Genomic DNA, 288,358 nt, shown 5'->3' on the forward strand with positions numbered 1-288,358 from the left:
GAGAAAATATGCACCCAGACTGAATTAAATGAGCCATACCAGCAATTCAGTAAGACCAAATGTTTCTTGCTTCTATGCAGTTAAAGACAGAGGCTCTATTCTTTCCCTTTTCTGTAACAACTTTTTATGTGCAGAAATTTAACTTGTTCTGATGACTGGAGCAGTGTAAGAACTGCTAAGCTTGTAATAAAATTCAAGGCAAGGGTGTGTTCAATTTAATTTAGAAATCCTGTTTGGGAGCATTAGTTTACACCTTTGAGATTCTATTTTTAAACTAGTCAAATTTATAAAATTGACACCCAATCCATAACTAACCTCCACCCCTAAACATTCAAGGACTGCCCATACATAAAATCACGTCTTCAATAGCTTGTGTAAGGTGAGGAAAGTTTTTTCTATTTACCAGTGTATTTATCCAGTGATTCTTGGAGATTTGCTTCAGCATGTGTCAGATAAACACTACTCAATCATGCTAACCCCCTGCCCTGGCTTTTACTACGCTATTCAATTTTAAGGGTTTGTGTACACACAGAGTTGTTCCTGATCAACTCCGTGTGTGGGCAGTTATTCTGAAACAAGAGGTCTGGAATAAAAGTGTCTACACTTGGATATGATTAGGAGCAGTTTATGTGCTTTAAATTCACACCCTACCATAGTCCATGTTAACCATCGAGTTCAGACAAGGTTACTTTCCTAAAATATGGTAAATAGTTAGACTAGATTTCGGTTGTTGTCACCAGATAATTAAATGGACAAATTGCTGTTAATAAGGGCCTGTCTACGCTGTGCCTTAGTCTGCACCAGCTGGGGTGTAAATTCTAATTGGCCCATGCTAGTGCATGCTAAAAGTTTGCTTATGCGCATTAATGTAGTCCTGTTCCAAAAACATGGGCCAGTTAGTGTGCAACGCATTGGTGCTCGTTAGAAGTTGCATCCTAGCTGGTGCAGAGTAAGGCACTATGTAGACAAGCCCTAACATAGATCTGAGCTGTAAACTTCATATAGCCTACACCTGCAAATCAAGTAGATATCTATATGGTGACTTTTTAGAAGCTCAGTGAAAGAGACAAGAATTGTTTAAAGATTTCTGTTGCAGCCCCTAGGGCCTAGGCACAATATATACTTAAACTTTCATTCTAATTTTCATATAAGGGCTAATACTAGGCCACTTTGCTATCCAGTCAAGTCATTTATAACCAAATTCTGTTTTCTGTAATTTCTGGGATACAGCGTTTTAAGCACAACATTGGCCTCTTATCCTGAACTTCAAAGGAGTGAAGGCAGGCCATGTGGCCTGAGAAGATTCTGATAAGCTCTTTTAAGGACATGCCACTGCATTTATAGGAAAAAGAAAAGGAGTACTTGTGGCACCTTAGAGACTAACAAATTTATTAGAGCATAAGCTTTCGTGAGCTACAGCTCACTTCATCGGATGCATTTGGTGGAAAATTTGGTTTTCCACCAAATGCATCCGATGAAGTGAGCTGTAACTCACGAAAGCTTATGCTCTAATAAATTTGTTAGTCTCTAAGGTGCCACAAGTACTCCTTTTCTTTTTGCGAATACAGACTAACACGGCTGCTACTCTGAAACCTGCATTTATAGGGTAACTCTACCTTGCAGCTGGGAAGGTGCTTCCCAGCTCAGGTAGGCAGACATGCTATCTCTCCTCAATCAAGTGCACTAAAAGCGGTGTAGCCAGGTATAGGACAGGCAGCAGCACCAGCTAGTTGCTGGAATACAAACTTGCCTAGAACACCAGATACGTACTTGCTCAGCTAGCTTGAGCCACTGCCCAGCTACTCTGCTCTCTTAAGCATGCTAGTTCGAGTAAAGCTAGTGCATGTCTGTCTGCCCAAGCAGGGAAACATGCTGTCAGCTGCAGTGGAGATGTACCCAGAGATAATCAAATAGTATTTTGAGATTGTGGCTTTGAGGTTATGGCTTGTAGATCTAAGATAAGTATGATCTAATGGTTAGCATAGCAAACTGTGGGTCAGAACTCCTGCATTCTGTTCCTCGCTGTGTACTTACTGGACCTTAAACTCTGTGCCTGTTACCTCATTTGCAAAATGGAAGGAGGCAAACATCTCAGCATTTGAGGTTTTGTTTGTAAAGTGCTTTGAGATCCTTGGGTGAAATGTGCTGTGTTGACCCAATATTCTATACTGCACAGGTGTCTATACAGTATTCCACATGCTTTATTTTCATATGCCAATTTTATTTAAGGACACAGTGCAGCTAATAAATTACTTTAATGTCATTTGAAATTATGTAGAAACCTTCCCTTTTGATATTTCATTAGTGTGAAGTCTTGTCTGTTTCTGAAATTAAACCTTCTCCTTGACAGTATTACTGCAAATCCAGTTGTTTTGGCTGCATTTGTTTATCTAGTCAATGTGCAAAACTGGAAGGGAGCCAGGATGACTTCCTGCAGCTGTTGCGGGTGTACAGAGCTTTATTTTAATACAAAGTTAAGGTATGAACTGACTCGCAGAGCCTTCTGGCATAAAACAGTGGGTGGAAAGGACAAATATTAATGGCATTCTGCAATGAATGAGAACTACTTGGAAAATTTAAAATTGCCACCTTTGCCTCAATATCTGACTTCTACCATCTTTACTAAAATGCCACCAGAGTAAAAGTGGGTGTTAATCTTAACACTGAGGTGCTTGAGTACTGACAATGAAGTCTCTGCTTTAGTTTTTCATGTAATTTCAGCTGCATGTAATTCATAGGTATGCTTATAGCATAAGTACAAATGATCCTGTGTACATCTGCCAAAGCCTTAGAGCCTTTTTATGGCTATTGCTACTTCCTCTGTTAAAGGGTTTGTGTTGTAGCCAGGGAATGAAATCTAGCATATCTTTTCAATTCTGTAGGAATTTACACTGACTGATTGCTGCAGAACTAACTGGTAACTATATGTATGCTTGATTAAATTTAAAGGTGTTATCCACACACCTCTGTGCTTTTCCACACAGGTTTGAAACAATCTTCCTTAAACTTACTGCTGCTAGCATAGTTTCGCTGATTAGTGTGGACAAGGGTTTTGGTTTGAGAATCATGTTATCGATTACACCCTAAAATCTAGAGCATGAAAATACCCTTAAATTCCTATTTATGCTTGCCAGAGAAAACTATTTTTGACCATAAAGAATCACTGGCTTCAGTCCAGGATTTAACTTCTGCTATAAGACTGATGAAAAGTTGACATGCAGAATTGTAATTCCTGTTTGAGTTAAGACTGGCACACTAACATGGAAGTATTGCATTCCATGGGGGTTTCTTATAGGAGAGAATTTAAAGGGAGCTATTTTTAGATGACACTGGATTCGGAGCCTGCATCCTTTATTCCTATCCCCTGCCTGAACTTCTCAACTCCTGCACTTGAACATTAAATGTCCCTCTGCTTCCCTATGTCTGATGCTACAAATGAAATAGCAGATGTGCAAACACACTTTGTGTTGAAAGGAATAAATTACGCAAGTCAGAATGAATGTGAGTGGACGGATGCACGTGTAGCTGGCGCACAGCTTTTTAGATGTGTGCCTGCAATGTCACATGCTGTCACCTCTACACCACTACCAACTAAGGGAAAAGAGCAGCTGTCAAGTGCCCATAAAATAAACTAGTTAGGCTTGACAAAAAATACGGTGTGAGAGGCATTGAGCATCCCAGAAAGCAAGAGGTGTCACCAAATCTCTTTATAAAAAGACTTAATTTAGAGACATTGAAACATTTAACTTGATGCCTCCTTGCTCATCTCTGTAGAATCTAAATACTTATGACTGTTCCAGTCAGTGATATCCTCCTCCTTCCCACCCCAAGTCCATGGTTCTTGCCAGGAAAATCTTACTTTCCTCAATATGTACTTAAAGAGAAAAAAAATAACCTCCTATTCTTAGATTGTTACTAGGGCACACTTTTCTCCTTACTGCATGTTGGTTTTTTTTGTTGGCAAAGAATGGCATGCATGGTGTTTTAATTTATTTCTGGTTTAATTTATATCCATTAGGAAAAATTTGGATGTGGAGAGGTAGAGGTATTAGGGATGCAGACAGGTTCCATGCAGGTTGCTCCAAGTACCAACATACATTGAGGGTAAAACGGACCTGATGGTGAGGAAAGAAATTACAACCCTGAACATCTCAAAATAACTATATACAGTAGAACCTCTGAGTTAAACACTAGAGTTACCAACTGACCCGTCAATCACACACCTCATTTGGAACCGGAAGTACGCAATCAGGCAGCAGCAGAGACCCCAAAAGAAACAAAAAAAAACAAAACAAAACTGCAAATACAGTACAGTATTGTATTAAACATAAACTGCTAAAAATATAAAGGGAAAGTTGTTTTTTTTTTTTTTTTTAAATTTTTTGATAAGGGTAAGGAAACTTTCTGTGCTTGTTTCATTTAAATTAGAAGGGTTAAAAGCAGCATTTTTCTTCTGCATAGTGAAGTTTCAAAACTGTATTAAATCAATGTTCTGTTTTAAACTTTTGAAAACACAACCATAACATTTTGTTTAGAGTTACGAACACTTCAGAATTACAAACAACCTCCATTCCTGAGGTGTTCATAACTCTGAGGTTCTACTGTATTCTACTATTCCTACAAAGGAGATCTGAAAACAGCTAATTAAGAATTAAAGCAAATTTTGAAGTACCACAAATACATTGAGATTAAAAACTTTACTAGTGTAGTTCTCATAAAATTGCAAGGCATTGAACTCTCTTTCATATACTGTTGCTTACTGAAAGCACTGTTTTACCACTGAGGCTCTTGTTAACTCATGGAGGGACAGAGCTGGCATGCAAAGATTGGCCTCAGGTAGTACCTGTATGATCAGAGGTAGCATTGATAGCTGGGATCATGGTTGGTACTGTGCTCACTTGTTCATTTTAAAATTGTTCTATATCACATTTGCATTTCACCATAGGAAACCAGCAGACCTACAGAACTTGGCTCCAGGGACTCATCCACCCTTTATTACCTACAATGGTGAAGTGAAAACAGATGTGAACAAGATTGAAGAGTTCCTTGAAGATGTCTTGTGTCCACCCAAGTAAGTATTGTGTGCAAAATGTATTTGGAAACAGGTTATTTGGTAACAGTAGCATGGGTGTCTGGCCTCAGGTTTGTTGGTGTTGCTTTGTTTAAATTTCTGTTTATGGAGAAGCTACCTGCAATAAATAGTGAAAGTATTATTGCTAACCAAGTTTAAGATGCTTTCCATATCAACAAACTAAAATCTGAATCTTTGTAATGTGGATTGAGGCCTTAAATATTTCATCCAGACACCACATATTTTATAAATACCCATTTGTTTAGGAAGAAATCAACGTGGAAATAGATTAGAGGTTATCTGTAATCAAGGGTTACCATTTTATACATGCATGTTGGAGCCTGAATATTTTTCATTTTTGGTGGTTGAGGGTGGGGCTGTGAGCTAGAAGGGAGGCAGGATATGTAGGCCTTGCTAATAAGATTGTATTTGTATAACTGAAAATGGGGCCCCACTTCACAGAACTATATATCCGTGCATTAATATTAAATCATTAGGGAAACCTATTTTCTGGTGATCTCCTTATGGTCTTTTGCAAGATTTGTATTTGCAGACATTCTTCTAGAAGTAAAAGACATGGCATTCAGCCTTTAGATTAAAATGAAAAGTTCATTTCAAGTAAGGATGGTAAATGTCAGTGACTTGCATGTTTTCCATTAGAAAGCTTTTACTCATTCCTTCCTACTTTTATTGAATAAGAAAAAGGATAATCCATTGTATACTTTGCAGAATCAATCATATCTATGTACAAGTTGGCAGTAGCTGATTTTTGCAAGACTTTCTATGGCTTGGGCCCATCTTGCCCACGATAATATGCTCCCCGCTTCTAAATGTGTTCTAAGGTTGAGCCTTAAATCTGTCAAAATTGTTATGGAAAAATGTGAATACATGTTTTGTTCATTAGATTATATAGTGTGAGAGCAGGAACCTGTATCAAGTACCCTTTAAATGCCAACTGGCAGGCTGTGGTGTTGATCAGACATGGGTAGTCTCTGGCTAGCTGAGCTCTCTCTCCTCTGATCCCTCAGGAAGAGGAAGGATTTCTGGAACATCACATTTTTCTTCTTCTCTTGTTCGGAATCTTGAGGTCAATGACCACGTATCTTCTGGGACAGATGGTTTTTAGGTGACATGTTTTTAAAAAGTCTTCTTTCCCTTCGGCTGGCAGGACTAATGGAGCAAAGCAGACTGTGTATGGCTGTGTATAGTTGTTCTACTGTGTATAGAGCCCAATTTTCCATTCCCTGAACACTGGATTGCAGTGATAAGGGGGGCAGCTTTCCACTGTAATCCCCCTCTATTATGTTAAAAGTGCCATGTGCTTGATTGTATATGCTTGCTCTAGAAAGCAGAAGTGTGTAATTATAGTCTCTACCCCAAGGTGATTTAAGAGAATCTGGAGCAGGACTTGTCCAGTTCTCTACAAGTAGAAAATTCATTGGGACAGATAATGTACTTGACTGTCCATAAAACAAGTTGTCTCTCTTTTCCAAACACACACTTCTTGCTTTTAAGAGTGTTTTGAATTAAATTAACATCTGCGAGCATTTTCATATCTTTTTGGGGCGACAGGCACTATGTAGATGTAAGAGTAAATGAACTGAGGTATTTTTATCCCACATAGGAAAGGGTCAGAAAGTTAAGGTTACAAAAAGTCTGTTTCTTTAAGCTGAGAACTATTAACATCAAACATACCAGTTCATCTTAAGCTGTTCTTGGAATAGAAAAGAACCATTGTGTCTATTCAGTCATCTGAAAAAAGGAAGGTCAAAAGGGATTGATCAATTACCAGTGAGATGGTTTTATTAGTGTACAGTAAAATAATCTCTTGTTGATCAGAAAGCAACTTTATTTTTTAATCTAATTTTTTTTCTGATTGGATTTTATGTTGTAAACCACTCTCTTGAGTTTTGACTACCTTTTTGGGCAACATACTGTAAGTGCTGTCCTTACCTAATGTGTGAACCCTATGTATAATATGCAGGGGTTTGCACCAATTTTAGATGAGTCTAGGGACAGTGAGTGGTCTCCAGTTAAAGGTGGGCTTGAGTAAAACCCTGGATCTCAACCGTCAACTCTGAGGGTGTTCAAAGTCTAGGATAAACTTCTGTGAATGGCCTCTCTGTGTATAATTGGTTAAATCAAGAACTCTGATCCAAACTTTGAGGTAGTTGACATCATTGAGCTCGCCCTTAGGCTATGTCTGCATTGCAATGAGAGCTGTGACTTCAGCACATGTAGAGGTTATTTGAGATTGCTTTGAACTAGCTAGCTCAAACAACAAGAGCAACACCACCACGGCAGCCTGGGCTCTGCAACCCCACCCAGGATGTGAGTATATACTGAAGTGGCTTACTTGTGCTGCTGTCCATGCTGCCTTGACTTCATCGCTATTGGTTTTTGAACTAGTTAAATCAAAACTAGTTTGTGTATGTCTGCATTCGCTGCATCCACACCTCTTATTGCAATGTCGACATACCCTTGGGCTTTGTCTACACTAGCGCTTTTGTCAGCAAAACTTTTGTTGGTCAAAAGGTGTGGAAAAAACTGCCTCCCCTCCCCCAACCAACCTAAGTTTCACTGACAAAAGTGGCATAGAGAGGCTACACGAGATCTTTCAGCAGCGCAGCTGCAATGGTCCAGCTGTCCTGCTGTAAGGTCCATAGTGTAAAGGTAACCTAAGTCTCAATGGCTAGTCCACGAGAGGGAGGGATCTGGGAATTAAGAATTGCTATTAAAATCCCTTATTTTGATATTAAGTGACTAGTAGGGGAATCCTCTGGGGGAAAGGAACAAGTGAGTGGGTGGTGGTATTGTGGTTGGTGCATTGTGGACAACACTACTGACTTTGGCCCTGTGGGAAGGTTCCAAAACTCACTTCAAACATAGTTCTCATAGTTGATTAACATTAGACAGTGACACATTCTCTTCAAAACACTTCCCACACATTAGTATTACTGCTTACTTTGCACAGAGATATTTGATAGGCATATTTTTAATTGCTTAACATGTTTTTTATAAACTATTTTCAAATTAGTTTTGATGCTCCTGATCAAATTACATTACAACAGAACTTAGTAAGGTTATTTTTTTTTAATACAAGACTGTAGTCATTTGCTCTGTCTCATGGCTATTGGTTTTGGGAGATGAAAGTTGAAAAAACTACATATATGGCAATTTTTTAAACCAACTGAATCTCAGTTGAGTAACCAGTATCATTTGGGAAGAGAAACATGGAAAACATTTTTTGTTATAAATTTGTCTAGTCTCACAAAAGGCAGCAGACAAGTAATACATAATATGAACACATTTGGTTCATATTTTAGGGAAAAAATAAAAGGACACTAATACCGAAAATCTCTAAAATGAGAAATTAAATATAACTTCAGCAGAAATCTAGAAAGCTAGTCAAAATGTACATCAAGTCACACATTGACTGAATAGTCCAATTTTCATGTTTAGGAAAAGTATCAGTGCAGTCTTGACTTAAATAAGTATAAGTTTGCCTGTCATTAACTAGACAAGAATGAGCACTATTCTTTGTTCAATGTAACTGACATAGCAATATTCAGGGCCAACCTAAGGAGTGGGCAATCAGGTGGCTGCCACATTGTTCCACCACTCAACCCTTTCCCTGGCTCAGGGCACTCTAAACATCCTCAGGCAGGCCCTGACAATATTGCTTGTATCGATCAAGAGATTCCAGTTACACAGTGACAGGGAACCTTTTAAAAATATCCCTCCTTCACAGAAAAGAGCAATAGGACAGAGATATCAGTATTCAAAAGAGCAGAGTGTTTCCTTTTGCACAGGGTTGTGCATTAACATTTTTGTTTGTAAAGCTTAGCTAAGCATTTTATAGTCTCCTGATCTTTACAAATATGTAAATAACATAAAATGTTAAAGGTCTGCTGGTGAACACGTAACTAAAACCCACAGCCAGCTCAGAAATGCTAACTTTGTGACTCTCGATGTAACTGGATACCCATTTTACATGCTGTATATAGGTTTTTTTCATATTCTCCAGTGGAATTGGCAGGTCTTCTGGTAATCCTTATCGCAGAAATAAGCACTAAAGTTCTTCAGAATTCCAGGTTCTGACTCGTATTATAGATAGTTTAGTCACATTGAGATAAGTCTAAAGAACATTTTAAAGGGGAAGGCACTTGGGTTAAACATAATTTGTTTTTTTTTAAATTCCTTGCATGTTGATACCAATTTAAGTTAAACAGTGAAAGGTAAACTCAATTTTATTATGCTGTTCGGTATTTGCAGATCATTGAGTTTTACAATGAAAGTAGAACAGCCAGTTTCACATTTGGCAGTCAGTTTTATTTTCTGATTCTGATGGCATTGTTTCAGTGCAACATTGCAGCTGTTTAAATCAACAGTTTATTGATATTTGTTTTAAAAAAACACTACCAACATTTCCATTTGGATCTTGTAAACCTAAATTTTGATCCTGAAAATGACTAAATTGTGGGTGTGTTTTTTTTTTAAAGGTGCACATAATATAGAACAAAAAGAAAAGGAGTACTTGTGGCACCTTAGAGACTAACAAATTTATTAGAGCATAAGCTTTCGTGAGCTACAGCTCACTTCATCGGATGCATTTGGTGGAAAAAACAGAGGGGAGATTTATATACACACACACAGAGAACATGAAACAATGGGTTTATCATACACACTGTAAGGAGAGTGATCACTTAAGATAAGCCATCACCAGCAGCATGGGGGGGAAAGGAGGAAAACCTTTCATGGTGACAAGCAAGGTAGGCTAATTCCAGCAGTTAACAAGAATATCAGAGGAACAGTGGGGGGTGGGGTGGGAGGGAGAAATACCATGGGGAAATAGTTTTACTTTGTGTAATGACTCATCCATTCCCAGTCTTTATTCAAGCCTAAGTTAATTGTATCCAGTTTGCAAATTAATTCCAATTCAGCAGTCTCTCGTTGGAGTCTGTTTTTGAAGCTTTTTTGTTGAAGGATAGCCACTCTTAGGTCTGTGATCGAGTGACCAGAGAGATTGAAGTGTTCTCCGACTGGTTTTTGAATGTTATAATTCTTGACGTCTGATTTGTGTCCATTCATTCTTTTGCATAGAGACTGTCCAGTTTGGCCAATGTACATGGCAGAGGGGCATTGCTGGCACATGATGGCATATATCACATTGGTAGATGCGCAGGTGAACGAGCCTCTGATTGTGTGGCTGATGTGATTAGGCCCTATGATGGTATCCCCTGAATAGATATGTGGACAGAGTTGGCAACGGGCTTTGTTGCAAGGATAGGTTCCTGGGTTAGTGGTTCTGTTGTGTGGTGTGTGGTTGCTGGTGAGTATTTGCTTCAGATTGGGGGGCTGTCTGTAAGCAAGGACTGGCCTGTCTCCCAAGATCTGTGAGAGTGATGGGTCGTCCTTCAGGATAGGTTGTAGATCCTTGATGCGTTGGAGAGGTTTTAGTTGGGGGCTGAAGGTGATGGCTAGTGGCGTTCTGTTGTTTTCTTTGTTGGGCCTGTCCTGTAGTAGGTGACTTCTGGGTACTCTTCTGGCTCTGTCAATCTGTTTCTTCACTTCAGCAGGTGGGTATTGTAGTTGTAGGAATGCATGATAGAGATCTTGTAGGTGTTTGTCTCTGTCTGAGGGGTTGGAGCAAATGCGGTTATATCGTAGCGCTTGGCTGTAGACAATGGATCGAGTGGTATGATCTGGATGAAAGCTAGAGGCATGTAGGTAGGAATAGCGGTCAGTAGGTTTCCGATATAGGGTGGTGTTTATGTGACCATCGCTTATTAGCACCGTAGTGTCCAGGAAGTGGATCTCTTGTGTGGACTGGTCCAGGCTGAGGTTGATGGTGGGATGGAAATTGTTGAAGTCATGGTGGAATTCCTCAAGGGCTTCTTTTCCATGGGTCCAGATGATGAAGATGTCATCAATGTAGCGCAAGTAGAGTAGGGGCATTAGGGGACGAGAGCTGAGGAAGCGTTGTTCTAAGTCAGCCATAAAAATGTTGGCATACTGTGGGGCCATGCGGGTACCCATCGCAGTGCCGCTGATTTGAAGGTATTTCTCCCTCCCCCCCCCCCCCCCACTGTTCCTCTGATATTCTTGTTAACTGCTGGAATTAGCCTACCTTGCTTGTCACCATGAAAGGTTTTCTTCCTTTTTCCCCCCCCTGCTGCTGGTGATGGCTTATCTTAAGTGATCACTCTCCTTACAGTGTGTATGATAAACCCATTGTTTCATGTTCTCTGTATGTGTGTATATAAATCTCTCCTCTGTTTTTTCCACCAAATGCATCCGATGAAGTGAGCTGTAGCTCACGAAAGCTTATGCTCTAATAAATTTGTTAGTCTCTAAGGTGCCACAAGTACTCCTTTTCTTTTTGCGAATACAGATTAACACGGCTGCTACTCTGAAACCTGTCATAATATAGAACAATGGTTTTCAACCTTTTTTCATTTGCGGACTCTTATGAAATTTCAAATGGAGGTAAAGACTTCTTTGGAAATCTTAGACATAATCTGCATACCCCATGGGTCCACTGATCATCAGTCAAAAACCACTGATAGTGTGTGTTAATAACCTAAGTAGAGAGTACACATTTCTTTGCCTGTTTAATGCTAATAAATACATGGCTGACTGGTCATATTGTTTCTGCTGAATATTACAGAAGAACTGCTGTTGGAATATTTTCCCACAAATGATTGCATCTTTCTGCTTAGGTACTTAAAGCTTTCACCAAAGCACCCAGAATCAAACACTGCTGGAATGGACATCTTTGCAAAATTTTCTGCATTTATCAAGAATTCCAGACCAGAGGCCAATGAAGGTAGGAGACTTCAGTCCTGTAATCTCTAGTGCCTGGGTATTTCATTGGGTTGTGGGAACGGCAATTGCAGCTTTTTTTTTTTTAAGTGCTAATAGTTTTGTACTATTCTCTGTTTACGTCTTTTATTCCTCCTTTCTCCAAGGTAGAACAGGGAATGGTAGAGGTTTTGTGTCCAGGCAGCACTGCTGATGTCCACAAATAATTTTCCTGAACTAGATGTCCCTTAAATCTGATTTTTGTTTTATGAAAGTCCAGGGCTACCCAGATCACCTCTTTGATGGGTGTGTTTAAACTATGTAAAGACACTATTTCAGGGCAAACAAAGGTATTGTATACCATTCTGAGGGCTACACATGCAACGTGGGATAGCACTACTTTCACTTAACCTCACTTCCTTTTTCCTCCTGGGAGAAGCCAATTTCAGTTACTTATTCTGGACTAATTTGATGGTGCTATTAAGTGAGGGATTTATGACTTGCAATTTCTTTGTTACTATTGATACCATTAATGGACCTACCCCTTAATTGCTGGTGCATTTTAGAGGTGTAAAACACACACACAAAGCTATTTTAGTTTGTAATGGCTGACTGTAAATCTGAAATCCTATTAATCAAAATCTCCATGATTGAGCAGGTGGCTTAGTTTTTTGGGTTAATGATCTCAGAACCAATGACTCAGTATCTACCTTGAGAGAACCAGACCAGTTAGGCTGTTTAGTCAAACTGACTGTCTAGACTGTTGTAAATATTCATTCTGGGAATTTAACCGTGACATGCAGCTTCTTTGAAATGTGCAGTGATGCTCAGCTTGTCCCCATGCAGCCTCCCTGTGACATGCTGTAAACTGACTCTGTAGATAGTGCATTTCAATATCTGACTTTTTTAGTCAGATGTACACTAAACTTATGGATGTCTTGATCAGCTGGTCACGCTTTTAAACTGACAGTGTTCCTTTATAGTTAATCACATTTACTTTGAAATATTCTGTGTATTTAGAGATGTATTCTACCCTGGAAGCTTACTTTGGGTTCCCCATTGGCAACTATTGGCCTAATATTCAGAGATGCTAAGTATCCCCAATTCCTGTTGATTTCATTTGAGGCTGTTGGTGCTCAGCACTTCGGAAAATCCAACCCCAGATGGGTAGAGGCAGACTTTGGCTCTTAAACTGTGGACAAAAATTCATTAGAAACAGACCTAGAATTACTAATGCTGTCCTAGTAACTTATCGAAAAGCAGAGATGTGAAATGTATTGATTTGCTGTCCAGGATAAAGTTAAGGACTTGTGTAAAAGCTGAGTTTTAATTTAACCTTTAACTCTGAGAATGAGTGTACTTTCCCATAAACTAGTGCTGAAAATGTTCAATGCCTTCCTGCAGTCGCCTGAAGGCCTCACTCCCTCTCATCTTTGGAACCCACTTTCACTCCCTTCCTCCACTGCTATAAATTTCCAGTTTGACAGTCGTGCCACTGGAAACTGGGTAGCACTTTAAGAGTTAAAATGATCATAGGCTCATTAATGTTCCCTGCAACTTTTCTCAGTCATGAAATTAAAGTATCAGTTTAATGTTAAACAGCTGTAAATTCACATTTCTCTTCCTTTCTGTCTTGTACCTCACTGCTGCTTGTGCCAACCTTTAGTTTCTCTGAGCAGCTCTTCCCTAGTGCTAACTCTGGTCTAGATCCTTTGTCTAGCAAATACAAGCTGCTGTCATCCCAGTTGGTATCCTGCTGTTCAAAGGTCAGTTGCATCCTTTACGTCATCCAGGTAGCTTCTGCCAGCTGGAGGCTTGTAAATCTAACTTGCGCACTTTGCCACTGTGGCAGAGTTTTCATGGGTTATATTTTTAGGTGAAGACAGCAAACATACCAAAAGCCACATAGGGTAAATAAAATTCAAATGCCAATTACAAAAGAGCAAGAAATTAGGCTGGTTAAGTAAACACTCTCGCTCACACTTACTACCAATCCATATGCTAGCACATTAATGAGCAGATGTCTGATAGCCCCTTTCAGTTATTGATACTCTTGTGCACTTACTGTGCTGTATCTGGACTATTAGTGTGATCTGTAATCAGTTGCATACACTTGTTTTTGAAATATTTTTTTACCCTTATAAAATAGACATTAATTTTTAGGGTACGTTTTCAAACTTGTTGGATAATGGCATAATACTAGCTCATGACTTCTGTAACTACACACACGCTGGCTCCTGTTTATTGGGGTTGACATCCGAAGAGGGGTGTGTGTGTGTGTGTGTGTGGGTTTTTTTTTATACAAGAGACACCAAATCTTGGTTAAAATGAAACTGCTAAGGAACTGACTTGATAACAAAGATGGTTACTCATTCCAGAAGACTGACCAGATTTGAAAGTGTGTATTATAGAGTAATTTATTTATTATTAGACTAGAAGCTATCTGGTCCTCTGACTGCTTTAACTTCGAGTGCTTAGTGCTGCTGTTCAAGCATAATTTTAAGTAAAACTATGTCTAATACTTCTTGCATTGTTGCTGCCAGGAATAACTATCTACCGTCACTAACCTCAAAATGACATAACCAAGCCGGACTAAAGGCACAATGGGTTGTTCAGTTTGCAACATGTAGACCTTAGATTAAATTACTTATTGGTAAATAAGAACTCCCAGTTGCCAAGCAACCTTCTGTCCCAGGGACCTATTACAGCAGCTGTGTTCAAGAAAACAATATTCAGAACAACTCTGTTCTGTAGTGTCTCCCTGGTGGATTTTGTTGCTGTAGGTCTATGGACTCTTAACTGTTACTTTGAAATATCATTTAATTCAAGATACAGGCTTCGACAAAATGATTTCAGCATGTCTTAAGAGAATCCTAGTTAGGCAATGCTGTGTTCAAGCAGCATTCAATTGAAATACACCCATGATTTCTTAAAACTCTACTAAAATTTGGGTTTTGGGTTTTATTACTTTAAACTGTCCCCGCGACATAGCGCATGTAACCAGAGCATCCCTGTGTTAATGTGAGCGTTGTGTATAGTTGACACTGACCAGTCTGTGTACTGTTTGTACTGCACTCTGTGAAACAAGCAAGGAGATGGCTTTTAAATTATTTTTACTTTGAAACCATGAAGGGGCAGGTCACAGGGCTAGTTGCACTTCTGTTTCTTGGACGCTCTCCATGCACCGCCTTGGGTGTCAGTACCAATGCCTTTACCTATCCTGGGTAGCATTCCACAATTATCCCACTCATAGACAGGGCTCTGGGCTCCCGTACCCTGTGTATTGAGAGTGCTTACTCAGCAGGTGGGACTGAATTCTGGCATCTGTGGTTCTTCCTGATCAAACAGCCTTCTGAAAACCAAAGTGGTGTTTGTTTTTAACAGCAGGAACAAAGCATTTAGAGAAAAGAGGAGTTTAAAAGTCTTAAACGTGTCTCTATCTTATTGTCTCCTGATGGTAAGCTAAGTAGCCCTACTTTCTTCAGACATCCCAGCATGTGTCTGCATGTCAATCTGATTGTCCCATCTCCCCCCTTCTCCTGAGAGGGAGACTTTTTCAAACTATCATCCTTTTAATCATCTGGTTCCCAGACTTTTCCTGTATTAGCATTCTCTTAACCCTCAAGGGCTTGTGGAGAAGTAGCTTATCTTGAGTCATTGTTTCCTTCTTACTTGTTTTCCTACAACTCTCCATTAAACTAAACCAATATATTCATATAGTAAACATTCCAATAACTAGGTCAACATATAGTAGTAATAAACTAGAACAGAGCAATTTTATTTCTTCTATAAAAAGCTTATTATAAATACTGTCTGTGGTGGAGAGGAGGCTGGTTGTAAACTTGCACAGACTTGAAACTTGCCTATAAAATGTATAGAAGTTTTAGCCGGGTGAAAGGGGGAGATCTTGTTAAATATCTTTTTATACTGATCACCTGAACATGCAGTACCAAATTTCACATAGAGCTTAGTGTTCTTTAAAGATTTTCAGCTGTTTTGGACTAATGGTGGGAGTGATCTGCAAACTTCATATCTGAACTTTCCCAGCATTCGGGATGTTCAGATCCTAGGTTTTGATTTACAATCACTACTTTGGCTTACATCATTTTAAAAAAGGTGTAAAGCTTTAACCTTGCCATGTGAAAAGTAAATAGTAATATTTGGGAAGTGCTATTGCTTTCTGATAACACCCCAAATTTTGAGATTGACAAGCCATGAGCCATGCAGGATTGGACCCTTGAATCATCAGAGGAGTCGTATTTTGTTCCTAAATGGTTGTTGCATGAGAACGCAAGTAAAACACACAATCCTACTATTTTTCTGCAGTGTTTACATTTAGAAAAGAGATAAAATTCCTCCAATATAACCAGTGTTGTAGAACTAGGTTTGCATTGGTTTTATGGGCTATACTGCCCTCTGCTGTTGTCTTTGATTGATTTGCTTTTTCAAGAGTTCAGACTTATCTGCATGCGGAGTTGCAACAAATTTAACATGTGCTTTCAAAACTGAGAGTACCATGGCTTAACCAGGAGATCTTCAGCGACCTGAAACTCAAAAAAGGTGTCATAAAAAGTGGAAACAAGGTCAAATTATGAAGGATGACTACAAAAAAAACATAGGTGTGTGGGGACAAAATTAGAAAGACCAAGGCAAAAAAGAGATTAAACTAGCTAGTGTCAGAAAGGGTAACAAGAAAACATTTTACAAATACATTTAAAAGCAAGAGGAAGACCAAGCACATGATGGGCCCATTACTCAATGAAGAGGGAAAGACAATAATAGAAAATGCAGCAATGGGCAAAATGTTAAATGCCTTTTTGGTGTCACTTTTTTTTTTGGTGAAAACTAAGTGATTGGACAATTAATATAGTGAACGGCAGTGTAAATGGAGTATGATCTGAGGCTAAAATGGGAAAATAAGTTAAGAACTATTTAGACAAGGTAGATATCTTCAGGTTGGCGGGACCTTATGAAATGCATCCTAGAATACTTAAGGAACTGGCTGAAGAGATGTCTGAGCCATTTGCAGTTATCTTTGAGAACTTGTGAAGTCTAGGAAAAGGGCAAATATAGCACCTGTCTATAAAAAGAGGAATAAAGATAACCCAGGGAATTATCGACCAGTCAACTTAACTTCAGTATCTGGAAAGATAATGGAGCAAATAATCAAGCAGTCACTTTGTAAGCACCTAAAAGATAATAGGGTGATAAATAAGTCAACATGGATTTGTCAGGAACAAATTATGTCAAACCAACTTAATGTCCTTCTTTGACAAGGTAACAAATCTTGTGGCTAGGGGGGAAGTAGTAGAAGTGATGTATCTTGACTTTAGTAAGGCTTTTGATACTGTTTCATATGACCGTCTCATAAACAAACTAAGGAAATATAGCCTAGATGCACCTACTATAAGGTGAGTGTACAACTGGTTGGAAAAACATAGTCAGAGTAGTTATCCATGGTTCACAGTCAAGCTGGAAGGGCATATTGAATGAGTCCAGCAGGCATCTGTCCTGGGTCTGGTTCTGTTCAATATCTTCATAAATGGTTTGGATAATGGCATAGAGAGTACATGTATAAATTTTGCAGACAATACCAAGCTTGGCGTGGTTGCAAGCACTTCAGAGGACAGGATTAGAATTCAAAATGATCTTGACAAACTGAAGAAATGGACTGAGGTAAATAGGATGAAATTCAATAAAGACAAATGCAAAGTACTACACTTAGGAAGGAACAATCAGTTGCACAAACACAATGGGAAATGACTGTCTGGGACAGAGTACTACAGGAAAGAATCTAGGGGCGAGAGTGGATCACAAACCAAATGTCACCAATGTAATACTGTTGCAAAGAAAGCGAACATCATTCTGGGCTGTGTAAGTAGGAGTGTTGTAAGCAAGACCTGAGAAGAAATTCTACTCTTCTTAGTGCTGATAGGACCTCAACTGGAATATTGTCCAGTTCTGCGAACCACACTTCAGAAAAGATGTGGACAAATTGGAGGAAGTCAAGAGGAGAGCACCAAAAATGATTAAATGTCTAGAAAACATGACCTATGAAGAAAGTGAAAAAATTGGATTTCTTTAGTCTGGAGAAGAGAAGACTGGGTGATGGTGGGGGACATGAAAATAATCTTCAAATATACAAAAGGTTGTTATAAAAAGGAGGCTGATAAATGCTCTCCTTAACTACTGTGAGGACAGGACAAGAAGTAATGGCCTTAAATTGCAGCCAGGGAGATTTAGGTTGGACATTAGGAAAAACTTCCTAATGCTAAGTAAGCTTAGTTAAGCACAGAAACAAGCAACTTAAAGAAGTTGTGGAAACTCCCTCAGTGGAGGTTTTAAAGAACAGATTAGTCAAATATCTGCCAGGGATGGTCTAGGTTATTCTTAGTCCTGCCTCAGTTCAGGGTACTGGACTAGATGACCTATTGAGGTCCCTTCCAGTCCTATGTGTGTATGATTCTGAATTAGTTAAATCAGAGCAAATCTTTTGTGACTATTTCGGTTAGGAAGAGATTTATGATAAAATAACATAAGCCATTCTTAAATGGAAAAGAAGTGTCCACTCAGGGTTTTGCAGTGATTTAACTAAACTGGTGCAAGCTTGTATTTAGGCCACACTTTAGATAGCAATAAACACTTACAGGTTATATTTTAATGATTTTAAGTTATGTCAAGCTGACAAAAACAAGGAAGAGCTAAGAGTTTGTCTACATGAAATGGGCACTGAAATAACTAAATCAGCTATTAATGTACACCTTTAGTTACTTGAGTGTGTGTATGTGTGGATGCACTTGTTCTGGAATAGAGAACCCTATCCTGACACAGGGATCTCTTATTCCAGAATAAGTGCATTCATACACACGTGTGCTGAAGGTGTGAATTACAGCTGATTTAGTTATTTCTGTGTCAGTTTACATGTAGACAAGACCTAAGATTAAACTTCCGCTTAAACTTCAGTTTGTCCTGTTTTGGTAGATAGCACAAATTTCAATTCAGTGTATAATGCTACCAGCTACCACGAAAGCTGATTTAAGACTGACTTTGCCATAATAGCTGTGGCAAAGGAGACTGAATGTCTCTTTCAGTGTTTTGGCACTGCCATGGGTATCACAGCAATGCACATTTATGTAAGCAGCCTTAGTGGTATGTAGGGCTACATATGTGCCAAGTAACCATTATAAAGTGCATCTGATGTACTACAGTATGTACAAGGAGATGAGTAAAAGGAAAATCTGGACATTGGAATTTTTATAGACACGCACTTCTTTCCACTTAATATACAAGTCCTGAATTCATACTTTTCTTAAAACATGAATTGTAAAAAAACAGATTGTGTCTATAAACTAATCCCTGTTCCATGCATTACCTAGGTGCTTTAAGTTTAGCCAATTCTCTTGCATTACATTACATCAGGAAGAGGATGCAAGAACCAGACGTGCTTCCTGTATAGATATCAATAGCGAATAGATTGATAACTCTTCTTTGAAAACTGCTTTGTGGCTTTCTTTCCTTCCTTCCTCTTTATTGTTCTCACATAAAACTGTATTCCTTTCCTGCAGCTTTGGAACGTAGCCTCTTGAAAATTCTGCAGAAACTGGATGAGTACCTGAATGCTCCTCTCCCTGATGAGATAGACGAGAACAGCATGGAGGATATCACAGTTTCTACCCGCAAGTTTCTGGATGGCAATGAGATGACATTAGCAGACTGCAACCTGCTACCTAAACTACATATTGTCAAGGTAAATGATTTTATTGGGAAGGACTACAGTCATTTCAGTTACATTTCTTATAGTGGATATAATGGCCTACAAAATAATAAAAGTAAAAGATAGCAAAAAAACTTACACTATCCTGGATCCCATCCCATTGCAATGAACTTGGTAAATAAGACTGAATATGTAAGTTTTCATTAAGTGTAACCCCAATATTAACACATTGCATAATAATTTAATGAAAGATTTTTGAAATGTGTGTGAAGCTTCTGTGCCTACCCTAGTTACTGTGAGACCTAACAGATAACTAAGATAAAAAGATTTGTGGCCCAAGTCAAGCCAGGCTTTAATGCGCTGTAGAAACAAGGAAGTCATGAGACTTTAAGAACCATCATATGACTACAGGTTTCAGAATAGCAGCCATGTTGGTCTGTATTCGCAAAAAGAAAAGGAGTACTTGTGGCACCTTAGAGACTAACAAATTTATTTGAGCATGAGCTGTAGCTCACAAAAGCTTATGCTCAAATAAATTTGTTGGTCTCTAAGGTGCCACAAGTACTCCTTTTCTTCATATGAGTACAGTTTTTCCATGTTTCAGTAAGCACATGTTTTTTCTGTCTGTATAGAAAATGGCCTTAGTAATACAAATAAATTGCACAATGCCAAATATAGGACCAGAGGACAAGTTAGACACACCTGGAAAGAGCTGGGAGAGGATAACTCTGCCAAAATGAAGATTTTTCTTTATTACCATAGTCTGACTTTTGTTCCCCTTCTCTTTCACTGTTCTAGGCAGTCTCACACTGCAGATGGAGCCCCAGGTTAAATTTATATGTCAGGTTGTAGCAATAGTTAATCTGTAGTACTAGTTTGCTCATTGTCCTTGGATAAACTGGGCCATCTTGATTATCACTACAAAAGTTTTTTTTCTTCTGCTGATAATAACTCATCTTAATTAATTAGCCTCTTACAGTTTGTATGGCAACTTCCACCGTGTGTGTGTGTGTGTGTGTGTGTGTGTGTGTGTGTGTGTGTAATATATCCTTACTATACGTTCCGTTCTATGCATCCGATGAAGTGGGCTGTAGCCCACAAAAGCCTATGCTTTAATAAATTTGTTAGTCTCTAAGGTGCCACAAGTACTCCTGAAGCATATAGTGTACTACCAGGTCTACATACATACCAGAAGGGCAAGATGTACTGATTTTGATCTTTAATGGAAGTTGCATTGTAGGGGGGTTTGTACTCTGTGAGGATAGTGTGACAAAGAATGCAAGAATTGATGTAACGTAAAGGACATGAAATAGTCATTGTATATATTTTTTTTTGTTCTAGGTGGTTGCCAAAAAATATCGCAATTTTGATATTCCCAAGGAAATGACAGGGATTTGGAGATACCTGACCAATGCCTATAGCAGGGATGAATTCACCAATACTTGTCCCGGAGACAAAGAGATTGAAATAGCTTACAGCGATGTAGCCAAGAGACTCACTAATTAATTAGCACTTGTAAAAGAGATGACTTCTCACATATTCCATAACAGAATGCTTCTCGTAACAGACTGCTCTTTTGCATATAAAATAACAATTTATTTTGCATGAATTTGCAGTTATTCAATGTTACATTGGATAGAGCAGGTACAGTAATTACCTAAAATTCGCAAAACAGGAGTAACGAGGCTTGTTTTTCTTTACCTTCTTTAGCAGCAAATACGAAGATTATCATTAATACAATTTGTGTTTAATGTTGCATTGGGGTACCCTAGACACCCCAGCATAAAGGGTTATTTTTCTCCACTCCTTTTTTTATCTATTAACTATAGCTAAACTTGCAAACATTTGGTCCGTTTCTGTGTAGAACTCTCTTGAAATTCACTAATTGGTCCACAATATTCTCTTGGTATATGGTACAAGAAATATTTATGTATTTTGAAATTTACTACTCTTCTGCATGTAGGATAAAATAGTTATCTACAACATATTGATCTGTACCTGCTTGTCTATCCCAGCCGTATACCAAAGGATCTTATTTCCAAAAAAGCCTTTTGCAGAATACTTGGCAATTTTTTTAACAAGAAAACAAAATACTGTTGAATTACAAACAAAAAACCCCAGAATATGGCCACCACAGACCCAGATATGAATGCCCCAAACTGCAGGAGTTGGGATCTAGGTCTGAATTTTGTTTAGGGGCCTGTCAGAGAAAATGTTTAGGTATGGGCCTTCTGGAGCCTGATGCGCACTAGTTTAAAAAACAAACGGTGCTGTCTGAATGGAGTTTTGGGTCACAGCAGATACAGTTAGCAGAAGGTCATTTTGATGGCGCATCATGAAGAAACCAAAAGAGCTAGACATCCACCATTGGTTCATTTTAAGAACTGCAAGTGGCTGCTTTTTTGGTAGTAAAGAGCCTTTGTTCTGTGTAGGTCGTCTGAGTAACATTTATTTAGGAAAACTGTGCTGTCGTAAACAATGTACATGTAAAGCTTAGGGTTCTAGTTGACAAATAGCTACTGTATATGATAGCTAGGAGTGCAATGATTAGCAATGCAAGACTGAACACACAGCAACTAGAGTAGAAATCTTGAGAATTTTTTTAAAGATATTTTTTCTGAAGCATGTTTAAGTGACCTTTAAAAGCGAATATTTGCCTTAACGTACAGTATGCATTTTTCTAAAAGAAAAGCCCTCTTGTTTTCTCTCTCAAAAATAATGTTCTGTGAAGTGTCAGCCTTTCTATGTATGTATTTATCCCTTGACTGTTACTTGTCTACATACCTGGATGACAGTTTTGCATAACCGTAATCATTGCACTACTATACGTTTAGGTTTGCTGCAGCAACACTGAGGAATAGCACTGCAATTTTTTAAAAAGCAATTTTCAAATATTTCTAAACCAGGGAATAGTTTTCTTGTTTAAAACACAAAGGCAAGGTTTTGATGCATGAAATAAATTACTAGGTTATTTTAGAGGCCATCAAACCCTACTCCAAAGAGCATTAACATATTTTTTGTAATGATACTTTTTTATATTTAACTGATTTTAGAAGTCTGGAAAGTGCTATTCCTTGTAGGTTGTTTTTCTGATATTAAACCTACTGCAATAACATGAAAATGCTCACAGAAACACACTTTTATACACTAACATTTTGGTAAGCACTAGTTTTATGAAAAACAGTATGACTTTCTAAGCATCCTGCTTTTGCTATTTCATATATCCATAAAGTTAGCTTGAAATAAGTGATAGAGTACTCCATATTTGTATACGTGGCTTGTGGTGCCTTTGTCTTGCCTTCTTAGGTCTAGAATTCCATTACTGTAACAACTCTCAATTGCTACCTGTCTTTACAAAGATCGCGATCGATACGCTTAAAATTAAGCCCTATTATGATTTATTGCAGAGGTGTTCAGGAACTGAAAGGAAAATCTACAGAGCAGCCTAGTTAGAAAATGATTTGTAGCCGCCTTGTATTCACTGTATCCTAAAGGCCCATTCGCACCATGAATAAAGTTTGTCTAGCAGTAAAAATTTTCTTTAGGGGTTTAATACTTGCCAGTGCTACATCCAGAGAGGGGAATTATTTCATTTTTTGTCAGATTAAAACCTGGTTTGGTTTTGTTGTTAATAACACATGGAGGATAACAATAGAAGTTTATTGGTTTGGTGCTTTTTGCCTTTGTATAGCTTAAGATGCTCGACTAAAAATGGAATATAGGAATCAGTTTAATTTTGGGTATGATTTAGTCAATTGAAATTAATCTATATTTTAGATCAGGATGGCCCTTTGGAGTTGTTTAATTAGTGATCAGGCCCAATTTTTTTTTGTAAACAAATTAGGCACTCGGTATGCACACAGCTTGTGTGTGTTGGGTAACTGTGGATGCACATGATCATAATTAACCATTTGTATTTACAGTGACCCAGTTTGCACACTGAATTGGGGTAATTGGCCACAAAAAAGCATGCATATACATACTTACCTTGTTAAAATATCAGGCCTATAATCTAGTATAAACCATAGATGCTTTGTAATTTCCCTTGAATAATCTCTTAATTATCATCCTCAAAACACGGATGTTGAATATAATATGCTACAACCAAGTAATTTTAATGGCTGACATGGTTAAAAGCTTGGGAACCAAGTTAAAGCTCCTGTTGTCTCTGGCACCCATTGATGTATTTCTTGTCTTAATACAATGAGCTATTGAGTGTCAGAGATTGGATGGCAACTAAAAGAACGAGCTTTTTCCCTTATAGTTGCAGTTCAAATGAGGCTCTGGTTGGTTAGTAACTGAAAGGGATATGCCATGTGGTGGCCGCTTGCTGACCTCTGTGAAATGAGTTGCTGTCTTTCTGATTTCCCAGGGGATGGGTGATTGCATTGCATTGCATTGCATCACTATAGCTGTCCTATTTGTTGGCATCCTCCGCATAGAGCTTAGTGGAGACTGAATATCTTTCACCTCTACAGGTAGTCCCTCCAGGTCAGAACCGCAGGGCGTTGGCAGGGTGGTGTGTGGCAGGATTAGCCATCTGTGCTATATGTATTTTTTCAGTCTGACCCCAATCACCAGCACTTACAGTAACCCTTATTAATGGGAAACTCCCGGTCCTCATTTCCTCCCACTTTGACTGGAGAACAAGGTATACACATGAATTTGGTTTTTAAACAAAGTTTTCCTTTCTGGAAAGACTTCCTACATGTGCAAAACTGTTTGAGCGGGACACATGTGAACCCTTGAAATGATTTCATGCACTACAAACATTTCCTATGTGTCTCTTTTTCTCTGGCATTCGAAGTCCCACATGGACTACTGTAGCCGTGTAGTTGCATAATTATATTTTTCCCATAAAATTGGTAATTTTCTGGAACGAGTCTGTTTAAACTGATTGAAAAGAATTGTGTGCAGTTCCATGATAGGATAAAGATGCAATCAACTTTCTGTGCTAAAGAATCAAATTGGCTTTTCATATCAAAGGAACAGACACATTAAAAAAAACTGAATGTGTTGAGCCAAACCCACGGATATCTATCTCCATGTAGGACACAGTGGCTAAGAACAGCAAAATGTACACTCTGCCATTCAGATAATGATTTGAATGTGTTAAATGAGAATCTTCAGAACAAAACTTTATCTATCCCAAGTAAACCCACTTAGCTTGTGACACTAATTCTTGCTTTTTGTATGTGGGTGGGATGAAGTGGGGAGAGATGCAAACTCCGAGAACTGGACATCTGGAATTGGAGCATGGTATGCAGAAATACTTGACAAGTCCATACAATTTATTGTAGTATGCTTATGGATCATCTTTTACAGATATACCAGTATATTGCTGGCAGCTAAAAATAAAATTATATTTTCACTACCAAACAGATCTTGATGTTTTTGTGTGTGCACATATCCCACAATTCAAGAGGATGTGTTGTGATGTACTATTGTATACACAATTTTTGTCTGACAGTTAAAGCCAGTGATAGGGCATACCATTCCCAGTTTTGCCATTGGTCTTGTGACCTTTAGGGCAAGTTGCATTTAACCTTGGTCTATCTTTCTGTAACTAGGTATAATATGTAGGGGTTTGGTTTGTTTTTTTAAAAAGCTTTGGTTTTCAAAAACTGAAGACCAAAACATTTTACCAAAAAAGAAACTTTCACTTTGCAGGTTTTTTTTTTTTAAAAAGTCAAACATGAACATGTTGTTGTTGTTGTTGAAAAGCCATTTTTCATCGTGTTCCAACAAAAAATTTCAACCTCAACTGTGGAGGTTTAACTGATACTTTGTTACAGAAGAGAGTTAGGGTCCCAAGCTGGGATACTTTGGTTCTGAGTTTCAACCACACACGTCTCAGGTCTTCTGCTTGGCAACGTTTCAGCCTGAAAACTTCCTGCTTTACTCTGTAACCTGTCAATACCTAGTCAATAAGTCTGGTCGTAAGTCGTCAATTTCCATAGGAAGGTTCTAAGAAAATCCAGGGCATTGCTAAGCTAGCTATTCATCATCTAGCTCACCATGGTGGTGTGAAGTATGTCTCGCATCTGATTTACAAGGAGATTTGTGTTCTGGAGAATGTGCTCCAGGATGCAGTCGCCTACACTCAACATGCCAAACGAAAGACCGTTATAGCCTTGCATGATGTAGTTTGCATTCTCTAATACCAAGGCTGCCCTCTGAAAGAATTTGGAGGCTAAATCCATGCTAAGACTACATCATCTACACCCTTCTACACTCATCTACTTCACTGTGACTAGGTCAACGATGGCATTAAAATGTGGTAATCCAGACAAGAGTTCACTACCTGTGTTGTTTTGAGTCATCCAGCAAAGGATGCAGTCTCACCCCACAGAATGTGTAACTAACTCCAGATCCGTCAGGGTTTGTGGGAGATCAGAGAGAGCTTGTTTTTTGCCATAAAAAGATCCACAGTCATCTTGTACATTACCAGATTCCAGCACTTTCTTGAAATCTAAGTGGGACATATGCTACCTTGCAAATCTGGAGGGCAGAATGAAGGGAAACAAGCAATCTGTGGGGTAGAACAGAAGACTTCTGCCCATGCACCACACACTATTTAAAGGATAGGTGATGAGCTTGTTGGCTTAGTGCTATTTGCTGCACTCAGTCTAACTGTTCTTTATTTAACAATTTCCTCTGTTTCTCTTTTACGATGCTTTAAAAATGGGTGCCTAGATCGTTAGTGTGTAAAAGCCTGGCTGGGTGTCCCAGCCTGAAGAAACTGGCTGGTTGGCCTCGGATGCTGTGGAGATCACTCCGCAAAGAGTGCCATGAAGATGGTCAGTGTGGGCAGGGAAAGCTTAAAACCTTGAAGGGAGCTAGGGGTAGTTACAAAGACACATCATGAATGTGTCACTTATGACCCTTGATCATAGCATTCACCCTATGTTGGCTTCAGTGAGGGTCCTGATCCCAACTTCCTTGAACTTTGGACAAGTTTGGGTCCAAACTTTGCAGCTGAGGCTAGTCTCTAAGGATGTGGCCCTGCTCCCAGTGAAGTCAATTGGAGTTTTGCCAATGACTTGATTGCCAGCGTCGCTGCATTTGCTAGTGGGAAGGGCCAGGACTGAAGTATGCTTGAATTGTTGTCCTCTCCTTTCTCTTTTCTACTTCAGTCTGTTCTGACCAAGCCTAATGACCCATGCTGAGCCGGCCACTAGCCTTTGGTATTTTGCCAAGGAGAGATCTGGTACTGTTGGAATATTGGTTCACCTTGAAGCTACACACAATGGCTGGGCTTGCATTGGCGCTGGGCTTGTATTGGCACTCGCCTTGAAAGAGCCTGTTGTGTGAAAATATTCTTTTGGGGGCTAATCAACTTATTTATGTGATGGTTTTTGCTGAACAGTGTTAATTTCTATGAACTGTTAAAATGGTTTCATTTTTACCTAGGGCTACTACATTTTTTATATATATATATATATATAAATAAAAAAATCCAGAGTTGTCTTGGTTCGTTCCTTTAGCAATTAGTACATTTAATAAGGCTCCAGGTTTTTATTGCAGAGAGGTTAAAATATACTAATAGCTGAAAGCTGCTATAATAATTGGGCTATAGAAATTCCAGAAACAATTTCCTAATTACTTCCTCCTTCACTGAACTCCCTTATAAGCAGCAGTAAAATACAGTAGCGAACCGGGCCAGGACACCCTGCCAATGCCTGCTAGCTGCGCCCTGGTGGAGGACTAAGGAACCCACTCTTTGAGCTAGTTTGCCTCATTTGCTCAGAAGGTGGCTAAGAATTGGTCAGGAAGAGTTTTGTGTTTTATTTCAATATTCAGGCCAGTCATAAAATCGATGGACGTATGCAGGTAGGTCCAAAGGCTCTAGGACAGTGATGCGCAATCAGTGCTGCAAGAGGCTATCTTCTCCAGCTCCTGAAAGGCATCGCATATCCTCCTGAGCACTGAGGCTGCCCTAAAGGTACGTAAAAATCCATGCCTAGCAAAGGGGATGGCTTAGATATCTGAAGTGTCTGGCTTGAAATGCTCTCTGGAACCAGAGGATGGGAGCCCGACCTGGCTAACACAGCCCCGCTTTCCAAGTGAAATAAAACTAGTTCTCTGCAGGTTAGATGGTGGGGAAAACTTTCAACTGAGATCTTGAAGTGCAAAGTTGTCCAGACTGCCCTAGGAATACCAGAGGGCATGGGGCCACTTTTCAGAAGAGCATAGGGCTTTAGTTTGGTATTCTGGCCAGAAACTCCTTCCTCATACCTCCCGCTTTGTTCTGTAATTTGCTATGCCCTGACTAGGGGAGTAGCACTGTATGTAAGGGAGCAGTATGACTGCTCAGAGCTCCGGTACGAAACTGTGGAAAAACCTGAGTGTCTCTGGATTAAGTTTAGAAGTGTGTGCAACAAGAGTGATGTCATGGTGGGAGTCTGCTATAGACCACCGGACCAGGGGGATGAGGTGGATGAGGCTTTCTTCCGGCAACTCACGGAAGCTACTAGATCGCATGCCCTGATTCTCATGGGTGACTTTAATTTTCCTGATATCTGCTGGGAGAGCAATACAGCGGTGCATAGACAATCCAGGAAGTTTTTGGAAAGCGTAGGGGACAATTTCCTGGTGCAAGTGCTAGGGGAGCCAACTAGGGGGAGCGCTTTTCTTGACCTGCTGCTCACAAACCGGGTAGAATTAGTGGGGGAAGCAAAAGTGGATGGGAATCTGGGAGGCAGTGACCATGAGTTGGTTGAGTTCAGGATCCTGACGCAGGGAAGAAAGGTAAGCAGCAGGATACGGACCCTGGACTTCAGGAAAGCAGACTTTGACTCCCTCAGGGAACAGATGGCCAGGATCCCCTGGGGGACTAACATGAAAGGGAAGGGAGTCCAGGAGAGCTGGCTGTATTTCAAGGAATCCCTGTTGAGGTTACAGGGACAAACCATCCCGATGAGTCGAAAGAATAGTAAATATGGCAGGCGACCAGCTTGGCTTAATGGTGAAATCCTAGCGGATCTTAAACATAAAAAAGAAGCTTACAAGAAGTGGAAGGTTGGACATATGACCAGGGAAGAGTATAAAAATATTGCTCGGGCATGTAGGAAAGATATCAGGAGGGCCAAATCGCACCTGGAGCTGCAGCTAGCAAGAGATGTCAAGAGTAACAAGAAGGGTTTCTTCAGGTATGTTGGCAACAAGAAGAAAGCCAAGGAAGGTGTGGGCCCCTTACTGAATGAGGGAGGCAAGCTAGTGACAGAGGATGTGGAAAAAGCTAATGTACTCAATGCTTTTTTTGCCTCTGTTTTCACTAACAAGGTCAGCTCCCAGACTGCTGTGCTGGGCAACACAAAATGGGGAAGAGATGGCCAGCCCTCTGTAGAGATAGAGGTGGTTAGGGACTATTTAGAAAAGCTGGACGTGCACAAGTCCATGGGGCCGGACGAATTGCATCCGAGAGTGCTGAAGGAATTGGCGGCTGTGATTGCAGAGCCCTTGGCCATTATCTTTGAAAACTCGTGGCGAACGGGGGAAGTCCCGGATGACTGGAAAAAGGCTAATGTAGTGCCCATCTTTAAAAAAGGGAAGAAGGAGGATCCTGGGAACTACAGGCCGGTCAGCCTCACCTCAGTCCCTGGAAAAATCATGGAGCAGGTCCTCAAAGAATCAATCCTGAAGCACTTAGAGGAGAGGAAAGTGATCAGGAACAGTCAGCATGGATTCACCAAGGGAAGGTCATGCCTGACTAATCTAATCGCCTTTTATGATGAGATTACTGGTTCTGTGGATGAAGGGAAAGCAGTGGATGTATTGTTTCTTGACTTTAGCAAAGCTTTTGACACGGTCTCCCACAGCATTCTTGTCAGCAAGTTAAGGAAGTATGGGCTGGATGAATGCACTATAAGGTGGGTAGAAAGCTGGCTAGATTGTCGGGCTCAACGGGTAGTGATCAATGGCTCCATGTCTAGTTGGCAGCCGGTGTCAAGTGGAGTGCCCCAGGGGTCGGTCCTGGGGCCCGTTTTGTTCAATATCTTCATAAATGATCTGGAGGATGGTGTGGATTGCACTCTCAGCAAATTTGCGGATGATACTAAACTGGGAGGAGTGGTAGATACGCTGGAGGGGAGGGATAGGATACAGAAGGACCTAGACAAATTGGAGGATTGGGCCAAAAGAAATCTAATGAGGTTCAATAAGGATAAATGCAGGGTCCTGCACTTAGGATGGAAGAATCCAATGCACCGCTACAGACTAGGGACCGAATGGCTCGGCAGCAGTTCTGCGGAAAAGGACCTAGGGGTGACAGTGGACGAGAAGCTGGATATGAGTCAGCAGTGTGCCCTTGTTGCCAAGAAGGCCAATGGCATTTTGGGTTGTATAAGTAGGGGCATAGCGAGCAGATCGAGGGACGTGATCGTTCCCCTCTATTCGACACTGGTGAGGCCTCATCTGGAGTACTGTGTCCAGTTTTGGGCCCCACACTACAGGAAGGATGTGGATAAATTGGAAAGAGTACAACGAAGGGCAACAAAAATGATTAGGGGTCTAGAGCACATGACTTATGAGGAGAGGCTGAGGGAGCTGGGATTGTTTAGTCTGCAGAAGAGAAGAATGAGGGGGGATTTGATAGCTGCTTTCAACTACCTGAAAGGGGGTTTCAAAGAGGATGGCTCTAGACTGTTCTCAATGGTAGCAGATGACAGAACGAGGAGTAATGGTCTCAAGTTGCAATGGGGGAGGTTTAGATTGGATATTAGGAAAAACTTTTTCACTAAGAGGGTGGTGAAACACTGGAATGCGTTACCTAGGGAGGTGGTAGAATCTCCTTCCTTAGAGGTTTTTAAGGTCAGGCTTGACAAAGCCCTGGCTGGGATGATTTAACTGGGACTTGGTCCTGCTTTGAGCAGGGGGTTGGACTAGATGACCTTCTGGGGTCCCTTCCAACCCTGATATTCTATGATTCTATGATTCTATGACTGTTCACTTGCATTTCGGTAGGTGTGTATATGTGTCTATATAGAAAGAGCGTTGAAATGATTTGGGATGCTTTAGGGTGAATGTGCAGGGTAGAATTACCTATGCTGTCAATCTGGTATGGTAGCCAAGTTTACCAAAAAGAAACTGACTTTTGAGGGCCCAGTTTAAGGTACCTTAAAGGGGCCTGATTTTTGGAGGCAATGTGTTTGCCACTTTCTGAAATTAAGAGGCCTCATGTCCTAGCCTGTCCCCACAATGTACAAACAAGTAATGTGGGATATGCAGCTAAATGGAACTTTCTTGCTGTAGATTTACAGCACTTGGTCTGGCTACATTTTTGATGAGCTCTGTCGACTGATGCTGGATGCATTCCTGGGCCGGATTAAAGAGCTCATGATTCTTTGAATCTGGAGAAGAGCTCCTGTGTTCTTCCCACTGGACAGAGAGATGAAAAAAGTTGTTAAAAGACAAAGATCAAACATGAGAACTTCAAAAACAACTGAATGAATAAAGTGAATGCCAGGGGACATTTCAACTCTTTTGATCGCTAAGAGAGAGGGCTTGGTAGGACCAGGGAGAAGGATTTTTGTCAGTGTTTTTAAAATTCCATGTACGGAAGCTCTGGTTAAAGTAATATTGTTCAGTAAGTGAGCTTGAAGGTAAAACTGGTTGAAATGTCCCTTTCCTTCCATGCAACCAGAGTGCTCAAGAATGTTGATCCATCTAGGGCAGAGTGGGAAGAAAGACTAATGGTGTCGTGTCCCTAACTGAATCCACGGGGCAAAGTTGAATTGTGAATGAATGTGAAACTTTATTGTCACATGGAGTTTATTCGACTGTGGTGACGTTATCAAGGGAGCTGTGAGAAGCTTCTTCAAGACTCTGCCAAACACTCCAAGCATATTCTGTAGGGAATAACTAATGCTTCAGTAGAGCAATGGGTTATGTGAGACAGGATCCCTTCCGCATCGGATGTCAAGGGAGCAGGCTTGGTCCTTTTGTTTGAGCATCTCAGAACCTTAACCTTTGAACCGCTCCAGGAGATGGGTAAGGCAATGTTAGCCCCATTTTACAGAGGGGAAAGTGAGCCACAGGGATTGACTGACTTGCCCAGGATCAGACAACAGTGGCCATGATGGAAAATGAGCCCAGGGGTAGACACAGCTCTAGTTCAAAGCCCCACCAAGAGTTAAGAGGTGAGACTAACTAGGAGCTGGATCTCGACCATCACTAATTTTACCCTTAATGTATGTGCCGAGGAGTCTTGACTCCTCCTCCTTCTCTACAGTAACCGTGTGACCACGCTCCAGCCTGCATAGCTGTGTAGCTTTATCTCCACACCTTCAATGGAGCAATTCCAGGTTGTCTCCTTGCCTGCCTCACTCTCTGCACGGCCCTTGTAGTCCCTGCTGCATGATGCTTTGTGCATCATGTGGAGTGGAACACAGCTGCAGTTGACTTCTGGATTTGATCCCTGGAAGTCCAATCCATTGTCCTTGCAATGTGGCTTGGCTGCGTCCAGGCCCTGTTGCTCCCCCAGGCGTTAAAACCCCTTAACATGTTCCTCCTTCAGAGCCTCTTCTGAATTTTGCCTGTTGTTCTGCATGTAAGGAGCTCACAATGGATTTTCCATCTTTCAGCTGCTCTGTGATGCCGCCAGGCAAAAGCACCTGGGCCTCTCTTTGAACAGTATTGAGCTGGAAGCTATAGGATCCAATGGACTTGGGCAGAGGGTTTGGAACCAGGAGTTCTACCACGGGGCTGCTGTTAACTGCTGTGCTGTCTGTGGCCTTGGGCAAATTGTCAGTCTCTGTGCCCCTGTTCCCCAGCTGTAAAATGGGGATAGTTCTCTAAATCCCAGGGATGCCAGTAGAAAGTAGTTTAATAGAGAGAGGGCTAATCCAAAGGGCCAGGGCCAACCTCCCTCTGCACCCACCCTTCTGCAAGTTGGATCTGAATTTAAGAGGTGGCCAATAACAATCCAGTCTTAACCCCTGTGCTTTGGAGCATGAAATCCACAACTGAATTTTGCAACTTGCGCTCCTCTCTCGTTAGGTGCCTTGAAAACACACAGAGCAAGCTCCATGCTAAGTGGCACAACCTGGGCCTGAACAAGCAGTACAAACCAGCTTCCTGGTGACCCTTTCCAAGGTCCTAAGAGCACAATACAGGAAAAAGCTGCAAGCCATTGTGACTCCTGGTTTTGTTTGTGTGGGGAATGGATATAGACAAGCATGTCAGCTCCTCCTTCATTTTAATTTCCAGGCACAATGTTTCTTATAGTGATTGAGGGTTTTTCTTTGAGTCCTCTGTGTTTATTAAGGCTGCGCTTGGCTTTTTCTCTGCTGTCTTGCTGCAGCCGTGCTGTTAAGGATCACACACATAACAGTGATTTGTGATTTTTTTTTTTTAGTTTTTTTTTTGGGGTGCCTTGTGAGACTTCTCCAAGGAGCCTGACTGCTGAGCTCCCTCCCACTGTAGTCAGGCCTTGTAAGGTATGGCAAGTGGGTGGACCCAAAATCAAGAGTCACTTTTGAAAACCTTGACTGCAACATGTGTGCAAATTTACCTTGGCTGGCTGCACTCCTGTGTTGGTGTCCTATCCTGTTACGCACTCATGGGTAGCTGTTAATGATGGCGCCATGCTGACAGATGGAGTTAATGTTGCCAACCCCAAGCATTCAAAAATCATGAGTCACAGCCTTGAAAAAACCTGACATGTTTTAAAAAAATAACCAGGGCTCTTTATATTCATTTTCTAGTGTTTGGAGCCTTTAAGGGCTCATGTTTTCCAGCTTTACTCTGTCGCCACTAGGGCTAGAAACTTAAAAAAAAAAATGGAGATTTCACATGACTCCAGGAAGCAGAGCTTTAAGGAGAACAGCAAATATTGTGAGATTTGTGATGAAATCTCAAGAGCTGGCAACACTGAAAACACAAAGTAGCTGACGTTGTAATGGGAACTGAGTGGAGTTTGCTGAAGCTCTCTGGTTTTGTATGTTCCGATCCAAAGGGCCTAGTCATACGACACCCACTGTAATTCCGTTGGGGTAGGTCTTTACTGCAGAGTTCACTCCCAGCAGCCAGACTGCCTTTGCCTGGCTGTGAGTAGCTGTGCTGGAAAGCCATCCCTGACTGTGTCCTCATGAGAGCTGCACTTGCCCCTTGAGTCACTAGGACTTCTTAGGGCACACCTCATGCTGCTTTGGGCTGCTGAGAACTGAGCCACTTGGATTCTTTTCCAGTGAATTGTGGGAGAACTTCTGTCCTGGGCAGCCAGAGGGAATTGTGGGAAGGCACTGGTGGACTGTCAGCACTGGTGTGGCTTAGCTTCTGTCCTTGCTGCAAAGTATATGGGTTACCAGCTCATGTGTAAGGTGGCCAGTCTGGCCCGGCTTGCCTGGGTTGAAAGTGCCACCAAACTTGAGTGAGAGGGTTTTGTGTGTGGACAGCCAGGGGGTTAGGGCTAGCATCTGGAGCAGAGCCCGAATTAACTCTGCAGTGAAGACAGAGAATGAATGGGGGTGTAATGCCACTCAGACTTCTCCACCCAGAGCTCTCATCCTGTCATAAAGCCATTATTTAACCTTAACTGAAGAAGAGGAATGGGGGAAAAGATCTCTCCCTCTTAGTGCAGATGGGGGAGATGGATGGGGTGCTGTTGGTAACACATGCTGCCCCTGTCCCTCTCTCCTGTGCCACTGAGAAGCAGGTGTTCAGTTGGCTGGGTCTCTAAATGGTTAAGCTTGTTTCTCTGCTGGGAGAGGCGCCTGCTGGCACTTTACACTGCTGCAGGGGGGCAGTTCTGAGCATCAGAATGTCGCCGACATATTAGAATTCTTTGAAGTCTTAACCTGACATGCAACTCGCCCGGCGCAGCTTTCATCCCTGTCCAGCGCTTCCCCAGCCAAGGCTGTTAATGGGAAACTCAAAGCCATAAATTTTTACTGTTAACATCTCCTGCGGTAAGGATTTCATAATGAGCTGAAGTCGCAGTGGAAGATGAGTGAAAGGCCTTTAAGCCAGCACAAGTCCTGACCGGTTAGAGCCCACCAGGGCTTGGAAGAGCTGAACTTTAGAGCTATGCTGGGGGTCGCTCTAGGTATCACTCTGTGTGTCACTGGGGGCCTCACCTTGCTCTGTGGACTTCAACGAAGCAGTGTGGTTCATTCTCCTCAACTGTGAACGGGGGTGATGCACACCCCGTGGCTAAAGACTGAGACAGGAGCGGGGAGTCTCATGGCATCTGCTAAGGACCAGATGGGGAGTTACAGGGGAGCAGCAGGGGAAGCTTTTAGCGGAGGAGGGAGAGCTGGGCCCCGCTTATTTTAAATTCCTATACATGTCTATTGCTCAGCCTCTCCACAGGTTAATGGAGCAGGAGACAAGGCCACCTGTTGAGTATCCATTTTGCATATGAGGAAACTGAGGCATGGCGGTGCTGTGACTTGCTCAAGGTCACACAGTCAGCCTCAGTGCTGGGAATAGGACCCAGAAGTCCTGACTCTTAAGGTGCCTTGGGTCACACAGCCAGACTAGAACAAATAACAAAAAGGGAGGCCTACTCATCCCTTCATTTCAAGGTGGAGAGCAGAGGAAACCAGGTGGAGTGGGAAAAAGGCCCACCCCAAACCAATGCTGGAAGATGGAGCAGCAGGGATAAAGCCTGGGACTATTTCCTCTAGTGGAGGGACACATTGTCAGTCGAGTAGGAATTGAGGTTATGCTTCCATTTTTATTAAATCACTGGTGTGAGCCCAATCCTACCCAGCCTAGCACACACAGGTCTCCACAGCATCAGTGTCATCCCAAGAATTTTGTATTGCACAATGGGAGTCTACGCTGGATTGGCTGCCAGGGAATTTCCTGAATAACACTCTTCGTGGGAGCTCTGTTTTCTCACATTTTCTGCTCAGCGGAAGTCTCGCAACTTCATGCCAAGCCACAGGCTGTGGGGAGACTGCGTACCCCAAGAATGAGGATCAGGGTGGGAAACTGTTCTGCTTAGAAATGCGAAGATAGCACTCCCACTTGGTAATAGTCTCTGACCTCTTCAGTGAGGGTCCCAAGTGTTCCTCCAAGAGCTTTTTCCATGTGGTTTATCCAGAACATCTTGTCCAGTTTGGGAGAACACTTCATTTTAGTCTCTGGGATCCAAAAACTCAGTTCATAGATACTAAGGTCAGAAGGGACCATTCTGATCATCTAGTCCGACCTCCTGCACAAGGCAGGCCACAGAATCTCACCCACCCACTCCTATGAAAAACCTATGTCTGAGCTATTGAAGTCCTCAAATCGTGGTTTAAAGACTTCAAGGAGCAGAGAATCCTCCCTCAAGTGACCCGTGCCCCATGCTACAGTTCAACTCCAGATCATCACACAGGCTACTTTTCTAGGATGGAGCAAATCTAGGCCCACCCTGGCCCTGGCCCAGGCCCAGGCTCGGGTGAAACCACAATTCCAAGTCCTAGCACACACTATGCAGGTGTTTATACCTTTTCCCTAGCTACTAACATCTATTCTTCTTGAACGTAATTGGTTTGGACATCCTACAAATGTAGCAACTCATCACTTTGCAGATGGTGTAAGGACCAACTACTTTCGTCCTCACCCGATCTACATTTCAAGCTTATCAATTCGGGGCGTTTCCATTTATCTCAACTAGCCCGACATCACAGGCTCTAGCACACGGCTTATTGCACCCTTGTTTACAGTGTAACCTGGCCCTCAAATCAAGCTATCTGTGACTTTATTCATGGCTGGAATGATCTATGCCTACACCAAGTTAGTGGTTATTTATACAATAGCATTTATAGATACCAACTCAGATTGAGCCTGGATTGTGCTAGGCACTGTCCATACATCTCTCTAGGTACTTGTGACCTCATCACTGCATATCAGAGTAGCTCACAATCAGTGAGGGATTTCACCCTCACAGAAGCCCAATGGGGTATGGAATCTTATTCCTGTTTTGTAAATAGAGAACTGTGACTTGGGGAGTATTAGTGACCTTGCCCAAGGTCACATGGGAAGTCTGTTACCTAGCCTGGAACTGAACTCCAGTTTCTTGAGTCCCCATCCAGTGCCCCTTTGACTTGACCATCCTTCCCATTTTCCCTGCTTCGCAGAGCTTGCAATCTAAACAGACAGGACAGCGATGAAGCCGAAACAGAGACACGGAGAGGGGATGTGCCTTGCTCACGCTGTCGCGTCCAGCCAGAGCTGGGAATAGAACCCAGGTCTCATAACGGCCCAGTCCAGAGTCCTCCTTCCCTGGCATCCAACAGCCTCGCAAGTGTATTTGCTGCTTCCCTCCACTTCCGCTTGTCCTTTTAGGCAGCAAAAACCATCCCCGTAAAGCAGACTTGTTGAATAATCCTCCTTGGCGCAACTCGGGGTTAGTAAAAGATGGAGGTGCTTTATTAGATGGTTAATCAATTGTTAGAGAGGCCAACAGGTCAGTGAGTTGCTCCTAACGCTCTACAACACTTTTGACAGATGTCATCCTGATCATCTATTACACATATTCATCATGCCTGTGACATGCTTGGAGCATTTATTAAACAAGCTTCTTTAAGGATAAATATTTGAATCTGACTTAGCCAAAACCCAGAGGCTCTGGCATTGGAGGTCCTTTCCTGTCTGAGGTACTTCTATGGCTTTCCATAGCGTCTGAGCATACGCAAGTGCTTCTCTGTAACATAGTTCATCCTCACTTACCCCCGTGAGGCAGGAAAGTGCTGCTATCCCCACAGGAAGTCTGCGGAGGAGCAGGGTTACCTTAACCACTGAGCTTCCCCGTACTCTGGGCTGGTGGCTTCATGGAACTCATGATTCTGCTGCTACTCACATCAGTGATTTAAAGCTTTATTTGATTTCAATGGGAACAGGCTCTGCCCCTCTGTAAATCAAATTTCCATGCATTTATCTTACAAACTTCTTTTCGTATCACTTTTGAAGGGCTGGGTGACTGGGAGATGTCCAGAACATGTTGGCCTCTAGAGGTCACCCTAAGCTAGTAGAATACCTCCAAAGGCTGTAGCTGTGACCGGGAAGCTTCCTTACAGAGCCATGTGGGGTGATGCTGCTCCACAGATGGAATCTGAAACATTTTTATAGTCCCATGTCATTCCATTACTGCGGGAGATGATCTCTTACTCTAGGGATTTGATGGCTTCCCCCCTCGCTCACCCCAAATGCCAGAAGCTGCTTTTTTTCATTCATCTGGAGAGAAGAATATTAATAAGGTGTCACAAAAATGTTTCACTTCCGGTGTTAATATACCTCCTGCTGCCCCATTAAAAAGTGTCTGGAGGTGGGGGTGTTGGAAGGAAAGGCCATTGCTATGTGTCTGATCCATTACATTCAGGGCCAGATCAGCCAGTGCCACTGGACAGAAAGACTTAAGCATTGGGGAGAGGAGAAATGCTTCTGGTGACAGGTTGACCCCTGTGTGGTCAGGAAGGATGGGCTAGGAGAATGGGCCCTGGCCTGGTACTCGGGAGTTCCATACCCAGCTCAGCCACAGACTACTTTCATGACCTGGGGCAAGTCTCAAGCTCCTGTGCCCCATTTGTGAAGAAGGGATGGTACTTCCGTGCCTTACAGGGATGTTTGTGAGGATTACATCCATTAGCAATGATGAGATGCTTGGATACTATGGTGATGACCAAATAAGCCCTGAAAGTGACAATATTTCTTTTCAGGCTGGATGGTTATCTCCAGAGCAGTCTAGATACGTACTTCACAAACCTTCCACTGTAAACTCTTTAGGGAAGAAACCATTATTTGTGTGGTAAGTGTGTGTGAACAGCACCTACCACAATAGAGTATCTGCATCCCTTCCAGCAATGCCATGGCAATAATACTCAGAGCCATAGATCTCAAAGAGCTTAACAAGGGAGGGCTGTATAAAAACCTGAATAGAATACGGTTTTCAATGCGTCTTCTGCTGATCATAAAACATCACTGTCAGAGAGGGAAACCTGCCCAAGGTCACCCATAATAAACACCAATCTTGCCCACTAAGTTCACTGTGTTCCTTATAATAAGGGATGAACTCCTGATTAGCTTTGGTCTGGGGCCACCCACTTAGCACAAACTCTCTCCCTTTTCTGAGTACTGGATCTTTACCAGTCCATGATTTTACCTGTGATGCTGTCACGGGAGGTGTATCAAGATAGTCCATTGGTAACACTCTCTCTTCACTTTTGTCTTTTTCATGTCTCCGGTAAGGCAAATGGCTTAACCCATCTGCATTTCTCAACTTCTTACCAGGTTTGTACACAATGCTGTATTCGTAGCCTCTAATCACAGCTCATCTCTGGATTCTGGGGGATGCCTTTTGTGGCACAGCCTTCATCTCACTAAACAATGCGATCAGAGGTTTGTGATAGGAGCAAATTGTAAACCTACGCCCATCTATATATTTGTGAAACTCCTGAACCCCAAAGACAGCAGCTAATCCTTCTTGATCTAACTGTGAATAATTATATTCAGCAGAAGACAGAGTCTGGGATGCAAATCCAGTTGGGTTCTCTGACCCAGCCTCCTTCCAGTGAACCAAAACAGCTACAATTCTATAAGAAGATGCATCTGAAGTCAAGATCAGTTCTTTGTCAGCTTGTTAATGGACAAGGACTTCTGAGCTCTTTGGCAATAGTTTAGAATCCTGAAATGCTTGTTCCTGAGCTGATTTCCAGTACCATTTATTTCCTTTTAAGTTACATACACTGAGGCATTAGAAGTGTTGATCAGCTTGGCAAAAACTTACTGTAGTAATTCAGCAAGTCTAAGGGCTTGGCTACACATGCGAGTTAGAGTGCATTAAAGTAGCCCCGGGTGCCCTAGCTCACTCCCTGTCCACACTGGCAAGGCACGCAGAGCACTCAGACTCCGCGGCTAGAGTGCTCCTGGTGCTCCACCTTGGCAAGAGGATTAACACTTGTTGTGTCTTGGCTGAAACGCCCTGGCGTCGGTGTGAACGAGGTGTTGCATTACTGTGCTCTGATCAGCCTCCAGAAGTGTCCCATAATCCCCTTATGTGGCTACTCTTCTCATTGATTTGGAATCGCTGTAGGAATGCGGATATGCCCTTTGAAAGCTCTGTTTCTGACAGCTGGCTGCTTATCTGCTCCAAGACACAGCAACCATTCGTGTGGAAGGCTGTGTGTGTGTGTGAGAGGTGGGGAGGAGAAGGGGGGTCTGCTGCTGTCTGAACTTACAAGACAGCATGCTGACATGCTCTCAGCCCCCCCAAAAACCCACTCTCTGTCACACTCTACCTCTTGCCCCCATTTGAAAACTACGTTGCAGTCAGTTGCATGCTGGGATAGCTGCCCACAATGCACCGCTCCCAATGCCGCTGCAAATTCCGCAAATGTGTCCATGCCAGTGCGCTTGTAGCTGTTGGGGTGGACAGACTGCAGTGCTTTCCCTACTGCACTCTCCGAAAGGTGGTTTAACTCAAAGCACTCTACATTTGCAAGTGTAGCCATGTCCTAAATAACCTTCAGCTCTGAACATGTGTTCTTTTTCAGGCACAAACCTGCTTCCTTTTGCCTGTTTAGTTCTTCTGCTAAATTTTGTCAGTGTGGTACATCTGTGGTACTGGTGACTAGTATCATCCATGTGTGGAATGCCCTGAATCAGTCCTTCCATGGTTCTTTGGAAAATAGCAGCAGCTGGGGGCACACCAAAAGGTAACTGATGATATTGAAGCAGTCCTGTGTGAGTATTTACAGTGATACTGTTTGAAACCTTCTTCCAGGATGATCTGTTGGCAGATGTGAACAAATGCCCTCCTTCTAAAACTGCAAATTCTTCAGTTTTTGGAAGCGGGTATTCTAATTGGGAGATCCTATTTACAGTCAACTTATAGTCACCACATATGCTTACAGAGCCAGCTGGCGTCCACACTGGCACTGTCAGTGTAGCTGATTCAGACAACTTTACAGGTTCAGTAATACCAGTTGCCTGTAGTCTTTTTAACTCACTTTCAACTTTCTGTTTCATGGCAAATGGTAGAGAACTGGCTTTGAAATAACAAGGCATAACATTTGGCTTTATGTAGATTTTTAGCAGGAGCATTTTTTAAAGTGCCCAGTTCATATTTAAATACTTCCTTAGATGTATTTAAAACAGTTTTCAGAACTAGATCATCTTCTGATTTCAAGTGATGCACTTTTCCTTTCCAATCCAGTGAAAGGTCAGCCACCCACCCTCTATCAAGCAAGTTAGGGCCTGCAACCACTAGCAGTGGTAGATACCGTAGTGAGGTCTGGTGGCAACCCTTCACATTGGTGTCTCCCTGGATTTTTACTGCTTCTCTGGTGGCTGTTTTTAATTTTATCCTGCATTTCTGCAATGGAGGTGGTTCATTATCTATCCATAAGGTCTCATGCTCTTCTTGGCTCATAATAATCATGCTCCATCCTGTGACAAGCTGAAATCCTACTCTTCCCCCTCCTCCCCCCCATTTACACTCAATCCAAAATTAATGAGACCTTTCCTTTGGGAATATTTGTTTCCAGTCTACTATAGATAGTATAAGCTACTTGACTTTCCTCCTCCAGGTCATGAAAGGTACCATGGCTGCTTTTTATCGTGGTTTTGTGTGTCTGCTTTCTTAGTTTTGTTCTGACATATTCTTTGAATGTGCCAAGTCCATTTGCAAATGTGACATTGTTCATTTTGAAACCTGCAGACCACTGGGGTGAATTTGCCTCCACAAGGATAGCACACTCTGCTAGCTGACTGGATCTGTTTCCTGGGTTGCCTTGCGATTTTGTGCACAGTACTTTGTGTCTCCTATGTGCTATTTCCATCTCCCCAGGCTCCTGTGGCTTGTGTTTGTGAAGTTTGTATGTTTTTATTTGCAGATTCCATAGTCTGGGCCAATTTCAGAGCTGTTTCAAATATTAACTGTGGTTCAGACAGTAAAATCTCCTTTGCATTTTGTCATCATTAATGCCACAAAGTAATCTGTCTCTTGGCATTTGTCAGAGTCGTACCATAATTACAATCTTGAGAGAGTTTCCTCAGTTGTGCCACAAATTCTCCTACGGTCTTCCTGGATTTCCCTGACCGAGAGTTAAACTTAAATCATTCTCCTGTTTTACTGGTTTGAAATGGTTTTTTAAACAGATTTACTAGCTTGTCAAAAGTTTTATCTCCAGCCTTTTGAGGGGTTAACAGGTTTCTCATTAAATGGTAAGTCTTGGCCCCTACCTTCATCTGTAACATCATTTATTTAACCTCGCCTAATCATGGAAAAAATAAGGTATTTCAGTCTCCTTCCCAAGTTTCGTGTTGCAGATTAAATGGTGAAATAGTCCCAAATGATGCAGCTACTTCCCTTGTATTTGTAAGGGCACGTAGGGCCCTACTTACAGGTGACTTCTCAGACCTATTTCTTTCCCTTTTCATTCTTGTGAGTTCAGCTCCACCTCTTCACCGCAGACTGTTGCATAAACCAGACATACTCCGACTTCTTTGAGTATGAACAGGCAATGCGTGTATATCTCAACAATAGCTCCACAGAGCCATGCTGTCCACACCTGCCAACCACGCACAACACTAGAGCGGTCACACGCTTCCTATCTGCCGATTCCCTCTGCAGGCTGATTTTATTACACATGCACAGTATGACAGTGGCCAGAACACTCCAGACGCTCACAAGAGCCAAAGGAAGAGTGAGGTTTGGATTTAAGATATCCTGGGGTTGGTGTCTTACCCCAAAAGACAATTCTCTTTGTTGTAACACCTGGACTCAGTGCTTGCCAATGGGGAAGAATTGCCCATGGGGTTGACCAAGAAGTTCCCAGGTTTTTGTGTGGGGGCTCAAGCCAATATTAGCTAAGTCTTTAAGGAAAGTGAAGCCGCGAAGCATTTTGTGAGGGAACAGACTTGGCTGTTGGCTTTTGCCAGCTGACATGTTGATCCTTTGCTTCCTGCCGCCTGTTCTCCTACCAGAAGAATAGCCCTCTCCTTTCCTGCAGTTCCTGCCACCTGCCCCATTCACTAGCTGACTTCTGCATTCTTTGTTCTGTATCCTATAAAGATTGATTGCTCCTGTTGGAATTGTGTGTGACTGGGCAAGGCGAGACATTCCTGTATTTATTGACATGGCTGCTTTTGACTTGGGAGGTGAGCAGTTCTCAGCTCGTGTGCTGCCTTCACTTGTGAATATGTGGGCAACCTAACCTTGTTAGTAGACAGCTCCGTGTGGAAATTCGATCCCTCCACATTGTGGATATTCTTTTGGAGGAGAACCTCCTGGCCACTTATGGTTATCAAAGACCCCATGGCCTTGTCGTAAAGGCTCTAGGCGTTAGCCAGATTCCAATCGGGTAACAGCGTTCTGCCAGGGGTTTTAATAATCTACATGATTCTCCTTCACTTCCTGTCCGTGAATGGCTGTGCATTGTGAAACAGCTGCTGTGCTCCAATACAGATGGCTGCATTTCAGTGACGGGCAAAGCAATTACTGCATAACTGATCTGCAGGTGCCTTCACTTGTCTAGTTCAAAGTTTGCAAGCGTGTGAATGGATTAAAAATGCCAGAAGAGACCTGCTGTGGGGAAATCGCTTTTCTGAGTGTTGTACCTTTGTGCTGCTCTAGCCCCGGACCATGCTGCTCCTCTCTCCTGCTCTATTCCAGCGACAGCAAGAGCCCAATGGTGTACCAGGGGGTGAGTCTGGGGGAGCTTTGCCCACTGAAGCGGGAGAAGACAGAAGCTCTAGAGTCATTTTTTTTATTTTTCAGGAGTTGGATAAGTGAAATAAGAAAGTAAGATGACTTTATATACAAGGTGTGTTTGATATTATTCATACGTGTGCGCGTTGAGTATACACACAGAAAGAGCATCACACCCAGGGTGAAATCCTGGCTGCACTGAAGTCAATGGCAAAGCTAACATTGATTTTGATGGAGCAGAATTTCATCCATTTTCCGTGTATTTTACTTTTACACACACACACACACACACACACACACACACACACACACAGACTATAAAGTACATAATATATGTTAGATGAATTATATACACACGTGTGTGTGCATGCTATATACTACATAATAAATTCATAGATACATATATGTATTGTCTATACACATCTATATAGTATGTTTCACCCATTGACATACTTTACGTGTGCGTGTCTGTATGTATGTACACAAATACACATGTATATACACATATGTAGATGTGTACTGGAGGCAATAGACCCGAGAGTTCTGTGGAAGATGGCAGGTGTAACATGGAATTCATTAAAGACAAATGAAGATGTCGGGTGAGCAGGATGTAAGTCAGAGTATGGGATTGGCTGCAATCAAAAAGATGACGATGGTGGAAACGCAGCAGAAGACAACAGGTAACCATCAAGTGATCCATCCCCTGTTACCTATTCCCAGCTTCTGACCGCCGACTAGACGGCAGGATATCTTGTGCAGGGACATGACCGTGCTGGGATTAATGGAGTAACAAGCCTTGCACAGGAATGAATGGCCATGCTGTACTGCCTGCCATATCTGCAAAGATGTTTTGGGATAAGAAGTGTGTGTGTGTACACAAACACATACGCAATGTGGCCTAAAATAGAACAGATTCAATATATATCTATATACATTGATATATATAGACACACACACATTGTGTGTGTATATATATAAAATACATAAACATTCATATATAGAGAATGTCTTTATTGTAATCTATTTTTGGCCACACCAGATTGTAATACTGGCCCAGTGAGATGACTTCTAGCTATGAAAGGTGCTGTACAAATAAAGCTGCACTTAGGATTGTATTTTCAGAGTATTTTCTTACCATAGATTTTTTTTAAAGCTCCTTTTGTTCATTTTGGACCAAGTTTGTCATATTTCTTAGTCTCCAGTGACTCCTTTTTACTACAGACTTTCTGGAGTCCTCCTTGTTAGACTGAGAATTGCATGATTCATTGTGTGCCGGAGATTTAATACTGCACATAAAATGCTCCTGTTTCAAATTTGTTTTCTTCCCCCCCCCCCCCCCCCCCCGCTTTCTTTCTTGGCCTCTCACTTACATCCTGGAATTTTTTCACAAGATATAAAATAAATTTATTCACAAATATATCCAGTAGGAAATGACCTGCCTGGGTTTTTCAGCCGCTGTTTTAAGGTTCACAAGGTTTGACTCTATTTAACTTTTTCTGTGTGACAGTTTGGTGTGGGCGCATGTTTGAGAAGTGGAATGAGAAACGACTCAATATTATCAAAACAAAATGTTTCTTCATCTTCCTGATTTTTCCAATCGAATTCAGGTCGAGGGTGGTGGGAGGGAGGGAGTTCTCTGGCCTGTGTCATGCAGCAGGTCACACTAGATCACAAGGATCCCTACAGGGCCCTTGGAATCTCTGGACCTTTTTGGAATTTCTGTTTCAAGAGAAATGTTGACTTTTTTTCATTCCACTTTGGAATGAAAACTAATTTCAGAATGTCTGCATTCCCTGTGGGATGGTCATTCCCTTTTTGGGCAAGTTCTCCTACTAATCTTGATCCTATTACAGCCAGTGACCTAGGGCCATTTCCCAGAGCTCTGTCCCCACAATGGCAGCCAGATTTTTGGAAGGAGTTTAGCTCCTATTTAGGCACTTGAAGAAGGGCCAGATTTCCAAAAGCTCTCAGCACCCAAAGCTGCCATCAGCCACCTTCTCAGGAGAGCTCTGACCCAGATCCATAAAGAAGCTTAAGCTCCTAAATCCCAGAGGTTCCTGGCTGTGGATGGCAAGCAGAGGTAGGCACCTCCCTGGAGTCTGGATTTAGGCACCAAACTCTGTAAGGAGGAGGGGATTAGGGCACAACCTTCTCACTGGCATTTACATTAGCTAGCTTAGGCAGCTGCCTGCCTACCGTGCTGGCTTTTGTGGATCCCGTTCCTAGATGCCGATCTCTCTCTCTCTCTCTCTCTCTCTCTATGCCTTGCATAAGTGCCCAGGCTTCTGAACTGCAGCTTTGTGGATTCTGTTGTGGTTCCAGTGATTTTTCTAGGTGCCCAAAAGTTAGGTGGTGTGACACTCCATGGCACGAAGCTGATGACCCTTTGTGGATCTGGGCCTCTGCTCCCAACGTGCACCCAGCTCAGTTTGTTCTGAGCATGTGGCGACCTTTTTGGGTGCTTAAATGGGAGCTGAGCAACTTTGGAAGTTTGCCCCTAGAGTCACCCCATCCCCTGGAGCCAGCCAGCTCGACTTATGGTTTTGGGTCATTGTGGATATATTACCCTTTCTTTGCCTGCCATTACTCCTTACCAGGCCATGTGGGTAAATTTATAACATTCTTGGCCTGTGTGAGTCTAATGTCCTTGCACGACATGCTGGTCACATTTTCCAAGGCCACAGGCAGTTGCAATTCCCATTGAAGCCAGTGGAGGGAGCTGAATTTGCCTACACCAGGGCTGCATCTGGCCTCTTCTTTTCAGCCTGGTCGACGTCACAATCCGCATGCACAAATCTTCCAGTTAATGCAGCTATGCTGTGATTCCCGCTTCTCTGGACAAGCGTACAGCTTCTCCGTGCCTGGAATTCCTGGCTGGCATCGCCTCCCTGCTGGGCTTTGGGAACTACATGACAATGATGGGTTTCACTTGACTTATTTGTACAGCGAGAGGGAAAGATTCGATCCCCTGATCCAATCCCTCGTGCGCTTTATATCTTCCTCCCTCTGGAGAGATTCACAATTTGATTTTAACTTTAAAGGCTCAAAAATTTCAGACCTCTCCCCTGTCCCTAAGGAAATTCAGATGGTTTCTGTGCTCCACTGATGCTGCTGGCTCAGGTGACCACAAATCTAAATGGCTCTGGTTTTGTTTTGTTGTGGAATTCCTGTCTGTGCATTCGCCCCCAATTTTCCTCACGTTCCCTGTTTCAGTCAGCGATCGCTTCAGTTCATGTGTCATCTTTTGTGCTTCCTGACAGACATCCTCAACGGCACAGGCAGCCAATCAGAGATGAAATCTGGTTGTACAGCAATGAGGAAGGATCTCTGTACTCCTCCCCCCAAAGCCACTTAGAAGAGTTCCTACAACCCAAGAACCCCTCAATGCCAACTGGCAAGGGGGTTACAAAGTGTCCTGATTCTGGTACCTCTGTTCTGTTCACCAAAGAACATCATGTGAGGTCTTAAATGAAAGCTGGGGTCATTAATGTCATTGTGCAATGTACAGATCTGATGTGAGGAGTTATGTATATACACTGACAACGTGTTCTTAGAGTCAGTATCAAGGTATGAATCCACCAGCAGAGGTGAAACAGGTTTTCTGTCAGACAAGAAATCTTATTCATTTGTTTCTCTGCCAGGATGTAAATTAAGCATTGTAAGCTAATACAGCCGGATACCCATTTACATACAAAGTCAATGAAGAGAAGTGAAGTCAACAGGGAAGCAGGACACAGGAAAAATAAGCCATATCCTGTCTCTGAGTCCAGGCAAAGATGACACCCCCTCATCCTGCACCTAGGAACTAAATGGGCAGTGTGTTTACATTCATGAAAATGGGTTTTCAGCCAACGTTGGTTGAAAAGTTGCAGAAGACGGTGGGTGAGATAAACTTCTTTAGACAGGTCAATCAGTTAGGTTTAGTCTCTAGAAAGTGTGTTATGATTTTGTTTTATAAGCGACCTTTTGTTTCCAGCATCCTTACTCGCTCTCACTTGAATCTCAAGTCTTTGATGATAAACTTATGCTTGGCTTTACTATAAATATATCTCAGTGCTGTGACGTTAAGCAAAGTGGCGGTCCAGAGGTGAACCTCACAAGCTGGTTTGTACTGTTTCTTTGGGGTCAACGGACCTGGTATTTCTGAGAATGTTAGTTGGATAAGGGGCTGGACACAACAGGGGAACACTTCAAAGGGACTCGGGGACTGGGGTGTACCTACTGTTAACCTGCAAGGTAAAGTAAAGGTTGCGATAGCTCAGAAGAGAATGCCTGAGTGGCTAACAGGCTGGTGGTGTCAGGGGGCACAGGCAAAACTCCCTCCCACTGGAGGTGGGGGGGGCCACAAGGTGACTGGCAGCCCTGGGTACCTAAGAACCATCACAGTTCCAAATCTGGAATTCTTTTGACAGTGGCAATGAGGTAAAAACCATACACATACTTCTAGGAAAGCTTGGCTGGTCAAAATGACATAGCATCTCCCAGGCACACATGTTAGTGGTTTTGAGGGCTACATTGGACTTACAGAATTAGCAGCCTTTGTAAGAACATAACAACATGTTCTAATGAATGCAAGATGTCCCTAGGAAATTAATGCTCCTTCACTCTACTAGTATCTTGTGATCAGGAGAGGATCAGTAATGAGGAAGGAAATGTTTTAAGCAGAGATTGGCTTGAGATACAAAATCAACATCCACATTTCAAACACCCCAACCTTTGGATCTAGGAGTGTTTGTCTGCGTCATTTTGAGTTGTGAAATATGGACCTGGTTCTGTGATTAGATTCCAGACTTTGGGATGGGTTGGGCTTTGGACCAGCTGCTTAGGGCCAGCTAGCAAACCCATAGGTGAGTAGTTACTTACCTGAATGGACTCACTGGTTTAAAGGGGATTACACATGTGAGTAAATTCTTGCCAGTATGAGTAAGGGGTTCATAATCTGGCCCTTAGTTTGTGGGGAATTTGGATATTCTGTTCTCAAGTAGATAGTTCTCCATTCATGTGAATCCAGGATGCTGTAATAGGGGTGCATAAGGGACATGAGAAGGGGTATATGTCTCTGTCAAAACTTGGCCCTCCCAATAGTAATCCCAATATAGCTAACAGCTTGGGGAATGAACATTCAGTGATACCTCTGCTGAGGGTAGAGAGCAGGGCTGAATTCAAAACCACCTCCAGTATCCCCAGTTCCTTTCTGCCTGATGCAAATAAAGAGATCAGCAGATACTATATTGCACGCATCAGTGCCAAACTGAAATGAAGAATCATGGAGTCTGCCAAGGATGTACTAATAAAGAAAGGATCCCAGTGGTATTTTGAGAAGGAAAATAAAAAAAAACCCACCCTATTGAATGCCAAAGAAGTGGAAAGTTCAGATAATCTTTCTGAATTCAAACACAAATGAAGGGACAGGTGAACAGAGCATTTTTCCCAAGGTGCTTGTAAGAGACACTTACTCTGGGTGCTTTCATTTTGCAGAGCTCCAGAATTTGGATCCAGAGGCCCTGGTATGTATAAGGCATGAGTGGGTAGGTGAGTAGGTTAACAATCCCCTTTGAGGCTACGAAATAACAGATGCATGGGATTTGTTTATTTCTAGGGCTGAATCCTGGGGTCCTCAGGGTTTGCACTGACTCAGATGCAAGCAGATTGACTACGGTATTTTAGGTATAAACTCTTCCTATACTGCCCCAACCAACCATAATCTGTTGATGGCCTACGGTTGAGCAAATGCTAGCCCCAAAAGACTCATCTAGCATTGAGCTCCAAAGGTTGATGAAGTTCAGATCTTGTAGACTTTGATTGTAAAGGCCATAGTCTGACTTGCCCTGGCACCACAACACATGTATGTGAGCAGCAATCGGAAACACTTTGCTGGTTTAAGAACAGAGATTAGCTGACTCGGTTTCACAAACCCACCAGACAAGCTGCCTAAATTTCAATCTGAGTTTGCCCCTGCAAGGGATTCTCTTTCTCAGGCCTGGCCGTTGCAGTCTCTAATCAACACTGTTATTGAAAGCAGATGCCAGGCAGTCGTGTCTGTAGCTACTAATGAGCACAAAGCAAAATCATATGCATTTTTCTGCCTAGTATTTCTCAGGTTACCAGCCACGCACCCTGTGTTGGGGAAGAGGCTGAGATTCATAGATACTAAGGTCAGAAGGGACCATTCTGATCATCTAGTCCGACCTCCTGCACAGCGCAGGCCACAGAATCTCACCCACTCTCTCCTATGAAAAACCTCACCTATGTCTGAGCTATTGAAGTTCTTAAATCATGGTTTAAAGACTTCAAGGAGCAGAGAAGCCTCCCTCAAGTCAACCATGCCCCATGCTACAGAGGAAGGCAAAAAACCTCCAGGGCCTCTCCAATCTGCCCTGGAGGAAAATTCCTTCCCGACCCCAAATATCAGCTAAACCCTGAGCATATGGGCAAGATTCACCAGTCAGATACTACAGAAAATTCTTTCCTGGGTAACTCAGATCCCATCCATCTAATATCCCATCTCAGGGGATTAGTCCTATTTACCCTGAATATTTAAAGATCAATTACTTACCAAAATCCCATTATCCCATCTCCTCCATAAACTTATCAAGTAGAATCTTAAAACCAGATAGATCTTTTGCCCCCACTGCTTCCCTTGGAAGGCTATTCCAAAACTTCACTCCTCTGATGGTTAGAAACCTTCATCTAATTTCAAGTCTAAACTTCCTGGTGGCCAGTTTATACCCGTTTGTTCTTGTGTCCACTTTGGTGCTGAGCTGAAATAATTCCTCTCCCTCTCCTGTATTTATCCCTCTGATATATTTATAGAGAGCAATCATATCTCCCCTCAACCTTCTTTTAGTTAGGCTAAACAAGCCAAGCTCCTTAAGTCTCCTTTCATAAGACAAGTTTTCCATTCCTCGGATCATCCTAGTAGCCCTTCTCCGTACCTGCTCCAGTTTGAATTCATCCTTTTTAAACATGGGAGACCAGAACTGCACACAGTATTCTAGGTGAGGTCTCACCAGTGCCTTGTATAATGGTACTAAAACCTCCTTATCCCTACTGGAAATGCCTCTCCTGATGCATCCCAAAACCGCATTAGCTTTTTTCACAGCCATATCACATTGGCAGCTCATAGTCATCCTATGATCAACCAATACTCCAAGGTCCTTCTCCTCTTCCGTTACTTCTAATTGATGCGTCCCCAACTTATAACTAAAATTCTTGTTATTAATCCCTAAATGCATAACCTTACACTTCTCACTATTAAATTTCATCCTATTACTATTACTCCAGTTTACAAGGTCATCCAGATCTTCCTGTATAATATCCCGATCCTTCTCCGAATTGGCAATACCTCCCAGCTTTGTATCATCTGCAAACTTTATTAGCACACTCCCACTTTTTGTGCCAAGGTCAGTAATAAAAAGATTAAATAAGATTGGTCCCAAAACCGATCCCTGAGGAACTCCACTGGTAACCTCCCTCCAGCCTGACAGTTCGCCTTTCAGTAGGACCCGTTGCAGTCTCCCCTTTAACCAATTCCTTATCCACCTTTTGATGTTCATATTGATCCCCATCTTCTCCAATTTAACTAATAATTCCCCATGTGGCACGGTATCAAACGCCTTACTGAAATCTAGGTAAATTAGATCCACTGCATTTCCTTTATCTAAAAAATCTGTTACCTTTTCAAAAAAGGAGATTAGGTTGGTTTGGCACGATCTACCTTTTGTAAAACCATGTTGTATTTTGTCCCATTTACCATTGACTTCAATGTCCTTAACTAATTTCTCCTTCAAAATTTTTTCCAGGACCTTGTGTACTACAGATGTCAAACTAACTGGCCTGTAGTTACCCGGATCACTTTTTTTCCCTTTCTTAAAAATAGGAACTAGATTAGCAATTCTCCAATCATTCGGTACTACTCCTGAGTTTACAGATTCATTAAAAATTCTTGCTAATGGGCTTGCAATTTCAGGTGCCAATTCCTTTAATATTCTTGGATGAAGATTATCTGGGCCCCCTGATTTAGTCCCATTAAGCTGTTTCAGTTTTGCTTCTACCTCAGATATGGTAATATCTACCTCCATATCCTCTTTCCCATTTGTCAAGCTACCATTATCCCTAAGATCCTCTTTAGCCTTATTAAAGACTGAGGCAAAGTATTTGTTTAGATATTGGGCCATGCCTAGATTATCTTTAACCTCCACTCCATCCTCAGTGTTTAGCGGCCCCACTTCTTCTTTCTTAGTTTTCTTCTTATTTATATGGCTATAGAACCTTTTACTATTGGTTTTAATTCCCTTTGCAAGGTCCAACTCCACTCGACTTTTAGCCTGTCTCACTTTATCCCTACATGTTCTGACCTCAATTAGGTAGCTTTCCTTGCTGATCCCTCCCATCTTCCACTCCCTGTATGCTTTCTGCTTCTTCTTAATCACCTCTCTAAGATGCTTGCTCATCCAGCTTGGTCTACAACACCTTCCTGTGAATTTTTCCCCCTTTCTTGGGATACAGGCTTCCGATAGCTTCTGCAGCTTTGATTTAAAGTAATCCCAGGCCTCCTCTACCTTTAGATCCATAAGTTCTTCAGTCCTATCCACTTCCCTAACTAATTTCCTTAATTTTTGAAAGTCAGCCCTTTTGAAATCAAAAACTCTAGTTGCAGATTTATTTTTGTTAATCCTTCCGTTCAGTTTGAACTGAATTAGCTCATGATCACTTGAGCCAAGATTGTTCCCTACAACCATTTCTTCTATGAGATCCTCGCTACTCACCAAAATTAAATCTAAAATGGCATCCCCTCTAGTGGGTTCAGCAACTACTTGATGAAGGAATCCATCAGCTATCGCATCTAGGAAAATCTGAGCCCTATTATTATTACTAGCACTAGTCCTCCAGTCTATATCTGGGAAGTTAAAGTCTCCCATGATGCAGGTTCACCTTTCAGCATCTGGTCAAAGTCACTGGAAAAATTCATTAAGGCAACCCAAAACAGTATTATCTGGAAATGCAAGGCCCAGACTGTAAGATGCTGCATGTTATCATGCTGGCTCTGGTTATGGATATGTATGTTAGTAGATAAGGTGCCAATAGATGGCCCTGAGTCAGGAGTATGTAGCATAGTTCCCCGGTTTTGTAGGACCAATACTAGTTGCTGTTGTGTGCATTGTAACTAGCTTTCTTGGTGCAGCTTTTTGGATCAGCTCTTGACACTGAGCACTTTCAATGCCTACTGAAGTGAGAGGGATTGGAAGGCACTCTCCCCCGGCAGGTGCAGTCCGGACATGCTGAGAAGGCAGTGATGACACCTTCCTGTGGTTCCGGTGCACCATCCGGTTTGTGGAGCAAACTTTTTCGGGTGGCTGGAATGACTGGGCCTGCAAAAATGCAAATGCATTTGCAGCACCTGCATGCTTGTGCCAGTCCAGTAACTGGACACTTTCAACCTGATGTGAAAAAACCCAAACAAACCCCACACGTTTCATGCACAGACGGGATCAATGCACAGGCTAACAGCACTTGGGTGAACGTTTAGCCAATCTGTGTGCATGTAAATGACTGCTTTGGGGGCGAAAATGTGTAGAGTTACACATGCAGTGGGGGTCTGTGTGCATGCGTGGGGGGGTGTTTTGCGCAGGTGCAATCTTTGGATGCATTGCCAATCTGCCTCAGTCAATCTAATTAGTGGTAAATATTATTTATGTGCAAGGTTTCTGTTGGTTTGAATCTTGTTGATTAGCAGGGGGGGAAGAGTGGGCTAATTACATAGTGCATTTTGTTTTACTTGAGACCGCCGTGCAAACGCAACAGCCTAACAATACTTTATCCTTCTATAGAACCTCGAGGTCTCAGACTCTTTTACAAACAAGTGAATTAAGCCTCATAACACTTCCCTTTCTTATAGGAAGCTTGTTATCCTCACTTTACAGAGGGGGAAATTGTTACTTTATTCATAAAGCTAGTCAGTGGGAGACCTGGGAATAGAACCTGGGTCTCTCAACACCCAGTGACTGGCTCTGACTATAACTCTGGCTCTGTGGGTGCTACAAATAGTGATGAGTGGACTTGCAAATTATTATTTGTATTGCCCTAGTGCCTAAGTGACTTGATCAGGGACCAGCACCCCCTAGGGTAACAAAAAGTTTCTACCCTAAAGAGCTTACATGGGCAGATGGCTACAGACACTGGGTCGGGGGGGAGTGCATGGGAACAATGAGACCATATGGTTAGCATGGTCTGTATTTTTGTAGGCCTTGCTACAAAGGGCTGGGTGTGGATATGGAACCAGAAGTTCTGCTACTTCTCTGCGTTATCCTAACTTCTCCAGTCTAGAAAACTGGGCTTGAAGTCTTAAGGATCTGGCTGTCTTGTGACTCATAAGATGCCACAAAATGTTCAGAAGTGAAACAGCCATGAAGGCAGAGTCCAAAATTCCTGAGTTCTATTCCTACCTCTACACTGCAATAAAAGACCCACACCAATGACTTCGAGAGCCCAGGTCAACTGACTGAGGCTTACGAGGCTTGTGCTATGGGGCTAAAAATCGCCGTGTAGATGTTCGGGCTCAGCTGCTGAAACCCGGGGAGGGTCTCAGAGGAACGTTGACCCTGCTATTTTTAGCCCTGCAGTGCAAGTCCAAGCCAATTGACCCAGACTCTGAGACTCCCTGCCATGGGTTTTTTTTTTATTACAGTGGAGACTATCCACTGACTCCCACTGTGGCCTCAAGCGAATCACGTGGCCTCAGTTTCCCCACCTCTAAAATAGGGATAATAAGATGGGCTTCCCAGGCCTGTTGTGAGGATGAGTCGGCGCAGTGCTTTGATTATGCAAAGTCCTGTGTAAGGCTAAGTCTCATTACATACCATCGAAAGCTGCTGGTGTTCTGGTCATAAATGGAAAAAAGCTGGGTCTCTGGGTAGCTGTGAGGCCCTTTACTCTTCCCAGCTAGTTTCCTTGTGTCCAGGTCTGTGTGATTCACTGAAGTCAATAACGCTCAGACTGGCGAATAAACACTGACGAGGAACAGGCCGGCACTGGCCACGCGCCTCACTCGTGAGCTAATAGAACTCCTCCAGCTCTGACATCCACTGTGCTCTGCCATTTGCTGGCATTTTAATGGCTCTACTGTGGCTTGCATGGGAGAGTCGTCTGAACATGTGTTTATTTCCTGTGGCCGCTCCTGTAAACAAACAGATTTTTTTTTTCTTCCTCTGTGAAATGCTTAAGTGAATAAATCGGGTCTCCCACCAGACGGCCGTGCAGAGTGAACTAGGCAGACAGGTCAGGCTTTAGACCCTTCTCTGTGCAGCTGGCTGTCTCGGTGAATACACAAGCCCCATCGAGTCTGGCCAGCCATTGAGTCAGGTTGGCTGGTAGAAGATCTGCTCCTATCAGGATCTGGGGATCAGGAAGTGATGCAGCCTGAGCTGGAGAGGCAGTTATATGAAAAACCCAGCTTGTTGCAAAGAGAAATGCCAGGGGCACAGAAGTAAAATCAGGAATCCCTTAATAAGCTCTCCACCCCAGGGTGATCTGGGCCCAAAGGGATGGCAGCCTTGAAAATGGCTCCTTCACACTTCTATGTTCCGACATCGCTGCAGCTGTGTTCTCACTTACCTTTTTCCAGCTGTAGCCAACATGCAGAAATTCAGGAGTTGGGTGGGTAATTTAGGAAGGATAAAGGAAACAGGCCAAATTCTGACCTCATGGGACCTTCCCATTGCACATCCAAAGGCAAAATCCAGCCCTGTAGCTTCACCCTTGTTTAGGGAATGTAGTGGGTTTGTCAAGATTAGGATTTCTCAAATCAGGAGACTGGCAAATATAATGAAAATTTAGTGACTCAGAGTCTCATTGTACTTCAAGTGGTTGTTTTTTCAAATAGCGTCTTTCAAAGCTCAGGCCCCGCTGGTGCTAGGAGCTGTACGTACGCACAATAAGAGACAGCTTCTGCCCCAAACAGATTACAATCTGAGAAATTAGGAGAGTGGGAGGGTATTCTCAGCCTAGTTACAGAGGAGAAATAAAGGCTCAAAGAGGTGAAATGACATACCATGAATAAGTGGCAGAGCTTGGAATAGAACTCAGATCTCCTGAGTCCCAGCTCAGTGCCTTAACAAAAAGGCCACCCTGGGGCAGAACTTGTCACTGCTCATGTTCTTTCCTTTCTGCATTGTCTGTCATTCTGTAACTCTCACATGATCTTTCACCCATTTGCACAATTAGTCATCGTTCCTTGGTGCACTCTCCTTTGATTTAGGCTTTCCTCCTGGCGCCAAGATCTTGTCAGCTCTCCCAAGCTAAGCAGTAGTGAGCCAGGACTGTGTTTGGATGGGAGATGTCCCAGGAGCACTTACAGTGCTACCACTGGTTCAGGACACATCAGTACTGAAAGAATGAGCCAATGTGTGGCTCAGGTTGGGTGCTGCTTGCTTCTGGATGGGTTGGAGAAGCAAGATCCCTGCCCTGCAAAATGAAAGATCATGTCATCTTCTGCTGGCATCAGGGGGCTGAGCAGGGCAGGGGTTGTGAGTTGTCCTTCTGTCATGCCAGCTGGGTGGACTTTCCACTGCTGGGGTCCCCTGTGCTTGAGGTTCCCATGAGAAAGGATGGTGCCCTGGTTCAGGTGATAGCCTAGAGATCTGGGCTCAATTCTCTAGGACCTTGAGCAAATCACTTTAGTCTCTCTGTGCCTTAGTTCCCATCTATAAAATGGGGATAATACCTACCACACAGGTGCTGTGAGAATAAACACTGTGAGGTGCTCAGAGACCATGGTAACGGGGATCACATAAGTAGCTTAGATAGTGACAGCCAGCAGAACCCTGGGATGAAGAGATGCTGATGTGTGCTAGTTTTGATCTTCACAGGTGGAGTTCTGTTTGATCAGAGGAATCACTCAGAGGAGCTCCATGTTTCATTTCTGGTGATCTGAGGAGGACTCGGAGATCTGCCTATGGTTCAGAACAAGCCTCTGGGTTTTTTATTTTTTGCTGTTCATTTTTTTTTAAAGCAGATGCATAGCTAGTAAATCCACCTCTAATTGTTGCCTTCAGGGTCTCCTGTAATGTGCTGTGAGAGTTAGTGGAACACTTGTTAAATTTTTATGAACCATTTAACACGCTATGTTAGAACCAAGGGCCTACGTTTTCAAAGGTGGCTAGTGATTTTTAGAGGGTCTGACATTTGGAGCACCCAGCCTAAAACATCTTAATGGGTCTTGATGTTCAGAGGGCAAGTCAGGCTCCTTTAAAAGTGTCTTAAGCCAAGTGCCCAAAAAATTGAGACACCCAAACCCACTGGTCAGTTTTGACCCTGGAGGCCTTTTGAGAGTGAGAGGTGTGCTGCATGGTGTCCCCAACTTAAGGGTTTGATGGGGTCTGGGTCAACACCTGAGCTCACTGTCATGTGGGCTTGAGCAGATGGCATCAGGAGCTCAGCTGCGGGGTCTGAACTTGCATTGACCATGTGTGGTGAAACAAAACCAGTCATCTCCAGAGATACATTTTGGAGCCTGTTTCTTTTCTTTGCCTCACACCTTGTCGTCATTGGTATCCATGCAAAATGCGACCAAGGCAGGAGTGCTTAAACAGAGGAGATGCCCCTGGTAGCAACTGCAGTTGTACCATGGTGAGAGAATTAAGGCATCTTTTGGGGGAACTAGGCCTCAAACCAGTTAGAGCTTTGAGTCTGTGGGAAAGGAACACAACACAGAGTGGGTGATGATTTATGGGTGTAATTAAGAGGATAATTATAATGAATTTAGCAGAGGGAGGGAAAGGCATACAGTTCTAGAGTTGTTTACACACACGCATGGGACAGCTTTACTTCGTCCAGTGTAGTTAAAGCAGTACAAACCACCACCCTCCCAGTTATTCCAATATAACTGTTTTCACGCTAGTGGTTGTTTTGATATAACCATATCAATAAAATTAAAAAAAAAAACCAAACACCTCCACCCTGGCTGACGCGGTTATGCTGGTTCAAAATCTGCCTATAAACATAGCCTAAGAGTTGGAATCTACACTACCATTGTGTGTCTTTGTCCCCCTCTAATGGCGGGTTCATGTAAGTGTCTGCTACAGCTACTCTCTTGGGGCCATAATCCTTTAACTGAAGCATGATTTTAGTAAAAGACATCCTAGGTTCAGTCCACACCGATGACCCTTGGTGAGGGGCGGTCACAAAACATTCGGACTGGAGAACATTCATGTAGTGCTGACCTGGGAGGCACTGCAAAGGGACCCAGCTGGTGTTTTTAGATCTAGGTATTAATTCTTCTATTTCCTTCCTTTTTTCTCTTTCCCTCTTGTGCTTTTTGGCTTTAATCTTGTCTAGACTCTGCTGAATTTTGAACCCTTTTTTCCTCCTCGTTCAGTGAAACTCACGTTTATTCCTGGGGTCGGATGAACCCAAGTGAAACCCTGGTACCTTTCCCCTGCTGGATGTGCCAGTGTGAGCTCCTGCTTGCTATAAACACAGCTCGGTGAGCATTCTGATCGCCTTCGACATCTCAGCTAAAGCTCGATTCAATAGCAATTCTGTTTTGGCTTCCTTGCCACCAAAGCCATGAAAACTGGCTCCCCAGCCAGCTGGCTGACTCAGCAAGATCTCATCCGGCCTTTTGCAAAAACTCATGGGAGGGGAGGAGGAGGAGATGAAGAGCTCAGTTTAAAAAAAAAAAAAAATTTTCCTTCAGGAGCCCGTTAATCCTGTGAAGATTATTAGTTCCCCTTCTGAGCCAGCCGTACGCCAGACCATCCATTCACCAAGGAGTTGTTCCTCTGTTAAGCAATCGTGGTGGCCTAGGTTGTGGGGTTTTTAATTTATTTTTGAAACCAACACAGCCTCATTAAGCTTTCCTCCCACCCCTAAACGCACGTGACTGAACTCCTGCCCACTGCCCGATTTGCGCCCCTTTTTCTGGGAGGCCTGTGTGCTCTGGATCCCTTGGAAGATTATTTTGGCCTGTTCAGGACGTGTATATCTTTCATCAACTCCCCCAGCTAACAAATGTGGCTGTCCAGGCCCTGTCAGTGTTTCTGTCAATATTTTTAAGTAAGGCACACATTGCGTTCTGTTCTTGGAGGAAAAAAGCTGTCTGCTTCCCAAATAGCTCCGCTTGGAAGCTTTCTAACTAATAGGCTTGGAGTCTCTGAAGCACATTTCTCAACGATATATTTTGGGCACCTTCAGCATCTTTATACACTGGTAAATAGGAAGCAAGAGAATGGAATTTCCTTCTTTTGCTTGGTTAAAACCTAGTGTTTAGTTTCAGTTAAAGGGGCAGCGTCAGCGTGAGTGTGGCCCAGAATTGAAAGTTTGTGAAATCTCAGACCAAAGGAATAGTGCTGATTTTTTTTTTTTTAAGCAGCTGTTTCTTTCCCCTGTAGAGTCTGCAATCCAAACACTGACGCAATGAGAACCTGAAAGCAAAACAGACTCTAAACAAAAGGGAAATGGACTCTTCTGCTGCTCATTGCTCAGGTGGAAGGGAATGCAAAATGTGAACAAACGGCGATTGTAAGCTCCTTGGGGCCAAGACCGCTTTCTGGTCTGTGTTTGTACAGCACTTAGCACAATGGGGGTCTTGCTCCAAAAGTGGAGCCCCTATGTGCTATGGCAATAGACGTAAATATTAATTTGGGACTGTGACTGAGCTGTTTACTAATTCTTTTGGTTTTAATACCCTGAGCAGCCTTTGCAAAATGGTCATGAAAAATTAACAGCTCAGACCTTGTTTCTGTAACCCTTACTCACTGGAGGAGTATTTCCTCATGCAAGAAATCCAATTGAAGTCAATGGGAATACTCAGATGAGTAAGGGTTGAATTGGGTTCCGGCAAACAATCTCCAGACTATGATGGTGAAAAATATAGATCTCGATTGTCCTCCATTTATACACTGGTGTAAGTAACCCCACTCAGTTCTGTAGGTTCACTCCTGATTCAGACTGGTGTGAGGGAGAGGAGAATCAGACAGGTCCATGCTATTTTACTGTTCTGGGTTTTTTTTTTTTTTAAAAGAAAAATTACTCAGCCCACATGAATAACCAAGAAGAATTTTGCAAGCTGAATTGAAGGGTTATTAGTAACTTTAGGTAAGGAAATGTATGGGCCTGAATCTCTATGGCCTTTGTACCACATATAGCCATTTACATCCATCCAAACTGACTGTGAAAATGTTATTTGCGGTGGTGTTGTAGTCGTATTGGTCTCACAATATGAGACAAGGTAATAGCTTGTATTAGATCAACTTCTGTTGGTGAGAGAGGCAAACGTTCGAGCACCCCAGAGCTCTGAGTAGCTCAAAAGCGTGTCTCTTTCACCAATAAAAGATGGGCCAATACAAGCTACAACCTCACCCACCTTGCCCTTCTCAGTTAAAATGATGATGATGACTTGTATTATGATAGGGATGCAGGATGGACACACAGCCAAAGATGGTCCCTGCCCTGAAGAGTTCTAGACAGACAAGACAGATGGTGGTGGGTGGGAGAAAGGGAGGTTTTTATATGCCCATTTTACAGATGGGTACAGGCCCAGAGCGTGAGCTGACTTACCCAAGGTCATGCAGGCAGTTGGTGACAGAGCAGGGCATTGAACCTAGTGCCCAAGGCCTAGGGTTGCCAACTTTCTAATTTGCTTAACACCGAACACTTTTGTGCTGCTCCGCCTCTTCCCCTGAAGCTCCACTCCTGCTCACTTCTCTCCCCCTCCCTCTGTCACTCACTGACCACCCCCCGTTGCTTATTCCCCCATCTTCTAGGACTCACCTGCTCCCTGCACAGCAGGGGTTGATCCCCACAGAGAAGAACCAGAGCTGAGGCACAGTGGGGGTTGGTCTCCGGAGTGAGGGGGTGGGGAAGGTTTGGTCCCCGGAGCGAGAGGCCAGGGCAATTGGGGCACAAGCGGGGGGGGGGGATGGACAGACAGGATCCCCCAGCCTTGAGCAGTGGCACCTTTCTCTTGGAGCCAGGTCCAGAAGCCAGCCACTGCTCTCTGTCAGGTCCTCCATGTGGCTCCAACTCTTCTGGTTACTGCAGCCAACTGGACTTGGCAGGTTCCCTTTTCGACGACACCTGGTAACCCTAAAGGCCCCCTTCCCCTACCAAGTCAGCATGGCAACATTTTACACTTCCTTTGAATAGCTGCAAACAATAGTTCGTGGCAGCTGAGTCTTTGCTCCCTCCTGCCAGTGAATGCCAGGAATGGCTCCGGTGGATCACAGGAGTGAAACCATGTAGGTGAGAGGAGAACAAGCCCCACGGCTAGGCAGTCCACAGCCTCCCCTTTAAGTTGAGGGCTTGGCTGATTTTTAGTTGGTCTATTGTTTGTTTTACTTTCCAGACAAGCGTCAGGGGCTGAGTGGGAATAGTTCACTGACGTGTGGTAAATGTCTGCAGCTGCCAGGAACGCTGGCGTTCGTATATTGCTCCAGTGGAAACTAATCTGGACTCTTCGTTCCCGACCTTGCCGGAGCGTTAGCCTGGGGCAGCGCACTGATCCACCACAATTCTTCACCTGGGGATTTGGGCCCATTTTCCTTCCAGATGCATATTTTTCATCTCCAAAGCTGAACCTATTAATACTTTTGTTGGCAAGTGAGCAAAAAGAAATAACCCCAAAACCCAACCCTCTTTTGTAAAAACAGCTGATTCAGATTCTTAATATCTTGATGTGGCAGAAAGAAATTAGCTTGTGCATGTGGGCTGAGAAACTCTGCCTATGCAGGAGAGGGGCCAGGGGTAAGTTTTTTGTTTTTTGTTTTTTTTTTAAACCATCAAAGTCTCCGTGCTTGCTTTATTTGAATGGCTTTGTGCTGATGAAACCTGCCAGATTAACAGCACAGGAAGCTGGACTCTTCTCCTTGCCCAGGGAACAGGTCTTGCCTGTATAAGTGACAGCTTCCCAACATACCCTGCCAACGTGCATCAGCGCGGAGGGACCACCTCTCAGGGTGAGACGGTAGTTCGGTCTCCGTGGCCCATTTGGTGCTTTGATCCTGCCAAGAAAGGAGGCCAACCAATGCCAACTGCCAGGGTGGTTTTGGAAGAGTCCCGTTATATTTTAAGCAGTGGAAGAAGAGGAAATAATAGGATTGGAGCCAAGCTGCGATCTCCCACGACGATGCAGACGTTAGAGTGGATGAAGGCTATTCCTTGTTAGTTCAGCCTTTCCCCTCCATCTTGTGAGTCTGAGTGTGAGTCAGGAAGTTCCCTGCGAATGGGGGAGGGTGGAGGGATAAGAGAGGAAGCAAGGGGGGGATACTGAGACTTGAGGGGTGGGGGATGTTTGCTCCATGCTTGGAAGAAGGATCTCAGGAGTTCCTACCTGTTTTTGGACCTGTTCCAGCTCCTCTGGGTCCCATTCTTGCTTCAGCCCACCTCCAGGCATGGGCAATTTATGTGGAGGCAGAGCCCGCCCCCAGTATTTCCATTCCTGCCCCCCGGTTCCTCTGCCCTGATCCAGCAGCCAATGTCGTGCAGGACAAAGGACATGGTTCAACACCAATGCGACTCTCGACAGCCACGTTTTAGAAGTGGTAACGTTCCCTAGAACAGACCAGGCCACAGTGAAATCCAGCTGAAACCGCTGTGTGTTTGTACCAACGCTTTGTGAATGACAGGATGAGTCTTGCCCTGGATCTGCACTACATCCTTTGGCTCCTTGGCTGTTCTCTGAAACATGGCCCAGGTTAATGAATCTGGACAAACCTTTGGCCAAAGGGGCTCTTCACGTGAATTACACTCTCTTCTGGTGGTAATTGTTAGATATGGGCAGAAAGCCCATGAACTAGATAAGTTCATGGAGGATAGGTCCATCAATGGCTATTAGCCAGGATGAGCAGGGATGGTGTCCCTAGCCTCTGTTTGCCAGAAGCTGGGAGTGGGTGACAGGGGATGGATCATTTGATGATTCCCTGTTCTGTTCATTCCCACTTGGGCACCTGGCTTTGGCCACTGTCGGAAGACAGGATACTGGGCTAAATGGACCTTTGGTCTGTCCCAGTATGGCTGTTCTTATGTTCTAAGCCAAGCACACACCTATTGTTAGTCACTGGCATGGATGGGTATGGAAGAGGTGCTCGTTTTCTCTCCAACTCTAGATTCACTGCTCACCAAGAAAATTTTCCAGCTTGGGAAGAGTGGTTTACATATTAAAGTCAGAGCTATGGCAGGTGTTGGCTGAAAGTTGTCCCCATGTCACGGCTGTTTGGTGGCCAACGTGATCTGAGTCTTGATCTTGACTACTTGTCGGTAGGTGTAGCTATGTGTATGTCACACAGACCACCACCCCAGCTGGCACTCATTGGCCCCATTGCTATCAGGCTCAGCAGAGACGATGAGGACTGTATGGATCAGATAGAGATGAACTCCCCTCTCAGCTTAGAGGGGATCTCTTCCAGGGAAGGCAATGTTTGAGGGAGTGGGGTTGCTACTGGCAGCGCTTTGCTATCTGCACTCACTAGAGAAGACTCTGTTCTGCCAGGGTTGCCAGGTGGGAATTTTTCCAAGCCATAAATTAGCTTGAAATCCAAGGGTTTTAAAACCTTAATTAAGCCTCACAATAGCTAGATAGAAGTATATCCATTTTACAGAAGGGTGAACTAAGGCACAGAAAGGTGAATGCCTAGACCTGCAAAGGTATTTAGGAACCTAACACCCATTGAGGTGTTTTGAGGATCCCTTGAGGATCTCTGCTTCAAGTCATTTGGAAAGCGCTTATGTATAGAAAACCCCGAGACAGGCTGGCCAAAGATCACCCAGTGAGTCAGTGGCACAGTCAGTAAATACAACATGATTCCCAATTCCCAGTCCCCAGGCTTTAAGTACCAGACCACAGTTTCTCTCTCATTATAGGCCGCTGAAGTCAGTGGGGGTCTTTCCATGGACTTCAGTGGGCTTTGGCTCAGATCTGGTAGTGGCAATCTGTGTATCTGGTCCAGGAAACCAATCAGACAGTGTCTCAACATCCTCTAATCAGAGACAGAACTGGAGGGAGCAAGGGAGAGACAAAACAGCTCCCCTTTAAAATCTGATCTGCCCTACTGCAAATGGTAAAAGAGATGGAAGTTTGAGTCGGAAAGGGTTAAAGTTTATTCAGTCCACCTGTATATTTTCACAACCCTCCAGATAGCAATCGAGAAGGCAGGAAAGTGTACATGTAAAAGGGCTAAATTGACCCAAACTGTGCCACAAGTCAAACTTTTAAAGCAAAGTTTATTTGTAAAATTGCAGCACATCGGAGAATCTCCCATTAATGGGTAAGTCTCTTCAAAGTCCTCTTTTTTTTCCCACCATTTAAAAGGTCTGAGCTTTAAAAGGAAGAGGGAAAAGAAGTAATTAAGGGCTTTTTCCAGCTTACTAAATATTTTCCCTTGTAGGCAAATGCTACAGCTTAGATTGCTCTCTGCACTGGTTTATAGGGGAATCTTTATTGACTTTCTTTCTTTTCCAACTTCAGGTTGTTTCGAAGCCCATCCGAAAGCCTTTGACATGGGTGGGCAGTTTAAAAGTGACTTGCAAAGGGAAAGGGTGGACTGGTAACTACAACAGCCGGTCAGGAGCTGGGAATAGAACCCAGGCATCCTGAATGCCTTGCTCTGCCATTAGCAATCAGCCAGGATTAGATCTCCAGCCCAGATCCCATTGATTGCCTCACCATGCCACCCATGTACTGTGGGCAAGTCTGCATCTGTTCAACCATTTGTAAAACGGGGGTAATGCTTCGCTATGTTAGTGGGAGACACAGGCTTTAATGTACCAGTGTTTTTCTGGCGCTTTGAGATCCTCAGAAGAAAAACTCCGTATGATCTCTGTGCAAACAATTTGTAACTTAAGCAGGATGCCCTGAGGCTGGGATTGTCAAAGGCATGTGAGGCAGATAGGAGCCCAAATCCCACTGGGGTTGGGAGATGGACACTTAACTCCATGAGGATTTGTTTGTAATGTAGGGCCTGTAATGCCTCCAAGGCCCAGGTGCCCCAGTATGGCCTAACATCTGTCTGTGACTATGTAGACACTACAGCTTAGGTTGAGATAACGTATGTCACTCAAGGGTGTGAATAAGCCACCCCCTCCCTGAACAATGTAAGTTACACCAACCTAAGCGCTGCTAAGGCGACAGGAGAGCTTCACCTGCCAACGTAGCTACTGCCGCTCGCAGGGGCTGGAGTACTCAAGGAGAGGTCTCGGGGCAGCTGTGCTGCTGGAAGCTCTGTATGGTAGTTGTAGCCTAGCTAAGGTATTTCCACCATCTTGGTATGGAGCCCTGCTGGATTGCGGAGTTTCCACTGACTCACTGAGGTAGATCTTTAAATAAAAAATAACCTGCAAGTTTTTCAAAGATGACTGTGTATTATTTCATATCTAGGCATGGAAGCATTAGATTTTGATTGGTAAATGTCGGTTGAGATCACCATAAACACACAAACCCACAAAAAAGATTTCCATTGATGGTAGAAATTTACAGATAAGCAAAGTAAGAAAAATGCTGTTTGAGAACTTATTTGTGTTTGATTTAAGGATATTTACTTTGTATATTTGGCCAGGGTTGGGGGGGGGGGGTTGACAGCTTTAGCTGTTAGAAAGCTTTAACTCTTTGAATCTCAGGATCTACTGTCCTTAAAAAATTGTCTGACCATGCACCATAACTTACCACAGTTGTGAAAACTTAAATAGACCCAAATAGAAAAAAATGCATAAAACACACAGCTGTGCAAGTGTGAACATTTAAATAAAAAGTTTTTTTTTAAAATAAACATCAATATAAACCATCAACATGGAAAAAAAATCAAATTCTGCTACACCTATTTATACCCTAAGGATACGGGGTATTTGGGTTATCCTGGTATTATAATAGTGCTAGGATAAAAGAGAATGTGTAGGTGGAACTGGGTTAATACCTTTCGAAATATATTCTTCAAATATCTATCCACATTGAAAGTTGAATTTGTTTTGCCCTTTTATTTTAGAAGAGGAAGAATGGGTGTGCCGCTAGGGCATGGATAAGAACTCAGGAAATGTGGTTTCAGTTCTTCAGTGTACCACAGGCGGCTTGTGTGACCGTGAGCAATTTATTTAATCTCTCTCTGTCTTAGTTTCCCCAGGTGTGGGGGATAGTTATAACAATACCCCATGGGGGTGGCTGGGGCTGTGAGGGTAAAATCATAAAAAAACAGGTGCTCAGATACTGCTGTGATAGGTGACCAGACAGGAAGTGTGAAAAATCAGGACAGGGGTGGTGGGTAATAGGCGCCTATATAAGACACAGTCCCAAATAGCGGGACTGTCCCTATAAAATCAGGACATCTGGTCACCCTGTGCTGTGATGAGGCTGTAGAAGGAACTACATAGATGTCCACTTTCAGCAGATGGCTTGATGGGCAGGAACATTCATGAAACTAGCGGCAGCTGTACACACGTTATGCATGGTGTGTACCAATGGCGGGTCAGTTTCTCCTTGGGCGGCAGTTTGCCCTAGGCCCTTCATTTGAGAAGGCCCCAAAACCAAGTGGCATTGTGACCTGGGGTGCGGGGTCGCAGCACCACTCAGGTTTGGCCTGTTGGCCCTTTGACAGATGGGGTGGTGACGCTGGTCCCTGAAATACAGCCCCGTGGCCCCTCCGTTGTGAAGGGGGTTCAATTGTGCGCATCATGGGAAAAGTATCTGGCGGGGGTCTCCTGCGTGAGACCAGAACATTTTAAGCGACCATTAGCCAATATTTGCAGAAAGTGAATTTTAAACTCATCAGCACAGACGTTGGTGCCTGTTTCTGCAAACTACATTCATCCAGTCACAGAACAGAAATAACATCATGTGACCTCTGTTGGTGAAATTTGCCCAAGGGCAGAAGGCCACCAGACGACTGTTAACTGCTTGTGCCCCATTCATGCCCCGGCACTTAAGCGGTGAATTTGCTCTCCATTTCACTCTGTGGCTACATCCTCTCTGACAAAACCAACGTGACTTTACCACTTGCGGAAACAGAGCCACAACCAGCTGCTAGCTTTTCTGCTGGATAAGTAGGTGAGGTCAACGATAGGTGGGAAGGTTTAACACTGGCCTAGTTATCTTGCAGTAAACACCACAAGTGCCACGTCTCTGTTAAAGATTTTACACTGAGATAAGTATCCTGCCTTTATTATCTCGCTGTTTAAAAAACAAACAAACAAACAAACAAAAAAACCAACCCAACAAAAACCCGCTCTTTGTTTCAGTGCAGGTAAAGCCTGTCTGACCTTGGGCAAGTCTCTTCATGTCCCAGTGCTTCAGTGTTACCATCTGGGATAAGAACATGCTCACCCACCTCCTGGGAGAGTTGTTGATCTTAATTAATTTTAATGGCTCCAAAGCGCCTTGGGGTCCTCATATGCAAAGCGCTGGAGGAGAAAACTATTTAAAAGTACAGTATTTAAGTGCCTGCTTAATTACATCTTTGGGTGCTATGGTGAGCTCATTTCTGCAGATACAGGAAACTGTTTTCCTAGTACAAAAGTAATATTGAATACGAATTAATTATAAGAGAAAATATAATTGATAATGTTTTTATTTCTCATGCTAGGCAGTGGGTAATTATTGTATAGCCACTTGTTGCTTATAGATACCTGGCATAGGAAAGGGTAAATAATAAGTCAAAATCTTACATCTAATTAGACACAGTGGAGCAGATTCTTTCCTGCTGTAACTTCACAGTGGCCGATGGGTGAATTGGATCCACCTTGCTAGAAATATTTATCCCCACATAGTCCGGATCTTCTGAAGTTCTTATTCGGTTTTTACTCAATGTTTAACCCTACTAGTACAAATAAGCAACAAGAGGGGCTAAGTATCACCGCAGCACATAGAAGCCCCAAACAGGGATTGTGCTGGGCACTGTATGGGCACAAAAGACGGTGGCTGCTCCAAAGATCATAAACAGTCAAAGCATAGAGAGTGCTTTGCAAATTGGCTATCACAATCCTTATTTTACAGCAGGGAAAAGAGAGGCGCACAGAGGTTAAGTGAACCTGCTCAAGAGCAGGCCTGGATTAAAGAATTTGGGGACCCTGTACACTGTGGAAATTGCAGGACTGGGAGCTGCTCTGGGTGCTGTCTCTCTTGGAGTCCCAGCTTTCTCCTGTCTGGTCCCCTTCAAGTCATCTACACTTAGACCTGTCTACAAGTTCTGAATTTAAATTAATGACAGATTTCAGAGTAGCAGCCGTGTTAGTCTGTATTCGCAAAAAGAAAAGGAGTACTTGTGGCACCTTAGAGACTAACAAATTTATTTAAGCATAAGCTTTCGTGAGCTACAGCTCACTTCATCGGATGCATTCAGTGGAAAATCTCCCCACTGTATTTTCCACTGAATGCATCCGATGAAGTGAGCTGTAGCTCACGAAAGTTTATACTGAAATAAATTTGTTAGTCTCTAAGGTGACACAAGTACTCCTTTTCTTTTTGTGAATTTAAATTGAGTCTCTTAGCCCTTAAACTGCAGGGCTGGCCATCTCCCGGTCAGGTTCTCAGAGCAGCCTGGCATGTGGGTAGTGCCCCTCTGTTAACCCAGACCTTTCTGTCTCCTTTTCCTTCCCTTTTCTCCCCCCTCTTTTTTATTGGTGGCAGCTGTGGGTGCACGCCTCCAGGACCTGTGTAGTGTCTGCGAGCAGGGAAGACTCTCCTCTCCCTTCTGCCTGTGCTCAGTATTGGGTTTGTAAAGACTGTTCCAGGGACCATCAGTTTCTGTAAACTCAACAGCAAAGAGCCGCCACCCCATACACACACCCTGCCCCACACAGACCCTGAATGCCCCTCTCGCCCCACTCCACGCACAGATCCCTGAATGCACTCCTCCCATCCCATACATACTCCACCCTACACCCAAATGCCCCTCCCATCCCACATATACCCCACCAGCCCCCACTTATCCTGACAGCCCCCACATCCCAGCACCCCTGACATTCACCACAGCCCTTAGCAATTCAGCTCCACCAGCCACAGACTCAACATTCCCCCTTTGCCCCACCACTCACCCCCACCCTCCCCCAACTCACCCCCCCAACATCACCCACTTGTCCCCAACCCCTCACCCCACCAACGGCTCATTTCCCAGCTCCTCACTCATCACTCCTGGGACTGTCCTGGCCACTTACCAGCGCCCCCCTGCCTCAGTGCCCCTCCGCCCCAATCCTAGCTGCTCAGCTCCGCTTGCTCTGCATGCCTGAGGCCCCATGCTGCTCGGGGGGTGGTGCGGCTGCATGGCGGTCAAGATGGAGGGCGGTTGGGTCAGATTGGAGTGAGTAGCCATGGAAACGCTCAGGAGATGGAGGTCTGTGCAAGTGCCAAGGGCGCACACTGGTGAATCCCAGCCTGCCCCAGTTGTCACTGTTGGCCAATGGCTGAGGAGCAATAAAACCCAACGTCCTGACTCCCAGGCTGGGCCCTTGTCCATCGGATCAGGCTGCCTTCCAGGAAAGTCAATGCCAGTGCCTGAGGAAGGTCTAAATGAAAACAGAGTTGAGGCCATAATGATTTTGCCTCAAGGGTCTGGTGGGTGTTTTTCTGCTGGTTTCCATGGGGTTTGGATCAGATTGTAGGTGCTTCACCAAATGCACAGTCTGGTATTTGCATGAAAATACCTCTGGAAGGGTTGAAGCAGGAACAGGAATGAATGCCACTTGTTTGGGTCCGTTCAAATATTTAAACCCCCTGAAATGCACATTTGATAACTCTGTGCCATTTGACCTCTGTTTGATTTGGCTGAGGAGAGAAAAGCGTGGTTAGCTATCGGGCCAGTGGCCTAGGACAGGTACTGTTTTCTGCATGCAGACTAGCCCAGTACCCGCTAGCAAAGGAATGTGTGCTGGAAATGCTAGCTCAAGCCCCCATCCATGGCATGGAGTCGCACAGGGTTGCAGGCACCAGTTGTGATGTTTTATGCAGCGTGATGCAACCCAGACACAGTGAGGCCTTTTGTTATGATTGGGCTGCCCTCCACCCCTGCCCCATTATGTGACACTAATGTGGCACAAAGAACACCCGTTTGGTGATAGGGAAGGGGGAATGTGGCTTTTCTTGCCCTCTACGTACTGTCCAAAGCCACATGAAATTCATGGATCTCACATGCAGTCATGCTCCAGGATGTCTCAGAGGGGGGTTGTACAGTCTGTGAAAGCAAGCAACTCCCTTTTGTTTGTGATGAGGCTGGTACTGAGCAGAGAGATTCCAACTGCATGTAGGGTGCAGTGGGGAGGTACTTTCCCCTGGGCCTTTTTGGTAATGGATTCTTCACCCAAGGGTTGGCATAGTTCTGCAGTTACCATTCTGGCTGGGGAATATTGCTCTGGGGTCCACCTACCAGATGTCTCCCAATACCCCTGTTCACACAATTGTAAGCAGGGGCTGAATGAATGCTTCCCTGACAGCTAGCTGGGAGGGGAAGAGACTTTGGATGTGTAGGTAAATACAGTTTGGTCCTGCTCTGCTAACATATTCAGCAGATAGAGCGGTGTCAAAGTGACAACTTTGGCTAATATTGGGTTATGAATCACCTTAGTACTGAATGTAGGGTAGTGAAATATGGTTACCAATGTTATAATTATTGTAGATATACAGGACTGTGCTTAACCTGTCGCAAATAAGGGGGTCGCTCTCAGTTGAAAGAACCTCATTAAGCCAGGGGCTCAAATGCCAGAGCCTTTTGAAAGTAAGAGGGGTGGGGCTAGATGTCCTAGCCAGGAGGCTGCAAATGCTCATTAAGGGTTCTTCCTAGACTGGTTTAACCTGTTCCTCCCCAGTGTTCAAAGAATAGAGATAAATATGCTTCATTGGGAGCCACTTTGTCATTTTAATTGCTCAATCAGAGCTACAACCACTTGTGGTAGGACTGTGTTTCTGCCCTGCCTGCGAAAAGCTAAAAATCACTGAGAGCTGAAATCACTTGAGATGGGGCTGTGTTACTGCCCCACCTGCAAAGAGCTGAAAATTACTAAGAGACTGATGTGCAGAGGTCACAGCAGAGAGGCAGGTGGCAGCAGAAGGTGACTGACTGATAGCTGGCTGGTGAGCAAGTGGCTGGTTAGGTGGAGAGGTGCAGCATGCAGCCTAGCTGGGCGGCTGGTGGAGATGCACGCCAGCAGGGTGGCTGGCAGAGAGGTGTGACAAGCGGCCAGCAGGATGGCTGGTGGAGATAGCCAGAGCAGAGCCCCACGGAGAGGGGTGGCGAGCAAGTGCTCGAGCAGCGGAGCGAGTAAGGAGCCTCTTTACTCTCCCCTCCACCCAGGGTGGGCAATGAACTCTGCAGTTGCACCTCTGAACTCTGGGTCTGCACTGAACAAGGACAGCAACTGCGAGTGGGGTGTAGAGAAGGGTCAGGCACATGAAAGGGACTTTTGGGTTGCTGGACTTAAGAACCTGAGGGGAAAAGGACACTGCCCAACTTACTTGGGGGTGGGTCTTTTGCTCATAGTTTATGTTTATGAACCCTGTTTGCGGTGTTTTCTGAAATTAACCCTGAGTTACTTCCCTCCTTTTATTAAAATGTTTCTTTTCTATACTCAGACTCTGTGCTTGCGAGTGGGGAAGTATTGCCTCTAGAGGTGCTCAGGGTGGTGTGTAAATTTCCCAGGTTACTGGGTGGGGGCTTGAGCCGGTTCTGTGTTTTATTGATGGAGAGGAGCCCCTAGATATTGAACCCCGGCCCTGGTTGCTGCTGGCTGCACCTGGCAGAAGGGTTACACAATAAGCCATTGGTTGGAACATGGTGAGTTGGCGGTGGATAATAGGCAGGGCTTCATGGACTCCATGGCACAATGGGACCAAATTCTGTAGCAGCTGCTTCTAAATCCTGCAGCAACGCCTACATTCTGTTGCAAGTTTGATTCATTCTGTCTCCATGGAAAAAACTTTGTTCCAATTGTCCTGCTCCTCCCCTACTCCCAACTACTGCTTATAACTGACACGAATCACAGGCATGCTCTTAGGTTATGTCTACACTGCCCAGCTGTAGCGCTTCAGTATACCCACTCACTACAGCAACAGGAGGGGTTTTCTCATCACTAGTTAATACACTTCCCTGAGAGGCAGTAACTAGGTCAATGGAAGAAGTCTTCTGTGAACCTAACCACGTCTACACCAGGGGTTAGGTTACCTTAAATATGTTGCTCAGGGGTGTGGATTTTTCACACCCCTAAGCTGGATCGACTTAACCTTTTAGTATAGATCTGGTCTCAGTCAGTTGTTTTCATTATGTTCTCCAGATGGCTCCAATCCATGGGCCTTGGTTGTCACCTGCTCAGACAACTTGGCTCAGAACCTCCTTCACCCATGTGTACAAGGGGAAGGAGGAAACTGTAGCCAGCTGCAGTTACTTCTCCTCCTTGGTTTCCTAGGCTCTGGCTGTACAGCTGAGTGAAATTGTTCAACCAAAACTGTTTTTCAGCGAAAAATGCAAATTAGGCGACACTGAAGCGTGATGTGAATTTGTCAGTTTTGTCAGATTGCTTCAAATTGGGGAGAAAAGAAAGAACCTTTAAAATGACAAATGACTTTTTGTTTAAAAATTTCCTTTAATTTTGTTTTTAATTAAAAAAAAAATTAAAATGGCTCAAAATCTAAATTAAACATTTTGTTTGATCCAATATGGGTTTTTTTTGTTTGACTTTTTGATTTGCTGAATTTTTTTAAAAAAATTTGCTTTTGGTTCAATCCAAACTGAATTTCCCCCCCAATTTTTCTGAATTGCTAGCAAACTGAAAATCCACAGTTCGCCCACCCAACTCTCCTTGGGTGCGGTGCTTGTTCCACCAGCAGATCAGCCTACACTTCAAGCTGCATACTGGACACCACCCGTGGCTTCCAAGCCCCTGCCTTGCTCTGTAGGAGAATGCAGGGAACAGGAGCGGTAATTCAATGAATTCCCTTTGTGTGGAATGCTGGACAGCAAAATACAGCTGTAGGTAGGTCCCAGCAAGTCAGGGAAACAACAAGAAGATATCAAGCACTGCAGCACGTGGTCCATTGCACGGAAAAAATGCTGAATTCCATGACATCCTAGAAAAATGCAACATCCTGCAGCCACAGATTCATGGAGTCCATTGGCCTCCATTTGTGATGAAGGGGGCAAATGGGGAACTTTTGTGAGGACAACGAAGGGATTCTGCGAGCTATGTATCTCTATCAAGCTGCAGACTCAATATGGAGTATGGGGTCTAGTTGTCTTCTCTGTGGTCTCTTTGCCTCCATGCTGGACTGAAATTCCAAGGGATAGTGGTGCAGCGCTGACAATGGAGGGCCCTCTACTGAAATACAACCACCCTAGACAGTGCAGTAGTTCACAACTAGGTGAACGGGCTTGTCAGGAGAAAAAGCACCTACCATGCAGGTCACCTGACAGAGGCTCTGGAAGGTTATAAAAGGCCCGCAGCTGATCTTTTCAGCCATATTGACCAGCATGAGATGAGAGTAGCTGCTGCAGGATGACTGAGGAGAACCCTGCCTACCTCAACTCGAATGATCCCCCAAAGACACCCAAGGGAAGGGTGAGCTAGAGTGAGGGGAAGCATGTGGAGGATTTATTGTGTGATTAAGTGAAGAGCAATAATGTGCAAAGAATCCCTCTGTTATATGCTACTTCTACCACGTGCCCACTGGGAGAGCTGACTTGTAACCCAGACGGCCCACACTTTTAGTGGGGCTCTGGGAATGTGTGTTTAAGCTCCAGGGAGAGTCTGAGGGGCCAGCACTGAGCCCAGGAGCTGGGCAGATGGGTCACCTGGTTGCAGCTCTCAGCAGGGGGTCTGCATCCCCAAAGTGCATCTAGGGGTCCAAAGACTGGGACAGAACCTGAACTCTGTTCAGACTCAGGAGGTTTAAATCACATGGGGTATTCAGTGTCTAGATTCCCGCCCAGTAGTCTGGTGAGCCACTAGCAGTGGGAGCCTGACCAGATCTGGGACCGCAAGTCACACCTCTTAGACCTAAAGTTTCAGGCTATGGGCAAATTCAGGCAGACATTACTGTGTCACATTTTAAAGGTTTTCTTCACAACCATATGGGCTAGAAACATACTTTAGGGGCAATAAATGAAACCTGAGATTTAAAACCATAATTCTGTAGCCAGGAGTAAATTCTGCTCCATAGGAACTGAGCATTATTATTTAGCCAGTATGGCTAAGGTGCTATTTTATAGCAACACCATAATAAAACAATCTCTTCAGACCAAGGCAAAGACCATTTGTGTGCCGTAGACCGTGATCTGTGTTAAACTTCCTTTGTAACTAGAACCTGGAAGTGGACTAAAGGGAGGTCAGCGCACTGGAAATGACAAGTTATATCTGAGGCTGGGTGCATTGCTGTACTTGGCACCTTTTGACGCACTCAGTGAAACATTCACCTTTTAAAAAAAATTCTACCCACATTTTCCACATTTTTTTCCCCTCAGAGCCCCAATTTGGATCATCTACCATATTTCCAAAGCCACAAGAAAATATCATATTTTAAATAAAACCTCAGGGTAAATAAAGGCAACGATGCCGTGTTTATATTTAACACACTCTGCTTCTATTGACTTTACTACGTGGGCTTTTTTTTTTTTTCCTTAAACCCAATGTAGTTTTCTGCAGATATAAGATAGAAAGGTGGAGAACATTTTTTAAATGTTCTGAAAACATTCCATCATCCATTGGAATCAAAGACCCATTGAAAACTACAGAACCCCTTACAGGCAAGGTTTTAATGAAAACCAAATTTTTCATTCCCTGTGTTTTTCTTTGCAAGGATTTCCAAGGGAATACAACCGAACTGGGGGGCTGATTTAAGGAACTTGCCTAAAGTTTCCCCTTCCCCAAGTTTCCCATTTACTTTAAAAAATATATATTTTTAGGATAATATGGCCCACATATTTTTATACTTGTCAGAGTTCTTCCCCCACCCCCAAATCAAAGTAGAGTTGTTTTTCACTGGAAAATAAATTAAATCTATTAAATGGGTAGGGAAGGGGGAGAGATTGCAATATCCGCAGTTATTCCCAGTGTTGGTTGGTTGGGTTTTTTTCTTGGATGCTGTATAGCCCTTTGTAGCTGTATGCCCATTCACAAAGAGGTATTGTCTCCTGCCTTGGGCTGATGAGCCTGGAAGAAAGGTTTCTCCTAGGACTTGGGCCAGAATACAGGAATTGATAACTCATCACTTTACAACAACTGCTGTCACTTACATCCAGCAAAAAGATCTCTGATCTTAGACTCCTGGAGGCCCCTAAGGATTGACTGTTTGAGCTGGGCTAGAGTGGGAGTTGTTCACCTGGAGTCTTTCCCACTGGGGATCTTGTGACTGGTGAGAGAAGCCGGTTATGGCACTGGACTGGAACTCAGAAGCCCCTCAGCCCTGCTTTAGACTTCCCATCCCATGTGACCTCGAGCAGGTTACTTAGGCCCAGAGCCTCGAAGATGTTTAGGTGCCTAATTCCCGTAGGAATTCCTGATTCCGGTAGAGTTAGGTGCCTAAATACCTTGTGAAGATCTGGGTCTTAACCTCCCCATGCCTCAGTTCTCTATCGGTAAAATGGACATAGTGAGAGTTCCCTCTTTGGGAAGTGTGGAATGATGCCTTACATGATTACTTGTCTCTCTTGAATTGCACTATAAGATCTTTGCGCCAGGGACTGTCTCTTGCAATGTGTATGTACAGCACCTAGCACAAAGGGGCCCAAATCTCAGCTGGGGTCTCCGTGCACTGCTGTCCTATTATTACTCTACCATAAATATTATTTATTCTGCTAAAGAGATGGACTTGAGCAGCTACAGCATTTGCATCCTGGCTTTGAAGCCCAGCAAAGTTTGGGGCCTTTCAGACTCCAGGGCTTGTTTGGAGCCTATCAGTGATCAGCACCATCAGCTAGTGACATTTCTTAGGCACACTGAGATCCATTTCGATGAAAGGTAAGAGCACAGAGCAAGCCTAGATACCAAGGGGACAGACACAGGCTAAAGAGGACATAATACTAGCAGGTGGCAGTACCAAGTGTGTAGGTCCTAGCCTGATCTTTCTGTGCCATCTTCCCAAGGTCAGGGGGAGAGGTGGGAGAATTTTTGGTTTTTACTTTTTCAAGGAAACATGCATTTTTCTGAGCCTGAAACTATTATTCAAATGTGGGTTGAATTCAACTAATGGTTTCCATTGAAAAAATATATTTCAAAAGAGTTTGTTTCGATTTCAAATTCGGCCAGTTTAACCCCATCCCTCCTCACACACAAACACAAAAAGGGTGAAAATCACCCAACACGGCTGAATTTAAATGGAAAACTCAAAAAAAATAATTTTATTTGGAGTTGACTCAAAGTGCTTTGGTGGATTTGAAATGATTTTTGCTGGTTTGTTTTGAGTTTTTTGATTGGACGAAAAAAATTGATTATTTTTTTTTTCCGGTTCAAGCCTCCAAACCACCAAATCTGTTGTTTTATCAGCTCTACTCCTATGTTCCCATGAAGGCAGAGTCCTGGCCTTTAGATCTGTCTCTCCTATTCTGGGACAGCATCTTTTGCTTGGCACAGGCAATTAACAGGACATGATACGTAATCAAGTGAGGAGGCTCACCCAGCTCCTTCTGGAAGGGAAACTTTAGGCGTGGAGCCAGGGCACGTTCAACAACAACAGAAGGTGACATCTTGAAAACTAAAGAAAGGAAATAATTTTTCACACCATGGGAGTTGAAACTGTGGAACTCACTGACACAGGAAGTTGTTGAGGCCTGAATTTAGCAATATTCGAAAAGGGACTGGCTATTGATATGGATAATCCTAGATAGTCTTGTTCTCATCATTAATTATGATGAAAATTTCAGAAAGGATACCAAACATCATGCGTCAGGCCTTAAACTGATATCTACAAGGGATCAGGATGAGACTTAATATGTGGGGCACCTTACCTCACGTCTACTTACTGTGGTACACTTGTACCTTCCTCTGAAGCACCTGGTACTGGCCACTGTCAGAGACAGGATGCTGGTCTAGATTGGCCCTCCGGTCTGATTGCCTATGGCAGTTCGTGTTAAGCCCCATGTATGGCCAGGCTCTGGCGGTCTAAGGACGAGGGTCTGAACCCTTCACCCCCACCAGTGATTCCAGCAGCATGCTATTTTGTGCTGCACCCTTGCTGGGTTCTGGTCTGGGTTTCACACATCCACAGCACCTTTTATCCAAGGAGCTCAAAGCAATTTTTACAAATGCTGCTGAATTAAATCTCACCTAGGCTGGGATGAAGTAGTTTTGCAATCCCTGTTTTACAAATGGGAAAACTGAGGCACAGACTGATTGAAGCAACTTGCTCAAGGCCACACAGGGAGTTAATGGCGGTGCCAGAAACAGAACCCAGGAATGTTGGCTTCTGTTGCCACATGCTAACCACTAGACCACACAGCTGTAGACTAAAGCAGGGACTGGTTGCACTGAACATTAAAAATACAGAACAGTGAGGAAGGAAAAGACCAAGGACCCCTTAGGTATTAATCTCAGACACATTTAGTCCTCTTGTTAACATTGCCCACTGGAACAATTAATTCTTTCAGTCTGGCTTAAACACCCAACTTTACTTTACAGACCATTTCATTTATGACCAAGAAATGAAATTACTGTGTCGGTTTCACTGCCTACATCCAACCCTGGGTGTTCCAAATTCATAAGAAACCCAACGGCTGCAAAGATCAACAACAATACCTGCCAAGCTGGTGAAGTGCGAGCGGCGGGCTGCAGCCCCTGAAATGCGGCTTGCTGGATTTTGCACAGCACCACTTCCTGAGGGAGTTGAGGATTAAGCCACTGACACTTTGCACAGTATTAGCACCACGCTGCGGGTGCAAGTGGCATGGGTGACTGCTTTGCGTGGTTTCTCCCATCAAAATGATCGCTATTTTAAAAAGATTTTTAGGGACCAAGAGGCCTTACAACTTACCCATGTCTTGGCCCAGGCTCTGACCTCAGTTACACTGGTGTAAAGCAGGGGGAATGATGTTGGCTTTCCTGCGGCTAGACACCTCTTGCTAGACACTGGTGTAACTGAGGTCAGAATCTAGCCCTTTCTCTCTGGTCCTTTGTTTTGGGTGTAATGATAATTAGGGAGCATTGTGCAGTGGAAGGTTTCAAAGTGCTTTGCAGACACCTGTAAAGCAGGCCTCGCAACACAGGCGTGGGACACGGAGCTAGAGCGATCCTCACTTTACAGCTGGGGAAACAAGCACAGGGGCATTCATCAACTTGCCAAAGCTCATGCAGCAAGTGAGTGGCAGAACTGGAAATGGAAATGGGCCTTGTCTCCCCAGCTCTGTTCTTACTAGAGGGGAAGCGTAGCCTTGTGGTGCACGCACTGGTGTGGGACACGGGCCATCTGGCTCCAGTTCCGGACTTGGCTAATACTCTGTCCCCAATGCCCTGCCTATCCAAGGGGAATCAGAGAGCTTTGTCTGTCTTGTCTAGTTACGTTGTCAGCTGTTTGGGGCTGGTGTGTGTTCATGGTGTTTGTATAGGGCCTGGTGCAGTGGGACCTTAATTTCTGTTAGGGCCTCTAGTAAGCACCCTGTAATATAAACAGTTACTGCTGCTTAATGCTACCTCATCAAGGTAAGCTTTTGTGAGAGGCTAGAAGCTGACAGGGGCTATGGGCTTAGCTGGTACATGGGTAGAGTGATTACTTGACTAGGTAGAAGAGGGCATGTATCCTAACTCAAGGGGCAGAGACTGGAGAGAAAGGAGAGTTAGATTGTGCTTGGCTAGTAAAGGGAGGGCTGTGACTTGACCAGCAGCAGTGGTGCCCAGCTTACCAAGGGGGAGTGCCAAGGTGTGCAGTCATATGATCATACAGCTCTGAACTCCTTGGCCGCATCCCCTTCCTTAGCTGCTCCAGCAGCAGGGCTGTTAATTCTTTCCAGAGAACTTTGGATGCTGTCTCTCAGTCTGTCTCAGATAGACTCATAATATTTTTCAAACAAGCTACAGTGACCCGCACCCAAGAGACCAACAGATTTTCAGAAGGGTCTTTTCAAAATGGAACATTTAACTGGAGCCTATCAAAACGGTTACTGAAGGCAGGCGGCTTCCTGCCATGGGCTGAGCAGGAGAGGTCCGGCTTTGCTTTCCTTATGTGTCCTTCACTTTGAGTTTGTTTAAAGGAGTCACTAAAATGCTCAAGTTCAAGTTAGGATATGAGTCTGTTACAGCCCCAAGTAACTTTAGCTCAACTGGTAGTACATGCTTTTAGCCCTGAAGGTCCCTGATTCAATTCCTGGGGTGTTGGCCAAGAGGGTGATTGTGGTTACATTTGTGTGTAGGTCTGTGCCCACCTGGTGCAAGGAAGTGTGAGGATCAAACCTGCGCCCATGTCTGTGTGTGCCCATGTGCAGCTAGGCAGGCACAAGAACTCCTGTGTGGGTGTGGTGTTTTCTCTCCCTGGCTTGCCTCTGTTTTCCTAATTAAAACCATCTATCTCTCCCATTGTCTCACGTGAGTGAAAGGTACGGTTAATGAGAATAATTGTTTTCCATCTTCCCCTGACCTGCCCCTTTGATGTTTCACTTGCTTTCATTCTCCATCATTTGAAGCAGACAAGTATGTACTCTAGTACACTGGGCCACGGTGCCAAAGATGTGTCACTTCCATCAATTTTATGTCGGTAGATTAAGCCAAGAACAAAGATTCATGGATCAGCAGGACAGTTTAATTTATACTGTCTTTTGTGTTTTCTGATCTGGCAACCCAGCCAAATCTCCGTAGGTTTCTCCGGCATGAGAAAACACCTTAGCTGGATTTGCCCTGCTACTGTCAGGGAATTCACAGTTACACAGTCGACTTTGTTTGCAAAATTATTAAATGACAGCCTGGTTCAGAAAGGCCTAAAATGTTGCACGGGGGAATTCGGAGATGTGATTTCTAGTCTTCGGGTAGCTACTTTGTAAATACACGTGTGAGACTTATTCCTGCACTCTGTCACAACAGCCAGCTTCAGTGTGAGAGTTTGGGCTCCAATCAAAGGATGCATTTCCCAGTGATTGACTGACTGCATTACAACATGAGACTCATGTTTCGGTGAGAGGCTACATAGCACGTTCCTCAAGGTATCACAAAGCGAGGCAGGACTTAAATTAGCGAGGCAGGTCTTCGGAAGGGTCAAGGTGGGACTCAGGTGATCTGGGTTCAAGTCAGGTTCTGCCACTGAATCGTGTGTGCCTTGTCCTAGGTACTCTTGAAAATTTTATGCTCAAGTGACTTGGGGAACCTAAGGCCCACTTTCTAAAGTGACTTACGGCCTGATATTAAAGGTGATTTAGGTGCCTACCAATGCAGATAGGCACCTAGTGGGATTTACAAAAGCACTTGGGTGCCTAACTCCCATTGGAATCAACCTAAATACTTTTCAAAAGCTTGCCCAAAGTCACTTAGGAGGCCAATGAGAGTTAGGCATCTAAGTGCCTTTGAGGATCGGGGCCTAATTCACTATTGAAAATGGACCGTAAACTCCTAAATCCTTTAGGGGGCCTTTGAAAATATAACCCTTCTTTTCTCTGTGCCTCCATTCCTGTAAAATGGGGATAATGCTGCTTTTCTCCTACTCAGCGCCTGTCCTCGTCGATACCCATCCAGTAGGTCTCACAAGAGCCTTTAATGCTTTTTCACTAAGAGAATGATTGTTGGTCAGGAATCTGGACACCGGTGTTGTCTTCTATTCACTGGGAAAAGTTCACTGAGCTTGAAAGCGTCCATTGGGATGGCTAGCGGAGGGGTTGTCAGGACATAGGTTATAGAGCTCTCCTGAAAGGGGATCCATCTAACAGGGCCCTGGACACCCCTAATGTTAGCACTGGGGGTTTGTCCCACAGAGGTCTATAAATCTCTTGTCCAGGCTCTTCAAGGCTTCTGCTTTTGCAGGGTGGTCGCTGTCTTAATAGCACATCGTTATTTTTTCATGCTCGTTACAACGGTTTTGGCTGAACATGCCATAGGGAGTCTATTCATCTAGGGCTTGAGCCTGGAGCCATGCTAAGCTTTTGCAGCTGCTCCACAAGTCCCAGACTCAGGCCGCTTGCTGGGGCTGGACAGACAAGTCCAGTGTGAACTGAATTTCTACATGAGAACCCTGCCTGACAAGATGGTTTCTGTTCAAGGGGTGAGGTGTCCATGCTCAGTTTTTCCAGGCTGTGAGATTTATACCTAGGGTGACCAGACAGCAAGTGTGAAAAATCGGGATGGGGATGGGGGTAATAGGAGCCTATATAAGATAAAGCCCCAAATATTGGGACTGTCCTTAAAAAATCGGGACATCTGGTCACCGTATTTATACCATCCAGTTCCATACCCCAAGGTCCCTTTGAGTTTTGGGGTTTACCCCTGCCCCAAAACACTGCTGAAACACAACTGCATTTCACTTCATTTCCACCAGAAACCGGCTACCACCCCAGGTTTATGTGACACCGGGCCCCAGGACACGCTTCAAAAGTTTGCCAGTTTCTTGAAATGCAGCCACCTCTAAGGCAGAACCCATCAGCTAACACCGCTCAACAACTGTACTCAACAGTTTGGGACAGGAAATGAAGAATTACAGTCGCCAGGTGAAACAGTAGAAGGACAGCAGAATGTAATTACGAGCTCCGGGTCACCCGTACAATGGCCATGGGACCACTTGGCTCGTACAGGGGCTACCGTAATACTAGTAATAAGTACTTCCCTAAGAAGTGTTCTTTTATCTTTATTAGCTACAAGCTGCCAGATTCTTGCTTTCATGTCTCCAGCAGCAGATGCCACCTCCAGCAGCAAAGTCTGCCCCCTCACTCCAGTGCAATGCTGACTCGGATACAACTGCACTGCCTCGCAAGTTGGCAAGCGGGCTCCTTACGGTAGCTGTTCTTTCTCCCAGCCGACTCAGCCTGACCCTGAGGAGCGGCTGAGCGCTGATAAGAACGCAGCCCTAGCTGTCTAGTTCAAAGCGTCTGGCGTTCCTTTCGGAGTGGCAAATGCCAGGCTGCGTCTGGCACAGGCTGCCTCTTGTTTGGAAAGCCTGTGAGAACCTAAGCCTCTCTCTAGCCCTATCTGTGAATCAGATCGAAAAACCAATCTCCCCCAAGGCGTGAGGTCCGGCTGAGTAAGTGGATGGGAATGCCGTGGAAGAGAACGTGTTCCCAGATGCTTAATGAATTTTCCATGTTTGCCACCAGTTAGCTCCTAAATAGGCAGTATTCAAAACCGTCTTTTACAACAGGACACCCCCGCGGCGGAATTAGCAGCCTCTAATGCACGTGCAAATCGGGTTGACTAGCAGCCTAATTTCCCCCCCCCCCCGCCCCAGCAGACAGTGAAAATGTTGGGGACTGTGTCTCTCACTGTGGCTCCCGGGGAACCTGAAGCAGGGTCTATTTGGGTGCCTCTTGGGCTGTGTCTACACTGCAATAAAAGACCCGTAGCAGGGCCGCGGCTGGTCCGGATCAGCTGACTCCTGCTCACAGGGCTTGGGTTGCAGGGCTATAAAACTGCAGTGCAGACATTTCGGCTTGGGCTGGAGGGTGGAGAATTTCTGGGCCCAGACTCTAGCCCAATCTTGAACGTCTACACTGCTGGTTTTAGCCCCGCAAGCCCAATCAGCTGACCAGCGCTCTGAGACTTGGTTCCATGGGTTTTTTATTGCAGTGTAGACATACCATCTGTTACACTTGCTCAGGGTGGGCAGGGCTGTGAGTCACCTTGTTATCCTCCAGCAAGAGGCAGATTTGCTTGTGAGGTTTGGTAGCCCGCTGGGCTCTACCAGCCCTTATTTTGCCTCGCAGGTTAACAGCAGGTGCCCCATAGCCCCTCTGAAATTGTCCCCCTGTAGTATCCGGACCTTGTCACTGGGCACGCTCAGAAATTACTACCTGATTACCTCCTGTGCGTAAGGGAACAGCATCCATCCAGCTTGACTGGTACAACTCAGGATCAGGTTCTTTAGAACATCCCAGTACTGAAATATAGTTATAGTGAAAACAATCCCAAGTTTATTATCAAAGGCTAAGAATTAAGAGACAGTGAATACGGGTACTGGAAACAGAAATGGTCACATATAAAACAAAAACATGAAACGCAAATCTGGGGCTACATTTATCAATAGTTACCTCTCCTATATTATAAAGTAGATTTGCCCCCTCTCCCACCCGCAAGGATTCAGTCTTTTGCCGAGATAGCTGGTTTTCAGTCCATCAGGAACCAAGCTTTCATAAACACACCCTGCTCTTCAAAGGCTTTCCTCAGTGAATGGAGAACACAGATTTTAAAACAATATTTTCAGTACCTACACACAGATGGCCTTAAATATCATGTGTCCAGTCGGACATAAGCTTTTATCAGTCACCGCACGTGACAACAGTTAGGGCTAAGTACCATGAAAGCAGTGTGTTGGGTGTAGCGAGTTTGTCAGGCCTGTTGGGAACTGCTTACATAGGGGGACCAAGAGAGAGAAAGGAGCGAGCTGGAAAGGAAGGAAGGAATGTAGAAAGTGAGTGATAGAGCAAGTGCACATGCTGCTTTGTGAAGGAAATGTTATTTCCCTAGCAGGCAGGAATTTTCCTTGCCCTCAAACGCATGAAAATCCATCCCAGGCCCGTGAGGTTCAGCCCTGAGGGTACGTTGACACTGCAGTTCTATACCCTTTGCACACTGGTTTCATTCTGCTATGGCAGGTAAAATCAAATAAAACAAAGAGCAGCTACCTACTGACCCTCCCCTCCCCCAAAACATGGAGACACACACTGACCCCACAAAGCAGTGACCCTAAAATGCCATGCATGGACTCCACAAAGCACTGAGCTTTGCACTGACCTCCCACAAAGCCCCGAGACATGCGCTCACCCCACAAACTAAAATTTGGTGGCTTAAACTACACGCAACAAGCTGGCAGAAGCCCTGCTGCTGCCTGAAGGAAATTGTCCTTCCGCATTAAGCTAGCAGCCTCTACTGCTGGAGCCTCAGAAATCAGAGGAGAGCAGTAAGCACTTCCTTCCGTTAGGGGGAGTACTCAGTCTGTGCACCAGTGGATCAGTGAGTAGGAGTTTGAGCTAGAGAGGTCCTGAGTACAATAGCCCTTAGCGAAGAGATGCTGGAAATAAAGGGACTCAAAGCAGAATAGGGTGACCAGATAGCAAGTCTTAAAAAACAGAACAGGGGGCGGTGGGTAATAGGTGCCTATATAAGAAAAAGCCCCTAAAATCGGGACTGTCCCTATAAATTCGGGACATCTGGTCACCCTCGAGCAGAAAGAAACAGTCTGTATAGTAAAATGAGGACTTCTGATTGCTCACAGTGATAAAATACAGGCAGGATCTGATGAGAAACAGTCAAATGAAATAGTCCCATTCAATTACATTATGTAATGGCAGACAGCTAAAAAGTGACAAGTTTTTGAAGTGCGTATATACCAATGCTAGAAGTCTAAGTAATAAGATAGGTGAACTAGAGTGCCTCGTATTAAATGAGGATATTGATATAATAGGCATCACAGAAACTTGATGGAATGAGGATAATCAATGGGAAACAGTAATATCAGGATACAAAATAAAGGGAGGACAGAACAGGTAGTGCTGGTGGGGGAGTGGCACTATATGTGAAAGAAAGTATAGAATCAAATGAAGTAAAAAATCTTAAATGAGTCAAACTGTACCATAGAAACTTGATGGATAGTAATTCCATGCTCGAATAATAACAATATAGCAGTAGGGCTATATTACCGACCACCTGACCAGGATGGTGAGAGTGACTGTGAAATGCTCAGGGAGATTAGAAAGGCTATAAAAATAAAATACTCAATAATAATGGGGGATTTCAGCTATGCCCATATTGACTGGGTACATGCCACCTAAGGACAGGATGCAGAGATAAAGTTTCTTGACCCCTTAACTGGCTGCTTCTTGGAGCAGCTAGTCCTGGAACGCACAAGAGGAGGGACTAGCTAAATTCTTGATTTAGTCCTAAGTGGAGCACAGGATTTGGTCCAAGAGGTGAATACAGCTGGACCGCTTGGTAATAGTGACCATAATATAATTAAATCTAACATCCCTGTGGTGGGAAAAACAGCAAAGCAGCCCAACATTGTAGCATTTAGTTTCAGAAAGGGGGACTACACAAAAATGAGGCGGTTAGTTAAACAGAAATTAAAAGGTACAGTGCTCAAATGAAATCCCTGCAAGTTGCATGGAAACTTTTTGAAGATACCATAATAAAGGCTCAGCTTAAATGTATACCCCCAAATTAAAAATCATAGTAAGAGAACCAAAAAAGTGCCACTGTGGCTAAACAACAAAGTAAAAGAAGCAGTGAGAGGCAAAAAGGCATCCTTTAAAAAGTGGAAGGTAAATCCTAGTGAGGAAAATAGAAAAGAGTATAAACTCTGGCAAATGAAGTATAAAGGTATAATTAAGAAGACCAAAAAAGAATATGAAGAAAAGCTAGCCAAAGACTCAAAAAGTAATAGCAATCTTTTTTTTAAAGCAAAGCAGAAGCAGGAAGCCTGCTAAGCAACCAGTGAGACCATTGGATGATCGAGATGCTAAAGGAGCACTCAAGGACGATAAGGCCATTATGGAGAAACTAAATGAATTCTTTGCATCAGTTTTCATGACTGAGGCTATGAGGGAGAATCCCAAACCTGAGCCATTCTTTTTAGGTGACAAATCTGAGGAACTGTCCCAGTTGAGGTGATTTTGGAAAAAAACTGATAAACTAAACAGGACCAGATGATATTCACCCAAGAATTCTGAAGGAACTTAGATGTGAAATTGCAGAACTACTAACTGTGGTTTGTAACCTGTCATTTAAATCAATTAAATAAATTCTGTAACAGGTGACTGGAGGACAGATAATGTGACACCAATTCTTAAAAAGGGCTCCAGAGGTGATCCTGGCAATTACAGGCTGGTAAGCCTGACTTCAGTACCGGGCAAACTGGTTGAAACTATAGTAAAGAACAAAATTGTGAGGCACATAGATGAACGGTTTCAGAGTAGCAGCCGTGTTAGTCTGTATTCGCAAAAAGAAAAGGAGTACCCGTGGCACCTTAGAGACTAACAAATTTATTAGAGCATAAGCTTTCGTGAGCTACAGCTCACTTCAGTGAGCTGTAGCTCACGAAAGCTTATGCTCTAATAAATTTGTTAGTCTCTAAGGTGCCACGGGTACTCCTTTTCTTTTTACATAGATGAACGTAATTTGTAGGGGAAGGGAAGAGTCAACATGGTTTTTGTAAAGAGAAATCATGCCTCACCAATCTACTAGAATTCATTGAAGGGGGTCAACAAGCATGTGGCCAAGGGGGATCCAGTGGATATAGTGTACCTAGATTTTCAGAAAGCCTTTGACAAGGTCCCTCACCATAGGCTCTTACCCATGACAGCTTACTTTGCTTAAGAGGGAAGGTCCTCTCATGGATTGGTAACTGGTTAAAAGATAGGAAACAAAGGGTAGGAATAAATGATCAATTTTCAGAATGGAGAGAGGTAAATAGTGATGTCCCCCAGGTGTCTGTACTGGGACCAGTCCTATTTAACATATTCATAAATGATCTGGAAAAGGAGGTAAACAGTTGAAAAATTGATCCTGTCAAACTAACTTCATGTTGATAAATTGGAGAGGGTTCAGAGACGAGCCACGGGAATGATGAAAGGATTAGAAAACCTGCCTCATAGTGAGTGATAGACTCAAATAGTTGAATCTATTTAGGTTAACAAAGAGAAGGTTAAGGGTGACTAGATTACAGTCTATAGTGGGTTAAACAAATATTTAATAATGGGCTGTTCAGACTAGCAGAGAAAGGTATAACAGGAGCCAGTGGCTGGAAGATGAAGCTAGACAAAGTCAGACTGGAAATAAGACGTAAACTTTTAACACTGGATCATTGGACTAATTTACCCAGGGTTGTGGGGGATTCTTCATCCCTGACCATTTTAAAATCAAGATTGGCTGTTTTTCTAGAAGACGGACTCTAGGAATTATTTGGGGAACGTTCTATGGCCTGTGTTCTACAGAAGCTCGGCCTAGATGATCACAATGGTCCATTCTGACCTTGGAATCTATGAAATGCTGCCCCTGTGAGACGTGCATATCTGAGGTTCAGTGGGGCAGTCTTCCGGCTGACTCAACAATGCCCCATTACAGCAACATGATGCTAGGGGGTGCTGCATGGCGAAAGGTGTGGTCTATTGGCTGACATGTAAAACTGATGGCCTGGGACTTTAACTGTTTGATGGCACTTTTCACAATAGCCTAGTAGCTCCTGGGAAAATTTAATTTCAGGTGAGTTACGTGCTGCCTTGTGCCGCCTTGTCCCCATCTCTCGCTCATGTTTGCACCTGGGCAGAGTTCCCCAAGGCAGTGTGCACTGGGACTCCTTCTTGGATCAGTGGCATTTTCCGGGGTTCTCTGCTGTGTCCTCACTGGATCCCTTATTTCATCCCTTATTTGCAACCCCCATCCCCATTTATTATCCCCCTGTAATCTCTGAAATTCTGAGGTCTGTGGTCCCTCCCTCAGCTGAGGGGGCTGGCCTTCTGTTTTTCTGGTAGATCACCTACCATCCCAGGACTTAATAGGCTGCTCTAGTTTCAATTGGGTAGAGTGTTCTTCCTCCATTCCAAGCCTCTGCTGTTGTGTGATGCTTTTACCCTCCGGGATGGGGAAAGTGATTCTATAGGGTAGATTTATACAGTTAGCATACAGAGTTTGTACGAAAGCACTTTGAGATGGGGGGTGGGGTGTCGTTAAAGCCCGGCACTGGGAACTCAGGAAACCTGCATTCAGTTCCTTCATCTGCTGCAGACGATTGAATGGGAATAATTATACTTCCTTTTCTCCCACGCCTTGTCTATTCAGAGTGTAAATTCTTCCACGCAAGGTCTGTCTCTTAGGGCTTGTCTACTCATCTGTCTCAGCGAGTTAACTAAATTGATAGAAAAAACAATATAGTCAAATCAGTACAACCCCTTTTTACACTATCACCTAGAGGGATAACTACACCCACACTAGGGGATTGCATTGACCAAAGTACACCTTTTTTCCCCCTACTGGTTTAGCTAAATTGGTACAAAACTTGTGTAGCCTCATCCTAGCTCTGTGTCTGTATACTGCCGATCACAATAGGGTCCTGATCTCCGGTGGGGGGCCTACATAAATAATAATAAGCAGTGACAGGATCTAGTAAGATCAAACCAGAATTATTTCAAGGAAGTCCTGTGGCCTGTGTTAAGCAGGAGGTCAGAGTAGATGATGACAGTGGTCCCTTTAATTAATCTATTAATGTGTTTGGCTGACATGTGCTGTATACATCTCCAATCTATTCTGTTATCTACTTGATTAGTTACCTCCCTCATTTCCCCATACTGATTGGGATGGCTTGGCACAGAGGCTTCCAAAAATGATCACCTGATATAGGTTTAACCAGCATGCCTTAGAATTGCTGTTTCACATTAGGACCCTGACAAACCCTGCATGACTGCGAAGATCACCCGCAGCAACTGCATGAAGCCCATTGAAGGGGGGGGGCAGGTTAGAGACAACATCAGCTTTGCAAAAGCCTTTCAGATTGCTTGGGAGCTGTCTCTCTCGCTTGGCCATTGGTTGGTGATTTGGTGCCAGCATGACAAAGAGCCCCTCGCTCTTTTTGTCGCTACGGCTTTCCACGGGGCTGCGTGTAGCTTGGATCAGTTTGGAATGGAAAGTTCCTGTAAAGAAGAGTTTCATCTCTGGGTGCTTCCTCTTCCAGTAGCTGTGGAAAAAAAAGCAGTTCCGCCTCTGGCTTCACTTGAAACACATTTCCGTTGGCCGAGGCTCTGAAGCTGAGTTCTCACCCATATCAGCTTTTATTGTGGTTTCGTTGGGGTTTTTTCCCCCCTAAATGCAATCATGGGCTAAAGTCATGCAACTGTGTGCAAAGGCACATCTGAAGAATTGCTCAGCATCAGAACTCTCTCACATGCTGCGCGCCTAATTCTGTGCAAGCAGCTTAGCGCTCCAGGCAGGGACTGGCTTTTTGAGATGTATTTGTACAGTGCACAGCTGGCATCTCAGCATGGCGGGAATGCAAAATAATAAATAAAAAGCGTTGCAGGCGTTGGCTCTTGTCCTCAGCCTCTCAAGCCCCAGGAAGCTAGGCAAAAGTTTTCACTGCAATCTGTGTCGTTGCTTTTCAGCTGTAATTGTGACACAGTGTTTGTGGATGCTGAGGGACTTTAGTTCTTGTTTAACAGACTTGGGATTAGTGGGTCCAGCAGTCTGCTAGGCATCGGCATCCCTGACATCTGTTCGTTTTTTTCTGCAATTGACATGCTACCATGTGTAGCCTTGGCCAATTCATTTAGAGTTTGCTACACATTTTGCTGAAGTCTGTAGGAGGCTTTCCATTCATTTCTTTAAGCTTTAGATTGGGCCCCCAATTGCACTGTGCCTCAGTTTACCCATCTATCAAGCAGTGATCATGTGGCTTGACTTCACAGCAGATGTGTGAGGTACCGTTAATAAAGGGCCTGAGTTCTGGTCTCAGAATTGCTGGTGTCAATCTGGAGTCATGCCATGGATTTCAGTGGAATAGCTCCGGATTTACACCACCTTATTTTAGATTGGGAGCTTGGCCCAATTTTTGTCTGCGGTTCAAGAGCAGTAGAATTTCCTGAGCCGGTGGGTTATGAAAACACTCCAATCTTAAACGTCCGGTACCTCAGAATTCTGCAAAGGGGGAGGTCAAAAATCAGGCCTATAACGAGAAGTCAGTTTCCACCTGAGGTAAGGAGCTGTCTCAGCAACTCCGTCTTTACATAGCCTGGGGCATTTCAGCTCTTTTGCGATGCACACAAGTTTGCGTGGAGCTGAGCTACGGGCTAGAGTCACTTAAAAACCAGATTGATTTGGTCTCTCTGGCAATGCGTAAGGTCTGCTATTTGGCATGGGGGGGATATCCCCAGCCCATGTGTTCTCTTGGGAGGATGGTGATAGAGAAAAAGGGGGGTTTTCAGCACTATGCCCCGCCAGGCACGTTTCCTTGGGCGTGATTCTCTTTTCTCACTGGCGTAAATCAGGGCTGATGCCATTGGAGTCAGTGTTACATGAGTATAAAGCATGAGTGAGGTCAGGTGCAGGCCCTTTCGTGCCAGTCAGTCCACTGCATACATTATCTGTGCATACTCCATCCAAAGGGACTTTTAAAATAAAGCGTCTGTTTGTGTGTGTTGGCAATCTGGAGTACAGCTTGATCACATTGGGTGCTGAGCACCCTCTGCTTTCCAATGCAAATTCAGTACAAGTAGATGCTCTGAGCCTTGGTTTCCCCATCTGTAAAATGGAGCCAATTATCCTTACACATCCCCGAGGGTGAGTTAAATGCCATAGTGGACCAAACCTCTAGCTTGTGTAAATGAGCAGAGCTCCGCCGACAAGCTGAGGACCTGACCTCATGTTTCTGAGATGCCTGTCGCTCCTCAGGGGTCAGGCACTGGGGCCGGGGAAAGCTTTGGGATTGAGTCTGTGTATTTGCACAAACACTAGTGAGCAGCACGAGGAAATCGAACAGGCGGGAGGCACCGCAGAGACTTGTAACCATACATTTATTATTCCACATTGACAGGCCTTAAAATGATTACACAGATGCCTGACAAGATGATCACGTACATTTGATAAGAACATCGACGTTTATAATAGAAAAGCAGAACTGGCCATTTCGCTATGGCTTCTTACAAACTTGAGTCCATCTATTCACAAGATAGGCTAAGAAGAGGGGGTCTGATCCTGCGCTTACTGAAGCTAAAAGCAGCAGAATCCTCCTCAGTGAGAGCTTTGCTAATGACTTCAGTGGGAGCAGACCCCCGCCTCTCCCCAGTGACAAGTGCTACAGGTAAAAAGATGGGCTACGTATTAAATATAGGGTGTTACCTTCAAGTAGGGCTGGTATATTACACAAATAACCACATTATTTGGAGTTACTAGCATTTTTGCAATGTCCATCATAAAATTCCATTTAAACAAAACAAATCTCTGCCATCTTTAGCTACAGAAAGAGCGTTCTTCTATTCTCATTTTTTGGGTTGTTTCTGGTTTTGACCCTGCACACGCAAGTATAGGAAGCATTAATAAGAACTGGATCCTTCAACATATTTAAGAATTATATTATTCTAACAAATAAGACCAAAAAAATTAGATTTTACAGTTAAATATTTCATAAGCCAGACAAAGGTTTTACTGTACAAGCGACTGTGCATTTAAAAAGAAAAAAAAAAGTAAATGATAGTGCAAAGCAAATTCTTTTGGCCAGTCTTGCGACCATTTGCATAAAATAGAGGTGTCTGTATTTACATCTTCATATGACAATATGTCATAAAGGAACATAGTTGCAGATATATATATTTTTTTTAGTTTTAAATACTCCATGAACACCATTAAATTGGTATGAAGAATTCCTTTTATTTTCTTTGTGCTTTCTATCAGTGGAACTATTGTACTGATAAACTTGAACGCATCAAAAGACAGGCTGCCGTAGTCCAATTTGACAGACAGGTATCAATCAAAAGGCATGGACTTGCTATTTGCTAAGGCAAGTGGAGTTTGCAGTTTTTAAATCCATGAGTGGTCATTGCAGCTTTACAACTAAATCCAGGTATATATGATTTGATGTCTCAATCCCATATTTAAATGGTAATGCAATTTCTATGCATTATATGTCACTTGATTGCCGGAAAAGTACCCACTGAGATTTGAAAACCAACCATCTTTGCTTTAGCTGTGGTGCATAGGATGGGATTTTCAAAGGCGCTCAAGGTCTCATTGAAATTCAACCTTAACTCACTCAAACATAAGCAACAGATGCCAAATAATTCTCATGATAATTTAAAAAAAAACACTGATTAGTAGTAGTTTCATAATCGGTTAAGAGAAAAAAAGGAGCAACTCTTGGCTTGTTCTACATCACCCTGTCGGAGGGATGCTTACCACCAGCCACGTGCTTTGTTAAATACTCATAGGGTTATTATTAATTTAGAACTATGCTTCAGCATTATTATTAATGCATCTCCTCTGAAGTGGCTACACAACTACAGGAGACCTCTAGTTCACATCTTGAAAGATACTGAAGCACCTAACTCCCACGGGGTTTTCCTATTTAATAGGACTGGGAATCTAATTCTAAGCCCGGACTCTCAATCGCCCTTCGCCGTGTGCAGTCATTTACACCTCGTGCAAAGTGGAGGGAAAATGCTTCCACTTTAGTAGCATTTTGTATCCATTTTGCATGGGTAGACACGGTTCACTGCAACACAGAAGTAGGACCCCCCTCTGCTTAAAGTAGCTATTGCGACACACAAGTCCTGGGTTCTGTTCCCATCCCTGCCACTGGTGTGCTACATTCAGTGACCTAGAGTGGTAGCTCTTACAACCCAGCTGCAAGCTGAAGTGGCAAACTGTTATACAGGCAAACGTACTTTATTCATAAGAGTCGTCTCATCGTCTTCAATGGAACAACTTGTGTGAGTAAGGTTATGTTAGGACCAGGCCCTAATTCCTGTTTGAAGCACAGGGAACTAATTTATGTCAGCTAGCAATGTGGAGGGGCAGTGTGGTCTAGGGAGATCTCAAGGACCCAGGAATGCTGGCTTCTAGCCCAGACTCTGCCACAGAGCTACTGTGTGATGCCCGTTTACTTCCCTACGCGTTGTCTATTTCAGTTGTAAGATCACTGTGGAGGATGGTCACTATGTGTCTGTGCAGCACTCAGCATGATGGGCCGTAATCTCAGCTGAGGCCTCTAGCTGCTGCTCTATTACCAGTGGTAAGCATGGGTCAGGAGTGCCACTGTATGTGGCCTTTGACAAATCCCTCTACCTCAATTTACCTGTCTGTAAAATGGGGATAATAATAGTGCCCTAAATCACCACAGGGGTTGTGATATGAGGCATAATTAGGCTAAACACTTTGAGATGAGAAGTGCTATATATTATGATTTCATTTGTCTAAAATAAAGCCAGGGGGTTACATTTTATTTAAAATTGAGGGGTCATTCAAATCTCAGTCAGTACTTTAAGAAACAGCTGACAATCTCCTTTCTTTAAGCACAAATGCATGGTGTGTAGAGCCACTCTAGGTGTAAAAATGGAAGGGAATCATAAAATAAATACTAAGTATTGCCACAGCTGCCTGTGTGCCACTTGGAAATGAGAGAGGAGAAGCTGCTACGCTGGATTTCATATTATTCCAAAGGCTTCCAAGTCCTCTTTGCAGCAAACATGTTTGTAAGTGCACCTCACACACTGGATTGTCCCAAACGCATTCTTCGTCTTGGACGCAACCATCGAGACTAACTAGAAGTAGCAAGAAATTAACGTCCAAGTCAGGACAAAAGGAAAACACATTGTGTTAAAAAATTACATCTCATGTAAACATATGGGAAGGGGATTGGGGAGGTCGTCAAGCGTGGGATCAGCCATGTTACTGTTAAAAACAAACAAACAAACAAACAAAAATCACAACACAACCACTTTCAAAATCATATCACAGCACTTGTTCACATGGCTGATACCTGCTCACTCGCTAGCAATATTCTTCAGAGCCTTAACTGCGTCAGTGAGAGCCAGTCACACCTGTTTTGCTGTAAACAAGACTCGCGTCTCAGCTGATGCGGGCAGCTCTGGTTTGTTTGGTGGTTAAAGGCCCTTTTCGGAGGGGGCGAGTGGCTAAGGCTTCTTAGTTCATTCTTCCTGCATTTGCAGAGAGATGGATTGGCTGATTTCTGGGGCCTTTTTAAAATTTTCTCTAATACTTATGATTCTGCAGGAGGATAGGGGTTTTTTTTGGTTAAGAGCGAGATGATGGAAAGGCATTCTGGACATAGCCACAGCTGGGCAATTAACAAACATCTGATTCCACACACTCCTATATACAATCCACCCATTTCAAAGTGACCAAAGGAACCTTACTGAGTGACCAATTCAAGCCTTGTGGACGTGTGTTTTGAACTGTATATAGCTCTGGTCGGTCTTTGTTTGCCAATTACCTATATTGGTGAGGGAAGGATCCTGATTTGCCTTCAGATTGGGAGATGTCCTGTGCTAGGCCTCATTTTGATCTATTTGCGATTGACAGGAGTAACACATTGATGGGCGTTTTATTCGGTTCAAGTTACACGTGCCTCCTTGAGTCCTTCCTAGTAGGGTCTCCAGACAGATTCATCCATCCTCCCGGTAGTCGTCATGGCTGTAGGCGAGTTACTGTGGCTACCATCCGCATCAACGCCATCATTCTGATTGGCAAGGTTGGGATTCATTAAGTTGTTGCCCGCTGAGGCACTCGTGCAGGAGGACAGCATCCTTGTGGGTGAGCGCTCACCCCCCGCCACCATGGAGAATTGGTATGATCCGGACGACGTACCGTAGTACAAATGGTAAGGGGAAGGGTTGGTTTGGAAGGGTCCACTTTGGTTCTGGGTGGAGCCAGGGTAGGGTGGCGGAAGGTAGGTGTGGTGGAAGCGGGTCGTGGTGGGCATGCTGGTCATGCTGATGCCACTGATCCCTGAGGCTGAGGGCGTCGGGGGGTAAGGGAAGGCCGCTGACATTGCGCCGGGGTAATGCATCCGGGGATCGGAAAACCTGGTCTCGGTCAGGGTCGGCAGTGTGGGAAAGGAGCGATCAAACTGACGTGGGTCGGAGAAGGGGCTCAGATCCGACGTGCCTATTTGCAAGAAAAAAGAACATTGGCTGGTTAGGCTTTTCCTGCTGGAAAACAAAGACCAGAGCTGACGGGCGCAGCTTTAGGGTGTACTTGGGGCTGATGCTTAATGGGAGAGTGAGTGATTTGTCCAAACAGGGTCCTGTGAGCAACAAGTCCACAGGTCTATTCCTGCCTCTGCAACAGGAAAAAAGCCACACTGATCTGAACACCTTTATACAGATAGAACTACATCCACACCATGGGACTGCATTGACTCCATAAAGGGATTGCATCCACACTTAAGGGACTGCACTGACTTAACTGTATTGGTTTCTAAACTGGGTACAAAAGTGATATGAAAATTGGGTGCAGACCAGCCCTTGTAACCAGCATTAGGTCTGTCGTTATCCTTTCTCGATGGCGAGAGGATTGCAGCCTTTACTCAAATCAGTCCGTGAAACAGAAGAAATTCTAACCTATGCCTCATAAATAAACAATTTAGGAGTGTGAACAACAAAACACAAAGTAGGGATCTAACACAAATCAGCAATTGCGTAACAAAGTCGTTTTGCCTAGTAGCTAGAGCACTGGACAGGGGCTTAGGAAACCTGGGTTCTATGCCTGCCTCTGCCACTGGTCTGCTGAGTGATCATGTGCAAGTTACTTCAGCTCCCTGTGCCTCAGTTTCCCTATCTATAAAATGGGGACAATGTGCTTGGTAAAAGCTCTTTGAATTCTACTGATGGGGAGGGTGAGGTATCTTTGCTTGTATACTCTGCACAGCACTGTATGGTACTCTACAGCATGGTACACAGCCTGGTGTTGGTGCAGTTGTCCTTGTGTCTCCAGCATAAGAAATAAAATTCACAGTAAGAGGCACGTCCTAAATCTGCAGTTAAGGGGATGTTGTGGAAGCTACAAAAAGTCATTTGTTTAGGCCAGTCCGGTTTCCTTCCCTGAAAGCTGTTGTTTCTTATCCATGAAAGAACGGGGATAAGCTTATTTCTCTAGCGGTTTATCCGTTTTCAGCAGAAAAAAAAAAGCTGTAAACACAAAAAAATTGTTTAGCCATTGCGTGGGCTGTGTAGCAAATAAACCGGGACAGGGCCCCAGACAGCCAGTCCCTGAGCCAGTTGGTCAGGCCCCCTTGGTGTACACACACGCACAAACAGAGCCAGGGAGGGAAAGCCGGAGTCTAGGCCAGGTCGTTAAGCCTTTGTGTGGGTGGCCTGTTCATGCTGATAGCATCAGGGGATGGAGCTGATAAACACACAGCTGAAAGCTCCCAGGCTGAGCCACCATATCCCTGCTGCTTTTTGCCTCTGAGGGGATCTAAAAAGAGTGGAAAACTTGGTCCTTCTGGCCAAAAATCCGATGGCGGGGCAGATATAAAGTGGTGTCCCCCTCTAATTCCCTCAGACATTGGGGCAGCCCCGTCTGTTTGGGGGGAGGTCAAAGAGATCGTCCACCACTGCAAACCCAAAGGATTTCCCAGGCAGACCAAGCTAGGAAAGGGAGTCCAAGACGGCATGGTTCCCAGGGGAGCACTGGTCCTTCTCATAAATGTGCCAGACTTCGGCGGCTGCCTTAAGATCTGTGGCCTCTCCCCCTGGATTCCAGCACATCTGTGGGCTTGGGGGACCTGCTACAAAGCAAAGATGAGCCGAGGTGGTTTGAGTCACTGCAAAGCCCACACGCTCAAGGGCCGAGTGTTGCCCACCCTGGGTTGACCCGCTTGCAGTTCATTGCGTGGGGAGGGCAAGAGTTAGCCTCATGGTTCTTGCCACAACAGTGAAAGCTGCTGCTGGGCCAGTTACAACTTCACAGCCCCTGCGGGCGCGTCAGAGAGTGGGCAAGACGTCTTCCCAGCATCTCCACTTCTGGGACCTTGAACTATTCCTGTTCTAACCGAGCAGCAGCAACAGGAGAATGGAGCTGGCCAAAGGAGGTACAAGAAAGGGACTTCCCTCAGCCCCATTCCAAACTCCACCTTCGCGGGAGCCTACCGTGGAAAGTGGCTCTCCTCAGACCCACGGTCTCCATGCAACATGTCCTTAGAGTCCCAGCCCCAGCCACAGGCTGGCAAACATCATTGCTTTCAATGGAGTGGCACCCCCTTACACCAGCTCTGAATCTGGCCCATAGGGTCAACCCTGGCTGCTCTTTATCAATCTCTAGACCAGAATACTGTCGTTTTTTTACTGTAGTTTTTTTCTGTAATGACAAAATACAAGCGATGGGATCCTTCTCCATACATGTCTATACAGAGGGCACTTTGTAGGTTGCACAGTATCCCTAATATATGAGCTTCCTGAGTGCCAAAGAATGACATGTCAATGGATTAGGAGGAGGGAAATAATACAGTTAGAAGCTACGTTTCTGATCTTCTTTACACAAGTGTGATTCAATTGACTTTTATGGCTTAACTCCTGATTTACACTGGTCTAAGTAGCTGGTCTAAAGCTACAGACCACAATCAGAGCTGGCCTGTAGCTTTAGATCAGAAGCAGAATTATAACAATGAGATCCTTGCAAGCAGGTAGAGTGGAGACTTATTTTAAAGGGGAGCAGATAGATTAGGCTACCCAGGGGTGGATGTGAGGTGCAGTGTAGGTACACTGCCTTTTTCTTAAATGTGAGGCCAATAAATAAAGCCCAACCTAGAGAGTGCTTTTTCAACCCAAAATGCTTTACAAATTATATGTATATATTGTAAAGCAGAACAAAATCCATCCAGACCATCCACCACCAAAATACAGCCCAGCAATGTTACTCAGCAGTTTGGGACAGGAAGTGAAGAAGAGGGCCCTGTCCAACCGTGAATGCGGGGGGCGGGGGGAATCTTAGGGCAGGGAGAATGGAATTACTCATGCTGGAATTTGTCCAGTATCTCCCGGCTAACACCCTTATGCTACTGGGAAAGGCACTGTGCGATTGTTAACCATTGCAAATGACCGAAGGACCTTCACTTTACATCTCATCCTAAAGGCAGGACCTCTGGCAGCACAATATCCTCCCAGGAAGCCATGAATCCACAAAAGAGAAGTGACGCACTCACAGCCCTTCCTGACTGCCTAGGTGTTGCTTGGAGATCTCCCATTTGAGCATTGGACTGTCTAGACCTGCTTAGCTTTTGACACCTGATAAGTTCCCAACACAAGGTAAAGGTACAGCTGCATAAAGGGAACAGAGCTGTTCCGTGATAAGGGGAAGAGCATCACCTATTGCATCACAGCCCATGGGCCCTCCCCCCCCATCACTTCCTGCATATGCAATTTCATTTGTAATCTCTGGACTCTTCTCAGGGAAGCAGCCTCCAAATTTGCTACATTTCCCCCAGGGTTAGGCCATCCCTGGGAATTCAGCTTCACCAGATCGTCCAATATAGATGATGACTATCTCACTTTAAATGGTGAGCAGACGTACCAGCTGAGCCAAGAGGGAATTACTTTCCTTCATTATATTTCATATACCTATACATAACATTCCATAAAAAACAAATTGAAATAAAAGATAAGTTCTCAGGGCACATTTCCCTTTGCCTCTATAATATACTCAAAAGGGGGTTATTTTTATTATTTTACAGACCAACTATTTATTGGTCTGTACTTGCACCACTTGGGAATCCACACTTGCTACTATTTAGATGCAACAGTACCAAAGTGTTAATTAAAGGCCCTGTGCAGAGAGCTCTATGGAAAAGGACATGGGTAAAATATGAGGGTTGGAAGGGACCTCAGGTGGTTATCTAGTCCAACCCCCTACTCAATCAGGACCAATCCACAATTTTGGGCCAGAACCCTAAGTGGCCTCCTCAAGGATTGAACTCACAACCCTGGGTTTAAGCAGGCCATTGCTCAAACCACTGAGCTATCCCTCCCCCATAGAGAGGTCTATGGAAACTCCTTCTATGGCATGCAAATACTGCTAGCTTTCCAGGTGTCAGCTCTTACACCTCAGAACAAGCCAGTGACACAGAGATAATGAACCAGATGCAATGGAATTAAACCAGGGCTGAATCTGAATCAGTATGCTGCCCCCTGTACATAATGCATGCTCATTAGCATTGAGTCCTTGCATGTTAAGTAGTGGTATGAGTCTCATCTTGACTCAACTTAAACTACAGTGTACACTTTGCAGGCTCGCTGCAACACACCTACGCCTCTTAGACAATAGTCTATATCTATACACCTCTGACCACCGAAATACAGCCACCTCAGTGCTGGCGTGCCACAATGCAGAGTGGTTTAAGGCAGGAAGTGAAGACGAATATCTTAGCCATCTGAAACTATGGAAGGAACAGGAGGGCTGGACCTAACTCCCCAAGCTGGAATTTTGCCAGGAGACCTGTGCTAACACCATGCTTGCAAACTGTGGTCAGAACCTGGGTTTAACATCTTATCCGGAAGAAGGTTTCAGCTTTTACAGAGCAGCAGTAAAACTAGCCTTGATTGTTTGCTTTTTAATTCTCATCCTTCATCTCTGGGGGCGTTGTCCTGCCAGGAAAATCCAAACAGTGGCCACGGAACAACACACCACCTCCCTGTATAATGGCATTCTTTGTGTTCCGATTCCCCACTCCCCCCCATCCCCCCCACCTTTCTAACACAAAGGGGGAGAAATGGCGCCATCCTGGAGCTGTAGACACTTTACACCACCAGCCAACTGGAAAGTGGGAAATAGCCTTAGGGCAGATCCTGCCCAAACAGGGCAGATGGGGGAGGTTGACAGGCCGTAGGGATGGGAAAATGTTTCTTAGTGTGCTGAATACTAGTGTTAGCTCTGTTTATAGCCACTGTTGGGTTGTATAACAACCTCCCAGGGATCAGAATGGGTGTGCCGCGGATTAGCACTCCCAAGGAATATCCCTGACTGCTTGGGCACCTGCTGCCTGCACTCCTGGACCGGGCAAGGCACTGCTTTGCACAGCCATGTGTACAACTAGGTATCATCAGGCCTTTACGGCTGTGATAGCAATCATTCCAACAAGGAGTTAATACAAACCCTGGGCTTTAAGCGCAGGTTTTCTGAGGGAAAAGGCATTACCCGCCAGGCCTTACCGATTGAAGCTTTTTGTCCCTCACCAAGAGACACACTAAGGGGTAATTGAGTAAGGGACATGTGTCTATATTGCCTGCAACCCACTGCCCCACCGTGATAGCCAAACCCTGCCCCAGGCTGTCAAAACTGCAGCTGCTGAATGAGTGACAGCCCCTAGCAACATAATGAGACATGGGCTGGACAGAAGTGGGGCTGGTCTAGTGAAGCTAAAGCAATGCAGGTGTAACACACCAGTGACTGCATGCTACAGGTTGCCCCACTGTGCCACTCCCACAGATAATATGAGCTGCTATGTTCCGGCCCCTGCTTAGGGAACCTTGTCTCTGGTGCGCTAGATGCAGCAGCTCTTGCCTTTCGTTCTGGCAGGCTCCTGTTCAAGCTGTGGTGTGTTAGCCAAGGTAAGAGTCATCCCGTAAGCCTGGCATGCGTCATGTGGCTAGACAGCCCCGTGGCTAGCACCCAGAGCCCACTCTGAGACTGAATCAGGCCTGTGCCTAGATGCTCTTCCCACGTTGCAGCGTTTGGCACCAGACCTGCTTTGCACAGGCCACTCTGTGGACTGTGCCAAGCGGCACTCAGCCACCAACTAATGCGATGTTGGGGTGCATGTCAGGGCCACTGTGGGGAGAGTGTTCCTATTTTCACATTGGACACTAGAATCTGGCCCCACTTGGACTTGATCAAAGGACCCTCGGCTACAAAACCTGCAGCTCTCCCATGCTGGGTGAACGTCTCTTTGTGAAGCAATAGTCGCTTTTATGTCAGGCCTCTTTTCCAAGCGGCGCCCATCAGATGGCAATACCACTGCAAAGTGATCAACACCCGGACGAGAGCTGACATTCTGTCCACTAGAGGGCAGTGGTGCACACAGACCCCATTCCGGACACTTTTAGACAACGACACACAGGTTGCAAGTGGAGACAAAAGATGGTCTTGTGGCAAAGACACCTTCCAGGAGCTCTGGATTCACTTCCCAACTCTGCTACAGCCTCTCTGTGCCACTGTGAACACGTTATTTAGTCTCCCTCTGCCTCAGTGTCCCGCATAAAATGGAGATACTAATAATATTTTATTTCCCCCATCCAGGGTCAGGCTCATCTGTTTAGACTGTGAGCTCTGTGTGGTGGGAACTATCTCTAAGTATGTGTACATACAGCGCCTAGCACAATGGGACCCTGCTTTCAGTTGCGGGCTCTAGGCCCCGCTGTCATACGTATAATGGTGAACCTGTGTTTCTGCAGCATTCAGCCAACTCTATCCCACAAAAACAAACCAAACAACAGAGCCTGAAGTTTTACACAAGTAATAAGCACAATTAATTCGCAAATGATTAACTGGAATGCATCACTAAGCTAAAATTTTCCCTACATATTTGCTGGGCATCATTGTCCTCTAATGAAATTTGGAAGGATGTTCATCTTGCCCGAGTTCCTAGTCTCCTACTGCTGCTCTCAGAAGAGTCAACCCTGATGTTCTGAATCATAACAGACTTGACAAGTTCCAAATAAAACAGCTGTATTAATGTGTTCCACAACCACTTCTTGTAACAGCAAAGGAACCTTCTGTCACATTAAACAAGTGATCAAGGGGCAATCTAGAGTGAATATACATTTGCACAACCGACTCAGCGCATGCTAGGAAAGTCGGAGTTAGTACCTTGTATCTACACTCTCCTCACCAGCCCTTCACTCCGTTTGAAATCAGAGCTGCTTTTTATACTCTCTCTCTCTCTCTCTCTCTCTCACACAAACACACACTCCACTGCATCCAACACACGCATCTGCAACGCTTTGCATCTGCAAATTTACGATGGCTTGACTTAGTTTATAGCTGTCCAGCCCCTTCGCTTTTTAGACCCTGGCAATTTGAGCTTGAGTATTTCAGCTGTCCAGTTGCCAATCAAAATATTTGAAGGAAATGTTTATTTTCTTCTCGAAATCACACCAGCTGCTGCACTAACTGAATAAGCCCATTTAGATGTAAGAATTTAACCATTGTAAGATTGACTCGAGTGCCCAACTACTCCAAAATCTGACCCAATCGCCCAGCGGAAATGTCAGTGTTTTGGATGGGAGATTGGGGAAGCGTGGAATGTGTATTAAATAAAAGCCATGGAGAGGTCAAAGCCCTGATTGCTAATGTCACTGTCTTGTAGTTGGGCTCGTTCTGGCATCGGGATGGTGTGAAGGAGCAGGCCAGCAATACACCCTATTTTGTGCCAGTGCAAAATGCACATCTTAAAACCCCCTTTCCCCCCTGCTTTTGCCACGCTTCAGACAAACCAGCTTTCAAAGCCATGTTGCTCTTTTCCAGCTAAAGCAGCTGAGCCCAAGTGACAGAGTGGCTTCAGTGTCCCACCAGCTTGGGAGCCCATATAGGCCTTTTCTGGCATTGAGGAGATAAAGGACAAGCGCTGTACAAATGCCTGCTTATTACTGGCAGCAAAGCCCGAGTGGGTCAGCAGCGGGAGCTGCTGGCTCACGAGGCGCCAACATGGGGACGCTTTGTGTCATGCAGCAGGAGGGAGGCGCGTCTCTGGCGCGGGGAATAAAGTTCTGCCTCCTCGCCGAAGACTGCTAGCTGTCCCAGGAGGGCTGGGCAACGCAAAGCTGAGCCTCGTTGCCTTTCGGGCCCTGCACCATTTCACTGGACCTGATCCCCTGCCGAGCAGGAACATTCTGGGGAATGGGGGTCCAGCCTCCACTGGGGCCTACAGCACGCATCGCGATACCTGCGCTGGCTTGGAAGTAGCAAGAGCCGATAACAACAGTGAATTGCGGTGCGGTGAAGCCACAGGAGCTTGGGTCGCAGCAGCACTGGCTAGCCACTCAAGTACATACCCACGCGGTTTCCCTGTCATTGTTCTTGGCGTTAGCGAGCTCGGGGACATCTGCACATGCTCCAGTCACACCTCGGACTGAAGTGTAGCCATAGTTCAAGGCACATGGGCCGGGGGGGGGGGAGGAGAGGGTGGGAACAGGGGATCCACTGATGAATAGGTGACTGGTTTAGGTTACAAGGAGGATGGATTTATTTGGGGGCCATGGGAAGTCCCTGGAGTATAAATAATATCAGCGTACAGAGGAGGAAAGGGGGCAGAGGATAATGTAGGCTGAAAACTAGGAAACACGTCTTACCGTGAAGGCTAATAGCCAGTGGGAAAGCAGCGATGCTTTGCACTGCCCATCATCAAAAGTGCTTCACACAGTTACTGGGTAAAACTGTCAACTTCGCAAGGAAGTGATTTAGATGCCCAAGTTCCATTTTCAAGCGTGAATTAGGCATGGAGAGTGGCAGTCACAAGGGTCTTTAAGTGTCTAACTCCCACTGAAACAGTGGGCGTTAAGTACTGCAATACTTTTGTGAATCCCACCCTTTGGTGCTTTTGAAAATTTTGCCCGCCGTAAAGTGTCATAAGCCTCATTTTATAGATGGAGAAACTGAGGCACAGACAGATAACATGTCTTCCCCAAGTAAGTCAGCAGCAAAGCACTGTATATGTGTGTGTGTGTTTATAGGCACACACATACACGTTCTGTTTTCACACATACACAACACAGCTGATACATATATAGAGCGAGAGAGTAAATGGAACACTTGATAATGTTTTAAAAAGATTTTTTCAGTTTGTCTATAGCTGTGTGATGTGTGTATGTACATGCCTTGCAAAATTGACATGAAAAATCCAGCCCAGGGGGAAAAAAAAATCTACTTTCCTGCCATATGGCATGATGATTGATGACAATGTAAACACAAATGATATTTTACACTTCTGTATATAATGTGTGTGTGTCAAAGACAGAGAGCGGTGGGGGAGAAAACTGTGTCTCTATATCTCTCTGTGCCTCTGATTCTTTTCCCCCCGTCCCTTCTAGTTTTTGTTCTCCTTGTATCTAAATTGTCTTCCAACATTCTTCTCTCCCTGCTCTTTTGTACTTCTAATGGCTGGTCCACCTGGGAGTAGGGGCAGTAGGTGGTCCACAGAGCGAGACAGTTGCTCTCTAGAATATCAAATCCTCCTGCTTTCTAGAGAGGAGTCCAAACCCTTCCTTAAATGCCCATTCTCATGGTTACTTGTCATCTCTCACATCTATGAGTGAGTGCATTTACTTTCAAGTCAGAGTCAACAAAGAAGGTGAGAAAAAAAATGGTGAATGTTTCTGGAAAGAAAACAGAACAGAGTTTATTTCGGGGCACTGAAAAGCCAAGGTGTGAACAGCGTCCGTTGCAACAACCAGCAAAGCGGTTGTTCTGTATCTGATATAACTAACTCATGAACTACATGTGATTACTTCCTCTGCTGTGTCTGAAATACCATACAGCTTATCTGAGCATCTCAGGGGCACTTGCTCGAGCGTGTAAAGAACATTTATGACTTGAAACCTTCTGTTTTTGTAAATGTCTTGAAATTTAGAGCTATATGAACACATACAGAGCCCTCCGATCTACTCACCAAAATCCACCCAAACCGGCTTCTTTGTTCCCAGGTCCTTAAATTGACACACCTCAGCTTTGCTGGGCACTGGAGCTCACATTCCCAAAGCTATTTAGGTGCCTCACTCCCATGGATCTCCCATGGGAGTGAGGTACCCAGGTATCTTTGTGAATCTGGGCCTAGGCTAGCAGCATTCTAGTCCACATTTCACTATGCACCTGTATTGCAAAGAGCAGCAAAAGCCCTGACTGGCTGGTATTCGGTGAGATTGACAGCCTGCAGCCTCATGACAGGTTTCAGAGTAGCAGCTGTGTTAGTCTGTATTCGCAAAAAGAAAAGGATGCATCCGATGAAGTGAGCTGTAGTTCACGAAAGCTTATGCTCAAATAAATTTGTTAGTCTCTAAGGTGCCACAAGTACTCCTTTTCTTTTTACCTCATGACAGTGTGTCAGGTCAAAACTTGGAGAGGGGAGACTCCTTAAGGAACGCCATGGTAATTCAGTAGGCAGAACTCAGTTTGCTCTATGGCCCCAAACCTGCATCAGAACACAGTAGCACAGACCTGTGCAATGAGGCAGAGACCTACCGACTGTACAATCTTCTTCCGGGGGGGTATGTTCTAGACGATGTCAGTGAAGCATCAAGAGCTAAGTCAGTGTGGACTGAAGGAAAACCAAGATCCTGACCACTAAAGATCCCACAACCCACCTGCAAGAGAAGAGCTGTTAACCCGATGCCAAATTGCAGGTAGGCTAGTTACATTCTATCTTATGCAGCTGCAAACGAAGAGGGTGTTTTGTTTCACTTCATAAATTGTTGCTGGTAAACAGCTGCCATGCTCTAATCCAGTGGTGGCTGCACATCAGTGGTAGGTGAGTGATTCCTCTGCATACTCTTTATGAAATAAAGTGCTTTAAGTGCTATTATTGTGTCTCATCATGATGCTGCATTTCTTTACTAGGTTATAATCCATCTTTAAACATTCTAAACTCAATTCATTTCAAGGAGTATTGTCCAACGTGCAAATCTAATTCACTGGCTCAGAAGAGCAATTTAAAGACAGAGGAATACTCAGAGATAGAAAGAAGGCAGGAAACCCATCTTGGTATGTTCCTTCCTTTGAGGCAAAAGTTATAGCCCACATTTTATTTTCTTCCCACTAATGTTTGCCTAACTTCCTTTGGAAACAATTTAGTAGCTGCCCAGGGTACAAGGTTTTTAATCATTAAGAAACAGCTATTTTAAAGCGACTATAAGTCAATCTGGATGGGCTCCTGGAGGATGAGGGAGCAGAAATGAAAAGTATTGGCTAGGTCTATAATTTAGAATTTAACCTTAGAACAGCCACGTTGCGTTTCTGAGGCCGGGTCTACACTACAGTCATTACAATGGCCCAGCTATGGCCCGGCAGCTGTGATGATGCAGGGCCGTAATGTAGACACTTGTTACCTTGCCAGAAGGAGGTTTTCCATCACTGTAGTTAATCCAGCTTTCTGAGAAGCAGGAGCTAGGTCAATGGAAGAATTTGCCAATTGACCTAGCCCCTCTACACTTGGGGCAGTGAGAGGGTTAGGTTGACCACATCACACCATTCAGGATGCAACATTTTTCATAGCCCTGAGCAATGTAGCTAGGTCAACCTAATTTTGAAATGTAGACCAAGCCTGAAACACTGGGATACTAGCAGGCTATTCCACGAGACCTATTAAAAGTAATACAGTACTTTACAAACATAAAAAGAGGGGGAAGGAAGATTTTCTTTAAGTGAATATGGTAAAGCATTCTTCTGTGGCCTAATCTGTACTTGACAAATTGTGCTGGGTTTAACTAAATCGATCTAAAATCAACCCGGTGTGAACCCCTAATGTAGCTGCACCAAGAGCGGGACTCTCAGCATGGGCTTCACCCTCTTTCCATTGAAGTCAATGGATGATAGCCAGCAAAGTTAGGTTTGCAAATTACCCAAATGAGCCAAACCAATTTAAACTGGGGCTAAACTAGTTGAAGTGCATTTACACAAGGTGCTGCACTGCTTCTAACTAGATCAATTTAATTAAACCAGTGCAATTTTTCTAATGTAGCAGAGACCCGCGTCTCCCTGGTCCTTTCCAGGGGATTTGCAAGAAAGGTGACTTACATTTCATATTTATTTTGGATGCTTAAAAAGCATCCTATTTGTGCACACAGGTAGTCTCTATTACCACATGTCCCTCTGACTGGTATCATCACACGCCCTGCTGCAGGCGTGATATTCGCACTCCCTGACGAACCTTGTCTTTACACTATACTGTGAACGCTTCCAGCTGAGGGCTGTCTCCTTTTATGTGTTTGAACAGCACCTCACACAACTGGGTCCCCGCTCTCAACTAGAGCCTTTCTAGTTACTGCTGTCTGCCTGAATCTGCGGGCAGTTTGAAACAATAACTCTGTGAGCTACCCCCAGGATCCTCCGAGGGGTCTTGACTCTGAACCCTAATTTGGCTTGTTTAAAAGTCACCCTTGTTAATTATTTCACTGCTGGCTGTTTTAGGAGAACTGGCAAGCTACTGAACTATAGTTGGATGCACTGGCCTGTGTTGGGGGAGCAGCTCCTGAGAGTTTTTGGGCTGGGGCATGAGGAATGCAAACTCCCCTGCACGATATTTAAACTCGCCTCCATTCCCAACCCAAACCAGGGAAGGAAGAAGAGATGCAGCCACGTCCGCCATGTCCCAAAAGCCTCCCTTGTCCCATGGTCCCCAGGACACCAAAATGGACTCCCCTGGGGACTGAAAACCCGAAGCCCCCCTGCAGTAGTGGGCAAAACATCCTCCTTCTTCCTAGAAGCTTCTACGAGGCCATCATGCCAAACTCTGCAGGGCCCTGAAAATGTGGGTGGGGTGGGGAGGGCACATTGAATGAATTGAACTGAATAGCAACACAGAAAAATAACAGGAGACCCTGCTGGGATTGTACTGGATGAATGGGGTTGCAGGGGGTTGTGATGCTTAATCCAGGGGTCCCTGCTACGTAACTTGGGCTGCAATTGGACACAGGGCCTTGCCCAGGATTCATTTCTAACCAGGCTACCTTCTTGGCTTACAAGTCATCACCAAGCGAATCCCACTGTGTTACCTGCAGTAGCCTGGTCTTGGGGAAGAATTGCCTTATAGATTACACACAGCCCTGGGACTCAGGAGTCCTGGGTTCAAGTCCTGGCTCCAGCACTGACTTACTGGGTGACCTTGGGCAAATAGCTACATTGCTCTATGCCTCAAGTTTACCCAGCTATAAAATAAGGCTATTAATAGATTCCAAGCTTCGAAGGGACCACTCTAATTATCTACCCTGAATTCCCACCCAGCACAAGCCATTAATAGTAATGAGCTCACAGGGCTGCTTATAAGGATTGATGGGTTTACTGGCCTTCTTAAACGTCAAGTGCTAGGTGACATGGACCCGATTCTCACAGGTGCTGAGTGGCTTCCATTGACAACAGCTGGAGCTGGGGGGGGCTGCTCAGTGCTTGTAAAAATCATGCCCCATCATTCTATGGAATACCACTGGCATACGGCGGGAGCCCACACCCACCATAGTCAACGGAAAGATTCCCATTAGCAACAATGGGATGAGAGCCGGATCAGGTTCTTCCGCATTTGGGTTCACTCCAGCAACTGGCCAGCCAACCCAGGGAAACAATTTTGAAACACCCAACAGGAAGGTGACAACATTTCTTGTTTTCAAAGGAGTCTCCCTCCCTTTCCCCCACCCCACCCCCGCAACAACTGATACTAGCAAGACCCATGTCAGTTATGCGGCAGTGAGTCATTCATGAAGCCCCTACAGCCCAGGGGCCCCGACGGCAGCCAGAGGAAACATGTTGCAAGTATGTGTATAAATCATATCACACTTTGCTTTGTCACTGTCTTTGGCGCGAGGAGAAGGGCGCTTGAGGTTTGGTACGTGTTTGGGTCAGATTGGCAGTTTGCAGTAAGGACGCATCTTGTCTCAATTCTAAAAAGGTAGGAAAATTCCACATGAGAAAACCAAATTCTGCCAGTGTAAAGGCACACCGCCCCATCCACTTGTGTTACGCCATTGCTGGAAGGGGCGTCAGTTTGGGTTTTTGAAATCCATTAATCACACACACATCGTTATTTTTAAAAGCCACCATTTTGGGGTGGTTTGCTCTAAAAACAAGATGCCCTGTTCTCAGCTGCCCCCAAGGCATGGGTAGGTGGAGGTGGGGGGATGTTTATGCCCTAGTCCCCGGGCTGATTCTGCACTGATCTGGTTCCCCAAGATGCCGATGGCCCCCAAGACCTGTTCCTGCAGCCAGGGATTGCACGAGTGCTGAGATGTCCTTTTTCCTGACTATGGTGACACATCCACAGCCGGTGGGCTGGCATAGCATACTGATATCACAGGAAGAATCCCCCATGCCAGCGTAACCAGGCCCATATTTTGGACAGAGAGAAAGAAAGAATCCTGGGGAAAGCTAGTCAGCTATTAGGACAATTACATTTTTTCCTAGTACCACATTTATTTGCTACCATTCAGACTGCCTTCACTGAAAAACATGACCTCGGAACAGCCTCAGGGAGTCTGACATATGTTCCTTTAACATAGCGTTTAATTTTTGGAGGCTGATCAACTATTCTAGTTAAGAGACAAAACCCGCAAGGTAAGGACCTAAGACAAATAGAAAAGAAAAAAGAAACAAAGATGGGAAATTTAGCAGCACGGAGCTGTGTCTGTGCATGCCCCATAATAAGGGAAAATTTTCAAACTGTTCTAATGATAGCTTGGCATTTCACAGTGCATGGGAGAGCCAGGTTTTTAAAACCTCAGATTTCACAGGGCTTGCTCGAGAAACATTGGGCCAGATCTTCTATAGAGTTCAGTAGAATGAACTCAGCTCTGCTGAAGTCAATGGACCTATGCTGATTTATGTACCAGAGCTGATGATCTTGCCTCGCTTATTTAACACACTGCAGAGCCAGATGCTGATCTTAGTTACTCTGGTGTAAATCGAGAGCAACCCCTTTGTCTCCAGTAGCATTTACACTGGTGCCAAGTGAAAGCAGACTGTGGCCTGATAAGGGATGGTAACAGGAGTAAACTGCAGTTGCATGCAGATATATGAAGGGCCTGATTCTCTTCTCACTAATGCTGGTGTACACAGGACTGACCCCATTGAAATGAATGGCATTTAACGGTGTGAAACCGGCATAAGTGAGAAGACAATCAGGTGCTCTGAACTTGGGTGTGGGCAAACTTTCCTTATGTGCTTCCTCACCGGCCCACCAGAAATGATCATGTTTTTCTCTTCCTGGGAAGTTTTTCATTTTTAGATTTAACCTCAGGATGATTGGGTTTTTGGGGGGGGGTGGAGGAAGAGGGAGGCTATTTGTAAACGCCAGGGGCTGCCTCAGTGAAAGGCTTGTGCAGAGGGTCAGCTTCTGCTCTAAATTACCCCAGCGTTAACTCCAGAGTCACTCCATCAACCTCAGCTGGAGAGTAGGGTCTGGACCAGTATGTTCGTTTTCTATGCAATTTACAGACCGGAGCAGATGCCTAGGTGGTGGCAGGCAACATGGAGGCGGGTGGGAGGGTTTTCCCACATGGCCAAAGCTGGAGCTGGTTCTGTCTCGGTTTGAGCAAGGCCTGGAGAATGAGGAAAAGGATTGGCACGGACACAGGCAGGCCCAGAACACTGATCCTCCAGTGACTAGAGCAAGCGACAGTCACAGCTCAAAAGTCCCTTATGCAACTCCAAGCAGGCATTGCTCACCCGAGGGGATTGTGTGTAGGCCCACTCAGATTACAGTTGAATGCTGCTCTTCTAGTCCATACTGGTTCCCATTTTCTTTTGTTGGTGACAGTCACAGAACTTGCCCCACATTGCCCAGAATAGGGCCATAGCACATAGGCGCCCATTAACTATTTATGTTCCAAAAAAGAAGATTCACTCAATCCCTCTTGACAATCTGCAGCGACACACATGGGTAGCCAAACTGTATCCCAGAGAAGAAGGATTTCCCAGTGGTCAGGGTGCTTGCCTAGGACTGGGAAGACCTGGGGGAGGGGGGTGGTCAAGTGCTGGCTCTGCCACTGATTCTCTGTATGACCTTGGGCAACTCATTTAGTCTCTCTGTGCCCCTGTTTCCCATCTAGCCGATAGGAATAATGGCACTTCCCTACCACACAGCAGTGTTGTGAGGCTAGTTTGAAGATTCTGAGCTGCTACGACAATGGGAACTGTCTAAATGCCATAGATAGCTTCCAGCATCTCCCCCTTGGCCCTCCCAACCTGTGTCATCTCTTTACACTTCAGAGCGAATCGTCTTCTTATATGTGTTACCTAAGAACGTGCCAAGACATGAGAAAAATTACAGGCCTGTTAACTCTTATATTATTCTTGGCAGGGTTGAGTTCTAATGGCCTGGGCAAAAATTACGATCATTGTGAATCACATGTGTCTGTGAGGGGTTTTATAATTATTATTGGTTGTAGTTTGCGTTAAGTCGAAAGGACACTCTCAAGATAAAACATTATAAAACAGATTTAGCTCCTGCTTACACTGGGGTAAATCCAGAGTAGCTCTGTTAACTTTACTGCAGTAACTCCAAATTGACACCCGTGTAACTGGGCACAAAATTTGCCCCCCTGTATTTTTTTTAAAATTCCTGATATCTTAGATTATCAAAAAGGAAAGAATGTTACACACCTAATTTGCTTTTCACCATTTCTGTTGTTGCTTGGCCTTTTGCATTTCAGTGAAATTATCCTGGCCAGTTTCACTTTGATTTCGAGTCAGTATCACTACCTGATTCTCAGGCACTTGCCCAAAACCATTATGTAGGTTTTCAGCAGGGGAACCATGTCAGTTTTTTAAATACATATTTATGCATAAAGTGAATCTTTTTTAATCATGAAAGAGTACGATGTCTATGAGGTCTCTAAAATTTCCCTCCTCTAAACAAAACTTAAACAATGGTTGTAAAACGAGTTGGCATCATCCCTTTAATAGGTGATACTAATCTTAATTAAATTTCCAAGGAGAGCTTGTCAAAAAAAATTAGAATTTCAATTAAAAGAATCTAAATAAAATTTTCACTGAATTTTAGTTTTAGTTATTTACCTGCTTTGGAGATGGGGTATAATTTTCAAAGGTGCTTAAGTGACTTAGCCGCCTAAGTCTCACTGACTGTCAATGACGTAAGTTCCTAAAGCCCTGATCCTGAAAGATATGTAGGCTCCTAACTCCCATTGGTTTCTAAGGGAGTTTGGCACCTAACTAATTTTTAGAGTCTGGGCCTAAAAACTTAAGTCACTTTTGAAAATGGGATTTAGGTACTTTTTAATAATTTACCCCACTAAAAGAAAATTTGAAATTTCAATTTTTTCACCAAAAATTTGAATTTTGAAAAAAAGTAACAAAATTATAGCTAAAAATTTAATTTTGTTTCTCATTCAACCTTTTATTACTTTATATTTAATTTCCACTGGGAGAAAATGATGTGATTATAAATCACAGAAGTAAGAGGTGTGATAAAAAAAACCTAGAACATTAAGCAAGCAAGTCTCAGGGGATGGGTTGCTGCAATGCAGGACAGTCTATTTTCAAATGCTTAGCCCAATCTAGCAATGAAATCCGAACCCTGTGCATGCTTGGATGAACACACTGACATCTCCAGGTTAATTATCTATAGGCATAAGTAGTGATTTGTGCATTTTCACTTGCAAACACCTTGGATTCAAATTCATGTCCAACACCATGAGGTCTGCCTGTGTTCTCATTAATGATGGTTGCAGAAAACTCTGTGTGTGTGTGTGTGTGTGTATTGGGTGGGGAGTTGTTTTTGCTGGGTTAGTCCGTCTGAAGACTTGGGATAAGCACAATGCAAGCAGACAAGACACCGTTCTGATTATCATGTGGTGTATAATATACCCTTTCTGGTCCATGCTTAACAGCCTAAACATACAGGCGCATTCATGTTAAAAAAGTTACTCAGTTTAAAGTACATGCCTAGATCTCCTGCACAGATATACTGCCTAAGCAGGCAAATGCATTCTTCCCGCAACTGTTAATTAACACACTCAATTAAACCCATGGAGTGCTAGGATTTAGCACCCAGCACGGGGGCCTTCTCTCATTTAATGTGACCTCCCATCATGAGAGAATTCAAAGGGGAGCTAGAGGGAGTGCAGACCCCACCCCATCTGAACGCCCCCCCTCTGACTTGGCTGGTGCAGTGAGAGAGAGATCTCCTCCTGTTTCAACCTCCTTTGACCCCGGCTGGCTCCTTTTTGAACTCTCAGTCCTGCCAGCTCCCCAACAGCAGTTTAGCCCCTCCCACATGGGGACCTTAGGCCCCTCCCACACGGGGGGCAGGGTTAATACATCATCTGGGACGCTCAAGGTTGGGAAGAGCGAGAGAATTCCACCTCTCATGAACTGCGCAAGGAAGATTCCTGGCAGAATCTGGGACACATTATCCAAATCAGCCTAAGGGACTCAAGTGTCAAGGCAGGTGAGTGCTAATGAACCCAACCCGGTTACCTTGTATTGGAGTTTGAGTCTGTGACCCAAAGTGGCCTGGCGTGGTCAGGGATCCTCGGGGGTTGGGAGTTGTTGGGGTAACTCTCATTGACTGGCGCAGACGTTCCAGTTCGCTATAGCGGTCTGTGTAGGACTTGGCTTGGTCTTCTAGCTTTTGTCTGTGCCCTGAAACATTGTGAGAAAATCCGAGATTTAATCAATTACCTTTTGGCTAGAGAGCCCTTGTCAATAAAAAGTGAGACTGGTACAACAATTTACAGTTTGGTCGTATTACTTGTATTGCGGTAGCATGTAGAGGCCCCCAACTGAGATCAGGTCCTGTTGTGCTAGGCACTGTACAGACACATAGTAAGAGACAGTCCCTGTCCCAAAGAGTTTACAATCTAAATAGCAAGAGTGAGAGGGGAAACTGAGGCATGGGCGGGGGAGAGGAAGTGACTTGCCCAAGATCACCCAGCAGTCAGTGGTGGAGCTAATAGGGGACTGAGGAAGGGGTGACTGCCCCCTTTAGTGGTATGTGTGGTGCCTTTTCCAGCATATTATACACAGAGGCCGCTCTAGGAACAGACAAGTTAGGCAGTTGCCTAGGGCAGCAGATCCGTGGCAAGTTGGAGTATAAGCTATCTCGTACTAGCCTGTCGCGGTGCAGAATAACTATCCGTGGGCACTGAGACACTCATTCATGGTTCCTTAGTGTGCTTTGACCTAGTCCTTTTTGAAATGGGACCAGATCAAAGCACGTTAACAAACTGCTAACAGGTGTCAGCAGAATGTAGACAGTGTGCACCCTGCATGCATTAACACACGCACATGGACCATGCTGCAGGAGGGCCCGGCCCACAGCCTAGCCCAGCCCCAGGTAGCCCCTCCCTCTCAACATCTAGGGAAAGACTGTGTCCTCCTGGCCCACTGCCCTCTTATAAAGGCCAGCTGGGCCCTGATTGGGGAGTGTCCTCAGCTGTGGCTGTTTCCCCAATCAGCCGAGGCTTGCTGCTTTCCCTAGCAGCAGCCCTCTTGCAGCCTCAGCCCTCTCCCAGAAGCGGGTGACCACCCTGCTACAGCCCCCAAGCCCTACCTTCACCCGCTCTGCTCCTAACCCTCCAGGATCCTGCTACCCATTTCCCCTTGTGTCTTAACCAGCCCCCACCCCAGCCTTCCTGGTTGCAAAACCTAGCTCCCCGACTGCCAGAGTGAGAACAGGAAGCCAGCTCTCCTGAGTCCTGATGCCCTCCATGTTGCCCTAGTCACCAGGCCCTACGACGGCTCTTAATTCATTTGGGAAAAGAAATGGGAACAGATGCAAATGATTGTAAATGCCATTTCTTCGCACAGTCACTACATGCCTGGGAAATAAGTAAAGGACAAGCTGACTTAAAAATATCTTCATTGTGCTTGCTCATTGCACAAATGACAGAGTATTTCACTGCAGTCCCCAGGAGTCAAACTGTTCACAGAGAACTAGGAAGGAAAGATGAGATGGCTAAGCCACAGCAGTGGGAGTCAGGAGAACTGGCTTTGACACAGTCACTGTGTGCACGATCTTGGACATCCACTGTGCCGCTCTCGGCCTCAGTTTTCTCATCTGTAAAATGGGAAGAATGTTTACCTGCTTCATTGAGGTACTGCACCAAGCAAGGAATGCTTGTAAAGTACTCTGAGATCCTCAGACAAAAGCTGCTCGTGCAGAGGGACAATCATTTAATTGATGCCAGTCAGCCTGAAGCAAACGGAGCATGGAATTCACTTGCCACACCGTTTTCACATTGGACTGTGTCAGTCAACATGAAACATCTTCTCTCTCTCTGGGCCAGATTCCAATCTCAGTTACACCAGTGCACACCTGGAGTGACTCCAGGGAAACCAGCAGAGTTGTTTCAGATTTACATAGGAGTCACTGAGCGCAGACGCTGGCCCCTGCTCCGCATGCTCTCGGGTTGATACAAGTCTGCCTGATGGACCAACACTTTGCACATCTGCAGCACCTGTCATCCAAGGATCTCAAAGCAAAGATGGGTAACACGTTAACCCAGTTTCAAAGGAGGGGCAACAAAGGGGAAGGCAACACGAGGAGTTAGTAGAGGAGGATTTTTGACTCCCTGCAGATTACAGCTTCACGTTATCTGATGCAACCAAATAACATAATGTACAGGGACTGAAATGCAACTTCAGTTGGCTTTTAAAAAGGGACACACTCAGCTATTAAAGGCCCCACATTAACTGCTCCATATTTGCTCCTTCCTCCCCCCACACATACCATTATAGTATCTCAAGTTACAATTTACAGCCAAGTAGAATGAAAGTAGTTCCCACACTTCCCCTTTACAGATCTTTTGACCACTGTCTCACTATCTTGCATTGGTTTCAGAGTAGCAGCCGTGTTAGTCTGTATTCGCAAAAAGAAAAAGAGTACTTGTGGCACCTTAGAGACTAACAAATTTATTTGAGCATAAGCTTTTGTGAGCTACAGCTCACTTCATCGGATGCATGAAGTGAGCTGTAGCTCACGAAAGCTTATGCTCAAATAAATTTGTTAGTCTCTATCTTGCATTGGTTCGTCTCATCTCACTCACGTCTGCATTCTGCAGTCGCTCTGTGCATGGATCTCCACAAGCATGTAGGTGAGGGAAGGATCCTGTTGGGATCTGAGTGTGAGATCTGAGCCTCACTTTGTAAAGCTCATTGTAAATTTATAGTCCTACATCTCTTATTGCTCAAACCTTGTGTTTCAAGGGACACTGTCGACTAGTTTAAAGCTCCAAATTCAGCCAATGAATAAATTGCTGCTACTTCCTCTGAAATCAGGGGAATGGCACCAATCTATCAAAAGGCAGAAGTCGCTCCTTAGATTTGTCATAAAAGGGGTGTTTTATCTATATCAGGGATAGGAACAAAATAACAACAAGAGGAATACAAATATTTCCAATTTTTAAATCAATGTCTCTTTCCCACTTCTCTTTCTCTGCCCCCTCATTCTCCTGATGTGTTGCAGATCCAAACACAGCAACACCAGGCTAGTAATGGGAACCAGAAAGTAAAAATGGTTAAAAATGGATTCCAAGCTATGTGGAAGTGAGAAAAGGTCTATTCTAGTCTGTACAGGTCCTTATACTGTGCTCACCACCGAAATATTGTGGGCGTCAGGTTCCAGTTGTGCATTAAGCAACATGACTGACATCTGTCACATTTGGTCTCTCGTCCTCTTGCCAGGGGGAATGGTGCATGCAGTGAAGTCTCCTGTTTTGGTGTTTTAGAAGTGGCTAGTGATTCTGGATGCCTCACTTAAACATCTTACAAAGGACTGGTTTCCAGACAGTGCTGAGGACCTGCACGCTGCAAATCTGGCCTCTTTAAGGTGTCTTGACCTGAGCCCCCCCAGATGGAGGTGCCTAAAATCAGTAGTCACTTTTGAAAAATGGAAGCCAAGGGCCCATCTACCCTATGAAACTGACAATGTTAAAACACGGTGACTTAGCAGAATGGAAGCCAACTCTGTTATACTGTTGTTTGGCCTGTTGACCCTCTAGCTAGGATTTGAAAGGTGTCTTAGCTCCATTCCTATAGGCAGGCCCAACTGTGCAAAACAAATTGAAGAAAGAAGCACATGAGTTAAAAAAAACAACCCAGCCTCCACAAATAACAAGCAGATTTTTGCACACCCTGTGCTGCTGAGACTTCCTGTCGCTTTTCGCTAGAGCTGGGAACATCAGACTGTGTCATGCAAGAGCGGAGTCACTATTAATGTGCTTCTTTCATGAGAATGTCCTCAGCTTTTGATTTCTGCAGCGGCTCATTGTATTAAAGCCCTTCGCCATCAAACCACACTCAACACACAGAGGACGGAACAAATTAACATGACTGCTGCACCCTAAAGAAAAGGAAGGTCGTTTCCAAGCTCTGTAAACTCCAGGCTTCGCCTGAAGCCCATTGAAATCAGTAAGAGCCTTTCCATTGACTTCAAAGAGTCTTGGCTCAAGTCCCAAGAACCCAATCCCAAGAGGTGTTGAGTCTTTTGCATACGGAACCCATCACTGCACTGGGGTGTATTTTTGGCACCAGATAGCCCGCAAGGTTATAGCATTTTGCTCTCAGATGTCACCCAGCGGTGTCTCCTCCAGCTTAGCAGTCACGTTCTGAAACAAATACAAGTAAATGGTGACTCATGTCTTTATGGAAATGTTAAGTCCTGATGTAACAAAACACAGACAGCTACTGACTTGATCTGCCTCTTGTCAACAAGGAAGAAGTTTTTAAAGACAGATGCAGTTTCCCAGTCAGGTAACTTTGACATCCAGCATGATATTAACCATGACAGGTCACCTTATATCACTGATGTAACAAGATCGGTATCACTACATCAAACAAAAACAACTCCATTGAATATTTTCCATATGAAAGAATCAATGTGAATCTGACACTCTGATCAATAATAAAAAGCACGTTGGAAGTTCTGGGTGTTTCCTTGGAATGGCGACAGTGAAATACTGTACACAAGCCATGAAACTGTAGCCCTTAAAGCTATGCTTTAAAGACATGCTTTCTGCATTAAAACATTTCAAAGGCAAAATAGGCCCTTCTCTTTCTGCTAGAACTTTGGAAACTGACAAGACTTCAGAAACTCCCTGATTGGAACTTTTCATGTGCCGGTGGGGGGGGTCTCCCCATGGTTCTACACAAGCATCTCATTTCCCTAGATTGCTAAGGAGCCAAATCACCATCGTTCTGAACGTGTCTGCAGTACTGCAGAGCACAGCTAGCACTTGATTCTGTGTTAGACCAAAGGTAGAAATAGACCCCCGGGTCCAAAGTCTCCATCTGGGTTTTGAACGCTTCCAAAGTTCACCTCTGCAGTGTTTGGGTTGGCCCATTAGTAAGATAAGAGCCATTTGCAAAATACAGCTTTGCATCCCCAAGCTTGAGTGCTCAGCTCAGGAGTTTTGGCCCACACCCAAGTCGAACAGTAGGTGCAGCTATCACTGTGAAGGGCAGGGAACTGCCCAACACTTTCTTCTCTCTCAGTGACTTTGGAATTCAGATGTCACAGTCATTTAGTGCAACCTCCCCATCAGCATTGGCCCTGGCACAGTGATGGTGGTCAGGGGGAGATAGTTTTCCTAAGCCAAGACTTGTCACCGCTGAAGTTGGTCAGTGTAAACTTTTAAAGGTGTTTGGCTTTTTCAGGAAAGGGAGGGGCATGTGTGACTTTTGCATTTCGTTTCCCTGGTTTCCGCTAAGAAGAAAGGGGTGGGGAGGTAAGAAAAAAAATCCTGCTAACTTGCAATGCCCCCTTAACTAGCTTGTCCTCAGCTGAAGTGGGTTTAACTGAGGCATCATCAGTGGATAAGTTCTTAATTTATCCATCCTTAAATGGAGACTGTGCTGAAGGAAACCCCATCAGAGGTGTTCTCATCTGAGATGCTCTTAAACAAAGGCATTGTTAAAATAACAACAGCAAATTCTAAGGGTTAGACATGAAAATGGCAAAGTATGGACCAGATTCTGTCTCTCTTACCTCCCCCCCGTCCCAGTTAGTTCCTTGTTCTATGAAACATTCTGTTGATTTCAATGGCGTTATTGCACGTGGAAGTGGTCACCGATGGATGAAATTCATTCCTGTGCAGAGCCACTGCAAGGCTTATGTCCCACTTAATACCTTGATATAGGCACTTCAGTGGGACACGGATGTTGCGCTGGTCCTCTGCAGGGTGTGAACTTCACCTCGAGCTTAGCACCACTTGTACAATCAGGTCCCCAATGTGTCCTGTATAGACACAAGCTGTATTTGAAATGACTAGCCTCCATAGAGCCTAAGTTATATGATCTCCACCTTCTCAATCAGAACAGATGGGGAAAGGGAGTTTATTTGCACACTCCCATAAATTAAAAATGGCGCTGCTGATTTTTACTCAGAAAAATCCACCTGTGGGCTGAGACGAAGCGTGGGAGATGCCACACCACGAGGACTTGGGCTGAGAAAGTTGTGAACAACTGAAAGAGATGCGGGAGGGAAAGAATGGAAATTGGAACTCAGCCTTGACCATAGCTTCTGCTGTTGGAAGGAGCACACATATACCATCCACACATCTGCAGCTAGGGCTCTGTATATCAGCCTATCTGTGCAGGATGGCGAATGGCAAGCTGTTTTGGCTGGCTTTATAAAGTGAAGCCCAGAAGTTAAAGGGAGGGGGAAGGGAAGGACCCGTCTTTTCGCCGGCCTAACAAAGTCCACCACAGATAACTGATTATGCACATGTTTGAAGTTGGCTTGCTTACGCCATTTGGAAAGAGAATCAGTCACGCCGAGTCTTTGCTTTGGCTTCCTCCTGGCTTCTCAAGACACTGCCGCTACTGTCTTTTTCCAGCCTTGAAAGAAAGAGCAAAGTGTCGCAACACCCTTCAGACCTCCTGTTCTGTCAGAAGATTTACACTGACTTTAACAACTAAAGGCAAATAATATTGAAGGGCGGGAGGGAGACGTTGATGATAATTTATAAAGATTTTTTAGCCTGTGGTGGTCTGTGATGAATGGCTGCCTATAAAGGGATGAAAATAAATATCCCTTTTTGAAGGAAATAGATTGGCTCCAGTCCAGCTGGCAGGGAGCAGAGAGAGATATGTTGCATTTACAGTAGGTCTTTACTGTCTGAACAGTGGGAGAGATGTTCATTATACAAGGCCTGGTGCTGATTAGCTGAATTTAAAACCAGCCGACTGGTCCGTCACCCCCTTACTCTCTTTTAGTGGTTGGGAAGCCCTTTAACTCTTTCTCTGCTCCTTCCAGCCTTCCCCACCCCCACCGGGCTGACTGATGTGGCTGTTTATGGAGCAGACTCTTCTGGCTGGTTTTGTGCTGGTGGCATTTTAGTCTATATCCTCAGATCCAAAAACCTATTTAATACCCTGAAAAAACAGGTCCCTGCTGCAGGTGTCTGTGTGTCCACCTAGGGTGCTATTTTCAAAAGGGCCGAAGTGACTTGGGAGCCTACATTCCATGTTCAGAAGGGATTTAGGCACTTAAGAGTCTCAGTCCCATCGACTGATGATGCAAGTCAGAATAAAAGCACTTTGCCTGGGGAACTATGTCGGTGGTGTGACGAATGGGAACCTCCACCTTCAGTCTGGGCAGAGCGCAGAATACCTGCCCAGTAGCTCCAGCAGCCCAGAGGCTGCCTTAGAGGTGCGCTCCCATGTAGGAGGCTGGTATCTGGCGGATCTGTGCAGTTCTCAGACCCGCTGGCCATACCTCTGCCGTGCCATCGGAACCTGCAGGCAGCATCTACAGCATCTCTGCTTCCTAACCCACACGATTCCTTGATTTTAGTCTTTATGGGATGAAGAAGAGAGGCAGGTGGGGAGCCCCAGGGAGTTGACCCCTTATCTGCACCCCTCTCTGCGTGATATTGATTCATGGGAAAGAGGAAGATAAAATAACACAAAATCATTTTTAAGCACCTTCCTCAAGAATACAATTTCTCTCCAGTTGATTTCAAAGGGGGCCTCTGGTATCCTGCAGTGGAAAAGCAGGGCCCTGGGAACAACTTAATCGCACTCTGAATCAAATTCTCTTCTTTTCTCTGCCACATCATTTGAAGTTATTGGTCAAACTGCTACACTCTTGGAAGAACAAGGGACATGGTAGAGCCCTGCGATCTGTGGCGCTCTTGTGGTTTTGTTTGATAGCGCAGGCACTTGAGCTGTTGTATTTCCTGAAATGAAACCTTTCTTTTAGCATCGACTTTTTTTTTCCTGCAGCTCTCACATTATCCTCTCAGATTTGCTAATCCTGCCAAACGTAAGCCGGGATAACCTTATTAGTAATTTAGGAGATACGTTCCCAAATAGGCCTGAATAATTCTCTTCAATTCTACACCAACCTTCATTTTGGGGGCATCCCAGTGCTTCATGCATATTCATTACATTCTCACAACACCCTCTGTGACGTAGGTAAGTAAATACCCTGATGGGTAAACCAAGGCACAGAGACATTGGGTCAAATTCGGACCTGGTCTTATTGAACCATCGACCCCTCTCTTCGCTCATCAGTGACGCCAGTCTTGCTTTTAGGCTTCTCCCTCACATACCTCTGCGTTTTCCCCCGGGCATGGGAAAATCTTCTCATCAAAGGTTATGTCTACGCACAAAGCTCTCCTGCTGGCATAATTAAACCATCCCTAACGGTAGCTATGTCGGCAGGAGAGCGTCTCCCGCTGACCCAGCGCTGTCCACCTCTGGTGCTTTTGTGGGTGAAACTTTTGTCGGTCAGGGGTGGGTTTTTTTCACACCCCCTGACAGACAAAAATTTTACTGATAGTGCAGACTTAGCCTAAATGTGTCAAGTCACCACCTTGTGTTCCTTTAAATCCCTCTTTAACAGAATATTAGGACAGGTTGTCTGCTGGAGTAGGTCAGCTATGCCAAATCACACCAGCTGAGGATCTTGGCCATGGGTTTCCAAAAGGCTTTCGAGCAGGAAGTGTTGCAATCAGATGGATTCCATAGAAAGATGGTTTTGTACTGCACAACTGACATTGTTTCTTCTCTCTCGTTCTGTTGTATTGTGTTGCTTAGGATGGTAATTTGAAGTGAAATCATTTTAGTTATATGCTAGTGATTCTAAAAGGGAAGCTGGGATTTACTACATGGACTGCATGCAGCAAATGAAATACTAGAGGGGTGAAATCACTGGAGCCCGTAACATGATCTTTCAATATTTCTGTTAAAACTGAGATTATACCCTGGAATTATAGCACACCAGTACAATACACGTTCAGAAGAGGCCCGGTAGCACTGAGCATAGAAATAATAAACCTTTGTACCTGTAGAGCTCCTGTCACAAAAAGAGCTCAAAGCACACTACAAAAACCTAACTTAACTGAGGTAGGCAAATATGATTATGCCCATTTAGCAGGTGGAGAAGCTGAGGCCCACGGTCATATAACCAGTCAGTGGTAGAGCTGGGAACAGAACCCAAGAGTCCTAACACTTCATCAAGGGCCCTAAACACTAGACTGCATTTCTTTCAATGCAATGCACCTCCAAAAAAGGCAAATGGGATCCTCGGATGTATGAGCGAAGAGAAGAGAGGACATATTAATGCCATTGTACAAGGCACTGGTAAGATCTCATCTGGAATACTGTGTACCATTCTCGTCACCCATGTTCAAGAAAGAGGAATTCCAAGAGGAACAGGTCCAGAGACAAGCTCCCAGGATGACTGGGGACTGGAGGGCCTGTTTTATGAAAAGAGATTAAAAGAGCTTGGCTCGTTTAGCTAAAACAAAGGCTTGAGAGGGGAATCTAATTGCTTTCTATAAATACATCAGGGGGTAAGCACCAGGCTGGGTGAAATGTTATGTTAAAAGATAATGTTGGCACATGCACAAATGGGTGTAAACTGGGCATGAACACCTTTAGGCTGGAAATTAGAAGAAGGTTTCTCACCATCAGAGGAATGAGGTGCAAGAACAGACTCCCAATAGGAGCTTTGGGGGCAAATAATGTAATTAGTTTTAAGAGAGAGCTGGACAAATTTCTGAGAGGGGTTGTACGACAGGCTTGCTTACGGTGAAGCTCTGACAGTCTCTTCTGGTGTATGTCTGACATTCCTAAAATCTCATGCTTCAGGGCTACACAGAGGTGGAAGTAAGCCGGTCCGGTCCGGTCCGGCGTACTGGCAAGAGCCAGTACGCCGTGCCGGACCGGACTGGCTTCCCCAGGCTGGCAATTTAAAGGGCTCGGGGCTCCCTGCAGCGGCAGGAGCCCCGGGCCCTTTAAATACCCTCCCGAGCCCCACTGCCAGAGTCCTGGGGTAGCAGCAGCAGGGCTCCGGTGGTGATTTAAAGGGCCCGGGGCTCCCCGCAGCAGCTGGAGTCCTGGGCCCTTTAAATCACCGCCAGAGCCTTGCCGCTGCTACCCCGGGGCTCCAGCAGCCGCGCTCGGGCGGTGATTTAAAGGGCCAGGGGCTCCTGCCGGTGTGGGGAGCCCCAACCCTTTAAATCACTGCCTGAGCCCTGCCGATTTAAAGGGCCTGGAGCTCCACTGCCCGGAGCCCCGGGCCCTTTAAATTGCCCTGACTCCTGGGGCTCCCAGCCGCCTCTGCAGCTGGTAGCTCTGGAGGTGATTTAAAGGCCCCAGGGCTCCCAGCTGCAGCCGGGGCCCCGGGGCCTTTAGATTTTGATGTAAAGGCCCCGCCTCTTCCGGTTGAGACCACGCCCCCAATCAGGACTCCGGTGTACCGGTAAATCCTTTAAGTTACTTTCACCCCTGGGGCTAGAGCTGGTCACCCACAGGGGTCAGGAAGGGGTATTTTCTCCCCCAGTTTATCCTGGCCACAGCTGAAGCTGGGATCTGGAACCCACTGAGCAAGTGCTCTGAGGTCGCACCCAGCTTTCTCTCTCATGTGCTTAGCTTGTGGCACATAATAATTTAGTCTCCTGTGGCTGTAATTTTGGTTGCTGGGTGTAGTGTGCAGGTGCTGGGTAGTGTTGGTGGCCTGTGACATACAGGAGATCAGTCTGAATGATCAAGGGGTCCTTTCTGGCCTTAAACTCCATGCATGACTCTCTACTCTTCGCGTTTTGTTACTTAGGGCTCACTTCTTGAGGTTATTGCCCTCAACTTTCCTTAAAACTGGAGGGAACTCAGCACCTTGCAGAGTCAGGCCCATAATGGGTTAAATGAATATATGTGCATGGAGCCTGGACTCAGAAACATAAGAAATTAAAGGCCCATAGCAGCTAACAGAACTTCTCAAGTTACATGTATCAACAACAGTCCAAAATTACCTCTGTAGGAATACAATGCATTGTCCAGGCCAGCCACGCACGAAGGTAGAGTCCCACCCGCTGGGATCGAAACACAGGAGCAATGGGACTACAAATGCAGGAATGGTCCTTTCCAGCAAGCACTGATTTGCAAGAACTTTTGTGCTACCCTGGAAGCTCCCAAAACCTAAGCTAGATTCTCCTCTGACTTTGGTTACTCCTGATTTACAGCATTGTTTTGAAGAGGAGAACCGGGCCACTACCTTTATTCCATAACTGAGGTCCACAACAATGCAAATTGCAGATCCTCAGCAGGTGTAAATCAGCATATCTCTGTTGAAGAAAGGGCCCATTTAGGTTGATATGCACAAGATGGTAACAGTGGCTACTCAGTAAGACCCCCTATTCAACAAAACACTTCAGCATGACTCATTTAAGCAAATGGAGTAAATAGGACTATACACATGCTTAAATTTAAGCACATGCTTAAGTACTCTGCTGGATCAGGGCCTAAAGCAGTGCAAATTTAGTGGCTAGGGAGTGTCATGATAGCAGATTTGGCCTTTGTGGGTTTCTTTATTTAAGTTTCCTACGCAGCCCATCAACCACACAGCATCTGATGCAAACACCATGAGGAGAAGGCAGCAAAGCTCAGTCCAAGCATTTTCTTTGCCCATCATTTGTCTTCATTAAAAGAGCAAACAGGACAGGGACATGAGGAAGGAACTTCCAGGCCTCCATCCAGAAGAAGCATGACTGCTTAGTAAAGACATTTTGAGGCAGCCGATTTGGCTGTCAAATGCAGTCACTTTTCAAGGAAGACCTTCCCCCTTTCTTTATGCATTCTAACCCTGTCCATGAACTTCATGCCTTCTGACTAGAGTTAGTTAGAAACCTGATAAGAGAAGTTCCCATGAAAAACGTCCACTGCAAAAAATCCACCATTTTTGTTGAACATTTTTCATGGACATTTTGGCACTTTCATAAGAAAGGGGTGTTATTATTAGGGCTGTCAATTAATAGCTGTTAACTCAAGCGATTAACTCAAAATAAATTAACTTGATTAAAAAAATGAATTGCCATTAATCTCACTGTTAAACAATAATAGAATATCAATTGGAATTTATTATAAATATTTGTGGATGTTTTTCTACATTTTCAAATATATTGATTTCAATTGCAACACAGAATACAAAGTGTACAGTGCTTACTTGATGTTACTATTTTTTATTACAAATATTTGCACTGTAAAAAAGATTAAACAAAAGAAATAGTGTTTTTCAATTCACCTCTTACAAGTACTGTAGTGCAATCACTTTAGTGAAAGTGCAACTTACAAACGTAGATTTTTTTGTTACTTAACTGCTCTCAAAAACAAAACATTGTAAAACTTTAGAGCATACAAGTCCACTCAGTCCTACTTCTTGTTCAACCAATTGCTAAGACATACAACTTTGTTTACATTTACGGGAGATAATGTTGCCCACTTTTTATTTACAATGTCACCTGAAAATGAGAACAGGTGTTCGCATGGCACTTTTGTAGCCGGTGTAGCAAGGTATTTACATGTCAGATATGCTAAACATTTGTATGCCCCTTCATTCTTCGGCCACCATTCCAGAGGACATGCTTCCATGCTGATGACACTCGTTAAAAAAATGTGTTAATTAAATTTGTGACTGAACTGCTTGGGGGAGAATTGCAGGTCTCCTCCTCTGTGGTTTTACCTGCATTTTGCCATATATTTCATGTTATAGAAGTCTCGGATGATGACCCAGCACATGTTGTTCAATTTAAGAACACTTTCACTGCAGATCTGACAGAACGCAAAGAAGGTACCAATGTGAGATTTCTAATGATAGCTACAGCACTCGACCCAAGGTTTAAGTGAAGTGCCTTCCAAAATCTGAGAGGGACGAGGGGTGGAACATGATGTAAGAAGTTTTAAAAGAGCAACACTCCAAGGCAGAAACTACAGAACCTGAATCACCAAAAAAGAAAATCAACCTTATGTTGGTGGCATCTGACTCAGACGATGAAAATGAACATGCATCAGTCCGCATTGCTTTGGATCGTTATCAAGCAGAACCCATCATCTACATGGAAAAATGGACTACAGTACTTGCAGGAGGTGAACTGAAAAATACGATTTATTTTGTTTATCTTTTTTACGGGGCAAATATTTGAAATAAAAGTAATAATATAAAGTGAGCATGATACACTTTGTATTCTGTGTTGTAACTGAAATCAATATATTTGAAAATGTAGAAAATATTCAAATCCCAAAACATTTAAATAAACGGTATTCTATTATTATTTAACAGTGCAACTAAAACTGCGATGAATTGCGATTTTTAAAAAATCTCACTATTCATTTTTTTAATTGTTTGACAGCCCTAGTTATTATGTTTGTTAAGATGGAGCGGAGGAGTCTAGAGACTCAGACAGAAAAGCCTGAAGACCCTGTTCATTTACCAGTGATTGGGAACTACTGTTACAAAAAGCACCCGACTTTTCCCCCAGTTGGCGAGAATGTGCTCTGTAATGCATTACATTCATAAAGAATGCTCCCTGGTACACAGAAAGACTGTAAAGGCTGTTTACTCTGGACAGATTTTAGTTATTAAATAAAGCAAAATACTACTTAAAAAATTAATGAAAAGAAAACCATTACCAGTGGCCTGTGAATGCAGCATTGCCTAAGCTACAACGCGAATCCTCAGAGAAAGGGGCATAGGTCAGTAGCTGTTAAAGATGGGAAACAGAATGATTGCCATGGATTTTGTTTAAAATGTGCATAACAATGATCCTGTCCCCAGTATGCATGGATATGGAGAGCCCTAAACACAGCAGGCCTAGTGCTATTGTGCAATCTGGAAGATGCAGATGTAGCCCACGAAAGATCATGCTCTAATAAATTTGTTAGTCTCGAAGGTGCCACAAGTCCTCCTGTTCTTTTTGCAGATACAGACTAACACGGCTGCTACTCTAAAATCTATAAGGAGTACTTGTGGCACCTTCGAGACTAACAAATTTATTTGAGCACAAGCTTTCATGAGCTTCAGCTCACTTCACTCACGAAAGCTTATGCTCAAATAAATTTGTTAGTCTCTAAGGTGCCACAAGTACTCCTTTTCTTTTTGCGAATACAGACTAACACGGCTGCTACTCTGAAACCTATCTAAAATCTATGCACCTTTGGGTCAGTTTGAGATCAGTGCCGCAGCAGGACTCTAGGGGGCACTATGCTGCTGGGGTCCCATCATTCAGGAGAGCTGTCAAACTGAGCTACTGACCATGTGAAAAAGCCTCGAGCCAAATTTCAATCTACATTTTTAGATTCAACTACTCTAAAGTCTCTCTGCCATTTTGACAAATTATTCCTCTGTGCCACATAGTGGTGTAGTGCTACTATGAACTATTGAGCCATCATTGTGTTACACCCCAGAGATGACCGCATTTCAGTGGCGGACAAAGAGTAACAGCAGGACTTCAGTAGTATAGCTGGTCAGGAATTTTTCTGGAGAATTGTTGTTGGTTTTTTTGCTGAAAAACGCCAAATCGTCAAATCCAAAACTTGTTTGTGAAATAGGGTCAGTTCTGACAAATCTCCCAGCTCCAACCATTTCTGGGAAAAGGTTTCATAATTGTCAAAATGTCCTTTCAAAAGCAAAAGTTGGGGGGAGGGTTGGAGTGAGAAAGGACTTTTTGCTTAGAAATTTTAGTAAATGTGGCATCAAAAAAAGGTTAAAAAAGAAAAAGTTTGAAATAAGAAATGAAACATCGAATTCTAAATGAAACATTTTGATTGACCCAAATGAATTTTTTTTTTTTGGCTTGTGTCAGTTGGTGAAAATTTTTGAGCTTTTTGTTCTGATTAGAGATGGTGAAAAAATTTCCAAATTCAAATAATCTTGCAAGATGGGAAAACTACTTCAGGCCCAGCTCTCTTCAATAGTTACTTTGCCTGGGTAAGAAATGAGAATCACAACCTTCTCTCCTAATACCCTTCACCAGCATAGCTGAGAACCTCCCAGAGCTAAGAATTAACAGGGAAGCTAGCATCTTTATTCAAGGCTTCCTTTTCATCCTCCCCTGAGAAGAGGATGGGTCCCAACAAATGATAAATCAGCATATTTTTAAATACTTTACATACTTTAAATTAGAACTAATTGTAGCAATTTTCTATTCACAAAGAGCCGTCTGCGAAATGAAGAGTTCAGTCATTTCGTTCAATTTCATTTTGTTTGTTTGATTCCCCCCTCCCCCCATTTCTAGTTTTTCACAATTCCCATTCAAACTGGGGAATGTTTTTCTCTGGCTCAGGGTACGAAGAAAAAGAAAACCCCTAATAATACACCACACTGCAACCCTGGGGGAGCATTTCAGCAACTAGCCTGCTCTACATTATACATAAACATCTCAAGTTCAAGTTTAATTCATCCCCCTGAGAAACTATTTTTTGCCAAGATAAAGATCTTGAAATGTACTGCCCTGGCACAATACATCCTGTATCCTGAGTCTGAAATCAGGCTTCCGAGAAGCAGCCCCCTCCTGTATTAATTATCCCGTCTTCTGGTATGGTACCAACGTGGCGCAAAATTTCCTCGGGTGAAAGTGGCAGCAAATGCTCCTGGTTATCACGCTATGGTTCTACGCTGTAGATGGATTATGGGCATAACACAAACAGTTGGGTGTATTCAGCAGAAAGACCCATCTTCGCCCCACCACTGACACCAACAGGAAGGCGTTAAACTGGGCGGAAAGCAACTGGGGAAGCAACTGGCACTACAGCATCCTCTCTCCCTCCTCTGGATCCACCCCAAGTCCATGGATTTGGGGCTGCACAGATCAAGGGTATCCATAGCTGGGCTGGGCAATGACTATTCTCTATGGCCCCTCTATCTTCAAACAAGCAGATATTTCCTTGTGGAAAAGCCAGGCAGCTCTTATCAGCATCCTCTTTCACAAAATCCCACTCAGCACATTGATAACAACCCCTGCTCCCAGAGAGGGGGTTGGGTGATGGAGCAGTAGCTGGGGCAGCTGGAGGAACCAGGGGAGGTGATAGGTCCATAGAGTAAAGCAAAGGCCCTAGGACACCATTGGATTCCCCCCATGGATCTCAGGACATCCACAGGTTTTCTAAGTACCATTCCCTCCCCATTCCTGTGTGGGGTGTGATGGGGGGACAATTTGCAGGAAACTATGAGTGAGTTCCTGGCCTTTCCACAGACTCCAGCTTGGTTCGGAATAAGCTTTCAGACTAGGATCTCCTTGGCTGGAAAAGCGAGGCTGGCATGCTCATGCATAACACAATACATGGCATCACAGTCTACCCTAAACAGGAGGCTATTATTAAAGAAAATAGACAGAAGCCACAAAGCAGGCCTCTTCCACATGGCTTGAGTTCCAGCTTTCTCTCCCTTGTTTACCAGGAACCACACCCTGTCTAGAACTCCATACAGCATATAGAGACATCTAGTGATTGAATAATATGATGCATGCAAAAATATTACAGTGAGGACAGTCTATCCCACAGTATTTCACTACCTAGCCCAAGCCAGAAATCAGAAGTGGGGAAAACAAACAAACAAGAGCATCTCAGAACAAGGTTCAGTTTAAATACAAGTGAAGCGTCAGGGAAGTTCTTGCTCTTCCCAACAGGGACGGATTAAGGCAGGGCCTTTAGGGGCTGCAGCCCTGGGCCCCGGCTCGAGGGGGGCCCTGCAAAAATAAATCACAGGCAGCGATCTCCAACTCTGGGCTGCTAGAAGTCCCGCGGTGCAGCGGGGTGCTCAGACAGGCTGCCTGCATGCTGTGGCCCTATGCCGCTCCCAGAAGCAGCTGGCTGCTATCACATCTCTGCGGCCCCTGGCGGGTGGGGGGAGGTGGCTCCACGCACTGCCCCCACCCCCAGCACCATCCTCACAGCTCCCATTCACCGGAAACCAGCCAACGGAAGCTACGGGGGCAGTGCTTGCAGGTGTGGGCAGCAAACGGAGACATGCTGTCCCCCGCCTCCCAGGGGCCACACAGATGTGCTAGGAGCCAGCCGCTTCCCGAAGCAGCGTGGGGCTAAGCCTGCCTTAGCCCTGCTGTGCTTCTAGCCAGGAGCCTCCTGTGGTAAGCACCTCCTGGCCGGAGCCTGCACCTCGCACCCCTTCCTCCACCCCAGATCAGAATCCCATTCCTGCCCCCAAACTCCCTCCCAGACCCCGCAGTCCCTCCTGCACCCCAATCCCCTGCCCCAGACTCCTCCTGCACCAAACTCCCTTCCAGGACAAAGACTTGTATACAGGGGCTCCACAAAATCTAATAGCCCCGAGCCCACAAGAGAGTTAATCCGGCCCTGCTTCCAAAACCAGTAACCCTTGCCCAGACCCCCAGGCCTAGATTTTTCGCTACAATCCTCTTATTCTCCAAGCAGCTACTTTCAGATGTTCATTCATAAGCCACATTACTTTCCCCACATCCCAGGGATGTATAGAGATTTTTTATATCATAGAATTTATGGCCAGAAGAAGCCATTGGATCATCTAGTCGGATGTCCTGAGTCACACATGCCACGAATTGCACCAGTTTACCTGTATTGAGCCCAGATGCTATAGAGTCAGAATCACAGAATTGCAGGACAGGAAGGGACCTCAAGAGGTCATGTAGTCCAGTCCCCTGCATTGAGTTCCATGTCTGTTATAAAGTTGCTTCCAACTGTAATAAAATCACTATAGAAATTATTCTGTTTTCCTTTAGGAGGAAGTGTGCTATGGATTTATGCAAATCTGCCTGCAATGCATGTCAACGTGCTAAAAATATCCTTCAATCACCCTTCCCAAAATACTACTTGCTTGCTTCACCCGGGCTGGTGGGCAAGCAAAATATCATTAGATTATCATCATCCCAGTCTACCCAGGGGTGGATAGATTTTATAACTGGCCTGGTTTGTTTTAATTATTTTTGCAAGACTGCCACAGTGAATCAATAGTCACCCAGATCTCAGTGTAAGTCAGTGAAGCTGCTTTGACTGCAATGGGGCTATACTGATTTACATCATCCGAGGATCCAGCCCATTAAGTCTAATATGGGATCAAGAGAGAAAAAAACACAGTTGTCTTTAATCAGAGCTGCAACATCGTATGTGGAGAAGTGGCCTTGCAGTTAAGGCAGTGGCTGCTAACTCAGGCCCAAGTCCCACTTCTGCTCCGTGACTCAGATTCCCCACCTGTAAATTGGGGAAAATAACCTACCTCCCAGGGGTATAGCAAGACTTCATTCATACAATGTGAGGAGGTTTGATACTATGATGGAAAACAGTGCAGAACTATTCTAATAATGAACAGTTTCCTTAAAGCACTGTGAGTTCTGTAAACAGCCCCATTGATAAATTTTCTCTACCTATTGTGTGGCTCTCAGGTCTTAGTTTCTCAAAACTGCTAGCAATTTACCTTGAACGAAGTGCAGTTTACCGAGGGGGGGAATGTAATGAGTGCATTCATGCACCATTTAATTTAATTGTTTGACCCCCATGCAGTCATATTTCTGAGAGGTAATTGGAACATTTCTTTTTTTTTTTTAACACAGTGCAAATAAAGGAAGCCCTAAAAAGTTGCTCTTTGTTACTAGTAATTACTGAGGAGTCAGAAATTTGGCCAGACTTGATAATTGTTGTCGTTTCTTGAAAGAAAGAAAGAAAAAAAACAAGCCCAAAGTTGGCAAAGAAACAACCAACCCTACAGTTTATTAAACAAGTCGTTTCATATGTGTTATGGTGTTTAAGCCATTAAGGCATGAAAATATGAAGCTGGTCAAAGAATTATTTTGCAAGACCTGAGCCTTTTAATAACCTCCCCAAGACGAACTCTGGCTTTACTAGCAACGCTACCAAAGCTTGGCGAGCAGGTGCCATGAGACACGGTGGAGGGCATTTGCTCTCCTGGCGTAACCAAAAACAAATGTAAAACCACATAGTGTGAAACTGACGGAGCCAAAGCCCACAGAAATCGACAGAGAGAGCATCAAGGGGCTGTGGATCAGGTGAGAGAGAGAGACACCAAGCAGGAATGAATCAGTGCTGAGATCAGATTCAGAAAACAAAATTGAGATGAAAGGTCTGGAGGAAACCATGGCCCTGGTCTACGTTCATCATTTCCTGTCGATGTGGTGGAACGTTTGTGAGAAGGACTAAGAGATTGGGAAAGGGGTGGAAGGGGGAGGGATTATTTTTTAAAAACTCTCTCAGGTTAGAGTGAAAAAACATACAACCCGTCTTTGTTTAAAAAAGAAATGAGAACACTCTGTAACATCTGGGGACACAGCCTGCCCAGGACCTGACCTGGAATTGTGGGGACCCAAAGAAAGGCGGGTGACCTGTCAGCCTAGCCTGGAGCTGCACAAATCGTGGGTTCTGATCCTGCATAAAGAGACAGCGAAGCTGTGAAAATTGCAGCAGGCAGATGGGCATGGCTTAAGAACCTGTTAGGGTTTCCAGAAAAATTCTCCCAGGTTTCATGCTGAATCCTGGAGCAGGAGATTAGTGGGTGCTGGGTGGACAGCCATGCTCAATAAAATGGATAATTATGTGCATCACAATCAAAGCTCTACCAAGTACTTAGGGGGATGAAGTTCTTCTCTAATCCCTCCCCCCTGCTCCCAGGCAGCTCCCAGTCCAAACTTCTCACCTCACTTCTACAGGCCAGTTCCTCAGCTGGTGTATATCTAATGAGGCCAACAGTGCTAGCCTGATTTACACCAACACGGATCTTTATGCAGTGCTTCATTTGTAATGAAAGCTAAGCCTACAAGTGCCGGCACAAATTAAGCACTGTCCTTGTAGTAGCTGGAACCAAAACAGGATACAAACATCCCTAAACACCGTGGTTCATCTCTATTCAAAAGACCAACTGGCCTCTCTGGCTCTAAACATCCTCCTACTCCAGAATGTTCTGTATGATGTATTGGTCAGGTGAATTTGTGCTTTGAAGTTTTTCCTCTCACCTAAATCGTGTAGTTAACCTCACACTGGGTGCTTTACAATATACAAGAACTGTTTCAATCAGCTGTGTACAATGCGACCCCCATCCCCCATTTTATAGCACCCAAAAATCTCCCAAGCCTTTCTTTCTGTGACTCAAATCCCAGAACCCTTTGCAGCCACATAAGTCCCAGGATGGTTCCCCCTCCTAATGTGGCTCACGGAGGATCACTGCTGTATAAGACTCAGATAAGAATATTCTTTAGAAAAGTGGAATGGCCATGTTGTTTTGGGGATGGTGCCTTTAAGGGCTGAGCTTCCCACTCGGAGAGTCTGGGCCATGCAGAATTTTTAAAGAAAAAATACACCTTTCAATAGCTCTTTTTTAAAAGAGACCTTTACACCAGTTCCCGAATCTCCTTCGGTATCAGGCTAGATTCTTCCCTTAGATGTGCAAGAATGGGCAAAGGAGAAGGAGCTAGAAACCTCAGTGAGGTGTTCAGATTTCATGACAATGGGTGTGGTATGAGAACCGAGATAGATAAGATAAGATACAGAGCGCGTGGGCAGCAAGAAATGAGGCGTGCCTGCCTTTGATATAAATATACTGCAGGATGATGTGGTGTGATATAAAGGGTTTTAATCGGTATGGGTTTGGGATGGCAAAGCCACAAACTAGTTATGCAGACCATCCCAGTGAGCGCTGATATTTAAGGTATTTAAGAAGTTTATAGTGCTATGTGCTATATCCCTCCATCTGCAGGGCTAGGCTGCCTTGGCTAAGCAGAGTTCCCACTCTGATCCCTTCCCCCCGCCATACAGATAGGTATTGAAGTAACAAAGTCCTAAACAGGGCTGATTCACAAACATAAAGGGGCTTTTCCCAGCTGGATTTCCTATCCCTGTAGCTCTCTCTTGGAGTTCCTCCCTGCCTTCTATAGCCCTGAGTCAGAGCTAAAGTGACACATCTAATCCAGCTGCCAGGGTGAGTAAGCAGAATAGCTCTGTAATCCCTTCACAGTGTCCTAAAGCTTGACCCACAGAGAGTGCCTTATGCCACCTGAATCCAAACATACTAGTGGAAGAAGGGAGAAACTAATAATAATTTCACAAACTTCTAAAAATAGCTTTTCCATAGATCATGTCATGACTTAAAAACCGAACGTTACGCAGGCCTGTACACCAGGAGCTGCACGTGATGTAAGACTCAGGCTGTTAGAGTGGCCATCACAAGCCATTAACAGAAACATGACCGCAAGCACAAAGTTGGTGTATTACATGCACATATTAAATCAGTGGGAGCTGCACAATATCATCACTGAATCAGGCCCATTTTACTCAAATAGCCATTACTATGCATTAATTTGTTCATAATAAGGGAGAGTTCATTCCTGCCAGTGTTCCAGTGGACAAGGAAAGTGGCACAATATTAATTAATTCATTAAGTAATCATGAATATTGAATTTGCAAAGGAAACGTATTGCAACATTGACAGAAATCATTTAATCTTTCAACACGTCTGATTATTAATAGCCACACTGTAGGTATAAATAATGTCGTGACCTGTGGACTTTACAACAGACCTGCTGGACCTCCGGGGTGTTAGAGGAAAGATCCTTCTACAGGAGCAGAATTCTGAGCTGGAAGGATTTTATATTTTCCTCTTATATCATTTAATCCTTTACCTTTGGACCAGAATTAATAGGTAACAGAAAAGCAAACCATTAAATGAAATGAACTTCATGCATTAAAATAACATTATGGCCACTCAGACAACATTAGCCTAGAATGAGCAATGGATCACACAGAATCTTCCCTGGGATGAATATATAGGCTGGACCATTTTTGTGCATTTCTCATTACAGTAGCCTGCTTGCTTGTCTACTCGGGTTTTTGGCTGGAGGGAGAACATCTATTTTAAACAGGTTTTCCAACTGTGACTGTAAACATTAGAAACAGGCTTGACGCTTGGAGCTGTCTTAGCCCTCACGATGCAAATAGGGAAGGCTTTGAACATTGCCTGCTCCTGTTCCTCTGGAGCAATGATCAGATCACACAGGCACTGGCTGCATTGCATTTCCACTTCCCAGAAGAAACCTTTGGCAAATCCCTTTGTCCCTGTTCAAGTTCTCCTTTCAGGACTGGAAAAGTCAATCTTCCTCGGGGTTTCTTTACCAGCCCCTTTCGGGAGGAAGGATGGTCTTGTGATAAGACACTGGGCCGGACTCGGGGAGAGCTGGATTTGATGTGCTCCATTAATGGTTATGATTAGCATTCATTCGTATGATTGTATTGCCTAGGAGCCCGTCATGGAACAGGACTCCATGGTGCTAGGCACTGTACAGGCAAAGAACACAAAGACAGGCTCTGTCCCAAAGAGCTTACAACCAAAATATAAGGCAGGAGACAAAAGGTGGATACCGACAGATGGGGAAGCACAGGGAAACAATGAGACAGTGTTGATCAGCGTGACGGACAGCTACCTAACCGTGGTAAATCATATAGAATCACAGAACTGGAAGGGACCTTGAGAGGTCATCTAGTCCTTTCCCCTGCACTCAAGGCAGGACTAAATATTATCTAGACCATCCCTGACAGATGTTTGTCCAACCTGCTCTTAAAAATCCCCCATGATGGAGATTCTACCACCTCCCTAGGTAATTTATTCCAGTGCTTAATGTCTCTGGCAGTTCGAAAGCTTTTCCTAATGTCCAACCTAAACCGCCCTTGCTGCAATTTAAGCCCATTGCTTCTTGTCCTAGCCTCAGAATTTAAGAAGAACAATTTTTCTTCCTCCTTCTTGTAACAACCTTTTATGTACTTGAAAACTGTTATCATGTCCCCTCTCAGTCTTCTCTTCTCCAGACTAAACAAACCCAATTTTTTCAATCTTCGCTCATAGGTCATGTTTTCTAGACCTTTAATCATTTTTGTGGCTCATCTCTGGACTTTCTCCAATTTGTCCACATCTTTCCTGAAATACTCCAGTTAAGGCCTAATCAGTGCGGACTAGAGCAGAAGAATTACTTCTCGTGTCTTGCTTACAATACTCCTGCTAATACATTCCAGAATGATGTTTGCTTTTTTTGCAACAGCGTTATACTGTTGACTCATATTTAGCTTGTGATCCACTATGACCCCCAGATCCCTTTCTGCAGTACTCCTTCCTAGGCAGTCATTGCCCAGTTTGTTTGTGTGCAACTAATTTTTCCTTCCTAAGTGGAGTACTCTGCATTTGTCCTTACTGAATTTCATAGAAATAGAATCAGAAATAGAAATAGAGCTGAAAAATTTTCAGGGGAACAGTTTTCTGTCAGAAAATGAAATTTTTGACAGGAAAAGATCAAAATGAATCATTCCAGCTTTCCTGGTTCGATAACGTTACAACTTTTTTTTATATAAAGTCAAAACATTTCATTTCTCATTTTGGTTAGACTTTTAAATTATATCCCAATATTAAGATGATAGGATATTTATGTATACTATATTTAATATTAGAATGATTCAGCATGATTTGCCACTATTAAAAAAAGGTCCAAATTGGCTTTTTTTTTTTTTTAAACTTTCATTCCACAGGAAATGTCAGCTTTTCACTCCAACTCAGAACAAAAACAGATTTTGAAATGTCGGCATTTCCTGCTCAATGGAATTTCCATTTTCCAGCCAGTTCTAGCTGTTAAATTCTGGTTCTTTTGTGACCCAGGGCAAGTCATTTAATCTCTGCATCACAGTGCCTCACCTGTAAAATGGGAATAATAACACATACTTTCTCCCCTCCTTTCTCTGCCATGTCTATTTAGATTGTAAACGCTTCAGGGCAGGAGCCGTTGCTTATACGGTGTATGTACAATTGGACCGTGACTTTGGTCAGGGCTGTAGGCACTACTGCAATGTTGGTAAATAATAACCACCACCAACTACGGTGCTGTGGAAAGGCTGCACCAACTCTTATAGCTCAGGAGCAGAGATCTCAAGAACAGCAGAGGCTAGTGGACAGGCAACTGGGAGACTAAAGCACCTATACTCTAATCCTGCTCTGAAACCGACTTCCTGTGTGTCCTGGAGCAAATCACTTAACGTCACCAGGCCAAGCTTGGTGACACATGTGCATGCCCACTGAAGTCAGTTGGGGTTGAGCATGCGTAACTAAGAGCGGGAAGCTGGTTTTCAGTTTCTGCCCCCCTAAAAGGGGGGTGATGGTATTCATCTACCACAAAGGGCAGGCTGTGAGGATTAGATGTGGGCCCCTTTTCTGCCTTCAGTTATAGCCATGTAACCCTTGTGAATTGAAGTGGGTTACACAGGTGACAGCGTGAGCACTCGTTTGTATGTAAAGCTCCACCTACGGCCTATGCTTCCGGCCGATGACTGAAAGTCATGGCTCGGCTGAAGTGGGATTAGGGGGTACCCTCACATTGCTGAATGCACTCTAGGCCAGTGTCTCACACTATAAGACAATAAGGAAAGAGGCTGGGGCTTAATTATCTCCATATCCCCAAAGGGAAAATCGAGTATTCATTCATAAGGCCCTTGCACATACCCGGCCCCAAGGAAGCAAGTTTGCTTGCCTCTTAGAGAAGAGCTAACCTACAGATGTTTAACATCTGTGGGGCTGGCAGTGGATGCTGAAGGGAGCTGTGCCAGGTGAGGAGGGAGGCTTTTGGTTGCTCAGAAGTGGGATCAGCTGGTGGCTTTTGGGGGGAGTTTGCTCCTGCCTCCTGCTGCGGTGTGAACACTTGGAGTGTTTGGGTGGCGCTTGGCAATTCTGATGACATTTTACAAAAGTAAAAAAATGTCAAACATCTCAGCTGCTCCCAAACAAACACAAACAAAAAAGTCAATGACACATGGGTTGTCTAACTCATACCAGGAGGAAGGAATTTCCCTAAGAATAGAATTTTCAACTGAAAAAAAAAAAAATCTAAATGGGACATTTTTCCTGCCTAGTCATGATTCTTCATGACACAATGTGATCACACGATGCAAAAAATGTCATGTTGTGACACCAGGTTGCGAGATGGTGACATTTTCCCCAGCCTGAAATAGTTTACAGGCCCACTAAACAGTGCCATGAATGGCACATGAAGAATGAGGAACTGCCCTGGTACATTTCAGACACTTGCTTGCAAAATTCAGGGTAACGGCTGCTTTCATATTTCGGCATTATGTTTTGCAGGGTAAATTAAACAATTCACTGCCTCTCTCGCTATCTAATCTAACATCTCTCTAGGTTTTTATAACATTACCATCACTATCAACGTCCAGTCCCTAAAAGGTTTCAAAGTGATTGGTTTAAGAACAATATTATGGGCCAAATTCAGCACCGATTTAAGCAGGTACAGTGAACAGGACTGTCAATAGTAGATGTACCAATTTACTCAGAGTTGAAGTTGATGTTACTGAACAACTTCAGACTATTGATTTTTCAGTTTTCTGCCTCCCGTGTATTGCTAGCTGCTGTGGATATTCAAAGTTCTGCACAAGAGCTGCAGTTTATCGACGTTTGGGCTCTCTCTAAATAAAGAGCTTGCAAAGAAAAAAAAAAGGAAATTCCGCAGGAAGTTCAAATATTTTATTACTTCCTGTTTGAACAAGCATGTCAACACTTGGCACTTAAAGTGCAATTTGTTTAGAACTTCAGGTGTCAGCTTGAAAAATGTTATTTCCAGATCTAACCCACAACAAATTTTAGCGCAATAATAAAAGTAATAAATGAAAAAGAAAATAACCTCAGCATTTCAGAGTAACTCTTTCCCGTTGCAAACAGCACATGATCTGGCATGCTGAGGGAGGGTACATGCTATAAAAGCTCCCATCACGTTCGTTGAATGGCCTCTTTTTCAAAACCCACCCCATCACATTTCCCGCACACAATGTTGCACACAGGACTGATTGGTGGAGAAAACTGCAGGTGCAAATGAGAGAATTGCCCAATCCAACTTCCTGGCTGCAACTCATTAGATCAGTTACTACATTCTCTTGTTATTTGTGCCTGCCATTTGTGCAAAATTAGGTATCAGATAAAGGTCCCTCTGAAAATGAGAGCCTTGATGACTTGAATACATCACCTGGACTCGTCTGTTCTTACGGGATTTAAACAGGTAAAAAGCAGATGAAGATACCTCCATTGCAACGTTCACCCCATAAGCCAGATTTCAACTTCAGCCCAACCCGCAGTTCCTGGGTTTTGGTCTAACCTAATGTAGATATAGGAGCATATGTACTTATTAGAGCCGCCTGAAACTCGGAATTTCAGTTCTGCTGGAAATTCTGACATTTCAAAACGTGTTTACATTCCAAATTGGAACAAAAATACTTTCACAATTTTCCATGAAATCCCCTGGATGCAGATTCTCTCCTTAAAATGCAGGGATGTTCTGATCTGGGGTTGGGATCTGACCACATCTCTAGTTAAAAGAGATGCTTGAGGATAACAGGTGCAGAGAACAAAACCCAGGACAAAGCTCAATGTTCAAAAGACATAGGGGTTGGGAATGAAGAAAAAATCAAAACCTCAGTCCCAGCCTATATGCGTGGCCTCAGAGGTACTCCACACCCATTCCTGCAGGCTAGTGATATTGTATACAGGGGCTGGGGTGTATTTCTGGTTGAAAACCCTACAAAAACATCTGCATGTGGAACTCTCTCCATCTCAGAAGATGATACCATGGGATTTCTCAGGCTACTGATACAAATGGCTGATTCTTTTAGTACTAAAGATGGCTTTCTTTCATACCCGGCTGGCCCAATGGCCTTCCCAGCCCTGTAACCCCACTTCCAGCACTGGCAGACGCCTGGTGCTGCAAAAGACAAAGACAAAGCTTTCTGCCAATTGTATAATGTTGGAGATGGGGTGGGTGTGGGGAGACCATTGCTACCCTTGCAGTGATCAGCTAATGGCCAGAAACAGGGGATTAATAATAATAGTAATAATAATAATAATAATAATACTAAGCTTTAATCAATACATCTCAAACTGTTTCACAAAGGAGGTCAGTATCATTATCCCCATTCTATAGAGGGGGAAACTGAGGCATAAAGAGGTGAAGTGACTTGCCCAAGGTCACCCAGCATCAAAACCAGGAATAGAACTCAGGTCTTCTGAGTCCTGTCCATGATTCTACCTACTAGATGCGACCTCCCATAGAGGAGGAGCATAATAACAAGCCATGAGTTTTACAGCAAAGTAACTGCAATGTACGCACACAAACAAACCAAGGAGAGAGATTGCTTCTGGCTGAAGCCCACAGTAACCCAGCCGGTTAGGAAATCTTAGCCCACACACCACAAAGTTACCTTCAGACCATTAAGAATCTTTAATTTAAATTCCCCATATTGGAATTCAAAGGAAGAGTGGAAATGATTCAGTTTGATTGTTGGCAAATGCTGATTATTGGAGAAGTCAATCAAAGACAACCTAATTGTAAAAATATGAACTATGAAAGATTTTGTTAGAGAGGCAACGTGATGTAAGGAATGGATTGTCAGAAGACCTAGGCTCTGAACCTGATGATGACCTTATCCAAACTCCTCTCCCACCTTTTGTCTATTTATATTACAAATTGTTCAGGCAGGGGCTGTTTCTTACTATGTGTATGTACATCACCAGACACAATAGGGCCCCATCTTCATCTAGAGCACTACTGTAATAGGGAAAAACCCCACTGTTGCTTAAAAAAATTGCATCCCCTGGACTCTGACCATTTCATACAATAACTACCACATCAAGCCAGCCTCGACATTCAAAACCTCTGTGCTCTTGTCCAAAATTTTTAAAAAACACCACCAACGCCCTTGCCCACACACACACAAAAACTAAACCAAGTCAAACCATTTCACACAGAGCCCTGATGCTTGTTACGCTCTGATCCTGGTCTGGCATTAAGGGGAACATATGGCCACAGCATCAACAGAAAATATTTTCTAAAGCATATTTAGAAGGATCAAAATGTTCCCCTTTAATCTGGACACTGACAGCTCTACAGCCAAAGAGAACAAATTCTGCCTTATAGTCCAGGAGGGTAGCACTGTGTAATCCTCAATAAAGGAATGTAAGGTCTGGGCAAAGCACTCCAGTTCAATGCCAGGCAGAAAGCAGAAAGGTGGCAACTGGGAGCTAAGGAGCGGAAGAAAGGGCTTGATCTGCAAATACGAGAAGTGATGCAATGGAGGGGAGGGGGTTAAATGGAGGGGAGGGGGTTATGCTCCTATATAGAGTTATTCAGCCAGAGACAACCCGTGGGGGAGGGGGAAGGGCAGAGTGAGGGCAGTGGCTTCAGCAGATGTTACTAAGCATGCTCAGTCTGTGTGAGCATGCTCAGTACAAGCCAACTAACAAATCAGCGGTGGGGAAGTACATGACCCCACATGACGCCCCCAAACACACTCACACACGCATCACCTCTGCACACACAGTTCATGACTGGGGCTCCTTGGTGCTACTGCAGTACAAATAAATAATAACGCTGGAAGAATTCTTCCAACTGATTAACGCAGAGGACTTTCCCGGCGCTCCTAAATCCAGCGGAGCAGCCATGCAAATCTAGGAAGGCCCAAACCAGCTTGGTTTAAGTCACGTGGGGCAGGCAGATTTGAGATGCCCTCAACTCAGCTCTGTCCAGAATTTACATTTTATCAAAACAAAACCTAAAATCAACAACGGTGGTTCCATGACTGAGCAGTGCGGAGAGTTTGAAAGAAACGGACAGCACATGCCAATCAAACACTGCAGTGCTGGGATCCTGAAAGCGAAACTGACTGGGAACGAAAGAGGGCAACTGGCTTCAGTGCTTTGCATGACTCTGATGGAGAGAAATGAAACCATGAAAAGGAAACGGGACTTTTAAAGACCTTTCCGTTTTAATAATCTCAGAAAAACACGTAAAGAAATCGGTTTGCTTAGGGTCCGACAACTAAGTGGCGCTGGGCACCACTGGCATCAATGAGACTGGCAGATGCTTTGCACTGCTCAGGATTTGAGCCAGTGGTTATTTTTTAAGCCGACAGCATTTGCCTGCATCCCGATGGCTATAAGGGATGGAGCAGTAAAACCCTCTCCCACCAACCATATTCATAGTGCTATTTGCGTAAGCACACAGGGTTGTATAGCAGCTTTCAATACACATATTCAGTGTGTGCTTACAGCATTCACCATCTCAAAGAAACCCTGCACATGCTGCAAATCATACTCTCTTACGAGCGCTCCCATGACATGCCAGCACTGGCATGCACTTTAACCAATAAAAAGGCCAGCACTTTGTGCCAACCTTCACCGTAACCGCCTGACTGGGCTGTGCACTGGCAAGGAAGTATCTTTCACACACATATACGCGGTAATGTCAGCCTGCTCCGCACACACACTGCTACTCACCCACTTCCAAATAAAATACATAACTTACTTCTTGGCTCCCGGGGTCCATCCACAGTCACTTTAATGGCTCGGTGATAGGTAGCGACTTGTGTGGGGTTTGTGAACACTGTGATGGTCAATGTAAAGCTTTTTCCTAAAGGGGAAGAGAGAAAAAAAGGAGAGGCAATGCACCTGGGTTGATTTCTTCAGTAAGCAAAGTGCGTCCTTAGGCCTGGAAAGCCTAGGCCCAGATTTTGGAAATGATCATGAAGCCGCAAATGCTGCTGTACAAATGAAACTAAGGGATTCATATATTTAAATTTGCGAGGCTCTCTTTGTTGCTGGCAGGTACCAAGAAATTGGCCCTGGTCCAACTGGAGTCAACGGCAAACCTCCCACTGAGAGACCTGGGCCCATTTCAGAATCAAAGTCAGAGCCCTCTTTGGTGCATTATAACATTGTACATTATTTTCCCCCTCTACCTAGAACAGCTTCCTCCTCCCCATGTGCCAGGGCACTTCCTCCTCCCCATGCACATCCAATCCTCGAAACCCAATGCTGTCAGCTCACTTCCTGTCATTACTCGCAGACCTGGAGCTCTTTGCTCCCCAGCGCCTGGGCACTGAGGGCCCAACTGTGCAACCATTGTTCATGCCACCGGTCCCAGAGAGAGCTCAGGGCATGAGCAAACTTCTCAGCATGAGTCAGGGTTCCAAAATTGGGCCCCTAAAAATAAAGTATTTTTCAAATGCTAGATACATACATTTGGATGATAAGTATAGATAGATAGTAAAGGCCTGATTGTGCAAACACTTACTACCCTGTGTTCTTACTACCCTGTGTAAATCTATTAACTTCATTGGCACTGCACCCAGTAGTCAATATTTGCATGATGAAGCCCTGATTTTTTTTGAATTTACTGTCACGAATGTCCTTCTCTGAGCAGACCTCTCTTGCCTCTTGTTTTCTGTTCTTCCCCATCCTCCTCCCTCCATTCTTTGTTCTGTTGTTCTTCTTCTTCTCATTATCTGGAGACCGGGGCCAAAAGAGCTGAACCTTGCATCTGAATGGCCCCGAACTTTGGGAGCAAAGATAAAAAGGAAACAGGATCCAAACCAATCTCCCTTGCTTTCAGTTTTGCAAAACCAAAAGCAGACCAATGAGGGTTTGAGGCTCTGATGATCTGCCTTATTCAGATTGTGGGCTCGTACTCATTTGCTTACTTGTCTGTACAGCACTAAGCTGTACTGGGGTGAGGGACCTAGATCAAGAGACAAGCTGACAGAAAAATGATTTAAAATACCAGTCTTAGGGATTAAATTTTTCAAGTTAATAGCGTTTATTTTTAAATAAGGACAATGTGAAACGGCTCGAGGAGTGCCTGCGTCTTTGTTAATAATGCAGTAGCAATATTTCGCACTGATACAGACACATTTTGTTTCACCCAGAGCTCTGAAATAACTTTGCCAAGGGGGGGTGCTATCCTTATCCTTGTTTTACCGAGGGGGAAACAGAGACACAGAGAAGCTAAATGACTTGGCCAAGGTCATGGGGTGACTCAACAACAGCAGAGCCAGGAATGGAAACGAGGTCTCCAAACTCCTCCCCCACCATTCCAACCACTAGACAATACTCTCCTCTACAACCAAGAATACAGCCCAAGGGACAGATTCTCAGCGGGTGGGAACTGCCATAGCTGACACCAGCTGAAGATCTGTCTCCAAGAATCTTGCCTCCTGACTGCCTTCTCTGACTGCTAGCCTATATTCTCTCAGAGCTTGGAAGAGAAAATCAGGAGTCCTGATTCCAGGCCCTATGCCCTAGCCATTAGATCACAGCTGCCCTTCTGGATTGGACTATGCTCAGCACCAGTATTGGCTCATTGATATTATCTCCAGACTCACTGTCTAGCCTGAATGCAGGATTTAACAAAACCATTGTTATAATGGACACTACTCTTGCCAGCTCTCTGGACTGTTTGTGTTATGAGCGTGTAGCTGTTTCACCTTGACTACCAGCCACAAAGCATTTTTGCTACCATATATCTCGTCTGGACAAATCCCATTTTACTGCCCTTAGGTCCTTGTGCATTCATTACACACACACACACACACACACACACACACAGGTTGTCATTAACTATAGCTGAGGAAACACTGTACAGAAAAATCATTCACTCCAATATCATTTTTAGATGTCTATAATAATTAAAAGGGATGCCCTATCCAAAAACTTTATGCACCCCAGCCACAAGTGACAAAAACAAACATTACAATTAAATGATTTATTCATCTAAAATCAAATAGAAATTTAAAAAGACGGAGTCTCTCCCTGTGGGTTAACATTTCAACATCTGAAAATATTTCCTTGCAGGAGTGTTCATGGAAAATGGCTAATTTTAAGTGGATACTAGAGAATATTCATGTAAAAGGTGACATTCACCCTGATGCAGAGAGCCAGAGTTTAAAATCTCAGATTAGGATTTAAATGGAGAAAATAACTTGTATTGGCTTTCTGCATAGAGGTGAATTTTCCCCAAAATAAATTTCAGTATCAGATGCGAAGTATTTGCTCTCACATCCTATGTTTAAGAGTTCCATTTATGCAGGCTAGGAAACACAAATAACGTGACGTGACCTTTGCATCCAATCAGAATTATCCAACACAGTGAGAACATTCCATAGCAAAATACTCTCAGTGAAACAATTTACAGATCAGGAATTATTAGCAGAATTTATTCATGGAGCAAGTTCAAATATAGGCAATACGATTAGAGACAATTTCTGTCTGTTTGCATGCAATCCGCAAACAGAACAGGAGGGAAAAGTCTTCCAGTACATTATTTGTTACGAAGCTTAACACAAATACATGAACAATAATGTTCAGATTATCAGTCTGGCTAATGCACAGCCTGGACATTTAGGAGATTTAAACCCTGGGTTCTATTCCCTGCATGCTTATTTTACACAAATTACTTGACTTCTCTGAATTTCAGTTTCACCCTCTGTAACATAGGGTTCATAATCACACTTTCCTCCCTCACTGGGGGCATTGTCTTCAGTGGGAGCAACCTGTATTCATCTTATAACAATATGTGATGCTTAGTGTTTCTAAAGCACAATAGCGATCCTCGGATTAATTGCATTATATAGTGCAAATTATTATTAATTATTATTATTCAGCATCAATTTACTCATTGCCATCCTTCTTTGGTGACAGACTAGAACAAGTACAACTTGAGTAATTTCAACCCATCTCCCTCCCCAGACACACCATTATGCACAACATCAATCATTCTAGGCAGTCTCACTGCATAAGAAGGCCTCAGTTCAAGTCCCAAGCTTCCTACTTTGGGCAAATTGCTAATTATTGGCCAGATTCCAAATGGCCTTACTCACATTGAATAGTATCTTACTCCATAAGGAATTCTACTGATTTCAATGGGGCCACTCCCAGAGCAAGATAATGTTCAATGGGTCTTTGTGTAAGTCATTCAATCTCTGTGTACCTCTGTTCTCCATCTGTAAAATGGGGCTAAGAACATCCCCCCCACACACACACACACTCTTTGTCTCATCTATGATTGTAAACTCTTTGGGGCAGGGACTTTTTCTTGCTATGTGTTTGTGCAGCTCATGGAATAAGGGGGCACCAATCTCAGTTGGTGCCTATCAGTGTTACCTTAATAATAATAATAATATACCAGAATCTAGTATGATGAGATCTTGGAATAGATTCTGTCTAATCGGGTTTTACACATACAATTTATGTATCTCTCTAATAGCTGATATGGAAATATATATGAACCAGAGGCCCAAATTCTGCTCATGTACAACACTCCAGATTTCTGTTGGTGTAGACAAGTGCAGAATCTGGCCCTCTTAGAGGTTTAAAAGCTCAAACAGGAGGAAGCAACGTGTGACAGAGAAAGCAGAGACCTGACAGAAATCATTTCTATCACTAATTTTTTAAAAAAGATATTTGGCCAAATTCTGCTTTCAGCCTCGCTATTCAGGAAAGCACTTAAGCATGGTGCTCAATTTTAGGCACATGTTTAAAGTTAAGCATGTACGTAGGTACTTTCACATACTGTACAGATAAGTGAGGTATAGATAAATTAGAAAACAGACACACATTCCAGTGCAGATTCCAAGTAATTCCATTGAGTTCAGCTGAGTTATTTTAGATTGAAGAGAGAAGAATTTGGACCATTGGGCCAAGGTTGTGCATTCTTGCTCCCCAAATTCCTATTGACTTCCTTGCTGCTCAAGGAAAGCAGGATTGTCCCTATTATTCAGCACAAGATGAACATGTTAGGGTCCAGTCTTGACATGGGCCTAAGTCATAAGTGCATATGGGGCCTGATCCAAAGCCCATTGAAGCCAATGGGTGTCTTTCCATTGATTTTCATGGGCTTTGATCAGGTCCATGGTTTGGGAGACAGACTGTACACCTAAGTGCTTTCAAGAGACAGTGAACTTCTGATGTTTCCGAGCATGAACATGGGAACCCAGGGGAGGAAAGTTAATAATGAATTCAAGAGTCAGGCTGAGGTTGGGTTAGATTCATAGGGCAAGAAGGATCCTCCAGTCTGACCTCATGCACATCCCAGACCACAGAACCTCACCCACGCACTCCTGTAATAGGCCCCTAACCTCTGGCTGAGCTACTGAAGTCCTCAAATCTTTATTTTAAAAACGTCAAGATACAGAGAAGCCACCATTTACTCATTTGGGTTGGAAATTTGTGTAAGAAAGATGGAAAAAAGAGAGAGCCTCAGAGAATAATTGACTACAGAAATGAAAGCTGTTTTCATAAAAGAAAAACATTTTCCATCCATCAACCTGCAACCAGTTAAGTGGAGAGTTTTAAAGAAAATCTGCAACTTGGAAAAGGAGCCAACAGGAAAACGGAAATGTCTGAAAGAATGTAAACTATTTAGGTTTCATAAAGAGTAACAAGTAAACAATTATTACATGCAAATAATTTTTAACATCACTGGTTTTAATTAGTGCTGAGAAGTCAAACTATCTTTGACATTTGTATGTATTCATTTGAAAAGTTAGAGAAAACACTGCCATATGGCCACTAAAATATTGGGTTTAACTTTTTGAGAAGAACGAACTGCTTAAATCTGCAGTGAAGAAATTTTAAAATTCGATGTCAAATATGGCTGTAATGAATAATGCATGACGGTAAGGGATATAATACTTGCCTTCAAAAGCTGTCTGGCCTGCAGTATAGTTAAGGGGATTCACTGTAGAACTTGTAGATAGTGATATAGCACAATGTCATTTCGCTGATGGTTGTTTTTAAAAGTTGGCTTGTAGGTCTGCTGCATTATGATTTGTTTAAGGTTAAATTATAGTGTCATAGCTTTTTAAGACCAGAAGGGATCATTAGATCATCTAGTTTCACCTTTTGTATATCACAGGCCATAGAATATCCCATTAGTCCTGCATTAAGACTAATAACATGCTGGACTAAAGTATATCTTCTATGCAGTCTTGCTCTGAAGACTTCCCTCGTAGTTTGTTCCAATGGTAAATCACCGTCCCAGTTAAAATGTTGTGCCTTATTTCTAATTTGAACTTGTCTTGCTTTAACTTCTTATAACTATTGAATTTAACAAATTAGGTTAGTCTCACACCTTTATACATTTATACATGTATACCTTTATACCATCAAACACTATTAAAAGTAATAGAATATGACACTATGTCAAGGTATATACTTCACTCTGGAATTTCTTCTCACAAAAGAGTTTCAAATCTTTTTTTGTTTAACTCGTCTCCTAATAAGTGTAGCATTTAACCTGGAAGGACCATAAATTGATTATAATAGTCAATGATATATTTTACTAAAAACTTCTTTTTCTTTGAGGGGTGAGGGTAGGTAGGGGAATAGTATTAGTCACATTTCAAACTCTCCATCTACAAGCACTAGTAATAGTTATAAGCTTGTGCTGACGATGTCCAGTCACTGAAAATATTTACTTCCCTTCTTATAAATCCTGAACAGATGTAGTATAAATGACTGTTTAAAGTGGTACTGAAGAAACATTTGGACCTTTATACTGCTATCCATTTAGGGATTAATCCCTAAATTTTTCATAGATTTTAATGGGCTTTGCATCAAGCCTGCAGTCTGTAAAAATGGATACGTGTCTTTTTGTGCAATTTTAGTGTGAAAGGGTGAGAAACAAAAGAGAGCAGATTTAGGTTACAATAATCAACAGCTTTGTATGTTAAAAATAGATTATTTTCCCTCTTCACTTATGATGTTTGTGCATAAATGTAGGTAAAGCCCAAAAGAATAGCTATAATGCAAACCAGTGAAATCCAGCGTTTACTGACCCTAATAATAACTGAATGGGCCTGATTCTGATCCCATTGAAAGCAGTGGCAGAACCTCCATTGACTTCATTGGAAGCATGATCAAGTCCCACACCATTCATCTCAAAAGCTGGCAACCGTGGTGCCTCTCATGAAATCACACATAGTTATCAATTATTTCCCCTCCTCCCCACGCTTTAGAAGGCCATTCCACCGCTACAAAGACATCTCCACGCTGATCTGGAGTTGCTTTAATATCAAAGCATTGTACAGTTACGTAGGTGACAGTTACCTACCTCTGCCACTTCGCCCAACAAATCTCAGGTCATTAAACCTTGCCACTTGATTTTTCATGACTGCTGAGGCATTTCTGAGCTCTGCAGAATAATTCTCATCGTTTCCAGCCATGACTGTTACTAAAGTCCCATCAGGTACATCTCCAAGGGCTACCACCTAGGGATCAGTGCAACAAGGTTATTTTATACTATTCATTATTATTAATATTATTATTAAGCTGATCAAAGCAGGCTCATCATTCTGCAACCAGACATGAGGAATTGTCATTCTGAGTAGAAAAAAGTATTGATTTAAAAAAAAAAAATTTAAACTGAAATATATTTAAGAAATTTCAAAAGAATTCTAGTTCCTTTCATCAAATAAATCTGGCAAATTATATCCTGATATCTGAATGATCCCCCTGTTTTCTTAATTGGCGTATTTGTATATTTTGAAATCCCTGGGTTGTTGTGTGTTTTTTTAAAGTCAAAATATTGTTAAAATGCGAACAATTTTCAGTGAAAAATTTGCCCGAGAAAAAATGGTAGGATTTCTCTCGTAAGAAAGCTATCTCTATATAATCCACCTGCACTGATCGCTAATAGCACTACAGGAGTATGGAAGAGAATTACACGTCAAGAATTTCATGGTATGTGGCGCAGTTACATACTCTGGGATTTCATCTTTAACTTCCACTTCAGAAGCCAAGCTCCCCATTATACACGCCACAACACACACAGCTGTAACAGAAAATCCCACCGACTCATTGCAAATCTTGTCAAGATTTCATTCTTTAAAAGGGCCAGGTGCAGCTGTTATTCTAAACAGCTACGGAAGCGGACCCAACCTATCATCCCCAGTCCTACAAAATACAGCCGAGCCTGCACTCGTTTTAAAATAATTGCTAAAGGGAGTCTTCCTGCCCCCACGCTAGTTTATATAAATACCTATTTGTAAAAGGGTTCAAATAAACCGCTGGAGCTGAAGAATATTTTAAAAGCCATTTAATGTAGGGGCTGCAACATCCTGAAAACCTCAAGCGAAGAGGGCTCATTTTTGCTATTCTGCACAGAGACAGTTTCCCTCTAACTACTTTGGATCGAAACCTACCAGGGGTCTCCTTTGATTTCAGTTGCGTGGGGGGAGTTGGATGTAGCGCTCTTAAGCTTTAGGATTTTGGAAAACGGAGACTCTCAGAAATAAAGGAACTCCTATTTCCCCATCGACTTTCCATATCTGTCGTTTAAGATCTCCTGTAGTGGGAGATCTCCCTACTATTTAAGATCATCGGGGTTTTTTTAAGCAGGGATTTTTGTTTTCGTTTTCCGCCTTTTCTTGATTTGAGAGGGGAGACAACATTCAAAAGTTACATTTACACTCCTGTCGTTGAACGGTATCTTCTTACTTTGATCCTCTCCCCAGGCTTATTTGCTAAACGTTTGTGCTCTTAAAAGATCATCCGCACCAATGATCTCAAGCCCCTTTAGTTTTATCTACTGCTATTGCTCAGTCTGCTTTCTTGTAGATCTATCATTTGAGCAAAAGAAATTAAACTCGAGTTTTAAAATAGCATTCATCACTTCCCTCCGCCTCCGAAACACAACAACACACGTTTGAATGTGCTGGGTTTGGTTTTCAGTTTCTTTATATCATTTTTAAATTAAATCCCTTCCCCATACATTCAGATCAGATACATTTTCTAGTCACACCTCCCTAACACACACACAGAATTACTTTTTGCAATACATTCTATATAGTGTGCATAGCCAAAAAAATTACGTGTCCCCCATAAACCTTTTCTCTGTCGCCTTTCCTTAGCTAGCCTATAGTCGCTGAAAAACAGTGCTCTGCAAGACTTTCGTCCTTCTTTATTAATTCCAGCCTTCAGTGCCTGGTTTGTTTGTTTTTTCCCATGTCTATAGTTTAACACGCATTCTTCCTAAGAAACTGAAGAGAAACTCCATAAATCCTTAAAGGATTCGCGTTCAAGGTGACTGCGAAAGATTTATGTTCGCCCTTATTGTTTGGCCTGATCATGAATGCAGAATAAGGAAAAATATTTTTTCCCTTTGTCAGATTTTTGTGGCTTCTTAGTTTCTTTCCGTGGGGAAAGCTCGCCTGGATCTGTGTAAGGTGACTGTCACTTATTTTTGCTATCTTTCTTCCTCGGATAGTTTTTCATCCCTTCAGTCTATACCACAGAAACCCGGTCGATTTTTAATGTTTAAATATCCCACAGGACCTAACTGACTGAGTTAATTACGACTGGGACTAAAAAAACGAGGAAGCAACTTGGAAAGGAAAGAAGCTGCTCTTTAATGAAGCCCAGTTGTCTCTGCAGTTCACTTCTTCCCTTTATTATTTCAGAGCAGATCTTCCTCCTCCCACTTAGGTAATTAGCCTCGAGTCTCATTAAACTTCAAAGTTCCCTGAGAGCTCCTAACCCTATGTTATATCGGAGATGTTATAACCGCAGGGCAACGCAAAAGCTTGATTAAAAATAAATACGCGCACTGAAAGTGAAGGCAGAATTGATTTAAAATGAAAGGGGGGGGGAGTGAGCTGGGGTGTAAATATTAAGGTTTATTTTCGTGGGTGAGTTTCTCCCCACATATCCTCCCCACTAAAAAAGCCTCTCATCCTTCTCCTCCCGTCCCCAGCCATTGCACAGGGGGATCAGACAGGGGTTTATCTCATCCCTTTGGAAGAAGCCACATCTGGCTGGTCTGGAAACGTCTTGCCCCTCCCCCGCCCCCGCCAGTGCCCCGGCTTACCTTGAAGGCCACCGGCAGGGTCTTGTTGCATCTCCAGTGTGACGGCAGCACCGAGCACAAGAAGTTGGGGCTGTCTGTCCGCACCAGCTCGCCCGGGTGGTCCGCCAGCACGTCCACCACCGAGCGCACCTCGGGCCGACTTCGGGAGCCCGGCGCCGGCGCGCTCAGCGCCCCGCTGTTCTCGCCCATCTTACCGCAGGGGAAGGCCGTGGAGGGAGGTGTGAAGCGCCTGCTGGTGCTGGGGTCTACGGGAATACGCATCACAACAGCGGGCGTTAGAGAGCCGGCGAGCGAGGGGCGCGGGGGGCGCGGGGCCGGCGGAGCTGCGGAGAGGCGCTCGGAGCGCACAGCTGCCCCTCTCCAAGCCAGGGGCCGGCCGGGTCCGACGCAGCTTCTCGGGGCAGCGCTTTACAGGGAGCAGGAAAAGAAGAAGCGGCCCAGGCAGCCGGGGTGTGACCTGCGCTCAGGAAACGCGCCTCCGCCGCTGCCGGGGGCTGGGACCCGCAGACCAAAGGAGCCCGGGGCAAAAGGTCGAGTCACAGCTGGGGCGAAGGGGGACCCCGGATCCTGAGGGTCGCCCGTGGGCTCCGGCGCCGTCCCCAGTCACTTGGCCTCTCCCCGGAGGGCGCTGCCCCGGGCGGGCGTCGCGTGGAGGCAGGGGGCTCGGGTGGCGAGCTCCTGGGCTCTCTCCTCCCTCCCTGCCCGCAGCAGCCGGCCCTGGCGTCAGGCAGCGAGTCCCCCTCTTTGCCGGATCGGGGCGATTCGGGACACACACAGAGCCTGGGCGCGCCCGGGTCCCCTGGCAAGGGGGCAGGTCTCCGTGCCGCTGGCCGGAGCCCACGCTCGGTCCCGGGAGGTTTCCTTCCTCTCTGGTGCTGAAGCCGCTTTGCCAAAGCGGGGCGCGCTCGCTGGGCCTTTCCTCCAGCCAAACTCCGGCCCCGCGGAGCTGCGTGAGTTGACACCCGGGGGGCCCAGCCACCTAGTCTGGGCGGAGACGCGCCCCCCCCACCCCACCCCGGCCCCGCGCAGGAGAGATGCCAGGCCGGTCCCAGCAACAGCGCCGACGTCCTCTCCTGCCCGTTCCCAACACAGTCCTCGCCGGGGGTGGGGCGCCAATCCTGACCAGTGCCCGGCCCCCCAAAGCTTGGCTCCCCCGCCCCCACTCCTAGGGCTCCCAGGTGCTGGTGGTGGTGGTGGTGGGGGTGGGTAATGGCAGACGCGGCCCCCTTTCACCAGAAAGCCCTTCGGAGCTCTGACACCAACCCAAAGTGTCCGCCGCGGTTTCAGAGATACCCTATTTACTCCCAACAACCATGGGGGCGGAGCTGCCCGCTGACTGACGGGGAGCAGCGCCAATGGAGAGGACCAGGACGGGCTGGGACACGCCCCACCCCTCCATTTGCACACGTTGCCTGGGAAAGCGATAGGAGCAAGGGGAGGAGGGGGCGGAGCCAGGAGGAGAGGGAGGCGGGATCTCAGCGGGAAGCCCCGCCCCCAAGGCCCGGACTGGAAGGAGGACGCACCTAGCGGACCGGTGGCACAGACAGAGCGCTCCATTCAGCGGCGCGTCATTAAGCGGCTGCAGCCAATGAAAACGTTGCTTTGCAGCCTCACCTATTGCGGGACGGAGCCCCGTGCGAAAGAGCCAACCAGGTCGCCAGAGGCGGCAGCTGTCCCTGATTCTCCCCCAACTTTTCACACGCTGCAGAGCCACATGGCCCCTTCGCCCGAGGGTTCGTCTAGACGTCCGCCGGCAGCTACATGGCGGCCCCCACCCGCTCAACGTGTCTGAAGCCGAGGCGCAGCCCTGCCGCCTCGAAAAGCGTCCAGCAATGCCGAAAAGAAATGGTCGAAATAAGAATCGACCTCGCCAAGGCACCGCAGAGCGATGGCATCCCATGTGCCTTCGCAAAGCGCTAGCGAGATGGCAGGGAGGCGGACAGATGTGCTAGGAGTTTTTAAAATGGTCCAGCCTCAAAAGGGAGGGGGGGGGGAATCTAGGGATTAGTTACTACTTATCAACTAACCGCTGTGTATCAAAAGATCCCAACCGACAGCCCTCATGATTAGTCTACTACCTGCAAGAAGTCGGATAGCTTCAGCCACTGCGTGATGTATTTTCAGAGGGAAATTGACATCTGACCCTAAGAATACAGTGTGCAAAAGAGTTGGGGGGGGGGGTTTATTTTATTAACATGCTGCCTCCGCTGTGTTACTTTCCTAAAATGAAATTGACAGAGGCACAGATAGAAATGCCGATCGTTTCGGAACAAAGTCCTGTTTACTATTATCCTTTTTTTTTTTTTAAAAAAATGTCTATTTTAGCAACTCTTAAACCAGTCATGATCCTTCCCAATGCATTTGTTTGGATTTAAAACCAGGCAACACGTGTTTTCAAAATGGAATTTTAACAAGAAAATCTGTAGGGGGCAAAGTGATACTGATTCTGCGAGAATAAAATTAATTGATCGTTTGTAGTTTTTGTTTCATGTTTGCATACAATTTTGTTTTACAGATGAGTCGTCTTTCTAATAAAATATAAAAACTGCTACAACGAAATGCACCGCAGAATAGCTTATAAAATCAAAGAGTGTTTTTGACACATTTTTAACACAAATATTACCAACGGGTCTAATGGAAATGGAGGCACCGTCACACACATTTTAACTGCTGACTTATTTCTAAAAGGAAAAAGAAAAGGAGTACTTGTGGCACCTTAGAGACTAACAAAAGCTTATGCTCTAATAAATTTGTTAGTCTCTAAGGTGCCACAAGTACTCCTTTTCTTTTTGCGAATACAGACTAACACGGCTGCTACTCTGAATTCTAAAAGGAAGTTACTTTTCTGCACCATCATGTCCAGGGAAGTGGATCGATTGCTTTACTTCAACAGCTTCGCTGGTCGGTTTTACAAATTCCTTTTTGGGACATGGCATGTTCTCTATAGCAAGCTATTCAGTCTACACCAGATCAGAAACTGTTTAGATTCTGGGCTGGGTAAATCGTTCGTTTGACTATGTAAAAAAAAAAAATACCCCATAATAAATAAACACGGGTTATGAGACACTTTTCTTTTGAGGTCGTAGATCCTGAAAGAAGGTTGAGGTTGTGGCACATTGAACTGGATTAGGGGCTTTTGTCTTCCAAATCCCTCCAGTTTCTATCTGTTCCCTGGAACATTTTAGCGATATCATTTTATAGGGTTGTTTACTTTGATCCTTTCCTACAGAATTCTAATCTAGGAAATTGACGAAGGAGCCAACATTGCAATGTTTGTTAAACAGAAGAAACCCATGTCAATTTCACTAAACTTAACGTTTTTTTCCCTTGTGCTTTCCAAGCCGATTTATGATTTTTCAATAACCAAATATCTGTGAATGGTTTGGTGATGTATTAAAACGGATCCAAACATACTTATGCTGAAAGTTGCTTTTCTGTGCGCGTGTGTGTGTTTAGACTCCTCCGTAATGAAAATTAAATGAAAAGAAACCTCAAACTTAGACCATCTTGAAACACAATAATGGAAAATAATGGGGGGGAGGGAACGGGGGAAGGAACGGGGCGGACGGCTGGATGAAATCACAAAGGGAGAAATCCAGAATAACATATTTCTATTTGTCTCAACAGCTGTGATTTTAATATATGTGTGTGTGTCTAATAAACTCTTAACAATGCTGCAATCTTTCCCTTTTCAAGTGAAAGTCTGAGGTCCGTAGAATCATTCCTATTCTTTTCCACAACAAAAGAGATCGACATAGCCATGTTCCACAGAAAGCACCAATGTCTGGTTATACTTACACACACAGTAACTGGGGAGAGATTTGAAAACAGGGAAGAATACAGCCCTGGCAGCAGGGCGCGGATAGATGGGACCCAATTGCTCTATCTCTGGAAAGACTTTTTGAGAAGGGGTATCGTCAAACGAAGCCAAGTTCCTCCAGGGCTCCACGTAAAGGGCGTGTTTTGGGGGGGAGGGGGCTCACAGATGTTGGGGGGGGGTTGTCACCCCCACCCACGCTTGCGCGTTGGAAAACCTGGAGGGACGGCTTAGCCACACCCAAGCTGAACGGCCGAGGAAATGAAGTTATTTTACTCAGTCGCTAGTTGGCGCTTTAGCCACGTCTCTGAGCGGCCCTTTGGGCCCGTGAACTCACGGATCGGTGCAAAGAGTAAAGGGAGCCGGACCGCGGGGAGCTGCTTTGCCAGCTCGGGGCTGTTCCGGTTTCTATCTTGCGCAGAATCAAAGCACCCCGTTTGCCCCCCACATGCGCCTTCACGTCTCCCCAACAATCCCTCCGCCCCCCCCCCAACCTGGCTCCCTCGATTAATCCTATTAAATTGGATGATTGTTACATTCTGCAGCCAGGGGGTTCCCATTGTACCCAGCCAGCTTTGTTCAGACGCCGGGTCTTTAAAAGCAACGTGTTCCCCAAAGATCCGGCGGTGCGGCCCGGGACAGGTACGTCTGATACCGACCCTTTTCTCCCCATCGAGGAGACACTGTCTCTCTTTCACCTCAAGGGAAGCACCTGCCCGTTGAAAGCTTCCATCGACTTCCCAAAGGGGAACTTCGTGTTACAGGCTGTATGTGTCACAAGCTTTGGGATCAACCACACGGGAGGGGAAATACAGGATCATTCCTAATGCATCCGATGAAGTGAGCTGTAGCTCACGAAAGCTTATGCTCTAATAAATTTGTTAGTCTCTAAGGTGCCACCGGTACGCCTTTTCTTTTTGCGAATACAGACTAACACGGCTGCTACTCTGAAACCTAGAATTTATTTTGGCATTTAAACTCGATTTGCCTGGGTTTTTTGTTTGCTTGTTTGTTTTTGTTTTTAAGTTAAACTAGATACATTTATCCCCTCCCCCGATTTATTCCAGGTTAATGTGATGAGAAGGAGATGGGGGGTCTCTTTACAGCGAGCGGAGGTGCTTTTTTAACAGGAATTTTTTTGATCAGGGCAGGTTTGACCTCGCAGAAATTGCCAGATTGTCAAAATCTCACTCAGCAGCTGCCAGGGGAGAATCTTTGGCTGGTTTATTTAGCTGCCTAAATAGAAGCCGGGTTCTTTGGAGCACCTGGTTTTTAGAGACTAAAGCAGAAAATAAATGTCTGACATTTCAATCTTTTTCCAATGATCGAACTCTGCTACTTAAACTCCTCGCGTTAAAAGAAAGCGGTTTTAAATGGTCGGTACAACCTGGGAACGACCTGTCAGTGGAAACGGATTCGAAGGATTCAGATCTAAAGTGGCGTGAATCACAAACGATCGCGGATATTTTCATTGATTGTGAACGGTTCTGATTTGCTAATCTGAGCAAGTAAAAGTTGCCAGGTGATTGACTACGCCGAATCTCACAGCTAAACTTTCCCAATGCCAGCCTCATGGCATTCCCTAATTCATCAGCTCAAAAGTTTAGCTGCACTTTAACTTTACGCCTAAAATTGAAAAAAAAGATAAGATACCCCAGACTCTCGGGTGTAACTTTTTCTATACACTTGCAGCTCAAGAGAATTTCACCAGGGGTTTAAAGCACCTGAATGGAAAAGCCAGAGATAAATGCTGGTTTTCTCTCTCTGTAATCCATACACAATGTGGTGTGTGTGTGTGTGTAGACACAGAGAGTTCGACAGACTGCACTGTATACAAAACAGGGCAGACTGCTCTTCCATACAACATCCCAAAATAGCAAACAACTCAGAAAGTCAGTTGCAAGGAGCAATTTTTCCAGTGATCCCGCTTGTTGCAGCATATCTTAGTTGCTCCACCGCTTTATCCCGGCTAACGGAGGCTTTTACCAAAATATTTCCCACCCAAATTGCAATCCCGACCCCCTTTCTGCTTGGGGAGCAAATATTCTTTGCAATCTACCACTCCAACTGCCTTTGGGGCAGACGGTTGCTCTCTTTTTATCTCTGCAGGAGCCACGGTGCTAAACGGTGCTAAACCCAGTGCATGCCAGGGGTGTTTTGAGAAGACAACCCAAAGGACTGAAAGTGAAAGGGGGAGGGAAGGACGAAATAATGGCCTCCATATTCCCCCAAAGCAACCTGGACACCACCGACATTCTTGTATACGAGTATGAAATAAATACAGAGCTGCTTTCCCCCGAGCCAGATCTTATAGTGTTAAAAGTGTTTAAAGTTATAGTGTTTAAAGTTTCTCCCCCTCGTTTATTAAAATGCCCTATGGACTGAAATCACCTTCATCCCCTTACGCTACCACGTCCATTGAAAAAGCCAAAGCGATTTCCCCTGACCCCTGCAACAGACACACTCTTCGCCCACCCCTTTTGTTTCATTCCTAACTCTGTAGTTCCCCGTCCATGTGCATCATTATCTTTCTCCGAGTTGCAATGCTTGGCGAGGCGATCCTGTTTGTATCCCTACGATCTGCAAACGTGAGATGGTTCATCTTGTATGGTTTGATCGCCAATTATACACACTCCCCCCCCCCAACTCCTTCAGGCAATGAGTTCCTTAAGCAGCACGTATTTATAGAGAAATAATGTAATACAAATCAGACCCCCCCCAAGAATAAATGTAGCATGAAAACAATTTTCTATTCAGTAACAAGTTGCTGCATACCGAATGCACTATTATATTTTAAAATAGAGGTTGACTTATTCTGCAACCGAAATCAACGTATTTGCCATCATTTTAATACTCGCGGCAGGGGAAATTCTTGAATTTATTTGGCCATTTAAATAATGCACCTCTTGCAGGCCACCTCTGCCGGTTGCATGCCGGCATTATATACACACATGGGGTTCGATTAAACCGAATGATCTGTTTATACGTTATTCAGTGCAGTTCGGAATTAGACCCATCGGGAATTTCGTTGGGTTGACTCGGTCCTGTTGCTTTGGCTATCGAGGAATGCACTAGATGGATTTTATTTTCAGGTAAGGAGCGATTTAGAAGTATCTTGGTGTTAACAGATTTCGACACTCCTTTATAGTTTAAACAGTTTTGTTTTGTTTTTTTTCAAAAAACGATCTCTGTGGGTAAGGTGCTTGAAGGTGGGCGGGTGGGAGCCTGATGGGTTTTATAGGTGGGAAGGTATTTAGATGAAATCACTGATTTTAGCTAAACCCATCCAGGGCTGTAGGTTCTGATCTGTTTGAAAGATTCTTTTCCAGAGCGCAAACGTGGTTGGGTCAGTTACACTGAAAGATGAGTCAGGCATTTTCTGCCCAGTGCACAAATCCCCCTCTCCACCCCCATGAAGAGACCCTGGGTAACACGCTCCCTCTAGAAGAGGTTTCAGAGTAGCAGCCGTGTTAGTCTGTATTCGCAAAAAGAAAAGGAGGACTTGTGGCACCTTAGAGACTAACACATTTATTAGAGCATAAGCTTTCGTGAGCAGGGTGTGTCCTGCTTTAGGGCTGGGCGGTGGAGGGCTGGCCTGGCTGACTGCGGAGATGGAAGCCGTCACTGTCTCTGGGCCTTTTCATTGGCTGTTTTTTGAAAGCCTCCAGCCTGTCATATCTCAGAGAGAGCTGATTAAATTCAGTATAGATAGACAGTCATTTTAAAGGTGCAATTCCCTGAGCTCTAGGACACATCTGTGCAGGGTCCTTTTAGAGAAACAGATTTGTTTTATTGTGTGTAATGTATAAACCCTTATTTTAACACTGAACCTCATAGATCAACCCCCAAATAGCCAGGAAGGGGCTGCCTCTGGACTGGTTGATATTGACCTGAAGAAGAGCCCTGGGTAGCTCCAAAGCTTGTGTCTTTCACCAACAGGTGGTGGTCCAATAAAAGATATTACCACCCCCACCTTTTCTCTTTGACATTGTACTTTGTGTTTGGTTTAAAGGTCTTAAATCATTGCTTCCACACTGCAGTCAGGTTTGTATTCCTTTGTCATGCTGCATGCTTACACTGTGAAGCTTTAAAAGATGCTCAAAGTTTGATCAGAAGATGCCAGTCCCATTGAAGTTGACCATGACTTGACAGAGAACAGGGTAAGAGCTGTTGAGCTAAGGTAAAATGATGCAGATACAAGTCCCAATCACCCAGACAAGTTAAATACGTTATTTTAAAAAATATTAGTTGCCCTTTACCAGTGATTTCAACAGTGGTCACTATATGAAAATTAAGGTTGAGTGTGCACTGTCAAATACTGTATCATCTAGTTTTAAAGTAATATTTACCTTTAAGAATGAAGGTCTATTTTAAAACTTTAAGGACATCAGCAGAGATATCATTGGATTGTGTTGGGTGAATGGTAAAGCTAAAGAAAAATATCATGGCATTTAGAGTCTATCTATAAAGGAGCTTAGCTCACATTTAGGCCTCTAAGCAAGTAGTTAGATTTTCAAAAGACCAGAACACCGTGGGGGGATGCTGAGTGCTGAGCACATCTGATAATCTGTCTTCTATTGTGGGTGCTTGAAAACCTGACCATCAAAGCCTTTTCAGCATTTCCAGAAGAAAAATTAGTAGGTTAGAATTTTAAAAGATGTCTGTTTGTTTGATTCAAAAGTAAAATCCTGATATTTGAGGCTTATTTGATTATTTTAAATTCCCTTCTGTTTTCTTTAAAGGCAAATTTCCGCTAATAATTTAAAGGGATTATTCCTAAAGTGTGACACACAGACAAAAAGCCAAAACAAACAAACTGACAGACAGACAACATATACAAACCACTCCATCCCAAAAGACATAAAGTATAACCAAAAGGTGGCCAGTTCTGTTTTCCGGTTTACAGATGCTACAAGGGACAGGACCATTCATTTTGTACAACAACGACCATATTGTTGAGAACACACATGTATAAGCGTGATGAACAGAGCTGTTTATCAGGTTTCATGGGCACATGCAGAATTAAGGAAGTAGGAGCTCAGAGAGCAAGTGAAAAGGCAAGGTGGCTTCTGTGGGGAGATTAAAGGGAAACCTGCAAAATAAAAGCAGAGAAGCACTTTGAAAGTAGCCTCCAGATTCCTAACTTTGTACCAGGTGATCCCACAGACCAATCTACCATAGAAAGAAATGGGAGTTATGCCTATGGACTGTAGGGCAATGGGCTACCTTCTGTCCATAGTTACAAATGGGATGCAGTAGACGTTTAGATTGTAAATTCTCGGTTCTGCATTTGTTCAACACCTAGCCCAATGGGTGTCATGGTCCATGACTGAGCATCATAGGTGCTGCCACCATCTAAATAATTAAACAACAATAGGGTTTTCATTGGAAGTGTATTGGTACTTTATTGATTTAGCTTTATGCAAATGCTAAAAAGGGCATCTAACCATATGCTCTAAGTGTTCCTAATGCAACTTGTAAATATGTCTCAAATATACTCTAAGGATGACAGAACAATTTAACATACTCCAGTGCTCGCAAGACATGCAACTCAAAATGCTCAAAGCCTCCTCCCACTCCAACAGTTCCCCTCTCTGGTTTCCTGTCCCTTCTCCCCCTTGTTTTCAACTGCTTCGGGAAAAAGGATGAGCTATGCAGCCTGCCTAGAAAGGCAGCAAATTCAAGCTATTTCAAATCAGTGGCTTTTGATCCTTTTCCCTGAGACCCTATGGACTCAGTTCTCCACTTACATGCAGAACTGAGATTGTGACATTTGATTTGCACCTGTGTAACTGAGGGCAGATGTGGGTCCCAGGAGCCTAATTCACCATTGCCCTGCACCTTATGTCTTGATTTGCACCCATGCCAAGTGAGTATACCAGGGTGCCAAATGCTCCGGCTCCGATCTGGGAGCCTTTTACACACAGGTTGCCCTGGTCTGAATGATGACACAAAGTGCAAAACAGTGCAGGATCAGGCCCAGAGATTGACAATGTGGCCAGTGGATCTGGGTGCCCATCCTGAGACACGCAGTGCCCAATTCATGGTAGTCTGGTTGCTCCTTTTGCAAAGGGGATGCAAAGCAAAAACCCAACCCAGAGAATACCCCTGGCACAACAGACCCTCAGCACTAAAAGAAGCTTACAGGCCTGATTCCCTTTCCACTCACAAGAGCATGTCCTCATTCTTTTCAGTGGAGTTACTCCCAATTTATACCAGTGGAAGTGGGAGGAAAATCAGGCCCCATGTGTGTTTTACAGTGGGGAGAAATTTACGCAGCTTTCATAAACTCAGCCTAGTCCTTCCTTTTGCAAGGGAAAATTGAATTTTCGAAGCTCTCTTTCTTGAGGCTGTGGTGGGGATGGCAGGAATGGAGCTACAACACCTGACCTATCACAGACCTCGTTTAGTCTCTGATCTTAGCTCTCCTCTGAGCACATTCTTTATTCCTTCGCAAATCAGTAAGTACCGACGGGTGGGAAATAGGTTTTAGAGCTCTTAATAGTTAAGCTTTCCCCTTTGGTAGTGAGTGCATTTTAGAAAAGGTTAATAGTGAATAAGCCCTAGGATTTGCATGTGCCTCTTCTAAAATACTTAATACTTTAAAGCTACTGTTCTTGTGTCAAGGAGGTCAGCAGGCCCTTAAATCACTGCTTGCTGGGATTACTTCACTTACAATATCCTCTGTAGTTTTTAATTCAATTGAGCTGGTATTTAGCAGCAGATCCATTTGCTTTAACATCAAGGAAGTAAATGCATGGTCTATAGGAAGCTTTCTATTAAAAATTCATAGCAAACTGTGTCCCAAAGCTCCCAGGAGCAAACATCTCTCAGCTGGGCCATTCGGGTGTCTGGATCTGTTTTGCAGTTAAGGGATGGGATCTGAGAGCAGCATGTGGGGAAAGGGACGTGCCATTCATTCATAAATCAAACAACAGAGGCTGGGCCCAATGGGGAACAGGCTGTGATATTTTATAACCCCAGAGTGCCTCTATCTTTGAAAGATCAGATACTGTTAATATTCATATTGTGGTAGTGCCTAAGAGCTCCAGGGATGGATCAGAATCTCACTGTGCCAGGTGCTACCTAAACACAGAATTAAAAGCTGGTCCCTGCCCACAGCAAAAGTCAATGAGAGTTTGTCTAGGCAAGGCAAACAATAAGAAATCAGCTCTTGGGCTGGGATTAGCTCCATGTACAACTCCACTGACTCAGTGAACTTGTATGGTGCTCAGAAACTGCAGTGATGCATTTGTCCCAAAGAGTCTTAATCGGCTTGACCGTGAGTGTTTGTGTGATTGATTACACCTGAAAATGTGCTGACGTGGGAATGGTCCTTTTTTCATGCAATGGGCCTGCTTCCCTTCTCAGAGCTGCTTTTCTGACAATCAAAACCAAGTCTTTGCTCTCATTAGCCCTTCAGAAGCCAGCAGGCCTCTGAGAGAGTGAACTCAGTTCCATTTTGCTGGGTGCATTGTCAACAGAATCATCAGCCAGGCTCCAAATGAAGGATTTTTATAATTAGCAGCAGTGTGAGAAGCAGGAGGACTCCCTCCAGCTGGAGTTTAAGATCATAGGGGTGAAATCCTGGCCCCAAAAGTAAATGGCAAAATTCCCATTGACTTCAGTGGAGCCAGAATTTCACCATAGGTGTCTGCAAGACCAGTAGGTCTTCTTTGGTCTAGTGGTTAAAATATGTGTCTGGGAAGCAGAAGAATCACTTTCTATTCTTCATTGTGCTTATACAGTTGCTTTGTGTCCTTAGGCCTGGTTCTCCTCCTGTTTACACCAGTGTAATTCCATGGATTTCAGTGGAGCAACTACTGATTTACACCCACGGCAGTGAAAGAAGAATCAAGTACACATACACACACGTGCCTATTTGGGACCCAATTCTTTACTCACAGACATTGGTATAAATCAGGAGTAACTCCACAGAAGTCAGGTGATGTGTAAAATAAAGGCGAAGAGAATTGGGCCCAGAATGTGCTACTTTCTTCACACCGGTCACATGAATGAGCATTCTGCCTTTTGCCCTAGAATGAATGTTTAAGATTATCTGAAACCCAATCAAAATGGATGATTCTTTTGGCGGGATTTTCTAAAGCATCTAAGTGACTTAGAAGCCTACTACTTGAGACTTGTGCTTTTAAGTCAGTTAGGGCCCGGTCATCATAACTACCCTCCCCTTTCACTACATAACAATTAAGGTTATACTCTGTGTACAATTGACAGTGAGGTTGAGGGGTTTTTTGAGTGTGGGTCCCATCTGCTTCTTCTACTCTTTTTTAAAAGACCCTAATGACTGTCAGTCCCTTTTTAGTTCTTAATTAATTTCAGAGTTCAATTGCAAATAGGAAACAAGGCAGCTTTTGCCCTTACGCACATGAATATTACTGTTCCATTTAATGTGGTTACGTGTGGAATGCTGTTATCCATTCCTGCCTGCAATAAAAGCCACATGTTTTTAAAATTTTGCACTTGAAAAAACTTTTAGGAAAGGAATCAAGTATGTTTTGTATGCATGGCATGAGATAAAAACTAGTAATAAATATTCAAAGAACAGTTAGAGCTTTATGCTTGATTTAAACAAGTGAGCGCAGGGGTAAGGCCGTTCAAATAATGAAAGAATGAAATCCCAACTTTCTTTTAGGAATGTGCTTATGAAGAGAAAATGAACTATTTGTGTTGAAAGGTTATAAAGCACCGAAAGACAGAACAGCACCTTCAAAAGTGATCAAGGGTTGCTAATGGAAATGGGAATTTAGAGGCTGATCCAAAGTCCAGTGAAGTCAATGGGTGTCTTTCCCTATGGAATTTAACTGGTGCATAAGATCTTGAGCTGGCCCTGTGTGAAAGTGGTGAATTTCACGACTGGGTGGAGACTCCATTTGCCTCAAAGGTGTATCCAAATGCATCTGATGAAATGAGCTGTAGCTCATGAAAGCTTATGCTCAAATAAATTTGTTAGTCTCTAAGGTGCCACAAGTCCTCCTTTTCTTTTTATAAATAACACCGCATTCTAACCTGAAATGCATATGCCAGATTTTTCTCTCAGGTACACTGGAATAAGTCCAGTGTCCTTGAAATTCACACTGTGATATGTCTAACTCTCAGATACATCTGAGTATCAGTGACTCTGGATGCAGTCAAGGTTGTATCAAATCCCCGGCCATTACAGTCGCTTTGTAGGGTGCTAGCGTCAACCAGCCACTGTCATTTGGAACCCAATGATTTCTAGCTCTGTTCACAGCAGGTGTGGTCGATCCAATAGTCAACTCACCAGCAGCCGCGCTATATTAGTGCTTCCAGGGTTGCTAGCACTGCTGGGAGATGTCCCTAAAATCCACACTGTAGATGAAGATCTGTGATGCTGCACAGGCAATATGCTGAGCCCTCCAAAAAGGGCAAGAAAGAAAAAATTCCAAAGGAAAGAAAAAGAGGAAACGTCTGGATGAGGGAAAGGGAAGTGAAAGTCACATGGCAATGAAAAAGTACAGCGGAGTCAAAACAAACAGAGTTATAGTTTATTATTTATAATCTGGTAGCACGTAGGAGCTCCCAGCATGTATCAGGTTCCCATTGTGATAATGCCATAGAAACACAGATCAAAAAGTCTGTGCCCTTGGCGTCCAGTGCAGCAGAGGGACAAGATCTCGGGACACCATTTGAGGCTGATGTGGAAATCTGTTGTCCTAGCACAATGAGGTCCTGGTCTATAACTAGGGCTCCTGGGGCTACACTAATACGAATAAATAATGGTAATAATCTTGGACGCAGAAAGGACACCTAAAGCCAATTCTTGTAAAAGATGGTTGCTATGGCTTTCAGGACACTGTCCTGGCACAGGTGCCTTGGATGCTATCCACCAGCAGAACATCTGCTACCAGCACCTGCAGCCATCTCCAATAGATGGTGATCTCGTCAGAGGGCACAAGTCAGGCAGGATTGGGCTGTGTCATTACTTAGTCAGGTGACGCTCAAGGAACACCAAGGTGCTGCTATGACAATTGTTGGTCATTTAGTAGGGGTGCCCTCCCCTGTGATTCTGCACTGAGCCAGCACCCCACGATGAACAAGGAACTGTGGCAGACGTCATCTTTCAGCTGTAACAGTGATTTGCACATACATATCACCTTTCGCCAGAAGATCTCCCATAGCCACACAAAGCTACTCCAGTGCCATTATCCTCATCTGCCAGATTAGGGAAACAGGCTCAGAAAACTGCAGAGATTTACCCAGGATTGTACAACAAATTAATGGCAGCCTCCGTCCACCTGATTCCCCATCCTCAGCTTTAATCACCAGACAATCCTGCCAAGTTATGTCCATAATGGGAGGTAAAAACCAGGCTCCTGCCTGTGTGGAGTCATTGCACACTCAGTGGCACTTTTCCTAAAAGCAATGGGAGTTAATCCCAGTGTTCTGGCCAAATTCCAATTGAATAATCCCATTCTGCCTCCCCAAATCCTCCACACAGTTTCCACGGGACATGGCATTCTTTACAGCCTGCTCTAAACTGTTGCGCGGGAACAATTTATAGAGTGGGGGTGCTGAGAGACATTGAACCAACTGTAAACCCTGTATGTGATGGAAACCACTTTAAGCCAAGGGATGCAGCAGCACCCCCAGAACCTCTAGTTCCAACACCTATCCTGTTGCGTGGTATTACTGCCTACTAACTAGTTGCCATATTTCGTCCCAGAGGTGGCTGCACTGCAGTGGCATAGGGAGGGACCCCTGTGGGCGGTCTGAAGCTTGTAAAGCCCTTTGGGATGAAAGGTCCTCTAGTCCAGATTATCAACACATACAGTAATGGAATACATTGTTCTTCATTCATAGTAACATCACCAAGCTGACAGGGCAAGGGAAGAGAACGTGGAAGGACTAAGGAAACCAGCACTAGCGAGACACCTTGCCTCAATGTCTACCAATGACTCATTCTCATCCAGGTCAGAGGACAAGTCTGGGATTGCATCATAGACCACCGTCCGCTCCCTATAGATGCATTGATTTCACATTCATCCTGACCAGACAGTGAACTCTGAGAGAGCCATTCGTGCATGGCGAGAAAGTAAATACCAGTGCAATCATCTAAGCTCCTATGCAACCCTCCGTATGACCAAGATTTGGAGATGCGACCAGTGTTCATGTATGGCTTAGGGTTGGGTTCCTAACTTAACATACCTGAAAAGAGGCCTGAATTTCAGTAAATGTTAAGCACCCATCTTCTGAAAAATCAGGCTCCTTTGAGGTGTTTCAAGTGGGTCACCCCACAACGGAGGCTTCTGAAATCACTAGTTACTTTTGAAAATCTTGGCTAGGGTTTGTGGTAACCTGCTGCAGTTATTAGTATCGAACAGGAAACTCAAATAACTCATGATGTTATAGTTTAATACGGCATCTCGAACATATGTTGTGGCCTCTTCGTTGTGGTATTTGTACAGCACAGAACCAACAAAACCAGCTATGCAACCATGTGTGAATACACCATATTCATATAACTAGTCTGTGGATGACAGGACACTTAAAAGTCAGAACTACCCAAGAAATGTTTCAGCAAGCTTTCAAACCAACCTCTGATGGGTTCAGCCAAAATCATGCAGCTGCCAACACACCATCAGAGCCAAAAATGAGGAAACAAAATCCATACCTTGCTCTTGCAATATCATATAAAAGTCTTTGATATGCAAGTTAACAACAATTCAGTCCCCAGCATCCTAATCTAGATGTTTGAAATTTTGAATAGAAAGGAGACAGGAAAGAAGTGTCCTAAATTACAGGTATTCTCAGATTATTTAGAACCTCCACCTGGGTAAATCAGCTATCAAAGGGGACGCTATAATACCAGATCTGGGCAAGGATGCTTCTGGGAAAGACATTTTAGGATCCAACAGTAATTGGATCCGATACTACAAATCAGAAGTCTTGATGGGGAGAGGAGAGATCGGATTTCAGGGGAAAGGATGACTGCAGCATCAGTGGGTAGCAAAAGAGTGAATGTCAATACATCCATCCTTCCTGTCAGTCATCAAAACACCCCCATGGTCAGAAACAGTCATCATTTTCAAAGCCATGTGGGTGCAAAAAGGGAAGCTGTGTGAAACTCAGCCATTTTGGACTCCTAAGAAGGAAGGCATCAGGTTCCATTAGCATTAGTACAGGGTAAGGAATCAGAAGAAGTATGTTTTATTCCCAGCTCCACCACCGACCTGCTGTGTGACTTTGGGCAAATCAGTTAACCTTGCCGTGCCTCAGTTTCCCCCATCCATAAAATGAGGACAAGAATATTTTTCACTCTTTTGTAGGCTCTTTGAGATCTACAGCTGGAATGTGCCAATTGTAAGTATTATTTATTACTCCATAGGGATTCATATGTCGTAAGTTTTGCTTTAAGTGTGGAGTTCGGATAAAACCATAGTTGAATACTAAGACTATTTTGAATTTATATTGCCCCTTTCAGCAAAGGATCGCATGGATTTTTTCCCCAAACCCTAAATTGGAACAGATACCACCCAGGAGCAGGTTCAGAATCACATGGTCCCCAATTCAGGAAAACACTTAAGCAAGTGTTCAATGTTTAGCATGTGCTTAAGTCCCATTGAAGTCAATGGGATTCAAGCAGGTGTTTAAAGTTAGCATGTGCTTAAGTGCTTTCCCAAACCGAGGCCTAGTTACTCAGCCCCACATCAGCTGTCACAAACATTCACAAGCTTTTCAGCCAGTACTGGGTCTGTAACAAAACCTTGGACCAAGCAAAGTTTCAGGTTTCATTACAAAAATTTTGCTCACCTCTAACCACTATGCATATAGCAATTGAAGCCAGAGCTAGCTAGATGGATACAGAGAGCGAGAGAGCGAAAGAGAGGAAGCTCACTAACTGGCACTTATTGTTACAGGAGTGCTCTGTTCCTGTATAGCTGTAAATAGTTTGTTAATAGATAAGGTCTCATGAGCTGGTTTTCAAGTCTGTGTAGCACAGTTCCTGGGCTTAGAAGGATCAATAAAACTTGTTCTGCACTTAAGTTGCTATCTCTTGCAGCTCTGTACATCAGCTCTGAACACGAACGACAGAGAGACTCATTGCCAATTGCTGTAATGTGCGAATGGGAAGCACAGGCTCAACTGATGGGCCCTGTGCTGAACAAGGGCCAGTGCAGAGCCAGAAGTGGGAGATCGTTTTATACAAGCAGTAGAGTTTTCTCATTGCACTGATGATGAGCACGACATAAGAAGCCTATAGATAACTAGACATCTCATGTCCTGTGGATTCTGCAAGATCAGTTTCTACCTTGTGGATATTGCTGGATGATATTGACCCCTGGATGTGCCAGAATGATCTGGCCCTACATTAACAGAAGCAGCTATTATAAGGATATTGTCACTTCTGTCAAGTCCCTATGTCTCCCTCTGGCCAGTGTGTGTGATGTGCTCCCCTCTGTGCCCAGTCCAGAGGATGTGGGTCCATTCCAGACCCTGGCTATAGAGGCTGGCTCTGCAGCCCAAGCAGGAGAAGCTCATGCTTGGAGTTCTTTGGTTCAATTAATCCCGGGTGTGAAGGCCAAGAGAAGAGGCTTATTGAGAGGTTAAGGACCTTGGGCGAAACGCTGACCTCGCTGACATCAATGGGAGTTTTGCCATTGACATCCTTCATGTGTATTTTTGCCCAGATACTGCCCTTTAAGAATCCCATCAATGTGTCTTCAGGACGTGGACCCAGTTTCTCTATGGTATTTAGGTACCTAACTCTCATTGATTCCTAAGTATCTTTGAGGGTCTGGGCCATGGTCCTTGGAGCTGAGGTGAAGCAAACTAGTGTTGTACCTCTCAAGACCCCAAGATAGCAGCCAATCAAGCTCAGGGGTGAGTCGACCACTCCTCTTGACATCTGCCCAATTCACCCCCCATTAAAACCACTCCTACTACCCCCTTGATTTGGGGGCTACAGGCCCCCATATTTATCCCCTTCCACTCCCATCCCCTTCCCTCCTGCTTTGAACTCCACTGGATTAATCTCCTCTGTTGTTTACAGAGGGTGGTTTCCATTAACATGGTTATGTTGTTTTAGCACCTTTGAACCGTTGTGCAGAACCCTGAGCGCCTCTGCGAGGATTGGGGGAGGGGGAAGGGAGTGGAAGGGGTGCTGTATTAATAACAATGAATTTATTATTGGTATATATGGTTTGTCAAATCGCCCAGCCTATGAGCACTAATCTGTGGGAGGTTTTTCAGCATTTCCTTTAAATTCAGATAAAGTTTGCAATGCAACAGGGATTTCGGGTCAGCTGGTATTTCTTCTGCAGAGGAAGGACAGGTAGAAAACTTGCAAACTGACACTTACAGGCAAAAATCTGTGCTCTGGTTTATCCTAGAAAGGAGGAAGAGAAAGAATGGAGAGAAAATGGCACAAGAACAAGGCAAGCTGCAGGACCAAAATGAGCCATTCAGGGCTAGATCTTCTCCTTTGCACTGTGATAGTGCTTAGTCACTCCTCTCAGAGACCCAGCCCGGGTGCGATACAAGTGCAGAACAAAAAGATAGAATGTAAAACGACTGACTGACTCCAAAAGCAACCCTAGAGAAATTAGGAGACCCAAGACAGCCCAGACTCACACTGGGGATTGCTTGCATAGACAATGTTTCAAATGCACTCGGTTCAGTTTGCTGCACAGATCTCTGGGCCATTCTGCTGGAGCAAGGAATGGGTCACTGGGCTAAGAGCGTGTGTGTGTGTGTGGGGGGCTTTCTAATGAAAAAATAACACGAGAGCAGATATTGCGTATGTGTCATTGTCATTGACCCCTGTGATATTTATTGTGAGAGCCGGTGAGTAGGATGGAGTGGGGAAATTGATCTAAACAGAGTGGGGATGTGGGGAAAGGGACTGGAATAAAGGAGATGAAAAGGCAGAGAACCAAGGAGAGGAGATGAAGACAAAGCCAGGGCCATGAGGGGTAACATCAATGGAGTTTGTATTCAAAGGGAATAGGGCATTGCCCCACTTTGACAGATATAGTCACTGTGAGAGGACATGTGCTTTCATCCCAATTCTACGCACTGTTCTCAGCTGTTAATGGAACCTCCTCCTTCATCTTCTGGATGAAAGACCCATCCTGGGGGCAGCCTTCTAAGTGCCCCAGACTGTGAAGCCCATTCAAGTGCAGATTGCAAAGAGGCAGTGAGTAGCCAAGACCCATAATTAACCAGGAGGAAGTTAAATGAGTCCCCATTCAGATATGGGGGATGGCCATGTTGCGGGTGGCATAAGAGAGGAGGGAAATAAGGCAGAGAAAGAATGAGAAACCAAGAAGCAGAAAAGACCGCACAGGTTGATCCAAAAGAGAAATGAATGAGAGAATGGGAAAATAAAGGAAAAGAAAAGAGAGAGAGAGAGAGAGAACTCAGCACAGCACGGGCGAATGGGGCGGTCCTGAATGGACAGAGATTTGAGGGAAGAGTGTTGCTGCTTGGATCGGAGACAATTCTAACTGGCCTTCCTTGGTGTTTTAACTCACAAGGCCCATTTGTTGTCAATATCTGATGCTCACACACATGCTCCAGGTGTAGGAATAAAGGTGGGATTTTATTCCTGGTCACTGTGGCATGGGATCGGCACTCACTCTGGAAGGACAGGCAGCTCCCACAGTGGCCAGAGCAAAGCCTCCGGGAGGGAGTAGCACTGGGTGTCCAGAATTCTACTGTGTGTGGCAAAATGGAAAGAGATACTTGGCAGCCTGCCACAAAACACACAGAGATCAATGGCAAGCCTCCAGTTGACTTTAACGAGCTTTGGATCAGGCCTTTGGGGCAGGCAGGAAGGGAGAAGGACTGGGATTCTGATGCAAAAGTCTTGCCCAATTTCAACAGGATAGTCTGCATTTACTGTAAGTTTAGAACACAGGGTAAATCTAATCTAGCTCCATTCGGGGCCATAAAACTCTCCAGGGCACAAAGGGCTCTTCTAAATTCCCCTTAGCCAATATTTCCCACTTGCACTAGTCCTGGGCGGGGTTCCTGCATTTCAGATTCTAAGGCCAGATAGAACCATTGCGAACCTGTATAACCCGGGCCAGAGCACTTCCCTGAATTAATTCCTGTTTGAACTAGAGCAGGGCTTTAAAAAAAACCCAAAAACCATCCAATCTTGATTTTAAAATTGACAGTGATGGAAAATCCACCCCAGCCCTTTGGAAATTGTTCCAATGGTAAATCACCCTCTCTGCTGAAGATCTGAGCCTTCTAGCAGAGTAACCATACTTCCTACTTTGGGTGTAAACTTATTGCCACAGGTGCCTGGAAGGAATTTGTGGCCCCACGTGTAGCATTGTGCAATTGGCTAGATGCATTATTGATGGGTCACAGGCAGGGTAGCTGGTTTGTGGAATCAGTGATCAGTGGGCTGAACAGGTCTTCCCCTTCACTAACTGCAATGGGCCAATTCAGATGCCCTTACCTTACACTGATTAGTAAGTATCTTACTCATTGAAATCAGTGGGACTAGCTGCCGAGAGCTACTACTCAGTGTGAGTCAAGATAAAAGATTTTGCGCCCTCCCCCCCAAGTCTCAGATCAGTAGCTACACATGTGAGGAAAGCAATCAGGAACCTGCATCTAGTTCCATGTCCCTGCGCATGAGCAGACTGTATGTGCACCGAGACTCACTGTTTTCTTCCAGGCATTCAACCACTGTTCCACAGTGATCACACAAGTTACAAATTAAAGCATGAAATCACCAGCGAACACAGCTCATTAACTCTGCCTAAAAGCACAAAGCAGAAAGAGCTAAATAAAGTCATTAGTTAGGCCCGGCTGGGAAACCATTTTCCAGCACCCCGGCCCTGTAACCACAGTAGATTCCACTGCCAGCGTGTCACTTACTGTAACTGATTGGTCCTTTTTCACACTTAAAAATAAAATCTCCATTTTTAAATAAAGCTTGCTCTGCTCAGGAGTCCTGCTTAATTTCCCTTTGCACACAGAGTTCCTGTCCAAATAGCTGATTTCAATTAACAGATCGCAACATAGCAGCTCAAGGCCGTGGTTAATCGGGACCTTAACAGTGACTAGAGCATTTGTCACCAAATGCCTTTCACTGATGTAGGCATAAATAAAACTAAGGTTTGTGCAAAAACGAGGTATGGCTTTGCTTTGAAATGGAACAGACCAAGTTTCCAATGGGCAAAATTTGAATCCTCACCCATTTGTACAGGCCAAGACCTGCGGGTGTGTGCAATAGGGCATAGCTCACCTAATCGATTCCCTGCCATTGCAGGGGCTGCTCTCAGGCACTGGTGGCACCTCGGTATCTATTGTTTTCTGCCTGTGGCACACAACAGTGTAATCTCCTGAAGACTGAACTACTTTAACTAAAGCACTGGGATCCATACAGGGGTATCTGGGTGAAGTATAATGGCCTGTGCTAGACAGGAGGTCAGATGAGAGTATCTAACTGTCTCTTCCATCCTTAAACTCTAGGAAAAAATACTATAGGAGGTTAGGTGATGTGGATGGCTCAGGGGAATGGGATAGGGAGTCTCCTGGTTAGGTGGCCTGCTCAAATCCAGCCCTAGTCAATAGTGACCCTGAATTGTTAGCATCACGTGGCCTTTGTGAAATGTGTTTGGTGGAGGTCAAGCCCAGCTCATAGTGCCCACATGACAGACATCAGCACAACTGGAACCAAATATTGGCAACCTCCACAGAACGGCCTCAAAATGAGTGGGCCAGGGAGACCTTCTCATCCCAGAAGACGGCTTCTCCAGGTTGGGAACAAGGCACATTGGACAAGCAGTCATTTGGGGCCTTTTCCTTTGTGGTGCTAAGCCCCCTGTGACTCTCAGTCATTGTATTGGCGAGGGACAGTGCACGCCAGGTAAATAGTTACAGAACAAGTCCTCCTTTGTTGCCAGTAAGGGTAGCCCCTGGAATCTTCAGCACAACAAGCAGCCCTCTCCCACTTAAGCTAGGGGAGCAACTCCATTAGCTGCCTGGTAGCAGTAGTAGGCTCTTAGTCTCTGTGTGCACCAGCCAGTAGAGGGGAATATGACACACTTAGCCAGCACGTTCCACGGGCAACTTTTGAAATGACTAGTTATTTATAGGCCACTGCTGTCTGACAGTTTGCATTGATAAGAACAGCAGAAATCCCTTTTGTAAGAACGTCACACAGAGGTCGAGCGGTTTCAGTTTCACATGAAAATCTAGCTTGAGCTGCCAAAAGTAAGTGTGTCCTGAGCACACAAAAGTTGCTGTGACAGCTGGTAGTTGACGGAGCACTCTCCAGATGTCTGACTCAATCCATCCATCCTCCCCTGTTAAACCACAGGGGGAAAAACTTTTTCAGAAGGGATTTCTGTTGCCGACACTTGGCTCTTCTCTAGCATCACCACTCTGAGAGCCTCAAAGGGCCAGACTCTGACATCCTTGCTCAACCTGAGAACTGCCTTACCCTGTGAGCACTGCCGCATGTTTACTTGTGAATGAATCATCTCTGCACTGGAAACACCTTTTTCCAGATAAATATTCAACAATTGGGCATAGCCCAAAGGGAAAGGCAGTGTTATCTAGTGGATAGATCACTTCTCTGCGATTCAGGAGACCTCGGTTTCATTCCAGGCTGTGCCACTGACCTGCTGGGTGATCTTGTGTGAATTATTTCCAGTCACTGTTGCCCCTGCTATCTTTTGTCTGTCTTGCCTATTTAGATTGTAAGATCTTCGGGCAAAGACCATCTCTTGCTATGCATATGTACAGCACCTAGCACCCTGGGTCCCCAATCTCACCTGGGTACTCCAGACACTAGCCTAATACATAGAAATAATAATAAATTACCTTTCCAATGACACATGGAATGATCTTCAACTCCTAAAAGAGCTCAGTGAAGGAGCTCACAGGAAATTTATTTAACAAAAGTAGCCTCTTTTTCTGGTTGTAAATTGTCTTCCCACTGCTTTGGATTTTTTGATTGATTTGTTTTTTGGAATTATTGACCAGCTTCATTTCTATGAATAATTCTTGGCTTGCAGATTTTTTACTGGCATGCAAAGTTCAAGCAGTGTGTTGCGTTTTGACTAGGCAGAGGTCACATGGTGTTGCTTCTGATCCATGACTGGATGAATTTATTTCTTAGTATCCGGTTACCGGTACAAATGCTCACATTTACCATTCAAAAGTTGTTATGCTCTAAATGCTCCCTAAATAGAACTGGTTCAGCAAACACCCGTGCCAGCAAGCTTCATTGCTCTAAAATATTTGTGGAAAGCAATTGCACAGGGGACTCAGGCTACTATCTAACACAGCACTTATGCATCAATTGAAGCACAGAAATGTTTCCATTGACTTCAGACTCTAGGAGCAATTCACATGCTTGAAGTTATGCATGCAAATAAGTGTTTTGGTGGCTTTGAACACAGACAAATCAAATGCACAGCTATTTAGTGAACACTCATTAATCAATTTTGTTGCTGTTTACCCAGCTCTAACTAATAGTGTAAAGAGGGATTCAGGTCTGCCTGCTTCATTCAAAAGTTCTCAAGCCTTGTGATCATCGCATTGGATGAACTCATTTTGCAGAAGTTTCTCATAAAGTTTGTGTGCAAACAGGAGACGTCTGTCTGCCTTGGTCAGCTGTCTGAGATGACGGCTAAAACTCAGACTCCCAGCCTCAGCCTAGACAGGGGGAGAGCAAATAATGTAATTCAGAAACAGGTTAGGGCTGGAGCGGGTAGAAATGGAGAACTTGTCCAGACCAAATGGTAGTGGCTTTTTTGGTCTAGCGTGAGCACTGTGATGCCGTGGTAAGAGTTTGCATCTTATCTGTAACATGCAGCCTCAGCTGGTTCCTGGGTTCTCAAGCTCAGTTTTGTATCTGTCTGAAGTTCTCGTCTGAATCTCAGAAACTGGAAGCGATAATGTGGTTTTTGAGGATATTTTGAGATTTTCTACTAAAACTGAAGGGGGGGGGTGCTCCTTGTGAGGAAGGTGAAGAAAGTGGCAGAGGTTATGCCCACACTGCAGGCGGGAGGCATGACTGCAGTACATGTAGACACACCTGAGTTCATGTAACTAGCTAGTTCTAGTAACCAGAGCAGCAAAGCAGCATGGTCAGCGGCCACTCAAATGTGTACTTCAGGTCCTGGCCAGGTGGAGCTAGCCCGGGCAGCCCCCTGTGCTGCCCCAATATCACTGCTATTGTTACGCACACTGGATCAAAGCTAGCTTGGATACGTCTCCTTGCACTGCCATCATGCTTCCGGCCTGCAGTCTCGACAGACCTAGGGACTCAGGAGGTCTGGGTCCAATTTGCAGCTTTTCCGTAGACTTCCCAAGGACTCTGTGCCTCAATTCCCTCCTCCGTAAAGCCACCAGGACAATATTTCTCTTGTCTATTGATTGCTGAAAGCTCTTCAAAGCAAGGACAGCTTAGGGTGTGTCCACACTACAGAATTCATTGGCGTGATCTGCCCTCAAGTTACTTCCCACACGACTGTGTGTACAATGGAACCCTGATCTCAGTGCTGGACTCTGGGCACTAGGTTCACAGAACTTTACAGTGTTCAAAATAGGCCATGCTTACATTCTTGACATTTCAATTCCCGGGATGATGAAACTAAAACATTTCAGAGTCCTCTCTGCCCCACCCTGAACTTCACTTACACTTACACTTCGGTCAGTGGGCAGTTGAGTTTCCTAGATTCTCACAGGATTGGGCCCTGCATCTATAAATAGACAGGAATCACTTTGCACACCGCTGAAATGTTGTCTTCCTAATTCAAACCACAGCAACTACAGGTCAGTTCTACCGAAGCCACTGGGGGGAGTTTAGAAAGACAGACCGTCATTCCCAATTTATAGAATTTGGCCAGGACACCTGAGTTAACATCCCCACTCTTGTGAAAAATGACATATTCAGTGTCATTCATGGTGCAGTATTGTTGGAGGTGCCACCCTTCAGATTAAACCAAGCGGTCTTCTGACAAACACCTGTCATGGATGGTCTAGGAATACTTCATCCTGCCTCAGTGCTGGGGAATGGACTCGATGACCTCTTGAAGTCTCCTCCAGTCCTACCTTGCTATGATTCTGTAATATTCACTGGCTGTCCAGGTGGAAAACAGAAATCCCAGAATGCTTTTCAAAATGAATAGGGGATCACCCTAGGGTCCTGATCAATATTCCTCCTGCAAGTTGCAATGTTCCAGGCAGCACATGAGCTATTGCTGAGTGCATCATGTATGGGGGAAGCCTTGCATTTTGTCTAACCAATCCCTGCATTAGGTTCATTGAATTCACTGCTCTGAGCCACTTAGACACTGGCCTGAACTAAAACTCCGGATCCAAACACCTCCAATATTTGTGGATGTTCAAAATCTGAACCCAGATCTAGATTCAAATGTTGCAGAGGGCTCCCTAACTTGAAAGGGGTCCAAACCATCCCCCTCTCCTCAGCCCCCAGATCTAAACACCACCAAGCATTGGGGTGATGGAAATGTGGCTCTAGATTTTTAAGGCTTAAGCCCATCTCTGATTCTCACCAGTCTAAGGCCAAACCAAACAAGCTCTGGTAGCAGGTCAAATCACAGGAAATTCTAAGTCTTGTCTGCACTAGGGATTAGCCCCAGTTCCAGACACTGACATAGCTGGCCCAGTGCACAATGAAGACAAGGCAAGCCATGATTTGCATCCCTGCTCAATACTGGGGTGAGCTCCATCACTGAAGATCACAGTGTTCCTGGTCTACGTTGGAGATTTGCACTGGTCCAGCTACACCAATGTATGGCCACTTTTATCTGGGATGGGAAAAAATTGCCCATGGAGAAGAGGCCCCTGTACCTGATCAACACACACCCACAAGCAGCTGTAAGGAAAGTAAATTCTTACTCTGTTTGAAGTGGAGAAAAAGAGATTTTTTGACAGCTGGGGTAAGAGCTTTGCTCTCAAAGGAAGCGTTTGCATTTTTCAGCTGAATGCTAGGTTGCTTCAGAACGTACACATGAGAAAGTTTGGGGTCTAGCCATAAAATCCTAATCCCCTTCTAATAAATTCAAACAGCATTTATGCATTACCCTGATGTTCTATAACGTTCTTTCAGAATGAACAGAGATGATCCTTGAGCACCTCTAGAACTGAGATTAGAGGGATTAAGGCAGGGGAGTTTAAACCCAACATATAGGTTTTGATTTCAAAAAGTTACCATATTTGGGACTAACCCTGAAAAACTTTCACTCAAACAAGTTGTTCCATTAACTTCAGTCATGCAAGAAAGGAACATTTCTGAAAGGTTTGCAGGACCGGGCCCATTGCTCTCCAGTGTCCCTCCTTTCAAGAGACATCATTCATTTTCATCCCAAAGTTCCACACAGTGGTGGCATCCCTTCACTTTTGTCATTGAAAATTATTTGCATCAGAAATAAAGACACATGAAACTGAGATTTCAGAAAGAGCCATTTATGTGAAATGAAGGCATACCCACAGCATCTGAAGTTTCTTGTATGAATAATTTTTTTAGTGTCCCTCATTCTGGGGCTTTGTCACACTTGGGGTTAGAGTCTCATCCGGGTTGAACTGGTGAAACTTCATTGACTTAAACAAGAGTTTTGCCAATTTGCACCAGCTAACAATCAGGTGCAATGACTGTGCCCTTCATTTAGATTTTAGCAGGTTGAGAGGCATGATTGAGTCCATCCTTCCAAATGTCTACCAGACATTTTTTCAAAATACAGTTTCAGTTAAAACAATTTTAAAAAACAGATTAAACAGTCCCTTCTGTTGTTTGCAACCTAAACATGGCAGCATCAAGCTGTACCACAGGAAAACCAGGAAGGTGAAACTGACAAGAAACCCTAATGTGAAACTGACAACAAGCAGAAATGGGAAACCTACTGATCAAGCTTCATTGCCCAAACTAGATGCAAAAAGAAAATAAACTACATTAAAAATGACAAGTAAATCAGATTCTGAAAATTCTTACAGTTTAAAAGGTGCCTATTAATACACAGGTAAGGAAGTTTTAAAATATGTTCTTGTGATTATTAATAAGGGTCTAACACACTCTGATATGGGTATGTGGCTATAACATACGGACACCTGTCTGATGTTAGAAAGGTGTGCAGAGAATAACAGCTCTGTGTGCCATATACCAGATGAATCTTTATGGCAAAGTCCCTAGCAATGAGACCAGGCATATTTAAAGCCACTGGGCCTGGTTCCCACTGAAATTGGTGGGTGTTCTGCCATTGACTTCAATGGAAGCAGGAGTTGGGGCCATTGCTGGTTCTCTGAAGGTTGGCAGCTTTGCTGAGTTTTATGGAGAAATGGAGGGTTCATTCCCTGGGCGGGATTTTCCAAACCTACCCAGCCCTAATAAAAAAAAAAGTGTTTAATTACAGGGTTCAATGTGAATGTGCACGAAAGCGGCCAATAAAACCCAGCATTGTACAAAGAGCTGAGCGTAAGGGCTTAATTTTGGAACGGCACATCTGATTTATTCTTCACGCTTTTTGGCTAGTGCTGTCCCTACCTCCTCCTAATGAGGGAAAATGGCAGCGGTATTTCAGGAATCCCCGCTAGGTAGTTTACTCCCAACTTATAGTCAGTGAAATCACAGCCCTGTGTTCTGTCCTTAAATTATCTCCAGGCATATGCTTTGAGTTTAAAGAGAACTGCACACTCTGTGCAGGCAATTTAACGTCTGCCAGTCTGCATTTGTCTGTATCAGACATTTGGAGAGTAAGGCCAGGGCTGCTTTCGTTGGTGAAAAGGGGTTTGAAAATCTCTGCTATGAAAAGTTGGATTTTACATACAAGTCTGATGCTGGAAGTTGAGGGTGCTCAACACTTCATAGGCCCAGACCCACACATCCGAATTCTGTAGATAACATAACCAGAATGAACTCCCTCTGTCTTTCCAGGGAGTTAGGCACTGGAAATGCCTTTGAGGGTCTGGGCCTCCTTGAATTGCAATTTACAGCTCTGGTTACAGTTCCTGATCCTACAAACAGGCACATGCCTAATTTTATTTAGTCCCATTGACTCATGTGCATTTGCAGCACTGAGCTTGTAGGGAGACATGTGGAGAAGGGGTCTGAGCAGAGACCTGGGACCTAGGTGTTCCTACCTTCTGATCTTGATTCCCTGTACTGTCTCTGGCATCACATAAGCTCTGTGTAAGGAACCACAGGAGGGCTAGGAAAGATCAATGATTAGTTCCAGTCACGTCATGAGGCAGGGGTACAAAACACTGCCCCCATGTCACATGGCGGAGGTCAGCCTCTACTTGGGACAACCCGTGCCTCAGTTTCCCCAGCAGCAAAATGGGGGAGAACCCTCCTTACTAACTGACACGGAGGCTTGTTAAGATGTTAAGTACTCAAGGATGCAAACTGCTGGGGAAGTGCGAGGGTGTTATTATTCCTAAACAAAGATTAGCATGTATTTCCGTTTTTATTCATTTGTACGAGTATTTTCCCCCCCAATTTTCATTATTTTTTGTTCCTTTTTTTCCTGGTGATCATGGAAAGCCTCTTCCCCAGTCAGATTCATCCCATTAACAAGGCTTAACTTTTCTTCCTAGAGCATTATTCATTTCAACCTTGTGCACCATAGATATACAATAAAATGGCAAGTCCTTGAGCTTATTAATTATCTTGTCGCCCCTCTGCCAAGCAGTAGCAGATTTTGGAGCACTGTAGGTTGTCTCTTCATTGGAGAAGAAATCAGTGACACACAATCCGGGTGTATTCTTAGAACAACTTGTTTTAGACTGCATACAGCAGTCCTTGAACAGGGATGGTCACAAACAGCATTCAGGCAATGCCTTCTTTCAAGAATCTCAGCCAAAACACTGATGCCCAGTTTCCAGGGAGCAAGAATTGACTCTAAAGAGATTAAGACAGAGATCAAACTTCCCTGCTGCTTGCCACAGCTCCCCAAAAAGAAACAAAACCACAAAACTGACAACAACGCAAGCATTTCTTCAAAACCCAATCAGTGCACCAACACTAAGAACTTGGAAGACCTATGTTTAACAGCACCACCCGGTTAGTCCCGTCATAACAGTGTTTACATAGTAACCAAAGCCAGCCTAGCATTTTACAGACAAATGAAAGACACAATCTCGCCTCCAAGCAACTTACAAACTCAGTCCTGCATTGTGAACCACAAAGGTGGTCCCCTGCACCTCTGCAGATCCTCACTGAACTCTGGGTCTAGGCCCTGTGGTGCTCCTCACAAGGGCACAAGAGACAGCCCTCCTATGAATAATGGTATGAACGTCAAGCCTGGGTGTGCAAGCTCAGGCTGTACAAGCCCAACCTTGCTCCCATTGGAGGGAAAACTTTCACTGACTTCAATGGAGGCAGGATCAGGCCTCCCATACATGTATGCGCTTCTTGGCACCATCCAGCACACAGCAGTGTTATTAAGTCCCTTGTGTTTATTTTGATCCCATCACTATAGTGGTAATTGTAATGTTTCAAGAGGGCTGGAGAGTACCCCAAGCACTCCCTGAAGGCTTACTCTCAGATAGAGAGGATTTGGCAGGGAGGGTTTGCCAATAAACAGCTGAAAACAGAAATTAACGGCTATTCCAGCAAATTAATCCATATAAACTATCAGCTACTTCAGTGTTTTCTTACCTCCCCCACAGGAGCATTGTGAGGACTAATTAGGGAAGGTTGTAAATCTGTAAGAGCCCCAGGTACTGTATTACACATCTTGGAAAGGAGTGGCGTGCTCAGTTCTCAGTTGCTCTGCTTATTAGTACTGTACCCACAGAGAGCACTTTTTCTGGATCTCAAACTGCTTTTCCAGATATGACACTCCTGCAACACAGGTCAGTACAATCACCCCCATTTTTCATATGAGGACCAGTAAGTGATCAGTCCCAAAGAACAGAGTGAGACAGAAGCAAGGCTGGGAACAGACTCCAGGGAAGGACTGCAGTGTCTTGCAGCTATGCAATAGACATGAACTACAGCAGTCATCATGCATGAAATATCCATAGCATGCACGGCACTTTATAGCCAAGCATAGATAAGGGGCCTGATTCTGATCTCCCTGGCACTGATGGTTTTCCACAGGTATAACTTTGATGGAGTTACTTTGGATTTACACCAGTGTAAGTAGTAGGAGATCTGGGCCCTAAACAGGCAAAAAGCCTGGAAAACAGGATGCAGCAAAAAGGAGACTCAGGCCCTGCGGATGTGGAGTAAGCAGACCGAGGATGTATAAGTCAGAGTCGAGTCTGGTCTATTACCATAGCTCTTATCACTCCCACCAGTCGGTTTTGATTTTTGTAAGTTATTTTCTTAACAATAGCCATGTTTTGTTGTGAAATCACATCCTCATACAGCTAACACTACTGGCCACTTACCAAATCGGCAGAGCTCCACTGACATACAAGGAGCTACACCAGTTTACATCAGCTGAGGATCTGGCCCAGTGATTGTATCCCTCACTTGGGTACTGGGAAGTTGAGAGGTATGGAGACTATAAGCCAGCTGACTGGAGAGCACATCAAAAATCACTCCCACCACCAGCAATAGTTCATGCCCTTCTCTTCAGGATTGAGTTTTATTTATCTAAAATCAAAACAGTTCAGCGCTACATAAATCAAACTGGTAAATCAGGCCCTGTCTCCTGCTTGAGCCCTCCTGCTCCCTGCAGGTATCACTCTTATCTAAGCTCCAGCCTCTCAGGTTACGTCCACACTGCAATAAGAAACCCATGGCACCAAGTCTCAGAGGCCAGGTCAGCTGACTTGGGCTCATGGGGCTTGAGTTGCAGGGCTAAAAATAGCAATGTAGACAGTCAGGCTCAGGCTGGAGCCTGGGCTCTGAGATCCGCTGTCCTCGCTGACCTGAGCCAGCTGCTGCTGGTCTTTTATTGCAGCATTGACCTACCCTCACTGGGCACAAACTCATCACTTGGGAGGCAAAAAAGAAAAGGAATACTTGTGGCACCTTAGAGACTAACAAATTTATTTGAGTCAAGTACTCCTTTTCTTTTTTGCGAATATAGACTAACACAGCTGCTACTCTGAAACTTGGGAGGCAGTTAGTCAATTGCAAAAGGGGTGGAGACGAAGCCCAATTCCCTTAAAGGGCCCTCCTGCCTTGTGGCAGAGGGTAATGTTGAATGAGGCTAATTTTTCAGTATCTCCCTTCATGGTCTATTTCAATAAAACACTTTTTGCCTCCCCCCACTCCATGTTGGTTGTTTTTATATTTTCTTTTATTTAATAAAAACTCAAGTAATACATTCCTCATGCTCCCACTGTGCTCACTTCTTCCTGGGAGAATGGAAAACAATTTATTCATTTCTAAATGTGTTTATATTATGGAAAATTGTAGATGCTTTGACTGTCCCATTCCCTTCAAAAATCATGTTTTTAAAAAAGGCAAGGAAGGAATGGAGAGGAAGGAGAGCCTAGCGGTAAAAGCACTGGATTGGATTCAGGACTAAAGCAGGCTGAAATTTTTTGGCCGAAACTTTTTGTCCACTGAAAAATGCAGATTTGGGTCGATTAAAACATTTTGCAATGTCATATCGAATTGGCTGACTTGTTTTGGTTGAAAAACCAACCAATCAACAATCATTCCAAACAAGTCAAAATGTTTTAACGTTCCTATTCGAAACAACTTACCATTTCAAAATTTGCTTCTATTTTATTTTTTAACCAATTAAAAAACTCAAAAAGGAAACCAAACATTTCATTTTGGGTTGAGCAAAACATTTCATTTAGTCTGAGACATTTTTTCCCCCCCAGTATTTCAGATTGGCCAGTGAACCAAAAAAATCAATTTTTAGTTCAGCTGTACTCAGAAGCTCTAGGTTCAAACCTGGTTCTGCCAGATTCCCTGGGACTTTGGGCCAGTCACTTGTAATCAGTTTGTTTGTCTTGTTAGATGGTAAGCTCTTTGGGACAAGGAATTGTCTCTTACTGTCTGTCTGTCCAGCACCTGACACTATGAGGCCCCCATCCTGGTCACTACATATTGCTGTTATTTATTTGCACTAATGATCCCATAAGTTCCTGTCTTGTTTCTTTCAGTATAATCCATCCCCCTCATTACTAATTCACACTATTGTCTCTCTCTTGTTTTTCCCAATGTTTATGCTAAACTTTAAAATCGCAAGGGGGATATATCTGGAATCAAAACGGCAGAGAGTTCTTATCCCAGCTTCAGGTTTCAGAGTAGCAGCCGTGTTAGTCTGTATTCGCAAAAAGAAAAGGAGTACTTGTGGCACCTTAGAGACTAACAAATTTATTAGAGCATAAGCTTTCGTGAGCTACAGCTCACTTCATCGGATGCATTTGGTGGAAAAAACAGAGGAGAAATTTATATACACACACAGAGAACATGAAACAATGGGTTTATCATACACACTGTAAGGAGAGTGATCACTTAAGATAAGCCATCACCAGCAGCAGGGGGGGGAAAGGAGGAAAACCTTTCATGGTGACAAGCAAGGTAGGCTAATTCCAGCAGTTAACATGAATATCAGAGGAACAGTGGTGGGTGGGGTGGGGGGGAGAAATACCATGGGGAAATAGTTTTACTTATCCCAGCTTCAGTGAGAGTTTACCTGGGTAACTGTCACCCCGCGAAGAGCAGTCATCCACATTTTAAGGCCAACAGTTTCAAAACTGGCTGTTCATTTGGGGGTACAGAAAGCCTTAGTTTTCAGGAGCCCAATTCGACACACCATGCTTTGATTTCAAGAGGTGTTGAGAAAGTATGGAGCAAGGGGTCTTCAGCAACTCTAGAAATTAGGTCCTGAGGCATCTCAAGATGAGGCACCCAAAATTAATGAATTCTTCTGAAACCTTGGCCATACCTTTTAAACCCATGTTAGAGTAGACCCAGAGGAGCTAGTGAAAGTAGTTGATGGAGCAGGAGCAGGGACAGCAGTTGAGCTGGGGGATTTATAGCCAAGAAGTAGCACAAGTGAAAAATCTACCCTGATAGGGCTTTAAAGGGCTAAGGCTAAGTTTTCAAAAGAGTCCACTAATTAAGCGTGGATCAATATTTGCAGCCTCTCTGGGAAAGGAACTGATGGGAAGAAGGCGGGGGAGAGGAACAGGTACAGAGGAACAGCCAGGGGACTTACTGCTCAGAAGTAGCACAACAGAGACTCGCCCCCTTCCTCTCCAAAAAAGGCTTGCAAACACTGAACTACAGTCAGGCACAGGCAATAACAATAAATGATGATATCAAACGTAGGGCAATCACACCTTGGTTATTCAGTGCTGACCACTATTTGACACCCAGCAACTCCCTTTTCCCTCTCCCCTTGTGAGGTGTCCATAAACAGCTACCTTGCTGCTTGGTTCCCTGCTTGGCCCACGGTGCGGTGACCCAGATCTTCAGAGGTGTTTAGGCGCCTAATTCCCATTGAAATCAATGGGAGAGAGATGCCTAAATATCTTTGAGCATCTGGGCCTGGGCTCATTAGCTGAGTAAAGCCAGGTGTAGCCTGTAGCTCCCCTCCGCTACCTGCCTAACCCCAGGTCTTTGGCCTGACACTCAGAGGCTTTAACAGATTTCTCAGACCTCCACGATCTCAAGACTTTTAGCTGCATTGCAACTGTGCAAATGACATTAATCAGAACGTAGCAGGAAGAGAGTGATGGATCTTCTCCAAAGGGCAGAAACCAAAGGGACTGGGCTGAGAGGAAATTCTAACGCTTTGCAAATTCCTGTTATCTACTACTCTTGTGTGGGTGATTTGTGTAACTGACCAAATCAGTGCAAACTGCAAATAGTCCAGTTAACTAGACAATGGTGCAGTGTTGGTTAGCTTCCTACATCATCCAGTCAGGGAAAAGGAGTTTTCTTCTTATAGCGGATGTACACTTAGTTCCCTGGGTTCTCAAAGGGCCATCCAGAATTGCAGGTCAAAGTTGTCAGTCAAATTGGATCGTTAGTCTGGAGTCATATTCTTATTAGATAGGCTCTTGAGGGAAAGGGGTTGTTTTGGGGCTAACACTCTCAAAACTCGTGGTGGGGGGGGTGGTTTCAAAATCCAAATCCTAATTTTGCAACCAGAGTTAGATCCCCACCTTGCAAACATTGTTGTACTTAAATTTACTACTAAGAGTAGTAACTTCTTTGCAGGATCAGCGCCTGCCTTTCATTATAATTTATCTAGTGCCTTTGATGGGCATCACACGTTACACAAACATAGAAGAAGACTCAGTCCCCACCCTTACGAGTTTACAGTGTAAGACCTGGCTCCAGCAAACCCTTACACATATGTTTAACGTTAAGCATATTAGTGTGTGCAGGATTGAGACCTAACAGCATGACTGCTGTTCCCATTGGAATCAGTGGGAGTTTATCACTGATTTCAATGGTAGCAATATCAAACCCTACATCAAACTGATCATTCACCAAGGAATGGCAATAGGTCCAAATGAGCAGAGTAAAGGGGAAGAGAGGCAGTAGTAAATAATGGGAGTGCCCATTAAATAACTATATCTGGAGTGCATTGTATATCTCACTGGACGGGAGGCCCTACGCTACAGACATGCACAGAGAGAGTCCCTTCTTTCGTGCTACACCACTGCACTGCTTCTGTCTTTAGAGCAAGAAGCAACGTAGATTTAATGAACGGGGGATTCAACGTGAGGCTCTAATATTGCCAAAGCCTGTGAGCCACAAAGCCTGCAGCACTTACTACTGGAGCTTAGTATAAAACAGAATCAGCTCACAACAAGGGAGCCATGTGGTGAGTGTCAAGAACCAACCATTCAGAGCAAACCTTGTATTTGTGGCTTCGTTCTCTTTCAGGCACAAACCAAAGAACCTGCAAGTGGTTCTATAGCAATTGTTAAAAAAAAAAAAAAAAAGACAAAAGACAAAAGACAAAAGACAAAAGCCACCCACTGTGGATGCTGAAGTTATTGCAGCAAAACCCTTTTAAAAGACACGTTCTCATTCAACCACAAGTTACTGGGATAGATGCAGAAGTCTGGGTAGAGTCTCTGGCCTGTGTTATGCAGGAATTCAGACTAGACAGTCATAATGGTCCCTCCTGGCCTTAAGAGAGATGGGCCAAATTCTATTCTCTTGCTGATCTACTCTGGTGTAACTCTACTGGTTTCAATGGGTTTACACCAGAGTGAGATCAGACTCAGGCCCTATGAATTCCTAGCATTATTGGAGTCAATGAGCCACATGCCTTCATCCGGGTAGCGGGTTTTGGGCCTTTATAGGGAGCATTCCAAATACAAGGCTACTCAGGAATGGGCTAGACAGAGGGTTCTCCACGAGACCATAAATCACCTTAAATTAGGAAAGTTTGGACTGGTTTTCAGGTGGGAAGAAAAATTCCCGGTCCATCTTTCGGCCGGGACAGCGATGCCCTTGCTGAACTTAGGGGGGATTCCTGCCTTGAGCAATGAACAATGCCAGGAGTTAGCCACCCTGTTGTTTTTCTCAGAACCCAGTATAAGTGGAGTTTTTCAATATCCTGTGTGGGAGTCATGTGCAACAGAAATAAAAAAAAACAACACCTGGGTTTTTAGACGGCCCCTTCTTCCCATCTGCTGTTCTCACACTGTCTGCTTCTCCTGTGAGAGACTGATGTGTGAACTGCTCAATCAGAAGGAAGCCTGACTTGTGTGTACATGGGACCTATTCTGAGAACTTTCACATCGTTCCCATTGACTGGGAAACCACTTCCTCTGTCTGCGAGAGCAGCTACCTCATTTGGAAAGTTACTCTTGCACACGATACCGTGTTCTTTCTTCATTGGCTTGTCTGACTTGTGAACCGGGACTGGGAGGGAGGGAAAACAGAGGAGACAAATTTACCAAACAGGTGAGACGAGAGAGAAACATTTCCAGAGTATCGATTGGTAACATTTTGACAGCCCTCTCTCTGTGGGGAGGGGTGCGAAAATCATGTATGTAACAGAGATCAGAACAGGACTCTACATTTTATAGAGCTGGACCCTAAAGCCCTTTGAGTTTTTACCTAGTCTTTACTCTGGCACAACTTACTATCTATTGTAGGTGCTTACACAGCCCCCATTACAGCAGTATCTGAGTCCCCACCCCGCATTCTTTAGTGTCACACAACCCTGTAAGGGTAGGAAAGTGCTATTATCCCAATTTTGGTAAACTGAGGCACAGAAAGGCTAAGGGACTTGCCCAAGGTCACACCAGAAGTCTGTGCAGAGCAGGCACTTGAACACAAGATTCTGGCTAGGGTCCTAACCACTGGACCATCCTTCCTCCCACAGACTTCCTCTTCCATTGATTTTGTCTGGTGTCTTGCCCGGGCATGGATTGCAGGCTCTGGCCCACAAGTTTAATTGTTCCTGATCCATAACAGGACTTCACTCATTCTCCTTTTTTTCATTCACCCCACGGCAAAGAGCCTGGCTTTGGCCATCTTTAGGACACGCTGCAAGGCACATCTGTATCTCCAGGCTTTTTCTGGGATCAGAGCTGTGTGGGAGGGGTGGGGGCGAGGATGAGATCTATGTGGAGAGACTGATTAAAAGAATATTTGTATTTACAGTGCAGTAGCACTCAGGAAGTGTTTGGAGCTTTGCAGACAGCGGGGAAGAGACAGTTTCTGCATCAAAAAGAGGAAGAATTGTTCAGTGGTTAGGGCCTTAGCCTCAGACCTAGGTTCAATTCCCTGCTCTGCTACAGACTTCCAGTGTGACCTTGGGCAAGTCATTTAGCCTCTCTGGGCTTCAATGCCTCATCTGTAGAACAGGGATGACAGCACTGTCCTATCTCACAGGGGTACTGTGATGACAAAGACATTAATGAGCGTAAGGCCCCAGGATACGACACAGTGGCGGGGTCATCTACGTGCCATAGACAGACAGACTGAGCTCTGGACAGGCAGTGCTGTGGATTGAAGGGCCTCTATCCTGGGAATCTTTTGAAAATTTCAGGCCCAATTCATTGTGGCCATGCCCCTTGGGGAGACATTTATGCCATTGCAAAATGAGCGTGAAACACCCCCACATCACTTTGCACTGATGTTAACTGCTGCAGATGGAACAGGGCAACACTGAACTGGGCCTTTGGACTAAGATTTTCAAAAGCGACGACTGATTTTGGGAGCCTCCATTTAGAGCTCAATTTCAAGGACCCTGACTTTCAGAAAGGGCTTAACACCGGTCCCTCCAGGGTGTGGTTAGCTGGGCACTCCAAAGCAGTCAGCCTTTTTGAAAATCTCAGCCTTTGTGATGGAGTATTTTTGTAAGAAGTTACACCTCCAATATCTCCAGTTCATGACATGCTTTGGGTGTGAGACAGTGGGCCGATTCCACAGGGATGGGCAGGGCAGAAAACCCTAGAAGGATAGGTCAGACATGAAGGAGGTGCAAGCCAAAATAACTTTTCATTTCTATTTATTTATTATTATTCAGCTCTGCCCAGAGCTCAGTCTGTCTGTGGTACGTATTTGGCACCCGTCACTGTGTCATCTCTTAGGGCCTTACCATTATTAATATATTTGTCAACACAAAACTCCTGTGAGGTAGAGAACAACACAATATTCCTGTTTCACAGATGAGAAACCAAGACACAGAGAGACTAAATGACTTGCCCGAGGACACACTGGAAGTCTACAGCAGTGGTTCTCAACCAGGGGTTCACGTATTATCCCTGGTGGTACGCAGAGATCTTCCAATGAGTACAGCAACTCATCTAGATAGTTGCCTAGTTTTACAACAGGCTACATAAAAAGCACTAGCAAAGTCAGTACACACTAAAATTTCATGCAGACAATGACTTGTTTATACTGCTGTATACACAATACACTGAAATGTCAGTACAATATTTATATCCCAATTGATTTTATAATTATACGGTAACAATGAGAAAGTCAGCAACACGTCAGTAATAGTGCGCTGTGACACTTCTGTATTTATATGTCTGATTTTGTAAGTAAGTAGTTTTTAAGCGAGGTGAAACTTGAGATACGCCAGACAAATCAGACTCCTGAAAGGGGTACAGTAGCCTGGAAAGGTTGAGAGCCACAGCAGGGCGGAGAGATGTTTAAAAGTCCTGAGCATTAACCTAACTCTGTTTCCATTGAAGTTAATTGTAAAACGCCCAATGAGTTCAGTGGGAGAAGTTAGACCAATGCTGAGTGCATCTCACCCATACTGTCCATTCTAATATATATTGATCATATATGTAGCAGTAAATATATATACTGTAATTTTAGTAACACGTAAGGTTGATGATATTTGCAATGGATAAAAATATGCTGGCAGTATAATTTAGAAGATATTTTGTGTAATATATATAATGGAAATATGTTGTATAGGGTGAAAATGATTAGCGCCTCTAATGAACTGGCTAGGGTAACCCATTGTGCTGTCCATGATGGAGCCACGTCTGCTCAGCTATGCATCAGAGCCCCTACACTGCAAGCAGTTAATGGGGAGTCTCCTTTGACCCAGCTAGTTGGGGTTTGATGTGATGAGGTAAGATGTCTGGATCCAGAGCCAGATCTGACTTTCCAGGGAGTTTAGATGCTGGAGGCTCCAATTCATGCCTGTCTCTAATAACAATGCTCTCAAATCACGCTCTAAAGATGTGCACTGAATCCAGGCTAGGGGTAGTTACTTCAGGTCTTCTGCCTGCCTTGTACATGTTGTTTTCATAGAATCATAGGACTGGAAGGGACCTTGAGAGGTCATCTAGTCCAGTCCCCTGCACTCATGGCAGGACTAAGAATTATCTTGACCGTCTCTGACAGGTGTTTGTCCAACCTGCTCTTAAAAATCGCCAATGATGGAGATAACACAACCTCTCTAGGCAATTTATTCCAGTGCTTAACTACCCTGACAGTTAAGAAGTTTTTCCTAATGTCCAACCTAACTTCCCTTACTACAATTTAAGTCCATTGCTTCTGGTCTGATCCACAGAGGTTAAGAAGAACAATTTTTCTCCCTCCTCCTTGTAACAACCTTTTATGTACTTGAAAACTGTTCTCATGTCCCCTCTCAGTCTTCTCTTCGCCAGACTAAACAAACCCAGTTTTTTCAATCTTCCCTCATAGGTCATGTTTTCTAGACCTTTACGATAACATGGCTTCCAGGTAACATGGTAGCATCCGTTAGGCATGAAGAAGCAGGCAAGGTTAAAGAGAATTGATTCACTGACCACATTCTGAGCTTTTATCCTCGGCTGAGTCATTTGCTGAAGGTATTTTGCCTCTCAGACCATTTTCATTAGCTTACTGGCTAAGGTTCTGCCTGTCTATATCCCCTTTTGTAACAAGCACATAGCAAGCAGCTCCTATTGTCTGCATGACGCGAAACACAAAGCCGGCGTGTCTCAGGCTGCGTTAAGCAGCAGACACAGTGGTTACATTTCAGTGAAGTTGGCGTTAAAGGAACTAGTACAATTTATTATCCATAAAATCATTGTAAAAACCTAAATGAAATCTGAATGCCTCCTGGGCAGATTTTACCCAGGGAAAGGACCATGCCTCTGATGAGATGACACTGCTTCCCTGGCCTAACAACATCATGATAGAATATTATGATGTGTGAAATTAAAAATGTCCCTCAAATCCCTCTTTAGTACTCCCATCTGATATGCAGCCTAATGCAGGCAGAAGTGAGCTACATTGTGCATGCAAAGAGAAATGCAGCAACATGTCTGTACTACTGCAGCCACGTTCTGCCTTCTTCCCGTCAGTTATTTAGCTTATTCACCTGTTGCATCTTGTCATTAACCAAGATTGTATGCCCACTGAGGCAGGGCCTCTCTTTTTACTTCATGTTTGTCCAGCACCCGGCACCGTGGGGTCCAAATCACAGACTCAGGCCTTTAGGATCTTCTGAAAATAATAATCAGATCAGTTTCTTCTTTAACAGCAGCTTCCAGTAGCAAAATACCCTACACTTTATCCATTGTGATGTTGATGTTATCTGGTTTCTTAAGACCCATCTGTACCTGGGACTTAAAACCAGGAAGCTGGCCATAATAATTAAAGATCACATGGGCCTCTTGTTGAAAAACAAACAGATATTAGCTCTAATGTCCTAGCCAAAACATGTCAGGGGGCACCAAAACTATTTGTAAATTTGACTAATTATTTTGGCCAAAAAAATAGAGGATCCCCCCTCCCCGAAATGTCAAAATAGTTCATTAAAAAAAAATCAGCATGAGCCCTTTTGAGAATGTTGACTCGATTCAACATTCCAAACATCTTGCTTCAAACTGAATGAATTTTTTTTTTGATTTTCATTTCAGTGAGAGAATTGAAAACATTCAATTTCTGTTTGAAATGAAACTGGGTTTTGTTGTTGCTGTTGTTTTTCAGTTTGGTCACCATTCTGAAAATTCAATTATTTGCTCAGCTCTAGTTAGGAGTCAGGGGTGGAGGGGGGGATTTGATTCAAATGGGCGTGTCCCCCAAATTTAAGGCAGATTGTACAAATTGCCATTTGAATACTTTCACTCTTGTTTGTTCCGGGAAAGCACCCTGGACACCAGTAGAGTGGCATTATTCATGTGCCATTTGCTCTGCATGACTGGTTGATCTTCCTAGGGTTTGATGTCAGGATCCCCTGCCCTGACTTGCTGAGTGATGTCTGTCTCTCAAACACTCTGTGACTCTGTGTAATCATCTGTAAAATGGAGGAGTCACCAGTCTTTGTTGAGCACTTTCCGAGCCTCAGATGAAAGGAACTACAGGCATGCAAGTGAGTGATCTCTCCTTCTCTGCCCTTTGCCCCATGAGTGACCGGCCCATGCAAGGTTTACAGGAGCAGTAGCCTTTCTGGGAATTGCATTAAAGAGATAAGGTAGGTGAGGTAATTAATATCTTTTACTGGATCAATTTGTTGCTGTGAGAGACAAGCTTTTGAGCTGACCCTAAGCTCACAGAGCTTCAGGACCTGAAGAAGAGCTCTGTGTAAGCTCAAAATCTCATCCCTCTCACCAACAGAAGTTGGTCCAGTAAAAGATATTCCCTCCCCAACCTTGTCTCTCTAATATCCTGGGACCAACATTGCTACAGCAACACTGCATACAAGAATGGGAGCTGCATTGTCATTTAAGGGATTGTTCATGTCAGATGAATGTTTGTTTCATGAAAGTTTTCACAGCAAGTAGCTGTTTGGCATGCATGGCAGTCAGTGAAGGGTTAAACCACCACTCTAGGCATGTTCCCTGCCTCTGCTCTCATTAATCACAAGGGGAAAACTCAACTAGACACATGCAGCCAGGGGGCTCGAACAGATTGTATAGTGGGGGTGCTGACACCATTGAACCAAACTGCAAACCTTGGATATAATGGAAACCACTTTTCAGTAGCTATACTCACAGCTGGCCTGTGCCAGCCAGTTTGGGCTCATAGGGCTTGGGCTGCAGGACTGTATCATTGCATTGTAGACTTCCAGGATTGGGCTCTGAGACCCTCCCACCCCTTAGCACTAAGGGCCTGATCCTCCACTGTTGACATCAATGGGAGTAGGAATGGGACCCCTATGGTGCCTTAGTGAACACCCCAGCTTTTCCTCCTCCTTTCTCCAAATCTAGCTCAGTTTCCAGGCAAAAATCTTCTCTCTGATCTGCCTCCCAGATTGCTAAATGCTTGAGGCAGTCCTGTGTGTGCAGTGACCCCAGGATGTGCAATTAGATTCCCATCAGCTTCACACTGACTTCAGTATGTCTGCTGATGGTCTAAGAATTAAGCACATGCTTAAGTACTTTGCTGAATCAGGGCCTTCGATTCGTTCATCCCAAAGAGCATTACAACCTACACATACTAACACGGCTGCTACTCTGAAACCTACACATAGGAGTCATTTTGCCCAACACTGAATTGCAACCACCTCTACCTTGAAACCCAGTAACCTTTTACATCGTATGTGCTGTCTTCACTGCTATTGTTCCCTGTGCTAGCTGGATTCGAGCTAGCTCAGGGGAGCTACTCGTACACAGCTTTTGCAGTCTAGACATACCCTTTTGTTAAACAAACAGCAAAGACTTCAAGATGCGGCCCACTGAATTAGTCTTTGGTAGCATGGTATCAAAACATATATTTGGGCTCTGTCATTTAAAGGGTTCCCCACTTCTTTTGTGACCTTGGGCAAATCATTTAATCTCTCAGTGCCTGGGGATAACACTGTTATAGCAATGGGAATAACACTCCTTTTGTCTTGCCTATTTAGATTATGAACTCTTCAGGGCAGGGACTCTCTCTCATTACATGTCTTTACAGAACCTAGCACAAGGGGGCCTGATCTCAGTTATGGCCGCGAGGTACTATTGTAAGACTAATAAATACTGCCCATGGGGATCAGATTTCAGGACTGGGGCCTTTGATTGTAAGTGCCTCAGATCCAAGAATGCCTGTCTCCTTCTGCTCTTAGTTGGGACCTCGAAGTGTGATCACAGTAAAATAATAAACAATGCTTTCCAGGATTTTAGGACAAAAATTAAACAAGAAGAGAAAAGGGACCAGTTTAGCTCTGCAACATGAGGAGATTCATGTAAGTACTATTTAGAATGTGGAAAAATATTCTTCTTTCTTTTAGTTCACGGAAATACTCCAGAAAGGCTGGATCAAACCACAGACATTTTCATCTGGAATCTACTGCTATCGTACACTGCATTATAGATGAGTCATTCCTACACTCCCATCTTCCTTCACTTTGAGATGTGGTGTTTCACATAACACGGCAGAAGAGAGAGAGAGAGAGAAATATTGTCAGGGTTATAGTTTTCCGTGGTTAAAAAGCAACACAGAAATCCATTAAAAGGCGTTTGTAGAGCGGGAATCCTGAGGTGGTGAATTACGAGAAGATTAAAATAAGAAACCTCTGCTTGTGTGGAAGTGGACATTCCCTCCAGCCTACAACAAATGAGACAAGTGGGGCATTTTATCACAGTGCCCGTCCCATGAAACTGGAAAGAGTTCTGTTCAAAACAAGCAACCACTCAGCTAGACTTGGCTTGGGGAATAGGGCGGTATGCTGTCATGGGAAGGAAAGAGCTTCTGCAAAGACCTTGGGAGCCCGGTAGCTTGTTGGCCCATCTGGAGAAGAAGAATGGCCTTGGTAAGGCACTGGAATGTGAGTCAGGAGATCTCCCTTTGCCACAGACCCCTTGCATACCTTGGGGCAAAACACTTCCCCTCCCTGAGCCTCAGTTTGCCATCTCTAAAATGAAGCTCATCAGTCTTGTTTGCTCAGATTGTAGGGACTGTCTGTTACTAGGTTAATGGACAGCAACTGGCATGGGGGGGCCTATCTTGGCACAAGGACCATACCAATGCATGGTTATTATGGGACTTCCCAGAGAGTTAAGGATGCTCATCCTCACCCATGCTAGGGCCTATAATGAACGGTGATTGGTATCTCCCTCCATTGTTTCCTAGTTTGGATCTGGAGCGTGGTTTGGCCTAAGGACTGCTGTTTTCTAGCCCCTGAATGGAGCGATTTTTAAAGTGTCCTTTCAGATGGACCTTGGTGCTTGTGATAGGCTCCGCAGCCTGGACACACCTCGAGAACGATATCGTGTCTATCTGAGGCTGGGGGAGGGGAGCAAAGCCTGAGCCCATCCGAACCCCACCACCTTGGGCTATGGGACCAAAGCCCAAGCCCTACTGCCCTGGGCCACGGGGGGTAACAACTGAAATCCAAGGGCATCAGCCCCAGGTAGGGGGCCTGTAACCTGAGCCCCGCCACCCAGGGCTGAAGCCCTTGGGCTTTGGTTTCAGCCCCCAGCAAGTCCAACGCCAGCCCTGATGACCCCATTAAAACCGGGTCACAACCCACTTCGGGGTTACGACCCGCAGTTTGAGAACCGCTGTTTTATAGTCATTATTGGTTCCTGGCTCTGCCTTTGGTTTGCCGCCAAAAATGGACTGGCTAAAATTTCATCCACAGGAACATTACAGAGAATTGCTGTCATCTCTATCTGTGCATGGCCTTCCCATTGCTTTCCTGGGCTTTACAATTCTACCCTTTTGCGACACCCACACAGATACTGCTCTGACGTCTTCAAGGAGACTATGAACTGAGTTGCACGCAACGACCAAGGGCTAAATTCTGCTCATCGTTACCACAGTTGAAATCAACAGTAGCATTGCTGGAATCAGCAAAGTTACTCTGGATTTACATCCCATGTAACTGAGAGCAGGATGTGGCCCAAACCATGTGGCACATTGGCCTACAAGTGTTTATTGAATGACCGAGACCACAATCTCTAGAAAACAGTCATTGTGAAACCTCTGACTAATCTGCTCTGGTCTGTTCCTTGGTGTAATTTCAAGTTCAGTGACATTTCTGAACTTGCAGAGAAAAGAAGAACAAATAATGGCTCATCTGGTGCTTTTGGTTGTACCTGTTCCCAAGGGAAGGGAATGAACGAGCATGCTAATATCTTGCTACACAAGAGAGACCTGAGCTGTAGAAATCAGATCTGGCTTTGAATTTGAAATTCACCCGAAACGTAGGGGCGTTTGCTTTGGATGTTCCAATTTGGGTAATTATAGAGCTAGGCTTGTACTACAAAGCAGATCCAGATCTGGATCTGCAGCTAAAACTGCTGCAAAGTTTCATCAGCTGCAGACCCATTGTTCCATTTCAGACTCATCTCTGGCGGCTAGCCATACAGCTGACTTATGCTCCTGGGGGCTTGTTGCTATTTGCTGCCTCAGCAGTCCTGTCTCCTTGTATTTTAATGAAACCATAGAAATCTCATCTGAAAGGTCATCTGATAGGTCCTTCTTCCAAGCAAGTGCAGAATCGCTATTGTACAATGGGGTTTCCCTGACTTCCTTGGGGGCTATTCCAGAGTCGAGTAGATTTTGCTGTAAGGAAGTTTTTTTTCCTGATCAGAGTCATCAGTGGGGAAGATCTGGCGGCAAGATGCTCAAGGGGTCTAGCAAGTCAGTTCTTTTGAGTCACTGAGTTGGATAGCTGCTCAAGAACTGTCGTCTTCTAGCCTCAGTTATGGGGAAGACAATTTTCTTGGAAAAGTCCCAGAAAATGCTCTTGAAAATGTCAAGAATGCTTTGTGCAGGGCTGGAGCCAGTGCCTTCGGACTTCCTCGGGCGAGGGATAAAACAGATCAAGACAGCAAAACCAAGATATTTCTGGGCACCACTCACATTTCAAAAAAAAAATCGCAAATGTTTCCTGGCCCAGGCAGGAGAAGTTGCTTGGAAGCAGATCAAAACTGGCTGCCCATTTGATCTGTTTCTGTCAGATCCTTCTGGTGGGTCGTGATTTTTTGTGCCTGTTGCTCTGTGGTCTCTCCAAGGCATAACCTTCACATTTCATAAGGATAAGGCAGTTAAAGGAGGTCGCTCTTGTTCTCTCCTGAGGCATTTGACATAGAGCTCTAGTTGTTTACAGATGTGTTGAGAGGACGGAAGTGTTCATGCTAACGCAAGAGACTCAGCCAGGATTGTGGTGAACGGAGTGATCACAAGGAATATTACAGTTCTGCACCTTCTCCCCCCTGCCTAGGGTAGAGGCTTTGGTCAAATAGGGTGGTCTTTCAGCTTGGACAATTTAGGAGCCGTTTAGAAATAAAATCAACAAGCAGTTATTAGATTCAGGGCCAGGGCTTTAAATCGCTGAGGTTTTTGATTGGGGGAGGGTGTGTGTGTGTGGGGGGGGGAGTAGCTTCTCAAGCTTCTCTTAAGGCCAGCATGTTCCTGGACTCTGGAACCAATTTACTGCCTTTCAAGTGGTCTCCTTTCAGAATAGCAGCAGACCTGAAACTCTGGGGAAACCTTGGTAAGACATGCCTGGTGTGGAAGTCAGTTGCCTCTTTGTCCTGGGGGCTCACTCACCTTTGGTTCTTTCCATTTCTTTCTACAGAGAAAAGGGTTTTAACCCCTAGGTGACCAACGCTAACAGCCGGCAATGGGGTTGGTGGGAGTGGAAGAGGAGCCTGCACGCCTAGATCACTTTGCAGTGGGTTTTACTGTCAAACAGATATGACTGGAAGGAGTCTCCCTAACACAGAGTCACCAGGGTTTCCCTCAGCCCAAGTCTGCAGTAAAAGAGGGGAAAGGCCCAGTTTGTTTCAGCTAAGGGAAAAATGAAGATCTAAAGCATGATTCAAAGTTCCAGGTAGGAAGAAGAACCAAAGACCTTTTCTCCTAGTTCTCCACTCTCAGCTCCAACCTTCTTCCCAGCGGCCAGCCTTCCCTAATGCCTGCAACGGTCTGCAGTTTCCCACAGCACACCCAGTGGGGATTAATTCCCCAGCCCTGCCATCCTACAGCCAAGGCAGGCATCACTGAGCCTTCCTCTTGCCAGAGGGAAAGGATTAGCCCCTTCTCTGCCATTCTGTATGTAATAAAAGTGTGACACATGGGATTGCCGGTAAAAGACTGAGATCTTGGTTTCCTGGCTCCAGTCACATGACATGGGACACGGTTGCTAAGAAGTCTCTGATCTCTATCATATGACAGGGGTGAGCACACACTAACTGCTGGAGCACGGTGGTTGGGGTACACCCACCCATCACACAGAGCATGCAGTCTGTTTTTGGATTATCACTCTCTGCAGCAAGCGCTGGCTCATGGAGGGTGTTCCACTTCTCCCAGGTTAGACAGGACATTTTAATGGATAATACTGTAAAGGGTGGGTAGGACTTGTAAGTCTCTGGAAAACCAGAGCCACATAAACTAGGAATGCAGAGTGAGAAATATCACTGGAGATGGAGACAGGGGTGAAAGGAAGCATGCGTTATCTTCTGGTTTGGGGGTGTGCCCTGATTGTAAAGGGTTGTCCTAGCCTAGGGAGTTAATCAGAGTGGACCTTCCTATTTGACCAGGAGATGGTCCAAAGAGATGGATACAATAGTCTTACAGAGTGGGAAGTTCTCTGTACTGAATATCATGTTGTGTCTCCTGTATTCCTGCATTTCTTCTTTGCTTTAAGTTCTGTGTCTATCTAAGTATCTATTTAGTATCAGAACATCCCTACAAGCTCAGTCAGTATTAGGCCCATTTTGAAGATGGGGAACTAAAGCCCAGAGAGATTATTAAGGAACTTGTCAAGGTCAAACAGCAAGCTTGAAAATTGAACCCTCATCTCCTGATCCCTGTCTCCCTCTTGTTGGCTGCTGTATTTTTAAGAGTTCTGTTGTACGGCACTGCTGATGACTCTTAATCATATGACAGTAGTAGCTAGAAGCCTCTCCCTAGATCATGGTCCCATTGTGCTAGGTGATGTACATACATAAAGTAAGACACATCCCTGCCCTGAAGATCTGGCAATATAAATAGACAGGTGGGAAGAGAAACAGAGGTGCAGAACGGAGAAATGCCTTGTGCAAGATCAATGGCTGAGCAGAGAGTAGGACCCAACTCTTTTAAGGCCCTACCCACTAGACCATGGTGTCTCAGCTAATGTTGAAATTTTGCATAGGTTTGGTTGCGTAGATAAAACCCAGCCTTAAACTCCCAGCAGAGGACCCTATCTGCCTTCCTCACACAGGCAGACCTCCCATTGAAACTGAAGTCCTAGAAAGTTTCCCGGGGAAAAGCAGTAGGACTGAGCCTGCACTGTAGAAGGAACCAAGGTAAGCCACAATATGTTGCTGAGACTTAGTAGATTCACTGGGGGCATGTCGCAGCTGGGGATGATGATGGAAAGAAAAATCATAATTTTCTTTTCACTGGGAAATGTACAGATGGAAGCATTTGACAAGCCACTCCTTTGTGTTACTAGATTTACGGGGCCCAAGTAGCATTTACTGGAAAAATATAAAATGTCAGTGATCTGAAACCCAAGCCTGTTCGTGAACTCAGGATCATCCTAGATGGCTTGCAACAGAGCATGCTGCAGGGATACCATGCTCGGAGCTGGGCGGCTTGGAAGCCAAGGATGGCGGGCAGCCATTGGTTCAATAATATGTAGAGCTACTGACAATTTTGTGAGCTAAGAAGAAACAGCGTGAATAAGCACATTCCTGACATCCTTGAAGTCAGCACTCACGAGCAACCGCAGGCAAACTCGGGCCTCAAGCATCCGTTTTAAAGTATCCATAAGGACTTCTCGTATACTACAGTTTCGTGTGTGCTGCGGTCATGCCAGCTTCCATAAATCCTATTTCACAAGTTAGGCTAGTTAAGTACGTGGATGGGAGACCTTTAAGCAACATCTCCAGGATGAGATGTCAGTTACCATTAATAATTAGTAGTATGGAAATACTGAGAGACCCCAATGGAGATCAGAGCCATGAGGTACTGTACAAACACACAGAAAGAGACAGTCCCTGCCTCCTACAAGTAAATAGGCAAGACATAGGAGATGAAGTGACCAGCTGCACAGCATGGAGCAGAGCCAAGAATAGAACCCAGGTCTCCTCAGTTCTAGTGAGGAGTCCCAGCTACTAGACCACACAGCTCAGCAAGAGAGAATCTCCTCACTGACCAGCAGGATGCTAGGGGTAATACTTGAATTAGGTGAGGAAGTTTATCCTTTTTCAGGTGAAAAGTTGGAGTCTGGCAAAACCATCCTCACCAAATTAAAGCACTGGGGATGAGAATGTGTATGCTAGTGTCCTTGTGGCCCTTAAAGATCCCATTGTATTTTTTGAAACAGCAGGGGTGCTAAACCCCCTGCCCTGACCCAATTTCAACCCAGGTAATTTCATTCCATCTCTCTAAGTTCCCTTCCCAATTGGATCTCCAGTGAAAGGTCTGATTAAGGATAGAGTGAAAGTGAGTACCTTTAAGACCCATCTCTGTGAAGCAATGGAGTTTTGCCGGCCCCATGGACGATTGCTTATGACCCGTTTCACTGTCTATATTTAAACTGCCCGGTGGGCACTAATTCCATTGAAGTTCCTGTGGAGTTGAGGGTGCTTGGGAAGAAATTAGGCCCAAATGATCATTTCTCAAGCCTTGGCTGGCATGACACAAGTTTGGTTAATGAATGTGACGTTTGTGGTTGGATGAGCTATGCTCAGAGAGGTAGACTGAGCTGCCAACTACTTCAAGCAGTTTCAAGAGCAAATTACAGTGGGCAACAGTTCTTGTAACCAGCCACAGTCCTCAGTGTCAACAGCCTTGATGAGTAACATAGATTGGAGAAAGGTTCCCTCCAGTACAGTTTAATAACTCCTCTTCTTCATGGAAGACATGGAAAATACTCCGTGTTCATGTGACGCCTATGGAAGAGAATGTATCTGCGGGGGCAAAGAAATCCAGTCTTTCCCGTATGCCCTCACCTTCCCTTGTTTCACTGGGAGCTTTGATTATTCATGGCGTGAAGCAATGAAGCATTAAGCACTCGACGTCAATGGGGTCACTCCCAACTTAAATCAGCAAATTTAGGAGCAGAATTTGGCCCAGGAGTAGTATTGGTCAGATTTTCAAGATAGCCCAACGTGTCACTTATTTTGGTGACTGTGTGGGAGCTGAGGCTCAGATGCGCAGTGGTATGTAAGAGCCTAACACCTATTGAAATTAGTGGATTTGAGGATCTTGACACCAGGACACTTATGAAAATTTGGCTGTATCTCTCCTACATGCATACTCCTCCCTTCTAAGCAAGAGTGAGGCATTCTCCGACTTTGTAAGAGTGTTCTGCACCTTCATTACATTTCACTCTGCATTTATGTGAAGAGCTGGGAGAATTATTTGTAGGCAAAGAGTTTCTCCTATATACTCAGTCATTTTCTGGTCTCATATTCCCCTCAAACAGCCCATTTTCCTAAATTAGATTTTATATCCAAAATTGTTCACTTTATGCAATTACATTTCAGCCTCTGCCTGTTACTTGGATTGTGATTGGTTATCCTAAATCACATGGCATTGCTTCTGCTTCATGATTGGGTAAGTGAAAAATACTGCAAAAAAGGAGGTGGGGGGAAGCATTTCCAGTCTGAAGAGTGAATAGCTTTTGGATTTGTTTGTTTCATTCCTTAAATATTTGTGCAAACAAATAGCCATTTGCATGGACAGACACAGAAAAGCAATAACAATATGAATGTAGTTGAATCAGAAAGCTATTTGGAATTCAAATGAAAACAGTATTCACCCAGATCCAGCTATGCACCCAACTACACTGGAAAAGACACATCTAATCTCTTAAAGAAATAAAGACTTCTTGTCCTAATTGTAAACAAATGTTTCCCAATTTAGCTATTCCTCATCTTCACTGTATTCTTTTTTTTTCTGCCCTCCTTTTAATAAAATTATGTCTGAAACAAAAATGTTTATTACTTTTATAAGTTCCTATTTGTATGGAAATTGAATTCGAGATGTGATATTTCTGTCTCTCTTTTTTTTTTATGACTGATCCTCAGCATTTCTTCATCTGGCTTGTGGCGGGAAAAGCACAGATTAAAAAGAACTGTGCAAATGTTTTTTATAAACTTCTCTTATTTTCTTGCCATAGGACTGCCTTTAATTAGCTCTGTGGAGTACAAAGGATGCATAATGACACCATCTCATAGCAGAGGATATAAAGATCTACTGCATTTATTGCTGAATATTCACACTGTACTCCAGTACTTTGATAGGTGCCAAGCTTGGATTAGGTTCCATTCTCATTTACACCATTGTAAATCCTGAGTAACTCTGCTGAGGTCAAGGAAACTACTCTGGATTTACACCAATGTAACTAAAAATAGAATTTGGCTCATTATTCTCACTTTCCAACACACCATGCTCAGAAGAAAATTCGAATACAGTAAATGTACTGGGACAGATTTAATCATGTTAATCCATTTAATATCATGTAACCTTTTGGATTGTTGAACACTACACCAAATTCTGGTCTCTGACACTGGTAAAACCCTGCTATGGTCCAGTAACTTCTGTAGTATTTTGCTAATTCTAGATAACATTCAATTTAAGATTTATCCCCAATCATTTTAGTAGATGGGTATCAAGTTAATTGATTTTGACACCGTTTTCTTTCATCCATTTAGTTTCAGTATATAGTGTTAAGTTGCTATTTGAGAATTCTTTTATTTTTATGCTTTTATCTTAGGAATCAGCTTGAATGTTTTATCTTGTTTTGGAAATACAGCTACAAAACAAGTACAAAAAAAATCCAACAAAACCCCACAATTTACAATGTTCTGGCATACCTGTAGTACTCTAATGTTAAGGTCTAATCCTGCATTCCTGAGGCGTCTTCAACTCTCAGGGAATTAATGAGGGATTATTTGGATTGCGCAAGAAATGAAAGATTGTGTCCATCCTGGTTTTCATTCAAAGGTTTTAGAACTGAGAACATGCCAAGCTCCCCAGTTCAAAATAAGTCAGTGAGAAGACCATCTGCACATTCTTTATGTCCTGATGAGTTGTGTTTTTAAAGCATTCTGTAACCAGCCTCCCAGACAACAGCACTTGCAATAGCACAAATTGATTTTGTGCAGTTTACTGGATTTACAAAAGCAGGTAACGCTGAGAAACACCCCCGATTTTAGCAATATGTCAGAGAGCACGAGGTGGTCCCTCTACACCAATAGGTTGAAAAAAATGACACAGTCCCTGTTTGCAGTATTTTCCCAAGTAATAGAGTGACAGAATGGTATTCTGGAGCCTGCTTCCACACTGATGCACTGCAGTAAAAGGTGCTTTCCCCATACAACAAAAAATAAATGCAGTCTAGTTTTTAAATTCATTGGGTCAAACCCTAGGCGCTGTGTTTTATTTTTACGCAGGCAAAAGTGCTGAGTAAAAACTAAGTGAGGGCACTCAGATTCAAACAACAGTTTTCACACTCTGACTCTTTTGCTGGTAATAGCTCACCTTACCTGATCACTCTTGTTACAGTCTGTACGGTAACACCCATTATTTCATGTTCTCTGTGTATATAAAATCTCCCCACTGTATTTTCCACTGCATGCATCCGATGAAGTGAGGTGTAACGCATGAAAGTTTATGCTCAAATAAATTTGTTAGTCTCTAAGGTGTCACAAGTCCTCCTTTTCTTTTTGCGGATACAGACTAACAAGGCTGCTACTCTGAAACCTGACTCTTTTGGATGTTGGTACTGAAATTTACAAATAAAACGTTCATTGTAGGGTGGCCTAGTAAAGCTTTCAACACAGTTGTGGTCCCCAGTTTATATCGATACAGAAAAAAACAAGAGTGGAAAATGATCCGACGTTTGCTCTCTGTAAACAAGACCCAATTCAGTTATGCTCTAGGAGGAGCTAAACATCCATGCTGAATGTCAGAAGTGTAAGGTTCCTCTGTGATAACAGGAAGATATAAAGTCTCATCTTTGTGCATTTGCTGCAGGGTTGGAGCAGAAAGAGTAGGTGGAATAGACTTTGTCCAAAGCAATTACATTTCTGAAGTGCCTTTCAACAGTGAAACACTAGATGCTCACACACACTATAACAAAGTCTTTCAAGTCTACCTTTAAAGCAACCATCCTCAAAACCTCTTGTGCCCTGGAAAGCTAGCTTCCCTCTTAGAAATGGAAAATGTTGAGTGCTATTAACTTTTGCAGTTCTTACCTGATGACTTAAGTTCTTTCCTTTCACCGGCTGGTTATGCCTATTCTATGGCATCCATCCCCACAGTGCCTGGATACTAGCTACTTTGGCTCACATGGGGCTATGCAGGCAGCTTAGGACTGAAAGAAATATAGCATACATCTAGCACCAAACAATGCCCTCTGGACAAATTACCGCCCAGTTAATGACCATGGTCCTACAACCGATTTCATGCCGCGCCTGGAGAGTCAACAACTGTGTGAAAAAGTCACCCTGAAGGAAAATGCACATCAAGGTAGGGCCTGGACAGAAGCGCCGAGAAGATCCAGAAGCTCATAATTTCACATAGCAATGGAGCACTCTAAGCATGGGTCACATGCACAACAGAAAACTCATTCCATTACAGCCCCCTGTGTGAGCAGCTAGCATGCAACTGAAGATGTGCCAGTGACATTATTAAAATAGGCTGCTCTTCAGCGACAAACAACAATGTTTCCTGCCTTGAAGGAGATGAAAACAAGGGTTCTACTTACCACGGAGGAAGGTGGGCGAATAGGTTGCAAACGAGTCAAAGATGCTGTTGGAAGCCATGACCCCAGCCCAAGATGATTCCTCGGCCAATCCTTGTGGTTTGTTTATATTCCCCCCGCTAGTCTTGAAAAAATAAGTTTGAACTGAAATACAAAAGAGAGAAAGAGAGAGAGAGAAATCCACAAGGAAGCTAAGTGCCTGTTTGTAACCAAGAATCTGGCTTTGCCGTGCCACAGGAATGCTTAGCCACAAGGTTTTCAACAGAAGCATATGCACGCTGGATCATTAGTACGAAACAGGGGGAAGAAAACAGGGTTTGCAAAGAGATAGAGAGAGGGCGGCATAAGGTATGGAGAGCAAAATGAATGAATGAATGGAACTTACCCTAGACAGACAAAAATACAGCTGGTGTTAACAACCGGGGTGGGGGGGAAAAACCTCCTCGCTGAGGTACAGGTACTCTTCTAAATTGGAGATTGCAGTTTGCTTGTGGTTCTGTGGTCGCCTATGAGGCCTGAAAGAGTGTTAACTCAACCCCGGTTCTGAGACAGAAAAGACTCCAGCTAGTCATTCACTGAGTGGAAGAGGAGAGTCAGCTGACCCGTGATGTCAACGGAGCATGAAACATCTTTGTGGCTTCTTCTTTTTTTTTTTTTTATGGTTTATATTTATTAGTTCATGGGAGGCCTGGTTGACTCTCCCGGACCCTATGGTGAATGACATACAGAAGCAGAACTTAGAAGCATTCAGACATTTCCTTTTAATTAATTATATTGTTGCCCTAGAAGAGACAGAAGAGAGACTTCAGATTTCTAATTGGTTGATTGAAGTAATAACCCATTTACATTCAGTGGTTTTCTCCTTTTAAATGCCTTTTCTCCCACATTTACCACTTGTCTGTATCATAATTTTTATCTGTACATAGCTTTCTAACTCTCAGCTCTCTTGGATGATTATTGTTACTGCGTGTCGAGACTATTTCCATATGCGTAGATGGGTGGCTCTTCTTCACTGGGATTTTATGTGAATTAGTATTAAGCAAGACACAAAGCACATGCCGCAGAATAAATACTGCTAGCTGAAGAGAAGGAACTACAGCCATTCATCATGTAGAATCGCATTCCAGGGAGAAGAAGGCCGTCAAACTTGCAGGCTCCTGAGTCTGAAGCCCTTGCTCATGCTGGGTAGTGCTTATTCATTGAGGTCAATATGAGTGTTGCCTGGGCAAAACAGCGGGGACTGGCACCTTGTTTTTCAGGAGTAATAGTCACCAGCTGATTATTAATGACAATGCTTTGATATCCGCAGGTGGGTACATGCAAAAGGCCAGATTTTCAAAGGTATTTAGGCATCGAAGCAGGTTTGGTGCCCAACCCACTTAGGTCCTTTTTGAAATCCCACTAGGTGCCTATCTTCATCTTTAGGTGCCTACATACCTTTAAGGATCTGGCCACATGGCCCTCAAAATAAGGCTTAAATGGCACACAGACTCTATATTTGCCTTCTCTAAGGGGTAAATTTCCTCTGGTCAGGAAATAAACCTCACAACATTCCTGGGAGATGCACATTGGGCCATCACATTTTAAGCAAACTTCCCCAATGGTTTCCTGGGGAAGTTCTGCATAAAATCCTGTGGCATTTGATGGTGCAGGATTATTAGTAAAAATGTAACTTAAAGATCCTTCTGAACTGGTATTGTCAACATCTGCAAGGCCTTCAAATACCTCCTTAAAACTCTCCTTTGTCTTGATGCCTACAGAAAATTTGACAACAATGAAGCAGCTGGTGCCCGGAGACCACTGCGGGTCACGCTGACCAATATTGTCTCACAGTTTCCCTGTGCTCCAGTGTCGGTCTGTCTGTATCCATCTGGTGTCTCTTGTCTTAGATTTACATTATAAGCTCTTTGGGACAGAGACCGTCTTCTTGTTCTGTGTTTGAATAACCCCTAGTGCAAGGGGGCCTGGTTCCTGACTGGGACTCTTAAGAGCTACTACCTTACAAATAACTAATTTTCCACTTACACTTGTAAGTTTTGGGCTTACCTTTTTCCTTACTCACAGTGAGTAGTTTTGACTTGTATGAGTAGTTATTGAGGATTTGGCACAATACACATGCCCATGCCAAAGGTGAAAAACACATACACACACCCGCAAATTGAAGTAATGACACATCACTTTGGAATCCTGCCCAGAGAATCCTAGAAATCAGAGTTGAGAAAGACCAATCTTAAGTCATCTAGTTCACTCCCTTGCCAGTGTCTGATTGGTGCCTACAGTCCATTTCCCAGTCCTTTGAACAGCACGATTTTTAACTAACACAAGTGCTTGAACTGCGGGGGGACCTGATAACAGTTTTCAGATATGTTAAGGGCTGTTACAAAGAAAACAGTGATCAATTGCACTCAATGTCCAGTGAAGGCAGGACAAGAGGTAATGGGTTTACTCAGCAGCAAGGGAGATTGAGGTTAGATATTAGGAAAAGCTTTCTAATTATGAGGGTAGTTAAGCTCTGGAATAGTCTTCCCAGGGGGTTATGGAACCCCATCAAGAACTGATTAGACAAACACCTGTCAAGAATGATCTAGATGTACTTGGTCATGCCTCAGCATGGATGGATGTATGACATGACCTCTCAAGGTCTCTTCCCGCCCTAGATTTCTATGATTCTACTCACTTCCCTTGGAAGATCATCCCACTTTAACTGTTCTCAGGGTCAGGAAACTTCCTGATATTGAACCTAAATTTCCCTCTCATGCTCTCCTCTTTGCCCTCAGTTAATCCCCCATATTATTATTGGTTTCCAGTAATGTCCCCACTGTACACACCCAGACAAAGGCCCCTTGTACCAACCTTAATATTTCCTCTTTCTTCTTAGTGTTTACACCCTTCAGGTATTCCTAATTGGTTATTAGATCCCTCCATGTTAGTGGTCAGTTAGTCAATGTTAACCAGATTCTGTTCTCACTAGCAGCAGTGTAAATCCAGAGTAACTCCATTCACGTCAGATTCTGCTCTCTTTAATCAGGCAAAAATCCCATTAGGTCAAATTCTGTTCTCCACTACACTGGTATACTAAATTCACAGTAACTCTGTTGAAACCGATGGATTTTCTCCATATTTATCCCAGCCTAGAGGTCTGGTCCAAGGCCCAATGAAGTCAATGGGGGTTTTGCTGTTGGTTTGAAAGAGGTTTTAGTTTGGGCCTTACATGAGAACAGAATTTGGCCCTTTATTTTTCTGAGTCATCATTAGTTTCTAGAACCAAGTTGACGCAAGGCTGGTATTATGCCTATAGTCCGCAGTGTTATCCGCTGGGCACATGTGACTCGTGTCCTGGTGATAATCACCATTCAAATATTATCCTTTCTCTGTGTGTTTTTTGCAGAGACCTACTCACTATCATGTCAGGTTAAGAATTTGTTTCATTGGGGCCCTATAGGTGGAGAAGTGACTAAGAGATTTTTCTTTCAAAAAAAGGCATTTGAGGAAGTGAAACTCATAGTAAATTAAGTCTGAAGGAAATCTGCAGGCAAAAAGTACCAAGGTTTGTGGTATTTCCAGGGCATACAAGTGTGATCTAACAGTATTTATACAATCTGGCATTCGCCACATTTTGCTGCACGTACCTGCAGGCCCCAGTCTTGGCTTTCACATAAGAGTGCAGGGGTATTGGACGTATTAGACATTACTGACTCCCAGAATATTAATACTGAGATGTGTAAGAGCTGATCTTATTTACTGTGGCTCTAAATCCTGGGACTTGTTTGCCCTTCATAAAAGTGGCCATAAACTTGTTCAGACCAACAGTCCATCTAGTCAAATATCTCATCTTCTGACAGCAGCCAGTGCCTGATGCATTTCTGACTAACTAAAAGAACCCCTGTCTCCAGGGTGATAACACAAAGTTGGGGGAGGGGAAGGTATGCTGATCATTTTACAGCAAAAAAGGAAGGGGGAAATATCAAATGAGCTTTTAAAAGGTTCACCGCAAGCCATCACCTGCAGGGCCTGTGGAGTAAGGACAATGTATCGCCTGGTATCTTCTCAGACCACAATGTCAACACGCTCCCTTTTCCCAGACCCCACTTCTCCACATTGCATGTTGCCGGATGGCCCTGCAGTGCTATAAGCGTGCAAAGCTCCAGGACTGCTGGCCATTTTCACGAGTTCTTTGACAGGGCTAACGTCAGGGTCTATGGTGAACTGGAGGGGACAGAAGATTCCTCAAACCTTGCCCCGCTTTATAAAGCAGGGATTTCGTCTCCTCTCTCTACACATGCCTTGATCCCACTGAAGTCATTGATGCATGTGCAAAAGGTGGATAATAGACTTATTTTTCCTATAGTGCAACATTTTTCATGTTTGACACAGCAAGACTAAAAGTATGTGGCATGAACGTGTGGCATGATGTCATTCAGATTTTATACTGTTTTTTAGATTCCTTGGTCCCCATCCTTCATTGAGGAAAAAGGATTGGGACTTTCAAAACCACTGAATTCTTGGAAAGCAGAGTTAGGCCAAGGAGGTGCACTCTGGAAAACCCCACCCATGTAGCACACAGTGCAATTTAGAAAGTGGAGACAAGGAGCAGAGATGACTTAAGCCCCCTTCCTTATCCCTGATCCTTGTATGCCGGGCTGGACCCCAGAGGCAGCTGCTCGGATTTACACCAACTACAAATGTCCCCTATGGTCATTAGGCCAACTGGGGATCACTAAAGTGCAGAGAAAGTGATCACACCTCCTTTTCCCGGGCCACACCCCCTAACTCACCAGCCAAGGTGGAGCAGAAGCTGCTACCCCAGGTTTACTCTACTCTGCGCTGCATTAATCCTCCCGGGCACAGATAAATTGGCTTTACAATTGCTTTGCTCCAGCACTATGGTGCAAAGCAACCTAAGTGTAGCCAAGGCTCCTGCCCGAGTGCTTTCCTTGTTATACTCATCTCTGAAATTATCCCCAGCTGTTTTCTTTATGATAAAATTCCCCCTGCTTTAAATTGCTGCATTTTTCCATGGGTGTGTCTCGAAATCTAAATACTCCAATTTTGTTCATGCAGTCAAATGCAAGGGCTCATTATGTGGTCTAGAAATTGATGGGTATTCCATGTGTTATCTATATACTGTACCAGAAGCTTACAGTGTGTTTCAAGGAAATTAACAACTAGTTTAGGCATTGCATTTCATTATGTACATTCATATGCATCTATGAGTGAGTAACGGATAGGCTGATATATTTTATTTATTTATGACCATTTACACACGGAAATATGAAGCACCTATCCCACATTCTAAGAACTTCTGACAAACTTTAGAAGACAAAAAAGTATTAGATCCATTTACGAAAGTTTGGGTGGGTGAGGAGGTTGTTAGCTTAGGAGCTGTGAAGTGAAATGGAACCAAAACTGGGTAAAATGGTGAGCCCATAAAAAGTACAAAAGAATCTAAAATTATTCCTTTGTTTTAAATTGGATTTTTGGTTTGAGACTCAGCCATCATTAAGGGTATGTACATGTGCCCAAAGTCTGGTGGAATGGGTCTATTTAAAAAAAAAACAGTTATAGATGTCCATGCTAATAACTGTTAGATCAAACAACACACCCAATAGAGAGAGATATGTCTAGCTATATAGATATTATATACACCTACATGAGCACATTTCTTCAGGCCAGAGACCACGTCTCACAGGTGTTGGTTCAGTGCATATGACAATGGGGTTCCACTTCTGATTAGTCTCTCTGGATGCTGTTGCAATATGAATATTCAGTAACAGCTCCTCTAGCATTGCTCCTCAGAAGATTGCTACAGCTATCTTCATTAGTGGACACACAGTTTGAGATTTTAAACACTTCTGGGAAACTCAGATGAGACGGGATCTGCATTTGTTTTTTCTTTAGTTGAACCCATTAAATAGCTGCACTGTGTTGCAGTCACCGAGGCCACGGATATTTGACACAAACTGAAGCTGATTTTGAGAAATGCTGGGCACCCCCCTGGTCCCACTTACTTCAGGTGGAACCCTGGGTACTCCCCACCTTTGAAGCGTCTTGGATCCTAAGCCCGGTGAAGTCAAATGTTTCTATGTTCTCCAGCAGGCTTCAGATCAGGCCCCTTTCTGGTGTTACAAAAGTTGGAGCCCCAGAAACCCTCATAATCAGTGAATGCATTTGGAGATGGTACCTGTGGGGTTGGGACAGTTTTTTTTCTGTATTTGTACAGCCCCTAGCACAAACGGTCCATGACTGGGGCTCCCCGGTGCTACAATTTTACAAATAAAAATAACAACAAGCTGACTTTGGAAAACCAATTGCACGAGCCTATCGATTGCTGGCAGCAGGAAAAGATGCAAAGGCCCCTTTTCTTTGCCCTCACTTATACTTTGTGCGTCACCGAGCTGCATTTACCAGCTCTAGCCCCGTTCACACACTAAAAAAACCACCTTCCCTGGGGGGAAGGAGAGGTCTGAAGAGAACACGGCAGCCTCTTGGAGGTCTGCAGTTACCCACAGGCTGCATGCAGCCTTTAAAAAGCTGACACTGCCCTTCAGGAGCGGGCTGTCTGGAAGAAGCAACTTTTTATGCATTCTCCTCCGCCAAGCAAAAAAACAAGAACAATGTCGTCCTGTCAGAAAACCAGGCAAGTCAAGTCACAGGCTGCTCCAGGGCAGCTCTGAAGCAGGCAGTTTGGCGAGGCTGCCATCAGATCCAGTGCGCCACAGGAAACCACTAACTCTAAACATGAGACGAACACTAGGCCATGCGCTCCCACCCCTGCTTCCACGAGCGGAGAGGAGTCAGATCTAGCAGAGTACGGTGGCGTGTCCGTGTGTTAGGACCAGCTCTGCAGCACGTTAGCTCATCTCCATCCACAAGAGTGCCAGAGGCGCCTTCCTCTGGGTCTGTGTTTTTGCAGGGAGTGGAGTGGGTGGAACCAAAGAGCTGAATTCTGGGACTTGGTCCTCTTTGTACGTTCCCCGGCTCATGCCAATGAAGAGCTCAGGAAGCTGGACATGGCTTATTAGTACCGCCCCGCTGCTTTTGTGAACTGGCGATGGACCCATCACAACTGGGCCATGCTTCGCCCCTGAAGACATCCAGCTGAACGCATAGAGGGGCAAAGCAGACTGGGAGGACGCTGGCAGCGTCAAATAGGGTGAAGTCGGCAAAGGCAGCAGTGAGGGGTAGGGATCAGAATGCATTACTGTTGCTGTTCACAGTGAGCATGTGGCAGCTGGACTTGTATCAGATGGGGAGTGCCAACAGTAGTGATTAGTATGGGCTAGCTGAGCATCAGAAGACCTGTGTTCTAGTCCCATGTGACTTTGGGCAAGTCACTTCCTCTGTTTTCCTACCGACCTTGTGTCTATCTTGGCCGTTTAGCCCCTGGCGCCCAACCTTATTACACAGGAGGGCCACATAAACTTAAGCACAACCTTGTGGGGGCCAAACAGATTCTACATATTTTAATAAGATTTAAAGTGATCTGTATTGATTTATATTTTAAGTTCAGTTTGTTTCGTATGTATTTAGATAGGTTGTTTCTATGTACAGTGTTCTCTGCTTATATACTTGGGTAAGCTAAAATGATGTCAACCTGACGGCAAAACACTAATGAATTGGCTGCCAGTATATTGTGATGAAGCAAGCCGCAGGCCTTATCAAATGCCCTGGTGAGCCATGAATGGCCCGTTGGCTGTAGGTTGGGCACTCCTGATTGAGACTATATGTTCTTGGGCACAGGGACTGTCTCTCTGTGTTCATATCCCCCCCCAGCCTGCTCAGCTGGAGCATCTGTGTGCTACCAAAACAGATTATTAATTATTATTATTATTGAGGAAACAGACAGGAGATACGTCTGTCGTGCCCTTTATATTGCAATCATCACATGAAGCCTCACAGAAAGCTTGTACCGGGAGGTGTTCTCTGTGAAGCCCTTCTCCCTGAGAGGGTGGGGCTATTTTTCAATATGGGGGGGGTTACCTGTGTCAAGGTTCAATGGCATCCACTATTAGGGCACATTCCTTCACCCCCGTTTTGGAGAGGTAGCTTTGGGTGGGTCTACAGGCTTTTTTAAGGCACAGCCGGAATGTGGCCTGTAATGGAGACATGGCAAAATGAAGGGACAAATACATTAAAGGGGGACATTTGTATAGTCAAAAGACAGGTTTTCCCTTATTGCCGTATGGAGGAATTCCCCCTCAGCCCTGAAGGTAGGGTGGCAGCACAGGAGAGTGGCAATGGGCCATCGACCTAGTCCTGGCTTGGTGACCGCACAGGCAGAGAGAGCTGGCCCTCTGCACGTCGGTGAATTTCTCCCCTATGTGGTTAATTCAGATGACGTATCACCAGCAACCGTCGTTGGATCCATGAAACAGGCTCACTCCGCCCCGCCCTACCCCCACACGCTCGCTGGCCCTCCTCCTTCAGACTCCCCCCTCAGCCTTTGTCTTCTCCCCCCCGTCCAAATTGGCCCTCCACACGATCCACTCCCATGCTGAGGGGCAGGGCCAAGTAACAACAATGTACATGACCAGCCAGCCTCTCCCCGGGCAGTCGTCTCTTACCTTGGTTTGCTTTTGCCTCTCACCCACCTGTCCACACTGTGGCCTGTGTTGTGCACACTCAACTGACAACAGGGGTCCCCTTTCGCCTTGCAATCTATGAGTCCACAAACCATCCCTACAGGCTGGTCTATTGGGAGAGCGCTATCGATCTCCTGCTGATAAACTTCTCATGACATCTCCTGTCACATCCAATTCTATCTCCCCAGCATCCCATTGGAGGCTCCCCAGAATCACCCTAGGAGGCTATGCCATCTCCTCAGCCCCCGGAGAAGGAAGCCGGGCCTGGAACTGAGAGCGCTCACCCACTGCAAAGGACGAAGGTGCTGCAAGCAGCAGCCAGGTGCAAAAGGGAGTTTTAGGTCTGTGCAGGTTTGGCTCTGCCCTATTTAAAGGCCCAGCCTGAGAAAAGCATGATGAGGGGGAAAAAGATCCAATAAGAGGATAGGCCCTGCAAGGAGGGCAGGGTTAGCAAGGAACAGTCACAAAGGAAAGAACAGGGGGCAAGAGAACACCTCTACATCAGTTTCACTTTCAGCCTTCCTTCCCTCCTCTGTCCCCTCTCACTTTGAATTCTCTGCCTGAGGTTCCTTTCTAGCTCTCATGTGGCCCACTACATCGGAGCAGTTCCCTGTTCTTGCTCACCAGCCTCCCCACCTTCAAAGCCACCCCCCCCCACACTTTTAAAATAATCCTTCCTACCTCCTTCTTTTGCTATTAATTCCCCATGCCGCCCCTTTCCTGGAATATTTCTCCCGTATCTGTTGGCCGTACCTGCCTCGGAATGCTGGCCCTTTGCCCGGGTCTCACTATATATTTACAAGGCACCGTGTCATTTTAGGGGCTGTACGTGATTTTTAAGAATAGTGACAATGGCGGTGCACCCTGACCACCGAAAGGGTTAAACAAACGAGCCAAGCATGTAGTCCCCATCTGACAAGCCATATAAGGCAGGCAGTGCAGAGCCAGAACTAACCCCAGCAGATCATAATGCAGCCCACAGATATTTATGTGGAGGTTGGAGAAAATATGAAGCTGACCACTGTGCTCGGCGAAGATGGTAGGAGGATATTCAGTGAAGATGAAATTGCTCCTTCCGTTCTGGGGACTTCTTGGCTCATGGCGAATTACAGGCCCTGCTGGAAATAGAAAGAACCAAATTCTGCATTCACTTCCACACAGGCAACTCCTGTTGACTTCCATGGGAGGTAGGCAGGCAGATCTGAGAGCTGAGTTTGCTCCAGAAGCAATAGAACTGCTCCTGGTAGTGGAAGTAAACATCCTTTTACTTGATGTTGTACGCTGCAGGCCTGTTCCTATTGAAAAAAACAGCAAAACCTCCATTCGCTTCAACAGGAGCAGGACCAGCTTCCTGTATACGGCCCTGATCCTGCAATGAGATGCACTCAGGCAGACCCCTGCACCTGTGAAGAGCTACATGGGGCTCTGTGTAGGGGAAGGGGGACCACCTACATGCATCTCATTGCAGCATCAGGGACTTAGCCACATCATGTCCAGTGTGTTATGGTACCAATTTCTCGTGGTTGGCGGAAAAGACACCCACTCATCTTATTGACCATGGACAACAATTTGACCCCCAGGTTTCACGTGTCACGGCTTTTGATGCCCCTTCTCTTTTCTCATGAAATTAACATTACACAAGGTTGTAATTCTCCAGAGTGGCCTTTCATTACTGAAATGTCACTGATGGCTTTTAAGTCACTGCACCACAATCTGGGCTTGGGCACCACAAGCTCCTTCAGCATTTCAGGGTTTCAAAAGGAAGAACAAAAGAGACTTTTAGATTGGTTTTTTTTGGCATCACACACAGGTTTCCTCCAGGCTACATCACTTATATGGCGTGGATGAATATTATTCCATACAGTGAAGTGAAACTGTCTCCCTCAATGACCCAAAATATTCTCATTCAAAAAGATGCCATTTCCCACAGTGGATGTTAATGGCTGGTTTTCAGATATGTTGAATGCCCCCGACTCCACTGAAGCAAAGAGGTAATTCAGATGCTCAGTGGCTTTGAAAATCAGGCCATGAATGCACTGAAAAGTCCTCTACTATATATATAGTAAGTCCTACTCTATTGATTTATGTTACTTACTGTAAATAGTCCCAAGATCTACTTGTTGGGGTTAGAGTGGCCTAATGGCTAAAGCAGTGGCCTAGGAATCAGGAGACCTGGATTCTGTTCCTGGCTCTGCCACTGAGCACCTGCCAGACCTTGGGCAAGTCACTTCCCCTCCCATCCTTCATCTTTTCTATTACATTGTAAGCTCCTCAGGGCAAGGACAGTCTTTAACAGTGTTTGTGCAATGCCCAGCACAGTGGTGCCCTATCCAGGCACCACTGTAACAATAACAAGGTCCCCTATTTAGGTCCCCGTCCTGTAATAAGCTCCACACAGGGAATACAATGGCTGAAACCTCAGTCACTTCAATGGGGCCCATAAGGGCACAAGGATCCACTTGTGTGGAGATTCCTGCAGGATCAAGGCCTTAATTCGGCACCCACAGAAAATGAAACAAATGAGACTAGAGTGCTGTTAAATCCAATGCTTTAACTGTTGCTTAAGCCGGTGGCTCTCAACCTTTCCAAACTACTGTACCCCTTTCAGGTGTCTGATTTGTCTTGCATATCCCAAGTTTCACCTCACTTAAAAACTATTTATTTACAAAATCAGACATAAAATACAAAAGTGTCACAGCACATGATTACTGAAAAATTTCTGACTTTCTTATTTTTACCATATAATCCTAAAATAAATCAATTGGAATATAAATATTGTACTTACATTTCAGTGGATAATATATACAGCATATACAGCAGAAGTCCTATGAAATTTTAGTTTGTATTGACTTTGCTAGTGCTTTTTATGTAGCCCATTGTAAAACTAGTAGGCAACTATCTAGACAAGTTGATGCACTCCTCCTGGAAGACCTCTGCATACCCCAGGGGTACATGTACCCTGGTTGAGAACCACTGGCTTAGGACATACAGAAGCACTGGCTTCACTCCACCTCCAGGGCACGGCAGGGCATGAAGAGGCAGGAGAAAGTCATATATGAAAATACCACTGAGACGTGTTCCCTATCCCTAAAAATACAGTCAAAAAATTCTATAAAAGGAGTAGTCTACCTCTCTGATTCCTGTACCATAAAGTATGCAAATAACTACCTGTGCTTTTCCTGTCTAAGAGCGGTATCAAACAGCTAGCAAAAACAATCTTATTATCCTCAGTAATAAACATTTTTTGAAAGAAGAAAATCTCATGTTAACTGGCAACTCTGGAATAAATTATTTTTAGTATAAGGGAGGCAAAATTGCTAAAAAAAGAAGCAGGGTTTTATGGATAATTTCAACTTCCCACAATGTACTGCAACAAAAACACAGCCACTTAGAACTTCTCATCTGTCCCTATGTGGTATACTATGGCCAGTCGGAACCTCACACTGGCAGCAGCTCAGCTCCACCTGCTCTAGCCAAAGGACAGCCCCTACTAGAGATGAGCAGTACAGGGGCTGTGATACACAGCTGATCATTTCAGATCGCCACAAGTAAAGGACAGTGCCTCCCCATCCACCCACCCACACATCTATATGAACCGAATGAGGCATGGGGTCCTGGGGAAAAACTAGTATGTGATCATGTAATTAAAGACTGTGCACAAAGGGGAGGAAGTAAAGTTGTGGCATTTCCTAACTTTTGAGTGCTTGACTTTGCAACCTTAATAATGTGATTTTAATGTAGCATTTGTGTACACACACACGTGTGCGTGCACACTATTCTCATTCACCAAAATGAAATGACACAACTCCCCAAGGATGTTTACTTCCACTTCCCCATTACATGTATTTTGCCTTTGGTTCAACTGGATGCAAAGTGAAGTAGACATAAATTGAGCACTCAGACCTGGGGTGCCCTGCACTGCATGCTTGTTATCACTACATGCTTATACTATTAGCCAGAAGTATTACAGTAGATAACTGCTGTGCCTCGAGAACCAAAGAGGCTGTTTGTGCTGCCATCCAGTGACTGCAAAAACAACCTGGGAGCTAAAGCCAAGGGAATTTGAAATTAATTGCAGGCTCCAAGGAATTATCCACTGAAGTGACTAGAGCCTAACGCACATACTGTACGACCGAAAAAATGAATAGATAGCTCTATCAATACAGGGATGATGATAAAATCCTTGGAGAACAGATTATTGCCTTTGATTTTACCTCTCTGGATCATAACGTTCAACACTGAGGCGTGGGGCTCAGGCTGTGGGGCTATAAAACTGCAGTGTAGACATTTGGGCTTGGGCTGGAGCCCAGCTTCTGAAACCCCACAAAGGGCTGGGGGCTGGGGGAGGAGCTCAGAGCCCTGGTGCCAGTCCAAGCAGGAACGTCGACACTACAATTTGATAGCCCCACAGCCCGAGTCAGCTGACCCAGGCTCTTCAACTCAGTGCTGCGGGGTTTTAACGCACCCTAAGTGACCACTTGTCACTTCCAAAGCTCTTTGCAACAGTCCTTTCAGCCCTATGAGGCAGATGGTGAAACAGATGGTGAAACAGAGGCAGGGAGAGGTGAAGAGACTTGCCCAAGGCCACAGAGGGAGTTGGTGTCAGAGCCAGAATTAAAACTCAAGCTGAATCATCCTGGGAGATGCTTGTTTCGGGTCCTAGGTCCGTGCTCAGATCACATGGTGCTCAGTAACTCTTGACCTTGTCCCATAACCCTCAATTTCATTTGGACTCTAGAATCAGAGTCAGGGCCATATGGGGGGGGGAAGTCTAGTGAGAGCCAGGACTCCTGGGTTCTAACCTTGGCACTGCCATGGACTAGTTCTGTGACCTTGGGAAAGTCTACAAAGTGGGTACAGGTAATGCCTCTCCCTCAACAGGAGTGCTGCAAAAATGAAGTAAGTTTTGTAACTTGCTACATAGCCCCTTAGCCATTCCACAGCCCTCGTCATCTGAAGATCTCAAAGTGCTTTGCTAAGATGGCTAAGCCTCAGTTTCCCCGTTTCAAAGAGCTCACACTTTCCATGGCACTTTATCAAGCTGAGAATAGTCTTTAGTACAGGCATCTGGATTCTGCACTTTGTCCCACTGGCTCTTGCACCCACTGTCTCTCTGAATGAATCAGTTTTATCTCAGATTCTGCACCTGGCACAGGTGCCATATGATTTTACAGATAAAAGCAACGCAAAGCCATGGACAGCCTGGTAGAGCTAAGAGAGAGGCCAGGCGAGCCCCCGAGTTTGAGTGTCTTGGAGCAGGGGGTTTGGCAGATGGGGTCTATTCTTGGGAGCCTGGGTTTCTGTTCAGAGCCATCTCCAGTTGTTTGGGTGTGTTTGGCAGATTTCAGAGACCTCCACTGCCAAACCAGAATTGATGCCCAATGATCCATCATGTCACCCAGCACCAGCCTGGAGTTCTTCCTCAGCGGATAGCTCCATCCTTTCCCCAGGCAGCTGCAGGTTTTGCCCCTGGTAGTCCCTGCCTGCCCATACTCCTTTACCCATCATCCCTTTGCATGTCTCCCGACACCATCCACCTCGCACCCAAAACTAACCCAAAGCCTTCCACAGACACTGCCATCAGCACAGATCTCTCTCTCTCTCCCCTGCCCCCCACCCCACTCTTCTAGCACCAGCCTTCACTTTGTCCCCTCACACAATCTTGCCCTGTTTCAGCAAGAGGCTTCTCCTCTGCAGCTCCTGCCACCTGTTTGAAATCATGGGTCAACATGCAAGCATCAACCCTTTGCCTCAAAACCCCTCCTAAGGATCCTGAATGGGGTGACATGTGAGTTTCGTTTTGACTTAGCCCAGGGAGGTTTTGCTGCTGCTGACACAGATTTCGGCTGAGGCCAAAAGAAGTGCAAAACCAGAAAGGCAACCCAGGACTCCTTCCCATGGCAGTGAGCATTTCCCCAGGGCTGCATTGCTGAGCTCAGTGCCCCCAGAGTGACCTAGATTAGCAGAAGTCCAGTCTTGCTGCATTGCAGCCTCTTGGTCATGACCTCAGTTCGGTTTCACCTGGCATTTGAGAAGTTACCGTGCATGCACCACAGAGCACATTACACATACCTTTAAACCAGGGCTGAATTCAAAGCAGCATATTCACCCTGAACCCTCAGATGCTACGGAAATAGGCGTGGTGTAAACACAGAGAGAGCAAGATTAGCTAGAACTGTCCCTCCAAACTCTGAGGAAGGGCAGATTTGGATCCAGATGCAGACTTAACTTGGACCTATGACCAGATTCATGAGAGTATTATTCAGCTAGCACCACGAAGGAAAAGGACATGCTATGAGACACATAGAAGGAGATAAAAAGGAATCTAAGCACAGGTCAGAAAACAGAACAGGGCAGCAATTCAGGTGCAGGAGGTTGTGGGGAGATTTTTGGTGATGAGAATGGGGTAGGTTTTGAGGAGTAAGGTGGCAATAGGCCAGCAAGAAATGCAAAGCTGCCGTGCATGAAGGCACCAGGCTGAGCAGGAGAATGATACTGTTGCCTGGGAGGAGTTTGGATGCTATAATAATAGGGGCAACAATAGACCCCAGCGAGTATGTAGACAGGGAGTGACATTAAGGGAGAAGCAAGTGGTTTGGGAGGAGCCCAAGGAAGGGAGATAGAGACTGGGGGGAAGGTTATGCAGCAAGGAGCCTGGATACACAGAACTAGACAAGACATAATAGTCAAGAAGTCCCACTGACTTCTTGAGACTTTGTCTCCTGTTGCCCCAAACCATTAATAAGAGACTGGGATGCGCACAAGGTCCCATAGACACACAGGGTCAAATCCAAAGTGGATTCCAATGGAGATGCACATCTCCTTCCCTCTACTTACCCCCTCCTCCCCCAGCAATCCAATGTGAATCTGGCCCATAGACAGAGAGTCTGAAAATAACCCAAACCTCAGCTCATCCCAGGAGGGGTCAGAAATTCTCATTCCACTTTCAGTTTTAAAAAATCTGCCCATTCTAAAAAACCAGGGGAATATATAATAATCGCCCATCCATTTTAACTATAGCTCTTGCTAACAGCGATGCAAAAACAAACAACAATTTATGGCAAGCAGCAGGGATTTTTGTGTCTGGTCTGTGGTCTCAGGGAGTGTGCTATCCAAGGACAGTGTTCCAAGCAAGCCAGGAAAACCCAGAGCACTGGTGTGCTCTCGTTTGACTGATCTCCCTTGGAGGCGACCAAATTATAAATCAGTCAAAGAAGCCTGATTTAAAGGAAGCCTGTATCTTTCCCACACTTTTTCTTGTTTGTATTCGAGGCCCCAGCTGAGACTGGAGCCCCATGGTGCTTGTCCCTGGATAAACCCTTAAGCTGGGTCTAGACACAATTTTTGTACTATGTCAGTTAGGGGTATGTTAGACCAGTATATCCCCTAGTGTGGATGCAATTATATTGGTGTCTTATACTGGTATGGCTTATTTCCCATCCAGTGTGGGAATAGCTCTTCCAGTCTAAGCACATGTGTAGCAATATAACTGTATCCAAACTGGGGAGGGGAGATAGGTGTCCATTAACTATGCTCATAGTGTTAAAGCCAGGCAATGTTTGTGTGTAGAGAATGCCCTATCCCACAGGGCAGGGAGTGAAACCAGAAGTACCCAGGGACCCGGAAAGCAGGTCCAGTATAAAACCCAGGTTTCCAGACTCCCAATGAAGCACCCGATCCACTAGGCCACAGTGCAAGGTACCTGCTCGTTTTATGTGGCCTTTCGGGGTTCATTCAAAATCAACACACTTGTTTGGCTTCAGTTCTCTGCCCTTCCTCCAGAAGTTTGGCAGCGATCTCATCCCTCTCCAGCCCTTGGGTCCATTTGGTCTGGTAATGACACACACTGAATTGTGGGATGGGGGGCGGCAGGGAGTGAGTGCCCAGCTGCTGGCCCCGGGCCACCTGGCTGCTAACCCCAGAGTCCTCGATTAACGTGCTCTGCTCTCATTAGGTGTCCTGTGGTGTGAGCATCCTCCTCCCTCTCCTGCCTCACCCGGGTCTTCAGAAAACAGCTTGGGATCGGTCATGGAAAGCTCACGCTAGCCCCGCAAGGTGCTGTGATTGTCAATGGGTGACTACAGCTGCTGAGAAAAGTCAGGTACAGTAGAATCAACAAGTGCCACTCACCGCTCTGAGCCAGGACCGAATCAGACCCCACCCAAGTTCATTTGCTTCTCCCAGCCTGCCCCACCCCCCCTTCACCTACTCTGCCCTCTAGGCTGGGAACACACCGCTTGTTCCAATCCGCCTCGTCTCTTCCTTGAGCAGGCTCCTAACCATAACCATCCTCCCTTCTTAGCAATAATCCTCACCCCCTCCCTTGCCCGAACCATTGCCCGGTGTGCCGACGGCCTTAGACCCCAAGCCTACAGCCCACTGTGCAGCTGCCAACACGTACACAATGAATTTTCAGGGTCGGGGCCTTAGAATATAAGTGATTTGGAGCAGGGAGGGTTAGGGTTAGTCTATGTAAATATGTCAATAGGGTTAATCTACGTAAAATGCCTCGGAAATATACGATGATCTAAAGGCATTGTTTGGAATAATGAACCAAATAATACTTTAGGCGGTGGGCTTGATTGTTTCTATGCTGCATGGTGTGGATGTCTTGTCCTGTGTCTCTTTGGTTACATCTGTTGTATCGAAATGTTAAAACAAATAATATTCAGTCAAAATGCAACAGCTCTGCCAGCGCGTGTAGGTGAGCTGACCCCCTGCTCTGCAGCGAGGCGGGTGGGGGATGATGTTTCCTGGTTCGGAGTCCCAGCGGGAGGATTTGAAGTCTGCGTGTCAGTGGCTCGGGACGAAGGCAGAACACTTGGTCAGGACTGGAAGGCAGACACGTGAGTCTGACTTGCCTGCCCTCAGAGCACCATGTATGTCGAGCAGGTCGTTTAATAAGTGCCTTTGATGATGGGGAAACACAGCCAAAGAGCGCACAGACTGGGGAGACCATCAAAGAGATACAATCATGACCAAAAGTCTGACTGTAGGTGAGAAATCCGACTGGGGAGTGCATTGACACAGCTTGAGATTGTGGCGATAAGGGAGGAAATAAGCATTAAGAGAAATGGCACATTATCAGCAACCTGTAGTGGAGAAGGCAAAATTCTTTATATTTGTTTCTTTTTCTGTCGGCGGAATATGGTACCTCATTTTATTTACCAGACAAAGGCCCAAGAGACGTCTTGTGAGCATGAGCCTAGAGCTCTTTTCCGATGACCGTGGTTCTATTCGCAGCTCTGTCACTAATTCACTCTGTGTTCTCAAGCAAGCCACTTCCCTGCCCTGTGGCTCAATTTCCCAGTCCATATAAAAGGGGCAACAATAATCATCTCCCAAGTGGGGCTTGTGCGACTTAATTCGGTGGGATGGGCTCTTTGAGGTGCTCACATGGATGGTGAGGTATTCTTAATGAGTGGGATGCTGACAGCTAGTTTTAATAAGCCCAACATGGATTTGTATCAAATAATCAAACTGTTTTACGAAACGTTTTATTTTCACTTTTGAAGAAAATGCAAGTGTCAGTGCAAAAGTAACTGTGCAAAAGGGCTTCAAATATAGCCCACTGGGTGTGGCTGTAATATGAATAATAAAGATAATTAGAATAGCCTAAGAGACCCCAGAAGTGAAACTAACTAAAAACAGAAGCTGGGTTTGAACTGAAGTGAAAAAACTAAACAAAGATCAGATAAGCATGGTGAAGGGTAGAGTTGATTTTGTAAATTCTTACTAATCTGAGGAGTTTTTAGTAACACAGATCATGAATTTTTAATGCCATCTTTTATCTTGGTAATGTCACTCCACCTATCAGCAACTATCATGTTTACTTATTTTTTCGCAACAGAAGAAACAGTTTTGATCATTATCTTATCTGACAACTGCAATGTGTTCTCAATTCAGCTGCAAATTAGGGGTGTGAAAATATGTAGGACCAGAGCCTCAGCTGGTGTAAATCAGCGTGGCTCTACTGAAGTCAATGGTGCTGTGAACTACAGATCAGGTCCATAAAACGTGTTCCAAAAAGCAGAAGCAAGCAATGTTGGTATGGAATCGCCCCCACACTTCAGCCTCTGTTGTAAAAGTAGGACAACAGACATCTTAAAATGTGTGAGTTCAAAAGATCTTGGTTTTCATATAGATCCAGACACTTTGGCCAACAGTAAAGTGGCTCCGTTTGGGATTTGTATCGTGTAAATCTGTAAAGGCTGGTGAAAAGGGCACCGCTTTATTGATCCAACAGCATCATCTTTTTGGTAAGCAGATGTGTTTATCAAAAAATGAAATCAATAGGTCTGAGTTGGACAGCTGACCTAGTGTGCAGAAGACAAGAGGTAGCTAGAGTCTTGCTCGGCTTCAGGAATAAAGCAGCTGTCTCTTTTGCTTTTTAAAACCTGGGATGCAAATGTACCACTGTCAGATGCCAAGTCACCATGTGGTTTGTCCCAGCTGCATCCCCTAAACAAGGGGATCAGGTTTTCTGTAGCAGCTGTGGTGCCTTTAATATGCTTTTCAATGATATTTAATAATTGTTAGCCCTTCTATAGTGCTTTTTATCCTTAGATCTCAACAGATCTTACAAAGCAGCATTCATATCATTATCCCTTACTTTACAGATAGAGAAACTGAGAGGATGGCCCAGATCTCATGATTTCAATGGAAATTAGGAGCTTAATACCTGTTAGGATCTGGGCTGAAGTGACTTAACCAAGGTCACGCAGCAAGTCAGTGGCAGAACTAGTGCCTTAGCTATGGAACCATGTTGCCTCCTCTTTTCAAAGTGAGATGGGTCCTGTAGAGGCAGGCCACAGAGACAATCTGTGATCAGCAGAGAGGATGGATCTCTAGGCTCAGCCCCTAGGTCTACCACAGACTCCCTAAGTAACCTTGGGTTAGTCTGTTGTGTCTGGAGACCTGTTCTCCCTTGAATCCTCTACCTGCTACTGTACTAAAATCCTCAAGCCTTAGGGTACCTGGGGTATATTTTCTGGATTTCAAAGAAAAATAGCACTGATGTATTTTTTCCCCTTTCCTTTTTACGGGGAGGGAAATCTCAAGAGTTTCAATTTCACAGTTCTTCACCACTGAGACAGGATCCTCTTGTGGGGCCATTTGAATCACAAGTTCCCTGGGCAGGTTTGCAAATAGAGGACGATGACTTGTTTTGGTTGTTTTCTGTTTCGTAGTTTTGGGAAAGGGATTGGCTTTTATTTCTCTTTGTTTTGAAGCGCGCGATACGTGAGAACAAATGTGGGCTGCAGTTTGCTATCAGGGAGTCTTTGAAGTGGTTAGAAAAATGAGCATTATCCCCACAGCCTGTGGGCAGAGGTGGATTCGGAGACATTTTCCACCATTAAAAAAGAAAAATCACACCCGTGCACACACACACACACACACTCCACCCACGTTCCAGTTCACTGAGCCACATTACATGTCAGTCTCCAGGAAAGCAGTAGGGGCGAGGTATAAACTACTGAGGAGATTCTCTCCCTTCGACCTGTAGAAATTCAGGCTGTTTTATGGAAGGGAAACAGAGCTATAGGGCCTGGTTCTCTTCCCATTTCCACTAGCATTGATTTCAATGGGGTTACTCCTGGGTGAGAGAACAGTTAAGCCCAGAGACTAATAGATGGGAAAGCCCAGATTCTCCAGAGTATTTAGGTACCTAACTCCCACCAATTTCACTGGGAGTTAGGCACCTAAATCCCTTTGAGGTATACCTATCTAAGCATTTATGCCACATTCGTCCTTGTGGTATCTGATTGCCTAGTTTGTGGGTTCAGGCCCCAATCCAGCAAAGCACTTTAAATATGCTAGTACACCCATTGGGTGCAACTGAAACACTTACAGGGATGGTTTTGTTGTCGCCATCTCTCACCATTTTATCATGAGGCTTGCTATGGTTGGGTTTTTCCCTTAAAGCCCCAGCTCTTGGAGTCAGGTGTTTACGTGAGACACTCAGGCTCTGGTCCTCATGGTTGGGGAGAAAAGATTGCAAACATGAACCCTAAAAACTCAAAAACCAGAAGGCCAGTAAAAATAACCCAAATACAGTATGATGATGATGTATTATTTTGAGGGAGAGACCCAGCACATAATTTTTTAACATTTGGGGCTGTAATGAGGTGCCCAACCTCCATTAGCTGTCAAACTGCCCTTTGGGTCTTTGAAAATCTCATTCCACATGCTTAAAGTTAAGCAGCTGCTTAAGTGCTTTGCTAGATGAGAGCTCAAGACTGGGGCAGGGATTAGATTGGAGTTTGGGTTAAGGAATCCGTTTTACTCAGTTTCAAGTCTAAACAATGGATTCTTCTATCAAGAACAGAATTAAACCCTTTTGACATTTAAGTTCCATTTGGCTCTAGCAAAATACGAGTTCCTGGCTAATGCACCTTTTCTGTTCCTATTGCTTTTTAAAATTTCCTTGGTTTTCTTAGAAGCATGGCAGATTTCAAATAAGGAGTACCTCACAAGTTTCTATTCCATAGCAAATACATGTTGGTATATTTATATTAAATACAAAGGAACAACGGTTTTTTGAACTCTCTTTGTAATTATAAAATATATCTGCCAATAGAAATCTAATTAATTCTATAGGTTTCAAAACATCACTGGATTTGCCCCTCCCATTTAGGATTTACATTCAAACTTAAGGCTTATTGCCTGACATTTACAGAACTTTTTACCATCAAGCTGCTTTACAAATTTTACGAACTAATAGAAGGGGTTGAACATTTTTATCAAAACATTTTTTTCAATGAAAAATAGCTTGTTTGACCAAACTGGAAATTTTCATTCTAGCTGAAATTTTCTGGGTTGGTTTGTTTTGATGGGTTTTTTAAAAAAAAAAACAAACACAAAAATCTCTCCTGTTTTGCTGTAAAATGTTCCAATTTTCATTTTTTGAAAAAAAAAGCATTTGTACTGAAAATTGAAAATATAATGGTTTTGTTTTCTCCCCTCCCCCCACAAAAAACCCCAATAAATATTCACAGATTTTTTTTTAAATAAAATTTTCCCTGTAAAATAACTGACATTTTGCAACCAGCTGCACTAATCAATCTACTAATTAATGAATCTATTTACTAATCTACCTACTACCAGTTTGTGAGAGCAATATTATTAACCCCGATAGTATAGATTGGGAAACTGAGGCACAGAGAACAGGAGACAGCATCACAGAGTGAGTCAGTTTCCGGGCCAGTGTTGGAACTTAAGAATCCCTTGCTCCAAACCCTTGTTTCAGACCCTCAAGACTACAGCAGAGTGGGATGGCAATGTGAAAGCTGGGACTTCTCCATGGGCTGTACTGCCTTATTAAAGACTGAAGGCCCCTACAATTCATCCCCTGGTAAATGAATTAGATGTGCTCTCCAGGCTGCAGGCTGCTTAGCGGTATGATCATTGGCTGTACAATGCCTAGCCTCCCACTTCGTGTTAGGCAAAGGAGATTTTTAATGCCAGATTGCACTGTTGTGAAACGGGTGCTTGTATTTTTATAGGAAACGTCATTCAATATTTTTTTTTAAACCACCTACTATAAAAAAAATCTTTCCCTTTTTGTTTTCTCTCAATCTAGATAGGGTCCCTTTGATTTTGCTGGCATTCCCTTCTAACTACACCAGTGTCAGTGGAACATTTAATAAGCATATGTCCTGGAGAAATGTGTAGCTGATGTATTGCAAGGAGCAGCCATTACTTAAAGAGACAGGATCTCTTTTTCTTATATGTCTAGGAAACCCACATAGCATTAAATACATACTGTAAATAGATTTTCGTATCACCTCAAATTGAGAACAGTTTCCATGTACAGTTTTACTATGAACACAGGGATTACCATGCCACCAAGACTAGGGGCCAGTCTAGTTGGTATCTTGACTCTCCACATGCCGAGTTCAGAATCTGGTCCACCGACACCAAGTTACTTCTAATTTACTCTGGTATAAAGGAGATCAGAATCTGGACCATGGTGTTTCATTGTACTGTACTATGTCATGGGAAGGAAATTCTTGCAAGAGACAATTTTATGTCCTGAAGCATGTGGGCTGATTAGCCTTGTCATCTGTATCCTAGCTAATGTACCTGCAGATGCAATTCCCAGTCATATAAAAGTGGAATGTTAATTTAACAAGATTAAACAACTTTGCCATATCAATATCCTGCAGCAGCAAGTTCCACATGTTAATTTTATAGTAACTTGGGTTTTTAAAAAAATCCAAATGTATCATCTTTTCAGTCCATCAAGTGCCCTTTCTCGCTTGCATGGTGGGAAAGCATGAATGCCTAGTGAGCAGAGCAGGGGGCTAGTTATCAGAACCCCGGGGTTCTAATCTTCGCTCTGCCACTGACTGGATCACTGTGTGACCTCCCTGCAAGTTGCTTAACTTCTGCCGACCCACAGCGTGAAGGCAATTCCCACCTCATTATGAAGTTCAGTGTTTGCAATAGACATACTCCTTGGATGAGCTGCATTGGGACCTAAGTGCACCCAATTAACTTTACCCACATACATCATTATTTTTTAAACCTCATCCATATCTCCACAATCCCAGCAACATTAAAATGACCAGACCACAGGTCCATTTAGCTCAGTCTCTTGTCTCCCGTGTTGGCCAGAATCAGATTCTTCTAATCAGGACAGGTTCAGACGATCCTGCCAAACCTGCAGCTGGAGGAATTCTGAGGGTAAGGGGTCCAGCCACACCGGTGACAGGTGGTGACACAAACCAAGCTTCAGTGTAAGCTGTTTCATGCTAACTGATTTCCGTGGAGATAACAACTTGGGCCCTCTGGGACATTGGAGTGGTCTCCTGCTTTCTCACCATCCAGCTTGGGGAACAGCATAGATTTCCCATGCCTCCTGTTTAACAGGAAACTGCAGCTATTAGTTACTGGGCTCAATACAGGGATAACCAGGGGGAATCCTCTCGCCAAAGTGACACAGGAGGTCAGACTAGATGTCTAATGGTCCCTTCTCATGCTAAACTCTATAACCCTATGAATTCCGAAGAAGGCACAAGAAGTCAAGTAATGACAAACATTGACCATATTGAGGAAAGCACAATTCTACAGACAGTTCTCCCATGGGTTACCTGTCTACAGCCAAACTCTGCCATTGCGTGAATCCCTCCGCTACCTTCTGTGGTGTCTCAGGATTGGAACCCAAGGCAGAATTTAGCCCAACCAGTTTTTGTCTTTTACAAGGTAAAATAAAGCTTTCAATTCCAGCACCCGGTAAGGTATTTCATTTTGCCCTTTCATTACAGGGCGTCAGGGCTGTCATCTGGTTTTCAACTCTGTTTTTTCTTGCTGTCCCAGGAAAATCACTTTGTTATGGTCCATCTTTATTGAGACCAGATTCCTTTCTTGGCCGATGATAAAATAATGGAAGGGCCAGCTAACAACAAGCCTCACAATTCAGTCTTAAAGGTCACTTTACGCGAACGGTTTGTGCCAATGCGGCTTTTAATTATTTCAAATTCACCAGCATTTTTTCACTTGAAGGAGGGATGCATTTTATTTCAATGCATGGACTGCGTGCGAGTCCCTGGGCAAAAAGCCTCTTGATGTATTTCAGCTGTGTTGGACAGTGTATCAATTAGAAGCTGTGGCAACCAATTAGATTGCTAGGAGGGTGCCAATTAATGATTTTGGTGTTTTAATCAGCCGGTCACAAATCAGTGGCTAGATGCTAAAGAGTTGGTTGCTGTAGAAAACCCTACAATAGATAGAAATCACTGTCATCTGAGAGCAGTTGTTTAGTCCCCCCCCCAAATCTTCGCGACTTTTGCATCTTTTTCAGGAACCTGATCAACAGCCCTGGGGGCTCAAGAAAGGGAAAGGGGCTTGTGTTTAAGGCACCGGACTGGTGCCCAGGAGCTTCCGATGTGATCTGGAGCAGGCCCAGATCCTCCAAGGTAAGTAGGTGCCTAACTCCCATCTGAACCTATGGGAGTTAGGCACGTAAATACCTTTGAGGATCTGGGCCTTAATCTTTTTGTGCCTAGAGTTCGCATCTTTAAAATGGGAACAATATCACTTTCTGACCTCACAGGGGTGTTGTGAGGCTACATTGATTGACATTTGTGAAACACTCAGATCCCATAGTGATAGTACCCATAGAAACAGACAGAAGTCCTTCATGTATCCCCTAGAACAGGTGGTACACTGCCCCATCAACTTACCTCCACCATGAGCTAGAGGGGGCCAGTCCTAGGGATGAGAAAATACACCACATCCATCCAGTCTTTAATGCCACGGTGTCAATGGAAACTCCTGTTGTACTTTTGCCATTGCAGCCAGGCCAATCCCGAATGATGCAGGGCCGTGTGAATGCAGGGCAGCCAGAATGGGGAGCAAAGAGAGCACTGAGCTGGTGAGTGGCCAGGAAGTTCCCAGCTCCTGGGGTGGGGGATGAGGGACTGGGGGAGAGATGTTGTGGGTTGTAGGGTGAATAGAGAGCACTGGGAGGTCTACGGGGTGAGGCGGTGGGGTGAGTGGGGGATGCTGGGGACCATGCTGAGAGGATATGTATCCAGGCTGCAAAGATGTGTATAGAGATTGTCGGGATAATGGGAGGCTGGTGGAGTGAGGGGCATTCAGGGGTCTGTGTGTAGAGTAGGAAGGCATTATCGGGTCTGTACGGGGGCCCCTCATTTCCACAGTGCCCTCAAAATTATTTCATCAGGGGTTGGAGTAACATTATCTCAGGTTTCCAGAGGGGGAACTGAGGCACAAAGATTGTCAGTGACATGCCCAAGGGCACACACAGGAAGTTTGTGGCAGAGCCAGGGATCTGAGCCAGCGCGCGAGTCCTCAGCCAGGGCCTTAGGCACAGGACTAGCTTCCAGGGCTGTCAAGCTAGCAACTGCAACCAGCACCAGGGAATGAAAAACCCACTGCAAGGAAAGACTCGGTTTGTTTAAAATGTCTACCTGCACCATGACAGATGCCAATGAAGATCCAGAGGCACAACTCTACCGCGGTCTGTGTATTCCCCCAGTGCTGACATTTTCTGCATGGAAATAAATTGGCTTGTCTTTGGCATGGTGTTTGAAGCTCTGCACCCACAGCAGCTCAGTGGGCATCACGCTCACTTCAGAGCTGGGGGCCACAAAAATCAAAAGCCCATTTGCAGTCAGTTTCCAGCTGTGAGGTGACAGGACTTAGCTGTTATTCTGAGCTGCTGCCTTTTTATTTGTGATCCCAATCCAAGATATAGATGTTAAAGATCCCCTGGCATGTATAACCAGAATGGGTGACTATAAATCTGGCTACTTGAGTAAAAACAATAAATAAATCCACCCCCCAAAACAACACACTTTGCTGCAGATTTAGAGGGGAAAGCAAAGTCTATGGAAACTCCATGTGAGATGAAATAGCCTCTCTAATTTGGGAGCTCTTGCAAAGCAATGGACTTTTTTTTTTTTTTAAAAAAAACAAACAAACCAGGAATGTGTCTGATCCTGCATCAGACCAAAATAGATTTAACCCCAGTACAAGTAGTTTGTAATGAATGAATGAATACCTTTGTGAAGGAACTAACCTGAGAAAAGATAGATAACCATAGGTAGCAGGGCTGCTCCTTTAACAGCCGGCTTGGAAGGGCTAGATTTTTATCTGTAACCGTGGGTAAATGTTGATTTCACCCAATACATAGCAATGAAAAAATATTTCCATTGATAATAATCAAAACTGACCGGCAAAGTAAGAAAAACGCTGCTTGAGAACTCAACAAGAGTTTGATTTACGGCTATTGACTTTGTATATTTTGATGTGTGATGTTGACAGTTTAGTTGGGGATTGGTCCTGCTTTGAGCAGGGGGTTCGACTAGATGACCTCCTGAGATCCCTTCCGATCCTGAGATTCTATGATTCTATTATTCTAATTTGTGTTCTAATGGTTATAACCTTTCACTTATTGAATCTCAACATCTTTGGTCATTAAAGAACCTACTGTCTGACTTGCCTATTGTCTGACCCCCAGAATTTCCCAGAACTGTGAGAATTTAAGTCAATAAAGATTGAAATAAAATGTGTAAAAACAAACATTGATATAATCCTTCAAAAAAAAAAATCAAATCCTGCCAAGCCTGTTTACCAGGGTACATATTCCTTATGTAGCAAGGTTACATTGGTCACGGCAAAAAATGGACTTTTGCCACTCACGGTAGTTAACTATACCATGGTTTTGGAGGTATTTTCCATGCTAAATACAGGGAATGCCATAAATAGTGGAAGAAAGGTAAATACTTTTTTATTGATGCTTGTAACGTCCCGAGATATTCAACTCCAGATTCCTGACTTGGACTTGCAAACAACCAAAAAAGAGATTGCCACCAGATTCTCCATGCCAGGTTTCATAATGAACAAAATGAAAAGCAGGTGTAGGACTTCGGGAGTTTAATGAGTACTGTGTGAATGCACATGAGGTGCAGATATGATCGTTAAAGCTCAGAGCTGTGTGTCTTCCCCTTGAGCAGGCTATGGCTACACTACAGAGCTTACAGCTGCACTGCAACAATTAACCTGCTAGCGAAGATGTGCTGTCCACACTGGCGCTTAGGTCAGTGTAACTTTCGTCACTCAGGGAGAGGTTATTCACACTCCTAAGCGACATAACTTATACCAGCTTAAGCTGCAGCATGTGCATGGCTTTAATGTTTTGATTTAAGGAGCTGCCATGAACCAGGAGCATAAGAGCCCCCAGCAGACATTGATCCAGAAGGCTAAATTCTGCCTTCAGATTCAGTCCACTAAAGTCAATGGGGTTGCAGAGGTATCACTGTGGGTAGCATATGGATATGGAGATTGCAACAGGGTGTCTTGTGGCAGTAAGGAGAACAGAATTTGGCCCAGGCTTTCTATTTCACAGACCTCCTTTTGGAAGCTCACCACATATTGCGTAAAAATGACCTAGGGTCAGTGGAAGCAGCGTGGTCTTGGGGCTCAGGAGGTGGTCTGCCGTGTAAGACTCCTGGGTCTGAGTCGGCTGCAACCTTCCTGAGTGACTTTGGGCATGACCAGTGGCATTGTGTTAATCCACAGGATGTTAAACATGGCTTTGTAGATAAGGACAGAGGTTAGGTTAACCCTGCCATTCCAGTTGGATTTAACCATTGCTGGCTGTTAAACATCAGATGGTCCTTGTCACCATTGACTGACCATTGTCTAATTATCACCAGGCCTTCCCAAGACTGTGTTCTAACACAACCTCATTTTCTCTAGAAGAGAAATCCTTAAGCTCTGGGCCTCAGTTTCTCCATCTCTAAAATGGGGATAAAGACAAATCTGTCAATGTTTTGAGGTGCCAAAATACTATGTTGGCGGGGCAGATAACAGATCTATAATGGGGTACCTGAACTGACTAGGAGAGAGGGAACACAGCTCAATGGACAGTGCACCAGACTAGGAGTCAGGATACCTGAGTTCTATGGCCTCTCTGTGTGACCTTGGGCAAAGCACTTTCCCTCTCACTCTTTGTCTGTCTTGCCTATTTACATTGTAAACTCTTTCAGCTACCTTTGTCCCTTACTTGTGTGTACACAGTGGGGTCCTGATCACAGTCGGGTCCTACTGCAATACAAATAATAAATACTAGTTTACTACCAACTGGTCACGGGTCCGATTACTAGTCTCTACATTGCAAACTCTATTTTTGATTTAAAGGACGAGATCTTTATTAGACAATTACTGAGTTACTTTTTTTTTCCTCCAGAAAGAGCAGATTCAGACCAGAAAGGGCTAATGATTTAAAGACTAGTGGTGAAATTAATTAGAGGGATATATAATGTGGTGTTTTCATTCCAATTCATGAAACAAGTACACTTCTTCTACTTTTGCTAAACAAAACAACACTGCCTCATTTCTGTGTGTAAGAGTGTGTGTATTTTTTCCCCCTTTCTTTGTCGTCAGAAGTTTCTCTTGATCACATCTGTGGCAAATCTGCCACTAATCGCAAACTGACAGCACAAAATAGGATGGAAAAACGGAATGGCTGAAAATTGAGCTGAGTGACTGATAGCACATGTGGAGCCTGAGGAGAAGAAGTGAACATTAAAGCAACAACGACAGCTAGCTTTAAGCTCCAAATTTCAGTTTTTCTAAGACCTGGTTTACACCACAAAGTTAGGTCAACATAAGTCACCTGGAATCCACCTATTTGTGTCTGTGTCTACACTCACATTTGTCTCCAGCCAACATAAGCGCCCCATTACAGCGACACAGTAAAACCACTTCCCTAAATGGCAGAGCCGTTTTTTACCTACTTAAGTCAACGCAGCACGAGTGTAGATGCTGCATGACCTGTGTCGACCCTAACCATCCTCCAGCAGCTGTCCCACAATGCCCCATTCCCTGCCACAGTGACTGCTCTGGTCACAATTTTAAACTCCACTGCCCAGGGTTCACAGAGACCAGAAGCCACCCCTCCCCCACCTCCGAAAACTCCCCTTGGGGCTTTGAAAAGCCTTTTCCTGATTGCCCACCGTGGAGAACACACCTAGCAGCCATTAAAGTGCTCTTTCAAATCCTCCCTCGATTGCACAGCTCCACAGTGGGCTCCTGTAATGGCCCTGACCATTCAAAGTCAGCAAACAGCCACTGCACTTCCACCCTGCACCCTGGCAGCAGCTTTTCCCCCTTTGTCTCACAGATATTATGCAGGACACAACAGGCAGCTATAATCATGGGGATATTTTTCTCACTGAGATCCAATCTAGTGAGCAAAAAATTCCAGCATCTCTTCAGTCTACCACAAGCACATTCAACATGGTGGAAAGAGGCGGGGAAGAGGCGGGGTAGGGGTGGGGGCGGGAAGAGGCAGGGTGATGCTGCAGCCCTGGGAGAAGGGGTGAAGTGGGGGCAGGGCCGGGGGCAGAGTGAACGCGGGAAGAGGTCGAGTGGGGGATGGGTTGAATGGGGGCAGGACCTGGGGTGGAGGAGGGTCGAGCAACCCTGGGTAGAGAGGAAGTCAGCGCCTATGAATCCATAGGGCACCAGGGTGTCACATGCACTGCTGTTTGCACAAATAGTTACACACAGTAAAATTCCCCCCCCCCCGGTGTAATGGCACAGACTGACTCCACTGGAGTTACACCAAAGATCAACATGGACCCTTATTTGTAAATATAGAGGGCCCAATCTGGAGGGCTTTGCTCATGGTCTGCTCAGTCCTTACACAAAAAACAAGCAGGACCTGACTGGACTGGAAAGCTGGTGGTATCCCTTTAAGAGTGACTTAGCAGGTATTACCCTGCTATGTGGCAAGCAATTATTCAAATAGAGCGATTGCAAATCCATGTCAAAGAAATCTATAAAGGAGGGATTAAACCAACCGGCTTTTGTAAATGCCGGAGCTTTTGTTCCCAGTGGTCCGACTCCTGGTGTGTTTCACTGAAAGGCAAAAGCATGCCAAAAATAACTGCAGTTCATTACAGCTCCTAACCAAAGGCATACAGAGTACTGCTTGATTCTGGGTAGCGGTTCTGATTCTCCACTGCTTGGCACGGTGTGCTGTCATCCACACCTGTGAAGGTGGGCGTGATACACAAACAAATCAGAATTGCACCCATTTGGCACAGGCGTTAATGATGACACAAGCCACTAGGCAACGTGCTCCTCCCTCTTCCCCCCACCCCTGGAAAAGCCCCCCTCAAAGAAGGCAGATCCCACTAGAGCTGTGGAGGGCTACGGCCATCTGTACTGAGGTTCTGTGCTCTGTTGGTGGTTCTGGCCACCAGCATTCCCACTCACCGTTCCTTGGCAATGCACTCAAGCTACTAGAGACTTCCTGTGTTTTTGCAGCAGCTCCCAGAGGATGCACAGGGAATGTATTAATTTAGGGGGTGAGAAACGTTCAAGTTACCTCTGGACAGCAGCATCTAATCCTGCTGCTTCAAGGTTGCTGTATTTTTAATAGAACGACTTTCAGTTTGAATGTGGTGCATCTGCCTCATGATCTCATCAGCTACTGGAGAGCAAGTGCATTGTCCTAGTCAGGAATTTCCCATATACTATGAGAATCAGTTGACTGGTGGGCTTTCAGAGGAACACTAGTCATCTTGTCTCCATGGAAAAGAAAGGTCAATCCCTTCTCTCACTTACCCCGGTGTAAATCAAGAAGAACTCCACTGAAGTCGATGGAGTCAGCCTAATGGAAGACAGAGGAGAACTGGGTCCAAAGTGTTTATTTCAGCATAGAAAAGTAATTCTGGCCTAGGTTTCCCCAGTCAGTTGTTTGACTGGCCATTTGCACACACAGCTGTTCCACTTGCATATGGAGTTACACTAACTATGCTTGCAAATCACACACCACCAGAGTTTGGTAAATCCAGCCTTATAGTTCCAGTGCAGAAATAACATGGTTGAAAAACTACCGGAGTGAAGGTGCCCATCAGGGACCCGGCCAATTTGTTCTGATATTGAAATCAAAGACCTTTGTTCCAGTCGAATGAAAATTCCCTTTCAAATTACACTTGGGGCTTTCTTTACTTATAGGACAGTAGATCTCAAACTATGGCCCATGAGGCCCTTTCTAGTGGGCCTCAGAGGAAACATGAGGCTTAAGTGGCGCAAAGGCCTTGTACTTGCTGTCTGCACAGGGGTGATTTTACCCCATCTGATCCTAGGAAAAGTCACTTGGGACCTGATTTTCAGAGACATTAAACCCCTGCACCTCCCACTGAAGTCAACCAGAGCTGTAGGTGCTCAGTACTTCTGAAAATCAGGCCAGTCTCATCTCTCAGTACCTCAGTTTCCTCCTCTTTAGAACAGGTATAGGCCTATCACAACTCAGCAGTTGTGAGGCTTGAAGTGTTGAGCTACACAATGAGAAGTGCCAAGCATTATGGTCAGTCGTGAACATCATCCCATAGGAACCAGCGGGGAAAAATGTCTTTGCAAGTTAGGTTGTAGCCGTTTCAAAACTTGTGCATTTCTGAGACTGTGCTGAAACCCGAACAAATGTTGGTGTTAGCATGACCTTCTGCAGGGTGGAGAAGGAGGTGGAAGGATGGTCCAGTGGTTAAAGTCCATACTTGGGACCTGAGCTCTCCAGGTTCAAGTCCCAACTCCATCATTCTAGTTAATACCAATGGGTGGTATGGTATGGTACCTTTGATGATCTGGGCCTTGGGTTCCCTGCACATCACATGGGGATAGTAGCACCGCCCTACTTGCCAGGGGTGAGGATAAACGTGTTAAAGGCTGAGGTGCTCAGATGTCATGGTAATAATGGGGGGCCATATAAGTATCTAGCATAGATAAGAGAGCCTTGGGTGAAAGTATCACACAGCAGGGAAATAGTGAGGTACTTAGTAAAAAAGCTTCCCCAAAGGCCCCCAAGCTTCTCAGAACACTTGGCTCCTCTCCGGGCCCCTGATGAGATGTACACGTTCTCAGTTGCCGTATGCAGCAGCTGCACTCATTTACTGGAAAGAGGTGCAGCAGGGCCCCAGGCGTGCCTTCCTTTCTCACAGCTTTTTTCAGGCAGGGCTCAGAGCTTGAGCAAATGCGTCACTAGTGAGCACCATCTCCCTCTTGCCGGAAATGCAGCCTCAAAGCGCTTGTCACGAACGCTGTCCTCTCAAGCGTCAGGTGACTTGCAAGGAAGCCGAGGCCCTGGAAGGCAGCTCTGCAGAGAAAAGGGCTCTCTGGGCGAAGTGCAAAGAGCTGAGACTTATCTGCAAAGATCAGCTGTGCAAGGAAACCACAGAGCAATACCACAAAGCTGGAGAGTTTGCATGCACCTGGATTCCCCAGGCGCCTGCAATCCCCCATAACTCTTTTCTTTCTCTACCTCAGCTCCTGTTTGTAGGGGAGCTGAGCGAAGCCTTTCATTTCAGCACCCTGCCCCGGATTTCACACTTCTACCATGCCAAGCGAATGTGACCTGTTTTCACTACTTTTCAGTTTAAGGGTTCGGGAAGTGGGGAGAGCACAAAGGGTTGAAGTATGACCAGTGGCTAAGCAGCAAATGCATGGTCAATCCACAGCTTTTGGAGTCTATTTAAAGCGCAGACCGTGGGAAACTTCTTCAGACGTGTGCGGTTTTCTCTAAACGGAGGGACTTGTGTCTTTAGCTGTTGACGGGTGAGTCACAGTCAATGCAAGAGAAGGGGGCGGGGGGGTAAGCATCCATCGCAATCAGAGGAGGACACAATGTATGCAATTATCTCTCCTTCTAAAGATCCAGGCTAGATCTGTCAGAGGAGCCAACTCCAAAGTGTTTTTTTTAAAAACCCTTATGTACAATTGTACCCACTAATGACATGTGACCTTTACAAGGCCTGATCCTGCAGACCCCTAGCATCCAGGAGAGCCTACTGAAATCAACAGGGTGGGGCTGGTGGGGCACTTACCTTCTCACCCTAAGGAAGGGGCAGCACCTACATACACCACATCAGGAGCAAAGCAGACCCAGGCCCGGCCTACGCCTAAAACTTAGGTCGGCCGGGCAACATGGCACAGGGGTATGAAAAATTCTCTCCCCTGAGCAACATAGTGAAGCTGACCTAAACCTCAGTATAGACATCACTATGTCAACGGAAGAATGCTACCACCTTTAGAGGGCGTGGGTTTACTACAGCGAGGGAAAAACCCCTTCTGGTGCAGGAGCAAGCGTCTGTGCTACAGGACAACGGCAAGGCAGCTGCAGTCTGAGCGTTCAGAGTTCGTAGTGTAGACACAGCCTCAGTGACCCAGTCCCATCCCTGGTTGGTTCCCCTCTAGCTCCATGGCGCAGCAGTCTGCCCTTGTACCCACCAGCAGCTCACTGCTCCCTCAGTGCCAGCTCAGCTGCCTCCAACCCCCTCCCATCCCCCATGAGGGGCAGAGAGTGACTGACAATATGACCTATGGAAATGCTTATGTTACCGGGGTCGGCTCATGGAACAGACGGTGTGCAAGTCTGAGCTGTATCGATTTCTAACAGGCAATTGCGTGGGCCACATGTGGACACCTACAGTCACACCTGCAGCATTTGTGCACACAGCTGTTGCACCAACAAATCCGATATTGGGCAGGCGACCTGGATAATAGCCCCTTGCCCGGGCAACTAATGGTTTGCAGATACAGAGCCAGGTCCTCAGCTGGTGTAAATCGGTACAACTTCATTGACGTCATTGGGCCAAATCGTCAGCAGGTGTAAATCGGCATAGCTCGGCAAAGTCAATGGGACAGCTCCTCAGCTAGTGTAAACCAAGATAACTCCATTGATATCAATGGGCCAGATCCTCAGCTGGTGTAAATCGTTACAACTTCATTGACATCAATGGGCCAGATCCTCAGCTGGTGTAAATCAGTGTAGTGCTGCGAAGTCAAGGGGGCAGACCTCCGCTGGTGTAAATCAGCGCAGCTGTGCTGAAGTAAATGGAACTACACTGATTTACACCAGCTGAGGATTTAGCCCATATTGTGCTGGGGCCATTTTCACAGGCACATCTCCCTGTGAAAACTGAACTTTGATAGGTCTCAGAACTGTTTTCTGAACAGCTCAATCTATTACCTCCTGGGTTAAAAAACCAAACAAATGACCCTACCTTCATTGATAAGTGACACTGTAAAGTAGCTCCACCCAGGTGACATCTTTGCCACAACAAATAAGGGGCTAGATCCCCAGCTGGTGTAATTTGATGCAGCTCCACTGCCTGCAAGGAAGCGATGCTGATTTCCACCAGCTGGTGATCTGGCCCATGATGAGTATTTCCCTGCCGGGGGAGCATGTGCGTCTGATTCCCAACCCCTGGGGCCACACATTGCTGCTGAGTCGGTTGCGTTAGACTGCTTTGATTCCGGGATAGGCGAATTTCATTTCTGAATTCTCTGGGCACATCCTCAGCTGGTGGAAATCAGCACAGCTCCCACTGAAGTCAATGGAGAGATGCTGATTTACACCACCCAGGATCCTACAACTGCTGCTGCTACTGCGGTGACCGCCGCTGCAGAGGCAGGCAGCAAACGGCAGTGAGTTAGAGCATTTTATTTATTTTTGTTACATTACTTCCCTGGTTTTTTTCCCCTAATGAAACTGGCTTTAAACCACAACCTTGTGCCTTGCGTTGCCAGCCACTGTAAAAATAGGGCGGGCCAGGGAGAGGAAAACACAAGGATTTCATTGACATGATTAGTCCAAGACGGGAATGAACATAGCGTTTCTTGCCTCATTGTTTGGGGGGGAGAGGGACGGGGGCGGTGAATGGGGAGGGGTGACTGTGGGTGGGACATGGAGGAGTGTAGGATACTGGCACTAGACTGTGTGATCCCTTTCCGCTCGCTCTCTCTCCGAAAAAAGAATCAGGAGATGTACTAATGCATCCTGTCAAGGCTAAATAAATAATACTTGGCTCTTACAGCTCTTTTCCTCGGAACGTCTTAAAGCATTTCCAAAGCGTGAGTCAGGATTATCATGTCTGTGGTACAGATGAGGAAGCTGAAGTGCAGATAGGCCCTGGCCAAGTCTCAGTCCTTGGGCCTGGTATTCAGAAGTATTGAAGCCAGTGGGAGCAGGAAGAACTCAGTACCTCCAAAATGCGGCCCAACATGTCTGATGCTGGAAACCCAGCAGTTGAGGTAGCCCAACCCAGTGGTCACTTTTGAAAAATTCTGGCCCAAGTGACTTGCCCGGGGTCATGCAATGATCCAGAGACTAAGCCAGGCAGAGAACGGAGGAACCAGTTCCCCAGCTGGCATGACTCAATGTAGGGCCAGGTAAATCAACAGAGCGACAGCAATTTACAGCAGGTTTAAAACAAATAAAAGGAAGTTCTTCTTCACACAGCGCACAGCCAACCTGTGGTATTCCTTGCCTGAGGAGGTTGTGAAGTCTAGGACTATAACAGGGTTTAAAAGAGAACTAGATAAATTCATGGAGGTTAAATCCATTAATGGCTATTAGCCAGGATGGGTAAGGAATGGTGTCCCTAGCCTCTGTTTGTCAGAGGGTGGAGATGGATGGCAGGAGAGAGATCACTAGATCATTACCTGTTAGGTTCACTCCCTCTGGGGCACCTGGCATTGGCCACTGTCGGCACACAGGATACTGGGCTGGATGGACCTTTGGTCTGACCCAGTATGGCCATTCTTATGTTCTTATGTACAGCAACTAAGACTCTGGCCTCAGGTCTGAACTCCCACTGCTGTGCTTTAACCCTATGGCCATTCAGCCTCCCAGTGAGGAACATTTCAGAGTTTAAAGTAGCATCCTTCACGATACAAAGAGATCATAGAGTGTAAGCCCAGAAGGGACCATCGTGATCATCTAGTCTGACCTTCTGCACATTGCAGACCACAGAAGCTTACCCACCCACTCCTGTGATAGACCCAGAACCTCTAGCTGAGCTACTGAAGTCCTCAAATCATGGTTTAAAAACTTCAAGTTATAGAGAATCCACCATTTACATGAGTTTAAACCTACAAATGAACCATGCCCTATGCTGCAAAGAAAGGCAACCCCTCTCTCCCCCCGCGGGGTCTCTGCCAATCTGACCCAGGGGGGGAATTCATTCCTGACCCCAAATACAGCGATCAGTTAGACCCTCACATGTGGGCAAGGCCCACCAGCCAGACACCTGGGAAAGAATTCTCTGTAATGACTCAGAGCCATCCCCATCTAGTGTCCCATCACCGGCTGTTGGAGATATTTGCTATGAGCAGTTGCAGATCAGCTACATGCCATCGTAGTCAGTCTCATCCTACTATCCCTGCCCTAAACTTATCAAGCTCAGTCTTGAAGCCAGATCTTTTATTCCCTGGTCATTTCTCATATATTATTTGATGTTGTTTGATCTTGCTCCGCACTGGGCCTATTGGAAGATATCTTTTTGTCCGAGATATTGCTTTTTATTTCTCTCCTGTTACTGCTCCCAGAGGGTTCATAGTCACGGAGAAATTAAAAGTTTCAGAGTAGCAGCCGTGTTAGTCTGTATTCGCAAAAAGAAAAGGAGTACTTGTGGCACCTTAGAGACTAACAAATTTATTTGAGCATAAGCTTTCGTGAGCTACGGCTCACTTCATCGGATGCAAGTGAATTATTCTTGTACAGCAGCTATAGATGACTCCTACCCACTGCCGTTTCCAATCTATCTATTGCTTGTCGACCAGCTAACAAGCCCAAGCACCTCTGAACAAGTCAATTGAAGACACTGGAGCTGTGGAGTGCTGCCTCATTTCTAGATCATCTAGCATGCCAGTCACCTGACACAGGTAGGACAGAAGGGAACCCAAAGAGAGAATGAGTGAAAGTTCACTTCAGCCTTAAGAAGCATTTTCCTTTCTTCATCGCTTGGTTGTTTAACCTTTTCTTTACATGTGGGAGGCTGTACGCATTTGAGCAGAGAACTAGACAGCTGTTTATTGGGTCTATGCCTGGTTCTGTCACTGACCCAATATGTGTTGTCCTTTGGCAAGGTCACATAACCTCTCTGTACCTTGGAATCTCTCCTGAAATGGAGATAATACTTCTCTACCATGCACGCATATCATAACGCTTCATTAATTAGAGCTTGTAAAGTTTGAGACATTTGGAGGAAAATCACTAGCGAAGCACACCACATCGATACTTGATTTTATTGATAAAAGGCTTGGTGCAATATTAGGCCAGTCAACCAAGTACTCAGTCCAGGAAGGAATTTCAACACCATCCCCTCCCTCTCTAAGATATTGCCTCACCTTACTATGGCAAGTTCCAAAGAGTGCCTGTTATCCTGTCATCCAGAGACTGTGCAATGGTCACAGCACACAAATAGCTGTTTAGAGCAGTGGTTTTCAACCTTTTTTCATTTATGGACCCCTAAAAAAATTTCAGATGGAGGTGCAGATGCCTTTGGAAATCTATTGTTTGTAAAAAGAAAAGGAGTACTTGTGGCACCTTAGAGACTAACAAATTTATTAGAGCATAAGCTTTCGTGAGCTACAGCTCACTTCATCGGATGCATTTGGTGGAAAAAACAGAGGAGAGATTTATATACACACGCACAGAGAACATGAAACAATATAGTTGAATTCTGTTCAGTCAGGTTTCAGTCTAAGTCTTTTGCAGATCCCTTAGACATAGTCCACGGACTTCCAGGCATCCACAGACCACAGGTTGAGAACCACTGGTTTTGAGAACATCTTCAGACCAGATGGCCTCAGAACTTGCTTCTGGCAGACGTCCCACAATGTACTACAGAGCTGAAGAATTCCTGTATATCGTGCACTAGGCAAGCACCTCTATATTGATATATTATACAGAATGTTGCTTAGTTGGCATTACTGCATTTCAGGCACACTGGGAGATTTGGGAACAGGATATAGATACGAGCTAAGAAAATAGAGCAAAGTTGCACTTGCGAATTAGAATAAGAACTGTCAATTCGATTTGACTGTGACCCTTTAATTTGTTTTCTGCAACCACTCGTATGAGTAATTGGGAAAAGCAGCAGCAAATGGAAAGCCGGTTCATGCAGAGGTTCACAACAGCACTCAAAGGCCCAACGCGACACTCTCTTGAGATCTCTTTGTTCATAAGAGTTTCAGTTACCGGAACAGGGAACAAGAACACCATTTGACTCAGGGGAACAGTTGCGGAACACAGAACAAAGAGACAGCAGATACCAGTAAGAAATGGAGGGGAATCTGCCTACAGAAATTTAAATTTTCCACTAGAACAATTTGTATTTCCAGAGTTTGGACTTTTGGAGGGCCGGAGGAGGCAATGGTAGTTCAGTTATGTGCACAGACCTGAACAGATGTACCTATATCTGCCTTCTCTGAGGGAGCCAGAAACGTATCCGCTCAGATTTGCACCTACAGTCCATTTCCAGGAGCAATTTAACCATTTGCCTTACGTCCCCTCCTAGAGCTCAGCCATATCTCAATTTCCCTCAATTTCTCCATTGAGCTGCAATAAGTCAGTGCGTTAGTCCTCTAGCCAGAACAAGAGTCCTCCCCTCTGGGCAAACAAGAGTCCCAACACAAAATAAAATGGTCCTTCCACCAGACGACAGCCATCACTTCTTACCCAGTGTGTAAGAGTGCAGTAGCCTTTCACCCCATTGACACAGGGTTCTACAGTCCTCCGGCCTCCCTGCCTTAGGCTTCCTCCCACTCCTTCTGCAAGTTCAAGCCTCTACACAAGCACAGGTGCCAACATCATGACTGCACCGTCCCAGCCATTTTCTTTCACTTGAGTCACCCCAGCCCAGGCTCTCCACCTCCCTGTCTCTATGCTTCCTCCAAGCCCTTTTCCACAGGCTGTTTCTTCACCAATCTGAACTGAGCAGCCGCACAATGAGCCTGGCCTCATCTATGGTCACCTTCCTCCTGAGGGACGTCTGCTCTTTATATTCTCTGGCACTTCTTCCCAGCATGCCCTGCAGCAGCTTGCAATTCCCAGGTTCCCTCTGGGGACTACATCTCCCAGACTTTCCTTGTTCCATGCTGAAGGAGGGTGAGGCCCTGCTTGACCTATAGCCTCCCTTAAAGTGCTAGCGCACACTTCATTTCACGCAACAGTATGGAAGCAAATCACACTGACAGCTGGGGAGTCACACTGGGGGAAGTTGTACCCCCAAACATCTCAGGGTCCTGATCTTTTTTCTACCCAAGATCATTTATCAAACCCTCTCAGACATTTGCAGGAGACTCTAAATGAAACTTCACTGAGATTTAAGTTTTGAATTCTTATAATTACGTCCCATATGAATCATTTTACCAAGGCTTAGTAAGTGACTCAACCCAAGAAAATCTCAAAACCACATTTCATTCATACCTGGAAGAACCATGAACAGGGTTGGGGTTTTTTGTTCTAGTTATCAGATTATGCACTAATATCTGCATATACATTGCTATCAAACTATCCAGATTCCCAGCTAAGATCGATAGGTTATTAACCAGCTTCATTATAAAACCTAGCAGGGGAACTCCTCCAGTAAAAACAAGGAGCAAGCTATATTTTTTCCCAATGGATTAATTCTCCAGGCACAGCCTCTGCTAGATCAGTGCTGTGACAGGGGGATGGGAAATTCTCAAAAGATAAAGAGGTTCGGCTCACAGAAATGCTCCAAAGTTTGGAGCTTTCAGATCCTCCTCCAGTCTATCAGAACCTCCTCTGGAAACGGACAGGTATGAAGAGGCACTGTGATCTAGGGCAGTGTTTCTCAATGACCAGTCTGTGGACTGATAATGGTCCCTGAGATTTCCCTGACACAGTTCATAGAATCATAGAATATCAGGGTTGGAAGGGACCCCAGAAGGTCATCTAGTCCAACCCCCTGCTCAAAGCAGGACCAAGTCCCAGTTAAATCATCCCAGCTAGGGCTTTGTCAAGCCTGACCTTAAAAACCTCTAAGGAAGGAGATTCTACCACCTCCCTAGGTAACGCATTCCAGTGTTTCACCACCCTCTTAGTGAAAAAGTTTTTCCTAATATCCAATCTAAACCTCCCCCATTGCAACTTGAGACCATTACTCCTCGTTCTGTCATCTGCTACCATTGAGAACAGTCTAGAGCCATCCTCTTTGAAACCCCCTTTCAGGTAGTTGAAAGCAGCTATCAAATCCCCCCTCATTCTTCTCTTCTCCAGACTAAACAATCCCAGCTCCCTCAGCCTCTCCTCATAAGTCATGTGCTCTAGACCCCTAATCATTTTCGTTGCCCTTCGTTGTACTCTTTCCAATTTATCCACATCCTTCCTGTAGTGTGGGGCCCAAAACTGGACACAGTACTCCAGATGAGGCCTCACCAGTGTCGAATAGAGGGGAACGATCACGTCCCTCGATCTGCTCGCTATGCCCCTACTTATACAACCCAAAATGCCATTGGCCTTTTTGGCAACAAGGGCACACTGCTGACTCATATCCAGCTTCTCGTCCACTGTCACCCCTAGGTCCTTTTCCGCAGAACTGCTGCCGAGCCATTCGGTCCCTAGTCTGTAGCGGTGCATTGGATTCTTCCATCCTAAGTGCAGGACCCTGCATTTATCCTTATTGAACCTCATTAGATTTCTTTTGGCCCAATCCTCCAATTTGTCTAGGTCCTTCTGTATCCTATCCCTCCCCTCCAGCGTATCTACCACTCCTCCCAGTTTAGTATCATCCGCAAATTTGCTGAGAGTGCAATCCACACCATCCTCCAGATCATTTATGAAGATATTGAACAGTTTAGGAAGGCAGCAAGCCGGTGCCTGGTATCAAAAAGGTTGAGAAACACTGGGCTCGTGGACAGGGCACTGGATGGGGAGTCAGTTAAATAAGGAAGAGGACAGCTCACGGAGACAGAGCGATCTGGATCATTTGGTAAGGCTGGGCTCAAGCAAACCATGTGTGTTTTAATTAGGGCTGTCAATTAATGACAGTCAACTCACGCGACTAACTCAAAAAAATTAATCACAATTTATCACAGTTTTAATCACACTGTTAAACAATAAAATCCCAATTTAAATTTATTAAATACTTTTAGATGTTTTTCTACATTTTCAAATATATTGACTACAATTACAATACAGAATACAAAGTGTACAGTGCTCACTTTATAGTATGATTTTTATTACAAATATTTGCCCTGTAAAAATGATAAGCAAAAGAAACACTATTTTTAAATTCACCTCAGACAAGTACTGTAGTGCAATCTCTTTATCGTAAAAGTGCAACTCACAAATATAGATTTTTTTTGTTACTGAACTGCACTCAAAAACAAAACAGTGTAAAATTTTACAGCCTACAAGTCCACTCAGTCCTACTTCTTGTTCAGCTAACCGCTGCCCACTTCTTATTCAGGCATTCTCATAGCACTTTTGTAGCCCGCATTGCAAGGTATTTACATGCCAGATATGCTAAACATTCATATGCCCCTTCAGTCTTCGGCCACCATTCCAGAGGACATGCTTCTATGCTAAATAATTCATTAAAAATAATATGTTAATTAAATTTGTGACTGAACTACCTAGGGGCAAATTGTATGCCTCCTGCTCTGTTTTACTTGCATTCTGCCATCTATTTCATGTTACAGCAGTCTTGCTTGATGACCCAGCACTTGTTGTTCATTTTAAGAACACTTTCACCGCAGATTTGACAAAACGCAAAGAAGGTACCAATGTGAGATTTCTAAATATAGATATGGCACTTGACCCAAGGTTTAAGAATCTGAAGTGCCTTCCAAAATCTGAGAGGGACGAGGCGTGGAGCATGCTTTCAGATGTCTTAAAAGAGCAACACTCTGATGCGGAAACTACAGAACCTGAACCACCAAAAAAGAAAATCAACTTTCTGCTAATGGTATCTGACTCAGATAATGAAAATGAACATGCATTGGTCCACACTGTTCTGAATCATTATCAAACAGAACCCAGCATTAGCATGGACACATCCTCTGGAATGGTGGTTGAAGCCATGAAGGGACATGAATCTTTAATGCATCTGGCACGTAAATATCTTGCGAAAGTGCCATGCAAACGCCTGTTCTCACTTTCAGGTGACAAGAACAAGAAGTGGGCAGCATTATCTCCTGAAAATGTAAACAAACTTGTTTGTCTGAGCAATTGGCTGAACAAGAAGTAGGACTGAGTGGGCTTTAAAGTTTTACATTGTTTTATTTTTGAATGCAGTTATTTTCTACACAATTCTACATTTGTAAGTTCAACTTTCATGATAAAGAGATTGCACTACAGTACTTGTAATGGGGGAATTGAAAAATACTATTTTTGTTTTTTTACAGTGCAAATATTTGTAATAAAAAATAAATATAAAATGAGCACTGTACACTTTGTATTCTGTGTTGTAATTGAAATCAATATATTTGAAAATGCAGAAAATATTCAAAAATATTTAAATAAATGGTATTCTATCATCAACAGTGTTTAATTGTGTGATTAATTGTGATTAAGTTTTTAATCGCTTGACAGCCCTAGTTTTAATACTAGCTAAATGTAAATGTGTACATCCTGGAATAAAGAGTGTAGGCCACACTTACATGATGGAGGACTCAATCCTGGAAAGCATGAACTCTGAAAAAGATTTGGGGATCATGATGGATAATCAGCTGAACATGAGCTCCCAATGTGATGCTGTGGCCAAAATTTGATCCTGGGATGCATACACAGGGGGATCTTGAGTAGGAGTAGAGAGGTTATTTTACCTTTGTATTTGGCAGTGGTGCGACCACTGCTGGAATATTGTGTCCAGTTCTGGGTCCACAATTCAAGAAGGATGTTGATAAATTGGATGGTTCAGAGAAGAGCCACAAGGATGATTAAAGGATTAGAAAACCTGCCTTCTAGTGATAGGCTAAATAGATTGAGCTCCTTGAGTCTAACAAAGAGATGGTTCAGGGGTGACTTGATCACTGTCTATAAGTACCTATATGGGGAACAAATACTTAATAATGGGCTCTTCAATCTATCAGAGAAACATCTAACAGGATCCAGTGGCTGGAAGTTGAAACTAGACAGATCGTAAATTTTTAACAGTGAGGGTAATTAACCATTGGAACAACATATCCAGGATCACGGTGGATTCTCTGTCACTGACCATTTTAAAATCAAGATTGGATGTTTTTCTGGAAGATCTGCACTAGGAATTGTTGTGGGTGGTTCTCTGGCACAGGAGGTCACACTAGATGATCACGATGGTCCCTTCTCGCCTTGGAATCGATGACTGTTTGTTTCCCCTCCCAACTTTTGTCTCATCTGTTTAGACAGTAAGCTCTTCAGGGCAGAGTATGTACAGCCTAATGGGGCCCTGATCTCAGTGGAAGCCTCCAGTGCTACCGTAATATAAATAATAATAATGGGCATCGTTCTTCTGGAGGTATAAGATAAACTGAAGGTCTTGCTCTTCTTCTGCATGGATCTTTCAGATAAGATCTGTCCACTCTGTATGGACAACAGCAATCCCACGGCACTCAGGTGTCTGACCCAGGATCCTTGGCAAAAATGGCTCCACCCCACTGCGGTGGAGTGTGCAGTGCTGTGATTGAGTTGTTGCTCTCCATCCCAGAGGTGGCTGCATGTGAGTGGTGCTGCACAAACGTAGTGTACGAAGCATGCAGGGAGCTGCAGGAATGGAAAAAATTGTTGTTTCGCGTAAGACCCCGGCCGCAAGGATGCTGCAGAAGACCATACAGGGTAGGCTTACTGGAGTTTTTATCTAGTTGATGTGTGCCTGAGTGGTGAAGCATCCTGGGAACATCAGACTGCCTTCAGGGAGGCACCCAATGGCTTAGAGAAATCTGGAGAGCAGGACTTGTAACCAAGGATCCTGCTCGTACAAGAGTGGAAAGAGCATCCTGCACTTTGTATGAAAAGCTGAGACACCCTAGGCCGTCCCAGCCTTGCAGCCCACAGACATTTTTGAACTTAGCAAGAACTCTGTGGTGACACAAAGATACGAGCCAGATGTGACCTCATCTGTAATCTACACAGCTGATCTGAAACCAGAGCAGCCAAGGGGACCTGACAGAAGATGACAGTCCAGAGGGAAGGGGAATCTTGCATATGCCGCTTCAGATAGGTCAGGAGAGATCTCCATTCTTGCTTCCAACTCGCTCACAAAACCCTGAGTCGGTGCACTATCTGGTCTGATTCTCCAACCCGCCACCCAGAGTTGGCACGGCGGGGTCTGGAATGCTGCTCTTGCCGTGGCGGGGTTGGAGATACAGCGAGCTGTTCTCGTGAGAGCCCCTGGACAATGACTGCTTCTCGCCAGAAGCTGCAAGGCAAGCAATCGGGGGCCCAGTCAACCAGATTGTTCCCAGCAGCACTCTTCCACTGGTGTCACTTTGAAACCCCATGCCGCAGGGTGCTGCCAAGGGGCGCTGTGCTGCCAACAGTGCCACCTTCAGGATAAGATGCAAACCAGAGCACCTTGCAGTCACTGCAGAAACCCCAGGTGATCCAGGTTTTAAACCCTGGTAAAATTCTAATGGGGGCAAGTATAGTCCACTCCCCATGGTCGCTCTCTCCCTGCTGGTTCAGCTGGAAGAGGCTCTGTTCACTCGCTGCTCTCAGCCGGCTGCAGTGTGCCCGCCTGCCCTCAAACAGCAGCTGTGTTTCAGCGGGAGGCGAGCCGGCCCCTGTGCACTCAGTGCTTTGTCAGATGCTTTGGGACGAGAGGGGCTCTGCTAAGCTGGGATCCTTGTCATTGATGCGCCAGGTCTCCACACATGGGGAAATTCACCGCCAGGCTTAGATTCCCATGCAGCGGGGCTTGCAGAACTCCACCCACCCCTGCCCTTGGTGCTGCTGGGCCCTGCATTGCCTCCCCTTGGGACCAGCCCAGATGGCGGGGACAGCAGGGTGCTCAGTTGGAGCTCCCTGGATCCAGGGGCCACAAACCCGCATGCAGGGGGTGCTCAGGGATCACTGCCTCAGTTCCAGCCCAAGGAGTGTAGCAGCAGCCAAAAATGGGGCTTCAGGACTGTTTTGCATCCTCCCCACCAGTCAGGAGGTGGATTCTACCACCCCACTCCCCACATCTCAAGCCCCATTTCCTCTGCCTCTGTGCATGCTGTGTGGGAGGTACACCGAGCTTCACCCCTGAGGAGCTGAAGTCAGATTGTTTTCTGGTTTGGGTTTTTTTGTTTTTTGTTTTGCACAGACACAACAAAAGCAACTTCCGGCCTCAGGGATTGGGGGGGGGGTAGAACCAGACAGAAGGTGCTCAGCCATCATGCACGTCGGGCTCCTCAAAGCCGCCGCATCTCCTGTTCTGCCCCGGAAAGCAGAAGTCTGTGCTGGGGTGGGGGAAGTCGTCGGTTTTTGATGGCCCTCAGAGTGGTTTCTGCCATTGCCATTGCTTCAGTGCAAGTTCGCAGCAGCCAGGCTGTGCGACACAGGATGATGCTGACGGGGGAGGGATGGGAAGGCACGTCCTGCAGGTAGCCGTCACACGTCACCTGCAGTGTCCTTGGGGGCACGTCCTGCAGGTAGCCGTCACACGTCACCTGCAGCATCCTTGGGGGGCACGTCCTGCAGGTAGCTGTCACACATCACCTGCAGCGTCCTTGGGGGCATGTCCTGCAAGTAGCCATCACACGTCACCTGCAGCATCCTTGGGGGGCACTTCCTACAGGTAGCCATCACACGTCACCTGCAGCATCCTTGGGGGGCACTTCCTACAGGTAGCCATCACACATCACCTGCAGCATCCTTGGGGGGCACATCCTGCAGGTAGCCATCACACGTCACCTGCAGCATCCTTGGGGGGCATGTTCTGCAGGTAGCCATCACACGTCACCTGCAGCATCCTTGGGGGGCACTTCTTCCAGGTAGCCGTCACACATCACCTGCAGCGTCGTTGGGGGGCACTTCCTCCAAGTAGTCATCACGTCACCTGCAGCGTCCTTGGGGGCACGTCCTGCAGGTAGCCGTCACACGTCACCTGCAGTGTCCTTGGGCCTGGAAAAAGCCTGAGCATCACGGTCCCCGGGGAGGGGGGGGGGGGGCTGGGACGGTTAAACCAAGAAACAAGGCTGAGTGATTGGCTCCTGTGTTTTCCAGCATCAAGAGCCAGCTCCCAGGATGCATTTTGGTAAGAGCCAGCCTGCAGGCACCAGAGGGAGACAGAATCACACTGAGTGGGTTACACTAGCCCAGCACATGGGCAGCGGAAGGGGCTTCCCGTGGCCACCAGGGACATGGATAGCAGAGTGCACTCCAGCCATGGCTCCTGTGCACAGGGATACCCGAGGAACCCTTAGTTACCCCAGCCTGCCGCTGGCCAGGGAGTGTCTCTGCGCAGCAGGGGATTCTCAGGGGACTGTTTAAGGCCCCTCCGTACTGCCAGCGTGACATAAAAGGCTTTGTCCTACTTCCCTCACTGTTTCTACCGAGCTGGCAAAGTTTCCCATTGATCCCAGCTGAGCCCCTTCACCTCCCCCCCATCCTGTGGCTACAGTGTCAGCTCAGCGCATGATACATCCACTCCCAGAGGACTATATGCTGCCCTCGCAGAGGGATGGACTCAGTGATCTCACATATACTGTAAGAACCTGTTATTTCGGTTGGAACTAGGCCCACCTCCCAGGAAGTTCCCTCGGCCCCGTCGCTCAGCAGCTGCCACGATCCAGATCAGCCCAAGTGTCAGAAAACTGGAAGCATGCATGCCCTTGGCGGCAATTGCTCAAGAGTACAGGAAGCAGAGACCCCAGCTCATCCCATAGCACCCTCTCGGGCTCACAATGCTTTCTGGCTGTGCAAATGTGGTATTGGTGCCGTGCCAGCCAGCGCTGGCAGCCAGCAGCGCCTGGAGATCAGGGCTGCCTGCACGTTCGGGGCTGGGGTTCTGAAGTCTCACAAACCCTCAAGACCGCAGGCACAAGGTTTTGCAAGTGACCTAGATACGCAGAAAAACAAAACCCAAATCAGCAGCATCTTTCAGAAAAAAAAACAACAAAAACCTTTCATGGTTACCAAAGAAACCAACACACACTCGGGTTTGACTTTCCCGATAGGCACCCAAAACACTTTTGCTTCTGTCACAGTATCAGAAACTAGTAAAAGCCCTTTGGCCATTTCTCTTATTTCTTGGGCCAGAGATTTTCAAAGAACTTAATTCCCTGTGCAGCAGGTCCTGGCCATTAGCCCCACTGTATACCTAGGGGAAACAGGGCAGGATTTGGGCCCATGTAGTTAAAAAATGACCACTGATTTTAGATGCCGTCATTTTCAGGTGCCTACTCACACACACACACACCTGAGACACTTTGGCCCTGATTTTCGGAGGTGCTAAATCCAAACACCTCCCATTGACATCACCTGAAGCTGCAGGTACTCAGCTCCTCTGTCAAGCAGGCTCACATTTCCCCCCCACACCCTCCAAAAAACTAGAGTTATGGAGCTCTGGAGAAGCAGCATGTTGTAGTTTACAGTAACACACAAACACCTTTAGGAATAATTTACTTAGGAAAGGCCAGTTCTCACACATCCCTAACCACTGCAAATGTACTTCCTTCATTACCAGGCTCGTCCATTTAATTAGAAATGACTTATTAATCAGCAACCTAACATTTCTAGCTGCAGGTAGTTTATGACGGGTGGTCAGCTGGTCAGCGACCACTGAAAATGCATTTACTTTATTATTAGGAGTGTACGTTTCATTACAAATGGATTATTGCACCATTTATAATTAAATGCTTAGACCCTTAAAATATCACACAGTAAACACACTGGCAGTGGTCACTGATCAACTGTTACTAATCTCGGCTGCAAACGCTTTGTAAATTATTTGTATGGTATTGCACATCACCATATATAATCTAGAGAAAGCTTATCAATATATTAATCACTCATAGTAACTCACTGCAAGGCAGGCCTTGATAATAAAACCTTGCAAAACCCATAGGTAACATTTTCCATCAGCAATAACACCATTCGTATTTATTAGGGACCAGACTGTGGTATTCTTATTGATGCTGCATCTTATGCCACCAATATTTCCATTGAGTTCAATGGCGAAAGGTGAAATAATGTGTGATTCAACGTGACTAAGGGTATTGGAATCTGGCTGTATCAGATCTAATGTGAGTTCTTTCCTATGAGCCCCAGAGAGAAGTTTGTGGGAATGAAAGTTTTAGTGAATTCTTATCTTATCTTCCCTGATTCATCAGTCGCCAGTTTCCCCTTCTCTCTCTGAATTAGTCAAATGGCCCTCGTCACTGAGCAACAGACAAAGGGGCTGTTTCATCTCCGATTGGCTTCTGCTAACTGTTGAGGCATAAAATTCATCCAGCACAGTTGATATCAAATGGTTGCATTAACAGGAGCAGTCTGCAATGCAGAGCAGGAGTGCAAGTACTTACCAGGCAGGTTAGAATTTATTAGCTTTTAATATGTCAGAAGGCAGCAGCATCTTTATGTTTCCCATGTGCTCAGCTCATGTGCCACTTGGCAAATGCTCCTAAATATGGAAAACAGGTAAATGAGGCTGATAGAATGATACGGAAACAATTTCAGGGACCAATCCTCTCAACATGTGAGTAACTTTAAGCACCTGACTAGCCCCATTAAAGTCAATGGGACGACTCCGAGGAGTAAAGTTACGTATGGAGATAAGTATTTGCAGGACTAAGCCCTTAATTCTGCCTGGTGCTCAGCACCCTCTGATCCCACTGAAAGCAACTGGTGTGGGGAGTGCCCAGCTATTTGCAGAATCAGGCCCTAAGTTTGATCCTGTTTCCATTGGAGTCAATGACAAAACGCCTCTAGACTTCAGTGGCAGGATCAGATCTAAAGATCAGCATTTGCCCCCCCCCCCCCCGTGCTAATGAAACGTGCCTGATTAACAGCCCTGGTGCCTGAAGCCTACAGGGGCAGGGCAAGCTCCAACTCAACACGGAGGGTGGGAAGGTACCATAGCTCAGTCTCCACCAACCATTCCTTCTCTACTGAGGCTGCCAGCTCAGAAGGGCCACTGTCACATCAAAACTGCGAGAATTTGCCATGTTTGCTGCATCCATTGGATGGTTTGGTTTTGCTTTTAATCTGGCTGAAACGTCCTGTTTCAAAACTTGTTGAAAGCCTTTTTTCAAGTAAAAACACTCGGTCCCCAATAGTTTACTGACAACCCGGACAGCTCTTTGGGGTGGGGACCACCCTCTTGTTCTGTGTTTGTACAGCACCTAACACCGAGCACAATGGTCCCCGGGTCCACGAATGGGACTCCGAGCCACTACTGCAATACAAATGAATAATCATAATCATAATTAATCAATGAAATGCAAAAATCCCTTGAGCCAGATCCTCCATTGCCCTTCCTGTAGCCAGGTACAGAAGGGCAAGGAGGGTGTAACATGCTAGCCATCTGATCTGGTCATTTTGCCAGGGTATAAATAACAGCCCGGTTTGGCAGGGCAATGGAGAATCTGGCCCCCTTGATATTTTGGTGGGTCCATTTGTCTCAAATTTTCACAGGCCTCTAGCAAGGCGTTAATTTCACAATGGCAAGTAGGCAGATCACCAGCTCTCGTCGCATATTTCAAAGGTATGAAGATCAATTGTGGCCTTCTGTTACACATTTGCCCAAGGGCCTGATCCTGCATCAACTTACCACCATGCATAGCACTTACTACCATGATCCCATTGAAGTGTTTACCAAACTGGGCCCCTGCTTATGCTGCTAGGCTTGGAGCAATCAGAAGAGCGACCCAATCGCTCTGGCTGCAGAAGTAACGCTGGGGCCAGGGAGAAGACAAGTGAAATTCTAGCCCACTCCTATGGATGACGGGTGAAGCAGGAAGAAATGCAGGGTCAAATTCTCCTGTCGATTACACAGGTGTAAATCCAGCGTAATCACAGTGGGGCAACTTTCAATCTATACGGTGGTAACTCAGGGGAGAATCAGGCCCACTGGGTTTTTTTTTTTTTAAAGCATGGCAGGGTTTAATTTATTGCATACACCATCAGCAGCAAATAGACCGACCTGTAATGTGTGGAACAGGAAATGTCTTTTAGTGCAGCAAAGTAAATCCCTTAAAACCAAGCCCTATTTAGTTAACACTCTAGCAGAGGCCCACAGGCAGCCTGTAGGGAACAGGGAGCTGCGAACAAGGGATCACACTCAGCACCGTCTTGTGGTCGGAGTAAATAGACTTTACAGGAAATAGCCGCTATAGGCTAATGTGAGCTCGGTTCCTGGAAAGTCTGAAGACATGCAGGGTGGACACTGTGTACCTGGGCGGGAGCGGTGGCTGCATTGCAATGACATTGGGATGAAAGTGATCACCAAAGTCAGAATGCAGCATTCCCCAGTGGAGAGGACTTTAGAAGGCAGATCAGGAGAGATGGGTTCTGTTCCTGGTTTAGTCACTGAGCGGCTGCATGAATTGGCACAAGCATTAGTGCCTCTATTTCCCTGTCTGTCTTGTGTATTTAGCTTGTAAGTGGTTTGTGGCAGGCATGGCTCACACCAGCACAATGGGGCCTCTGCCGTAATATAAATAAGATGTTTAAGGCCCTATCTATGCTACAGAAATAGCCATGTTTCAACACGGCTGGGACCAAACTGTGATAACACATTTAAGATTTCTCCGCATGGCTGGAAAAAGCTCGGGTGCGATTCAGCTCTTTGGGGCACGGCCTGCCTTTTTACTGTGTGTTTGTACCGCATCTAGCACAGCAAGGCTCCCACCCTGATTGAGGCACAGGGGTGCTACTGTAAGACAACTAATATTAACGTATTTAAAGAACCAGGTTAGTCTAGGGAATACATAGTTGGAGGGAAGGATCTTTAAAGGGTCACGTGACAGAATCCTGCTCTCCTTCCTCATAGGAACAATTCCATTGATTTCACTGAGTAAACGAAGTGAGATTACACCCAATATCAGGTTATTTAGTCCCAGTATTTAAATTGTGTAAAGAAGGAGGATGCACAAATCCTGAGAGAAATAGAAAGGTTTTCATAATTGGTGTTTTGTAAAACAATCAGCCCAGTTTGCAGCACCAACATTGTAGCCCTGTGCTAGTGCATGAGAAGGGGAATGTGAAATTGACTAGAAACAAAACAAAAAACGGGAAACTGACTTGTTGAGTTTCATCATTCAAGCTAAGCAAAATGCAAAAAGCACATCAAAGGTTTCCAGTTCTTTCTGGAAGCAAATGTGTTGGTATGAAAAAAAAAATAACCCAACACGGTGCGCTGAAGTTTCCTTCCTCTGATGCAGTGCCTGGCTTGACATGAGGCACTTGTGTTATTCAGAGAAAGATCCCCAAGCTTGTTAAATTTCAGAGCTCCATGGAGGCTCACCTTGCAGCCCTGCTGGAGTCAACAGGAGTTCTGCCTGAGTGGAGGATGAGGAGCGGACAGTGCCAGCCTTTCATATTATTATAGGAGGCTGAGAAGGGAGGGATTGCAAAGGAATTGCCAATTTCTCCCTGCTTGCCTAGAAGCTCCTGCTGTTAATCTCCTTCCGCAACAAACACATGCATACTTCCCCATCCCACTCCTACTGTTCACATCCCTCTCATCATCTTCCTGTTAAAAAAAACCCAACCTTTTGTTATTGCTGCCATGCCCACCTGAGCTATTCAGGAGGTACCATATGAGACCACTGTTCACTGATCACTCGTTCCTAAAACTAATTCTGGGGCTAGGAGCTTCCCTCCTCTAAAGCTGACAGTTGCAGAAGCTGGGAATGAGTGCATGGAAGATGGGGAACATTATCCCTCATATTACAAGTGGGGAAACTGAGGCACAGAGCAGCACCAAGACTCACCAAGGCCACACAGTAATGGTGGCTGAGTCAAAACTAGAATCCAGGTCTTCCTATTCCCAGCTCCATGCTCAATCCACTAGGGAATGCTGCCTCTCTGAGAAAGCATGTTTAGCGGCTGCAGGGCAGCCTGGGATAGCGCACAGGCTGGGCAGAGCAAAGCCTGCTCCAGAAGCCTCGCTCAAAGACAGAAACATCTGAGTCGAAGAATAATTAACGGACAGTTCTATTCCTACGTCCAACGCCAATAATTTAAACATGACAAGTGAGGAAAGAAAAACCACATTCCCATTATTTCAGACTCACTAAGTTTGGTCCGTTGTTTTTTTTCATTAGCCCACTCTCTCACAATAAGTAATTTTCCTTAATGCCTCAAATCACTCTCGATACCGCTGTGGTGTGTGTGTGGCCAATGTGAAGGATTAGGAGGTCACAGCTGATATGTCTTCTTTGGTATGGGGTTTCATTAGACGTGAGTGACCACAGAATTTAACCGTGGAGGCCAGCAAGACTGCCCACTAATTGCTTTAGTGTGTTTATGGTATCACCACAATTTCCCTTCTTTGGTATTGGGATCTGTCTACTTAATCCAACGCCCTTCGTCAGGATTCTAGGAAGACGTGGCCTTGTTACGTAAACACCAGTTTTACTGAGTCTCTGTGGCCTCCTCAGACATTTAATCTGAAAGGGAAAGTTGGAAAGAGCTTGCAATAGCATTGCACCAGACCAAAGCGTCTAATTGCATCAGAAATATTAATAAACCATAGCCTCTCCGGAGGCCCTCCGGAGCCAGATCCTCACTTGGCGCAGGCTGATGTAATAATAATAATACCAGTGCCTGGCTCTTCTATTGCACTTTTCATCAGTAGCACTTTACAAAGGATTTCAATATCATTACCCCCATTTTATAGATGAGGAGACTGAGGCACAGAGGGATTTGCCCAAGGTCACCTAGGCAGCCAGTGGCAGATGCAAAATTGAACTCTGGTCTGCTGCACTCCAGGTAATGCTACCTCCTCATTCACTTCAGAAGAGCCACACTAACTTGCCCCAGGTGAGGCTCTGGCCCAGTATCTGAGGGTCTCACAGGGTTCCCAAACAGAGCCAGACTTCTAAGTGCTCAGCACCCCCAACAGGGGCTGAACTTGCAGTAGAGATCAACAGGTTGGGTGCAGGTTGGGTCTAGAAAATCTGGGCCTTGAGTAGATGCCTAAATGGGAGCTGAGGTTTGGTGGAAACCTAGCCCCAGTTGGGGGTTCTGAGCACCCCTAAAATTCTGGCATAAGTGTTCACAACCCCCTAGGAGGTAGTAAACTGATTATCTACATGCTGGAGAAGGGTTAACTGGGACACAGATTTTGCTCTCAGTTGCCACTATGTAATCCTGCAATAACAAAGTCAAAGGAAAAGGAGGACTTGTGGCACCTTAGAGACTAACAAATTTATTAGAGCATAAGCTTTCGTGAGCTACAGCTCACTTCATCGGATGCAAAGTCAAAGGAGTTACTGTGGAATTAAACCAGTGTAACTGGAAGAGAATCTAGCTCAGTCTGATTAACGGTCACCAACGAATCACAAAACCTGACTCCTACCCTGATTTTATAACCACCAGACAACACCCTCTCCCATCCATGCCCCAGTTTGCTATGTCACATCAGCACAACGTATCTGTTTCCAGAAGTCAGAAACCGGCTCAAGGTAAAATGCTGCCTTTCCCAGCCCCACAAGGACAGAGCAAATTTAATTGGTCTGTACAGTAGATGCCTTGAGCATTCGTTTAGATATCTATCGCATCCCCAGTAGTTGCAGCTAAACCGATGCTAAAGAAGATAAGTGTCTCATTTTTTACAGTAGGGTAAATGCTGCATCCAGGAAATCCAGTGGGAAGGAATTTAACAACTGATGGCTGAATTGCTGGGCCTTGGTTAGAGTGAGCCTGATTTACCCACATAATCATATCAGTCTTCGTGGGACTGTTCTTGGCAGGTTCAGATTCAGGTTCAGGTGCAGGGCACCCCCCGCCCCCATTAAAGTCAGGAAATATTATTTGATTGCAATTGCACAGCGGCTCCAACCTAGACTGAAGTCCCATGGGGCTAGGTGCTGTACAGTATAAACACACAGTGTGAGAATGCAAGCTCTTTAGGAAAGAGAGTAGATAATGCCAAGATTTTCAGGAGCCGAGTGATTTTGAGCACCACAGACTTTGGGAGCCCAACTTGAGGAACCTTAAAGGGGGCTTTGTTTTCAGAGGGCAGGTGCTCAGCCCTGAGTGCAAACCAGGCCCCTTTAAGATGTCTCTAGCTGGACACCCAACAATGGAGGCACCCCAAATCACTAGTCGCTTTTGAAAACTTTGGCCTACACAAACCGGACAGACAAAGGCAGATGGGAAACTAAGGCACAATGTAGCTGAAGTGACTCGCCCAAAGTCACCCCAGAAGGCTGTGGCTGACCTGGAAATTGAACCTAGTTCTTCTGAGTTGAGCACCTTAACCACAGGCTGAGCCTTCCTCCCTAATAACTCACAGGGCTGCTGGAGGCTGTTTGGAGTCTTCTGTATTGACCAAACACATAGCATTATAGCTGCTTTTTCTTAACTAAGAAAAATCCATGCACTATCTTGTACTATTTCTATTCCAGAATCTTGCATTACATTGAAAGTCTTTTACACTGTCTGCACAAAAGGACTCTGTGCAGTTTATGGGGCATTTTCTGTTTAACTTGCATTAAAGTGGTCCAAAGAGTTACAAGTGCATTAGTGGTCTTGGTCGCAAATTGCTGTTGTAACCTTTGACCCTGGCCAATCAATCTTGCTGACACCCATTAAAATGAGCTCATGGTGCCGTTTTTATGGCCGGATTAAGTGGTATATCTGTAGCTCAGGCGGTTCGGTAAGGGCGTCACACTGCTAATGATTTCTTTATTGATCTTTAATGATTTCCTACATTAGTACAAGCAGCATTAGCCTCAACAACATGCTCTGGGAGAGATCGACTAAATAATTCACTGCAGCAAACTGTGATCACATAACGGCACATTCCTCCTTTGTGTTAAAAAGGGGAACAAAAGCTGCATAATTACATTATCTGATACACTCTCTTCACTCCCCCTTTGTATTTACACCTTTACAATCCTACTGTGCTACCCTGGTGAGAATTCATTGACTTCAGTGGAGTTACTCCAGACTCGGAGCAGTCTAACTGGGAACAGAATCGGATCTCATGCTCTCCGAATAACTGCATGGTGACCAAAGCCAAATTACTCACCAGAAAAAGAAAAGCACCAGCCACATCCAAACAGCCAAGACCTTGTTCCTCCTCCTTGTTTAGCTGGAAGAGAAAATTCAAACCCCCAGTGAGCAGAAGGAATAGTTTTTAGTGACAATGTTAATTAGGTTATAGACGTGACAATGTCATTAGGGTGCTAGATGGTGCATTTACTCACATGAGTGGTCTCCAATGGGATGTTTCATCTCACAGATGTATAGAGTTTAAAGCCACAAGGGACTATCAGATCCTCTAGTATCTTATAGGCCAGACACCTCGAGATATATATAACCTAAGAAAATGCTCCCCAACGTTACAAGCCCTTACGTAACTGATGTGACAGTAACATACTGGGTGAAATACTGGCCCCAGTGAAGTCAATGGGAACTTTGCCACGGCCTTCAGTGGGGGCCAGGATTTCACCCTGTGAGTACCCACAAAACGCACTCGACTGACTCAACCTCAAGTTACTTCCTTCAAGTTAGCAGAGCACAACCCCACAGCCAAACACCAGTCCAGCGGCACAAGGGCTGCTGTGACAGCCTGTGTCCACAACCGCACTGTTCTCAAGTGGGCCTGGTGCAGAGACTTGTGGGAGCATGCTCCATGGTTTGTGGCACAACGGCGCTGCTCTAGGATTGCTTTCATTGGATACTGTGGGAGAACTTGTTTGCCTCTGCTGGGAATTGTGGACTGAAATGTTACCAACTAGCCAATATATAATATTAATCTAGCTCCCCATTTCTGTCCATAGCCTATATCCTAACCAGTGTCCAGGCATGGATCCTGTTCAGACCATATGCCTGAAGGAACTGTAGGATGCAAAGTTTTTTTGGCGCTTTGCCTGCCTTCTCTGGCAGGGGTAAATGTCACTGGAGAATGTGTGGAGAAGGCTACTGTACTGGGAAAAGGAGTTAGAGACTGGGATCTGCTTAGGATCTAGCAAATCTCTAGCCATACAGAGTGGAATGAAAGTCTTCAGGTTTGTTTCCATGCTGTGTGGATTTCAGTTCCAGTTAGAGTGAATCTCTGCTTGCAGCAAAACTGTGATGTGCAAGTAATGGGTTCCACTAGCTGTCAGATCTTTTTTCTCTACAAAATGAACCTCATATTGGCCATCAGCAGTAACTGATTCTGAGGCTTTCAGCACACACCTCCACTGCTTGAGCCAAAGGGGCAATCCATTCGGCGGCAGCAGCAGTAGTAGACTCTTATCCTCTATGTGGACCAGCCATTGAAGCAGGGACATGGCACAGCACAGTGTGTTACATATGCTGGTGGTGATGACCCCAAGGAAGAGTAAGGGCCTGGGCCTGCTTCTGTTAGAATCAAAGGAAGTTTTACTCCGGACGTCAATGGGAGAATTGAGCCCTCAAAACATTGATCCACTTTCCTGTTTTCTGGTCTGGTGGCTTCTCTGCTGCACTACGGCTCTCCTGTCCCTCCCCAGCACTGTGAGTACAATTTGGCCTGCTCATGCCAACGCAGATGCTAATGTACAGGAACATGCAAAGCTGTACAAGCATAGATGATGTCCAGGAATTGTATACTTTTTCCATGTTGTTCTTAGGCCTGTCAAGTTTTGGTGACATTACCCCCCTCCAGGAGCACGAACGCCACTAATGCCAATGTGGTGGCTTTGTTGCTCCAATTATGGCTAAAACAATTTACTATTTCAAATGACGCTGGTTTGCCAACTAATTAGTGAGCGAGGGAAAGGCAGCTAAGCACCCACATGATTGCCAGTCACCATGTAGGGCTCCTTTGGCATGCACCTTCTTTTCACGCTAGGGAGCATATCCTGGTTAGTACAGGGGACCAGACTAGAGACACCCAAGGAATTGAAGATGTTCTCTTGGGAGCAGAATCCTGCAGCATAGAATCATAGAACTGGAAGGGACCTCGAGAGGTCATCTAATCCAGTCCCCTGTATTATCTAGACCATCCCTGACAGGTGTTTGTCCTACGTGCTCTTAAAAATCCCCAATGATGGAGATTCTACCACCTCCCTAGGCAATTTATTCCAGTGCTTAACCATCCTGACGGTTAGGAAGTTTTTCCTAATGTCCAACCTAAACCGCTCTTGCTGCAATTTAAGCCCATTGCTTCTTGTCCCATCCTCAGAGATTAAGAACAACAATTTTTCTCCCTCCTCCTCAGAACAACCTTTTATGTACTTGAAAACTGTTCGCATGTCCCCCCTCAGTCTTCTCTTCTCCAGACTAAACAAACCCAATTTTTTCAATCTTTGCTCATAGGTCACGTTTTCTAGACCTTTAATCATTTTTGTTGCTCTTCTCTGGACTTTCTCTAATTTGTCCACATCTTTCCTGAAATGTGGCATCCAGAACTGGATACAATACTCCAGTTGAGGCCTAACCAGCGTGGAGCAGAGTGGAAGAATTACTTCTCGTGTCTTGCTTACAATACTGCGAATACATCCCAGAATGATGTTTGCTTTTTTTGCAACAGCATTACACTGTTGACTCTTATTTATCTTGTGATCCACTATGACCCCAGATCCCTTTCCACAGTACTCCTTCCTAGGCAGTCATTTCCCTTTTTGTATGTGTGCAACTGATTGTTCTTCCTAAGTGGAGTACTTTGCATTTGTCCTTATTGAATTTCACCCTATTTACTTCAGACCATTTCTCCAGTTTATCCAGATCATTTTGAATTTTAATCCTATCCTCTAAAGCAGTTGCAATCCCTCCCCGCTTGGTATCGTCCACAAACTTTATAAGTGTACTCTCTACGCCATTTTCTAAATCATTGATGAAGATGTTGAACAGAACCATACCTAGAACCGATCCCTGTGGGACCCCACTCGTTATGCCCTTCTAGCATGACTGTGAACCACTGATAACTACCTTCTGAGGACCGATTTTCCAACCAGTTCTGCACCCACCTTATAGTAGCTCCATTTAGGTTGTATTTCCCTAGTTTGTTTCGATGTCACATTGGCTGAGCTCGATGCTGCCGGGAGCGTTTTTAGTTTTGTTACATTTACTCCTTGCTGATTGTCAGTTCCGAGGCAGGAACTTCTCCCATTTTCCCCTCCGCCAGAGCCACACCTTATGAACTGAGTTTGCACCACTGCAGAGTCTGCTGACGGTCTGGCTGCATCAGGAACTGCAATCGCCATTAGAAAAGCAGATGTCTGAAGCATCTGTCTGCAGGGAGAGTCTACAACAGGTGTCAAAGCCACTGCAGGGCCATTAAGCAGCACGTTTTTAATTGGGAAAAACACTAACTGGTAGAGGTCAAATTCTCCATGGGTGCTGGTCTGGAGCCAGATGAGTGCAGGGCATGCCACAGTCTTCATTAGAGCAACTGGAGAAAAACCACAGCTCTTGACCTGCAAATAGAAATGATTTCTTCATTAATGGAGATGTCAACAGCAGGGAACTTGTGGTTTCTCATGACACAGCTGTTTTCATAAAGTGTGCACGCACACGGGAAAAAAATAAAGCGTCTTTTTACTTTTGCTGGATCAGGGATATTTTTCTGAAATGAAATGTAACCTTTTTAAGTCCTTTATTTCCTATAGAGAATCTGGGGTATGTTGCAAAGGGCACAGGCTTATTCTACGCCGTTCATTATAAAATCCTCTCCAGATTTAATTCCTAGGACATACCAGACCTGAAATTCTTCCAGACAGATTCTGTTCTCAGTTAGCTACCGATCTTAGCTTTCTATCTAGCATCCTAAGGCCCTGAAGTAAGCAAATCACTTCAGCACATGCTAAGCATCCTTGTTCAGCAAAGCACATAAGCACAGCCCAATGCGAGTTCAGCACATGCTTCACTGAATCAAGGCCTAAGTACTAAACACCATGTACAGCATGGAAATGCGGCCACCTCTGACGTGGAACATGGCAGCCATTTAATAGCCCACAGCAGTGCTACACAATGGTTTGTGATAGGAAGTGAATTGGAATACTTTTTCCAACTGAAAATGCAAGAGAGGATTTCAGGAATACAGAACTATCTAAACTGGTGTAAATCCAGACGGCTGTAAATCTGGAGTAACCCCATTGACTTCTCTTGGGGTTACTCCAGATTTATAACAGTGAAGCTGAGAAAAGAACTTGGGTCTCAGGGTTTCATGTTCTTTACTATCATTTTCCTATTCCACAAAGATCAGTGGATTGGTGTTCCTCATTCTTCAGTCTCTGATATTTGCATGCAGTGGGCTGAGAACGCTCACGGGACCTATTCTGCCAACATAACTCCCACAAGTAATTCCTAGGACACCAGTGGTGTGGCTACTCCCATGAGTGACCCTTTCTCATCTGAGTAAGTCCAGGATAGGGCCCCCCCCCGATTATTGCCTGATGGCAAAATTACTTAAAAAATCCTCTCTGGGTCCTGCTGCCTACAAACCACAAACATGTGGCCTGGGTTAGACTGTGACCAATGGGACGTTTAACATGTGTAAATGCACCTGTCTCTGCAGCTACATTTTCCTCACCTCTCCCGCTAGTTGCCTATCTAAATCCTAGACAGTGAGCTTTCTGGGGCAAGGGCTGCCTTTGTATGATGGGTTTGTGCAGTGCTTGACACAATGGGGCCTTAATCCTGAATTAAGGTTCTTGCACATTGTCACTATATTTCTAATAGTGCTTGTGGATATTGGTGAATGAGCTGGGCCAGTAGCTCTGACTCTGTATCCTCCTCTGCCTGCCACTCATCCTTTGTGTAGAGTACATGGCCACAGGAAGGATCTCCTGGTGGTCAGCACTCAGTCACGAAGCCAAAGTGACTTATGCTTTAGTGTGCGATTTCGGAGCCTCGGTTAATTTAATGTTCCATGTTAATGTTATATTTTTAGCACTGGTGCAGATGGGCCACCTAAACAAATGAAGCTGCTCTTACGAGGCCAAATTAGAAGTTGAAAAGAAAAGAAAAGAAACCATGGTTATCAACAAACAACCTAACTAAACCAAGAGCTCATTTGCATCTTGCAACCCTCCGTCGCACCACAAAGGATATTCTAGTCACAACTGCAGCGGCAGCGTCTAGCACCTGTAGGAAACATGCTGTCAGCCCAGCCGGATCGCTGTGCTGGCCTGAAAGCTTCAGTCTGCTTCTGGGCGTTGTCTGCAGAACGCCATGCCTTTTAAGGAAGCCTTTGACGGGGAGAGCTGCAGGATTCTGCTGCAAGTGCACTTTTCAATGTGCTCCAAGGAACTTTCTGAGGGCTCCGGCCGGCTGTCTGAATACAGCAGCCCGGATGATATGCACATTGCAACATTACTGTTTGTATTACTGTAGCACCAAGGGCCCTGACTCACATTAGGACTCCACTGAGGTAGGCCCTGCGCGCACACACACACACACACGCACTCTGTCATGCAAATCAAATAAATGTGGGGTTCACTTCACTGGCCTTCTGGCTTTTGAGCCTTTCGGGGTCACTTTTGCCAGATTGTCTTGTGACCATGAGGACTAGATGTTTACTTTTGCTTTGAAATGTAGGTTGAGGTGCTCATGTAATCCCCTGACTCCAGCAACTGGGACTTTAAATTAAGAACACCAGCTATAGCGAGACATGCAATAGCAACGTGAGAGCTGGCAACACTGGGTAAAACCCTGGCTCCATCGACCTCAAAGGCTAAAGTGCCATCCAGCTGCCTCAGTGGGTGGGGGAACTTCATGGAGTCGGCAGCAAAGGGGGACAGCCCAAGCCGTGAGGGAGGGAGACACTTGATGAGGGACCGTAGGTAGCTCCTCCTCTCTGCCCCTTGAAACTCTGGCACCCATTGGCCAATAGTGGGGGGCAGATGCTGATTGACCCGCATCTCCCAACTCCAGGGATTTATGCTGGAGCACAGGCCATGTGGAGCATCTCTCGGCACCATTTCATAAGAACAGCCATACTGGGTCAGACCAAAGGTCCATCTAGCCCAGAATCCTGTCTTCCGACAGTGGCCAATGCCAGGTGCCCCAGAGGGAACGAACAGAACAGGTCATCATCAAATGATTCTTTCCCTGTTGCTCATTCCCAGCCTCTGGCAAACAGAGGCTAGGGACACCATCCCTGCCCATCCTGGCTAATAGCCATTGATGGACCTATCCGCCATGAATTTATCTAATTCTTTTTTGAACCCTTTATAGTCTTATTGCACCTTAGAGACTAACAAATTTATCTGAGCATAAGCTTATTTATTATGTAGCTCACGAAAGCTTATGCTCAAATTAAGTTGTTAGTCTCTAAGGTGCCAAAAGTCCTCCTTTTCTTTTTGCGGATACAGACTAACACGGCTGCTACTCTGAAACCTTTATAGTCTTGGCCCTCACAACATCCTCTGGCAAAGAGTTCCACAGGTTGACTGTGCATTGTGTGAAAAAATACTTCCTTTTCTTCGTTTTAAACCTGCTGCCTATTCAGTTCATTTGGTGACCCCTAGTTCTCGTGTTATGAGGAGGAGTAAATAACACTTCCTTATTTACTTTCTCCATGATTTTATAGACCTCAATCATATCCCCCCTTAGTCGTCTCTTTTCCAAGATGAAAAGTCCCAGTCTTATTCATCTCTCCTCATACAGAAGCCGTTCCATACCCTAATAATTTTTGTTGCCCTTTTCTGAACCTTTTCCAATTCCAATCTATCTTTTTTGAGATGGTGCGACCACATCTGCACGCAGTATTCAAGATGTGGGTGAACCATGGATTTATATAGAGGCAATAGGATATTTTCTGTCTCATTATCTATCCCTTTCTTAATGATGCCCAACATTCTGTTCGCTTTTTTGACTGCCACTGCACATTGAGTGGATATTTTCAGAGAACTATCCCCAGTAACTCCAAGATCTCTTTCTGGAATGATAACAGCTAATTCACAGCTAATGTCGAGGCCGCATGGCCTAACCTTACTGAAGGAGTTCCTCCCAGGGACTGTTTGAAAGCTGGGACATAGCACAATTCCTATGGATCTGTGACAGACCATCTTTAATTCTCTGCATATACAGTGCCCAGCAGAACGGGTCCCTAGTCTTTGATTGGGGTCTCTGGGTGCTAGCATTATACAAATAAATAAAATAAAATAATAATGATAATAAGCCACAAGATCGTCTGTGGGCTGTAAGATTTCTGAAACACTGATTGCAGACAGCTGGAATCAATTAACCCTCAATTTCCTGGGTGGTTTGTGGGTTCAAATTCTTTTAATTTCTAAGGACACTGACAAGTTCAAAGGCTCCTTCAACTTTGCTTTGTTACTGATAAAACGACGAGTGATACAAACTGGATATCAAAAAATCTAACTTCCTTTTTGCCATTTTAGGCTGTTTTGTTTATTTTTTTCTTCCTGCACTTCTCACTTAGGCTGGAGAGTTAATCAAAACTTGCCTTTTTCTAGTTAGTTGAGCTGATGGCATTCCACACCTAGCAGGATCAGTTCTGCATACAGAACTTGAACCGGATTCTAGATTTTGTAAAATACACAATGGTTGCTTCACCCACCCCAGAAATGCAATCTCCTCTGGGATGAACTGTGGCAGGGTTCACAGCATCACCATGCGATTAGTTGGGGCAGGACGTCAAGAAAATTGCTTCATCAAATTGCAACTACAGGTGAGTTACCAGTGTTGCTGTGGTCTAAAGGACTGAGTCTGAGGTCAGGAGTCAGACAAAGTGGGCTCTGTTCCTGGCAGTTCCAATGACTTAATCACTCTGTGCCTCAGTTTCTCCGTTGCAAAAACGGTGATAATAGTACCTTGGTAAAGTGCTTTTCAGTCTTTGAATGAGAAATCCTGTCTGAGCACAACATGAGAGTGGGCCCATCATTCTTCCAGAGCCAAACCTACATAACCCTCCGCTTAAGCCACAACTGACTCAGTGTCCATGGTGATTTTGCACAGAATGAAAAATATGGGGATTTAATGAAAACCTTCGCCTGAAAATGAGATTTGTCTTTGCCATCAGTATTATTTTCATGGTCTGGAACATGTGCACCCTTTAGAACGCCCCATATTTAAGCTGATGTCCCTGCAGATGAGGCTCATGCATTAAAAAGCACACTATAAAATGCGTCACTGCCAGATGATGCCATGGCAAAATTTTCTGCAGGAAGATATTGTTAAAAGGATGCATGCTTCAGGCTAGATCCTCAGCTGGTTGAAATCAGCGTAGTTCCCCTGAAGTCAACAGAGCTACACTGAATTACACCAGCTGAGAATCTGGCCCTGCACTCATATTTAAAATATTATTTTAAGCTATCATCACGTGCAGTAGCAGTTAGGAATGCTTAATGCACAACAGATGGAGCTCTACACATCCTGCTAAACTATGAGATAGGATACCCACAGCAGAATATCTGCAAGCCTTTAATGCATTGTATTTTAAGTATCGTGAGTTAGTGTCAAAGGCCCATACAGCATTCCCATTTCCCTTGATTTACTGATGATAACTAAGTCATTCAAAAGCAAATGTTAAAAAATAAACACAGTGGTTGCGCTTCACAGATAGATAGATGAATATAAAATAAGATTCTAACACCAAATCAAATATATTTGTTCCTATTCTTTTAAGAGATAGACCCAAACTGGATTCCCACAAAATGAGCTGAAGGTCAGATCTGACCAGGAGGACAAGATTATCTTGGGGGGCTGATACTCAGGAGGTTTCGAAAAGATTCAAAAGTGACTGCTACCACATGGACTTACAACAAAGGCATGGAAGGGATATTGTCACCAGCAGCGATAGCAGCACTGTCCCCTGGCAGGGCAGAGGACAGCAATGGTAGCTCCGGGAATGCAATCTCATTCCCATTGTGGGCTCACTAGCCTCAATTTGATTCCATAGTCTGGATTATTTGATCCCACCATGGCTGGTTGTTCAGACTCTGAAGCCACAAATGGCTCTGTCTCCTGGACCCATGGCCCCTAATGCCTATTGATCAACGGAGTGTCAGGGTGTCTGGCACGAGAAGCAGGTGCTGCCCCAGGAGCACCTTCGTGGTTCATCTAATCAATTGGTTTCTAATAAGTTCGCCTGTCAAGGAGCCAAGGTTGCGAGTGGCTGCCCGCTCATGGACTGCGGAGGCCAACACAGCCTCGCTGGCCATCTCCTGCCATCGTCACAATGGTGAGTGTTGAAATAGGGCACCAGACTTGGGGTTTACATGGACGGCCAGCTTGGACAGCGCATCCTGAAATAATGAGTCTGCCAGGATGGAAGGCCTCTGTGATAGATAGCGGAAAGCCACCAGCGCACACAGCCTGATCTCTGCCAGCAGTTTGGGTTCTTGCAGAATCCAGGCCTTCCGGAGCTCTAGATTTCTTGTGTGAACATTCTGGTGTCAGATGATTGAATCAGTGCCTGGAAAACTGGCTACAATGCATCTTCTTATAAACCCACTGGCACTCAGGTTTCCATGGTTTCCACACACTGGTGTGCATGGTGCTACTGGTCCCGCCGGAGGCACCAGGGCAACCCACAGTAGTAAAATGTGGGTCTTTGTAAGTACAACTGTAACCCACACCAATACAGTCTGGGACTTTGTCTCCCTCTAGTGGCTGGTCCACAGAGGAGGTTTATGAATCTGAGATTGCTTCTAGTTAATGAACTTAGTCTTTTAGCTCCATTATTAGAAGTTCATACTTTTCGTGCCAAAGCTCCCAGAGCATATCTTGCTACTGGTGCAAACAAGGTTGGTTACACTCAAGTGTGCTCAGCCAGGAGAACCTCACTGCATTTTCTACCCCTACCATGATCCTCTCCCTGGATATATATGTATATATATATATATATATATATATATATATATATAAATTTAAAGCCGCCACTGGTATAAATCAGGAGCCACATCGCTGGAGTTACTCGGGGATTACACGGATGTAACTGGCAGTACAATCCGTGCCCCTGCTCATTCTAATGCATAAGAAATCGATTTCAGGAAGAAGTCCCTATTGCCGAGATGTGGTTTAGGCATAGTACACTGAGAAGCATCTGCTTGAAATGCCATTTTTGTCAAGAGAGGAGTTTGCCTCCTACAGAGACTATTAGAGGAGTTTTATTACCTCCCACACATATTGTCTGTATTGACTTTCCCAATTTGTGCCGTTAACCAAATCTTCTGGCAGATGTACAGAGTGACTTATTATCATTGCATTATAATATCTAATCCACTGACATATCTATTATTCATTTATTTTTCTATTATTCATTTATTCACTGGGAATTTAGAGGCAATCAAAAGGCACTCCTGGTCATTTTGCTATAAAAGCATTTTTGATCCTACCCTCTGCCAATGCAAACTTGTCTCTCTCACTTAAAATACATTAATGACCCATTATAGGGATAGGATCTGAGGCAGTGCTTATATATAGGAGCGTCTTTGGAGATTTTGAAATTGATATAAATAAACTGGGGCGTGTTGTTAATGTGCTCATTAAAAAGGGAGCTGGAGAACAAAATATTTTCCACTCTGAGCTCCCTGGAGACTCCTGGGCAATAGATGTCATTTGTTTATAGGCACTAATAATTTGAAATCTCCTGTTCCATGCTAAAGAAGGTAGAGACACACAGATTGATCCATTTGCGAGGGACACTCTGGCTCTATGTCAGAGATACAGATTGGCATTTGCAGAAGGACCGTTCCTCCTGGGCAGATTCCTTGGGATAATTATCAGTCAACACTGGAAATCTAAAGGTTGGAGAGTTAGAGATAGTTTTAGAGAGAGAGAGAGAGTGTGTGTGTGTGTGAGAGAGCTGAGTTCTGGCAAAAGATGCCTGTCTATCTGATCTTGGCAAGAGACAAGTGAAAGATCCTGACGAGAAGGCAAGGCATTTCCCAAGAGTCAGCGGTGGCATCTCTCCCAAGTGGAGATGAGAGGAGCCATAAAGGCACAGAGTTCAGCGACATAGGAGAAGGGTGTAAGGTTGGCAGGGGGACCAAGTGTGTAATAACAGGGAACCAATGGGGGACACCAAGCAGAGACACCCCCAGATTCCACCCCCCGGCACAGTGGAGGAATGTGTGAGGCATCTGTCTATTTGACCTCAGGAGAAGGGAGGTCCCACAAGAATGTCATTGGTCACCCCTCTAAAATGGGAGGGACCAAAACAACTAAGGCCGACTGATTCCATGGAGCTCATCGAAAAGGGCAGCAGAGCCAGAAGTGGGGCCAGAGGGATACAATGAGGGAACCAGAAAGGAACACACAGAAACAATGATTATGGTGGGACAATGACCTCTGCTCTGTGAAGGAATGTGAGAGGCGCCAGACCAGCCAACCTGGAGGAGGGGGAGACAAGACAATGGCTTGTCTTTGAGAGGGGCACAGGTTTAAAACAGAGCTGGCAGGGTGCACTGAGCAGAGAATCCTGCACGATGTCCACTGCTCCGGGAAGTAATGTGAGAGGGGCCAGAGGGGTCAACCTGGAGACCAGATCACCTTTTCCAACCAAAGAGAAAGGGGGGGATTTTAGGAAGGTAGAATGCCATTATTCAAAACAAAATGTAGCCATAGACATGTGAGGAAACTCTCCTATTCCTGTGGAAAGTGCAATGGGATTCACCAGGGGCACGGAACTCACCTTTATATCTCATCCAAACAATCTTTGCCCTATCAAGACTGGAGATGTCCAGAAGTCCCACTGAGAGAAAGACGATGGAGTGTGGCCCACTGGGTTAGGTGCTAAAGTGGGACCCTGACTGTTCTAATCCAAGCTCTACCACTGAGCTGCTGTGTATCCTTGGGCCAGTCACTCCAGTCACTCTCTGTGCCTCTTCTTCCCCATATGTCAAATGGCAATGATGCCACTCACCCTCCTTTGAGACACACAGAGAGAAATCACTACATGGTCCCACTGAAAGACTTCCCATTGATTTCAGTGGGAGTTGGATAGGGTCCCATAAGAGCGTAGTGGTAGTATTATGTTCTAAAAGGAAGCCTCACAGAATGACTGCAGTCAATAAAAGAAGGGGCAAGGAGCTGGATTTTTCTGGATCAAATATTATGTTCAAGGCAGAAAGTTCTCAAGAGGTTGGGGGGGAGGGGGCAGCTGACGTAAAGCAGCCTCATTCTCTGGCAACCCAAGGAGCAACTCTGCCTTGCTGAGGATCTGGTCCCCAAAGCTCTAAATTTGCACAAGGAAAATTGGAATCAATATTGATTCTTTTCCCTTAGATGACTCAGTCAACCCACATTATCTACAGCCTTCTGCCAACAAGTTACCGCACCAACCCAAAAACACAGTCGACGAAGAGCGTAAGGCCAGGGAAACCATTTGAATAGAAAGTGAGTAGGAAAGTACAGACCCCGGCACTGTTTGATCTCCTACAACAGTTTATTTGATTCAGCTCTCCAGATGAAAGTCACTCTTGTGCAGAGGGGCGAGTGCTGGAGCTATTCATCACTTACGTCCTGCCAGATTTCAATCTCACTTGCACCATTTTTATCATCTGTGTGGCAAACCTGACTTCAGTGGAATACCTGCTGATTTAGGGCCTGCTCCTGCTCCACGGAAGTCCATGGGAGTTTTGTCACTGACTTCATCGGGAAAAGGACCAGATGCTTCAACCTGTGTAACCGAGAGCTGGATCAGCCTAATTTCCCAGACACCTCCAGATAGTAACAGATGCTCAGTACAAGGGGCCATGTTTGGTAGGCAGGTAAACTTCTGACTAGAACTAGTGGCGAAATAATGTAAAATCTATTTATTCAATGAAAAAATATGCCAAAATTCATCAGATAAATTACCGAATACAAATAATCCAACCAGTCCTGCTTCTTTTCACAGATCCAGATACCATCCCTAGAGTATAGTCATAAATATATTTATTGTCCTTGGATGAAATCCTGACTCCACTTAAAAGTCAATGGAAGAGTTACCATTGCCTTCAATGGGGCCAGGATTTCATTCCTTATTCTCCTAGCATGTGGGACACTATGGGTTTTGCAATGTGCAAAATAACACTAGAACCTTCTGTTGAAGGATCTCAATGCACTTTATGAATGAAGACCGAACCCAATGCCCACTGGAGTACGTCGGAATCTTTCAACTGACTTCAGGGAGTTTTGGACTAGGGTATTAGGCTTCCACACATTCCTAGAGGGGCTGGGACATGCCTACTGCAGCACCTGTATTATTAATAACAATAATGAGGTTATAAAATATTAATAGATTGGTGACTGCAGCCTTTATCCCAATTCTCACTGTTTGTTGAGAACTTCCTAGTAGGGAGAAATCCTGGCCATTATTAACTAGCAAGATAGCTCAATGAATGCAGTAAGACCCAGCTGTGTTCTTTTGTAAGGTGCATGGGGGCTCTGGAAGGCTGGTCTATAGAGTGATCATCTCCCCCCAGTTATCTCTGAGAAACGTGTATCCGTCCATGTGTTTATATCAGACTCATCATCATGGTATCAGTAGTGAGATGTAAATCCAAGGTCCTGACCATTTATGGTCAAGCAGGACCATTTATGGTCAAGCAGAACTCATATCATTTTCAAGGTCAGGAGTATAGGCCCCATGATATGGGCCAAATTCCAGTCTCCTGTAGATAATTACATTCTACCTACTTCAAATTAGTTACCCCTGAAGTTTCAATTGGATATAGTATTCCTCTTCACTTCCTGTACTAGTCTGATGTGTAGTGTGGCTTAGTGTTGTTGAAGGGCTGCGGAGTTCCACTCCAGAAGTGGCTGCATTGATGTGAAGGGGAAAGTGGATCGTAAGGCATATGAAGCATATTGTGATCTTTCTGCATGAAATGTCCTATGCACGTGTAAGATCATCACTATTATTATTGAAACACAGTCCGATGCCCTTGTTGAAACGTTCAGGGATCCTGAGACTGATTCATCACTTTTGACTTTATCCTCTGTGACGTTTAGCTCAATTATCTGTGGCGGAAGGTTTGCAGGTCTCTTCCTCTGGCGGAAGTCCGCAAGAACCACTATGGAGTGCAGTGGTTTTCCAGTTTGGTGGGGGGAATCTAACTGAACTGGTCAATCTTTTAGTTCCATGTGCCACCAGCTGTCACCCTGAGGGAGGATTTGAATTGGGTTAGCTTGGTACTGAGGTAGAGAGCAGTAGCATTAGCATTATTTATGGTAGGAACCAGTGTATCATTTGTGCACTCTGCCGTTAATGTGGCCAGCAGGCTCCCCTTTGCATTTCTGGAGTAAAGGTGTTCGCAGGAAGCGGGGGATCTGCAAAGACCACTCTCAATTGATTTGGGTTTTACTGGGGTGTCGTGCACTTAGCAATCCTGCATTTAAACTTCATGTGCCAGCTACCACATCAAGGGGGATGTCAGGGTGGTTAGAGTGAGGAGACGTATATTACATATTAACTCTCATGTTGCCTCCAGAGTGAACGCGTTTTCTTTAAAGCTTTCAAAGTGGATGCAGCTGTCCAGCCCAGATGGAGTCATGGAGGAGAAGCAGACTAGACTGGGAGAAGCCAGGAGTGCTTGGATGATGATTGATGAAAATAAATAATACTAATACTTAGCATTTCTATAGAATGTTTCATTCCAGAATATCAAACGTCTTCACAACCCTTAATTCAATCTAACTACACCCTGGGAAGAGGCTTTTATTGTACAGATCAAGGAAATTGGGACATGTGGAGGTGAAGTGACTTGCCCAAGGTCACACAGCCCGTCAGAGGCTAAGTGGGGCAGAAGTTCTGACAGAACCCAGGAGTCCTGACTGCCAATCACCCTACTGGCATATGACATAATATAATAGCATATGCACTGCCCATCTTCAGAAGCTGTTAGTATTTATACGCTGCAGCAAACTCCCCTTCTTCCTTTCAAGCCTGACCTCTTAGTCCTCTCCCAGCTGGGTGCAAGGGATTCAGTAAAGCAGAGCTGGCGGGACTAGATGGAGCCTCAGGGCAGACTGGCCAGACTGTGCCGTCACTGGATGCTTTAGCAATGTGGTAGCTGGCAGTCAGTTTATCACAAGCAGATTGCTGTGGGCTGCCATCAACTACTAACTTTCTCTCTATGGGCCACCAGAATTATGATGTTCTATTCATAGTAGACATTTGGGGCCTAGTTTTGAGAGTGCCCCTCCCATTCTTGGCCCAAATAAGCCCCAGTGCAATTCATGCCATTTACACATCTGCCTGGCTTACTGGTGCAATCAAGGACGCAGCTAGTTGACCTCTAGAAGTCACGGTTATCAATCCAGCACAGGTCAGCGAAGACCGAACACTGCTGCTAATCTAATGGCTCTTAGGAAGCCAAGAGGAAATTCATCAGTCCTCTCAGTCACCATCAGGCAGGAATGGTGTCCCTAGCTTCTATTTGCCAGAAGCTGAGATTGGGTGACAGGGCATGGATCACTTGATGATAACCTGTATGTTCATTCCCTCTGGGGCACGTCCCATTGGCCACTGTCAGGGGACAGGATACTGGACTTCATGGACCTTTGGTCTGACCCAGTATGGCCATTCTTATGTTCTTAATCTAGACCTAGACACACAACCTACCAGCGCAACCAGCACTCATTGGCTGGCTTGTTGGCAATCACAGCAGAGATGCCAAGGACTGGCTGGGCCATGGAGATGGACAGCCTCCGTTCCACCCTAGCAGCAGTCGCCCTCCTGTCAGACCTAAAGCACAGTGACACGTCAGGGTGGAGCAAGCCCGCACTATTGCCAGTCCGTTCTGGGCATTTCTGTCCTTCGGGGCTGTCAGTTGGGCAGCTTCTACCTGCACAGATACATCAGTAACCGTCACAACCAAACATAGGTGCCGACTTCTAATGGCCCCGATGGGTGTTTGGCCCCTTCTCTGCCCCCGGCCCTGCCCCGCCCAGCCCCGCCCCCATTCCAATCCCTTCCCCAAAATCACCGTCTCAACTCCGCCCCCTCCTTGCCGCTATTGGACTCCTTCCCCAAATCCCTGCCCCAGCCTCGGCTCCTCCCCTGAGCGTGCCATGTTCCCGCTCCTCTCCCCTCCCTCCCGGAGCTTGCTACAGCCGTTTGGCCGCGGCAAGCGCTGGGAGGGAGCGGGAAGGAACAGGGACAATGCGCGCTCAGGGGAGGAGGCGGGGTGGGGCAGGGAGCTTGGTTGCTGGTGGGTGCAGAGCACCCACTAATTTTTCCCCGTGGGTGCTCCAGCCCCAGAGCACCCACAGAGTTGGTGCCTATGCAACGAAAGACTTCAGCCAAGATTTTCCAAAGGGTCTAGTGATGTGAGGGGCCCACATGGAGACACCTTAAAGGGCTGGTTTTCAGAGGGTAGGTGCTCAGCACTATCTGAAAATCAGGGCCCTTTAAGGAGTCTCTAGCTGGGCACCCAACAATTGAGGCACCAAAAGTCACTAGTCACTTTTGAAAATCCTGGCCTGTCTAAACAAGGCAGCCTGGACAATAAACAGGGAACAACGGACAATGGAAGTGTTATTCTCCCCATTATATAGATGGGGACCGAGGCATCGGAGAGAAGAGGTGTGTAGCTCACGAAAGCTTATGCTCTAATAAATTTGTTAGTCTCTAAGGTGCCACACGTACTCCTTTTCTTTTTGCGAATACAGACTAACACGGCTGCTACTCTGAAACCACTGTCCCTAGGCACTTCTGAAAATCACGACCTTTATGGAAAAGCTCGGTAGGAAACATTCACACCCCACCCCACCGACACTGAAAAGAGTGAACCATTTTTTTTTTCCAAATGTATAATTGTTATTACAACTGAAATGCATCGAACAGATTCAGCATTAAGGCTGTGATCATTTCTGGGATTTTTCTGGGGACTGATTTAGACCAGTGGTTCTCAACCAGGGGTACGTGTACCTCTGGGGGTACACAGAGGTCTTGCAGGGGGTACATCAACTCATCTAGATATTTGCCTAGTTTTACAACAAGCTACATACAAAGCACTAGGGAAGTCAGTACAAACTAAAATTTCATACAGACAGTGACTTGTTTATGCTGCTCTATATACTATACACTGAAATGAAAGTACAATATTTATATTCCAGTTGATTTATTTTATAATTTTATGGTAAAAATGAGAAAGTCAGCAATTTTTCAGAACCATGTGCTGTGACACTTTTGTGTTTTTAGGTCTGATTTTTTAAGCAAGTAGTTTTTAAGCGAGGTTGAGAGCCACTACTTTAGACTAGTGCCAGTGATGCTTCAAATGAAGCCCACTGAGTGGTATTTCTGGTGACTTTCCCCCAACTTTTGTTAGTGTTGCTACCTCCGGTTTTTGGGTTTTTTTTAAATTTTCCTCTAATCATCATCCCTTCTAAGAGGCTGTGATTGGAGACAATGTGTCTTTCCCACCCCTTTAAGCAGGGATGCTTTGCATTGAGTGCTTCAATCCAACCGTAGTAGCTATTTAATGATATTGTTTCTGCCATAAAGCCAAAAGAGGTATCTGTGCAGATGAGACATTGTTCCAGATCAGGGAGATATACTGTGTCTAAACCAATGAGCATTTCCGTCTGGTTTTGCAAATATTAATTGCTGGTAGGTTTCTCATATCACATCTCAGAGCGATGCAGCCACAATTGTGAGTTCATTATAGGCATTATTAATACCTTACAAGTTCACTCAAATGAGCTGGAAAAATTCAAGTACCAGTTCTGCCACCACGTCTATCTTCAAAAGCCTGTGGGTATGGAGCAAGTCATTGAGTAGATGAAGGTCGTCCCATCTGAATGTTGATTGGCAATGTTTGTGACCTCGCTGCTTGAAATGGTGCTGCTAAAATGCTACTTCCAGGAATACAATACAATGTAACAGAGACCTCCTGGTCCCAATTCTGCGTGTCAGGCACCAGAATGGAACAGACAGAGCAAAGGCGGCTTTAAGCCCCAAGGTTGCCCTCACTTACACTAGGGCCATGGGCAGGTGGGATTCTGGCCACATCTACTTATCTGGCGGCTGCTTATGGGGCATGGCAAAGAGTGGCTCCATCTCCTTTATGCCAAAGCAAGGAACCCCCTTTGCTGGGGGACCAGTTCTGCTCCCTGCGTGGCACCATTCTGTAAAGGGGCTACAGCACAGAAGAGAATCGGGACCATCCACTGTGGATCCACCAAACCCCCCTCCCTGCCCTGCCCGCCCAAGCTCTTTCCTTCTTTCAACTTCTCTCCAGTTTGTTTGGCCGCACCATCGGCTGCCCCAAAAACACCTTGGAATCGGATGTGGCTCCAATCAGCCCCCACGGCTGTGACTGTTCACTTCCATTTTCTTTCCCGATAAGAGTTAGGTTGTTTCCAGCGGCGGTCAGCCTCCTCTTTGCCCTGACGAGGTGGCCTTTTCCCACTTCTCTGTTTCCTCCTGGCTTGCAACAGCAGCAGGATCCACGTTCCACCCTCCCCTGCATGCCTCAGAGACTTTCCCACTAGGGGTGTGACTGTTGTCTGTATTTCTCTTTCCCCCGCCCCCGTTTCCCTATTTTCATTGCATCCTGCACTATGTAAGGCAAGCTCATTCATAAACCTTGGCAATTACAATACTTTTCACTGGGTATTATTATATGCATTTGACGGATGGTGAAACTAAGGCATAGACAGGGGAAGTGATTTGCCTAAGGTCACTCACCTGGCCAGTGGCAGAGCCAGGAATAGAAGCCAGGTCTCCTGAATCCCAGTCCAGTGCTCTATCCACTAGCGCACTCTGCCCCCAATTTCATATGTTTGAATTCATCATGTATCCTATACATATCTATCTATATAACATGTGAGTGTGGACTATAGTATAGGAAAGGAGCCATTTTTATACACTTTCATATGATCCCTTTTAAGACCCAATATGTAAAACATATGCTGTTCATCTAGCTGTCACATATAAATTATGTGTCTTTTAGTTCTCACATGACGCAATTTTTTTCCCCCAATTAATTTGCATGGAAGTTCTTCAAGAGTTTTTGGAAATCCATGATTTTTCCTGGAAATATAGGACCCCTAGAGGGCAACAACAACTAACATCTTTGGTGATATTCCACCAAAAACTTTAGTGTCATGAAGCAAAACATCCTGGCATTTTCACCCATCTCAGCATGTCAGAATAGGATGAAAGATTTTCCTCTTCCGCACTCAGGAGATTTCAGAGTAGCAGCTGTGTTAGTCTGTATTCGCAAAAAGAAAAGGAGTACTTGTGGCACCTTAGAGATGCAAGTGAGCTGTAGCTCACAAAAGCTTATGCTCAAATAAATTTGTTAGTCTCTAAGGTGCCACAAGTACTCCTTTTCTTTTCACTCAGGAGATTGTTAGCTACAGAGTGTTTAAACAGCAAAGACTGTGAAACCAACATTTTCATTCCACATTATGTATTACGCTAATCATCACTGGCTCGCTGTTACCTTGTTTGCTCCTACAGCTGCCTGTGGCATCCACCTTTTGTCTCTTGTATTATGATGAGTTTGTAAATTCTTTGAGGCAGGGGCCATCTTTCTGTTGTACGTACCCACATCACCTAGCACAGTAGGACCCTAATCTCCAACTGGCATTGCAATATAAAACCGAATGATAATATTAAGCCAAATATTCATCTCCACACCCCCTGCTACAACCAGCTTCTTTGCCCCTGCAAGCATTTCTCGCTAGGTGCGAGAGAGCTGCAGCTGAATACATCCAAAGCCATGGCCAACGGCCTTAGTACCTAGATTGTAAGCTCTGTGGGCAGGGGCTGCGTTTGTCTTTACTAGTGCAGTGGGGCCCTGATCCTTGACTGGGGATCCTAGATGCTATTGCCATCAAAATAATACAATGCCAAGGCCGTTTAGTAGGTGCAACACATCTCACGCGGTTCCAAGTTGGTAAACCCATCACTTTAGCATCTAGCTCACTGATACACACCCACTCAGCTACAGGGACAGGGCATAGAGTCTGATCGTATTAGATGCTGAGCACCCTTGGCTTCCTATTGATGCAAGAGAGGTGCAAGAGATTCCATCAATACATTCCTAGCAGGAGAATAGCAGCAAATAGCAGCAAAACTGCAACCCTGGAGGACAGAAAGCATTAACAACAGTGCCACCTGGGTGTAAAGGATGATATTGTGGCCGTAAAATGAGCTTCGGGCAGAGAAATTCAAGTGGCTGGGATGCTTTCCTGGGTGTAAAAAGAAAAGAAGTACTTGTGGCACCTTAGAGACTAACAAATTTATTAGAGCATAAGCTTTCGTGAGCTACAGCTCACTTCATCGGATGCATTAACCAAGGCAGGATTAGAATGGTGGGAGAGAGGCCTGGGTAAGTGACAGATAATCCACCAGTTACAGGAGAATGACTCAGAGATCAAAAGAGAAACAGGAGCTAGCAGGATGACTGGGCAAAGTTAACCAACTTCAAACATCCAAAGATCCTGGGGATATTAAGGCCTTCAGAGCCGCCAGACATAGTCTGCTAGTGCTATTCCGATTGGGACAGTGTTTTAAGAAGAAAATATTGTCAATCACAGATCCCTGAAACCTGAAATATTAGAGGAAAATGGAGATCTGGCCAAAGACAGCTTGTGAGAGCTCTTGCTAGCCTCCTTGGAGAAGGGATTTGGTATCCAAATGTCCTACACGTGTAGGAAATGAAAAAAAAGGAAATGTGCTTGGTTTGAGAAAATATGGGTCTGATCCAAAACCCACTGAAGTTGGAGGCGGATCCCTTGATTTCAATATGTATTGGACCAGGTTTTAAGTGATTTCCATCACTGAGACATAGACAGATGCAAAGGCACATCAAAGCGGCAGCTGTTGGTGTTATCCACCCTGCCTAGAACTACCATACCAGCTGTGCCAGAGGAACAGACACAGTGTCTGATCTTTATATGAAGAGCAAAGCAAACACTTTCCCTCTGTGATTACTTTTCTTTTAAGATTATGGAAACCCTACAATAAAAAAAAAACAACTACAAAGGTAAAGTCTCCAAGGAAAGAGAGCCCAGTGCGTGTGTGTCTACTTTATAACATGCTGCATTAACGTCAACAACTAAATGGGCTGCTGAATTCTGCACAGAGGGAGAGTTCTGCAAAATGTAAAGATACACAAAAGAAAAGACAGTATTCATAGCTACACATACCTGCATTTACAACATTGTATAATTAAGAGCAGAATTTGACCCTACAACATCATCCTAAGCAGATGTTCTTTATAAGCAGAGCTGCAGTTTGCATATTACACCAGGCACACAGAGAGGTTGGTCTTGTGGTAAGGCACTGGCTTGGAACTCAGGAGATCTGGTTTCAATTCTGAAGTCTGTCACAGACTCCCAGTGTGACCACGGGCAAGTCTCTCCCTGCCTTCGTTCCCCATCTGTAAAATAGGATACTAAATACTTCCTTTCTTGTACCCTGTCTATTCCATACAGACTAGAAACTCATTGGGCCAGAGAGTCTCTTAATATGTTTGCACAATGGGCTCTAATCTGATGTGAAGCCTCTAGATGCTATAATAATAGACATAATTATAACCATGTATTGCAACAATTTGCGACTTGCGTTCTACTTTACCATTAGAGATTTTACTATATCCCTGATCACCAGAAGCAAGTTCTACACAGCACTAACAAAAAGAACATCCTGATTTTAATACTGGTTTCCCCTATTATATTTTCCAAATACCCGTTCACTATCTTCCTTATGGGTCACTCATATCCACAAAGGCTGCCAGAGTGAGTTCCTTTGTTAGACTCAAAGCGGGTGGGCCATAACCATAGCCAGACAAAAGTTGTTAATTATTACATTAGTTAAAGAGATCAAACACATACACACAAATGGCACCAGCGTTATGAAAAAAAGTTATTACTGGTCATGAATGTTCAGGTTCCTGAGCAAGCCTTTCATAGGTAATTTTGTTATAATTAACATTTTTAGGGTTAATGGGTCTGAGTTCCATTGGATAAAAGATGCATTGTTAGCAGCATTCTCTCCTGAGTTTATCCCATCCAGGCGGGTGTTAGACTGACCAGTAAATCTTAGCTTTCATCTGCCATTAGTGTCAAACCAGCTGCTATGCCCAGGAAATTAAACTATTCACTGTAGTAAAGTTTTAATGTCCGTAGTTTGATTTGACATCCAAAGACTTATGGGTTAGGTTATTTCCCCCCCCCAATTTTAAGTGTTTATTAACTCTAAAAATATAGCAAGTGAGCCTTTCAGCACCACACCGCAAAGATCACTACCTTGGAGACTTGGCTACTGCATCTAGCCACTGCACTGCATTATGGTTTACACTTTGCTTTGCAGAATAGACATTCTCCAAAGCAGCATGTGTGGAAGGTCAGTTGGTACCCTGGGCAAATACGAAATCCCGATCTTGGTACCAATGCATCAGATTCTCCTCTCACTTAGACCCATGTAAATCAGGAATAACTTTGTTCAACTCATTGACGACACCACTAGTGTCAAACTGGCATGAGTGCAAAGGGACTCGGGCCCAACATCTTTACAGAGAGTGGATCCTGTAGCTTTCACTCATGTGGCTCAAGGTGCTGATTTCAGTGGGGTGACTCAAGAGGGTGAGACTGTCTGGATTGCATCGGAGATGTCTGTCTTTGCGTTCAAAGTAACATCATGGAAGATCCCGGCAGAAAAGCACCACCAAGAGATTAATTCAGTGACACAAGCTTCTTTGAGGCCTTGTCTTCATTATGAAAAGAGATGGCTTCTTAACTCAAATTAATTGACTCAAGGCAAAAATCTTAGTGAGTACAAGGCAATCTGTAACTTTCACACGAGTTAGCAGGTCGGGAGAAAGCCAAGGCTTTAACATGGATTGTCAGCTTTTTGGGGAAGGGGTCATTTTTTGTTCTGGGTTTGCACAGCACCTAGCACTCTGTAGTCCTGGCTAGGGCTCCTGGGTGCGACTACAGAACAAATAATAAATCATAATAACTCAACCTGTTAATGTGTGAAAACTACAAGCTGCCTTGTCTTCATGAGAGTTTTGCCTCGGGCAAGCTAACTCAAGTGAAGAGCACACCATTTTTCCTCATGGGGAAGATAAGACGTTATCATCCTCGAAGAACTCTCCACCCCCAGCTAGATATTGTAAAGAACGTATGTGCTACAATGGGTTCTATTGATCTAGCCAGCTAGGCATTTAGAGCCAGTTTTAATAGCTCACTTAATAATATGTAATAATAAATCATGTTTCTTTATTGTAGCACCCCGGGACCATCCTAGAACCGGGCCCCATTGTGCTAGGTGCTGTACAAACACAGAGTAGGGGACAGTGCCTGAAAAACTTAGTCTGAATAGATAAGACAGACAAAGAAGAAGAGCTCTGTGTAAGCTGGAAAGCATGTCTCTCACCCCAATGGAAGTTGGTCCAGTGAAAGATATTCCTCCCCCACCTTGTCTCTCTAGGCAGACACAGGTCAGGAGAAGGGGACATAACATGCCTGTAACATCCATATCACATTTATGGCATTTGAATGACACTGAAGTCAGCATCAAGAGGAAGAGACAGAGGGTATCGGAGGAAAGAGATAAAGGACTGAACCAGCAGGGAAGAAGTAAGACCCAAGGAGGATGCTGGACAGTGCTACTCAACTGATTCACACAGCAAACCCAGTATTCGCAGCTCGGCAGGGCTCCTCTGATCCCTTTTCCCGCAGAGAACCTCTCTGCTGTCAGTGGGTCCTGGTCTGGCTGATTTGGCTGTTCACTGTCTTGTTTGTATCCATTATGATTTCTCAGGATATGTCTACAGAAGCGAGCCTCCGACCCCCCACAATCAACATGCTCTGCACCCTAGGGAGCGGGGTAGGTGACAGGGCCTGCACTCCAGCCTGAGCTGCAACTCCAATGTTCTGTTGACCCAGCTGTTTTTAGAGCGCTAGCCTAAGCCCTTTTGGCTCAAGTCTGTGGACAAGGCTGGCTCTGTGCAGACACACACTTCCAGCCCGCCTGCCCGGAATGCTGGGCTCAGGGGAGGCCTTATCAAAGGAGAGGAGCATTCCTGAAACACCAGGCCGGAGACACAGATCCACAGGAACTGCCTGGGTGGATCAGAACTGAGGTCCATTTAGTTCAGCATGCCATCTCCAACAGGGACCAGCACCAGATGAAGACATAAGAACCCCTCATTAGGCAGGTGTGGGACAATCTGCCCACACACACACACACACACATTAACCCTTATCCTGATCTCTAATAGTACCATCAGTTTCTGCGTTAGTTTTAAAGTGTTCAGCTACTTTTCATCTACAGATCCCACTCACCGTACTGCTACATACACAGGGATAGCCTCACCCATCACTGATTTGCAACTGCATCTAGGGTGGAACAGAGGAGCCATTGAACAGCTTATAGTTACACCACACCAACCACCAAGCATGCACTGTTTTCAAAGGGGTAAATCCATTCTTCTACTCCACAAGCACGGAAGACCCCTGTGCAGCAGAACTCTGGACAGGAGCAGAGGTGAGGGATATGGATCCAGAGAAAGGGGCAGGGTGGGTACACAGCAGGCAGGGGCTATGCACTCCCTGCAAAGCACAGAGCACAGCTGTGTGTGAGAAAGTAGGCAGCAGGAAGACGGAGTGGGGTGGCCGGCAGAGACATGGAGGGCTGAGATGTCTCCCGAAGGCACGCCTAGCTTCTTGGGCTAAGGTGCTGGGGTCCCGATTTGACAGGATCTGGCACGTGGGGCCAAGAAGGACATTGCACCAAAACAGACCTGCACCAAAATTCCCTGAAGAAGGGAAGATTAACTGGCTGCAGAACAAACTAATGAAATTCCCGCTGTAGACCTGGAGGAGAAATAGGTCACGGGATATCTCCCCTAGAGCATGAGGTGCAAAGGAATAAAATGAGGCCTTATGGCTAGGGATAGAAAAATGGTTTTACACCAACCCTTATTCCCCAGTCCACATCCACCCCACCCAGCCAGCCATGGTGCAGAAGATGCAGCTACAGAGGGGACAGCGTGAAAGGCATCTACTCTAAATACTGCAGCAGGATCCTGGATTCCAGCAAGCAAAGAAATGCTTTGCAGATGGATTTTGCATCCATCCATATGGCTCCTAGAATATCTTCATAAGCCACAATGTGCCCTTAATCCCACAACAAAATCAAGTCAAAGAGCAATTAATATTCTGATACCTGTGGCTAGCTGAAGTGATATAGAGCTGATGATTTCTTTTTCCATTTTACTCCAACTGTGGTTTCATTTTTTTCCAACCCTTCTCTGGGCAGTGGTTTTAGGGGCACTAAGGTTCACTTTTGTGGGTAACCTGCACTGTTAGCTGTTGATTTAATTAACTCAGCCTCATCTCCCTTCTTGACCATATCAACTCAAGCAGAGCTGAATTTCAAGCACACATCCTATTGGTAAACTGTATTTCTCCTCTATGCAAGGGGGGAAAAACAACCCCTTTTGCATCCAGAGGGACAAAATTAAAAGATAAGCCATGCCTGATTGAATGATATTATTTAGGGAAGCTTCTCCACAGTACCATGGGACATCAAAAGTAAAGCTATATTTTTAGAGCAAGAAATGCACCTAGAACTGCAATGATGTATTGGGTAGTTAATGATTATTGCATTTGGTGTGTGTGTGTGTGTGTGAGACCCTGACACTATCGAAGCAATGGGGGGAGCTGAGCTCCTTTGAAAATCTGATTTATAAAGAGTGAAGCCACTTAAAATCAGTTGCAATATTCTTAAAATCTCAGCCTGATAGCTCTTCATTAAACTAATACCCTTGTCATTAAAGTTAAGGTCCAGAATGATCTTGTTGTTATCAGTAGGTTATTTGTTTTACAAAGAGTGTTATTTGGAACAGTGTTGCATTTGTGTATTTTCCCTTCCTCTGAATAATTTGGAATTGGACTGATATGCAATAGAGGAGAAGTTGATCTTAAAATTTAGTGGGTCTGTCAACATGTAAATTCTGGTAGTGCTTTAACATATGTTAATTAACAATTGTAAGTACTAGTGTAGATGTTACATACATATTTGTTCCAGGACACACACAAATTTGTTACTAGCCACATTTTTAGTCATTAGTCACCTGTTTAACCCTAGACTACAGGGTAGAACATGACTAGCCACAAATGTGGGTGTCCTGTCTACAGTAGAATTTACAACGGTATTAGTTAAACACGTGTTAAATCACAACTAAAAATTCAAGTAGTGAACACAGGATGATCAAAGGAAAATGGGAGCAGGAAAGACCATTTTCTATATGTTGCAGGTTGGGGAGCACAGAGGGAAATAACTAAGAAACAGCTAGTGAATGGTAGCTCCTTGTTGCAACGGAGGGTGTATCTATACTGCAATCAGAGGTGTGACTACAGCATGTGTAGATGTATCTGAACTAGCTTTAATCTAGCTAGTTCAGATCCCGACAGCAGTAAAGCCATGGCAGCAGGGGCTAGCAGCCCAGTACAAGCCCACCAGAGAGCCTTGGTAGGTACTTGGGTGGCTAGGCCATGCTTTGGCAGCTTCATTGCTATTGATACCTAAACTAGCGAGATTAAAACCAGCTCAGGCATTTCTAGAGGTGCCGCAGTGGCAGCTCTGATTGCAAGGTAGGCATCCTCCTAAAGCTATCCATGTGCAGAAAGGGAGAAAAACTATCTTTAAGAGGCAAGACAAACTGGATGGCCCAGGGTATTGGCAATGGTTTATGGATCCTCCTTTCTTATTCTAGGTCACCAGCTCACAACCAGTCCTGGCCAGGAAGTCATTTCCAACCCGTGGCTGTCTTGCTTTCATAAGATGAGTGTGGAGGTCTCACTCCAGTCCCTTGTAAATGAGCATCCCTCTCCGCAAAAAAATACCATCACACCTGGTACTGGAGGGCAGCTTCCACAGAGAGGTCAAGGCCTGGCTGGTCCTGGGAGAAGGAGCTTATCCTTTCAGACAGAGTTGGTCCCTCCAGAGCGGGGTTATGTTGGTGGAGCAGTGAGAAGAGAACTTTGTCGTAGCTCCACAAAACCACAGAGCTCCTCCCTTGGTTGCAGTGATGTAAGAGGCCCTCTGTGGGTGTGGTGTGGGGGCTGATCTGGTCTGGAAACAGTCGCCCCGTTCCTTCAGAGGCTCTCTGCCTGATGCACTTTTTAAAAACTTCCCTGCAAGAATCAAAACATCCTGTTCCCCAGCGAACTCTTCTGACCTTCCTCAGCAGCCAAAACATCAGACCTGCGTGATTGGTGGAGACAGGCCCAGGTTTGTTTTTAGCAAGCTCGTTGAAATTTAAATTGATTTGTTATTTATCCAACTGACAACAAAGAGAGAAAAAAAGTCATAATTCTGTGCGCTGGGGAGATTGGATTCCTGTATCACTGTCAGCTACATTAACTTACTTCCTGGATCTCAATTCAATTAGGGCAGCATTCCCTAGCATTAATAAATCAATACTGATGCCATTTTGATATATTTTGAATGTCTTTCATTATATATTTCAGGGCAGGGATTATTGTTGACTTAGAAGTTAATGGGACATGACAAGGCAAATCAAGTTGTGTAGGTAAAGCCTTCGAGCCGTTAGCTATAATTGCTTTCTGTTGCAAAAGATTGTTTCAGTGAAACAATGAGCTGTTTAAGTTTTGTTGTGGTGGAGTTATCCCAGCTGGCAGAGCTGGTGTCTCTTTTGCAAAGGGAAGGAAATAGCTGTACACTGAAAAAGAAAGTCTCTGACTAAGAGATTCATGGCTCCGCTCAATTGAAGTGTATTGTAATAGCAGGTGTGCAGCATAATTCCTCGTGTCGACATTTGGGACAAATCTTTAGCTCATGCAAACCAGTATAGTTCCATTATTGTCAAGGGATATATGGTATTTTACACCAGATGATGATCTGCCCCATTGATTTCAGTGGAGCTACGCTGGAATTTGGCCCATCGACTTCAGTAGAGATATGCCAATTTATGCCAGCTAGGGATCTGGCCCAATGGTTTCAATGGATTGATGCCAGGTAGAGTCATGGAGTTGAAGGCCAGAAGGGACCCCCAGATCATCTAGTCTGACCTCCCATAGGTCATGGGCCACCAGCACCCTCCAGCAGCTGCACACGAAACCCACCAACCAAAATCAAACCAAAGTATCACAGTCTACAGGAGTCTAAACCAGGGGTTCTCAAACTGGGGGTCGTGAGGTTATTATGTGGGGGGTCACGAGCCATCAGCCTCCACAACCAAGCCACACTTCGCCTCCAGCATTTATAATAATGTTAAATATTTAAAAAGTGTTTTTAATTTATAAGGGGGGTTGAACTCAGAGGTTTGCTGGGTGAAAGGGGTCACCAATGCAAAAATTTGAGAACCACTGGTCTAGACTCTTAGGTGCCACAAGCACAGAATAGGAGGGACAGAGGTGCAACAGTGCCCAAGGCCCCTGTGATGGCAGGGAACTGATTATGTGAAATATACTCAGATAATCCTGGCAAGTGCCCACACCCACATGCTGCACAGGAAGGCGATTCCCCCCCATCCCCACCCCCTGTCACTGCCAATCTAACCTGCGGGAAATTCCTTCCCGACCCCACACATGGCGAGCAATTAGACCCTGAGCATGTGAGCAAGAATCAGCCAGCTAAGTACATGAGAGAGAGAATAGTTGCTACTGCCTCAGAGCAACCCCCCACCCACATTGTTCCAGCTCCAGCTGTGGCCATCTCTGATGCTTCAGAGAAAGGAAACAAAAACTCCAGACGACATTGGAGGTGCTGGGGGCAGGGGGAAATCCCTTCCTGACCTCTGTAGGTGACCAGCTGAAGCCATGAAGCAGGCAGTTTAGGAACATAAGACCTAAACCAGAAAGGACCTCCAAAGCTGCCAAGCCTTGCCCCCTCCCCCGCCATCACAAGCAATCCTCTTATACAATCCCACTCATGAATTTGTTGAGCTCTCTCTTAAAACTCATTAAGTTGTTCCAGAACCTCGCCCCTCTGATGGTGAGAAACCTCCTTCTAATTTCCAGCCTGAATTTGTTCATGGTCAATTTAGAAACATTTATTCTTGTGGCAACATTGTCCTTTAGCTTCAACAGCTCTTCACCCTCCTTGGTGTTTACCCCCTGGTGTATTTAGAGAGAGTAATCACATCCCCTCCCAGCCTTCATTTTGCTAGGCTAAAACAAGTCAAGGTCAAACTTGAACAGGTACAGAGAAGGGCTACTAGGATGATCCGAGGAATGGAAAACCTGTCTTATGAAAGGAGACTCAAGGAGCTTGGCTTATTTAGCCTAACCAAAAGAAGGCTGAGGGGAGATATGATTGCTCTCTATAAGTATATCAGAGGGATAAATACCAGAGAGGGAGAGGAATTATTTAAGCTCAGTACCAATGTGGACACAAGAACAAATGGATATAAACTGGCCATCAGGAAGTTTAGACTTGGAATTAGATGAAGGTTTCTAACCATCAGAGGAGTGAAGTTCTGGAAAAGCTTTCCAAGGGAAGCAGTGGGGACAAAAGACCTATCTCGCTTCAAGATTAAACTTGATAAGTTTATGGAGGAGATGTTATGATGGGATAACATGATTTAGGCAATTAATTCATCTTTAACTATTCATGGTAAATAGGCCCAATGGCCTGTGATGGGATGTTAGATGGGGTGGGATCTGAGTTACTACAGAGAATTCTTTCCTGGGTATCTGGCTGGTGAATCTTGCCCACATGCTCAGGGTTCAGCTGATCGCCATATTTGGGGTCGGGAAAGAATTTTCCTCCAGGGCAGATTGGAAGAGGCCCTGGGGTTTTTTTGCCTTCCTCTGCAGCATGGGGCATGGGTCAGTTGCTGGCGGATTCTCTGCACCTTGAAGTCTTTAAACCATGATTTGAGGACTTCAATAGCTCAGACATAGGTGAGAGGTTTATTGCAGGAGTGGGTGGGTGAGATTCAGTGGCCTGCATTGTGCAGGAGGTCAGACTAGATGATCATAATGGTCCCTTCTGACCTTAATATCTATGAGTCTTCCAGTCTCTTCGCATAAGATAGTTTCCTCCCCCTCCATTCCCTGGGTCTTCCTCGTAAATGCTTCTCTGAACCCTGTTCCACTTCAAATTCATCTTTCTTGAACATGGGTGACCAGAATTGTACACAGTATTCCAGATGAGGTCCCACCAGTGCCTTGTACAATTCCATTAATCCTCTTCTGTCTCTACTGGAAATGCCTCGCCTGATGCATCCTAGGTTTGAATTTGTATTTTTCACAGCTGCATCACATTGGTGGTTCATAGTCTTATCCTGTGATTGACCAACACACCCAGGTCTCTCTCCTCTTCTGTT

General features: G+C 44.7%; 2 protein-coding genes and 1 long non-coding RNA gene across 8 annotated transcripts in view; 2 read left to right on the forward strand and 1 right to left on the reverse strand.

Moving 5' to 3' along the window:
• CLIC4 (chloride intracellular channel 4) overlaps window positions 1-24,968 on the forward strand; it is a 55,487-nt gene extending 30,519 nt beyond the window's left edge. For all 3 annotated transcript variants that reach the window (XM_038377703.2, XM_043506047.1, XM_043506048.1), the window contains 4 exons: window positions 4,946-5,071; window positions 11,794-11,900; window positions 19,441-19,622; window positions 20,931-24,968. In XM_038377703.2, coding sequence (XP_038233631.1) covers window positions 4,946-5,071; window positions 11,794-11,900; window positions 19,441-19,622; window positions 20,931-21,095 — 580 coding nt within the window. In that variant the 3' untranslated portion in view covers window positions 21,096-24,968. The remainder of the gene's footprint in view (window positions 1-4,945; window positions 5,072-11,793; window positions 11,901-19,440; window positions 19,623-20,930) is intronic.
• Window positions 24,969-91,496: 66,528 nt separating this feature from the next.
• RUNX3 (RUNX family transcription factor 3) lies at window positions 91,497-204,334 on the reverse strand. Of its 4 annotated transcripts, XM_043506050.1 has the most exons (7): window positions 203,554-204,319; window positions 203,172-203,312; window positions 150,393-150,637; window positions 147,639-147,795; window positions 141,057-141,161; window positions 111,928-112,092; window positions 91,497-93,906 (listed from the first exon to the last, which is right to left on the reverse strand). In XM_043506050.1, exons 2-7 carry the CDS (start codon window positions 203,227-203,229, stop codon window positions 93,383-93,385), a joined length of 1,254 nt encoding a protein of 417 aa, XP_043361985.1. In that variant the 5' UTR covers window positions 203,230-203,312; window positions 203,554-204,319; the 3' UTR covers window positions 91,497-93,382. The 4 variants fall into 4 exon arrangements, with proteins under 4 accessions (XP_043361985.1, XP_038233947.2, XP_043361984.1 ...); XM_038378019.2 differs by having other exon boundaries at window positions 203,172-204,319; XM_043506051.1 differs by lacking the exon at window positions 91,497-93,906 and adding an exon at window positions 107,817-109,028 and having other exon boundaries at window positions 203,172-204,334.
• Window positions 204,335-217,937: 13,603 nt separating this feature from the next.
• Window positions 217,938-227,589, forward strand: LOC122458269. Its single transcript, XR_006278237.1, has 3 exons — window positions 217,938-218,085; window positions 219,705-219,851; window positions 227,556-227,589. It is a non-coding gene; the product is annotated as an uncharacterized LOC122458269 (long non-coding RNA).
• The last annotated feature ends 60,769 nt before the right edge of the window (window positions 227,590-288,358 follow it).

Source organism: Dermochelys coriacea, chromosome 19 (assembly GCF_009764565.3).
Source record: "Dermochelys coriacea isolate rDerCor1 chromosome 19, rDerCor1.pri.v4, whole genome shotgun sequence".
Taxonomy (NCBI): Eukaryota; Metazoa; Chordata; order Testudines; family Dermochelyidae; genus Dermochelys; species Dermochelys coriacea.

Coding starts and splice junctions, on each gene's coding strand:
- RUNX3 (XM_038378019.2), bottom strand. CDS start 203,439: ATGCTTCTGTTGAAAACCTTGTGGCTAAGCATTCCTGTGGCACGGCAA. Junction 150,638..203,171: donor TTCGCCCACCTTCCTCCGTG/GTAAGTAGAACC, acceptor GTATTCCCGTAG/ACCCCAGCACCAGCAGGCGC. Junction 112,093..141,056: donor TGGACCCCGGGAGCCAAGAA/GTAAGTTATGTA, acceptor ACAATGTTTCAG/GGCACAGACAAAAGCTAGAA.